The following is a 277,500-nucleotide window of genomic DNA, read 5'->3' as shown; positions in this document are numbered from 1 at the left end:
ATGTTTCTAAATCAAAATGCCTAAAAGACAAAGAGAGGACCCTGAACCCAGTGAGTTACATGAAATAAGCCTTTAATTCAGGATATAGTCATTGTTCTGGTGGTGTGTGTGGTAAGTCAGGAAGACACTGCATGTAAACATTACTTCTGCTGCTGCGTCACCTGGACAGAGGCGGTAACCACAGCTACAGGCAGAGAGAAAAGAGAGTCACAGGTGAATGGGGAAGAGGAATCAGGAATCAGAGGAAGACACACAGTTTTTAAACCGTGTGTGTGTGTGAACGTGTTTTTGAGTCCTGTCATGTTTATTATCATGTTTTCATATACGAGCTTATTCTTTTCTTTTTGGTTGTTACAGTAATTCTTTAAATCTGATTATAAAACTGCATAAAGGAGATCGTTTCTTTGTTATTGTAAAAAAGTTGATGACTCATTTTAGTGAAAAAGTCTATTTGAAGTGAAGGGAGATGATTTAAAGAAAGGTGCTTCAATGATGAAATCACCGTGACCTTTGACCTTGATGTTAAAACCTGGATTTGTGGATAAATTCTGTAAAAAAAGTGATGATAAATATTTTTTAATGTCATGTTTTCTCTTTCTTCTGTCTTTTTCTCTAAAGGTTTACGGGTACGTTCTGCACTGAAACAAGGAGCAGACCGACACGCTCTCCTCAGAATTCATTGGCTCTCATCGTATCAGACATGAAGTGATCAGAGTTGGGAATTTAAATTTAAATCTTTGAAATACAAAGAAAACAAGTTTGAAAAAGAGTTGACAAATGCTTTACAAATCTTCTTTAGGGTTGTTTGGTGACGTTAGTTTAAATATAAAAAGCTTTTCCGCTGATAAAAGACGCTTAAATACATTTAAATCTAAACTTGATGATTTATTTTTTGTCACCTGGAGAGAAGAGAATCAGAAGATGAATCTATGACGGCATCACGCCGCTCTTCATGTGTTGAAGAAAGATTTGTGTGTTGATCTAAAATCCATCATAGTTGGATTTTTATACTTCTGGTGTTCGGAGCTTTGTGCTAAAACAAATGTTGGTGATAAATACGTTAATAAAGACACACACACACACACACACACACACACACACACACACACACACACACACACACACACACACACACACACACACACACACACACACAAACACACACACACACACACACACACACCTCAGATAAACCTCCCCAGTAACTGATCCATACTCATAGTGTCCGACATCATGATGATGTGTGGCTGTAAAATACAGAAACATCAACCAGAGGATGTTTTATTGAAGATTGTGAGAAAGCCCTGCTGTTGGTCTCTTGTTGTGTTCGACCACTCGGAGAAAAGAAACACAATTATATTCGACCACCTATCAAAGCTTTTAACATAAAAATCACTCCTGATCCTCTACTCGCTTTCTTTGGAGCGGTTGTTGTGAATCCGTCTTTGTTAATTAAATCACATTATCCTTCTGCAGTGGAAGTCAGAGACTAGTCCTCTATTCCAACAGTGGCTCAGAGATCTGGGGAGTGTACTTCTTATTAAGAGATCAGAGATCATGTTTTCCTGAAAATCTGACATCTCGTATTTGATAAAGGGGACAGACACCCGGGAAAAGCTCAAAGTTTAGAGGGCTCACACTCTTGAACATATATAGACTTGATGAGTGAATGTTTCTCATCCTTTTAGCTGGTGTCCTTGGCTCTGTTTTAACCTTTGTGTTGATGTTTGTCTCTTTTTGTTTTTCTTGGTCTATGCTCCTCTCCCATAAGCTCCTCTTGTATTGAACCCTGTATACACTACTCTCCCAAAATGAGGACCTGTGGGGATGCACAGGTGATGGGATTAGTTGTCTTTTATTTTCCCTTCAATTAAAACACATTTTGAAGAACAAGAACTTGCTTTCTTATTGAATAAGAAGAGGTACTCTAAGAAAAGATGGGAGAACTGTCATGTAAACTTTGCAGACTCCACTTTCCTCTTGTACTGCATGTATTGAACTGGTTTTCTCCTGAGCAAACCTGTTGCACTGAAGTCTGCCTAGCAACAAGGGACATGTGAGTGTAAACAAATGTTGGTGATAAATACGTTAATAAAGACACACACACACACACACACTCACATACCTCTGCTCAGCCACATTTACTGTATATGTCACACACCAACATGATATTGACAAAAATGGACTTAAAACTAACTAAGACCACAGGCCGGTCACTGTCAACAAGGAACATTGTGTGCACTGTCTCACACACACAAACTCTCAGTTCAACCAAGTCCACAAACAAAAATTTAAAAATTTACAATAGCGTCAATAACAAAATGCGTGAAAAGTTTTACTCTGCATGTTGCTTCTTAGTGGGACTTCTAGCATTCCTTGCCTTCAGTGAGAAGGCTACAGAAGAAAATGGGCTCTCAAGGGAGGACATCAAATTCATGGAGAGTGGAAAAGTCAGCAGCTCTGGAGGACGGTCACTACAGCCTGAAGTTTCCCTTTAAGAAAGACAGCCTGTCCCTGCCCAACAACTTTCCGGTGGTGAAGCAAAGGTTACTTGGTCTGAAAAGGAAGCTTTTGAACAACAAACAGTACCATGAAGAATATAAAACATGCCTCAATGAGTTGATGAGTAAAGGCTATGCAGAGCCAGCTACACATCATTTGGATTGTAGCAGTGGCAAGGTGTGGTATATTCCCCACCACGGTGTATATCACCCAAAGAAGAGGACTCTGCGAGTGATGTTCGACTGTGGTGCAACGTTCAAAGCGACATCTTTGAACCATCAACTCTTGCAAGGTCCCAATCTCACTAGCACCTTGCTAGGGGTCCTCATAAGATTCAGGCAAGAACCAGTTGCAGTCATGGGTGACATACAGGCGATGTTTCGTGACAGTAATCAAGACAATGATGGAATGAGAAATAAATATTCCTAAACGAAGAAGACATGTCTGTCTTATTTCGAATTCTTACGCTCAGGATCGAAGCCGTCAAGCGCCTCAATTAATAGGCTAGATTAGTCCGTCTATGTAGATCCTCAGTGGCTTTAAGTTTTAGGCTTAGCCGCTATACTATCCAAAAATATCACTCCAGAGGCAGAGCACAACATCGACAGCTGTTCTTCAGAGATCTAATCAGCATCAAAACTATCCTAAATATCTTCATCATCATTATCAAACAAAACCATCATCATCAATAATATCATTAAGGTGGTAGGTGGTCATAAAGAGCTGGGTCTTTAGCTTTTTCTTAAAGGTGCAGAGGGACTCTGCAGATGGAGTTTAGTTCCTTTCACCAGTAGGGGGCGACAGAGGAGAAGAGTCTAGTTAGAGACTTAGGACCCTGTTGTGAAGGTTGGATCCAAGGGGCAACCTCCGGTCTCGAAAAATGAAGCCTATGCAGAAGTACAAAAAACTGCAGTTCCTTGAGGTTCCTCTTGAGGTTGGCTGCAGAAGCGCCGGAAGCCCACAGCCAAAAAAGCCTGTTTTTACCACAGGAATCAACATGTTTACAGCCTGGTTCAAAAAACGAGATATATCTGAGAAGTTGACGGCCCCTTCTCCTCACACTGTGGGGGGGGGGGGGGGGTGAATGTTTTGATGACTCATCAGTTTTGATTTGATGAAGGATAAGAGTTATTCACAATAAGGCGTGTAGCTGACCAGCTTGACAGGCGGGTGCGGTGTAACGGTTTGTCAGGAGGTTTAAAGTCCACCTCAGAAGAACCAACAAATACAGATGTTGTTGAGGCTCAGGTTTCTTCCTCTGTCTCTGCAGCTCTCTGGGCACCTCGATGGACCAGTCACCAATAATCCACACTGTGTCTATAGGAGAAATACAAAGGTGTTCAATTAATGCCTCAGACAAAATGTACAGTTAACTACATGTGACAGCTCAGGCTGTTTTTTTGTTATGAGCCACATCTGCAGGAATAATATTGAACAAGGTAGCTGCAGCTCATCATAATAGATGCCAGTCTTAAACACTATTTTTTCTAATACTTAAAGTTTTTGGTGTGAAGCTGACACTGTCCACAGACTCCATGACTTCACAGGTTCAATAGAAAACAAATATCTTATAATAAATACTAAATAATTATTTGTTCAGTTGTCATGTTCACCTCATCGCTGTTGACATCAGTAAATATAAAACACAGACATTCCTCTTTTTGTCAGAACAGTAACATGAACTGTATGCTTTGTAATATTGATTTCTTCTGGATGTCTCATATTTATTTACAGTTTATGGATAAAACTTTGTTCATGTATTTCTCTGCTAACACTGACAAAGTCTAACTGCTCTGACAAATAACTAATAACTGTAGTTGTATATTTAACAAAGAGTAGTTTTAAGACTTTAATAAAATATTTGGGTTGAATATAATTAGTTTTAACTGTGTTGTAGAAAAGTTAAAGAGGGAGTGTAGACCTGGATCAGAGAGTTAAAGTAAGGAGGAGCTGGGGGGCGCTAGTGAGCACTGCGTGGATTAGTCGCTTTCTGTGGAGCTCTGTCACATCGCTAAAAAGTTGCTTATAATACACACTTTCATCTAGATTTCTCAAAAATGAACAGCTCTGGAAGAAGTGTCACCAAGGGGAAACCCTTAAATCCAAAATCTGCCTCCAAGAAGGATGGTGAGGATGGACCTGGAAGGGTCTGCAACTGACCATGAGACCCGCATAACAGACCTCGAGAAACGGTGAGAGGAGTTGATGGAGAACAACACTGCCATGAAGCGCAAGCTGACCGACCATGAGAGCAGATCCAGACGCTCCAATATTCAAATCACCGGCTTACCTGAAAAGGTGGAGAAAGGCAACCCGACGCAGGTCATCGCGGAGTTTCTTCCAAAACTTCTCGGGGCAAATCATTTCCCCAGCAGTCTGAAAGTGGACCGGGCACACCGTATTGGCACACAGTCGTCACCTTCACGTCCACGCACCGTGATCGACAAAATTCACCACTTTCCAGAGAAGGAAGAAATTGTGAAGCTTGCCCGCCTGCAATCTCCTTTGTCTTTTCATGGAGTCCGGATCAGTGTGTTTCCCGACTTCTCACCCGAGATTTCTGAACAACGCCGAGCGAGGCAGGAATTAAACACGGTCTGATCTTCACTTTCAACGGCGAGCAGAAACTATTTCAGAAGCCTGCAGATGCCGAGGCTTTCATCGACAGGTTTATTACACCTGCTGCCACCCCGTGATCTGTTGGAGCCTCCGTTTCAGCTCGATGCTGCTCTCAGACCAACATCTGCCTCTGGGTTTATCTGCTTCCACAAGACAGTAAAACAGTTCCGAGTTTTGTTCTCTGCCTATTTTAATGAGTGTTTCAGACATGTGAGGGCTGACGGAGCAGGTCAGAAACTCCACCAGTCATGTACACCATGTTATTATTGGCTGACTGTCTCTTAAGACTCTTTCCTACAGGGTTTAGTTGTCTCTCAGTGTTTATGAGGGGATCCAAGTGCCTCTTCGTTTGGGGAAGTGGATGGGGGGAGGAGGGTTCACTGTATGTATACAATACTATATATTGTGTTTTGTTTTGTTCGCTCTTTCTACACTGCGTCATCAGAACCGTTATGTTGACTATATAACAACACTGTCTCAATATAAACAATGCTTTCATGGTTATCAGTAGTTCATCCGTTTCGCCACAAGGTGGCAGTTTGACCTCATTGACCTGGAATGTCAGAGGCCTTGGAACTAACTTAAAGAGAGGCAAGGTTTTTTCCCATTTCAAATCTTTATCCGGAGACATTATGTTTATCCAAGAAACTCATATCAAACACACGGAGCAATGGAGGTTAAAATGCAGGTGGATATCACAGATATATCAGTCAACCTTTTCTTCTAAAGCTAGAGGTGTAGCCATATTAATCCGTCGAAATATCCCATTTGAGCACATTTCAACCATTTCAGATCCAAATGGCAGCTACCTTAAGAGTCACTGGTCACATTCTGTCTCGGCAGCCTGCAGGTAACGTTATTGAACATATATGCACCCAATTTTGAAAAATCTGCCGTTTCGCATTGCCACGGACAAAATCTAGTACTTAGGAGTTGATATCCCTAAAGGCCCTAAATTAATTTATAAACTGAATTATTTGAACATGATAGAGAGACTCAAAGCCAACTGTAGGTATCCACTGAATGAAGCCGTAGCTTGACGCTCCCAGAACTCCTCTCTTCAGTCATTTTCATCCAAAAAATCCACGGGACCAAATGATCAAAGTTTAAATGTTTACTTAAACATAAATAAACAAAAAACAGATACAGGTTAGTCCAAAACTATACAAAAAGAGAGATGAGGAGAGAGAGGTCAAAAGACTGTGTGGCTCCACTCTCTACTAGTCTGAACTAAGCCCCTCCCCCTCCCAGATCCAATGAACAAAAAGTATTACATGCATCCATAAATGTAACATGATGAGCAATAAGGCTCCTACACCAACATTGAGTCCTGGAGACTGCTACCGCTGTCTATGTTAGGTCGAGTAAATGCAATCAAAATGATGGCACTCCCTACGTTTCTTTACCTCTTTCAAAATGTACCTATATTCGTGCCCAAAGCCTTTTTCAAGCGACTAGATTCCTTGATGTTGCCTTGCGTATGGGGTTTCAAAGCACATCGTATCTCTAAAAAGCATATCACTAAGTCAAAGTCTGCAGGTGGCCTTGGTCTCCCTGACTTTCGGTACTATGATTGGGCTGCAAACTCTAGAGCACTGATGTACTGGAAAGATGCTTATCCAGGTAAAGTCACCCCCTCAACCCCTTCATGGCTGGCAATTGAACAGGATCTTTTGAAAACCTCCCTCCCCGCTCTTCTATTTTCACAAACCAGATCCCCTGCAACTATTACGGGCAATAACTTTAGAATCACAAACTCTTTGAGAATTTGGTATCAAATACGGAAATCATTTAAATGACCTGAAACTTCTGCTTATACACCTGTTTGCTGCAACCATGCCTTCCCTCCCTCAATCACAGATAATACTTTCAGACTCTGGTGGAATAAAGGCATCATCACCATTGCAGACCTTTATGTTAATAACACTTTTGCCACCTTTCTACAGTTAAAAGAAAAATATACACTGCCAGATTCGCATTTCTTCCATTTTCTCCAGATTAGAGACTACATCCGCACAAATATTTCACACTTTCAGTCAATGCCAACCCCAAGCGAACTTTATAATCTTATAAACCAGAGTCCTGACTTGAAACGATTAATCTCCAGATTTGTAGATCTTTTCACAGCACATAACCCTGTTTCCACACAGCACCTAAAAAGATCTTTGTGTATCAGTTGGTCACGAGACCTGGGAAACCTACTTTAAAAACATTTATAGTTGTTCTATAAACTCCAGAAACCAACTTATTCAATTTAAAATACTTCATAGGCTTCATTATTCCTGCACCAAATTGCACTCCTTTTATCCGTCTGTTTCTCCAACCTGTCCAAAGTGTAAATCAGCTGAGGGCACTCTGGGTCACCTATTCTGGTCTTGCCCTAAACTAAATAAGTTCTGGTCAGATATTTTTAATTGCTTCTCTGAAATGTACAACTTTGACATTACACCAGATCCTTTTACAACCATTTTTGGCGGAATTCAACATTCATTAAACTTGTCTCATCTACAACAAAAGACATTACACTACGGCATGGTTGTTGTGAAGAGGAATATTCTGTCTCTCTGGAAGAGTGGAGATATACCCTTTTTTAGGACCTGGCTACAAGAAATGACTAACCTGTTACATATGGAGAGGGTCCCATATAGTGTCTCTCTCAGCTCTACAACCTTTGATAAAATGGGGAACCATTCTTGTCTTACTTATCAAAGACAACCTAAAGTTTTATTCTGCTTGTATACGTTTGTGCAAACAGTTGTCCACACTACTTATATGTCTAGAAACCATGTACTTATACTGTCCTAGGCCAATGAGACACACCGTGATCTCTTAACAGTTGGCGCTGATTCTTTTAAAAAAAATGTTGACTTACTGTATTGTAAGATATCCTATAAGAGCATGTCTTTGTTGTTGTTTTGCTTTATTTTCGCACTGCCCTATGTTTCTTATTTTTCTAATTCCTCTTTGTCTTTTTGTTGCTGTGCTGTTTGTTTATAAAACTGAAAATGTATAAATAAAATATAAAAAATAAAAAAAGTAAGGAGGAACTGTTTTTGTCTCGTGTGTAAAAGAACCTTTAGCAGCTTAAACTTAAAGCCACTGAGGATCTACATAGACGGGCTAATTTAGTTTATTAATTGAGGCGCTTGCCGGCTTTGCTCCTGAGCGTAAGATTGCGAAATAAGACAGTCCAATATCTTCTTCTTCTATGGAATATTTATTTGTCCTTCCATCGTTGTCTTCATTAATGTCATATGTGTGATGTTCAAACAATAATCCAGACATTTCAATTCAGATTCACTCTGTCACCTCATAGTGTACAGCGGTCAAAGAAGTGTATTTACTCCCCGTCTAGCAACACCTGACACCTCAGTGAAAGTTCCTACCTTCATAGATTATCATCTTAACCACAAGGCGACACCTGCTGGAACTATTTGTGTTCTACACTTCATAAACATGGCTCCTCCAGAACCTTTACAACCTCATGAACAGAATTGACATAGAGGAGAAGACACTCACTTCAGCCTGTATCTAATTATAGGTGTTCAATAAGTGCAGTGAACAAATCTTAAATGAATGGACCATTTCTTAACATTATACTCTGTTGTACACGTTGTTGATTAGAAGAACATGTGTGGCAGCAGCGCTACAGTAATAAAACATTTCCACATAATAATCCTGAACATGTCTAGAAGATCTCAGGCAGACTGCTCCTGAAAACATGTTTTATAATCTGCATTTGTTGAAGCTGTGTTACATGTTTCACCTGCCAGGGTCCTGCTGGAACGAGAGGACCAGAGGGACGTCAGGGAGAGAAGGGAACCAAGGTGAGTTTAGAGCTTTATAGTGTATTCTCACTCCCTGTGGTTCTATATGAAAAATATATTGAAGTTTATTATATTGAAGTTTAATTTATTATTTTGTTATGTTGCTGTGCTGCTTTATTAATACTGTGACAGTACTAAAAACATGTTTTATTATAATTCTCATCATCATTGTTTACAGGGAGAAACAGGTGCTGTTGGACCCCCAGGAAAAACTGGACCTGTTGGTCCCCAGGGTGTACCAGGAAAACCAGGAACAGAGGGTCTCCGAGGACTTCCAGGATCAGTGGTCAGTAAAGATTGTGATAGTGACTGCATGGTGTGTTGGCTGGCCATGTCCTCCTAACTGTGTTTCTAAATATGTTTCAGGGTGAGCAAGGATCTCCTGGACCTTCTGGACAGAAAGGACCACCTGGACCTCTCGTAAGATAACAATGCCTTTTATTTCCTTTTCTATTTGCACTCTGCACTCTCACAGTGCGTTCAGTAAAGAGAAGTTGATCAAACAGATGTCCGTTCTCCAGCTGCTGTTTCTTTCAAACCTCTAACTTTGTCTCTTATCTCTCCTTTTGTCTCACCAACAACCTCACCGCTGTTTCCTCCTCTCCTCTTCTTTCTCTCCTTCTCCTCTTGCAGGGACCTCCTGGTTTGCCTGGCCTGCGTGGAGAACCCGGTTCCAAGGGAGAGAAAGGACACCCAGGTCTTATCGGTCTCATTGGCCCCCCAGGAGAGCAGGGAGAGAAGGGAGACAGAGGTATGCCTGGCCCTCATGGAACCTCCGGACCAAAAGGAGAGTCTGTAAGTCGCACTTCTTTTAAAACCTTCAGAAAAGCAGCTCAACAAAATGATAAACCTCTTTTACATCGCCTGTTAAAGATGGGAATGTTATCTCCTATTTACCCTTCACAAAGAAATCACAGAGCCACAGTTTTGGTAAAGTAGTTCTACTGGTGTGCTGGAGATAGAGACAGAGGTGTGTGTGTGTGTGTGTGTGTGTGTGTGTGTGTGTGTGTGTGTGTGTGTGTGTGTGTGTGTGTGTGTGTGTGTGTGTGTGTGTGTGTGTGTGTGTGTGTGTGTGTGTGTGTGTGTGTGTGTGTGTGTGTGTGTTATGAATGTTAAAGCTGTTTGTTTACATGTTGTCCCTCCTGCTGCATCACCGTAATGCAACGTAAAACTCCACACTGGGACACCAATATTACGCTGTTGCAGGTGAAATGTAAAAGCACAGAGGCTAAGTGACAGTGGAGTTTCTTACAGCATTGCAGTGGAAACTGTTGAATTTCATTATAATAAACATGTTTGTAAACTATTGTCATGTTGAACATGTCTCCGGTTTTGTTTCAGGGAATGGCTGGAGGAACTGGACCCCTCGGCCCTGCTGGTCCTGCTGGTCTGCCAGTGAGTAGTCCTGTTTGTCTTGTGAACATGCTATCTCTCTTTGTTCTTCCACTTCACTTAGTTCCCCAGATTTAATAAAGTACCAATGCAATGCAGCAAAACACTACGCATGTCATGGTCACCAAACTAAAGGCTCACCTCGTTTACAGGGTCCTCAAGGTGTTAAAGGAGCCAAGGGTTCTTCTGTGAGTATTCTTCAACAGCGTTTGTACCTCACAAACAGAATGAGATTATTCCTGACTCCTACATCAAATCTGATCTGATTCTGTATTTGCTCTTAAATCTTTCCCCTCTCTGCTGCGTTTAGGGAGGATCTGGTCCTAAGGGAGAAAAGGGAGTACAAGGACCTCCTGGACCTCCTGTAAGTACTCATGCACTCTTTGTGAAAAGAAAGACAATTACATTCTAATCTGCTCAGTATGGATGTAACGATTCACTCAACTCAAGATATGATCAAATCATCATATTGGGTTCAGGATAGGATTTCATCCCGACTTTCTAAATATTATAAGCAGCAGCTGCTATCTACAGCGACCATCAGAGGTAACTAATCCCATTCACACACACCGACGACCAAGCAGTGGGAGCAATTTGGGATTAAGTGTCTTGCCCAAGGACACGTCGGACATGTGGATGCAGGATGTAGTGATTGAACCCCTGAGCTTCTGGTTGAGAGACGACGACTCTACCACTGAGCCACAGCCCCACAAATCCAACATTTAAAAAAACACATGTACAGCACAAAAAAGAAAATCTCTTGAAATAGCAGATTTGCAGCCTGTTTTTCTGTCATTGATGCACAGAAAGCTTTTAAAAGACTCAGAATGTTTTTCACTTTGTGACACCTGATGTACATACTGAATAGTAGTATGTAGAGGCGGTTTTGAAAACAGACACATTATCCACATCTTCACTTGCTTAGTATTTTTGATTGTCTCCTGAGGTATCGTTACATCTCTACTGCTCAGTGATTTCACCTCGTTACAGTTTCTAAGTCGATTTATTGAGATGTAAACTTGCTTCCAAGGGCCCACCAGGTGAGGTCATCCAGCCCCTGCCCATCCAGAGGAGCCCCAAGTCCAAGCGCTCCATCGACGCCAGCCAGCTGCTCCCAGAGAGCGACTCAGACATGCCTGCATCCGACGCCACTGGCACTGAGTTCCTGATGGGCAGTGAAGGCATGGAGGAGATCTTTGGCTCTCTCAACTCACTGCGACAGGAGATTGAGACCATGCGATTCCCACTGGGTACCCAGGACAGCCCTGCTCGCACCTGCCAAGACCTGCACCTCAGCCAGCCAGACCTCAAAGACGGTAAGGGAGTCAACCCACAAGCCTGCTCAGCGTAATAATCCCTGCATCAGGTTTTGATAATGTTCTTTGTGTGGTGATCATCGTCAAGTCAACATGTCGATGAAGCTGATCAACATATATGAAAGAGAGAGAGTGGGGACTGACATGAGAGAAAGGAGCCACAGGTCGGAATCAAACCTCTGACCTCCTCGCCCAACCAGCGCCCCATTCCTAAGAGTTCTAACATTTACATTTTACTTTCTCTGCCCCCCCTGCAGGAGAGTACTGGATTGACCCCAACCAGGGCTGCTCCAGGGATGCCTTCAAGGTTTTCTGTAATTTCACTAATGGAGCAGAGACATGCCTGTATCCCAGCATCAATACGGTCAGTGTATCACAAACACTTTAAAATCTCCTCATTATCCTTTAAAATAAAAGACATGTTAGTCTCTGAGTGCAACTTTAAAAACATTGAACTGATGTGGGAACATTCGATGTTGGTGAAGATTTGAAGACTCTGATTGCTCCCTTTCTAAAAACTCTTTGCATCCTCACATTGTGGTTTTTGTACATTAATAATCAAACTAAGAAAATCTCAGCATGAATAAAGTTCACAAACACTTGAACAAGGTTGATGTTAAATTTTATTTTACCCACAAAACCTGTTTGTTTTATTTGTTAAATAATAAAAACATCAACATCTTCAACTTAACATGTGATGTGGTTATTATGTTTTCAGGTAAAGATGAGCTCCTGGGACAAAGAGACTCCAGGATCCTGGTACAGTCAGTTCTCCACTGGCAGCAAGGTCCGTAACCTTCTGTGACCTTCTGTGACCTTTAAGATTATAGTTTCATTCTTACCTTAACTTCCTCTGATCCTCTTAATGACCTCCTCTTCCTCATCCTCTACCAGTTCTCCTATGTGGACTCTAATGGCGAGCCTGTGGGCGTGGTCCAGCTCGGCTTCCTGCGTCTCCTGAGCATCCAGGCCCGCCAGAACCTCACCTACCACTGCCATCGCTCGGTGGCCTGGGCCGACCGAAGCGCCAAGAACAGCTACAACAGAGCGCTGCACTTCCAGGGCGCCAACGAGGAGGATCTGAGCTACGAGACCAACCCTTACATCAAGGCCTTGGTGGACGGCTGCTCTGTGAGTTAACACACATAAACCAAACCTCCCTGCTACACCTAAAGGATACATCTGTGGAAACGACCTTCTAAATGTTTGACCTGTCTAATCATGGACATTTAAAAATCAAGCAGCCTAATCTAAAGTGCATCAGTGATGAGTTTCTATATTTCTCTAGTTCTGATGCAGTTACATAACGTGAACATAAAAACACTTTTACAAGAGTAGACCTCATTCTTCACAATCTTACCACCCTAAAGAAAATGCTTCCTGTTTCTGAAACGTGTCTCTCTCTCCGTCTCTGTCTGCAGTATCGTAAGGGCTTCGATAGGACAGTGCTGGAAATCAACACGCCACAAGTGGAGCATCTTCCTCTGCGGGATATTAAGGTGTCAGACTTTGGGGAGAGCAACCAGCAGTTTGGCTTTGAAGTGGGACCTGTCTGTTTCCAAGGCTAAAAACACACACATCCTGAGCGGAACAACACTACAAACACTCACACACATGCACTTAGAGACACATTGATATAAAAACACATACATGCCCAGTAATTTGTAAATTAACTTGTAAATGATATGAAAACACACACACACACACACACTGAGATACACAGATGCGGTTGTGGGACAAACAAGCGCTCACACTCAAGTACGTGCCTGGGAAACTCAACATCGTCCCAACCAATAATGGACGTCAAAAATAAGTCAAGAGGAGAGAAATAAAAACTCGCAGAGAGGAGATCATCGTTTGGGCGCACCACAGCAAGAAAGGAAGAAAGAAGCCAGGAGAGAGTGTTTCTGAAGAATGAAACAGTGTTGTTTTACCAGCAGCCAAAGAGGCCGGCCTGAGACAGAGAACAAGCCGGCGACATCTGAAGCCCCTTGTCTCCGATCCCCCTCTCACTCCTCTCTCCTCCCCACGGTCTCCCCCTTTTTTTATCCACTCATCCCACTTGCTCTACCTCCTGCTTCCTCCTTCTAAAAAAAAAGGGTCACACTCGGACTTTATCTGCATTTCTTTAATCTCACGTTCACACTGCGGGCAACATGGTTGACAGTCACTCTTTTCAGACTGAAGAGCGGTGCAACATATGAGGCTGAATGCATCCGTACGGTTTGAAAAGTTAGTTTCGGTTCACAGCTTTGGTGTTAAATGCTTCAGTCAATTGAGAATTGAATGTTTTGAATCAACTTTCTTCTCTAAGCCAGCACTCCCACTCATGAACCTAAAAGAAACCTGCAGGCGCCAAACTTTGGAAGTAAAATGACGGCCAGTGGTCAGTTCAAATCTTCTTTACGGGCTCAGTCATCTAGCTGTCTATTTCTGTGACATGTGTGTAAACACTCAGTGACTTGTCAATCGTGTTGCTCACATTGGAAACACTTTTTAACTCACAGCTCTTTTCTTATTGTATCAAAAGGAACCAAAGAAATAAAGCCACCAGTTTCCTCCCAGAATGAAGAGGGAACCAACCGAAGGATGCCATGCTTGTTAGATTGAAGTTTTTCTTTTGTTACAGCGGCTTCTCTTTATGATTATCTTTCAGTGTCATTAAAAACACTCTATAAATGTGATTCACAGCTCATACTAATGGTTGAAAAATCTTTCTGGTGTGATGCAGCAAGGATTGTAGAGTCCAGTGAGAAGCAGGAGTTATTCTTTGTTAGACCTGTTTCCTTTGAGAGCAGCAGAAACTCTCTTTGAATTGTTGGTTTGTTACGCAGGACAAAACTTGCTGCGTGCAGTGAGGCAAAATAAAGATGTGTGGAAACCTTGGTCAGGGAATTAAATAGCCATTGTTTTTGTAAGCTGTGCTACGCCTGATGCTGTTGTACTTACATGCTACTTGTGCCTTTTAAACAGCTGATTGGTCTTTAAATCAAGGATCAGGCTATGAGGGTCTCCATCCCACACCAGTCTAGCATTTACTGAGTCACTTTCTGGGTACTTTGATTTTTTTTAAATCCAAAACATGTTTTCTGATTATCAGAACCTCGTCAGGGTTTAAATATGTACCTGGGAGCCCTCTCCCATCTTTGTTCTCCTACAGCAGTGAATTAAATGCATGCAGAAACTGTGTGGCAAGGTGCTAATTATACCAAAGTATACAAGTTGTAGTATTCACTTTCCACCCCTCCTTCACTCTCTTTAGTCTCTTTTATAATTTCATGAAGCTTTTTTACTGGGGAAAATGTGCATTACATTCCATTTGTACAGAAATAGTGATATTCTATTGTATTTATTTAAAACAAACAGGGTGCTATGAGATAAAAAAAGACCACCAAATATTCACGTCAAATGTGGTATATTTCATTTGTATTTATTTCCTGTAGCTGACACTCAAGTGTTCAAGTGACTAGAGTGACTTACATGTTCAACTATCTTCCAGCTTGAGCTAAGGTGCTTCTGTTCACGCCCTGTCCAAACTCCTCCTGTAGAACCAAAGAATCTGTGGCCATATTTGATTGTAATATCCCTTTTTTTAGTGTTTTCATCAACTGTACTGTGCTGTTCAATTTTGCTTCCACTGTAATGATTAAATGGTGATTGGTTCGTCTATTGGTTTCAAACTCAGCTTCTTGCTTAACTGGGCTTTTAAATGCATCAAAGAAATTCAGTTCACTGAGTCAGTCCCTGCATTGATCAACATGTTTAAATATTAACACAATCCTCTGAGCTTTAAAATGAACATCTGTGATTTAAGTGGGCATGTTGTGCCTCCTGCTGCATCACCGTAATGCAACGTATAACTCCACACTGGGACACCAATATTACGCTGTTGCAGGTGAAATGTAAAAGCACACTCCTACTGTTGCAGCTCTTTGAATGGTGACCTGACTTGAGGCACCCGAAGCAGATCTTTTCAGCTTTTCAGAATCAAATTTCAGAATTTGATTCTGTCTGACACTGCTTTCTCCATAAACTTCCTGCATTTGTGCAAAGTATGTCCATTCTTCTTACAGAATATGTATGTAATGAATGTCTTTTCATTGGAACTTGTGGTCAGTGTCTTTGCTCCAACATTTGTCTGTCTTTTTGGCCTTTCAGCTTCACATTGTTTCAGTGACTGCAAAAATGTGACTGGGTTACATGCAATTTTTGCTTCCCTAGTTAGGAACTTCACAAATTTGCTGAATGTGGGGAACTGGTTTCTCTCTTCTTCTTCAATAACCTTTTGGTTTCAACTTGCTGTTAGCCAATCTGGTAACTTTTAAAGAATTTTTCTGTTTTCATTACAGTCGTTCAAGATTTCCAATGTCTTTATTTCAATCATAGCAACTTCGCAGCTTCTTAGAAAATCCACAAACTCTCTAAGCTCAAAACTGTCTTTAGGACCTATCTTGGGCCATGCTTGAAGTTTGTCTCTATAGGATTTTGCAATTGTAAATGTATTTCCATATCTTTCTTCCAAAATCTCCCAAGCAGCAGCATAAGAAGATTCTGTCCCGAGTAGGAAATAGCCATCAAGTGTTTTCTTAGCTTTACCACTTACATATCGTCGTAGGTAGTATATCTTCTCTTTGTCTTTAAGGTTCTTCTGGTCAATCAGTGTTTCCAGTCTTTGTATGTCAATGGATCCCCACTGAATACTGCAGGTTCAGGAACTGGAATTCTGTTGTCACTTAAAGCTCCTGCAAGCAGCTTGACGAGTTCTGCTGTACTGTCAGAAGAAGAGGTGGTCGCAGCTTGTGGAACAGGACACATTTGTAGGGGCAGAGGACTTGTAGGAGCTGGCACTTGGTTGTCTGTTCCTACCTCATACTCTACAATGTCTGTCAGGTCTTCTTCAGTGGCTTTAACTTGATTATACACCTGCATTCTTGCTCTTGCTGCATTGAGACCTTTTACTGCTTCCAAGTGCTGTATTCTTCTTTTCTTTTCCTCAAGAGTCTTTTGTAGAGCTGTAAACTCATCTTCCAGTTGAGCTCTAATACTAGCTTCTTCTTCTCTCTTTAATCTTTGTTTCAGCTCTTCTGTTTCTTGCTCTAAACGACGCTTTACAGCTGCTGCCTCTTGATCAGCTAACTTCCTTTTAGCTTCTGCTTCAAGACGCTCTATTTCTAGTTGTTCTTTTTCTTGTTCTTTTAATACTTTCAGAACAGCTGGACTTGCAGCGGCCTCAGCTGCAGCTTCTTGTCGTTTTACAGAAGATTTGCTTGATTGTTCTGAACCACTTTTCAATAAAGAAGTGACAGAACCTGATTTGTAAGAGCTTGAGTCAAAGAGAGAACCTGCTTCAGGCCAATCTTGCTGTTCTTCTGTAGTTTTTCCATCAAGTTGACTTGAGACTTTGGACACAATGAACTTAGAAACCTCTACACACCAATCTACTTTTCGACGAATGTCTTGGTCTGGAGCTAAGACTTTGCGTAGTTCATCATAAACACGCTGGATATCTGCAGAAAGACTTCAGATAAAGGCTCTGTTGATTTGGATAATGACTGCTTCGATGATTTGACTTGAATTTTCCATTTGTCATAAATGTAGTAGAACCTTTGTTGAAGCCCTTTAATTTTGCCATCTTGCATTTCTTTACCCTTCTCTGTTAAGTATTTGGTTCTTTGGCTTCTTCTTGGTTGCTGCTCTCCCTCTTGTTGGTCTTCAGCATCACCATCTTTTCCTTTATCTGCACTATCCCTCACTTGAACTGTAGGCTCATCTGTCTTTGACATCTTAGATCACTATTTTGACCAACCTTTGTAAATAAATCTCTTTAACCTTTAAATTAACAGTATCTTAAATGTATCACTTGACAGTTTTTTTTTTAAAGCTTACAAAAAAATGAAATATTATTTTAAATCAATAATTATATCTCAACTGTACTTATAAGAAAAAACCTAAATGTGCAAAAACAGCCTATCGTAACTGAATATTACTTAAAAGATGCTTAATATAACACTTCAAAATACTCAGAAACTTTAGGATCAAATGACAAACTGCCTCTAATTATTTCTAAGCGCACACCTTTTTTAACTTTACACTTTCAAAGATATCTTAAGCAGCAAGCTTCTTTAGATTCGAGAGCACAGAATTCAAAACACATATCACACAAAAAACAACTTTCACATTAAATTAGCAAACCGTTACAGAATCCTTCTTCTTAGACAACCCTTTACTTCTTAGTGTCCAATTTCTTAATGGATTTTTCTGGAAACGATGCTCTTAAAACTGTGCGTCATTTTACTTCCCTCTCTCTCTCTGTAGTGTGTGCGTGCGTGCTCATCCTTCAGTCCTTGCCGACAGCTCTGCAGGCTCCGACAAGCCCCATGCAGCGCTTTGATCTTGCCGCCGATCGTCAATTAAGTCACTTGTATTTAATAAAATGATTAACTTAAACGTAAAAATATTCTACCAAAACTAAACTTAAATACAACCTAATTCTTAATTTCTACATAATAAAGGTAAACAATAATTGCAACAGTTACACAGAATATGAGCAATTAGTCCCAACTTTAGCTGTGAGTGTAACATGCAGAAAACAAGACCCTGTAAGAACCCTGATCTTGTTCGGGGTAAAGAAATGTTCTAGATGACTGTTTTCTTGTTCCTGTACACAGGCGGCGCCAGGGAGGGGCTCCCCTCGGATAACCAAACCTGAAGCACCCCCTGTGGCTAAATCATATTTTCTTATCTAATTTATTCACATGTGACTGTGAGTCCTGCAAATTGTAATTTTAAAGAAAACATAAAAAACAAAGTGTTTTTCTGAACCTGGAGTAAAGTTAATGAATACGCTGACATGTTGGTGATCCAGCCGAGTTTGTCTGATCTGTGATGCTGGCTGTGTGTGTGCAGGCCATAGACTGTAAATATTATGTTACTGCCTAAGTCTGGTTTAATTTTACAGTCAGCAGTGAGCATGTAGGCAGGCTTGAACATTTCTCCATCAGATGAATATTTCACCATTTGTTTAAAATGAAGACCTTTCAAATGTTGCAGGGCAGGTGTAAGTGCACGCTTGTATGTTTGTGCCTATAGGTGTGTTTAAGCATCAGAAAATCTTCTTTTTGAGAGCACCATCACTTGAACTTGAGCAACCCAAAATCTCCAGCAAAAGGGTGTCTGGTGCCTCCTCTGTTTCCAACCCTTTTTAAGTGATTTCACCTGATTTTTATTAAAAAAATGTATTTATAGTTGAAAACTTAGAATCCAGACTGTTAGAGGTCACTTGAGGACAATAGTAATAAAAAAGTCTGGAAACACAAGGGTAGATTTTCACATATAACCTTTGTTTTTAATGAGTGATCGTCATTAAAATCCTCCAAAGAGCGCTCCTTTACAAACACTTCCATGTTGTTATTATTTTGAACTAAATATGAAGTTTGAAGTTCATGACCCTCAGAGATCCGTCCCCTGAGGCCTGAATAACCTTAAACCACAGCAGTAGTTCAAACTGTGCCAATTTTGCAATGACAGTGGGAAACCTTCCTAAGGGGGCCCCATCTGACAGCACTCACTCTTGTTGCCCCACAACGCTTATCATAAATGATTCCTGTGAAAACCACTAAAGGAAAATGAAGAGGAATCATGGGAGTGAAAACAGCTCGGGCCACAACAGACTCTACAATCGCCATTGTTTGTTTCTAAGTCCATGATCATAAGAAAGGTTGAACTGATGGAATAATGAACGTTATTCTGAAGTCTTTCTTAACTCTCAAAACAAAATGCTGTTAAAACCTTTAGATGCTTAGAAACTATTAAAATGCCATAAAGATGCATTATCACATGCTTTAATGTTATTGTTGTTATTTTCAGGTTTTGTGTCTTTGTTTGACGGGACAGTGGGCAGAGTAGAAAATCCAGAGAGAGAGAGAGAGAGAGATTTTGGAATGACATGAGGGAAGAGAGCTGCAGGTTGGACTTGAACCATGCCCACCTGCTTGGAGGACTATAAGCTCTGTACATGGGGCGTGACCTAACCGCTAAGCCATCTGCTGCCCGTCATTGTTATTGTTGAATTAAAACTGCAATCGAGCTTTTTAATGATGTAACACAAAGTAATAGATATTTACAGTAATCACAATACCAGAATTTTAAACGTGGGCCTAAATGATTGTGGAAAAAATCAAATGATATCGACAACAAAGTCCAAAGCACCACATATTTAGTAATTTCTTCTTCTGTAAAGCTTGCAGACAAACTCCTACAGACTCTTTAAATCGTTGAGAGTGTGTAGGAGTTCCTCCCTCATGCACCTTTCTTATATAAAAACACAGTGAAGAACTTTGATATCGTATCGATCATGACAACAAAAGGGAATGTTCCTTTCTGAATGTGGGGTGTAGAGAAGTGTTGAGGGGAGACAAATGTGACGACCTTAATTTAAAGTTGTTAATGGAGGAGGTTATTTAGCAGGGTGGCTGTGGTGGAGGGCTCCAGTGTGATATATTTTCATGGGGACCGGATATTACTGGAGACGCCCTGCAGAGATCAATAAGGCATCATGTTTTAACCCTTTAAGAGCCAGAGTTTTAATATCAAAACACCACCTTTGTCTGCCCCGTCCCCCTAAAATAAAACCCCAAGTGGTTCATGCTGTTTATCCTCATATACTCTTTATAATGTTTTGGGATGTTAAATTTGCCTTTAGGCTCTCAGGCCATGAGTTTACTCAACTTACAAACACAGGCTTGTTGAAGTTTTAATTCAGTTTCAGGAAATCCCATCCACCATATTCACCAGATGTGTTTTTCTCTTTTCTATTAAGATAAACAATTAAGGTCAAATTAGCACAGGACATCTGTGTTTTTTCCCTCTTACATCATTTCACTGATGTTCCTCTGATTATTTGTCTTATTATTTGAATGTGGTAAAGCAGGCGGAACAAGAGGAGCACATGAGGTCATAAAACTGTTTCCCTTCTCTTCCCTCCAAAATGTTCAACTCTTGTCAGAGCTCAGTCTCAGTCACATCAAAACGAAACTTATCACACTGGTCAGGTGATTTCCCAGAAACAGCTCAGAGGGGTTGTGCCGTGTTTGTCCACTGGAGGAGCTCTAAGACTGTACTCCACTCCTCAAACAACAACTGGAATAGTGTGGCTGTGTTTAAAAAAAAAAACAGGTTTACTTTGCTTCCTGCTTTAGATAGGAGCAGCAGCTTGGCACAGAGACATGAGGAAGGCGTTGCATTCTGGCCCGGATCAGTGTGACTCAGCTCTTTTTAGCGTATCATATCTGCTTATCTACTTTCATTTCCTGCTTTTATGAAACAATTCTGAGCCCAGAGTTAAAACATAATTCATCCCCTTTGCTTTATAGTGACAACAAAACAAACGCTGAGTGCGAGGAATCAGATGTTGACGACATGTTTGCCCTGCAGTGACCTCCAACAGAGACCGTGTTTGTGTGTCTGCCATTTCAAATAAACAACAACAAGCGAAGACACAAAATGGCACCATGCAGCGTTCTCACAGTGATGGGTGTGGCCACATGTGCTCGCATGTATGCAGAGCGCAGACTGTGTTGCATCTGAGCTTGGTTTGGCTTTGATGAAACTTTTTAGTGCAACAAACGGAATCAGTGACTTTTAAAGAAACTGCAGGCAAAGCTCCTGCTCAGTGAGGAAGGTTTAAACTGCAGACAAAGTTCATAAAATCACAATGATTCCTTAAAAAGAAGAAGATGATGACACAAAGTTGTGATTGCGATATAAGATGCAACGTTACAGTCTATAGTGTTACACACCAAATGACTGTGCTGATAATCACTTAAAGGGGAGATATTATGAAAAATCCACTTCTTCAGTGTTTCTGAACATTTATTTGTGTAACCTGAGAGTCTACTGACCCACAACATGTGAAATAAAATCCATCCAGTCCTTTGTTTGTGGTCTGCATAAGTCTTACAACACAGAGAAAAATGCTCTGTTTCAAATATGCTCTCCTTGTGATGTCACAGTGGGATTCTGGTTAAAGAATATCCCCTCCCTTCCCCTGGTATCTCCACCCATGGACTCCACCTCCAGCCTAGAGAAAAACTTTTGTGCAGGTCGGCCATTCTTATTCTCGCTACAGAGGAGTGATGTCTACTGGGAAAACTCAGGGGGGGTCATTGCATTTAAAGAGACATACACACCAAAACGGAGCGTTCTGAGAGAGCTGGTTTATACAGGGTCACAAACCTCCTCTGGTGCTTGATTCATGTTATATTTTGACCAAAGCACAGCCACAGATGTTTCATTTAGACCACAGGAAAAAAAAGGTGTAAAAGGAGGATAATATGTCCTCTTTAATGAGATTGGCGGAAATTTAACCACTCGGTGCCATTCAGGCTGCACAATGAATTGGGATTTTATCGTTATCACATATGAGCATTCGTAATAAATACACAGCAAACATTTTATTTTATTGCAATGGATTGAAAAAACACTTAAAGGTAGAATGTGTGACGTTTTGATCCAGTAGATGTCGCCCTCGAGCACCAGCATGAAAACACGACAAACTGCTGTTAGGCCACACCTCCTCCATACCGAAGCCTTCACTTTACTCCAGCGTCACACCTCCAACCCCCCTCTACTCACTTTCACACGAAACAGTCAAGCGCAAACGACAGACAAAATTATTTAAGTCCAAGACAAATTACCCCAAGGTAACAATAAAGTGTATCGTAACGCAAAACTGTCCTCGCCTAAAGCTGCAATTGCCCGTGGATATTTGTGACGGAATAAATCTGTGAAGAACAAGGCAGGAAGAATAAGGACAGTGTTTCAGGGTAAGATTATTAGGATTTAAAGGAAGAATGTGCGACTTTTTGATCCACTAGATGTCGCCCTTGAGCTCCAGCATGAAACCAAAACAAACTCGACACACCTCCAACCCCCCTCCTCTCGCATTCACATGAAGGAGTTTACTGCTAGTGGCGGAGCAAAATTGTCCTTAGCTCGAGCTGCAATCACCAGTTTCCTGCATTGTTGTGTTAGCATGCTAATGTTAGCGCTCTTTAGTTAGCTCGTAGCTTCACATTGTTGTGTTAGTATGCTAATGTTAGCGCTCTTTAGTTAGCGTGTAGCTTCACATTTCATAATCAGTGAGTATGTTCTTCTTCTTCTCTCTAGTTCTTGACTAAAACAGCTTTTATACACAAGGGGAGGAGCCGGCCGTCCCGTCCATGTAAACACGGCTCTGACAACAACACAGCCAGCGGGACTCGAGCTTCTCCCTCATTGTAGACAGTCAGGACTCAGAGACACATTTACACAGGACAGACTGGATTTATGATTTATTTATGTGTCCAATGTCACACATGCCTTCCTTTAATGTGGTCCAGAAATGCTTTCCCACTCAGTGTTCAACTTACCAGCTGTAGGGAGGCCTGTGGATTACGGCCATGTCACACCTTTTGGATGCAGTCGGATGAAGCTGAACAAACTATCAGCTTAATTAGTGGAGAAAAACAAAATTAATCTAGAAGTGACATGTTGCAAAAACATGTGCTCTGTTAGACATGAAGAACAGCAGCCAGCTTTTGAGGACACTTTAATTTTGTTAATTTATTTCAATCCATATCGTTATTGAAATATTGAACAATGTTATCGTTATTGAATATTTTTTCTCATATCGTTCCATTGCATATGTGGTAATTGTTACGTCCCATCTCCATTATTTGAATGTGATTTGTAGTTTTATTTAAAAGGAACAGATTTTTTGAACATCACCATAAAGTATAGATCAAATCCTTTAATTAAAGGTATCTCATCATTATATTACACAGAGCTCATCCTGCATATTTTATGATTATGTGTAAACACTGAAATTAATTTAACTTTAGTTCAGGTTGCATTCTCCACAAGTCTCGTTTTGTACATTTGAAGCTTTTATGTTTCCCCCCAATGATGACAAAAGTCCATCCTCGCCATCTTTATGGCAGTATAACATTTCTGATGTGGTGATTCGTGTTATTTCTGTTCATTGTCAGTCTTTTTCTCTCTGTGCGAAACTTTGATGCTGCTGTCTTGGCCAGAGCTCTCTTGAAATAAGAAATCTTGTTTCTCAATGAGAATATTTTTCTGGTAAAATAAAAGTTAAATAGATTAAAAACAATATGCCTGTGTGAGGTTTGGACTGAGTTTACACAAAAAGCAGAGCAAAATGAAACACAGCATCAGGTGTTCAAACATCAACAAAGGTGTCACATTTCTCTTGTTCCAGCAGTTTTCAGAGTCCAAAGCTCCAAACTAGTTCAGGATCATTGAACCTGTCAGATAAAGCTGGATCTGTAAAGTGTGATCTGATGTTATTTCATTCAAACCATCTTTTGTGTGTCAGTGATTGTCCTGACAGTCGGCCTAATCTGTGCTAAGACCTGTGTGTAGACCTCTACTGAAGAGTTATACACAACACATGCAGAAAGTGATAAAAGAAGAAAATGATAAGTACTTCAAAAAGGTATAAGACGTCCTCCTTCATCTGATTTAATAACATTATTCAATGTTATGATTGTGCACACGTGTATTTAAATATCTGATAAGCACAGAGCACATTGAGTTACTGCAGGACAGGAGAGCACCTCACCACATTTACTCACTATAACTTATATTAAACTATATTTATATCTGGATTAGGACTTTTTATTAAATCCCAGAGCAGCCATACAGAACAAAAGCACAACAAGACTCAACTACATCCCTACAAACTCCAGATTATCCCTGTATCTGACCTTTGAACTCTCACAAATGTATACACTTGTTCTTAAAACTTCACATTAACCAACAAAATATATAAAAATAATCTGATCATCTGAAGGTTTAACACTACTGTGATAAATAAATAAAGTCCTGCGTGTCTCCCAATGCTCTGTCATGGGCTCAAACAAGCGGAGTTAACTTTCACTTTCATTCACAACAGTAACGTTAACAGTCTATGTTCAGAACCTGTCTGAGTCAATGTGACCTAGTTACTAGTGACGTCGATGCTCAGGCTGAATTCCTATTGGCTGAGACAGAGGTTGAAGTCAGCTCTCTTTTTTCTCCTCACCTCATTTCACCCTCAGAGCTCGAAACACGCAGATTCTCAAGAAGTTGATGAAAAACATAAATGTTTGAAGTTGGACGAAGCTGAAGACTTCACAGGTCACAATGAAGACTCTGGTGTTTGTGTCTCTCGTGGGATTATTCCTCCACGACACGACGGCAGGTGAGTTCAGATTCATTGAAGACGATTTAATGGAAAGAGGGAAATGTCGCATGTCTTTATAAACTGTTGGTAGAAATGAAAGCTTCATTTGATGTTTGTTCTCAGGACTGAAGCAGCTTGTTGAAATGTGAAAAGTGAACATTTAATTTGACGTTAGTAAATCCTGTTTGTTCACGTCCTCACACCCTGATACTTACAAGAAAAGTGTTGTTGTGAGAAAGGCTATAAAAAGTGTCTGCTAGTTATCTTTTCCAAAAGACAAGCCGAGAAATGATGAAGGCCCGGTTCATATGAACAGGACCATGAATGTTAAAATAGCAGCATAACTACAGTGAACACAGCAGATAGACTCTGATTCAGAAAGAAAAAGGAACTAAATGCCTTCAAAGTGTTTCACCTCTAAAACCATTAACAGAGCATTTAAATGGACTCTTTAAGTCCTTCATGACACTTTAATGTTAGAAAAAGTCTTTTGTTATGAATGTAGTATAATTAATGTGGTATAAATACTTATTTCACTTGAATGAATTGTGATAATTAACATATAATCAGAGTGTCACAGTCATTAAAGTTCATTTTGTGAGGATCAAACTCAAATATGTGCTCAAAGAATCAGAAACATAATCAACCTCCTGACCCTCAAAATGAAGTTAATCTCGGTTTATTGTTTTACCTCTGAATATTTGTATATGAAATATGAATAAGCTCAAAGCTATTCCACAGATGATCTTCATCTTTTACATGTTTGTTTGTTGTTTAGTTGAGATCACATAAACCCTGAAGCTCCAACATTTCATTGAAGTCAAACATCAGACTGTTTAGTGGATCTAGAAACAAATATCTGCTGATGTGAGCTTATTGCACATATTTAGTTTTCTGTGCTTATGTTGGCCGATAAGTGACAGAAAACAGTGAAGCAGCTTGAACATCATTTAGAAACAGAGTCTGCATTACAGAGTTTGTCCACCAGAGGGCAGTCACGACTTTATTCTCAAACTGAAACGTCACAGCTCAGTTTGTGTTTCCCACACAAAAAGAAATAAATGGTTTTAATCTGTGAAAGTCAAAAAAACATCCACAGCAGCCTCAACAATTCAGCATTAATAAGACTACAAAGTTTGTAGACTTTATTCAAAGTGGTTACATTTATTCCTGCACAGATTTATCTAAAAGCTTTTTTGTTCTGAGCAGTGCATATTTTTCTAAAGAGCAGATTAAAAACAGAACAATGATCGACGTGCATTCAGAAAGCAGACAACATGCAGGATTCAGAAATGATCTGTCATTTAGTTGAAGTTTTTTAGTTGAGTTTTTTCTAATTGAGTTTTTCTGCGCTGGCTGATTGTGCAGCTCCACTCAGTCTACACAGCTTCTTAAACTGTGCTCCATATACTGTTCAATAGTTTTTCTTTGTTGCTGTCCTCCAACACTGTCCTTTCAAAACTCAAATAATAAAACCCGCCTACGTGAGGACTAGTCATGAGATGTCAAGAAGTCAATAAAAAATCCACTTAATGAAACATATCTGTCAATGAAAGTCAGGGGCATGACTGCATCACTTGAATATTTGACTTGTTGAATAAATAATTTCAGTATAAAAACATTTTCTAACACTTGAATCAGAAATATCAGAATAAGAGTTCCAGGAGAACTTTTTCTTTTCATCTCTAAATTAATTGGAGTATTTAATGACTGCAGAGAGATGATCAGGTTAGGTTGAATGTACTGGAAGTGTTTTTTGATTCTGTGTGCTGGATAATAACTTTTGTTCAATGATGCAAAAAGTTTCAGATTAAACTGATGAAAACATTTTGTCCTTACAGAGATGCACTCTCTGAAGTATTTCTACACGGCGTCTTCTGAAGTCACAAACTTCCCAGAGTACGTGTCTGTTGGGATGGTTGATGATTTTCAGATAACTTACTACGACAGTAACACCAAGAGATACCTACCCAAACAGGACTGGATGAAGAAAGTCACAGAAGACAAAGCTGACTACTTGAAGAGGAACACTGAGCTCTCTATGGGTAACCAGCAGAGCTTCAAAGTCAGCCTTGACAATTTAAAGCGGCGCTTCAACCAAACTGGAGGTTTGTTTATGATTCAATTTATACTGAAAAAAGATTGTTTATAACACACACACACACACACACAGAGTCACACACACACACACACACACACAGAGTCACACACACACACACACACATATACACACTCTTTCTCACACACACACACAGAGTCACACACACACACACACACACACACACACACACACACACACAGAGTCAGGAGTGTGTGTTCATGGTTGAATCTGTTGGATGAAGTCTTTCCTCGTCTGAAACAAACAGTCAGACTCAACAGAAACATCTCAGAGACTCAGACTCCTGGATGCTGCTGTACTGCTCTGATTCAGTGTTTCTGTCCATCCCATAATAATCTACAGACATTATTAACACTTGATCTCCACTAGATTACATCACAAGAACTCTACTGAGCTGCCCACATGTGAACTCTCCTTTTAGAAAAACAAACCTGTTCATCACAACAAACCAACAACACACAGCTGATAGAGGAACATTACTGCCTGGTTTCTCAAACTGAGGAGCAGGACCCCAAATGGGACACAGGCTGCTTCTGCTGGGTCCTCACATGAGAGGAGGAGCAGCATGTTTTCATGAAGCTGACTGACAGGACGCCATGATAAATATGACCATCAGATCAGAGGGGTCAAAGGTCAAACAGCACAACTCTACTGTACTGACCTCCCTGTGTCCGAAATATGAACAAGAACAACTACAGATTATATTCATTTAGATTATATTCATTTAGATTATATTCATTTAGATTATATTCATTTAGATTCATTTAGATTATATTCATTTAGATTATATTCATTTAGATTATATTCATTTAGATTATATTTATTTAAATTAGATTCATTTAGATTATATTCATTTAGATTAGATTCATTTAGATGAATGTGATGACGGTGTGTCTGTCTCATAATAAACTCTTTAAATGAATGACTTTCTGCTCAGTGTCGCTCAGACTAAAGAAGTCATTTAAAGATTTAATCTCAGCCTCTGAGAAGTTGTGATGGACTTGTTTGACTTTTTATTGACATTTAACAGATTCAAACATTTATTGATTGATTTAAAAAAAGCCGTTACATCATCAATAATAACAAGAATAATGAGTTAACGCTCTAAATATGTGGTCTGAAACATATTGGATTGTATGAACTGGACCGTACTGATGTTCAGGTTCCATCCCAGATTCTACATGTGAATTATAAATCTAGATTAAATGAGATGAATGAAACTTGAACAGTGTTTGTACGCCATGATTCACTCATCAGGCTGAACAGTTCAGTCCATTCATTGATGAGATGATCCACAGAAAATGAAGGGACAATCATTTTGATCATGGACTCATTATTTCAGTCTCTTGAATCCAAAAGGTCCAAAATGTTTTTTCCAGTTTGTCAAATATGACAATTAGCTGCTTTGATCAGTTTGATATGATTGTAAATGAAACAGCGTTCAGTGTTATTCTGGAGCTGTTTGAAAAGTTCACCTTATTCTTTGTTGACGTTTCAAAAGAAGTGGTTGGTTCATGAATCAATCCAAATAATGTGATCATGAATCTTTATTCTGAGCTCTTCATAAAAAGTCCAAGTACACATTAGATGAGATGATCTCCACTGTTCTGACCTCAGTGTTGGCTCGTCCTCTCAGGCAGCATCAAACAAACATCTGCAGCTGGAAACAGCTGTTGTTAGTGTTGAATGATTGACAGATGGATGAAGCAATCAGGACGCACAGACTGTCTCCCAGTCTCCATACTGGTCCTGGTGGTCTCTGCCTTATTGTGAGCAGCTGTAGTAACACACTGCTGAACTCTGTGAGGGCCGAGCAGGAGGAGTCTACAGACTGATCCTGGACTGAGACTCTCCTTCAGAGGAAACTTGGAGAACAGCTCGGGACAGTCGAGTGTGTGGTTTCTCACAGGACGAGCGAAATGTTGGACTGATCCACAGAGAGTCCACGTTCAGTCCAGGACCAGTTTAATCTGAGTCTGCTAGTCAGGACTACAACTCAGAGAGAGAGAGAGACTCAGTGTGTCTCTGATGTAATAATAAAGGATTTAAACTATACCTCTCTCTCTCTCTCCCTGTCTGTCTCTCTCTCTCTCCCTCTCTCTCTCTCTCTCTCCCCCCCCTCTCTTTCTCTCTGTCTCTCTCTCTCTCCCTCTCTCTGTCTCTATCTCTCTCTCTCCCTCTCTATCTCTCCCTCTCTCCTTCTCTCTCTCCCTCTCTCTCTCTCCCTCTCTCCTTCTCTCTCTCTGTCTCTCTCTTTCTCTCTCCTCTCTCTCTCTCTTTCTCTCTCCTCTCTCTCTGTCTCTCTCTGTCTCTTTCTCTCTCCTCTCTCTCTGTCTCTCCCTCTGTCTCTCTCTCTGTCTCTCTGTCTCTATACCTCTCTCTCTCTGTCTCTCTCTCTCTCCCTCTCTTTCTCTCTCGCTCTCTCTGTCTCTCCCTCTCTCTCTCTCTCTCTCTTTCTCTCTCCCTCTCTCTCTCTCTCTCTCTGTCTCTCTCCCTCTCTCTCTCTCTCTCTCTCTCTCCCTCTCTCTCTCTCCCTCTGTCTCTCTCTCTCCCTCTCTTTCTCTCTCTCAGGTGTTCACATTGTCCAGAGGATGTACGGCTGTGAGTGGGATGATAAGACTGGAGATGTTAATGGTTATGAACAGATTGGTTATGATGGAGAAGACTTCGTAGTTCTGGACACGAAGACAATGACGTGGGTCGCTCCACAACAACAGGCTGTCGTCACCAAACAGAAGTGGGATAATGACAAAGGTTTATTAGCACAGGAAAAAAACTACCTCACCCAGGAGTGCGTTGACTGGCTGAAGAAGTATGTGAACTATGGGAGGAGCTCTCTGATGAGAACAGGTAGGATCAAATGACCTGATGGAGTTGAATTCTGACAATGTTCATCTTCTTCTTTTCTTGTTTATCTTGTAATTGAACAATAAATATTTCACACATGTTTCTATCACACATGCTCTGTCTTCATCTTTAAGCTTCCCCTTACCTTTCCCTTCATGTTAGATCTCTTTCTCTCTGCTGCTCATCGCTCTCTCTCAAAGTTTCTCTGTGTTTTTATTGTACTTTCTCTCTCTCCTCTTCTTCTTCTTCATCAATCCATCTGAACCCCCCTCACCTCTCTTCTTCTGTTTCTTCCCCTCTGACCCTCTCTTCTTTGAATTATACTTTAATAAGGTTGATTTTCATTGTTGACTCACTGGATTTTAAAGTCCCTTTTTTTCCCAGTACATTTAAAAAGTGTCATCAAACATGAGTTGTAACAGTATTTAAGAGTAAATCCTGATAAAGAAACTCTAATCTGTCTTCCTGTTTGTCCTCCAGACCTCCCCACAGTGTCTCTCCTCCAGAAGACTCCCTCCTCTCGGGTCACCTGCCACGCTACAGGTTTCTACCCCAACAGAGCCATGATGTTCTGGAGGAAAGATGGAGAGGAGCTTCACGAGGACGTGGACAAGGGAGAGATCCTCCCCAACCACGACGGCTCCTTCCAGATCAGCGCTGACCTTCAACTGCCCTCTGATGACTGGGGGAAGTACGACTGTGTGTTTCAGCTCTCTGGTGTGAAGGAGGACATCGTCACCAAACTGGACAAACGAGAGATCAAGACCAACTACGGCAAGACCTCGATGAGAAGTGATGAAAGAGAGGATTTGACTGTAACAGTCGTGTGATGGAGGGAAAGTTTAGTTGTGACTTTTTCTTTCTTTCAAACTCTTCAAATTGTAAAAGTATTCAGAAAAAGAGTTTAAAGGTTTGGATCAGGATGAAACAAACACAGAGATCTTTAAAGAGATTATTAATGGACAGAATCGTTTTGTTTTTTACCGTCTGTCCGCTCGTTACCACAGTGCAGCCGCATTAACCTTTAAATTACTTTAAATCAATAATATTGAGAAAAAAGGGTTTGAATGTAATCGTTAGCGGTTACCATTGTGCCACAATCAAACATGGAAATAAAAGACATAAAGGTGAAGGGAAAAAACAACTACATGTAGAAAATGAATCAAAGGTACAGTGATGAAGACGAGCTAACTGACAGAAGGAGAAACTTTGTCTTTAATGAACCTTTAACCTGTTTGATCACAGGTTGTGTGACTGTGTGTTGTTTGTGTTCAACAGTGAATCCCATCTACATGACCATTGTCATCATCGCTGTTGTTCTCCTTCTTGTAACCATCGTCTGTGCGGCTGGATTCTACCTGTATAAGAAGAGAAATGGTGAGAGAGCAAAGTGGAAACATTCAAACATGTTTTTTATATTTACATCTGGTGAATAGTTCTCTTGAGGGGACCTTAAATAACCTTCAATGAAATAAATCTAGAACAATCTTTTTTTTTCTGTTTCAGCCAAACGCCCTCCATCCCGTAAGTAGAACTTGATTTTATTATATTAAGTTTGACCTTAAATGAACTCTGTAAATGAAAAAGGGTTTCTGGAGTGTTTTCTGGTGTAAATGATGGTTTCAGAGTCGGATGTGTGCTAACATTGTGTTTCTGATCTTACAGCGGTAAACGACCCGGCTGTGCAACAAATGATGCTTCCAAATCAAAATGCCTAAAAGACAAAGAGAGGACCCTGAACCCAGTGAGTTACATGAAATAAGCCTTTAATTCAGGATCTAGTCATTGTTCTGGTGGTGTGTGTGGTAAGTCAGGAAGACACTGCATGTAAACATTACTTCTGCTGCTGCGTCACCTGGACAGAGGCGGTAACCACAGCTACAGGCAGAGAGAAAAGAGAGTCACAGGTGAATGGGGAAGAGGAATCAGGAATCAGAGGAAGACACACAGTTTTTAAACCGTGTGTGTGTGTGTGAACGTGTTTTTGAGTCCTGTCATGTTTATTATCATGTTTTCATATACGAGATTATTCTTTTCTTTTTGGTTGTTACAGTAATTCTTTAAATCTGATTATAAAACTGCATAAAGGAGATCGTTTCTTTGTTATTGTAAAAAAGTTGATGACTCATTTTAGTGAAAAAGTGTATTTGAAGTGAAGGGAGATGATTTAAAGAAAGGTGCTTCAATGATGAAATCACCGTGACCTTTGACCTTGATGTTAAAACCTGGATTTGTGGATAAATTCTGTAAAAAAAGTGATGATAAATATTTTTTAATGTCATGTTTTCTCTTTCTTCTGTCTTTTTCTCTAAAGGTTTACGGGTACGTTCTGCACTGAAACAAGGAGCAGACCGACACGCTCTCCTCAGAATTCATTGGCTCTCATCGTATCAGACATGAAGTGATCAGAGTTGGGAATTTAAATTTAAATCTTTGAAATACAAAGAAAACAAGTTTGAAAAAGAGTTGACAAATGCTTTACAAATCTTCTTTAGGGTTGTTTGGTGACGTTAGTTTCAAATATAAAAAGCATTTCCGCTGATAAAAGACGCTTAAATACATTTAAATGAAAACTTGATGATTTATTTTTTGTCACCTGGAGAGAAGAGAATCAGAAGATGAATCTATGACGGCATCACGCCGCTCTTCATGTGTTGAAGAAAGATTTGTGTGTTGATCTAAAATCCATCATAGTTGGATTTTTATACTTCTGGTGTTCGGAGCTTTGTGCTAAAACAAATGTTGGTGATAAATACGTTAATAAAGACACACACACACACACACACACACAATACAAACATTAAACATTTTGTTTTCCAGTTGTGTAAATAGTTTCGTTTATTTCTTTAAGATTTATTTTTGGGCTTTTGGTACCTTTACTGTAGAGATAGGACAGAGGATAGAGTCTGAAATCAGGGAGAGAGAGAGAGCAGAGAATGACGTGCAGGAAAGGAGCCACAGGTCGGATTTGAACCTGGTCCGCCCGCTTGTAGGACCATAGCCTCCATTCACCAGCTCCTCAGTACTGTTTATTTCTGCATAAGTAATGAAGTGTGTTGATTTAAACGAGGCTCAAGAGATTTATAATGTTTGTGTTTTAAGGTTTTTCATTAGTAATCAGGACTATGTTGTTTTTTCTTCTGTGATATATATTTTTATATTAAGTTTAAATGCTTCAGCTGATCACACATTGATGTGATGAAAAGAAAAGTTGTTAGATATTTGTCTACTGATCAGAATAATTGAATGATTTATGTTAAGTTGTAAACCAATCAAAATGTAGAATCAATGCTCATAATCAGTTATTATGCCGGGTGATGTAAACATTACAAATTGAAAGTGTGTGTCTTCTTGTGATTTCACATAAAGTGTCTGAATAAATGAGGAGCAGATTTCCAGATATGAAGACCTGTGTGTGTTTTCTATAAATGATAATAAAATAAATTGTTAAAAAATCTTTTCACACAAAAAAGAAAATGGTACTGCAGATTTTCTTTCAGTCTTTTTCTGTTGTTAAAAACTTGTTTTCCCTGCCAAACATTAAAAACATGTTGGTCTCTGATATGAAGCTCTGGTGTAAGTTCAGTCAGGAAGACTTTATATTTGCCTTCACGATCGGGTCTTTCTCTCATTCTTCCCTTTTTGCACGCTCGCTCACGTTTCCCCTGTTATTCTCCAGCTGTCATTGGATAATCAGCTGTCTCGTCAGCGGTACTCATCTAACCAATGGCATGGCGTTCCTCCTTCATTGTCAGCCTATCATCGTTCTGCTCTCTTTTAAATGTGATTCTTTCTCTGCCTTTAGTTCCTTCATGTTGATGTTTCGTGCGCCCCTCCACCTCCCCATCACCGCCCGTTTTCACAGAATCATCATCCATCAACTCTTCACCCATCCGGTCTCATCATGTCCTCAGCTTCAGCACTATTGCGCAATCAGTGGAAACGAACACTTCAGGTGTTGGTAAACAAAAACATGCTGTAAAGTTAACTCCTAAGGCCTTTGCTGAAAGGTTGGAAATGTTGCAAAGTGAAAGAAAAGCTAAGCTAAACAAGGCTAGAAAATTAAGAGCAAATGTGCAAAAAGATGATAACAAATCAGAGGTGCAACGTGTTTATAATGAGCTTGTCAATTTGTGTGATGAAGTAAAAGGTATTCATGGGTCTGTGTTGTGTGTGTTACCTGCTGATGAAAAGGAAAGGCATGAAACCTGGTTTAAAGCAAAAATGATGTTTAATGATGAGTGTATTGCTCACATCAAAAGGTGGGTGGTATAAAAAAGTTTGCTGCGAGGGACTAAACACGGGAGTGAAGCTGTGACGCGCTGTCGTTATAAATGACTTCCAGATCCAAGATGCTTTAGTCATTTATTCTTCCAAAAACAAAACAAGATACTACAAACGCAGTTATCGGGTCATCAAATCAACTTGTGATCGCAGTGCAGTGTAGTGTGGCGGTCAACAGAAACTGTCTCTTCCCACGCTCACCCCCTCTCTCCATCCAAGCCAAAAACCAGGTGAACAGGTGAGTGCGGCTCATATAATCACTGCCATCACCACGAGATTTCCGGTGAACACACCCACCACCAGGAACAAGCAGACCGTAAACAATAAACAAATCAGTAAACAACCCATGACACCAAATACACAATCAACTTACATTTATGGCTCCTACAGGTGGTATCTTCTGAACAAAATGCATGCAAAGGTGATCATGAACTGGATACTGGTGATGATGATGATGTCAATCCCGAGGACAGTGTTTCAAATGTTTCTTGCAAATACTCAAGCAGAAAAAGCTCATCCAGTGGAAAGTCAAGCACAGCTTCCTCTGCAAGAATTAAAGCCGAGGCTGATCGAGCTGCACTGTTGGCTCATGTAGAAGCTTTAAAGGAAATGCACGCTCTGGAGCAGGGGTGGCCAACCAGTCAGAGACTAAGAGCCACATGTTTTACTGTCTTACTGCAAAGAGCCACATCATACACACAGGCACACATAAACATCGCCCTGTCCCTTCACCTCTCTTCTGCTCTCTGCCTCACTCTCCTCCTCCACGTTCTTCTCTATTTCTCTCTCAAACACACAGATTTAAAATAAAAAAAATAACAATAGCCTTGACACTCACACACACACCTTCACACACACTCACACAGAGACACACACACACACACACACACCCTCACACACACACACCCTCACACACACACACCCTCACACAGAGACACACACACACACACACACACCCTCACACACACACACCCTCACACACACACACCCTCACACACACACACCCTCACACACACACACCCTCACACAGAGACACACACACACACACACTCACATACCTCTGCTCAGCCACATTTACTGTATATGTCACACACCAACATGATATTGACAAAAATGGACTTAAAACTAACTAAGACCACAGGCCGGTCACTGTCAACAAGGAACATTGTGTGCACTGTCTCACACACACAAACTCTCAGTTCAACCAAGTCCACAAACAAAAATGTAAAAATTTACAATAGCGTCAATAACAAAATGTGTGAAAAGTTTTACTCTGCATGTTGCTTCTAAGTGGGACTTCTAGCATTCCTTGCCTTCAGTGAGAAGGCTACAGAAGAAAATGGGCTCTCAAGGGAGGACATCAAATTCATGGAGAGTGGAAAAGTCAGCAGCTCTGGAGGACGGTCACTACAGCCTGAAGTTTCCCTTTAAGAAAGACAGCCTGTCCCTGCCCAACAACTTTCCGGTGGTGAAGCAAAGGTTACTTGGTCTGAAAAGGAAGCTTTTGAACAACAAACAGTACCATGAAGAATATAAAACATGCCTCAATGAGTTGATGAGTAAAGGCTATGCAGAGCCAGCTACACATCATTTGGATTGTAGCAGTGGCAAGGTGTGGTATATTCCCCACCACGGTGTATATCACCCAAAGAAGAGGACTCTGCGAGTGATGTTCGACTGTGGTGCAACGTTCAAAGCGACATCTTTGAACCATCAACTCTTGCAAGGTCCCAATCTCACTAGCACCTTGCTAGGGGTCCTCCTAAGATTCAGGCAAGAACCAGTTGCAGTCATGGGTGACATACAGGCGATGTTTCGTGACAGTAATCAAGACAATGATGGAATGAGAAATAAATATTCCTAAACGAAGAAGACATGTCTGTCTTATTTCGAATTCTTACGCTCAGGATCGAAGCCGTCAAGCGCCTCAATTAATAGGCTAGATTAGTCCGTCTATGTAGATCCTCAGTGGCTTTAAGTTTTAGGCTTAGCCGCTATACTATCCAAAAATATCACTCCAGAGGCAGAGCACAACATCGACAGCTGTTCTTCAGAGATCTAATCAGCATCAAAACTATCCTAAATATCTTCATCATCATTATCAAACAAAACCATCATCATCAATAATATCATTAAGGTGGTAGGTGGTCATAAAGAGCTGGGTCTTTAGCTTTTTCTTAAAGGTGCAGAGGGACTCTGCAGATCAAATGGAGTTTAGTTCCTTTCACCAGTAGGGGGCGACAGAGGAGAAGAGTCTAGTTAGAGACTTAGGACCCTGTTGTGAAGGTTGGATCCAAGGGGCAACCTCCGTTCTCGAAAAATGAAGCCTATGCAGAAGTACAAAAAACTGCAGTTCCTCGAGGTTCCTCTTGAGGCTGGCTGCAGAAGCGCCGGAAGTGCCATAAGCCCACAGCCAAAAAAGCCCGTTTTTACCACAGGAATCAACATGTTTACAGCCTGGTTCAAAAAACGAGATATATCTGAGAAGTTGACGGCCCCTTCTCCTCACACTGTGGGGGGGGTGAATTTTTTGATGACTCATCAGTTTTGATTTGATGAAGGATAAGAGTTATTCACAATAAGGCGTGTAGCTGACCTGATTGACAGGTGGGTGCGGTGTAACGGTTTGTCAGGAGGTTTAAAACCCGTCTCAGCTCTCAGCCTGTGGGTGACATCACTCAGGCCATCCGGGGGAGACCTCCCTCACAGCGAGCTGTTGAAGAGAAGCAACTTCCTCTGTCTCTGCAGCTCTCTGGGCACCTCGATGGACCAGTCACCAATAATCCACACTGTGTCTATAGGAGAAATACAAAGGTGTTCAATTAATGCCTCAGACAAGACAAAATGTACAGTTAACTACATGTGACAGCTCAGGCTGTTTTTTTGTTATGAGCCTCATCTGCAGGAATAATATTGAACAAGGTAGCTGCAACTCATCATAATAGATGCCAGTCTTAAACACTATTTTTTCTAATACTTAAAGTTTTTGGTGTGAAGCTGACACTGTCCACAGACTCCATGACTTCACAGGTTCAATAGAAAACAAATATCTTATAATAAATACTAAATACTTATTTGTTCAGTTGTCATGTTCACCTCATCGCTGTTGACATCAGTAAATATAAAACACAGACATTCCTCTTTTTGTCAGAACAGTAACATGAACTGTATGCTTTGTAATATTGATTTCTTCTGGATGTCTCATATTTATTTACAGTTTATGGATAAAACTTTGTTAATGTATTTCTCTGCTAACACTGACAAAGTCTAACTGCTCTGACAAATAACTAATAACCATAGTTGTATATTTAACAAAGTGTAGTTTTAAGACTTTAATTACATATTTGGGTTGAATATAATTCGTTTTAACTGTGTTGTAGAAAAGTTAAAGAGGGAGTGTAGACCTGGATCAGAGAGTTAAAGTGAGGAGGAGCTGGGGGGCGCTAGTGAGCACTGCGTGGATTAGTCGCTTTCTGTGGAGCTCTGTCACATCGCTAAAAAGTTGCTTATAATACACACTTTCATCTAGATTTCTCAAAAATGAACAGCTCTGGAAGAAGTGTCACCAAGGGGAAACCCTTAAATCCAAAATCTGCCTCCAAGAAGGATGGTGAGGATGGACCTGGAAGGGTCTGCAACTGACCATGAGACCCGCAGAACAGACCTCGAGAAACGGTGAGAGGAGTTGATGGAGAACAACACTGCCATGAAGCGCAAGCTGACCGACCATGAGAGCAGATCCAGACGCTCCAATATTCAAATCACCGGCTTACCTGAAAAGGTGGAGAAAGGCAACCCGACGCAGGTCATCGCGGAGTTTCTTCCAAAACTTCTCGGGGCAAATCATTTCCCCAGCAGTCTGAAAGTGGACCGGGCACACCGTATTGGCACACAGTCGTCACCTTCACGTCCACGCACCATGATCGCCAAAATTCACCACTTTCCAGAGAAGGAAGAAATTGTGAAGCTTGCCCGCCTGCAATCTCCTTTGTCTTTTCATGGAGTCCGGATCAGTGTGTTTCCCGACTTCTCACCCGAGATTTCTGAACAACGCCGAGCGAGGCAGGAATTAAACACGGTCTGATCTTCACTTTCAACGGCGAGCAGAAACTATTTCAGAAGCCTGCAGATGCCGAGGCTTTCATCGACAGGTTTATTACACCTGCTGCCACCCCGTGATCTGTTGGAGCCTCCGTTTCAGCTCGATGCTGCTCTCAGACCAACATCTGCCTCTGGGTTTATCTGCTTCCACAAGACAGTAAAACAGTTCCGAGTTTTGTTCTCTGCCTATTTTAATGAGTGTTTCAGACATGTGAGGGCTGACGGAGCAGGTCAGAAACTCCACCAGTCATGTACACCATGTTATTATTGGCTGACTGTCTCTTAAGACTCTTTCCTACAGGGTTTAGTTGTCTCTCAGTGTTTATGAGGGGATCCAAGTGCCTCTTCGTTTGGGGAAGTGGATGGGGGGAGGAGGGTTCACTGTATGTATACAATACTATATATTGTGTTTTGTTTTGTTCGCTCTTTCTACACTGCGTCATCAGAACCGTTATGTTGACTATATAACAACACTGTCTCAATATAAACAATGCTTTCATGGTTATCAGTAGTTCATCCGTTTCGCCACAAGGTGGCAGTTTGACCTCATTGACCTGGAATGTCAGAGGCCTTGGAACTAACTTAAAGAGAGGCAAGGTTTTTTCCCATTTCAAATCTTTATCCGGAGACATTATGTTTATCCAAGAAACTCATATCAAACACACGGAGCAATGGAGGTTAAAATGCAGGTGGATATCACAGATATATCAGTCAACCTTTTCTTCTAAAGCTAGAGGTGTAGCCATATTAATCCGTCGAAATATCCCATTTGAGCACATTTCAACCATTTCAGATCCAAATGGCAGCTACCTTAAGAGTCACTGGTCACATTCTGTCTCGGCAGCCTGCAGGTAACGTTATTGAACATATATGCACCCAATTTTGAAAAATCTGCCGTTTCGCATTGCCACGGACAAAATCTAGTTCTTAGGAGTTGATATCCCTAAAGGCCCTAAATTAATTTATAAACTGAATTATTTGAACATGATAGAGAGACTCAAAGCCAACTGTAGGTATCCACTGAATGAAGCCGTAGCTTGACACTCCCAGAACTCCTCTCTTCAGTCATTTTCATCCAAAAAATCCACGGGACCAAATGATCAAAGTTTAAATGTTTACTTAAACATAAATAAACAAAAAACAGATACAGGTTAGTCCAAAACTATACAAAAAGAGAGATGAGGAGAGAGAGGTCAAAAGACTGTGTGGCTCCACTCTCTACTAGTCTGAACTAAGCCCCTCCCCCTCCCAGATCCAATGAACAAAAAGTATTACATGCATCCATAAATGTAACATGATGAGCAATAAGGCTCCTACACCAACATTGAGTCCTGGAGACTGCTACCGCTGTCTATGTTAGGTCGAGTAAATGCAATCAAAATGATGGCACTCCCTACGTTTCTTTACCTCTTTCAAAATGTACCTATATTCGTGCCCAAAGCCTTTTTCAAGCGACTAGATTCCTTGATGTTGCCTTTCGTATGGGGTTTCAAAGCACATCGTATCTCTAAAAAGCATATCACTAAGTCAAAGTCTGCAGGTGGCCTTGGTCTCCCTGACTTTCGGTACTATGATTGGGCTGCAAACTCTAGAGCACTGATGTACTGGAAAGATGCTTATCCAGGTAAAGTCACCCCCTCAACCCCTTCATGGCTGGCAATTGAACAGGATCTTTTGAAAACCTCCCTCCCCGCTCTTCTATTTTCACAAACCAGATCCCCTGCAACTATTACGGGCAATAACTTTAGAATCACAAACTCTTTGAGAATTTGGTATCAAATACGGAAATCATTTAAATGACCTGAAACTTCTGCTTATACACCTGTTTGCTGCAACCATGCCTTCCCTCCTTCAATCACAGATAATACTTTCAGACTCTGGTGGAATAAAGGCATCATCACCATTGCAGACCTTTATGTTAATAACACTTTTGCCACCTTTCTACAGTTAAAAGAAAAATATACACTGCCAGATTCGCATTTCTTCCATTTTCTCCAGATTAGAGACTACATCCGCACAAATATTTCAAACTTTCAGTCAATGCCAACCCCAAGCAAACTTTATAATCTTATAAACCAGAGTCCTGACTCGAAACGATTAATCTCCAGATTTGTAGATCTTATCACAGCACATAACCCTGTTTCCACACAGCACCTAAAAAGATCTTTGTGTATCAGTTGGTCACGAGACCTGGGAAACCTACTTTAAAAACATTTAGAGTTGTTCTATAAACTCCAGACACCAACTTATTCAATTTAAAATACTTCATAGGCTTCATTATTCCTGCACCAAATTGCACTCCTTTTATCCGTCTGTTTCTCCAACCTGTCCAAAGTGTAAATCAGCTGAGGGCACTCTGGGTCACCTATTCTGGTCTTGCCCTAAACTAAATAAGTTCTGGTCAGATATTTTTAATTGCTTCTCTGAAATGTACAACTTTGACATTACACCAGATCCTTTTACAACCATTTTTGGCGGAATTCAACATTCATTAAACTTGTCTCATCTACAACAAAAGACATTACACTACGGCATGGTTGTTGTGAAGAGGAATATTCTGTCTCTCTGGAAGAGTGGAGATATACCCTTTTTAGGACCTGGCTACAAGAAATGACTAACCTGTTACATATGGAGAGGGTCCCATATAGTGTCTCTCTCAGCTCTACAACCTTTGATAAAATGGGGAACCATTCTTGTCTTACTTATCAAAGACAACCTAAAGTTTTATTCTGCTTGTATACGTTTGTGCAAACAGTTGTCCACACTACTTATATGTCTAGAAACCATGTACTTATACTGTCCTAGGCCAATGAGACACACCGTGATCTCTTAACAGTTGGCGCTGATTCTTTTAAAAAAAATGTTGACTTACTGTATTGTAAGATATCCTATAAGAGCATGTCTTTGTTGTTGTTTTGCTTTATTTTTGCACTGCCCTATGTTTCTTATTTTTCTAATTCCTCTTTGTCTTTTTGTTGCTGTGCTGTTTGTTTATAAAACTGAAAATGTATAAATAATTTTTTATTTTTTTTAAAAGTAAGGAGGAGCTGTTTTTGTCTCATGTGTAAAAGAACCTTTAGCAGCTTAAACTCAAAGCCACTGAGGATCTACATAGACGGGCTAATTTAGTTTATTAATTGAGGCGCTTGCCGGCTTTGCTCCTGAGCGTAAGATTGCGAAATAAGACAGTCCAATATCTTCTTCTTCTATGGAATATTTATTTGTCCTTCCATCGTTGTCTTCATTAATGTCATATGTGTGATGTTCAAACAATAATCCAGACATTTCAATTCAGATTCACTCTGTCACCTCATAGTGTACAGCGGTCAAAAAAGTGTATTTACTCCCCGTCTAGCAACACCTGACACCCCAGTGAAAGTTCCTACCTTCATAGATTATCATCTTAACCACAAGGCGACACCTGCTGGAACTATTTGTGTTCTGCACTTCACAAACATGGCTCCTCCAGAACCTTTACAACCTCATGAACAGAATTGACAAAGAGGAGATGACACTCACTTCAGCCTGTATCTAATTATAGGTGTTCAATAAGTAACAGAACAAATCTTAAATGAATGGACCATTTCTTAACATTATACTCTGTTGTACACGTTGTTGATTAGAAGAACATGTGTGGCAGCAGCGCTACAGTAATAAAACATTTCCACATAATAATCCTGAACATGTCTAGAAGATCTCAGGCAGACTGCTCCTGAAAACATGTTTTATAATCTGCATTTGTTGAAGCTGTGTTACATGTTTCACCTGCCAGGGTCCTGCTGGAACGAGAGGACCAGAGGGACGTCAGGGAGAGAAGGGAACCAAGGTGAGTTTAGAGCTTTATAGTGTATTCTCACTCCCTGTGGTTCTATATGAAAAATGTAAATTGGTGATAGTTCGCTTTAATGATCCTGTTATAAATCTCTACTTTGATCTCGTTTTGTGAAATGATATTGAAGTTTAATTTATTATGTTGTTATGTTGCTGTGCTGCTTTATTAATACTGTGACAGTACTTTCAAAAACATGTTTTATTATAATTCTCATCATCATTGTTTACAGGGAGAAACAGGTGCTGTTGGACCCCCAGGAAAAACTGGACCTGTTGGTCCCCAGGGTGTACCAGGAAAACCAGGAACAGAGGGTCTCCGAGGACTTCCAGGATCAGTGGTCAGTAAAGATTGTGATAGTGACTGCATGGTGTGTTGGCTGGCCATGTCCTCCTAACTGTGTTTCTAAATATGTTTCAGGGTGAGCAAGGATCTCCTGGACCTTCTGGACAGAAAGGACCACCTGGACCTCTCGTAAGATAACAATGCCTTTTATTTCCTTTTCTATTTGCACTCTGCACTCTCACAGTGCGTTCAGTAAAGAGAAGTTGATCAAACAGATGTCCGTTCTCCAGCTGCTGTTTCTTTCAAACCTCTAACTTTGTCTCTTATCTCTCCTTTTGTCTCACCAACAACCTCACCGCTGTTTCCTCCTCTCCTCTTCTTTCTCTCCTTCTCCTCTTGCAGGGACCTCCTGGTTTGCCTGGCCTGCGTGGAGAACCCGGTTCCAAGGGAGAGAAAGGACACCCAGGTCTTATCGGTCTCATTGGCCCCCCAGGAGAGCAGGGAGAGAAGGGAGACAGAGGTATGCCTGGCCCTCATGGAACCTCTGGACCAAAAGGAGAGTCTGTAAGTCGCACTTCTTTTAAAACCTTCAGAAAAGCAGCTCAACAAAATGATAAACCTCTTTTACATCGCCTGTTAAAGATGGGAATGTTATCTCCTATTTACCCTTCACAAAGAAATCACAGAGCCACAGTTTTGGTAAAGTAGTTCTACTGGTGTGCTGGAGATAGAGACAGAGGTGTGTGTGTGTGTGTGTGTGTGTGTGTGTGTGTGTGTGTGTGTGTGTGTTTATGAATGTTAAAGCTGTTTGTTTACATGTTGTCCCTCCTGCTGCATCACCGTAATGCAACGTAAAACTCCACACTGGGACACCAATATTACGCTGTTGCAGGTGAAATGTAAAAGCACAGAGGCTAAGTGACAGTGGAGTTTCTTACAGCATTGCAGTGGAAACTGTTGAATTTCATGATAATAAACATGTTTGTAAACTATTGTCATGTTGAACATGTCTCCGGTTTTGTTTCAGGGAATGGCTGGAGGAACTGGACCCCTCGGCCCTGCTGGTCCTGCTGGTCTGCCAGTGAGTAGTCCTGTTTGTCTTGTGAACATGCTATCTCTCTTTGTTCTTCCACTTCACTTAGTTCCCCAGATTGAATAAAGTACCAATGCAATGCAGCAAAACACTACGCATGTCATGGTCACCAAACTAAAGGCTCACCTCGTTTACAGGGTCCTCAAGGTGTTAAAGGAGCCAAGGGTTCTTCTGTGAGTATTCTTCAACAGCGTTTGTACCTCACAAACAGAATGAGATTGTTCCTGACTCCTACATCAAATCTGATCTGATTCTGTGTTTGCTCTTAAATCTTTCCCCTCTCTGCTGCGTTTAGGGAGGATCTGGTCCTAAGGGAGAAAAGGGAGTACAAGGACCTCCTGGACCTCCTGTAAGTACTCATGCACTCTTTGTGAAAAGAAAGACAATTACATTCTAATCTGCTCAGTATGGATGTAACGATTCACTCAACTCAAGATATGATCAAATCATCATATTGGGTTCAGGATAGGATTTCATCCCGACTTTCTAAATATTATAAGCAGCAGCTGCTATCTACAGCGACCATCAGAGGTAACTAATCCCATTCACACACACCGACGACCAAGCAGTGGGAGCAATTTGGGATTAAGTGTCTTGCCCAAGGACACATCGGACATGTGGATGCAGGATGTAGTGATTGAACCCCTGAGCTTCCGGTTGAGAGACGACGACTCTACCACTGAGCCACAGCCCCACAAATCCAACATTTAAAAAAACACATGTATAACACAAAAAAGAAAATCTCTTGAAATAGCAGATTTGCAGCCTATTTTTCTGTCATTGATGCACAGAAAGCTTTTAAAAGACTCAGAATGTTTTTCACTTTGTGACACCTGATGTACATACTGAATAGTAGTATGTAGAGGCGGTTTTGAAAACAGACACATTATCCACATCTTCACTTGCTTAGTATTTTTGATTGTCTCCTGAGGTATCGTTACATCTCTACTGCTCAGTGATTTCACCTCGTTACAGTTTCTAAGTTGATTTATTGAGATGTAAACTTGCTTCCAAGGGCCCACCAGGTGAGGTCATCCAGCCCCTGCCCATCCAGAGGAGCCCCAAGTCCAAGCGCTCCATCGACGCCAGCCAGCTGCTCCCAGAGAGCGACTCAGACATGCCTGCATCCGACGCCACTGGCACTGAGTTCCTGATGGGCAGTGAAGGCATGGAGGAGATCTTTGGCTCTCTCAACTCACTGCGACAGGAGATAGAGACCATGCGATTCCCACTGGGTACCCAGGACAGCCCTGCTCGCACCTGCCAAGACCTGCACCTCAGCCAGCCAGACCTCAAAGACGGTAAGGGAGTCAACCCACAAGCCTGCTCAGCGTAATAATCCCTGCATCAGGTTTTGATAATGTTCTTTGTGTGGTGATCATCGTCAAGTCAACATGTCGATGAAGCTGATCAACATATATGAAAGAGAGAGAGTGGGGACTGACATGAGAGAAAGGAGCCACAGGTCGGAATCAAACCTCTGACCTCCTCGCCCAACCAGCGCCCCATTCCTAAGAGTTCTAACATTTACATTTTACTTTCTCTGCCCCCCCTGCAGGAGAGTACTGGATTGACCCCAACCAGGGCTGCTCCAGGGATGCCTTCAAGGTTTTCTGTAATTTCACTAATGGAGCAGAGACATGCCTGTATCCCAGCATCAATACGGTCAGTATATCACAAACACTTTAAAATCTCCTCATTATCCTTTAAAATAAAAGACATGTTAGTCTCTGAGTGCAACTTTAAAAACATTGAACTGATGTGGGAACATTCGATGTTGGTGAAGATTTGAAGACTCTGATTGCTCCCTTTCTAAAAACTCTTTGCATCCTCGTGTGGTTTTTGTACATTAATAATCAAACTAAGAAAATCTCAGCATGAATAAAGTTCACAAACACTTGAACAAGGTTGATGTTAAATTTTATTTTACCCACAAAACCTGTTTGTTTTATTTGTTAAATAATAAAAACATCAACATCTTCAACTTAACATGTGATGTGGTTATTATGTTTTCAGGTAAAGATGAGCTCCTGGGACAAAGAGACTCCAGGATCCTGGTACAGTCAGTTCTCCACTGGCAGCAAGGTCCGTAACCTTCTGTGACCTTCTGTGACCTTTAAGATTATAGTTTCATTCTTACCTTAACTTCCTCTGATCCTCTTAATGACCTCCTCTTCCTCATCCTCTACCAGTTCTCCTATGTGGACTCTAATGGCGAGCCTGTGGGCGTGGTCCAGCTCGGCTTCCTGCGTCTCCTGAGCATCCAGGCCCGCCAGAACCTCACCTACCACTGCCATCGCTCGGTGGCCTGGGCCGACCGAAGCGCCAAGAACAGCTACAACAGAGCGCTGCACTTCCAGGGCGCCAACGAGGAGGATCTGAGCTACGAGACCAACCCTTACATCAAGGCCTTGGTGGACGGCTGCTCTGTGAGTTAACACACATAAACCAAACCTCCCTGCTACACCTAAAGGATACATCTGTGGAAACGACCTTCTAAATGTTTGACCTGTCTAATCATGGACATTTAAAAATCAAGCAGCCTAATCTAAAGTGCATCAGTGATGAGTTTCTATATTTCTCTAGTTCTGATGCAGTTACATAACGTGAACATAAAAACACTTTTACAAGAGTAGACCTCATTCTTCACAATCTTACCACCCTAAAGAAAATGCTTCCTGTTTCTGAAACGTGTCTCTCTCTCCGTCTCTGTCTGCAGTATCGTAAGGGCTTCGATAGGACAGTGCTGGAAATCAACACGCCACAAGTGGAGCATCTTCCTCTGCGGGATATTAAGGTGTCAGACTTTGGGGAGAGCAACCAGCAGTTTGGCTTTGAAGTGGGACCTGTCTGTTTCCAAGGCTAAAAACACACACATCCTGAGCGGAACAACACTACAAACACTCACACACATGCACTTAGAGACACATTGATATAAAAACACATACATGCCCAGTAATTTGTAAATTAACTTGTAAATGATATGAAAACACACACACATACACACACTGAGATACACAGATGCGGTTGTGGGACAAACAAGCGCTCACACTCAAGTACGTGCCTGGGAAACTCAACATCGTCCCAACCAATAATGGACGTCAAAAATAAGTCAAGAGGAGAGAAATAAAAACTCGCAGAGAGGAGATCATCGTTTGGGCGCACCACAGCAAGAAAGGAAGAAAGAAGCCAGGAGAGAGTGTTTCTGAAGAATGAAACAGTGTTGTTTTACCAGCAGCCAAAGAGGCCGGCCTGAGACAGAGAACAAGCCGGCGACATCTGAAGCCCCTTGTCTCCGATCCCCCTCTCACTCCTCTCTCCTCCCCACGGTCTCCCCCTTTTTTTATCCACTCATCCCACTTGCTCTACCTCCTGCTTCCTCCTTCTAAAAAAAAAAGGGTCACACTCGGACTTTATCTGCATTTCTTTAATCTCACGTTCACACTGCGGGCAACATGGTTGACAGTCACTCTTTTCAGACTGAAGAGCGGTGCAACATATGAGGCTGAATGCATCCGTACGGTTTGAAAAGTTAGTTTCGGTTCACAGCTTTGGTGTTAAATGCTTCAGTCAATTGAGAATTGAATGTTTTGAATCAACTTTCTTCTCTAAGCCAGCACTCCCACTCATGAACCTAAAAGAAACCTGCAGGCGCCAAACTTTGGAAGTAAAATGACGGCCAGTGGTCAGTTCAAATCTTCTTTATGGGCTCAGTCATCTAGCTGTCTATTTCTGTGACATGTGTGTAAACACTCAGTGACTTGTCAATCGTGTTGCTCACATTGGAAACACTTTTTAACTCACAGCTCTTTTCTTATTGTATCAAAAGGAACCAAAGAAATAAAGCCACCAGTTTCCTCCCAGAATGAAGAGGGAACCAACCGAAGGATGCCATGCTTGTTAGATTGAAGTTTTTCTTTTGTTACAGCGGCTTCTCTTTATGATTATCTTTCAGTGTCATTAAAAACACTCTATAAATGTGATTCACAGCTCATACTAATGGTTGAAAAATCTTTCTGGTGTGATGCAGCAAGGATTGTAGAGTCCAGTGAGAAGCAGGAGTTATTCTTTGTTAGACCTGTTTCCTTTGAGAGCAGCAGAAACTCTCTTTGAATTGTTGGTTTGTTACGCAGGACAAAACTTGCTGCGTGCAGTGAGGCAAAATAAAGATGTGTGGAAACCTTGGTCAGGGAATTAAATAGCCATTGTTTTTGTAAGCTGTGCTACGCCTGATGCTGTTGTACTTACATGCTACTTGTGCCTTTTAAACAGCTGATTGGTCTTTAAATCAAGGATCAGGCTATGAGGGTCTCCATCCCACACCAGTCTAGCATTTACTGAGTCACTTTCTGGGTACTTTGATTTTTTTTAAATCCAAAACATGTTTTCTGATTATCAGAACCTCGTCAGGGTTTAAATATGTACCTGGGAGCCCTCTCCCATCTTTGTTCTCCTACAGCAGTGAATTAAATGCATGCAGAAACTGTGTGGCAAGGTGCTAATTATACCAAAGTATACAAGTTGTAGTATTCACTTTCCACCCCTCCTTCACTCTCTTTAGTCTCTTTTATAATTTCATGAAGCTTTTTTACTGGGGAAAATGTGCATTACATTCCATTTGTACAGAAATAGTGATATTCTATTGTATTTATTTAAAACAAACAGGGTGCTATGAGATAAAAAAAAGACCACCAAATATTCACGTCAAATGTGGTATATTTCATTTGTATTTATTTCCTGTAGCTGACACTCAAGTGTTCAAGTGACTAGAGTGACTTACATGTTCAACTATCTTCCAGCTTGAGCTAAGGTGCTTCTGTTCACGCCCTGTCCAAACTCCTCCTGTAGAACCAAAGAATCTGTGGCCATATTTGATTGTAATATCCCTTTTTTTAGTGTTTTCATCAACTGTACTGTGCTGTTCAATTTTGCTTCCACTGTAATGATTAAATGGTGACTCTCCAGCTCTGTCGTTGCTACTGTTTCACTCGACGTCTATTGGTTTCAAACTCAGCTTCTTGCTTAACTGGGCTTTTAAATGCATCAAAGAAATTCAGTTCACTGAGTCAGTCCCTGCATTGATCAACATGTTTAAATATTAACACAATCCTCTGAGCTTTAAAATGAACATCTGTGATTTAAGTGGGCATGTTGTGCCTCCTGCTGCATCACCGTAATGCAACGTATAACTCCACACTGGGACACCAATATTACGCTGTTGCAGGTGAAATGTAAAAGCACACTCCTACTGTTGCAGCTCTTTGAATGGTGACCTGACTTGAGGCACCCGAAGCAGATCTTTTCAGCTTTTCAGAATAAAATTTCAGAATTTGATTCTGTCTGACACTGCTTTCTCCATAAACTTCCTGCATTTGTGCAAAGTATGTCCATTCTTCTTACAGAATATGCATGTAATGAATGTCTTTTCATTGGAACTTGTGGTCAGTGTCTTTGCTCCAACATTTGTCTGTCTTTTTGGCCTTTCAGCTTCACATTGTTTCAGTGACTGCAAAAATGTGACTGGGTTACATGCAATTTTTGCTTCCCTAGTTAGGAACTTCACAAATTTGCTGAATGTGGGGAACTGGTTTCTCTCTTCTTCTTCAATAACCTTTTGGTTTCAACTTGCTGTTAGCCAATCTGGTAACTTTTAAAGAATTTTTCTGTTTTCATTACAGTCGTTCAAGATTTCCAATGTCTTTATTTCAATCATAGCAACTTCGCAGCTTCTTAGAAAATCCACAAACTCTCTAAGCTCAAAACTGTCTTTAGGACCTATCTTGGGCCATGCTTGAAGTTTGTCTCTATAGGATTTTGCAATTGTAAATGTATTTCCATATCTTTCTTCCAAAATCTCCCAAGCAGCAGCATAAGAAGATTCTGTCCCGAGTAGGAAATAGCCATCAAGTGTTTTCTTAGCTTTACCACTTACATATCGTCGTAGGTAGTATATCTTCTCTTTGTCTTTAAGGTTCTTCTGGTCAATCAGTGTTTCCAGTCTTTGTATGTCAATGGATCCCCACTGAATACTGCAGGTTCAGGAACTGGAATTCTGTTGTCACTTAAAGCAGAACTCGTCAAGCTGCTTGACGAGTTCTGCTGTACTGTCAGAAGAAGAGGTGGTCGCAGCTTGTGGAACAGGACACATTTGTAGGGGCAGAGGACTTGTAGGAGCTGGCACTTGGTTGTCTGTTCCTACCTCATACTCTACAATGTCTGTCAGGTCTTCTTCAGTGGCTTTAACTTGATTATACACCTGCATTCTTGCTCTTGCTGCATTGAGACCTTTTACTGCTTCCAAGTGCTGTATTCTTCTTTTCTTTTCCTCAAGAGTCTTTTGTAGAGCTGTAAACTCATCTTCCAGTTGAGCTCTAATACTAGCTTCTTCTTCTCTCTTTAATCTTTGTTTCAGCTCTTCTGTTTCTTGCTCTAAACGACGCTTTACAGCTGCTGCCTCTTGATCAGCTAACTTCCTTTTAGCTTCTGCTTCAAGACGCTCTATTTCTAGTTGTTCTTTTTCTTGTTCTTTTAATACTTTCAGAACAGCTGGACTTGCAGCGGCCTCAGCTGCAGCTTCTTGTCGTTTTACAGAAGATTTGCTTGATTGTTCTGAACCGCTTTTCAATAAAGAAGTGACAGAACCTGATTTGTAAGAGCTTGAGTCAAAGAGAGAACCTGCTTCAGGCCAATCTTGCTGTTCTTCTGTAGTTTTTCCATCAAGTTGACTTGAGACTTTGGACACAATGAACTTAGAAACCTCTACACACCGATCTACTTTTCGACGAATGTCTTGGTCTGGAGCTGAGACTTTGCGTAGTTCATCATAAACACGCTGGATATCTGCAGAAAGACTTCAGATAAAGGCTCTGTTGATTTGGATAATGACTGCTTCGATGATTTGACTTGAATTTTCCATTTGTCATAAATGTAGTTGAACCTTTGTTGAAGCCCTTTAATTTTGCCATCTTGCATTTCTTTACCCTTCTCTGTTAAGTATTTGGTTCTTTGGCTTCTTCTTGGTTGCTGCTCTCCCTCTTGTTGGTCTTCAGCATCACCATCTTTTCCTTTATCTGCACTATCCCTCACTTGAACTGTAGGCTCATCTGTCTTTGACATCTATCACTATTTTGACCAACCTTTGTAAATAAATCTCTTTAACCTTTAAATTAACAGTATCTTAAATGTATCACTTGACAGTTTTTTTTTTGTTTTTTTTTAAAGCTTACAAAAAATGAAATATTATTTTAAATCAATAATTATATCTCAAGTGTACTTATAAGAAAAAACCTAAATGTGCAAAAACAGCCTATCGTAACTGAATATTACTTTTAAAAGATGCTTAATATAACACTTCAAAATACTCAGAAACTTTAGGATCAAATGACAAACTGCCTCTAATTATTTCTAAGCGCACACCTTTTTTAACTTTACACTTTCAAAGATATCTTAAGCAGCAAGCTTCTTTAGATTCGAGAGCACAGAATTCAAAACACATATCACACAAAAAACAACTTTCACATTAAATTAGCAAACCGTTACAGAATCCTTCTTCTTAGACAACCCTTTACTTCTTAGTGTCCAATTTCTTAATGGATTTTTCTGGAAACGATGCTCTTAAAACTGTGCGTCATTTTACTTCCCTCTCTCTCTCTGTAGTGTGTGTGTGCGTGCTCATCCTTCAGTCCTTGCCGACAGCTCTGCAGGCTCCGACAAGCCCGATGCAGCGCTTTGATCTTGCCGCCGATCGTCAATTAAGTCACTTGTATTTAATAAAATGATTAACTTAAACGTAAAAATATTCTACCAAAACTAAACTTAAATACAACCTAATTCTTAATTTCTACATAATAAAGGTAAACAATAATTGCAACAGTTACACAGAATATGAGCAATTAGTCCCAACTTTAGCTGTGAGTGTAACATGCAGGAAACAAGACCCTGTAAGAACCCTGATCTTGTTTGGGGTAAAGAAATGTTCTAGATGACTGTTTTCTTGTTCCTGTACACAGGCGGCTCCAGGGAGGGGCTCCCCTCGGATAGCCAAACCTAAAGCACCCCCTGTGGCTAAATCATATTTTCTTATCTAATTTATTCACATGTGACTGTGAGTCCTGCAAATTGTAATTTTAAAGAAAACATAAAAAACAAAGTGTTTTTCTGAACCTGGAGTAAAGTTAATGAATACGCTGACATGTTGGTGATCCAGCCGAGTTTGTCTGATCTGTGATGCTGGCTGTGTGTGTGCAGGCCATAGACTGTAAATATTACGTTACTGCCTAAGTCTGGTTTAATTTTACAGTCAGCAGTGAGCATGTAGGCAGGCTTGAACATTTCTCCATCAGATGAATATTTCACCATTTGTTTAAAATGAAGACCTTTCAAATGTTGCAGGGCAGGTGTAAGTGCACGCTTGTATGTTTGTGCCTATAGGTGTGTTTAAGCATCAGAAAATCTTCTTTTTGAGAGCACCATCACTTGAACTTGAGCAACCCAAAATCTCCAGCAAAAGGGTGTCTGGTGCCTCCTCTGTTTCCAACCCTTTTTAAGTGATTTCACCTGATTTTTATTTAAAAAATGTATTTATAGTTGAAAACTTAGAATCCAGACTGTTAGAGGTCACATGAGGACAATAGTAAAAAAAAGTCTGAAAACACAAGGGTAGATTTTCACATATAACCTTTGTTTTTAATGAGTGATCATCATTAAAATCCTCCAAAGAGCGCTCCTTTACAAACACTTCCATGTTGTTATTATTTTGAACTAAATATGAAGTTTGAAGTTCATGACCCTCAGAGATCCGTCCCCTGAGGCCTGAATAACCTTAAACCACAGCAGTAGTTCAAACTGTGCCAATTTTGCAATGACAGTGGGAAACCTTCCTAAGGGGGCCCCATCTGACAGCACTCACTCTTGTTGCCCCACAACGCTTATCATAAATGATTCCTGTGAAAACCACTAAAGGAAAATGAAGAGGAATCATCTGCTAAGAAATGATTTAGATGCATTATCACATGCTTTAATGTTATTGTTGTTATTTTCAGGTTTTGTGTCTTTGTTTGACGGGACAGTGGACAGAGTAGAAAATCCAGAGAGAGAGAGAGAGAGAGAGAGAGAGAGAGAGAGATTTGGGAATGACATGTGGGAAGAGAGCCGCAGGTCGGACTTGAACCTGGCCCACCTGCTTGGAGGACTATAGGCTCTGTACATGGGACGTGACCTAACCGCTAAGCCATCTGCTGCCCGTCACTGTTATTGTTGAGTTAAAACTGCAATCGAGCTTTTTAATGATGGAACACAAAGTAATAGATATTTACAGTAATCACAATACCAGAATTTTAAACGTGGGCCTAAATGATTGTGGAAAAAAATCAAATGATATCGACAACAAAGTCCAAAGCACCACATATTTAGTAATTTCTTCTTCTGTAAAGCTTGCAGACAAACTCCTACAGACTCTTTAAATCGTTGAGAGTGTGTAGGAGTTCCTCCCTCATGCACCTTTCTTATATAAAAACACAGTGAAGAACTTTGATATCGTATCGATCATGACAACAAAAGGGAATGTTCCTTTCTGAATGTGGGGTGTAGAGAAGTGTTGAGGGGAGACAAATGTGACGGCCTTAATTTAAAGTTGTTAATGGAGGAGGTTATTTAGCAGGGTGGCTGTGGTGGAGGGCTCCAGTGTGATATATTTTCATGGGGACCGGATATTACTGGAGACGCCCTGCAGAGATCAATAAGGCATCATGTTTTAACCCTTTAAGAGCCAGAGTTTTAATATCAAAACACCACCTTTGTCTGCCCCGTCCCCCTAAAATAAAACCCCAAGTGGTTCATGCTGTTTATCCTCATATACTCTTTATAATGTTTTGGGATGTTAAATTTGCCTTTAGGCTCTCAGGCCATGAGTTTACTCAACTTACAAACACAGGCTTGTTGAAGTTTTAATTCAGTTTCAGGAAATCCCATCCACCATATTCACCAGATGTGTTTTTCTCTTTTCTATTAAGATAAACAATTAAGGTCAAATTAGCACAGGACATCTGTGTTTTTTCCCTCTTACATCATTTCACTGATGTTTCTCTGATTATTTGTCTTATTATTTGAATGTGGTAAAGCAGGCGGAACAAGAGGAGCACATGAGGTCATAAAACTGTTTCACTTCTCTTCCCTCCAAAATGTTCAACTCTTGTCAGAGCTCAGTCTCAGTCACATCAAAACGAAACTTATCACACTGGTCAGGTGATTTCCCAGAAACAGCTCAGAGGGGTTGTGCTGTGTTTGTCCACTGGAGGAGGTCTAAGACTGTACTCCACTCCTCAAACAACAACTGGAATAGTGTGGCTGTGTTTAAAAAAAAAAACAGGTTTACTTTGTTGATCTGCTTCCTGCTTTAGATAGGAGCAGCAGCTTGGCACAGAGACATGAGGAAGGCGTTGCATTCTGGCCCGGATCAGTGTGACTCAGCTCTTGTTAGCGTATCATATCTGGTTATCTACTTTCATTTCCTGCTTTTATGAAACAATTCTGAGCCCAGAGTTAAAACATAATTCATCCCCTTTGCTTTATAGTGACAACAAAACAAACGCTGAGTGCGAGGAATCAGATGTTGACGACATGTTTGCCCTGCAGTGACCTCCAACAGAGACCGTGTTTGTGTGTCTGCCATTTCAAATAAACAACAACAAGCGAAGACACAAAATGGCACCATGCAGCGTTCTCACAGTGATGGGTGTGGCCACATGTGCTCGCATGTATGCAGAGTGCAGACTGTGTTGCATCTGAGCTTGGTTTGGCTTTGATGAAACTTTTAGTGCAACAAACGGAATCAGTGACTTTTAAAGAAACTGCAGGCAAAGCTCGTGCTCAGTGAGGAAGGTTTAAACTGCAGACAAAGTTCATAAAATCACAATGATTCCTTAAAAAGAAGATGATGACACAAAGTTGTGATTGCGATATAAGATGCAACGTTACAGTCTATAGTGTTACACACCAAATGACTGTGCTGATAATCACTTAAAGGGGAGATATTATGAAAAATCCACTTCTTCAGTGTTTCTGAACATTTATTTGGTAACCTGAGAGTCTACTGACCCACAACATGTGAAATAAACCCATCCAGTCCTTTGTTTGTGGTCTGCATAAGTCTTACAACACAGAGAAAAATGCTCTGTTTCAAATGTGCTCTCCTTGTGATGTCACAGTGGGATTCTGGTTAAAGAATATCCCCTCCCTTCCCCTGGTATCTCCACCCATGGACTCCACCTCCAGCCTAGAGAAAAACTTTTGTGCAGGTCGGCCATTCTTATTCTCGCTACAGAGGAGTGATGTCTACGGGGAAAACTCAGGGGGGGGTCATTGCATTTAAAGAGACATACACACCAAAACGGAGCGTTCTGAGAGAGCTGGTTTATACAGGGTCACAAACCTCCTCTGGTGCTTGATTCATGTTATATTTTGACCAAAGCACAGCCACAGATGTTTCATTTAGACCACAGGAAAAAAAAGGTGTAAAAGGAGGATAATATGTCCTCTTTAATGAGATTGGCGGAAATTTAACCACTCGGTGCCATTCAGGCTGCACAATGAATTGTGATTTTATCGTTATCACATATGAGCATTCGTAATAAATACACAGCAAAAATTTTATTTTATTGCAATGGATTGAAAAAACACTTAAAGGTAGAATGTGTGACGTTTTGATCCAGTAGATGTCGCCCTCGAGCACCAGCATGAAAACACGACAAACTGCTGTTAGGCCACACCTCCTCCATACCAAAGCCTTCACTTTCCTCCAGCGTCACACCTCCAACCCCCCTCTACTCACTTTCACACGAAACAGTCAAGCGCAAACGACAGACAAAATTATTTAAGTCCAAGACAAATTACCCCAAGGTAACAATAAAGTGTATCGTAACGCAAAACTGTCCTCGCCTAAAGCTGCAATTGCCCGTGGATATTTGTGACGGAATAAATCTGTGAAGAACAAGGCAGGAAGAATAAGGACACTGTTTCAGGGTAAGATTATTAGGATTTAAAGGAAGAATGTGCGACTTTTTGATCCACTAGTTGTCGCCCTTGAGCTCCAGCATGAAACCAAAACAAACTCGCCACACCTCCAACCCCCTCCTCTCGCGTTCACACGAAGGAGTTTACTGCTAGTGGCGGAACAAAATTGTCCTTAGCTCGAGCTGCAATCACCAGTTTCCTGCATTGTTGTGTTAGCATGCTAATGTTAGAGCTTTTTAGTTAGCTCGTAGCTTCACATTGTTGTGTTAGCATGCTAATGTTAGCGCTCTTTAGTTAGCTCATAGCTTCACATTTCATGTAAACTGACACAGAATGAGCGTGATCTAAAAACTCTTACTAACATCCAAATAATCAGTGAGTATGTTCTTCTTCTTCTCTCTAGTTCTTGACTAAAACAGCTTTTATACACAAGGGGAGGAGCCGGCCGTCCCGTCCATGTAAACACGGCTCTGACAACAACACAGCCAGCGGGACTCGAGCTTCTCCCTCACTGTAGACAGTCAGGACTCAGAGACACATTTACACAGGACAGACTGGATTTATGATTTATTTATGTGTCCAATGTCACACATGCCTTCCTTTAATGTGGTCCAGAAATGCTTTCCCACTCAGTGTTCAACTTACCAGCTGTAGGGAGGCCTGTGGATTACGGCCATGTCACACCTTTTGGATGCAGTCGGATGAAGCTGAACAAACTATCAGCTTAATTAGTGGAGAAAAACAAAATTAATCTAGAAGTGACATGTTGCAAAAACATGTGCTCTGTTAGACATGAAGAACAGCAGCCAGCTTTTGAGGACACTTTAATTTTGTTAATTTATTTCAATCCATATCGTTATTGAAATATTGAACAATGTTATCGTTATTGAATATTTTTTCTCATATCGTTCCATTGCATATGTGGTAATTGTTACGTCCCATCTCCATTATTTGAATGTGATTTGTAGTTTTATTTAAAAGGAACAGATTTTTTGAACATCACCATAAAGTATAGATCAAATCCTTTAATTAAAGGTATCTCATCATTATATTACACAGAGCTCATCCTGCATATTTTATGATTATGTGTAAACACTGAAATTAATTTAACTTTAGTTCAGGTTGCATTCTCCACAAGTCTCGTTTTGTACATTTGAAGCTTTTATGTTTCCCCCCAATGATGACAAAAGTCCATCCTCGCCATCTTTATGGCAGTATAACATTTCTGATGTGGTGATTCGTGTTATTTCTGTTCATTGTCAGTCTTTTTCTCTCTGTGCGAAACTTTGATGCTGCTGTCTTGGCCAGAGCTCTCTTGAAATAAGAAATCTTGTTTCTCAATGAGAATATTTTTCTGGTAAAATAAAAGTTAAATAGATTAAAAACAATATGCCTGTGTGAGGTTTGGACTGAGTTTACACAAAAAGCAGAGCAAAATGAAACACAGCATCAGGTGTTCAAACATCAACAAAGGTGTCACATTTCTCTTGTTCCAGCAGTTTTCAGAGTCCAAAGCTCCAAACTAGTTCAGGATCATTGAACCTGTCAGATAAAGCTGGATCTGTAAAGTGTGATCTGATGTTATTTCATTCAAACCATCTTTTGTGTGTCAGTGATTGTCCTGACAGTCGGCCTAATCTGTGCTAAGACCTGTGTGTAGACCTCTACTGAAGAGTTATACACAACACATGCAGAAAGTGATAAAAGAAGAAAATGATAAGTACTTCAAAAAGGTATAAGACGTCCTCCTTCATCTGATTTAATAACATTATTCAATGTTATGATTGTGCACACGTGTATTTAAATATCTGATAAGCACAGAGCACATTGAGTTACTGCAGGACAGGAGAGCACCTCACCACATTTACTCACTATAACTTATATTAAACTATATTTATATCTGGATTAGGACTTTTTATTAAATCCCAGAGCAGCCATACAGAACAAAAGCACAACAAGACTCAACTACATCCCTACAAACTCCAGATTATCCCTGTATCTGACCTTTGAACTCTCACAAATGTATACACTTGTTCTTAAAACTTCACATTAACCAACAAAATATATAAAAATAATCTGATCATCTGAAGGTTTAACACTACTGTGATAAATAAATAAAGTCCTGCGTGTCTCCCAATGCTCTGTCATGGGCTCAAACAAGCGGAGTTAACTTTCACTTTCATTCACAACAGTAACGTTAACAGTCTATGTTCAGAACCTGTCTGAGTCAATGTGACCTAGTTACTAGTGACGTCGATGCTCAGGCTGAATTCCTATTGGCTGAGACAGAGGTTGAAGTCAGCTCTCTTTTTTCTCCTCACCTCATTTCACCCTCAGAGCTCGAAACACGCAGATTCTCAAGAAGTTGATGAAAAACATAAATGTTTGAAGTTGGACGAAGCTGAAGACTTCACAGGTCACAATGAAGACTCTGGTGTTTGTGTCTCTCGTGGGATTCTTCCTCCACGACACGACGGCAGGTGAGTTCAGATTCATTGAAGACGATTTAATGGAAAGAGGGAAATGTCGCATGTCTTTATAAACTGTTGGTAGAAATGAAAGCTTCATTTGATGTTTGTTCTCAGGACTGAAGCAGCTTGTTGAAATGTGAAAAGTGAACATTTAATTTGACGTTAGTAAATCCTGTTTGTTCACGTCCTCACACCCTGATACTTACAAGAAAAGTGTTGTTGTGAGAAAGGCTATAAAAAGTGTCTGCTAGTTATCTTTTCCAAAAGACAAGCCGAGAAATGATGAAGGCCCGGTTCATATGAACAGGACCATGAATGTTAAAATAGCAGCATAACTACAGTGAACACAGCAGATAGACTCTGATTCAGAAAGAAAAAGGAACTAAATGCCTTCAAAGTGTTTCACCTCTAAAACCATTAACAGAGCATTTAAATGGACTCTTTAAGTCCTTCATGACACTTTAATGTTAGAAAAAGTCTTTTGTTATGAATGTAGTATAATTAATGTGGTATAAATACTTATTTCACTTGAATGAATTGTGATAATTAACATATAATCAGAGTGTCACAGTCATTAAAGTTCATTTTGTGAGGATCAAACTCAAATATGTGCTCAAAGAATCAGAAACATAATCAACCTCCTGACCCTCAAAATGAAGTTAATCTCGGTTTATTGTTTTACCTCTGAATATTTGTATATGAAATATGAATAAGCTCAAAGCTATTCCACAGATGATCTTCATCTTTTACATGTTTGTTTGTTGTTTAGTTGAGATCACATAAACCCTGAAGCTCCAACATTTCATTGAAGTCAAACATCAGACTGTTTAGTGGATCTAGAAACAAATATCTGCTGATGTGAGCTTATTGCACATATTTAGTTTTCTGTGCTTATGTTGGCCGATAAGTGACAGAAAACAGTGAAGCAGCTTGAACATCATTTAGAAACAGAGTCTGCATTACAGAGTTTGTCCACCAGAGGGCAGTCACGACTTTATTCTCAAACTGAAACGTCACAGCTCAGTTTGTGTTTCCCACACAAAAAGAAATAAATGGTTTTAATCTGTGAAAGTCAAAAAAACATCCACAGCAGCCTCAACAATTCAGCATTAATAAGACTACAAAGTTTGTAGACTTTATTCAAAGTGGTTACATTTATTCCTGCACAGATTTATCTAAAAGCTTTTTTGTTCTGAGCAGTGCATATTTTTCTAAAGAGCAGATTAAAAACAGAACAATGATCGACGTGCATTCAGAAAGCAGACAACATGCAGGATTCAGAAATGATCTGTCATTTAGTTGAAGTTTTTTAGTTGAGTTTTTTCTAATTGAGTTTTTCTGCGCTGGCTGATTGTGCAGCTCCACTCAGTCTACACAGCTTCTTAAACTGTGCTCCATATACTGTTCAATAGTTTTTCTTTGTTGCTGTCCTCCAACACTGTCCTTTCAAAACTCAAATAATAAAACCCGCCTACGTGAGGACTAGTCATGAGATGTCAAGAAGTCAATAAAAAATCCACTTAATGAAACATATCTGTCAATGAAAGTCAGGGGCATGACTGCATCACTTGAATATTTGACTTGTTGAATAAATAATTTCAGTATAAAAACATTTTCTAACACTTGAATCAGAAATATCAGAATAAGAGTTCCAGGAGAACTTTTTCTTTTCATCTCTAAATTAATTGGAGTATTTAATGACTGCAGAGAGATGATCAGGTTTGGTTGAATGTACTGGAAGTGTTTTTTGATTCTGTGTGCTGGATAATAACTTTTGTTCAATGATGCAAAAAGTTTCAGATTAAACTGATGAAAACATTTTGTCCTTACAGTGATGCACTCTCTGAAGTATTTCTACACGGCGTCTTCTGAAGTCACAAACTTCCCAGAGTACGTGTCTGTTGGGATGGTTGATGATTTTCAGATAACTTACTACGACAGTAACACCAAGAGATACCTACCCAAACAGGACTGGATGAAGAAAGTCACAGAAGACAAAGCTGACTACTTGAAGAGGAACACTGAGCTCTCTATGGGTAACCAGCAGAGCTTCAAAGTCAGCCTTGACAATTTAAAGCGGCGCTTCAACCAAACTGGAGGTTTGTTTATGATTCAATTTATACTGAAAAAAGATTGTTTATAACACACACACACACACACACACACACACACACACACACACACACACACACACACAGAGTCAGGAGTGTGTGTTCATGGTTGAATCTGTTGGATGAAGTCTTTCCTCGTCTGAAACAAACAGTCAGACTCAACAGAAACATCTCAGAGACTCAGACTCCTGGATGCTGCTGTACTGCTCTGATTCAGTGTTTCTGTCCATCCCATAATAATCTACAGACATTATTAACACTTGATCTCCACTAGATTACATCACAAGAACTCTACTGAGCTGCCCACATGTGAACTCTCCTTTTAGAAAAACAAACCTGTTCATCACAACAAACCAACAACACACAGCTGATAGAGGAACATTACTGCCTGGTTTCTCAAACTGAGGAGCAGGACCCCAAATGGGACACAGGCTGCTTCTGCTGGGTCCTCACATGAGAGGAGGAGCAGCATGTTTTCATGAAGCTGACTGACAGGACGCCATGATAAATATGACCATCAGATCAGAGGGGTCAAAGGTCAAACAGCACAACTCTACTGTACTGACCTCCCTGTGTCCGAAATATGAACAAGAACAACTACAGATTATATTCATTTAGATTATATTCATTTAGATTATATTCATTTAGATTATATTCATTTAGATTCATTTAGATTATATTCATTTAGATTATATTCATTTAGATTATATTCATTTAGATTATATTTATTTAAATTAGATTCATTTAGATTATATTCATTTAGATTAGATTCATTTAGATGAATGTGATGACGGTGTGTCTGTCTCATAATAAACTCTTTAAATGAATGACTTTCTGCTCAGTGTCGCTCAGACTAAAGAAGTCATTTAAAGATTTAATCTCAGCCTCTGAGAAGTTGTGATGGACTTGTTTGACTTTTTATTGACATTTAACAGATTCAAACATTTATTGATTGATTTAAAAAAAGCCGTTACATCATCAATAATAACAAGAATAATGAGTTAACGCTCTAAATATGTGGTCTGAAACATATTGGATTGTATGAACTGGACCGTACTGATGTTCAGGTTCCATCCCAGATTCTACATGTGAATTATAAATCTAGATTAAATGAGATGAATGAAACTTGAACAGTGTTTGTACGCCATGATTCACTCATCAGGCTGAACAGTTCAGTCCATTCATTGATGAGATGATCCACAGAAAATGAAGGGACAATCATTTTGATCATGGACTCATTATTTCAGTCTCTTGAATCCAAAAGGTCCAAAATGTTTTTTCCAGTTTGTCAAATATGACAATTAGCTGCTTTGATCAGTTTGATATGATTGTAAATGAAACAGCGTTCAGTGTTATTCTGGAGCTGTTTGAAAAGTTCACCTTATTCTTTGTTGACGTTTCAAAAGAAGTGGTTGGTTCATGAATCAATCCAAATAATGTGATCATGAATCTTTATTCTGAGCTCTTCATAAAAAGTCCAAGTACACATTAGATGAGATGATCTCCACTGTTCTGACCTCAGTGTTGGCTCGTCCTCTCAGGCAGCATCAAACAAACATCTGCAGCTGGAAACAGCTGTTGTTAGTGTTGAATGATTGACAGATGGATGAAGCAATCAGGACGCACAGACTGTCTCCCAGTCTCCATACTGGTCCTGGTGGTCTCTGCCTTATTGTGAGCAGCTGTAGTAACACACTGCTGAACTCTGTGAGGGCCGAGCAGGAGGAGTCTACAGACTGATCCTGGACTGAGACTCTCCTTCAGAGGAAACTTGGAGAACAGCTCGGGACAGTCGAGTGTGTGGTTTCTCACAGGACGAGCGAAATGTTGGACTGATCCACAGAGAGTCCACGTTCAGTCCAGGACCAGTTTAATCTGAGTCTGCTAGTCAGGACTACAACTCAGAGAGAGAGAGAGACTCAGTGTGTCTCTGATGTAATAATAAAGGATTTAAACTATACCTCTCTCTCTCTCTCCCTGTCTGTCTCTCTCTCTCTCCCTCTCTCTCTCTCTCTCTCCCCCCCTCTCTTTCTCTCTGTCTCTCTCTCTCTCCCTCTCTCTGTCTCTATCTCTCTCTCTCCCTCTCTATCTCTCCCTCTCTCCTTCTCTCTCTCCCTCTCTCTCTCTCCCTCTCTCCTTCTCTCTCTCTGTCTCTCTCTTTCTCTCTCCTCTCTCTCTCTCTTTCTCTCTCCTCTCTCTCTGTCTCTCTCTGTCTCTTTCTCTCTCCTCTCTCTCTGTCTCTCCCTCTGTCTCTCTCTCTGTCTCTCTGTCTCTATACCTCTCTCTCTCTGTCTCTCTCTCTCTCCCTCTCTTTCTCTCTCGCTCTCTCTGTCTCTCCCTCTCTCTCTCTCTCTCTCTTTCTCTCTCCCTCTCTCTCTCTCTCTCTCTGTCTCTCTCCCTCTCTCTCTCTCTCTCTCTCTCTCCCTCTCTCTCTCTCCCTCTGTCTCTCTCTCTCCCTCTCTTTCTCTCTCTCAGGTGTTCACATTGTCCAGAGGATGTACGGCTGTGAGTGGGATGATAAGACTGGAGATGTTAATGGTTATGAACAGATTGGTTATGATGGAGAAGACTTCGTAGTTCTGGACACGAAGACAATGACGTGGGTCGCTCCACAACAACAGGCTGTCGTCACCAAACAGAAGTGGGATAATGACAAAGGTTTATTAGCACAGGAAAAAAACTACCTCACCCAGGAGTGCGTTGACTGGCTGAAGAAGTATGTGAACTATGGGAGGAGCTCTCTGATGAGAACAGGTAGGATCAAATGACCTGATGGAGTTGAATTCTGACAATGTTCATCTTCTTCTTTTCTTGTTTATCTTGTAATTGAACAATAAATATTTCACACATGTTTCTATCACACATGCTCTGTCTTCATCTTTAAGCTTCCCCTTACCTTTCCCTTCATGTTAGATCTCTTTCTCTCTGCTGCTCATCGCTCTCTCTCAAAGTTTCTCTGTGTTTTTATTGTACTTTCTCTCTCTCCTCTTCTTCTTCTTCATCAATCCATCTGAACCCCCCTCACCTCTCTTCTTCTGTTTCTTCCCCTCTGACCCTCTCTTCTTTGAATTATACTTTAATAAGGTTGATTTTCATTGTTGACTCACTGGATTTTAAAGTCCCTTTTTTTCCCAGTACATTTAAAAAGTGTCATCAAACATGAGTTGTAACAGTATTTAAGAGTAAATCCTGATAAAGAAACTCTAATCTGTCTTCCTGTTTGTCCTCCAGACCTCCCCACAGTGTCTCTCCTCCAGAAGACTCCCTCCTCTCGGGTCACCTGCCACGCTACAGGTTTCTACCCCAACAGAGCCATGATGTTCTGGAGGAAAGATGGAGAGGAGCTTCACGAGGACGTGGACAAGGGAGAGATCCTCCCCAACCACGACGGCTCCTTCCAGATCAGCGCTGACCTTCAACTGCCCTCTGATGACTGGGGGAAGTACGACTGTGTGTTTCAGCTCTCTGGTGTGAAGGAGGACATCGTCACCAAACTGGACAAACGAGAGATCAAGACCAACTACGGCAAGACCTCGATGAGAAGTGATGAAAGAGAGGATTTGACTGTAACAGTCGTGTGATGGAGGGAAAGTTTAGTTGTGACTTTTTCTTTCTTTCAAACTCTTCAAATTGTAAAAGTATTCAGAAAAAGAGTTTAAAGGTTTGGATCAGGATGAAACAAACACAGAGATCTTTAAAGAGATTATTAATGGACAGAATCGTTTTGTTTTTTACCGTCTGTCCGCTCGTTACCACAGTGCAGCCGCATTAACCTTTAAATTACTTTAAATCAATAATATTGAGAAAAAAGGGTTTGAATGTAATCGTTAGCGGTTACCATTGTGCCACAATCAAACATGGAAATAAAAGACATAAAGGTGAAGGGAAAAAACAACTACATGTAGAAAATGAATCAAAGGTACAGTGATGAAGACGAGCTAACTGACAGAAGGAGAAACTTTGTCTTTAATGAACCTTTAACCTGTTTGATCACAGGTTGTGTGACTGTGTGTTGTTTGTGTTCAACAGTGAATCCCATCTACATGACCATTGTCATCATCGCTGTTGTTCTCCTTCTTGTAACCATCGTCTGTGCGGCTGGATTCTACCTGTATAAGAAGAGAAATGGTGAGAGAGCAAAGTGGAAACATTCAAACATGTTTTTTATATTTACATCTGGTGAATAGTTCTCTTGAGGGGACCTTAAATAACCTTCAATGAAATAAATCTAGAACAATCTTTTTTTTTCTGTTTCAGCCAAACGCCCTCCATCCCGTAAGTAGAACTTGATTTTATTATATTAAGTTTGACCTTAAATGAACTCTGTAAATGAAAAAGGGTTTCTGGAGTGTTTTCTGGTGTAAATGATGGTTTCAGAGTCGGATGTGTGCTAACATTGTGTTTCTGATCTTACAGCGGTAAACGACCCGGCTGTGCAACAAATGATGCTTCCAAATCAAAATGCCTAAAAGACAAAGAGAGGACCCTGAACCCAGTGAGTTACATGAAATAAGCCTTTAATTCAGGATCTAGTCATTGTTCTGGTGGTGTGTGTGGTAAGTCAGGAAGACACTGCATGTAAACATTACTTCTGCTGCTGCGTCACCTGGACAGAGGCGGTAACCACAGCTACAGGCAGAGAGAAAAGAGAGTCACAGGTGAATGGGGAAGAGGAATCAGGAATCAGAGGAAGACACACAGTTTTTAAACCGTGTGTGTGTGTGTGAACGTGTTTTTGAGTCCTGTCATGTTTATTATCATGTTTTCATATACGAGATTATTCTTTTCTTTTTGGTTGTTACAGTAATTCTTTAAATCTGATTATAAAACTGCATAAAGGAGATCGTTTCTTTGTTATTGTAAAAAAGTTGATGACTCATTTTAGTGAAAAAGTGTATTTGAAGTGAAGGGAGATGATTTAAAGAAAGGTGCTTCAATGATGAAATCACCGTGACCTTTGACCTTGATGTTAAAACCTGGATTTGTGGATAAATTCTGTAAAAAAAGTGATGATAAATATTTTTTAATGTCATGTTTTCTCTTTCTTCTGTCTTTTTCTCTAAAGGTTTACGGGTACGTTCTGCACTGAAACAAGGAGCAGACCGACACGCTCTCCTCAGAATTCATTGGCTCTCATCGTATCAGACATGAAGTGATCAGAGTTGGGAATTTAAATTTAAATCTTTGAAATACAAAGAAAACAAGTTTGAAAAAGAGTTGACAAATGCTTTACAAATCTTCTTTAGGGTTGTTTGGTGACGTTAGTTTCAAATATAAAAAGCATTTCCGCTGATAAAAGACGCTTAAATACATTTAAATGAAAACTTGATGATTTATTTTTTGTCACCTGGAGAGAAGAGAATCAGAAGATGAATCTATGACGGCATCACGCCGCTCTTCATGTGTTGAAGAAAGATTTGTGTGTTGATCTAAAATCCATCATAGTTGGATTTTTATACTTCTGGTGTTCGGAGCTTTGTGCTAAAACAAATGTTGGTGATAAATACGTTAATAAAGACACACACACACACACACACACACAATACAAACATTAAACATTTTGTTTTCCAGTTGTGTAAATAGTTTCGTTTATTTCTTTAAGATTTCTTTTTTGGCTTTTGGTACCTTTACTGTAGAGATAGGACAGAGGATAGAGTCTGAAATCAGGGAGAGAGAGAGAGCAGGGAATGACGTGCAGGAAAGGAGCCACAGGTCGGATTTGAACCTGGTCCGCCCGCTTGTAGGACCATAGCCTCCATTCACCAGCTCCTCAGTACTGTTTATTTCTGCATAAGTAATGAAGTGTGTTGATTTAAACGAGGCTCAAGAGATTTATAATGTTTGTGTTTTAAGGTTTTTCATTAGTAATCAGGACTATGTTGTTTTTTCTTCTGTGATATATATTTTTATATTAAGTTTAAATGCTTCAGCTGATCACACATTGATGTGATGAAAAGAAAAGTTGTTAGATATTTGTCTACTGATCAGAATAATTGAATGATTTATGTTAAGTTGTAAACCAATCAAAATGTAGAATCAATGCTCATAATCAGTTATTATGCCGGGTGATGTAAACATTACAAATTGAAAGTGTGTGTCTTCTTGTGATTTCACATAAAGTGTCTGAATAAATGAGGAGCAGATTTCCAGATATGAAGACCTGTGTGTGTTTTCTATAAATGATAATAAAATAAATTGTTAAAAAATCTTTTCACACAAAAAAGAAAATGGTACTGCAGATTTTCTTTCAGTCTTTTTCTGTTGTTAAAAACTTGTTTTCCCTGCCAAACATTAAAAACATGTTGGTCTCTGATATGAAGCTCTGGTGTAAGTTCAGTCAGGAAGACTTTATATTTGCCTTCACGATCGGGTCTTTCTCTCATTCTTCCCTTTTTGCACGCTCGCTCACGTTTCCCCTGTTATTCTCCAGCTGTCATTGGATAATCAGCTGTCTCGTCAGCGGTACTCATCTAACCAATGGCATGGCGTTCCTCCTTCATTGTCAGCCTATCATCGTTCTGCTCTCTTTTAAATGTGATTCTTTCTCTGCCTTTAGTTCCTTCATGTTGATGTTTCGTGCGCCCCTCCACCTCCCCATCACCGCCCGTTTTCACAGAATCATCATCCATCAACTCTTCACCCATCCGGTCTCATCATGTCCTCAGCTTCAGCACTATTGCGCAATCAGTGGAAACGAACACTTCAGGTGTTGGTAAACAAAAACATGCTGTAAAGTTAACTCCTAAGGCCTTTGCTGAAAGGTTGGAAATGTTGCAAAGTGAAAGAAAAGCTAAGCTAAACAAGGCTAGAAAATTAAGAGCAAATGTGCAAAAAGATGATAACAAATCAGAGGTGCAACGTGTTTATAATGAGCTTGTCAATTTGTGTGATGAAGTAAAAGGTATTCATGGGTCTGTGTTGTGTGTGTTACCTGCTGATGAAAAGGAAAGGCATGAAACCTGGTTTAAAGCAAAAATGATGTTTAATGATGAGTGTATTGCTCACATCAAAAGGTGGGTGGTATAAAAAAGTTTGCTGCGAGGGACTAAACACGGGAGTGAAGCTGTGACGCGCTGTCGTTATAAATGACTTCCAGATCCAAGATGCTTTAGTCATTTATTCTTCCAAAAACAAAACAAGATACTACAAACGCAGTTATCGGGTCATCAAATCAACTTGTGATCGCAGTGCAGTGTAGTGTGGCGGTCAACAGAAACTGTCTCTTCCCACGCTCACCCCCTCTCTCCATCCAAGCCAAAAACCAGGTGAACAGGTGAGTGCGGCTCATATAATCACTGCCATCACCACGAGATTTCCGGTGAACACACCCACCACCAGGAACAAGCAGACCGTAAACAATAAACAAATCAGTAAACAACCCATGACACCAAATACACAATCAACTTACATTTATGGCTCCTACAGGTGGTATCTTCTGAACAAAATGCATGCAAAGGTGATCATGAACTGGATACTGGTGATGATGATGATGTCAATCCCGAGGACAGTGTTTCAAATGTTTCTTGCAAATACTCAAGCAGAAAAAGCTCATCCAGTGGAAAGTCAAGCACAGCTTCCTCTGCAAGAATTAAAGCCGAGGCTGATCGAGCTGCACTGTTGGCTCATGTAGAAGCTTTAAAGGAAATGCACGCTCTGCAGCAGGGGTGGCCAACCAGTCAGAGACTAAGAGCCACATGTTTTACTGTCTTACTGCAAAGAGCCACATCATACACACAGGCACACATAAACATCGCCCTGTCCCTTCACCTCTCTTCTGCTCTCTGCCTCACTCTCCTCCTCCACGTTCTTCTCTATTTCTCTCTCAAACACACAGATTTAAAATAAAAAAAATAACAATAGCCTTGACACTCACACACACACCTTCACACACACTCACACAGAGACACACACACACACACACACACCCTCACACACACACACCCTCACACACACACACCCTCACACAGAGACACACACACACACACACTCACATACCTCTGCTCAGCCACATTTACTGTATATGTCACACACCAACATGATATTGACAAAAATGGACTTAAAACTAACTAAGACCACAGGCCGGTCACTGTCAACAAGGAACATTGTGTGCACTGTCTCACACACACAAACTCTCAGTTCAACCAAGTCCACAAACAAAAATGTAAAAATTTACAATAGCGTCAATAACAAAATGTGTGAAAAGTTTTACTCTGCATGTTGCTTCTAAGTGGGACTTCTAGCATTCCTTGCCTTCAGTGAGAAGGCTACAGAAGAAAATGGGCTCTCAAGGGAGGACATCAAATTCATGGAGAGTGGAAAAGTCAGCAGCTCTGGAGGACGGTCACTACAGCCTGAAGTTTCCCTTTAAGAAAGACAGCCTGTCCCTGCCCAACAACTTTCCGGTGGTGAAGCAAAGGTTACTTGGTCTGAAAAGGAAGCTTTTGAACAACAAACAGTACCATGAAGAATATAAAACATGCCTCAATGAGTTGATGAGTAAAGGCTATGCAGAGCCAGCTACACATCATTTGGATTGTAGCAGTGGCAAGGTGTGGTATATTCCCCACCACGGTGTATATCACCCAAAGAAGAGGACTCTGCGAGTGATGTTCGACTGTGGTGCAACGTTCAAAGCGACATCTTTGAACCATCAACTCTTGCAAGGTCCCAATCTCACTAGCACCTTGCTAGGGGTCCTCCTAAGATTCAGGCAAGAACCAGTTGCAGTCATGGGTGACATACAGGCGATGTTTCGTGACAGTAATCAAGACAATGATGGAATGAGAAATAAATATTCCTAAACGAAGAAGACATGTCTGTCTTATTTCGAATTCTTACGCTCAGGATCGAAGCCGTCAAGCGCCTCAATTAATAGGCTAGATTAGTCCGTCTATGTAGATCCTCAGTGGCTTTAAGTTTTAGGCTTAGCCGCTATACTATCCAAAAATATCACTCCAGAGGCAGAGCACAACATCGACAGCTGTTCTTCAGAGATCTAATCAGCATCAAAACTATCCTAAATATCTTCATCATCATTATCAAACAAAACCATCATCATCAATAATATCATTAAGGTGGTAGGTGGTCATAAAGAGCTGGGTCTTTAGCTTTTTCTTAAAGGTGCAGAGGGACTCTGCAGATCAAATGGAGTTTAGTTCCTTTCACCAGTAGGGGGCGACAGAGGAGAAGAGTCTAGTTAGAGACTTAGGACCCTGTTGTGAAGGTTGGATCCAAGGGGCAACCTCCGTTCTCGAAAAATGAAGCCTATGCAGAAGTACAAAAAACTGCAGTTCCTCGAGGTTCCTCTTGAGGCTGGAAGTGCCATAAGCCCACAGCCAAAAAAGCCCGTTTTTACCACAGGAATCAACATGTTTACAGCCTGGTTCAAAAAACGAGATATATCTGAGAAGTTGACGGCCCCTTCTCCTCACACTGTGGGGGGGGTGAATTTTTTGATGACTCATCAGTTTTGATTTGATGAAGGATAAGAGTTATTCACAATAAGGCGTGTAGCTGACCTGATTGACAGGTGGGTGCGGTGTAACGGTTTGTCAGGAGGTTTAAAACCCGTCTCAGCTCTCAGCCTGTGGGTGACATCACTCAGGCCATCCGGGGGAGACCTCCCTCACAGCGAGCTGTTGAAGAGAAGCAACTTCCTCTGTCTCTGCAGCTCTCTGGGCACCTCGATGGACCAGTCACCAATAATCCACACTGTGTCTATAGGAGAAATACAAAGGTGTTCAATTAATGCCTCAGACAAGACAAAATGTACAGTTAACTACATGTGACAGCTCAGGCTGTTTTTTTGTTATGAGCCACATCTGCAGGAATAATATTGAACAAGGTAGCTGCAGCTCATCATAATAGATGCCAGTCTTAAACACTATTTTTTCTAATACTTAAAGTTTTTGGTGTGAAGCTGACACTGTCCACAGACTCCATGACTTCACAGGTTCAATAGAAAACAAATATCTTATAATAAATACTAAATAATTATTTGTTCAGTTGTCATGTTCACCTCATCGCTGTTGACATCAGTAAATATAAAACACAGACATTCCTCTTTTTGTCAGAACAGTAACATGAACTGTATGCTTTGTAATATTGATTTCTTCTGGATGTCTCATATTTATTTACAGTTTATGGATAAAACTTTGTTAATGTATTTCTCTGCTAACACTGACAAAGTCTAACTGCTCTGACAAATAACTAATAACCATAGTTGTATATTTAACAAAGTGTAGTTTTAAGACTTTAATTACATATTTGGGTTGAATATAATTCGTTTTAACTGTGTTGTAGAAAAGTTAAAGAGGGAGTGTAGACCTGGATCAGAGAGTTAAAGTAAGGAGGAGCTGGGGGGCGCTAGTGAGCACTGCGTGGATTAGTCGCTTTCTGTGGAGCTCTGTCACATCGCTAAAAAGTTGCTTATAATACACACTTTCATCTAGATTTCTCAAAAATGAACAGCTCTGGAAGAAGTGTCACCAAGGGGAAACCCTTAAATCCAAAATCTGCCTCCAAGAAGGATGGTGAGGATGGACCTGGAAGGGTCTGCAACTGACCATGAGACCCGCATAACAGACCTCGAGAAACGGTGAGAGGAGTTGATGGAGAACAACACTGCCATGAAGCGCAAGCTGACCGACCATGAGAGCAGATCCAGACGCTCCAATATTCAAATCACCGGCTTACCTGAAAAGGTGGAGAAAGGCAACCCGACGCAGGTCATCGCGGAGTTTCTTCCAAAACTTCTCGGGGCAAATCATTTCCCCAGCAGTCTGAAAGTGGACCGGGCACACCGTATTGGCACACAGTCGTCACCTTCACGTCCACGCACCATGATCGCCAAAATTCACCACTTTCCAGAGAAGGAAGAAATTGTGAAGCTTGCCCGCCTGCAATCTCCTTTGTCTTTTCATGGAGTCCGGATCAGTGTGTTTCCCGACTTCTCACCCGAGATTTCTGAACAACGCCGAGCGAGGCAGGAATTAAACACGGTCTGATCTTCACTTTCAACGGCGAGCAGAAACTATTTCAGAAGCCTGCAGATGCCGAGGCTTTCATCGACAGGTTTATTACACCTGCTGCCACCCCGTGATCTGTTGGAGCCTCCGTTTCAGCTCGATGCTGCTCTCAGACCAACATCTGCCTCTGGGTTTATCTGCTTCCACAAGACAGTAAAACAGTTCCGAGTTTTGTTCTCTGCCTATTTTAATGAGTGTTTCAGACATGTGAGGGCTGACGGAGCAGGTCAGAAACTCCACCAGTCATGTACACCATGTTATTATTGGCTGACTGTCTCTTAAGACTCTTTCCTACAGGGTTTAGTTGTCTCTCAGTGTTTATGAGGGGATCCAAGTGCCTCTTCGTTTGGGGAAGTGGATGGGGGGAGGAGGGTTCACTGTATGTATACAATACTATATATTGTGTTTTGTTTTGTTCGCTCTTTCTACACTGCGTCATCAGAACCGTTATGTTGACTATATAACAACACTGTCTCAATATAAACAATGCTTTCATGGTTATCAGTAGTTCATCCGTTTCGCCACAAGGTGGCAGTTTGACCTCATTGACCTGGAATGTCAGAGGCCTTGGAACTAACTTAAAGAGAGGCAAGGTTTTTTCCCATTTCAAATCTTTATCCGGAGACATTATGTTTATCCAAGAAACTCATATCAAACACACGGAGCAATGGAGGTTAAAATGCAGGTGGATATCACAGATATATCAGTCAACCTTTTCTTCTAAAGCTAGAGGTGTAGCCATATTAATCCGTCGAAATATCCCATTTGAGCACATTTCAACCATTTCAGATCCAAATGGCAGCTACCTTAAGAGTCACTGGTCACATTCTGTCTCGGCAGCCTGCAGGTAACGTTATTGAACATATATGCACCCAATTTTGAAAAATCTGCCGTTTCGCATTGCCACGGACAAAATCTAGTTCTTAAGAGTTGATATCCCTAAAGGCCCTAAATTAATTTATAAACTGAATTATTTGAACATGATAGAGAGACTCAAAGCCAACTGTAGGTATCCACTGAATGAAGCCGTAGCTTGACGCTCCCAGAACTCCTCTCTTCAGTCATTTTCATCCAAAAAATCCACGGGACCAAATGATCAAAGTTTAAATGTTTACTTAAACATAAATAAACAAAAAACAGATACAGGTTAGTCCAAAACTATACAAAAAGAGAGATGAGGAGAGAGAGGTCAAAAGACTGTGTGGCTCCACTCTCTACTAGTCTGAACTAAGCCCCTCCCCCTCCCAGATCCAATGAACAAAAAGTATTACATGCATCCATAAATGTAACATGATGAGCAATAAGGCTCCTACACCAACATTGAGTCCTGGAGACTGCTACCGCTGTCTATGTTAGGTCGAGTAAATGCAATCAAAATGATGGCACTCCCTACGTTTCTTTACCTCTTTCAAAATGTACCTATATTCATGCCCAAAGCCTTTTTCAAGCTACTAGATTCCTTGATGTTGCCTTTCGTATGGGGTTTCAAAGCACATCGTATCTCTAAAAAGCATATCACTAAGTCAAAGTCTGCAGGTGGCCTTGGTCTCCCTGACTTTCGGTACTATGATTGGGCTGCAAACTCTAGAGCACTGATGTACTGGAAAGATGCTTATCCAGGTAAAGTCACCCCCTCAACCCCTTCATGGCTGGCAATTGAACAGGATCTTTTGAAAACCTCCCTCCCCGCTCTTCTATTTTCACAAACCAGATCCCCTGCAACTATTACGGGCAATAACTTTAGAATCACAAACTCTTTGAGAATTTGGTATCAAATACGGAAATCATTTAAATGACCTGAAACTTCTGCTTATACACCTGTTTGCTGCAACCATGCCTTCCCTCCCTCAATCACAGATAATACTTTCAGACTCTGGTGGAATAAAGGCATCATCACCATTGCAGACCTTTATGTTCATAACACTTTTGCCACCTTTCTACAGTTAAAAGAAAAATATACACTGCCAGATTCGCATTTCTTCCATTTTCTCCAGATTAGAGACTACATCCGCACAAATATTTCAAACTTTCAGTCAATGCCAACCCCAAGCTAACTTTATAATCTTATAAACCAGAGTCCTGACTCGAAACGATTAATCTCCAGATTTGTAGATCTTATCACAGCACATAACCCTGTTTCCACACAGCACCTAAAAAGATCTTTGTGTATCAGTTGGTCACGAGACCTGGGAAACCTACTTTAAAAACATTTATAGTTGTTCTATAAACTCCAGACACCAACTTATTCAATTTAAAATACTTCATAGGCTTCATTATTCCTGCACCAAATTGCACTCCTTTTATCCGTCTGTTTCTCCAACCTGTCCAAAGTGTAAATCAGCTGAGGGCACTCTGGGTCACCTATTCTGGTCTTGCCCTAAACTAAATAAGTTCTGGTCAGATATTTTTAATTGCTTCTCTGAAATGTACAACTTTGACATTACACCAGGTCCTTTTACAGCCATTTTTGGCAGAATTCAACATTCATTAAACTTGTCTCATCTACAACAAAAGACATTACACTACGGCATGGTTGTTGTGAAGAGGAATATTCTGTCTCTCTGGAAGAGTGGAGATATACCCTTTTTTAGGACCTGGCTACAAGAAATGACTAACCTGTTACATATGGAGAGGGTCCCATATAGTGTCTCTCTCAGCTCTACAACCTTTGATAAAATGGGGAACCATTCTTGTCTTACTTATCAAAGACAACCTAAAGTTTTATTCTGCTTGTATACGTTTGTGCAAACAGTTGTCCACACTACTTATATGTCTAGAAACCATGTACTTATACTGTCCTAGGCCAATGAGACACACCGTGATCTCTTAACAGTTGGCGCTGATTCTTTTAAAAAAAATGTTGACTTACTGTATTGTAAGATATCCTATAAGAGCATGTCTTTGTTGTTGTTTTGCTTTATTTTCGCACTGCCCTATGTTTCTTATTTTTCTAATTCCTCTTTGTCTTTTTGTTGCTGTGCTGTTTGTTTATAAAACTGAAAATGTATAAATAAAATATAAAAAATAAAAAAAGTAAGGAGGAACTGTTTTTGTCTCGTGTGTAAAAGAACCTTTAGCAGCTTAAACTTAAAGCCACTGAGGATCTACATAGACGGGCTAATTTAGTTTATTAATTGAGGCGCTTGCCGGCTTTGCTCCTGAGCGTAAGATTGCGAAATAAGACAGTCCAATATCTTCTTCTTCTATGGAATATTTATTTGTCCTTCCATCGTTGTCTTCATTAATGTCATATGTGTGATGTTCAAACAATAATCCAGACATTTCAATTCAGATTCACTCTGTCACCTCATAGTGTACAGCGGTCAAAGAAGTGTATTTACTCCCCGTCTAGCAACACCTGACACCTCAGTGAAAGTTCCTACCTTCATAGATTATCATCTTAACCACAAGGCGACACCTGCTGGAACTATTTGTGTTCTACACTTCATAAACATGGCTCCTCCAGAACCTTTACAACCTCATGAACAGAATTGACATAGAGGAGAAGACACTCACTTCAGCCTGTATCTAATTATAGGTGTTCAATAAGTGCAGTGAACAAATCTTAAATGAATGGACCATTTCTTAACATTATACTCTGTTGTACACGTTGTTGATTAGAAGAACATGTGTGGCAGCAGCGCTACAGTAATAAAACATTTCCACATAATAATCCTGAACATGTCTAGAAGATCTCAGGCAGACTGCTCCTGAAAACATGTTTTATAATCTGCATTTGTTGAAGCTGTGTTACATGTTTCACCTGCCAGGGTCCTGCTGGAACGAGAGGACCAGAGGGACGTCAGGGAGAGAAGGGAACCAAGGTGAGTTTAGAGCTTTATAGTGTATTCTCACTCCCTGTGGTTCTGTATGAAAAATGTAAATTGGTGATAGTTCGCTTTAATGATCCTGTTATAAATCTCTACTTTGATCTCGTTTTGTGAAATGATATTGAAGTTTAATTTATTATATTGTTATGTTGCTGTGCTGCTTTATTAATACTGTGACAGTACTAAAAACATGTTTTATTATAATTCTCATCATCATTGTTTACAGGGAGAAACAGGTGCTGTTGGACCCCCAGGAAAAACTGGACCTGTTGGTCCCCAGGGTGTACCAGGAAAACCAGGAACAGAGGGTCTCCGAGGACTTCCAGGATCAGTGGTCAGTAAAGATTGTGATAGTGACTGCATGGTGTGTTGGCTGGCCATGTCCTCCTAACTGTGTTTCTAAATATGTTTCAGGGTGAGCAAGGATCTCCTGGACCTTCTGGACAGAAAGGACCACCTGGACCTCTCGTAAGATAACAATGCCTTTTATTTCCTTTTCTATTTGCACTCTGCACTCTCACAGTGCGTTCAGTAAAGAGAAGTTGATCAAACAGATGTCCGTTCTCCAGCTGCTGTTTCTTTCAAACCTCTAACTTTGTCTCTTATCTCTCCTTTTGTCTCACCAACAACCTCACCGCTGTTTCCTCCTCTCCTCTTCTTTCTCTCCTTCTCCTCTTGCAGGGACCTCCTGGTTTGCCTGGCCTGCGTGGAGAACCCGGTTCCAAGGGAGAGAAAGGACACCCAGGTCTTATCGGTCTCATTGGCCCCCCAGGAGAGCAGGGAGAGAAGGGAGACAGAGGTATGCCTGGCCCTCATGGAACCTCCGGACCAAAAGGAGAGTCTGTAAGTCGCACTTCTTTTAAAACCTTCAGAAAAGCAGCTCAACAAAATGATAAACCTCTTTTACATCGCCTGTTAAAGATGGGAATGTTATCTCCTATTTACCCTTCACAAAGAAATCACAGAGCCACAGTTTTGGTAAAGTAGTTCTACTGGTGTGCTGGAGATAGAGACAGAGGTGTGTGTGTGTGTGTGTGTGTGTGTGTGTGTGTGTGTGTGTGTGTGTTTATGAATGTTAAAGCTGTTTGTTTACATGTTGTCTTTCCTGCTGCATCATCGTAATGCAACGTAAAACTCCACACTGGGACACCAATATTACGCTGTTGCAGGTGAAATGTAAAAGCACAGAGGCTAAGTGACAGTGGAGTTTCTTACAGCATTGCAGTGGAAACTGTTGAATTTCATTATAATAAACATGTTTGTAAACTATTGTCATGTTGAACATGTCTCCGGTTTTGTTTCAGGGAATGGCTGGAGGAACTGGACCCCTCGGCCCTGCTGGTCCTGCTGGTCTGCCAGTGAGTAGTCCTGTTTGTCTTGTGAACATGCTATCTCTCTTTGTTCTTCCACTTCACTTAGTTCCCCAGATTGAATAAAGTACCAATGCAATGCAGCAAAACACTACGCATGTCATGGTCACCAAACTAAAGGCTCACCTCGTTTACAGGGTCCTCAAGGTGTTAAAGGAGCCAAGGGTTCTTCTGTGAGTATTCTTCAACAGCGTTTGTACCTCACAAACAGAATGAGATTGTTCCTGACTCCTACATCAAATCTGATCTGATTCTGTATTTGCTCTTAAATCTTTCCCCTCTCTGCTGCGTTTAGGGAGGATCTGGTCCTAAGGGAGAAAAGGGAGTACAAGGACCTCCTGGACCTCCTGTAAGTACTCATGCACTCTTTGTGAAAAGAAAGACAATTACATTCTAATCTGCTCAGTATGGATGTAACGATTCACTCAACTCAAGATATGATCAAATCATCATATTGGGTTCAGGATAGGATTTCATCCCGACTTTCTAAATATTATAAGCAGCAGCTGCTATCTACAGCGACCATCAGAGGTAACTAATCCCATTCACACACACCGACGACCAAGCAGTGGGAGCAATTTGGGATTAAGTGTCTTGCCCAAGGACACGTCGGACATGTGGATGCAGGATGTAGTGATTGAACCCCTGAGCTTCTGGTTGAGAGACGACGACTCTACCACTGAGCCACAGCCCCACAAATCCAACATTTAAAAAAACACATGTATAACACAAAAAAGAAAATCTCTTGAAATAGCAGATTTGCAGCCTGTTTTTCTGTCATTGATGCACAGAAAGCTTTTAAAAGACTCAGAATGTTTTTCACTTTGTGACACCTGATGTACATACTGAATAGTAGTATGTAGAGGCGGTTTTGAAAACAGACACATTATCCACATCTTCACTTGCTTAGTATTTTTGATTGTCTCCTGAGGTATCGTTACATCTCTACTGCTCAGTGATTTCACCTCGTTACAGTTTCTAAGTCGATTTATTGAGATGTAAACTTGCTTCCAAGGGCCCACCAGGTGAGGTCATCCAGCCCCTGCCCATCCAGAGGAGCCCCAAGTCCAAGCGCTCCATCGACGCCAGCCAGCTGCTCCCAGAGAGCGACTCAGACATGCCTGCATCCGACGCCACTGGCACTGAGTTCCTGATGGGCAGTGAAGGCATGGAGGAGATCTTTGGCTCTCTCAACTCACTGCGACAGGAGATAGAGACCATGCGATTCCCACTGGGTACCCAGGACAGCCCTGCTCGCACCTGCCAAGACCTGCACCTCAGCCAGCCAGACCTCAAAGACGGTAAGGGAGTCAACCCACAAGCCTGCTCAGCGTAATAATCCCTGCATCAGGTTTTGATAATGTTCTTTGTGTGGTGATCATCGTCAAGTCAACATGTCGATGAAGCTGATCAACATATATGAAAGAGAGAGAGTGGGGACTGACATGAGAGAAAGGAGCCACAGGTCGGAATCAAACCTCTGACCTCCTCGCCCAACCAGCGCCCCATTCCTAAGAGTTCTAACATTTACATTTTACTTTCTCTGCCCCCCCTGCAGGAGAGTACTGGATTGACCCCAACCAGGGCTGCTCCAGGGATGCCTTCAAGGTTTTCTGTAATTTCACTAATGGAGCAGAGACATGCCTGTATCCCAGCATCAATACGGTCAGTATATCACAAACACTTTAAAATCTCCTCATTATCCTTTAAAACAAAAGACATGTTAGTCTCTGAGTGCAACTTTAAAAACATTGAACTGATGTGGGAACATTCGATGTTGGTGAAGATTTGAAGACTCTGATTGCTCCCTTTCTAAAAACTCTTTGCATCCTCACATTGTGGTTTTTGTACATTAATAATCAAACTAAGAAAATCTCAGCATGAATAAAGTTCACAAACACTTGAACAAGGTTGATGTTAAATTTTATTTTACCCACAAAACCTGTTTGTTTTATTTGTTAAATAATAAAAACATCAACATCTTCAACTTAACATGTGATGTGGTTATTATGTTTTCAGGTAAAGATGAGCTCCTGGGACAAAGAGACTCCAGGATCCTGGTACAGTCAGTTCTCCACTGGCAGCAAGGTCCGTAACCTTCTGTGACCTTCTGTGACCTTTAAGATTATAGTTTCATTCTTACCTTAACTTCCTCTGATCCTCTTAATGACCTCCTCTTCCTCATCCTCTACCAGTTCTCCTATGTGGACTCTAATGGCGAGCCTGTGGGCGTGGTCCAGCTCGGCTTCCTGCGTCTCCTGAGCATCCAGGCCCGCCAGAACCTCACCTACCACTGCCATCGCTCGGTGGCCTGGGCCGACCGAAGCGCCAAGAACAGCTACAACAGAGCGCTGCACTTCCAGGGCGCCAACGAGGAGGATCTGAGCTACGAGACCAACCCTTACATCAAGGCCTTGGTGGACGGCTGCTCTGTGAGTTAACACACATAAACCAAACCTCCCTGCTACACCTAAAGGATACATCTGTGGAAACGACCTTCTAAATGTTTGACCTGTCTAATCATGGACATTTAAAAATCAAGCAGCCTAATCTAAAGTGCATCAGTGATGAGTTTCTATATTTCTCTAGTTCTGATGCAGTTACATAACGTGAACATAAAAACACTTTTACAAGAGTAGACCTCATTCTTCACAATCTTACCACCCTAAAGAAAATGCTTCCTGTTTCTGAAACGTGTCTCTCTCTCCGTCTCTGTCTGCAGTATCGTAAGGGCTTCGATAGGACAGTGCTGGAAATCAACACGCCACAAGTGGAGCATCTTCCTCTGCGGGATATTAAGGTGTCAGACTTTGGGGAGAGCAACCAGCAGTTTGGCTTTGAAGTGGGACCTGTCTGTTTCCAAGGCTAAAAACACACACATCCTGAGCGGAACAACACTACAAACACTCACACACATGCACTTAGAGACACATTGATATAAAAACACATACATGCCCAGTAATTTGTAAATTAACTTGTAAATGATATGAAAACACACACACATACACACACTGAGATACACAGATGCGGTTGTGGGACAAACAAGCGCTCACACTCAAGTACGTGCCTGGGAAACTCAACATCGTCCCAACCAATAATGGACGTCAAAAATAAGTCAAGAGGAGAGAAATAAAAACTCGCAGAGAGGAGATCATCGTTTGGGCGCACCACAGCAAGAAAGGAAGAAAGAAGCCAGGAGAGAGTGTTTCTGAAGAATGAAACAGTGTTGTTTTACCAGCAGCCAAAGAGGCCGGCCTGAGACAGAGAACAAGCCGGCGACATCTGAAGCCCCTTGTCTCCGATCCCCCTCTCACTCCTCTCTCCTCCCCACGGTCTCCCCCTTTTTTTATCCACTCATCCCACTTGCTCTACCTCCTGCTTCCTCCTTCTAAAAAAAAAGGGTCACACTCGGACTTTATCTGCATTTCTTTAATCTCACGTTCACACTGCGGGCAACATGGTTGACAGTCACTCTTTTCAGACTGAAGAGCGGTGCAACATATGAGGCTGAATGCATCCGTACGGTTTGAAAAGTTAGTTTCGGTTCACAGCTTTGGTGTTAAATGCTTCAGTCAATTGAGAATTGAATGTTTTGAATCAACTTTCTTCTCTAAGCCAGCACTCCCACTCATGAACCTAAAAGAAACCTGCAGGCGCCAAACTTTGGAAGTAAAATGACGGCCAGTGGTCAGTTCAAATCTTCTTTACGGGCTCAGTCATCTAGCTGTCTATTTCTGTGACATGTGTGTAAACACTCAGTGACTTGTCAATCGTGTTGCTCACATTGGAAACACTTTTTAACTCACAGCTCTTTTCTTATTGTATCAAAAGGAACCAAAGAAATAAAGCCACCAGTTTCCTCCCAGAGTTAAGAGGGAACCAACCGAAGGATGCCATGCTTGTTAGATTGAAGTTTTTCTTTTGTTACAGCGGCTTCTCTTTATGATTATCTTTCAGTGTCATTAAAAACACTCTATAAATGTGATTCACAGCTCATACTAATGGTTGAAAAATCTTTCTGGTGTGATGCAGCAAGGATTGTAGAGTCCAGTGAGAAGCAGGAGTTATTCTTTGTTAGACCTGTTTCCTTTGAGAGCAGCAGAAACTCTCTTTGAATTGTTGGTTTGTTACGCAGGACAAAACTTGCTGCGTGCAGTGAGGCAAAATAAAGATGTGTGGAAACCTTGGTCAGGGAATTAAATAGCCATTGTTTTTGTAAGCTGTGCTACGCCTGATGCTGTTGTACTTACATGCTACTTGTGCCTTTTAAACGGCTGATTGGTCTTTAAATCAAGGATCAGGCTATGAGGGTCTCCATCCCACACCAGTCTAGCATTTACTGAGTCACTTTCTGGGTACTTTGATTTTTTTTAAATCCAAAACATGTTTTCTGATTATCAGAACCTCGTCAGGGTTTAAATATGTACCTGGGAGCCCTCTCCCATCTTTGTTCTCCTACAGCAGTGAATTAAATGCATGCAGAAACTGTGTGGCAAGGTGCTAATTATACCAAAGTATACAAGTTGTAGTATTCACTTTCCACCCCTCCTTCACTCTCTTTAGTCTCTTTTATAATTTCATGAAGCTTTTTTACTGGGGAAAATGTGCATTACATTCCATTTGTACAGAAATAGTGATATTCTATTGTATTTATTTAAAACAAACAGGGTGCTATGAGATAAAAAAAGACCACCAAATATTCACGTCAAATGTGGTATATTTCATTTGTATTTATTTCCTGTAGCTGACACTCAAGTGTTCAAGTGACTAGAGTGACTTACATGTTCAACTATCTTCCAGCTTGAGCTAAGGTGCTTCTGTTCACGCCCTGTCCAAACTCCTCCTGTAGAACCAAAGAATCTGTGGCCATATTTGATTGTAATATCCCTTTTTTTAGTGTTTTCATCAACTGTACTGTGCTGTTCAATTTTGCTTCCACTGTAATGATTAAATGGTGACTCTCCAGCTCTGTCGTTGCTACTGTTTCACTCGACGTCTATTGGTTTCAAACTCAGCTTCTTGCTTAACTGGGCTTTTAAATGCATCAAAGAAATTCAGTTCACTGAGTCAGTCCCTGCATTGATCAACATGTTTAAATATTAACACAATCCTCTGAGCTTTAAAATGAACATCTGTGATTTAAGTGGGTAGGAGGACATTTGTGAGAGGGAGGGGACGACCCTGTCTGCCGACATGAGTGGCCACAAGATGGCATACAAGGGCTTAGCTTTGTTTTGTTTTTTATTGTTTGACCTTTTTTAAAGTATAGCTCAGAAACTCGACGGGATGGCCAAAACCTTAAAATGAATAAATCTGACTTTGAGATCCTCCAGAAACAATGACCTAAACATATTTCCTTTGTTCTGAAGACAAACATAAAAAATATGGTGCTGAAAAGAGTAAAAAGTATTATTTTATAATGTGTGTAAGTAATTTTTTTAAATTCTTGTTTCTGTAATATATAATCTTTTTAAAAGAGCTGCTTGACTCTTGTTTTTCTTCCTAACATCTGTCATCGTACGTCTCTTTGACTACTTTTGGCCACAGGATGTTGCCATCTCTTATTCATTCAGGTAGATAATAGATGGATTTTAAGGTGTCGCCTTGTAACAAGACAAGCAGTTAAACCCCTGCTTCCTGTGTGGGGTGATATATGATATATGAAAAAGATGTGCTTTTTAGTTTTCTCACACCAAGATTGATTTGTTTTTCTTCTCCGCTGAGCTCTTTTTGTAATATTTATTCTGATCATTCGCGTGCATTATTTTGTATCTATCAATCGATCCTTTCTTCTTGTCTTTCATGATTCATTAATTAAACTAATCAGCAGTAGGAACCAAAGTTAGCTGCTGTTGTAGCTACTCCGGACGTTTAAGCAGGTGCACCAACAGCGTTACTGGCTGTTGATGGCTGGTTAGTTTGACGCAGGTTGGTCTTTTAAATCTGTTACTTTAATGTTTTACAGGAAACGTCCGTTTACATTTCCGGTTTGCTAACTTCGCTCAATGAATTCAGTCGAGAGGACAGAACACGACATTATGTGTTTTTTATTGAACCATTAAACCAATCAGGTTCTTTAACATTCAGAGAACACCTTTCAATTACTTTTATTAAGATTGTGATTTTATTCATTTCAGTGTAATTCTTCATCCTATCCGTCACGTATCGACTAAACAGCGCCCTCTTGTGGCCGGTTGGAGTTAATCCCCCTTTAAGTTTCTCAGCAGTTTAATGCAGATACTCAAATGAGTTTAAAGATTCATCATCAACAGGTCATTGCACGATATCATACCAAAGATGCTGAATGATTTAAACCAGCTGGATGTGAATCATAAAGATATTAAACTAATGATGACATAACATCTTAAATGTTTTAAATGTGTTGCTTTCTTTCAAAGATAACATGCACATTAAACATATTTTTAAGATGTATCTGTTTTATAAACAGAGGCTGTCACATGAGGACAATAGTAATAAAAAAGTCTGGAAACACAAGGGTAGATTTTCACATATAACCTTTGTTTTTAATGAGTGATCATCATTAAAATCCTCCAAAGAGCGCTCCTTTACAAACACTTCCATGTTGTTATTATTTTGAACTAAATATGAAGTTTGAAGTTCATGACCCTCAGAGATCCGTCCCCTGAGGCCTGAATAACCTTAAACCACAGCAGTAGTTCAAACTGTGCCAATTTTGCAATGACAGTGGGAAACCTTCCTAAGGGGGCCCCATCTGACAGCACTCACTCTTGTTGCCCCACAACGCTTATCATAAATGATTCCTGTGAAAACCACTAAAGGAAAATGAAGAGGAATCATGGGAGTGAAAACATCTCGGGCCACAACAGACTCTACAATCACCATTGTTTGTTTCTAAGTCCATGATCATAAGAAAGGTTGAACTGACGGAATAATGAACGTTATTCTGAAGTCTTTCTTAACTCTCAAAACAAAATGCTGTTCAAACCTTTAGATGCTTAGAAACTATTAAAATGCCATAAAGATGCATTATCACATGCTTTAATGTTATTGTTGTTATTTTCAGGTTTTGTGTCTTTGTTTGACGGGACAGTGGGCAGAGTAGAAAATCCAGAGAGAGAGAGAGAGAGAGAGAGATTTTGGAATGACATGAGGGAAGAGAGCTGCAGGTTGGACTTGAACCATGCCCACCCGCTTGGAGGACTATAAGCTCTGTACATGGGGCGTGACCTAACCGCTAAGCCATCTGCTGCCCGTCACTGTTATTGTTGAATTAAAACTGCAATCGAGCTTTTTAATGATGGAACACAAAGTAATAGATATTTACAGTAATCACAATACCAGAATTTTAAACGTGGGCCTAAATGATTGTGGAAAAAATCAAATGATATCGACAACAAAGTCCAAAGCACCACATATTTAGTAATTTCTTCTTCTGTAAAGCTTGCAGACAAACTCCTACAGACTCTTTAAATCGTTGAGAGTGTGTAGGAGTTCCTCCCTCATGCACCTTTCTTATATAAAAACACAGTGAAGAACTTTGATATCGTATCGATCATGACAACAAAAGGGAATGTTCCTTTCTGAATGTGGGGTGTAGAGAAGTGTTGAGGGGAGACAATTGTGACAACCTTAATTTAAAGTTGTTAATGGAGGAGGTTATTTAGCAGGGTGGCTGTGGTGGAGGGCTCCAGTGTGATATATTTTCATGGGGACCAGATATTACTGGAGACGCCCTGCAGAGATCAATAAGGCATCATGTTTTAACCCTTTAAGAGCCAGAGTTTTAATATCAAAACAACACCTTTGTCTGCCCCGTCCCCCTAAAATAAAACCCCAAGTGGTTCATGCTGTTTATCCTCATATACTCTTTATAATGTTTTGGGATGTTAAATTTGCCTTTAGGCTCTCAGGCCATGAGTTTACTCAACTTACAAACACAGGCTTGTTGAAGTTTTAATTCAGTTTCAGGAAATCCCATCCTCCATATTCACCAGATGTGTTTTTCTCTTTTCTATTAAGATAAACAATTAAGGTCAAATTAGCACAGGACATCTGTGTTTTTTCCCTCTTACATCATTTCACTGATGTTCCTCTGATTATTTGTCTTATTATTTGAATGTGGTAAAGCAGGCGGAACAAGAGGAGCACATGAGGTCATAAAACTGTTTCCCTTCTCTTCCCTCCAAAATGTTCAACTCTTGTCAGAGCTCAGTCTCAGTCACATCAAAACGAAACTTATCACACTGGTCAGGTGATTTCCCAGAAACAGCTCAGAGGGGTTGTGCTGTGTTTGTCCACTGGAGGAGCTCTAAGACTGTACTCCACTCCTCAAACAACAACTGGAATAGTGTGGCTGTGTTTAAAAAAACAAACAGCTTTACTTTGCTTCCTGCTTTAGATAGGAGCAGCAGCTTGGCACAGAGACATGAGGAAGGCGTTGCATTCTGGCCCGGATCAGTGTGACTCAGCTCTTTTTAGCGTATCATATCTGCTTATCTACTTTCATTTCCTGCTTTTATGAAACAATTCTGAGCCCAGAGTTAAAACATAATTCATCCCCTTTGCTTTATAGTGACAACAAAACAAACGCTGAGTGCGAGGAATCAGATGTTGACGACATGTTTGCCCTGCAGTGACCTCCAACAGAGACCGTGTTTGTGTGTCTGCCATTTCAAATAAACAACAACAAGCGAAGACACAAAATGGCACCATGCTTTGATGCTGCTGTCTTGGCCAGAGCTCTCTTGAAATAAGAAATCTTGTATCTCAATGAGAATATTTTTCTGGTAAAATAAAAGTTAAATAGATTAAAAACAATATGCCTGTGTGAGGTTTGGACTGAGTTTACACAAAAAGCAGAGCAAAATGAAACACAGCATCAGGTGTTCAAACATCAACAAAGGTGTCACATTTCTCTTGTTCCAGCAGTTTTCAGCGTCCAAAGCTCCAAACTAGTTCAGGATCATTGAACCTGTCAGATAAAGCTGGATCTGTAAAGTGTGATCTGATGTTATTTCATTCAAACCATCTTTTGTGTGTCAGTGATTGTCCTGACAGTCGGCCTAATCTGTGCTAAGACCTGTGTGTAGACCTCTACTGAAGAGTTATACACAACACATGCAGAAAGTGATAAAAGAAGAAAATGATAAGTACTTCAAAAAGGTATAAGACGTCCTCCTTCATCTGATTTAATAACATTATTCAATGTTATGATTGTGCACACGTGTATTTAAATATCTGATAATCACAGAGCACATTGAGTTACTGCAGGACAGGAGAGCACCTCACCACATTTACTCACTATAACTTATATTAAACTATATTTATATCTGGATTAGGACTTTTTATTAAATCCCAGAGCAGCCATACAGAACAAAAGCACAACAAGACTCAACTACATCCCTACAAACTCCAGATTATCCCTGTATCTGACCTTTAAACTCTCACAAATGTATACACTTGTTCTTAAAACTTCACATTAACCAACAAAATATATAAAAATAATCTGATCATCTGAAGGTTTAACACTACTGTGATAAATAAATAAAGTCCTGCGTGTCTCCCAATGCTCTGTCATGGGCTCAAACAAGCGGAGTTAACTTTCACTTTCATTCACAACAGTAACATTAACAGTCTATGTTCAGAACCTGTCTGAGTCAATCTGACCTAGTTACTAGTGACGTCGGTGCTCAGGCTGAATTCCTATTGGCTGAGACAGAGGTTGAAGTCAGCTCTCTTTTTTCTCCTCACCTCATTTCACCCTCAGAGCTCGAAACACGCAGATTCTCAAGAAGTTGATGAGAAAGTTGGACGAAGCTGAAGACTTCACAGGTCACAATGAAGACTCTGGTGTTTGTGTCTCTCGTGGGATTATTCCTCCACGACACGACGGCAGGTGAGTTCAGATTCATTGAAGACGATTTAATGGAAAGAGGGAAATGTCGCATGTCTTTATAAACTGTTGGTAGAAATGAAAGCTTCATTTGATGTTTGTTCTCAGGACTGAAGCAGCTTGTTGAAATGTGAAAAGTGAACATTTAATTTGACGTTAGTAAATCCTGTTTGTTCACGTCCTCACACCCTGATACTTACAAGAAAAGTGTTGTTGTGAGAAAGGCTATAAAAAGTGTCTGCTAGTTATCTTTTCCAAAAGACAAGCCGAGAAATGATGAAGGCCCGGTTCATATGAACAGGACCATGAATGTTAAAATAGCAGCATAACTACAGTGAACACAGCAGATAGACTCTGATTCAGAAAGAAAAAGGAACTAAATGCCTTCAAAGTGTTTCACCTCTAAAACCATTAACAGAGCATTTAAATGGACTCTTTAAGTCCTTCATGACACTTTAATGTTAGAAAAAGTCTTTTGTTATTAATGTAGTATAATTAATGTGGTATAAATACTTATTTCACTTGAATGAATTGTGATAATTAACATATAATCAGAGTGTCACAGTCATTAAAGTTCATTTTGTGAGGATCAAACTCAAATATGTGCTCAAAGAATCAGAAACATAATCAACCTCCTGACCCTCAAAATGAAGTTAATCTCGGTTTATTGTTTTACCTCTGAATATTTGTATATGAAATATGAATAAGCTCAAAGCTATTCCACAGATGATCTTCATCTTTTACATGTTTGTTTGTTGTTTAGTTGAGATCACATAAACCCTGAAGCTCCAACATTTCATTGAAGTCAAACATCAGACTGTTTAGTGGATCTAGAAACACATATCTGCTGATGTGAGCTTATTGCACATATTTAGTTTTCTGTGCTTATGTTGGCCGATAAGTGACAGAAAACAGTGAAGCAGCTTGAACATCATTTAGAAACAGAGTCTGCATTACAGAGTTTGTCCACCAGAGGGCAGTCACGACTTTATTCTCAAACTGAAACGTCACAGCTCAGTTTGTGTTTCCCACACAAAAAGAAAGAAATGGTTTTAATCTGTGAAAGTCAAAAAAACATCCACAGCAGCCTCAACAATTCAGCATTAATAAGACTACAAAGTTTGTAGACTTTATTCAAAGTGGTTACATTTATTCCTGCACAGATTTATCTAAAAGCTTTTTTGTTCTGAGCAGTGCATATTTTTCTAAAGAGCAGATTAAAAACAGAACAATGATCGACGTGCATTCAGAAAGCAGACAACATGCAGGATTCAGAAATGATCTGTCATTTAGTTGAAGTTTTTTAGTTGAGTTTTTTCTAATTGAGTTTTTCTGCGCTGGCTGATTGTGCAGCTCCACTCAGTCTACACAGCTTCTTAAACTGTGCTCCATATACTGTTCAATAGTTTTTCTTTGTTGCTGTCCTCCAACACTGTCCTTTCAAAACTCAAATAATAAAACCCGCCTACGTGAGGACTAGTCATGAGATGTCAAGAAGTCAATAAAAAATCCACTTAATGAAACATATCTGTCAATGAAAGTCAGGGGCATGACTGCATCACTTGAATATTTGACTTGTTGAATAAATAATTTCAGTATAAAAACATTTTCTAACACTTGAATCAGAAATATCAGAATAAGAGTTCCAGGAGAACTTTTTCTTTTCATCTCTAAATTAATTGGAGTATTTAATGACTGCAGAGAGATGATCAGGTTTGGTTGAATGTACTGGAAGTGTTTTTTGATTCTGTGTGCTGGATAATAACTTTTGTTCAATGATGCAAAAAGTTTCAGATTAAACTGATGAAAACATTTTGTCCTTACAGAGATGCACTCTTATAAGTTTTTCTACACGGCGTCTTCTGAAGTCCCAAACTTCCCAGAGTTTGTGATTGTTGGGATGGTTGATGATTTTCAGGTAGAATACTACGACAGTAACACCAAGAGATTCGTACCCAAACAGGACTGGATGAAGAAAGTCACAGAAGACAAAGCTGACTACTGGGAGTGGGAAACTGAGAAGCAAAAGGGTCACCAGCAGACCTTCAAAGTCAACCTTGACATTTTAAAGCGGCGCTTCAACCAAACTGGAGGTTTGTTTATGATTCAATTTATACTGAAAAAAGATTGTTTATAACACACACACACACACACACACACACATTAAACTTAGACACACACACACACACACACACGCACACACACACACACACACACACACACACACACACACACACACAATAAACACACACACATTAAACACACACACACACACACACACACATATACACACACACACATTAAACACACACACATTAAACACACACACACACACACACACACACATATACACACACACACATTAAACACACACACACCTTAAACACACACACACACACATTAAACACACACACACATTAAACACACACACACACACATATTAAACACACACACCCACACACAGAAACACACACACACAGAGTCACACACACACTCACACACACACACACACACACACAGAGTCACACACACACACACACACACAGAGTCACACACACACACACACACTCACACACACACACACACAGAGTCAGGAGTGTGTGTTCATGGTTGAATCTGTTGGATGAAGTCTTTCCTCGTCTGAAACAAACAGTCAGACTCAACAGAAACATCTCAGAGACTCAGACTCCTGGATGCTGCTGTACTGCTCTGATTCAGTGTTTCTGTCCATCCCATAATAATCTACAGACATTATTAACACTTGATCTCCACTAGATTACATCACAAGAACTCTACTGAGCTGCCCACATGTGAACTCTCCTTTTAGAAAAACAAACCTGTTCATCACAACAAACCAACAACACACAGCTGATAGAGGAACATTACTGCCTGGTTTCTCAAACTGAGGAGCAGGACCCCAAATGGGACACAGGCTGCTTCTGCTGGGTCCTCACATGAGAGGAGGAGCAGCATGTTTTCATGAAGCTGACTGACAGGACGCCATGATAAATATGACCATCAGATCAGAGGGGTCAAAGGTCAAACAGCACAACTCTACTGTACTGACCTCCCTGTGTCCGAAATATGAACAAGAACAACTACAGATTATATTCATTTAGATTAGATTCATTTAGATTAGATTCATTTAGATTCATTTAGATTCATTTAGATTCATTTAGATTAGATTCATTTAGATTCATTTAGATTATATTCATTTAGATTAGATTCATTTAGATTATATTTATTTAGATTCATTTAGATTCATTTAGATTCATTTAGATTAGATTCATTTAGATTCATTTAGATTAGATTCATTTAGATTAGATTCATTTAGATTATATTCATTTAGATTAGATTCATTTAGATTAGATTCATTTAGATGAATGTGATGACGGTGTGTCTGTCTCATAATAAACTCTTTAAATGAATGACTTTCTGCTCAGTGTCACTCAGACTAAAGAAGTCATTTAAAGATTTAATCTCAGCCTCTGAGAAGTTGTGATGGACTTGTTTGACTTTTTATTGACATTTAACAGATTCAAACATTTATTGATTGAATTAAAAAAAGCCGTTACATCATCAATAATAACAAGAATAATGAGTTAACGCTCTAAATATGTGGTATGAAACATATTGGATTGTATGAACTGGACCGTACTGATGTTCAGGTTCCATCCCAGATTCTACATGTGAATTATAAATCTAGATTAAATGAGATGAATGAAACTTGAACAGTGTTTGTACGCCATGATTCACTCATCAGGCTGAACAGTTCAGTCCATTCATTGATGAGATGATCCACAGAAAATGAAGGGACAATCATTTTGATCATGGACTCATTATTTCAGTCTCTTGAATCCAAAAGGTCCAAAATGTTTTTTCCAGTTTGTCAAATATGACAATTAGCTGCTTTGATCAGTTTGATATGATTGTAAATGAAACAGCGTTCAGTGTTATTCTGGAGCTGTTTGAAAAGTTCACCTTATTCTTTGTTGACGTTTCAAAAGAAGTGGTTGGTTCATGAATCAATCCAAATAATGTGATCATGAATCTTTATTCTGAGCTCTTCATAAAAAGTCCAAGTACACATTAGATGAGATGATCTCCACTGTTCTGACCTCAGTGTTGGCTCGTCCTCTCAGGCAGCATCAAACAAACATCTGCAGCTGGAAACAGCTGTTGTTAGTGTTGAATGATTGACAGATGGATGAAGCAATCAGGACGCACAGACTGTCTCCCAGTCTCCATACTGGTCCTGGTGGTCTCTGCCTTATTGTGAGCAGCTGTAGTAACACACTGCTGAACTCTGTGAGGGCCGAGCAGGAGGAGTCTACAGACTGATCCTGGACTGAGACTCTCCTTCAGAGGAAACTTGGAGAACAGCTCGGGACAGTCGAGTGTGTGGTTTCTCACAGGACGAGCGAAATGTTGGACTGATCCACAGAGAGTCCACGTTCAGTCCAGGACCAGTTTAATCTGAGTCTGCTAGTCAGGACTACAACTCAGAGAGAGAGAGAGACTCAGTGTGTCTCTGATGTAATAATAAAGGATTTAAACTATACCTCTCTCTCTCTCCTCTCTCTCTCTGTCTCTTTCTCTCTCTCTCTTTCTCTCTTTCTCTGTCTCTCTCTCTCTCTCTCTCTTTCTCTCTTTCTCTCTCTGTCTCTCCCTCTCTCTCTCTCTCTATCTCTCTCTCTCTCTCTGTCTCTCTCTCTCTGTCTCTCTCTCTCTTTCTCTCTTTCTCTCTCTCTGTCTCTCCCTCTCTCTCTGTCTCTCTCCCTCTCTCTCTCTCTCTCTGTCTCTCTCTCTCCCTCTCTCTCTCTCTCTCTCCCTCTGTCTCTCTCCCTCTCTCTCTCTCTCTCTCTTTCTCTCTCTCAGGTGTTCACATTGTCCAGAGGATGGTAGGCTGTGAGTGGGATGATGAGACTGGAGATGTTAATGGTTATTTTCAAGATGGTTATGATGGAGAAGACTTCATAGTTCTGGACCTGAAGACATGGACGTGGGTCGCTCCACAACAACAGGCTGTCGTCACCAAAGAGAAGTGGAATAAAGACAAACCTCAGTTAGAGCATCTTAAGATCTACTTCACCGAGGAGTGTCGTGACTGGCTGAAGAAGTTATTGAACTATGGGAGGAGCTCTCTGATGAGAACAGGTAGGATCAAATGACCTGATGGAGTTGAATTCTGACAATGTTCATCTTCTTCTTCTCTTGTTTATCTTGTAATTGAACAATAAATATTTCACACATGTTTCTATCACACATGCTCTGTCTTCATCTTTAAGCTTCCCCTTACCTTTCCCTTCATGTTAGATCTCTTTCTCTCTGCTGCTCATCGCTCTCTCTCAAAGTTTCTCTGTGTTTTTATTGTACTTTCTCTCTCTCCTCTTCTTCTTCTTCATCAATCCATCTGAACCCCCCTCACCTCTCTTCTTCTGTTTCTTCCCCTCTGACCCTCTCTTCTTTGAATTATACTTTAATAAGGTTGATTTTCATTGTTGACTCACTGGATTTTAAAGTCCCTTTTTTTCCCAGTACATTTAAAAAGTGTCATCAAACATGAGTTGTAACAGTATTTAAGAGTAAATCCTGATAAAGAAACTCTAATCTGTCTTCCTGTTTGTCCTCCAGACCTCCCCACAGTGTCTCTCCTCCAGAAGACTCCCTCCTCTCGGGTCACCTGCCACGCTACAGGTTTCTACCCCAACAGAGCCATGATGTTCTGGAGGAAAGATGGAGAGGAGCTTCACGAGGACGTGGACAAGGGAGAGATCCTCCCCAACCACGACGGCTCCTTCCAGATCAGCGCTGACCTTCAACTGCCCTCTGATGACTGGGGGAAGTACGACTGTGTGTTTCAGCTCTCTGGTGTGAAGGAGGACATCGTCACCAAACTGGACAAACGAGAGATCAAGACCAACTACGGTAAGACCTCGATGAGAAGTGATGAAAGAGAGGATTTGACTGTAACAGTCGTGTGATGGAGGGAAAGTTTAGTTGTGACTTTTTCTTTCTTTCAAACTCTTCAAATTGTAAAAGTATTCAGAAAAAGAGTTTAAAGGTTTGGATCAGGATGAAACAAACACAGAGATCTTTAAAGAGATTATTAATGGACAGAATTGTTTTGTTTTTTACCGTCTGTCCGCTCGTTACCACAGTGCAGCCGCATTAACCTTTAAATTACTTTAAATCAATAATATTGAGAAAAAAGGGTTTGAATGTAATCGTTAGCGGTTACCATTGTGCCACAATCAAACATGGAAATAAAAGACATAAAGGTGAAGGAAAAAAACAACTACATGTAGAAAATGAATCAAAGGTACAGTGATGAAGACGAGCTAACTGACAGAAGGAGAAACTTTGTCTTTAATGAACCTTTAACCTGTTTGATCACAGGTTGTGTGACTGTGTGTTGTTTGTGTTCAACAGTGAATCCCATCTACATGATCATTGTCATCATCGCTGTTGTTCTCCTTCTTGTAACCATCGTCTGTGTGGCTGGATTCTGCCTGTATAAGAAGAGAGATGGTGAGAGAGCAAAGTGGAAACATTCAAACATGTTTTTTATATTTACATCTGGTGAATAGTTCTCTTGAGGGGACCTTAAATAACCTTCAATGAAATAAATCTAGAACAATCTTTTTTTTTCTGTTTCAGCCAAACGCCCTCCATCCCGTAAGTAGAACTTGATTTTATTATATTAAGTTTGACCTTAAATGAACTCTGTAAATGAAAAAGGGTTTCTGGAGTGTTTTCTGGTGTAAATGATGGTTTCAGAGTCGGATGTGTGCTAACATTGTGTTTCTGATCTTACAGCGGTAAACGACCCGGCTGTGCAACAAGTGATGCTTCCAAATCAAAATACCTAAAAGACAAAGAGAGGACCCTGAACCCAGTGAGTTACATGAAATAAGCCTTTAATTCAGGATATAGTCATTGTTCTGGTGGTGTGTGTGGTAAGTCAGGAAGACACTGCATGTAAACATTACTTCTGCTGCTGCGTCACCTGGACAGAGGCGGTAACCACAGCTACAGGCAGAGAGAAAAGAGAGTCACAGGTGAATGGGGAAGAGGAATCAGGAATCAGAGGAAGACACACAGTTTTTAAACCGTGTGTGTGGGAACGTGTTTTTGAGTCCTGTCATGTTTATTATCATGTTTTCATATACGAGCTTATTCTTTTCTTTTTGGTTGTTACAGTAATTCTTTAAATCTGATTATAAAACTGCATAAAGGAGATCGTTTCTTTGTTATTGTAAAAAAGTTGATGACTCATTTTAGTGAAAAAGTGTATTTGAAGTGAAGGGAGATGATTTAAAGAAAGGTGCTTCAATGATGAAATCACCGTGACCTTTGACCTTGATGTTAAAACCTGGATTTGTGGATCAATTCTATAAAAAAAGTGATGATAAATATTTTTTAATGTCATGTTTTCTCTTTCTTCTGTCTTTTTCTCTAAAGGTTTATGGGTACGTTCTGCACTGAAACAAGGAGCAGACCGACACGCTCTCCTCAGAATTCATTGGCTCTCATCGTATCAGACATGAAGTGATCAGAGTTGGGAATTTAAATTTAAATCTTTGAAATACAAAGAAAACAAGTTTGAAAAAGAGTTGACAAATGCTTTACAAATCACACACACACACACACACACAATACAAACATTAAACATTTTGTTTTCCAGTTGTGTAAATAGTTTCGCTTATTTATTTTTTTTAGATTTCTTTTTGGGCTTTTGGTACCTTTACTGTAGAGATAGGACAGAGGATAGAGTCTGAAATCAGGGAGAGAGAAAGAGAGCGGGGAATGACGTGCAGGAAAGGAGCCACAGGTCGGATTTGAACCTGGTCCGCCCACTTGTAGGACCATAGCCTCCATTCACCAGCTCCTCAGTACTGTTTATTTCTGCATAAGTAATGAAGTGTGTTGATTTAAACGAGGCTCAAGAGATTTATAATGTTTGTGTTTTAAGGTTTTTCATTAGTAATCAGGACTATGTTGTTTTTTCTTCTGTGATATATATTTTTATATTAAGTTTAAATGCTTCAGCTGATCACACATTGATGTGATGAAAAGAAAAGTTGTTAGTTTTATTTGAGTTAAGATCTTGAATGGTTGGTGGGATGTTGAATGTTTCTCTGTGAAGCTGTCTGTAAATATAGATTTAGTGTTTCAATAAAGTCCTTAAACATTCAAAGTGTGTGTCTTCTTGTGATTTCCCATAAAGTGTCTGAATAAATGAGGAGCAGATTTCCAGATATGAAGACCTGTGTGTGTTTTCCATAAATGATAATAAAAGATATTGTTAAAAAATCTTTTCACATAAAAAAGAAAATGGTACTGCAGATTTTCTTTCAGTCTTTTTCTGTTGTTAAAAACTTGTTTTCCCTGCCAAACATTAAAAACATGTTGGTCTCTGATATGAAGCTCTGGTGTAAGTTCAGTCAGGAAGACTTTATATTTGCCTTCACGATCGGGTCTTTCTCTCATTCTTCCCTTTTTGCACGCTCGCTCACGTTTCCCCTGTTATTCTCCAGCTGTCATTGGATAATCAGCTGTCTCGTCAGCGGTACTCATCTAACCAATGGCATGGCGTTCCTCCTTCATTGTCAGCCTATCATCGTTCTGCTCTCTTTTAAATGTGATTCTTTCTCTGCCTTTAGTTCCTTCATGTTGATGTTTCGTGCGCCCCTCCACCTCCCCATCACCGCCCGTTTTCACAGAATCATCATCCATCAACTCTTCACCCATCCGGTCTCATCATGTCCTCAGCTTCAGCACCACCAGGGTCTGGACTCCATCAGGGGATTTATTCTGTCAACACTCAGAATTGTTATTCTTCAAACATCAATCACCCCCATAGAGTCCAAGCTCCAAAGTGTTTCTGTCAAGTCACATATCCATCTTATCCATTATAATAAATCATTTCTTTCTTAATTCACTCGTCTCTCCTGATTTAAATTCGACTACCTATCTGGAGGAGCCATGTTTGTGAAGTGCAGAACACAAATAGTTCCAGCAGGTGTCGCCTTGTGGTTAAGGCTTAGCCGCTATATTCAAGTCAAATAAGTTGTTAATGACGCTTGAAGAGCTTCACCACGACGGAAATCAAGTGGATCATTGCTCGTCGTTTCCAGCTGACAGGACGCTGGAAATCGGAAACTACAAGCCGGGTGTAAACACCGGAGCCAGCCGGCCGCAGCATCCATCTTTCGGCGAGAGGACGCCGGCTACAACACCATTGCCTGCTGAGGTTCAGGGCCGATAAGCAGATCGCTTCTCTCGGTTCGAGTGACTGTGCCTGTGGGAGGATTTCAGGAGCTGATCTTCATGCAGAGGAGTTTGCATCGGGATCATCCAGGCGCCCAACGTGAGGTAGGCTACGTGTAGCGCTACTAATGAATGGCCATTCATATTTTGTGTGCACAGCGATCGCTACAAACCTGTAAAGGTTCCAATGCATTGGTGGTCGAAGCCACAGGACGATTGACTTTGTTTGCGTGTTGCGAGCTGACTGTGAACAATGGATACGCGCGTTAATGACGTTGACAGCCCCGCTGAGGCTATTGCGCAATCAGTGGAAACGAACACTTCAGGTGTTGATAAACAAAAACATGCTGTAAAGTTAACTCCTAAGGCCTTTGCTGAAAGGTTGGAAATGTTGCAAAGTGAAAGAAAAGCTAAGCTAAACAAGGCTAGAAAATTAAGAGCAAATGTGCAAAAAGATGATAACAAATCAGAGGTGCAACGTGTTTATAATGAGCTTGTCAATTTGTGTGATGAAGTAAAAGGTATTCATGGGTCTGTGTTGTGTGTGTTACCTGCTGATGAAAAGGAAAGGCATGAAACCTGATTTAAAGCAAAAATGATGTTTAATGATGAATGTATTGCTCACATCAAAAGGTGGGTGGTATAAAAAAGTTTGCTGTGAGGGACTAAACACGGGAGTGAAGCTGTGACGCGCTGTCGTTATAAATGACTTCCAGATCCAAGATGCTTTAGTCATTTATTCTTCCAAAAACAAAACAAGATACTACAAACGCAGTTATCGGGTCATCAAATCAACTTGTGATCGCAGTGCAGTGTAGTGTGGCGGTCAACAGAAACTGTCTCTTCCCACGCTCACCCCCTCTCTCCATCCAAGCCAAAAACCAGGTGAACAGGTGAGTGCGGCTCATATAATCACTGCCATCACCACGAGATTTCCGGTGAACACACCCACCACCAGGAACAAGCAGACCGTAAACAATAAACAAATCAGTAAACAACCCATGACACCAAATACACAATCAACTTACATTTATGGCTCCTACAGGTGGTATCTTCTGAACAAAATGCATGCAAAGGTGATCATGAACTGGATACTGGTGATGATGATGATGTCAATCCCGAGGACAGTGTTTCAAATGTTTCTTGCAAATACTCAAGCAGAAAAAGCTCATCCAGTGGAAAGTCAAGCACAGCTTCCTCTGCAAGAATTAAAGCCGAGGCTGATCGAGCTGCACTGTTGGCTCATGTAGAAGCTTTAAAGGAAATGCACGCTCTGCAGCAGGGGTGGCCAACCAGTCAGAGACTAAGAGCCACATGTTTTACTGTCTTACTGCAAAGAGCCACATCATACACACAGGCACACATAAACATCGCCCTGTCCCTTCACCTCTCTTCTGCTCTCTGCCTCACTCTCCTCCTCCACGTTCTTCTCTATTTCTCTCTCAAACACACAGATTTAAAATAAAAAAAAGAACAATAGCCTTGACACTCACACACACACCTTCACACACACTCACACAGAGACACACACACACACACTCACACCCTCACACACACACAGACACACACACTCACACAGAGACACACACACACACACACACACACACACACACACACAGAGACACACACACACACTCACACAGAGACACACACACACACACACACACATACACACACACACACAGAGACACACACACACACACACACACACACACACACACACACAGAGACACCCTCACACACACACACACACACACACCCTCACACAGAGACACACACACACACACACACACACACACACACACCCTCACACAGAGACACACACACACCCTCACACACACACACACACACACACCCTCACACACACACACACACACACACCCTCACACACACACACACACACACACACTCACTCACACAGAGACACACACACACACACACACACCCTCACACACACACACACACACACACACACACACACACACACACACACACACACCCTCACACACACACACACACACACACACACACACTCACACAGAGACACACACACACCCTCACACACACACACACACACACACACACACACCCTCACACAGAGACACACACACCCTCACACACACACACACACACACACACACACACACACACACACACACACACCCTCACACAGAGACACACACACACCCTCACACACACACACACACACACAGAGACACACACACACACACCCTCACACAGAGACACCCTCACACACACACACACACCCTCACACACACACACACACTCACATACCTCTGCTCAGCCACATTTACTGTAAATGTCACACACCAACATGATATTGACAAAAATGGACTTAAAACTAACTAAGACCACAGGCCGGTCACTGTCAACAAGGAACATTGTGTGCACTGTCTCACACACACAAACTCTCAGTTCAACCAAGTCCACAAACAAAAATGTAAAAATGTACAATAGTGTCAATAACAAAATGTGTGAAAAGTTTTACTCTGCATGTTGCTTCTTAGTGGGACTTCTAGCATTCCTTGCCTTCAGTGAGAAGGCTACAGAAGAAAATGGGCTCTCAAGGGAGGACATCAAATTCATGGAGAGTGGAAAAGTCAGCAGCTCTGGAGGACGGTCACTACAGCCTGAAGTTTCCCTTTAAGAAAGACAGCCTGTCCCTGCCCAACAACTTTCCGGTGGTGAAGCAAAGGTTACTTGGTCTGAAAAGGAAGCTTTTGAACAACAAACAGTACCATGAAGAATATAAAACATGCCTCAATGAGTTGATGAGTAAAGGCTATGCAGAGCCAGCTACACATCATTTGGATTGTAGCAGTGGCAAGGTGTGGTATATTCCCCACCACGGTGTATATCACCCAAAGAAGAGGACTCTGCGAGTGATGTTCGACTGTGGTGCAACGTTCAAAGCGACATCTTTGAACCATCAACTCTTGCAAGGTCCCAATCTCACTAGCACCTTGCTAGGGGTCCTCATAAGATTCAGGCAAGAACCAGTTGCAGTCATGGGTGACATACAGGCGATGTTTCGTGACAGTAATCAAGACAATGATGGAATGAGAAATAAATATTCCTAAACGAAGAAGACATGTCTGTCTTATTTCGAATTCTTACGCTCAGGATCGAAGCCGTCAAGCGCCTCAATTAATAGGCTAGATTAGTCCGTCTATGTAGATCCTCAGTGGCTTTAAGTTTTAGGCTTAGCCGCTATACTATCCAAAAATATCACTCCAGAGGCAGAGCACAACATCGACAGCTGTTCTTCAGAGATCTAATCAGCATCAAAACTTTCCTAAATATCTTCATCATCATTATCAAACAAAACCATCATCATCAATAATATCATTAAGGTGGTAGGTGGTCATAAAGAGCTGGGTCTTTAGCTTTTTCTTAAAGGTGCAGAGGGACTCTGCAGATCAAATGGAGTTTAGTTCCTTTCACCAGTAGGGGGCGACAGAGGAGAAGAGTCTAGTCAGAGACTTAGGACCCTGTTGTGAAGGTTGGATCCAAGGGGCAACCTCCGGTCTCGAAAAATGAAGCCTATGCGGAAGTACAAAAAACTGCAGTTCCTCGAGGTTCCTCTTGAGGCTGACTGCAGAAGCGCCGGAAGTGCCATAAGCCCACAGCCAAAAAAGCCCGTTTTTACCACAGGAATCAACATGTTTACAACCTGGTTCAAAAAACGAGATATATCTGAGAAGTTGACGGCCCCTTCTCCTCACACTGTGGGGGGGGTGAATTTTTTTATAACTCATCGGATTTTATTCTATTAAGGAAAACGGCTATGCCCATATTAAGGTTGTGTCAGATTTGATTGACAGAGTTACTGTATGTTCTGTACTAAAGCACAGAGAGTTGGGACCTGTTACTGATTTAAATAATTCAGGTTATATTTGTTTCATGTAAAGATGAAGTACTATCCACAATAAACTGCTTAGTTTATCCTCACAAATCATCTGAGATCATTTGATGTGGAATATCATTGTGTGAGTGAGAGAGCTGGAAACAGCATGATTACAATAATGTTTATCTTCTTAACTTTGAATAGATGTTGATTACCTGAATACTGTACCTTTGTTGTCTGGGTAGTACACTGTTGAATTTATAAATGTGCTCTTACACACAGATGAATACAGAAAAATAGATGAGAACAAACCAAATGATTTAATGAATAACTGATATTTTCTCTCTTTCTTTGCCATCCTGAAGACCCCTCACTAAAAGTCCAGTTCTCCTGGATCTATGTCACATGCTCGAGCTTCTTCAGAATGACATTTCAACAGTCAAAGTTCTGCTGAGAGAAGATGGCCAGCAGATAAGACAGCAGTACATGAAGGAGCTCCACAAGCTTCAGGAGGAGGAGGAGGGTTTGCACCTTGGAAGACTGTATTCATGCTGTTCAAATAAAACTAGATCTCCTCCAAACAACTCGCAATCAAACTATTTTCTTCCCATTTTAAAACCCTTTGTCCAGTTTAGATGGGAGAAGTTGATATTATGTGATATTGATCTGGGAAGACTACATTTCTAAATCATTTTTAACTGTGTTTTTATTCACAAGTTATTGATCTTATTTACTCTCCATGTATCTTGATTTAAGAATGGGGCTGTGTTTAAGGTCATCATTTTGCAATGACTCTGTTCCATCCCACTTTAAGAAATGAACTGCATTAGTATTTATCAAAAGAATAAGAAGTTGTGTAAAAGTAGACTTCCTTCCCTAAGCTATTGAGTTGAGCATTAATGCACATTTTAGTCTTGTCATTTCAAATCTGAAATGTATAAAGGAGTGCATTTATATAGAAATATTTATTTAATCTGAAAAACAACATTAAAAAAGTCTGTTTTCACAGCAGAGATGAACATGTTTACAGCTTGGTACAAAACAAACAAATAGGTGTGATTAGCTCATGTCTCGATGGACACACACTGTACGGGGGGGTGAATGTTTTGATGACTCATCAGTTTTGATTTGATGAAGGATAAGAGTTATTCACAATAAGGTGTGTAGCTGACCAGCTTGACAGGTGGGTGCGGTGTAACGGTTTGTCAGGAGGTTTAAAACCTGTCTCAGCTCTCAGTCTGTGGGTGACATCACTCAGGCCATCCGGGGGAGACCTCCCTCACAGCGAGCTGTTGAAGAGAAGCAACTGAAGTCCACCCCAGAAGAACCAACAAATACAGATGTTGTTGAGGCTCAGGTTTCTTCCTCTGTCTCTGCAGCTCTCTGGGCACCTCGACGGACCAGTCACCAATAATCCACACTGTGTCTATAGGAGAAATACAAAGGTGTTCAATTAATGCCTCAGACAAAATGTACAGTTAACTACATGTGACAGCTCAGGCTGTTTTTTTTGTTATGAGCCACATCTGCAGGAATAATATTGAACAAGGTAGCTGCAGCTCATCATAATAGATACCAGTCTTAAACACTATTTTTTCTAATACTTAGTTTTTGGTGTGAAGCTGACACTGTCCACAGACTCCATGACTTCACAGGTTCTATAGAAAACAAATGTCTTATAATAAATACTAAATAATTATTTTTCAGTTGTCATGTTCACCTCATCGCTGTTGACATCAGTAAATATAAAACACAGACATTCCTCTTTTTGTCAGAACAGTAACATGAACTGTATGCTTTGTAATATTGATTTCTTCTGGATGTCTCATATTTATTTACAGTTTATGGATAAAACTTTGTTAATGTATTTCTCTGCTAACACTGACAAAGTCTAACTGCTCTGACAAATAACTAATAACCATAGTTGTATATTTAACAAAGTGTAGTTTTAAGACTTTAATTAAATATTTGGGTTGAATATAATTCGTTTTAACTGTGTTGTAGAAAAGTTAAAGAGGGAGTGTAGACCTGGATCAGAGAGTTAAAGTAAGGAGGAGCTGGGGGGCGCTAGTGAGCACTGCGTGGATTAGTCGCTTTCTGTGGAGCTCTGTCACATCGCTAAAAAGTTGCTTATAATACACACTTTCATCTAGATTTCTCAAAAATGAACAGCTCTGGAAGAAGTGTCACCAAGGGGAAACCCTTAAATCCAAAATCTGCCTCCAAGAAGGATGGTGAGGATGGACCTGGAAGGGTCTGCAACTGACCATGAGACCCGCATAACAGACCTCGAGAAACGGTGAGAGGAGTTGATGGAGAACAACACTGCCATGAAGCGCAAGCTGACCGACCATGAGAGCAGATCCAGACGCTCCAATATTCAAATCACCGGCTTACCTGAAAAGGTGGAGAAAGGCAACCCGACGCAGGTCATCGCGGAGTTTCTTCCAAAACTTCTCGGGGCAAATCATTTCCCCAGCAGTCTGAAAGTGGACCGGGCACACCGTATTGGCACACAGTCGTCACCTTCACGTCCACGCACCATGATCGCCAAAATTCACCACTTTCCAGAGAAGGAAGAAATTGTGAAGCTTGCCCGCCTGCAATCTCCTTTGTCTTTTCATGGAGTCCGGATCAGTGTGTTTCCCGACTTCTCACCCGAGATTTCTGAACAACGCCGAGCGAGGCAGGAATTAAACACGGTCTGATCTTCACTTTCAACGGCGAGCAGAAACTATTTCAGAAGCCTGCAGATGCCGAGGCTTTCATCGACAGGTTTATTACACCTGCTGCCACCCCGTGATCTGTTGGAGCCTCCGTTTCAGCTCGATGCTGCTCTCAGACCAACATCTGCCTCTGGGTTTATCTGCTTCCACAAGACAGTAAAACAGTTCCGAGTTTTGTTCTCTGCCTATTTTAATGAGTGTTTCAGACATGTGAGGGCTGACGGAGCAGGTCAGAAACTCCACCAGTCATGTACACCATGTTATTATTGGCTGACTGTCTCTTAAGACTCTTTCCTACAGGGTTTAGTTGTCTCTCAGTGTTTATGAGGGGATCCAAGTGCCTCTTCGTTTGGGGAAGTGGATGGGGGGAGGAGGGTTCACTGTATGTATACAATACTATATATTGTGTTTTGTTTTGTTCGCTCTTTCTACACTGCGTCATCAGAACCGTTATGTTGACTATATAACAACACTGTCTCAATATAAACAATGCTTTCATGGTTATCAGTAGTTCATCCGTTTCGCCACAAGGTGGCAGTTTGACCTCATTGACCTGGAATGTCAGAGGCCTTGGAACTAACATAAAGAGAGGCAAGGTTTTTTCCCATTTCAAATCTTTATCCGGAGACATTATGTTTATCCAAGAAAGTCATATCAAACACACGGAGCAATGGAGGTTAAAATGCAGGTGGATATCACAGATATATCAGTCAACCTTTTCTTCTAAAGCTAGAGGTGTAGCCATATTAATCCGTCGAAATATCCCATTTGAGCACATTTCAACCATTTCAGATCCAAATGGCAGCTACCTTAAGAGTCACTGGTCACATTCTGTCTCGGCAGCCTGCAGGTAACGTTATTGAACATATATGCACCCAATTTTGAAAAATCTGCCGTTTCGCATTGCCACGGACAAAATCTAGTTCTTAGGAGTTGATATCCCTAAAGGCCCTAAATTAATTTATAAACTGAATTATTTGAACATGATAGAGAGACTCAAAGCCAACTGTAGGTATCCACTGAATGAAGCCGTAGCTTGACGCTCCCAGAACTCCTCTCTTCAGTCATTTTCATCCAAAAAATCCACGGGACCAAATGATCAAAGTTTAAATGTTTACTTAAACATAAATAAACAAAAAACAGATACAGGTTAGTCCAAAACTATACAAAAAGAGAGATGAGGAGAGAGAGGTCAAAAGACTGTGTGGCTCCACTCTCTACTAGTCTGAACTAAGCCCCTCCCCCTCCCAGATCCAATGAACAAAAAGTATTACATGCATCCATAAATGTAACATGATGAGCAATAAGGCTCCTACACCAACATTGAGTCCTGGAGACTGCTACCGCTGTCTATGTTAGGTCGAGTAAATGCAATCAAAATGATGGCACTCCCTACGTTTCTTTACCTCTTTCAAAATGTACCTATATTCGTGCCCAAAGCCTTTTTCAAGCGACTAGATTCCTTGATGTTGCCTTTCGTATGGGGTTTCAAAGCACATCGTATCTCTAAAAAGCATATCACTAAGTCAAAGTCTGCAGGTGGCCTTGGTCTCCCTGACTTTCGGTACTATGATTGGGCTGCAAACTCTAGAGCACTGATGTACTGGAAAGATGCTTATCCAGGTAAAGTCACCCCCTCAACCCCTTCATGGCTGGCAATTGAACAGGATCTTTTGAAAACCTCCCTCCCCGCTCTTCTATTTTCACAAACCAGATCCCCTGCAACTATTACAGGCAATAACTTTAGAATCACAAACTCTTTGAGAATTTGGTATCAAATACGGAAATCATTTAAATGACCTGAAACTTCTGCTTATACACCTGTTTGCTGCAACCATGCCTTCCCTTCCTCAATCACAGATAATACTTTCAGACTCTGGTGGAATAAAGGCATCATCACCATTGCAGACCTTTATGTTAATAACACTTTTGCCACCTTTCTACAGTTAAAAGAAAAATATACACTGCCAGATTCGCATTTCTTCCATTTTCTCCAGATTAGAGACTACATCCGCACAAATATTTCACACTTTCAGTCAATGCCAACCCCAAGCGAACTTTATAATCTTATAAACCAGAGTCCTGACTCGAAACGATTAATCTCCAGATTTGTAGATCTTTTCACAGCACATAACCCTGTTTCCACACAGCACCTAAAAAGATCTTTGTGTATCAGTTGGTCACGAGACCTGGGAAACCTACTTTAAAAACATTTATAGTTGTTCTATAAACTCCAGACACCAACTTATTCAATTTAAAATACTTCATAGGCTTCATTATTCCTGCACCAAATTGCACTCCTTTTATCCGTCTGTTTCTCCAACCTGTCCAAAGTGTAAATCAGCTGAGGGCACTCTGGGTCACCTATTCTGGTCTTGCCCTAAACTAAATAAGTTCTGGTCAGATATTTTTAATTGCTTCTCTGAAATGTACAACTTTGACATTACACCAGATCCTTTTACAGCCATTTTTGGCGGAATTCAACATTCATTAAACTTGTCTCATCTACAACAAAAGACATTACACTACGGCATGGTTGTTGTGAAGAGGAATATTCTGTCTCTCTGGAAGAGTGGAGATATACCCTTTTTTAGGACCTGGCTACAAGAAATGACTAACCTGTTACATATGGAGAGGGTCCCATATAGTGTCTCTCTCAGCTCTACAACCTTTGATAAAATGGGGAACCATTCTTGTCTTACTTATCAAAGACAACCTAAAGTTTTATTCTGCTTGTATACGTTTGTGCAAACAGTTGTCCACACTACTTATATGTCTAGAAACCATGTACTTATACTGTCCTAGGCCAATGAGACACACCGTGATCTCTTAACAGTTGGCGCTGATTCTTTTAAAAAAAATGTTGACTTACTGTATTGTAAGATATCCTATAAGAGCATGTCTTTGTTGTTGTTTTGCTTTATTTTTGCACTGCCCTATGTTTCTTATTTTTCTAATTCCTCTTTGTCTTTTTGTTGCTGTGCTGTTTGTTTATAAAACTGAAAATGTATAAATAACATTTTTATTTTTTTAAAAGTAAGGAGGAACTGTTTTTGTCTCGTGTGTAAAAGAACCTTTAGCAGCTTAAACTTAAAGCCACTGAGGATCTACATAGACGGGCTAGTTTAGTTTATTAATTGAGGCACTTGCCGGCTTTGCTCCTGAGCGTAAGATTGTGAAATAAGACAGTCCAATATCTTCTTCTTCTATGGAATATTTATTTGTCCTTCCATCGTTGTCTTAATTAATGTCATATGTGTGATGTTCAAACAATAATCCAGACATTTCAATTCAGATTCACTCTGTCACCTCATAGTGTACAGCGGTCAAAAAAGTGTATTTACTCCCCGTCTAGCAACACCTGACACCTCAGTGAAAGTTCCTACCTTCATAGATTATCATCTTAACCACAAGGCGACACCTGCTGGAACTATTTGTGTTCTGCACTTCATAAACATGGCTCCTCCAGAACCTTTACAACCTCATGAACAGAATTGACAAAGAGGAGATGACACTCACTTCAGCCTGTATCTAATTATAGGTGTTCAATAAGTGCGGTGAACAAATCTTAAATGAATGGACCATTTCTTAACATTATACTCTGTTGTACACGTTGTTGATTAGAAGAACATGTGTGGCAGCAGCGCTACAGTAATAAAACATTTCCACATAATAATCCTGAACATGTCTAGAAGATCTCAGGCAGACTGCTCCTGAAAACATGTTTTATAATCTGCATTTGTTGAAGCTGTGTTACATGTTTCACCTGCCAGGGTCCTGCTGGAACGAGAGGACCAGAGGGACGTCAGGGAGAGAAGGGAACCAAGGTGAGTTTAGAGCTTTATAGTGTATTCTCACTCCCTGTGGTTCTATATGAAAAATGTAAATTGGTGATAGTTCGCTTTAATGATCCTGTTATAAATCTCTACTTTGATCTCGTTTTGTGAAATGATATTGAAGTTTAATTTATTATGTTGTTATGTTGCTGTGCTGCTTTATTAATACTGTGACAGTACTTTCAAAAACATGTTTTATTATAATTCTCATCATCATTGTTTACAGGGAGAAACAGGTGCTGTTGGACCCCCAGGAAAAACTGGACCTGTTGGTCCCCAGGGTGTACCAGGAAAACCAGGAACAGAGGGTCTCCGAGGACTTCCAGGATCAGTGGTCAGTAAAGATTGTGATAGTGACTGCATGGTGTGTTGGCTGGCCATGTCCTCCTAACTGTGTTTCTAAATATGTTTCAGGGTGAGCAAGGATCTCCTGGACCTTCTGGACAGAAAGGACCACCTGGACCTCTCGTAAGATAACAATGCCTTTTATTTCCTTTTCTATTTGCACTCTGCACTCTCACAGTGCGTTCAGTAAAGAGAAGTTGATCAAACAGATGTCCGTTCTCCAGCTGCTGTTTCTTTCAAACCTCTAACTTTGTCTCTTATCTCTCCTTTTGTCTCACCAACAACCTCACCGCTGTTTCCTCCTCTCCTCTTCTTTCTCTCCTTCTCCTCTTGCAGGGACCTCCTGGTTTGCCTGGCCTGCGTGGAGAACCCGGTTCCAAGGGAGAGAAAGGACACCCAGGTCTTATCGGTCTCATTGGCCCCCCAGGAGAGCAGGGAGAGAAGGGAGACAGAGGTATGCCTGGCCCTCATGGAACCTCCGGACCAAAAGGAGAGTCTGTAAGTCGCACTTCTTTTAAAACCTTCAGAAAAGCAGCTCAACAAAATGATAAACCTCTTTTACATCGCCTGTTAAAGATGGGAATGTTATCTCCTATTTACCCTTCACAAAGAAACCACAGAGCCACAGTTTTGGTAAAGTAGTTCTACTGGTGTGCTGGAGATAGAGACAGAGGTGTGTGTGTGTGTGTGTGTGTGTGTGTGTGTGTGTGTGTGTGTGTGTGTGTGTGTGTGTATGAATGTTAAAGCTGTTTGTTTACATGTTGTCCCTCCTGCTGCATCACCGTAATGCAACGTAAAACTCCACACTGGGACACCAATATTACGCTGTTGCAGGTGAAATGTAAAAGCACAGAGGCTAAGTGACAGTGGAGTTTCTTACAGCATTGCAGTGGAAACTGTTGAATTTCATGATAATAAACATGTTTGTAAACTATTGTCATGTTGAACATGTCTCCGGTTTTGTTTCAGGGAATGGCTGGAGGAACTGGACCCCTCGGCCCTGCTGGTCCTGCTGGTCTGCCAGTGAGTAGTCCTGTTTGTCTTGTGAACATGCTATCTCTCTTTGTTCTTCCACTTCACTTAGTTCCCCAGATTTAATAAAGTACCAATGCAATGCAGCAAAACACTACGCATGTCATGGTCACCAAACTAAAGGCTCACCTCGTTTACAGGGTCCTCAAGGTGTTAAAGGAGCCAAGGGTTCTTCTGTGAGTATTCTTCAACAGTGTTTGTACCTCACAAACAGAATGAGACTGTTCCTGACTCCTACATCAAATCTGATCTGATTCTGTATTTGCTCTTAAATCTTTCCCCTCTCTGCTGCGTTTAGGGAGGATCTGGTCCTAAGGGAGAAAAGGGAGTACAAGGACCTCCTGGACCTCCTGTAAGTACTCATGCACTCTTTGTGAAAAGAAAGACAATTACATTCTAATCTGCTCAGTATGGATGTAACGATTCACTCAACTCAAGATATGATCAAATCATCATATTGGGTTCAGGATAGGATTTCATCCCGACTTTCTAAATATTATAAGCAGCAGCTGCTATCTACAGCGACCATCAGAGGTAACTAATCCCATTCACACACACCGACGACCAAGCAGTGGGAGCAATTTGGGATTAAGTGTCTTGCCCAAGGACACTTCTGACATGTGGATGCAGGATGTAGTGATTGAACCCCTGAGCTTCTGGTTGAGAGACGACGACTCTACCACTGAGCCACAGCCCCACAAATCCAACATTTAAAAAAAAGAAAATCTCCTGAAATAGCAGATTTGCAGCCTGTTTTTCTGTCTTTGATGCACAGAAAGCTTTTAAAAGACTCAGAATGTTTTTCACTTTGTGACACCTGATGTACATACTGAATAGTAGTATGTAGAGGCGGTTTTGAAAACAGACACATTATCCACATCTTCACTTGCTTAGTATTTTTGATTGTCTCCTGAGGTATCGTTACATCTCTACTGCTCAGTGATTTCACCTCGTTACAGTTTCTAAGTTGATTTATTGAGATGTAAACTTGCTTCCAAGGGCCCACCAGGTGAGGTCATCCAGCCCCTGCCCATCCAGAGGAGCCCCAAGTCCAAGCGCTCCATCGACGCCAGCCAGCGACTCAGACATGCCTGCATCCGACGCCACTGGCACTGAGTTCCTGATGGGCAGTGAAGGCATGGAGGAGATCTTTGGCTCTCTCAACTCACTGCGACAGGAGATTGAGACCATGCGATTCCCACTGGGTACCCAGGACAGCCCTGCTCGCACCTGCCAAGACCTGCACCTCAGCCAGCCAGACCTCAAAGACGGTAAGGGAGTCAACCCACAAGCCTGCTCAGCGTAATAATCCCTGCATCAGGTTTTGATAATGTTCTTTGTGTGGTGATCATCGTCAAGTCAACATGTCGATGAAGCTGATCAACATATATGAAAGAGAGAGAGTGGGGACTGACATGAGAGAAAGGAGCCACAGGTCGGAATCAAACCTCTGACCTCCTCGCCCAACCAGCGCCCCATTCCTAAGAGTTCTAACATTTACATTTCACTTTCTCTGCCCCCCCTGCAGGAGAGTACTGGATTGACCCCAACCAGGGCTGCTCCAGGGATGCCTTCAAGGTTTTCTGTAATTTCACTAATGGAGCAGAGACATGCCTGTATCCCAGCATCAATACGGTCAGTATATCACAAACACTTTAAAATCTCCTCATTATCCTTTAAAATAAAAGACATGTTAGTCTCTGAGTGCAACTTTAAAAACATTGAACTGATGTGGGAACATTCGATGTTGGTGAAGATTTGAAGACTCTGATTGCTCCCTTTCTAAAAACTCTTTGCATCCTCACATTGTGGTTTTTGTACATTAATAATCAAACTAAGAAAATCTCAGCATGAATAAAGTTCACAAACACTTGAACAAGGTTGATGTTAAATTTTATTTTACCCACAAAACCTGTTTGTTTTATTTGTTAAATAATAAAAACATCAACATCTTCAACTTAACATGTGATGTGGTTATTATGTTTTCAGGTAAAGATGAGCTCCTGGGACAAAGAGACTCCAGGATCCTGGTACAGTCAGTTCTCCACTGGCAGCAAGGTCCGTAACCTTCTGTGACCTTCTGTGACCTTTAAGATTATAGTTTCATTCTTACCTTAACTTCCTCTGATCCTCTTAATGACCTCCTCTTCCTCATCCTCTACCAGTTCTCCTATGTGGACTCTAATGGCGAGCCTGTGGGCGTGGTCCAGCTCGGCTTCCTGCGTCTCCTGAGCATCCAGGCCCGCCAGAACCTCACCTACCACTGCCATCGCTCGGTGGCCTGGGCCGACCGAAGCGCCAAGAACAGCTACAACAGAGCGCTGCACTTCCAGGGCGCCAACGAGGAGGATCTGAGCTACGAGACCAACCCTTACATCAAGGCCTTGGTGGACGGCTGCTCTGTGAGTTAACACACATAAACCAAACCTCCCTGCTACACCTAAAGGATACATCTGTGGAAACGACCTTCTAAATGTTTGACCTGTCTAATCATGGACATTTAAAAATCAAGCAGCCTAATCTAAAGTGCATCAGTGATGAGTTTCTATATTTCTCTAGTTCTGATGCAGTTACATAACGTGAACATAAAAACACTTTTACAAGAGTAGACCTCATTCTTCACAATCTTACCACCCTAAAGAAAATGCTTCCTGTTTCTGAAACGTGTCTCTCTCTCCGTCTCTGTCTGCAGTATCGTAAGGGCTTCGATAGGACAGTGCTGGAAATCAACACGCCACAAGTGGAGCATCTTCCTCTGCAGGATATTAAGGTGTCAGACTTTGGGGAGAGCAACCAGCAGTTTGGCTTTGAAGTGGGACCTGTCTGTTTCCAAGGCTAAAAACACACACATCCTGAGCGGAACAACACTACAAACACTCACACACATGCACTTAGAGACACATTGATATAAAAACACATACATGCCCAGTAATTTGTAAATTAACTTGTAAATGATATGAAAACACACACACATACACACACTGAGATACACAGATGCGGTTGTGGGACAAACAAGCGCTCACACTCAAGTACGTGCCTGGGAAACTCAACATCGTCCCAACCAATAATGGACGTCAAAAATAAGTCAAGAGGAGAGAAATAAAAACTCGCAGAGAGGAGATCATCGTTTGGGCGCACCACAGCAAGAAAGGAAGAAAGAAGCCAGGAGAGAGTGTTTCTGAAGAATGAAACAGTGTTGTTTTACCAGCAGCCAAAGAGGCCGGCCTGAGACAGAGAACAAGCCGGCGACATCTGAAGCCCCTTGTCTCCGATCCCCCTCTCACTCCTCTCTCCTCCCCACGGTCTCCCCCTTTTTTTATCCACTCATCCCACTTGCTCTACCTCCTGCTTCCTCCTTCTAAAAAAAAAAGGGTCACACTCGGACTTTATCTGCATTTCTTTAATCTCACGTTCACACTGCGGGCAACATGGTTGACAGTCACTCTTTTCAGACTGAAGAGCGGCGCAACATATGAGGCTGAATGCATCCGTACAGTTTGAAAAGTTAGTTTCGGTTCACAGCTTTGGTGTTAAATGTTTCAGTCAGTTGAGAATTGAATGTTTTGAATCAACTTTCTTCTCTAAGCCAGCACTCCCACTCATGAACCTAAAAGAAACCTGCAGGCGCCAAACTTTGGAAGTAAAATGACGGCCAGTGGTCAGTTCAAATCTTCTTTACGGGCTCAGTCATCTAGCTGTCTATTTCTGTGACATGTGTGTAAACACTCAGTGACTTGTCAATCGTGTTGCTCACATTGGAAACACTTTTTAACTCACAGCTCTTTTCTTATTGTATCAAAAGGAACCAAAGAAATAAAGCCACCAGTTTCCTCCCAGAATGAAGAGGGAACCAACCGAAGGATGCCATGCTTGTTAGATTGAAGTTTTTCTTTTGTTACAGCGGCTTCTCTTTATGATTATCTTTCAGTGTCATTAAAAACACTCTATAAATGTGATTCACAGCTCATACTAATGGTTGAAAAATCTTTCTGGTGTGATGCAGCAAGGATTGTAGAGTCCAGTGAGAAGCAGGAGTTATTCTTTGTTAGACCTGTTTCCTTTGAGAGCAGCAGAAACTCTCTTTGAATTGTTGGTTTGTTACGCAGGACAAAACTTGCTGCGTGCAGTGAGGCAAAATAAAGATGTGTGGAAACCTTGGTCAGGGAATTAAATAGCCATTGTTTTTGTAAGCTGTGCTACGCCTGATGCTGTTGTACTTACATGCTACTTGTGCCTTTTAAACGGCTGATTGGTCTTTAAATCAAGGATCAGGCTATGAGGGTCTCCATCCCACACCAGTCTAGCATTTACTGAGTCACTTTCTGGGTACTTTGATTTTTTTTAAATCCAAAACATGTTTTCTGATTATCAGAACCTCGTCAGGGTTTAAATATGTACCTGGGAGCCCTCTCCCATCTTTGTTCTCCTACAGCAGTGAATTAAATGCATGCAGAAACTGTGTGGCAAGGTGCTAATTATACCAAAGTATACAAGTTGTAGTATTCACTTTCCACCCCTCCTTCACTCTCTTTAGTCTCTTTTATAATTTCATGAAGCTTTTTTACTGGGGAAAATGTGCATTACATTCCATTTGTACAGAAATAGTGATATTCTATTGTATTTATTTAAAACAAACAGGGTGCTATGAGATAAAAAAAGACCACCAAATATTCACGTCAAATGTGGTATATTTCATTTGTATTTATTTCCTGTAGCTGACACTCAAGTGTTCAAGTGACTAGAGTGACTTACATGTTCAACTATCTTCCAGCTTGAGCTAAGGTGCTTCTGTTCACGCCCTGTCCAAACTCCTCCTGTAGAACCAAAGAATCTGTGGCCATATTTGATTGTAATATCCCTTTTTTTAGTGTTTTCATCAACTGTACTGTGCTGTTCAATTTTGCTTCCACTGTAATGATTAAATGGTGACTCTCCAGCTCTGTCGTTGCTACTGTTTCACTCGACGTCTATTGGTTTCAAACTCAGCTTCTTGCTTAACTGGGCTTTTAAATGCATCAAAGAAATTCAGTTCACTGAGTCAGTCCCTGCATTGATCAACATGTTTAAATATTAACACAATCCTCTGAGCTTTAAAATGAACATCTGTGATTTAAGTGGGTAGGAGGACATTTGTGAGAGGGAGGGGACGACCCTGTCTGCCGACATGAGTGGCCACAAGATGGCATACAAGGGCTTAGCTTTGTTTTGTTTTTTATTGTTTGACCTTTTTAAAAGTATAGCTCAGAAACTCGACGGGATGGCCAAAACCTTAAAATGAATAAATCTGACTTTGAGATCCTCCAGAAACAATGACCTAAACATATTTCCTTTGTTCTGAAGACAAACACAAAAAATATGGTGCTGAAAAGAGTAAAAAGTATTATTTTATAATGTGTGTAAGTAATTTTTTTAAATTCTTGTTTCTGTAATATATAATCTTTTTAAAAGAGCTGCTTGACTCTTGTTTTTCTTCCTAACATCTGTCATCGTACGTCTCTTTGACTACTTTTGGCCACAGGATGTTGCCATCTCTTATTCATTCAGGTAGATAATAGATGGATTTTAAGGTGTCGCCTTGTAACAAGACAAGCAGTTAAACCCCTGCTTCCTGTGTGGGGTGATATATGATATATGAAAAAGATGTGCTTTTTAGTTTTCTCACCAAGATTGATTTTTTTTCTTCTTCGCTGAGCTCTTTTTGTAATATTTATTCTGATCATTCGCGTGCATTATTTTGTATCTATCAATCGATCCTTTCTTCTTGTCTTTCATGATTCATTAATTAAACTAATCAGCAGTAGGAACCAAAGTTAGCTGCTGTTGTAGCTACTCCGGACGTTTAAGCAGGTGCACCAACAGTGTTACTGGCACTAATGCTAACTCTGGGTTGTTTGTCATCCATGTTTGCATTAACATTGTAATACAGATACAGATTCTTTACTATTTTTAACCAACAACACATTCTTGTAGTTTTGGGTTAGTTTGATGCAGGTTGGTCTTTTAAATCTGTTACTTTAATGTTTTACAGGAAACGTCCGTTTACATTTCCGGTTTGCTAACTTCGCTCAATGAATTCAGTCGAGAGGACAGAACACGACATTATGTGTTTTTTATTGAACCATTAAACCAATCAGGTTCTTTAACATTCAGAGAACACCTTTCAATTACTTTCATTAAGATTGTGATTTTATTCATTTCAGTGTAATTCTTCATCCTATCTGTCACGTATCGACTAAACAGCGCCCTCTTGTGCGCGTTGGAGTTAATCCCCCTTTAAGTTTCTCAGCAGTTTAATGCAGATACTCAAATGAGTTTAAAGATTCATCATCAACAGGTCATTGCACGATATCATACCAAAGATGCTGCATGATTTAAACCAGCTGGATGTGAATCATAAAGATATTAAACTAATGATGACATAACATCTTAAATGTTTTAAATGTGTTGCTTTCTTTCAAAGATAACATGCACATTAAACATCTTTTTAAGATGTATCTGTTTTATGAACAGAGGCTGTCACTTGAGGACAATAGTAATAAAAAAGTCTGGAAACACAAGGGTAGATTTTCACATATAACCTTTGTTTTTAATGAGTGATCGTCATTAAAATCCTCCAAAGAGCGCTCCTTTACAAACACTTCCATGTTGTTATTATTTTGAACTAAATATGAAGTTTGAAGTTCATGACCCTCAGAGATCCGTCCCCTGAGGCCTGAATAACCTTAAACCACAGCAGTAGTTCAAACTGTGCCAATTTTGCAATGACAGTGGGAAACCTTCCTAAGGGGGCCCCATCTGACAGCACTCACTCTTGTTGCCCCACAACGCTTATCATAAATGATTCCTGTGAAAACCACTAAAGGAAAATGAAGAGGAATCATGGGAGTGAAAACAGCTCGGGCCACAACAGACTCTACAATCGCCATTGTTTGTTTCTAAGTCCATGATCATAAGAAAGGTTGAACTGATGGAATAATGAACGTTATTCTGAAGTCTTTCTTAACTCTCAAAACAAAATGCTGTTAAAACCTTTAGATGCTTAGAAACTATTAAAATGCCATAAAGATGCATTATCACATGCTTTAATGTTATTGTTGTTATTTTCAGGTTTTGTGTCTTTGTTTGACGGGACAGTGGGCAGAGTAGAAAATCCAGAGAGAGAGAGAGAGAGAGAGAGAGATATTTTGGAATGACATGAGGGAAGAGAGCTGCAGGTTGGACTTGAACCTGGCCCACCCGCTTGGAGGACTATAAGCTCTGTACATGGGGCGTGACCTAACCGCTAAGCCATCTGCTGCCCGTCACTGTTATTGTTGAATTAAAACTGCAATCAAGCTTTTTAATGATGTAACACAAAGTAATAGATATTTACAGTAATCACAATACCAGAATTTTAAACGTGGGCCTAAATGATTGTGGAAAAAATCAAATGATATCGACAACAAAGTCCAAAGCACCACATATTTAGTAATTTCTTCTTCTGTAAAGCTTGCAGACAAACTCCTACAGACTCTTTAAATCGTTGAGAGTGTGTAGGAGTTCCTCCCTCATGCACCTTTCTTATATAAAAACACAGTGAAGAACTTTGATATCGTATCGATCATGACAACAAAAGGGAATGTTCCTTTCTGAATGTGGGGTGTAGAGAAGTGTTGAGGGGAGACAAATGTGACGACCTTAATTTAAAGTTGTTAATGGAGGAGGTTATTTAGCAGGGTGGCTGTGGTGGAGGGCTCCAGTGTGATATATTTTCATGGGGACCGGATATTACTGGAGACGCCCTGCAGAGATCAATAAGGCATCATGTTTTAACCCTTTAAGAGCCAGAGTTTTAATATCAAAACAACACCTTTGTCTGCCCCGTCCCCCTAAAATAAAACCCCAAGTGGTTCATGCTGTTTATCCTCATATACTCTTTATAATGTTTTGGGATGTTAAATTTGCCTTTAGGCTCTCAGGCCATGAGTTTACTCAACTTACAAACACAGGCTTGTTGAAGTTTTAATTCAGTTTCAGGAAATCCCATCCACCATATTCACTAGATGTGTTTTTCTCTTTTCTATTAAGATAAACAATTAAGGTCAAATTAGCACAGGACATCTGTGTTTTTTCCCTCTTACATCATTTCACTGATGTTCCTCTGATTATTTGTCTTATTATTTGAATGTGGTAAAGCAGGCGGAACAAGAGGAGCACATGAGGTCATAAAACTGTTTCCCTTCTCTTCCCTCCAAAATGTTCAACTCTTGTCAGAGCTCAGTCTCAGTCACATCAAAACGAAACTTATCACACTGGTCAGGTGATTTCCCAGAAACAGCTCAGAGGGGTTGTGCTGTGTTTGTCCACTGGAGGAGCTCTAAGACTGTACTCCACTCCTCAAACAACAACTGGAATAGTGTGGCTGTGTTTAAAAAAAAAAACAGGTTTACTTTGTTGATCTGCTTCCTGCTTTAGATAGGAGCAGCAGCTTGGCACAGAGACATGAGGAAGGAGTTGCATTCTGGCCCGGATCAGTGTGACTCAGCTCTTTTTAGCGTATCATATCTGCTTATCTACTTTCATTTCCTGCTTTTATGAAACAATTCTGAGCCCAGAGTTAAAACATAATTCATCCCCTTTGCTTTATAGTGACAACAAAACAAACGCTGAGTGCGAGGAATCAGATGTTGACGACATGTTTGCCCTGCAGTGACCTCCAACAGAGACCGTGTTTGTGTGTCTGCCATTTCAAATAAACAACAACAAGCGAAGACACAAAATGGCACCATGCTTTGATGCTGCTGTCTTGGCCAGAGCTCTCTTGAAATAAGAAATCTTGTATCTCAATGAGAATATTTTTCTGGTAAAATAAAAGTTAAATAGATTAAAAACAATATGCCTGTGTGAGGTTTGGACTGAGTTTACACAAAAAGCAGAGCAAAATGAAACACAGCATCAGGTGTTCAAACATCAACAAAGGTGTCACATTTCTCTTGTTCCAGCAGTTTTCAGCGTCCAAAGCTCCAAACTAGTTCAGGATCATTGAACCTGTCAGATAAAGCTGGATCTGTAAAGTGTGATCTGATGTTATTTCATTCAAACCATCTTTTGTGTGTCAGTGATTGTCCTGACAGTCGGCCTAATCTGTGCTAAGACCTGTGTGTAGACCTCTACTGAAGAGTTATACACAACACATGCAGAAAGTGATAAAAGAAGAAAATGATAAGTACTTCAAAAAGGTATAAGACGTCCTCCTTCATCTGATTTAATAACATTATTCAATGTTATGATTGTGCACACGTGTATTTAAATATCTGATAATCACAGAGCACATTGAGTTACTGCAGGACAGGAGAGCACCTCACCACATTTACTCACTATAACTTATATTAAACTATATTTATATCTGGATTAGGACTTTTTATTAAATCCCAGAGCAGCCATACAGAACAAAAGCACAACAAGACTCAACTACATCCCTACAAACTCCAGATTATCCCTGTATCTGACCTTTAAACTCTCACAAATGTATACACTTGTTCTTAAAACTTCACATTAACCAACAAAATATATAAAAATAATCTGATCATCTGAAGGTTTAACACTACTGTGATAAATAAATAAAGTCCTGCGTGTCTCCCAATGCTCTGTCATGGGCTCAAACAAGCGGAGTTAACTTTCACTTTCATTCACAACAGTAACATTAACAGTCTATGTTCAGAACCTGTCTGAGTCAATGTGACCTAGTTACTAGTGACGTCGATGCTCAGGCTGAATTTCTATTGGCTGAGACAGAGGTTGACGTCAGCGATCTTTTTTCTCTTCACCTCATTTCACCCTCAGAGCTCGAAACACGCAGATTCTCAAGAAGGTGAAAGTTGGATGAAGCTGAAGACTTCACAGGTCACAATGAAGACTCTGGTGTTTGTGTCTCTCGTGGGATTATTCCTCCACGACACGACGGCAGGTGAGTTCAGATTCATTGAAGACGATTTAATGGAAAGAGGGAAATGTCGCATGTCTTTATAAACTGTTGGTAGAAATGAAAGCTTCATTTGATGTTTGTTCTCAGGACTGAAGCAGCTTGTTGAAATGTGAAAAGTGAACATTTAATTTGACGTTAGTAAATCCTGTTTGTTCACGTCCTCACACCCTGATACTTACAAGAAAAGTGTTGTTGTGAGAAAGGCTATAAAAAGTGTCTGCTAGTTATCTTTTCCAAAAGACAAGCCGAGAAATGATGAAGGCCCGGTTCATATGAACAGGACCATGAATGTTAAAATAGCAGCATAACTACAGTGAACACAGCAGATAGACTCTGATTCAGAAAGAAAAAGGAACTAAATGCCTTCAAAGTGTTTCACCTCTAAAACCATTAACAGAGCATTTAAATGGACTCTTTAAGTCCTTCATGACACTTTAATGTTAGAAAAAGTGTTTTGTTATTAATGTAGTATAATTAATGTGGTATAAATACTTATTTCACTTGAATGAATTGTGATAATTAACATATAATCAGAGTGTCACAGTCATTAAAGTTCATTTTGTGAGGCTCAAACTCAAATATGTGCTCAAAGAATCAGAAACATAATCAACCTCCTGACCCTCAAAATGAAGTTAATCTCGGTTTATTGTTTTACCTCTGAATATTTGTATATGAAATATGAATAAGCTCAAAGCTATTCCACAGATGATCTTCATCTTTTACATGTTTGTTTGTTGTTTAGTTGAGATCACATAAACCCTGAAGCTCCAACATTTCATTGAAGTCAAACATCAGACTGTTTAGTGGATCTAGAAACACATATCTGCTGATGTGAGCTTATTGCACATATTTAGTTTTCTGTGCTTATGTTGGCCGATAAGTGACAGAAAACAGTGAAGCAGCTTGAACATCATTTAGAAACAGAGTCTGCATTACAGAGTTTGTCCACCAGAGGGCAGTCACGACTTTATTCTCAAACTGAAACGTCACAGCTCAGTTTGTGTTTCCCACACAAAAAGAAATAAATGGTTTTAATCTGTGAAAGTCAAAAAAACATCCACAGCAGCCTCAACAATTCAGCATTAATAAGACTACAAAGTTTGTAGACTTTATTCAAAGTGGTTACATTTATTCCTGCACAGATTTATCTAAAAGCTTTTTTGTTCTGAGCAGTGCATATTTTTCTAAAGAGCAGATTAAAAACAGAACAATGATCGACGTGCATTCAGAAAGCAGACAACATGCAGGATTCAGAAATGATCTGTCATTTAGTTGAAGTTTTTTAGTTGAGTTTTTTCTAATTGAGTTTTTCTGCGCTGGCTGATTGTGCAGCTCCACTCAGTCTACACAGCTTCTTAAACTGTGCTCCATATACTGTTCAATAGTTTTTCTTTGTTGCTGTCCTCCAACACTGTCCTTTCAAAACTCAAATAATAAAACCCGCCTACGTGAGGACTAGTCATGAGATGTCAAGAAGTCAATAAAAAATCCACTTAATGAAACATATCTGTCAATGAAAGTCAGGGGCATGACTGCATCACTTGAATATTTGACTTGTTGAATAAATAATTTCAGTATAAAAACATTTTCTAACACTTGAATCAGAAATATCAGAATAAGAGTTCCAGGAGAACTTTTTCTTTTCATCTCTAAATTAATTGGAGTATTTAATGACTGCAGAGAGATGATCAGGTTTGGTTGAATGTACTGGAAGTGTTTTTTGATTCTGTGTGCTGGATAATAACTTTTGTTCAATGATGCAAAAAGTTTCAGATTAAACTGATGAAAACATTTTGTCCTTACAGAGATGCACTCTTATAAGTATTTCTACACGGCGTCTTCTGAAGTCCCAAACTTCCCAGAGTTTGTGGCCCTTTCTATGGTTGATGATATTCAGGTAGAATACTACGACAGTAACACCAAGAGATTAGAACCCAAACAGGACTGGATGAAGAAAGTCACAGAAGACAGAGCTGAATACTGGGAGAGGGAGACTGAGATATTAAAGGGTAACCAGCAGTGGTTCAAAGTCAACCTCGACACTGCAAAGCGGCGCTTCAACCAAACTGGAGGTTTGTTTATGATTCAATTTATACTGAAAAAGATTGTTTATAACACACACACACACACACACACACACATTAAACTTAGACACACACACACATTAAACACACACACACACACACACACATTAAACACACACACACACACACACACATACACATACACACATTAAACACACACACACCTTAAACACTCACACACATATTAAACACACACATTAAACACACACACACACACACACACAGAGTCACACACACACACACACACACACACACAGAAACACACACACACACATACACACATATTAAACACACACACACACACATTAAACACACACACACACACACACATTAAACACACACAGATACACTCTCTCTCTCACACACACACACACACACACACACACAGATACACACTCTCTCACACACACACACACACTCACACACACACACACTCACACACACACAGACACACACACACACACACACAGAGTCACTCACACACACACACAGACACACACACACACACACTCTCACAGTCACACACACACACACACACACACACACACACACACACACACACACACACACACACACACACAGAGTCAGGAGTGTGTGTTCATGGTTGAATCTGTTGGATGAAGTCTTTCCTCGTCTGAAACAAACAGTCAGACTCAACAGAAACATCTCAGAGACTCAGACTCCTGGATGCTGCTGTACTGCTCTGATTCAGTGTTTCTGTCCATCCCATAATAATCTACAGACATTATTAACACTTGATCTCCACTAGATTACATCACAAGAACTCTACTGAGCTGCCCACATGTGAACTCTCCTTTTAGAAAAACAAACCTGTTCATCACAACAAACCAACAACACACAGCTGATAGAGGAACATTACTGCCTGGTTTCTCAAACTGAGGAGCAGGACCCCAAATGGGACACAGGCTGCTTCTGCTGGGTCCTCACATGAGAGGAGGAGCAGCATGTTTTCATGAAGCTGACTGACAGGACGCCATGATAAATATGACCATCAGATCAGAGGGGTCAAAGGTCAAACAGCACAACTCTACTGTACTGACCTCCCTGTGTCCGAAATATGAACAAGAACAACTACAGATTATATTCATTTAGATTATATTCATTTAGATTATATTCATTTAGATTAGATTCATTTAGATTAGATTCATTTAGATTTGATTCATTTAGATTCATTTAGATTAGATTCATTTAGATGAATGTGATGACGGTGTGTCTGTCTCATAATAAACTCTTTAAATGAATGACTTTCTGCTCAGTGTCGCTCAGACTAAAGAAGTCATTTAAAGATTTAATCTCAGCCTCTGAGAAGTTGTGATGGACTTGTTTGACTTTTTATTGACATTTAACAGATTCAAACATTTATTGATTGATTTAAAAAAAGCCGTTACATCATCAATAATAACAAGAATAATGAGTTAACGCTCTAAATATGTGGTATGAAACATATTGGATTGTATGAACTGGACCGTACTGATGTTCAGGTTCCATCCCAGATTCTACATGTGAATTATAAATCTAGATTAAATGAGATGAATGAAACTTGAACAGTGTTTGTACGCCATGATTCACTCATCAGGCTGAACAGTTCAGTCCATTCATTGATGAGATGATCCACAGAAAATGAAGGGACAATCATTTTGATCATGGACTCATTATTTCAGTCTCTTGAATCCAAAAGGTCCAAAATGTTTTTTCCAGTTTGTCAAATATGACAATAAGCTGCTTTGATCAGTTTGATATGATTGTAAATGAAACAGCGTTCAGTGTTATTCTGGAGCTGTTTGAAAAGTTCACCTTATTCTTTGTTGACGTTTCAAAAGAAGTGGTTGGTTCATGAATCAATCCAAATAATGTGATCATGAATCTTTATTCTGAGCTCTTCATAAAAAGTCCAAGTACACATTAGATGAGATGATCTCCACTGTTCTGACCTCAGTGTTGGCTCGTCCTCTCAGGCAGCATCAAACAAACATCTGCAGCTGGAAACAGCTGTTGTTAGTGTTGAATGATTGACAGATGGATGAACCAATCAGGACGCACAGACTGTCTCCCAGTCTCCATACTGGTCCTGGTGGTCTCTGCCTTATTGTGAGCAGCTGTAGTAACACACTGCTGAACTCTGTGAGGGCCGAGCAGGAGGAGTCTACAGACTGATCCTGGACTGAGACTCTCCTTCAGAGGAAACTTGGAGAACAGCTCGGGACAGTCGAGTGTGTGGTTTCTCACAGGACGAGCGAAATGTTGGACTGATCCACAGAGAGTCCACGTTCAGTCCAGGACCAGTTTAATCTGAGTCTGCTAGTCAGGACTACAACTCAGAGAGAGAGAGAGACTCAGTGTGTCTCTGATGTAATAATAAAGGATTTAAACTATACCTCTCTCTCTCTCTCTCTCTCTCTTTCTCTCTCTTTCTCTCTTTCTCTCTTTCTCTCTGTCTCTCTCTCTCCCTCTCTCTCTCTCTCTCTCTTTGTCTCTCCCTTTCTCTCTCCCTCTCTGTCTCTCTCTCTCTCTCTCTTTCTCTCTCCCTCTCTTTCTCTCTCTCTCTCTGTCTCTCTCCTTTTCTCTCTCCCTCTCTCTCTCTCTCTCTCCCTCTCTTTCTCTCTCTCTCTCTCTCCCTCTCTCTCCCTCTCTTTCTCTCTCTCTCCCTCTCTTTCTCTCTCTCTCCCTCTCCCTCTCTCTCTCTCTCTCTCTGTCTCTCTCTCTCTTAGGTGTTCACATTGTCCAGGTGATGTACGGCTGTGAGTGGGATGATCAGTGGGATGATAAGACTGGAGATGTTAATGGTTACAGTCAGTTTGGTTATGATGGAGAAGACTTCATAGTTCTGGACACGAAGACAATGACGTGGGTCGCTCCGCAACAACAGGCTGTCGCCACCAAACAGAAGTGGAATAATGACAAAGCTGAGTTAGAGCGTTTTAAGAACTACCTCAACAAGGAGTGCGTTTACTGGCTGAAGAAGTATGTGAACTATGGGAGGAGCTCTCTGATGAGAACAGGTAGGATCAAATGACCTGATGGAGTTGAATTCTGACAATGTTCATCTTCTTCTTTTCTTGTTTATCTTGTAATTGAACAATAAATATTTCACACATGTTTCTATCACACATGCTCTGTCTTCATCTTTAAGCTTCCCCTTACCTTTCCCTTCATGTTAGATCTCTTTCTCTCTGCTGCTCATCGCTCTCTCTCAAAGTTTCTCTGTGTTTTTATTGTACTTTCTCTCTCTCCTCTTCTTCTTCATCAATCCATCTGAACCCCCCTCACCTCTCTTCTTCTGTTTCTTCCCCTCTGACCCTCTCTTCTTTGAATTATACTTTAATAAGGTTGATTTTCATTGTTGACTCACTGGATTTTAAAGTCCCTTTTTTTCCCAGTACATTTAAAAAGTGTCATCAAACATGAGTTGTAACAGTATTTAAGAGTAAATCCTGATAAAGAAACTCTAATCTGTCTTCCTGTTTGTCCTCCAGACCTCCCCACAGTGTCTCTCCTCCAGAAGACTCCCTCCTCTCGGGTCACCTGCCACGCTACAGGTTTCTACCCCAACAGAGCCATGATGTTCTGGAGGAAAGATGGAGAGGAGCTTCACGAGGACGTGGACAAGGGAGAGATCCTCCCCAACCACGACGGCTCCTTCCAGATCAGCGCTGACCTTCAACTGCCCTCTGATGACTGGGGGAAGTACGACTGTGTGTTTCAGCTCTCTGGTGTGAAGGAGGACATCGTCACCAAACTGGACCAACGAGAGATCAAGACCAACTACGGTAAGACCTCGATGAGAAGTGATGAAAGAGAGGATTTGACTGTAACAGTCGTGTGATGGAGGGAAAGTTTAGTTGTGACTTTTTCTTTCTTTCAAACTCTTCAAATTGTAAAAGTATTCAGAAAAAGAGTTTAAAGGTTTGGATCAGGATGAAACAAACACAGAGATCTTTAAAGAGATTATTAATGGACAGAATCGTTTTGTTTTTTACCGTCTGTCCGCTCGTTACCACAGTGCAGCCGCATTAACCTTTAAATTACTTTAAATCAATAATATTGAGAAAAAAGGGTTTGAATGTAATCGTTAGCGGTTACCATTGTGCCACAATCAAACATGGAAATAAAAGACATAAAGGTGAAGGGAAAAAACAACTACATGTAGAAAATGAATCAAAGGTACAGTGATGAAGACGAGCTAACTGACAGAAGGAGAAACTTTGTCTTTAATGAACCTTTAACCTGTTTGATCACAGGTTGTGTGACTGTGTGTTGTTTGTGTTCAACAGTGAATCCCATCTACATGATCATTGTCATCATCGCTGTTGTTCTCCTTTTTCTAACCATCGTCTGTGCGGCTGGATTCTGCCTGTATAAGAAGAGAAATGGTGAGAGAGCAAAGTGGAAACATTCAAACATGTTTTTTATATTTACATCTGGTGAATAGTTCTCTTGAGGGGACCTTAAATAACCTTCAATGAAATAAATCTAGAACAATCTTTTTTTTTCTGTTTCAGCCAAACGCCCTCCATCCCGTAAGTAGAACTTGATTTTATTATATTAAGTTTGACCTTAAATGAACTCTGTAAATGAAAAAGGGTTTCTGGAGTGTTTTCTGGTGTAAATGATGGTTTCAGAGTCGGATGTGTGCTAACATTGTGTTTCTGATCTTACAGCGGTAAACGACCCGGCTGTGCAACAAATGATGCTTCCAAATCAAAACGCCTAAAAGACAAAGAGAGGACCCTGAACCCAGTGAGTTACATGAAATAAGCCTTTAATTCAGGATATAGTCATTGTTCTGGTGGTGTGTGTGGTAAGTCAGGGAGACACTGCATGTAAACATTACTTCTGCTGCTGCGTCACCTGGACAGAGGCGGTAACCACAGCTACAGGCAGAGAGAAAAGAGAGTCACAGGTGAATGGGGAAGAGGAATCAGGAATCAGAGGAAGACACACAGTTTTTAAACCGTGTGTGTGTGTGTGAACGTGTTTTTGAGTCCTGTCATGTTTATTATCATGTTTTCATATACGAGCTTATTCTTTTCTTTTTGGTTGTTACAGTAATTCTTTAAATCTGATTATAAAACTGCATAAAGGAGATCGTTTCTTTGTTATTGTAAAAAAGTTGATGACTCATTTTAGTGAAAAAGTGTATTTGAAGTGAAGGGAGATGATTTAAAGAAAGGTGCTTCAATGATGAAATCACTGTGACCTTTGACCTTGATGTTAAAACCTGGATTTGTGGATAAATTCTGTAAAAAAAGTGATGATAAATATTATTTTAATGTCATGTTTTCTCTTTCTTCTGTCTTTTTCTCTAAAGGTTAACGGGTACGTTCTGCACTGAAACAAGGAGCAGACCGACACGCTCTCCTCAGAATTCATTGGCTCTCATCGTATCAGACATGAAGTGATCAGAGTTGGGAATTTAAATTTAAATCTTTGAAATACAAAGAAAATGAGTTTGAAAAAGAGTTGACAAATGCTTTACAAATCTTCTTTAGGGTTGTTTGGTGACGTTAGTTTCAAATATAAAAAGCTTTTCCGCTGATAAAAGACGCTTAAATACATTTAAATGAAAACTTGATGATTTATTTTTCATCACCTGGAGAGAAGAGAATCAGAAGATGAATCTATGACGGCATCACGCCGCTCTTCATGTGTTGAAGAAAGATTTGTGTGTTGATCTAAAATCCATCATAGTTGGATTTTTATACTTCTGGTGTTCAGAGCTTTGTGCTAAAACAAATGTTGGTGATAAATACGTTAATAAAGACACACACACACACACACACACACACACACACAATACAAACATTAAACATTTTGTTTTCCAGTTGTGTAAATAGTTTCGCTTATTTCTTCTTTTTTAAGATTTATTTTTGGGCTTTTGGTACCTTTACTGTAGAGATAGGACAGAGGATAGAGTCTGAAATCAGGGAGAGAGAGAGAGCGGGGAATGACGTGCAGGAAAGGAGCCACAGGTTGGATTTGAACCTGGTCCGCCCGCTTGTAGGACCATAGCCTCCATTCACCAGCTCCTCAGTACTGTTTATTTCTGCATAAGTAATGAAGTGTGTTGATTTAAACGAGGCTCAAGAGATTTATAATGTTTGTGTTTTAAGGTTTTTCATTAGTAATCAGGACTATGTTGTTTTTTCTTCTGTGATATAGATTTTTAAATTAAGTTTAAATGCTTCAGCTGATAAAAAGAAAAGTTGTTAGATATTTGTCTACTGATCAGAATAATTGAATGATTTATGTTAAGTTGTAAACCAATCAAAATGTAGAATCAATGCTCATAATCAGTTATTATGCCGGGTGATGTAAACATTACAAATTTGATTTTGTGTTTCAATAAAGCCTTTAAAAATTCCAAATGTGTGTCTTCTTGTGATTTCACATATTGTCTGAATACATTCTGTTGTTAAAATTTACTTTCCCTGTCCAACATTAAAACTTTTTGGTCTCTTATATTCGACCACCTATCAAAGCTTTTAACATAAAGTCACTCCTGATCCTCTACTCGCTTTCTTTGGAGCAGTTGTTGTGAATCCGGCTTTGTTAATTAAATCACATTATCCTTCTGCAGTGGAAGTCAGAGACTAGTCCTCTATTCCAACAGTGGCTCAGAGATCTGGGGAGTGTACTTCTTATTAAGAGATCACAGATCATGTTTTCCTGAAAATCTGACATCTCGTATTTGATAAAGGGGACAGACACCCGGGAAAAGCTCAAAGTTTAGAGGGCTCACACTCTTGAACATATATAGACTTGATGAGTGAATGTTTCTCATCCTTTTAGCTGGTGTCCTTGGCTCTGTTTTAACCTTTGTGTTGATGTTTGTCTCTTTTTGTTTTTCTTGGTCTATGCTCCTCTCCCATAAGCTCCTCTTGTATTGAACCCTGTATACACTACTCTCCCAAAATGAGGACCTGTGGGGATGCACAGGTGATGGGATTAGTTGTCTTTTATTTTCCCTTCAATTAAAACACATTTTGAAGAACAAGAACTTGCTTTCTTATTGAATAAGAAGAGGTACTCTAAGAAAAGATGTGAGAACTGTCATGTAAACTTTGCAGACTCCACTTTCCTCTTGTACTGCATGTATTGAACTGGTTTTCTCCTGAGCAAACCTGTTGCACTGAAGTCTGCCTAGCAACAAGGGACATGTGACTGTAAACTCTCCTGCTCTGTTGCTCCTCTAAATAAACTTTTATTTTGCTATGTAGTATATTTTAATCACTTTAAAAATACCTTTTAGTATTAACATATTATAAATAGCTCCACTCACTTTAATATATAAACATGTTAACAGAGCTGTGATACCTGCAATGTAAAAATGTGTCATTAAAATTCTGTCATTAAAAGTTCAAAGTAAGTAAATGAACTCGGACTCATAGTTTTATAAAAGGAAATTAACGTTGACAAACCTGATTCAACTCAAGGACACCAGAACCTGTGGAGCCGAGTTCTGCATGGCAACAGATGACATCACAGCTCCTGTTACTACAGTGTGTTTAAAATATCTTATTTTATGATGCATTGTCAGCCTGGGCGTAATTTAAGGCTGTTAATGAATCATCCTTAAAATACAGAAGAGTCATATGCACCCAAACTGTGTTTATTTTTTATTTAAATAAGTACATAAGCGTGATAAAGTAACACTCACAGACTGTAAATATTACGCTAACGCCCTCTCAAAGGAAATCAAAATCTCACCTCACAGGTTCAGGGCTGATTTGAGCCAGTTGAAAAGTCAGTAAATTATATCTGCTCCATCATGTATTTCTGTGCTCTACATTTCAACACCTCGATTTCTGGATTTACCTTTTACTTAAAATGTTTTGACACTTTTATTTTTTCTGTACTTTATAGTTGTCATAAAACAACGATAGATTCATGGAAACTGTTATTCTATGTATGTAAACACATCAACTACAAGTCAAAATATTGAATTGGCCTGGTTTGTTTAAACTGAGAGATTTAGTTTTTGTTTCGTACTGCCTCTCTCTCATGGCTCGGGTTCCCGACAGTTTATACCATAAAGCAACAAAATGGATCAGCTCAGCTTTATAATCAGTACATGAAGAAAAGTGTTTGGGTTAGTTCAAAATGAAAGCTTCTGCAATCGTACACCAATCAAAGTGCAGGGATCAGAGTAAAACTTCTTTCTTTTCCAAATGATTCCCCCTAGTGATGAACACATCATTCTGGTGATTAAGAGCTTACAGGAAATCTAAAAACACTGATCAGGGCCACACCAATAAATCTAACTGATGAACTCAGCCATCACATATGTGAAAAGGAACAGCCCAAACAAAGCATTCAAAAAATGCACCTAAATGTTGTCAACACGGGGAGTAGTTGGCAAACACACACACATCACTTATTTATTCACTGGATATGATGCACTATGGCTCCCAAAAATATACTTATTTATTAGCTATGCGCATTAAAGAACACGTTTCTTCATCAGGTGCTGTACAAAACCATGGAGTCCCACTCGTGGGCTGGACTTCAAAGTAAAGCAAATGAGATTGAGCAGGTGAGTAAAAGTAGTTGGTAACCTGACATGTAGTTGAGCATGCTGCAGCAAACAAAGGGAGTGAGCGTGGCGTGCTGCAGACAGGTGAGGCCTGATAGGTTGAAGGCAGAAAAAAGACTGAAAGAGGAAATGAGATCTTCAATAATAAACGACAGAGCAGTAGTTTGAGAAACTGTTTTTATTCAGAGCTTTGTGTTGTGATGTCTGGTAAGCACAAATGACTTCACTGACCCACACGTTTGGAGAGCAACAGTACTGACATGCACAGCACCAAGAAAACATCACATAAAGAAATGAACTAAAGAGAGATCAGAACAGTCTGAACCTGTGAAGTTCAGGTTGATATGTAAGGAAAGAAATGCTCTGGCTGACATTTCATTGATACAGAATCAGACAAAGTAGAGTCTAAATCAGATTTCATTTAGGAACAAAAGGCATCGTTTGTGAATGTGCAGACTGCTGATGTTGCTCTTTGTTAAAGGGGTCAAACTCAGAACATTCCCTTCTTGTAGCGATGGATCAACTCTGACACGTCCTCCTTACACACCTTTATCCAGCCGTCCTCCTGCATGTGGTACACTACACAAACACAGATACACACAGTTAGAACACATAGTGACATAAATGCAGCAGATCTCAAACTTTTCTGTTATATGACATTTCTTTTTGGGGGTCTTGAGCTGCATGTGTGAACGCTAACAGCTGAATTTTTCACTTCAGTTTTACCTGAAATTTTTCCTCTCAACCCCCTAGTAAAATTTTAATGTGAAGTCCCGGTGAGTAGATGTGAGAACGCAGTAGGAAATATTCAGGAAAATTCCCTGCAAGTGACCGGGAGGGGTTGGTGATATTTATCCTGCAACTGGTGCATGACCATAGACTGTCTGAACAAAACCAGTGCGATCTCTGAGCACGTAATGAAACCGCTTCACTTTGTTTTATGATTTGATCTTTTTTTTTTTTTTAGATTTATTTCTTGGCTTTTTGTGCCTTTATTGGAGAGCTAGGACAGTGGATAGAGTCTGAAATCATAGAGAGAGAGAGAGAGAGAGAGAGAGAGAGAGAGAGAGAGGGGAATGGCATGCAGGAAAGGAGCCACAGGTCAGATTTAAACCTGCAGCCTGCATGGAGGACTATGGCCTCCACACACTAACCACTGCACCACCAGCGCTCCCTGCATTGATCTTTTTATGTCATGCCTTGCCTCCAGAGACCTTGTCCTGTGTGATAACATGAATGAGCAGGATTTATCCTCTGGGAACAATGAAAGGACGTACAAAATGTCACGGCGCTTAACTAAATTGTAGACAAAAAACTAATGAAATCTGATTTCTGATGAACAGTTTGGGCCTGAAACGTCACACGGATGATGACGGCGTTTTAAATCTTGCGCCATCAGCTCCCGTCCAATCACTCACCTGCACTCACCTGATCACTGAAAACCATTAATGATCCTTAAGAGGGTAACCTGATCTGAGTATGATTAAGAGTTCATTCATATGTTGATGAAGGAGGATCATTTTTCATACAGCAGCTACACAGTTTTCAGAACATGTTATCCTTCTTGTGGTGTTTTCTGTAAGACACTAAAAGTTTAAGGTGCAAATCCACCATCAGACCCCCTCCCCTTCCCCCTGGACTCTCAGTTCTGACCCCATGTCCTCTCTTCAGGGTCCCACAGGAAAACCAGGTCTGCCAGGAATGCCTGGAGCTGATGGCCCTCCTGTAAGTTTATCTCTTCTGTCTTTATTTTGAATTAACATAAATCTGCGTTAAGTTGAATCCATCATCGCTTCCTGAGGCTTGAACTTTTTCTCTCTTCTCAGGGTCACCCAGGAAAGGAGGTGCCTTCTGGCACCAAAGGAAACCAGGTAGGTGTCCATCATAAATAGCTGCATTACACCACGACACTTCCATTTAACAAAGTCAATTCACCAATTAAATACAACTTCAGAGAAACATGTGACTTCTATTTTATTGAAAGATATTGAATATTTATAGTTAATCTGTTGAATTGGGAACATTGAGCATGTCGTTGTAGCTGTGCCTGTAAGACGTTACCGTGTGGTGTTTATTGTGTTACAACTTGGACTTCTTTCATTGACCTTCTCCAGGGTCCAAACGGTCCTCAGGGATCTATCGGCTATCCTGGTCCTCGTGGCGTCAAACACAACTCTAACAGTGTATTGATTATGAATTGTTTTGACTCCAGGGAGGTCAAGGTATCCGTGGACTGAAGGGCCACAAGGGAGAGAAGGTAAGAAGTTCATTACAGTAAAATATACACAATACAATATATCACTCACTCAGAGGTATCCTCTCATCATTTACAATCAAGTCATTTAAATATGTTGTTTGTTCACTTTCAAAAGCAACGTGTTGAAGACGTGTTGGGTCTTTCATGACAATACTTTGACATGTTTTGTTTGTTTTTGTTTGCTTGTGTTTTTAGGGAGAAGACGGTTTCCCTGGAATAAAGGGAGATTTCGGTTCAAAGGGAGAGAGGGTAAGATCGATAGACGGACTAACTGGTTGGTTGATCAGTTCTTTAACAGCATGATTATTGGATGAATGAAAGGGTGGGAGTTCTATAATTACTCATGACCATTTCATAAAGTTATGACTCCAGATATTGAATATTCTGTGATTTATTCTGATGGATTTGTCTCCCGCTCACAGGGAGAGCTTGGAGTCTCAGGGCCCAGAGGAGAGGATGGTCCAGAGGGGCCAAAGGGTCGTGTTGGACCCCCTGGTGAGCTCGGGCCACTTGGATTGGTCGGAGAGAAGGTAAAAGCTATTTAATCACGGCAAAGTTTTTTTGATTGGCAATTTTTGGAATGTGAGATAGGTTACTGAAATGTAGCATTAATTATTATTTTTTCTTTTAAAGCTAAATTTAATTTAAAATAGATTTCATATTTTCATATTTCAACATTTCCCACAAATAAATGGAGATACTTCCAGTTTTCTTAAAATGAGGTAATGTGTTGGGCAGAAAATAAGACTTTGCTGCCCTCTTGTGGTTTAATATGTGTCTGCTGTTTAGTGAAACATATTTATGAATACCATGTACAGTTTTTTAATCATATTACAAATACATTTGGATGAAACATTTCCGTTTCATTTTATTTTGTTATTCCTTTTTATACTTTAGAAGTTGCTGCACATAAATATGCATTTCTCTAAACATTTTTGAAACCTGTTTTGTTAAATTGAAATGACTTCATCACACCTGATGATCAACTTTATCTCATCAGATTCATAATAATATATTGTTTCATGTGATTATACTACATTTCTTGTAAAATCAGTTTGTGTGAAAGTTTTGAATTGTTTATTCAGAATTACAGATGTTGTGACCATCGAGATGAAGATGATTATTTAATGATGTCATCATGTGATTGCAGGGTAAACTTGGTGTGCCTGGACTTCCTGGATATCCTGGAAGACTAGGACCAAAGGTAAGAGAAACAAACACTGCATCTTTCATCCCTAGCCACTCATGAAACATGACTTTTGATTTCACATTAATATTGATGGGGACAGACAGTGCTGATGTTAATGTTGATTTGTTTTTTTAGGGATCTCTTGGATTCCCAGGATTCCCTGGGTCAAATGGCGAGAAGGGAACAAGGGTAATGTGATGACTCTTTGAGAGATTTTGTTCAAACTATGATTGTAAAAGTGACAAAGGGACGTTAATAATATCGATGTTGACATTATGAAAGCTGATTTATGATCTCTACACACATTAGATAGACTGGTGGTCTATGTAGAGTCCTGTAGAGGAAAGTAGAATCCTGAAGTCAGTGTTAGACAGTGATGTGAAGATCATTTCTGTTTGACTCAACTGTTTGTTTGTTTGTTCGTTTGTTTGTTTGTTTGTTTGTTTGTTTGTTTTTTCAGGGTCTTAGCGGCAAAGCAGGGCCCAGAGGACAAAGAGGACCCACGGTACTATTTCACTTTTATGCACTTATTCTATCAGTTAATCACTTTGTAAATTCTTATTATGATAAAGGGACTTAACACAGGGCTGAAAAGCAGAGTTTCACTTCCCTCTCTGAAGTTTAAGAAAGGATACAGAAGTACGAGAAGAGAAGCTTATTTCACCTCTGACTACACCCGTCACAGCATCACAGCTGTCTGTAGATAGTCTCTGTCAGAAATGTTCTCTGCTGCACCTGTAACAACACCCAGTAGTGAAGTCACAGGGTCTCGTAGAATACCGGTACATCACTGCAGCAAATAACTATTTCAGCACCAATTTCATTCTGGAGAGACAAGTGGATAAAGAGGAGAATATCTATTGAACTAATTACTTAATGATATCATATGATCTGGCTTGACAGACGATTTTTGGCGCTTGGACTCTATGGGGGGGATTTGACTGGATTGAGCGGCAGCAGGATAAATCCCCCCGTGGAGTCTGGACAGATCAGATGGTTGATTAATTGATGGATTCTGTGAATGAAGGAACAGAGAGGGGAATCATATTTAAATAGAGAGTGGAAAGATTATAACCACCATGCTATTGGATAGATGAGACCAGCTGATGAGACAGCTGATTTCCCAATAACGACCCCAGACAATGAGAGCAGGGTGCAGAGTAAGGGAACAAAATAAAGTCTCTCTGACTGAATGTACACTAGAGATTTATTTAATCAATTCAAAATTGATTGAACATCAGTTTAATCGTAGATAGCATGACATTTACAACATGTTAGTCATTCATTATACTTTCTGTTTGTTCTCATCAGGGCCCCAGAGGGCAGAGAGGACCGAGGGGCTCCACTGGGAAATCAGGAGCAAAGGTTTGTCTTCACAGTAACTTTGTCTAGATTGACCTGAAACATTCTGTCAAACTGTTTTGATGAATATTAATATTGTTGAAAATCAGTCTCGTTCATTTAAATTATTTCACAATGTGAGGATATCCCTCAACAGTTCAAATATGATTTAAAAGTCTTTTTTTACTGTATTGTTGTTCTTAGGGAACATCAGGAAGTGACGGCCCTTCTGGTCCACTTGGAGAGAGGGTGAGTGCTTCATTTTCATTTTGGAAACCGTGTTCTGCTGCGTAGCACTTTATCAGAGCAAACATTTTAACCTCTGCCTCATTTTGCCAAACTGACCGGTGCTATTTGGTTTCCTTTTTATGATCTTAATATTTGATATGTTGTTGCCTCACCAGGGATTGCCCGGGCCTCAGGGAGCCAACGGTTTCCCAGGACCAAAAGGACCTCCTGTAAGAACACATTTCATCGACTTTTATAAAGACGTGGTATCACACAAGATATCTGTAGTTCTTCCAACGTGGTCTTTGGTTTGATGTCCCCTCTTTCCTGCTGTCTTCTCTTGAGACAAAGAGTTATTTAATATTTGATGGCTGACGGATGTTTCCTTGCAGGGACCCCCAGGAAAGGACGGGCTGCCTGGACACCCTGGGCAGAGAGGAGAAGTTGTAAGTTTGTTTTTTCCCACTTCCACATTTGGTTCAGTATCTCAACTACATGAACTAAATATTAAAGTGTGGTAACACCAACAAGAAGCAAAACAGTAGATAATGATGGAGCCGGGCCAGGCTGGAGGCGGAGCCAAAAGCAAACTTAGTGTTCATCTCTGCATGCTCCAGGAGGGCTGTAGAAAAGATGCCCAGGTTTATTTATACATGCAGCCCCTAAGATATCATGTCAGTGATCAGTTTGTTCTCAATGCAAACCACACACACCTTAAAGGGGCATTTCCACTTGATGTCTGCAACGTTGAAGAAAGCCCTGTGCTGAAACACGGCTGCTGCTGCTCTAACCAGATAAACTTACTTTGAAGGACTTTTAGTGTGCTGACTTTTTCGTCTCTTAAACCGACACATAAAGATGGAAAACAGATACATGACTTCTGTAGTTTATGTTTCTACTGATTTCCATGTTGACAATGTGGTGGGATGGATTAATATACCATATAAGCTGTCTTTAAAATCCAGGCATATTAAAAGCCACACATTTATAATAGAATTTACTGACATGAATAGAAAAAGCCACTAATCCCAGGATTCACTCACAGATTATAAATAGGTTGAATATTATCTGTACTATAGTGTTTGAATCAGTATTTCTTCATTGTTTCGTTCTAGATGGTAACTTGAAGAATCGCTGTGACCTTTAAATATTTGTTCACATGTTGCAGGGGGTTAAAGGTTCAATGACTTGTAAATGTTTATTGAAATGAATTTCTCTCCTCCAGGGTTTCCAAGGTAAAATGGGTCCACCTGGGCCTCCTGGAGTTGTTGGACCTCAGGTAAGTTTTCCATCATGGTGCAGAATTTTCCAGAATTTTTAGGATAACATCAATTTTCATAATAATGTCATTTGACTTTTGTTCTTTAATATCGGACCTCCACCCTTTCTTATCTTCTGTGACCTGTATTTCCACTTTGCTCTCCCACATCCAGGGTCCATCAGGAGAGACCGGCCCCTTGGGTGAGCGTGGCCACCCTGGACCCCCAGGTCCACCTGGAGAGCAGGGACTTTCTGGTCCCTCAGGAAAGGAAGGTACCAAAGGAGACCCTGGACCCCCCGGAGGGCCTGGGAAAGATGGGCCACCAGGACTGAGAGGCTTCCCTGGAGAGAGAGGACTTCCTGGAACCCCTGTGAGCATGACCAATAGAAACATTGAGGGCAGATTTTCCAGTTATACAAACTGTTATGTCTTTGTTGGATCACCTGTATAAAAGTGAATTGGTTAAAATCGTCTCACAGAAATGGAGATTGATCAAACACTTTGTGTCCCTTCTTCTAGGGAGGTGGAGGACTGAAGGGAAGTGAAGGACCTGCTGGACCCCCTGGACCTGCTGTAAGTTTAAACTCAAACTTTTACCATTTATAGGAGAAAACATTACTGTGCTATCTGACTAGCTAACTAGTTTAAGTTTGTCGTAAAGGGATACAGGAACAGAAGTTACTTTACGTCAATCAGTCCATGATCTGTGTTCCTTTTGTTCTGTAGTTCATGACTTTGATACTAAACTTAATGTAATATCTAATAATGGGATGTGTTAATAAAATAGTTTTAGTTTGTTCATAACGGTACATCCCAACACCTGCTGCAGTCAGTACTGTCTTCATGATATTGTGTTTTTCCAGGGATCTCCTGGTGAGAGGGGTCTAGCTGGTACTGCTGGACCTGTTGGACCTCCTGGCAGACCAGGCCCTCAGGGGCCTCCTGGACCTTCTGGAGAGAAGGGAGTTCCTGTGAGTATTCTGGAAATGTTCATCCATTGAGCAGTTTGACATTTTGTATGTGTTTTCAATCCAGCCAAAGGAAAGTGATTGACTGTTGATCTTCCTCTTTGTTCTTCTTCTCTTATTAAGGGTGAAAAAGGCCCTATTGGCCCAGCAGGTCGTGATGGAGTGCAGGGTCCTGTGGGTCTGCCTGGCCCTGCTGGATCACCTGGAGTACCAGGAGAGGACGGAGACAAGGCCAGTAACTCTAAAAAAACACCTGTCACCTTCTTAATCCATACCTGCCAACACTCCCGAGTGTGTCCTGTAGTTCAAGGCCATCTCCCGGCCTCCTCCTGTTCTGTTATATCTCCTGGGAAAATCCCGGCCCTACAATCTTAGTCTGAATAATCCATATTTCGCTTACATTCATTTTTTATATGTGTCCTAAGATACCAAAGTTGCAAGATCATCTATTAGTCATGATAAACACAAACAATCCACATCTACATAAAAAATGTCGACCGCAGAGCTGGACTGAATCATTTCGTTTTATTATCGTGAGTCGTCTGGATAAGTGTGCAAAGCAGCTTTTAATAAAGAGCAACAGAGGAGGTTACCCTTCTTTCACCAACCTTCATAACTTTAGGACACACAGAGGCAAGGAACGTCTTAACGTCCCATCTTAAAGGAAGAATGTCACATTTTCATTATGTGACGACTTTATTGACTTGATTAACGCACACCTCCGATCACCCCCACCCTCTTGTATTTTTAACCTTAATGTAGGCAGCTATGTCTTCATCGTTTTTGTGTCTTGTTTAGATAAATTGGCTGATTGAGGTGTGAGTTCTCCATGCTTTAATCAGACATGATGAGTCTTTATTTTGAAACTATTTTCTGTAACGGGATATTTCTGTCTCTACAGGGTGAAGTTGGAGAGCATGGTCAGAAGGGCGCCAAGGGAGGTAAAGGAGAACATGTAAGTGACTAACGTCAAGCCCAAAATGTATTTCTGATCGACAACATTCCTGAACAATGTAGTTTCTTGTTTATTCTTTCCTCTGTTTTGATGTTATGCTTACTGCCTGTGGGCTTGTTGTGTGTTTGTTGGTAGGGTCCTCCTGGTCCACCCGGGCCAATGGGTCCTGTTGGTCAGCCTGGACCTGCTGTAAGTACCACCCTGAACTCTTTAAAGACAAAATCGGGTTTGTTGAACTTGTAACTGATGTTTAACTTTCATGTTGATGCATGTAGTGTTATTTGAGTTTGGGGGGGATATGGTGGATGTCACTGTGACACTCTCAGATCTTTTATCTGTTCTGAACAAACGGGTAAACAATTCTTACATATTCATACATCAGAACAACTAAGTTAAAACATGAAATGTTGAATGAATATAATGATAAGATTGATGTTTTTTTCCCGGTGAACTTATTGATTTATCTAAATGTTTGTGTCTTTCATTTTCTTCTTCTATGGTGCAGGGTGCTGATGGAGAGCTTGGAGCCAGGGGCCAGCAGGGACCTTTTGGATCCAAAGGTGACGAAGGTACCAGAGGATTCCCAGGAGCCCCAGGACCCATCGGACTGCAGGTCAAATACAAACAACAATATACACTACAGCTACAGAATCACTGAAATCCTTAATCACTTCTTACTTTAGACTTTCATGTAATCGCCCCGTGAACAGAGGCTATCGTCCTCCAAGCAGACGGCCTGGTTTCCACTCTGACCTCGCTCTAATCCCTGTTTCTGACTTCATTCTCTGTCCTATCAGTAAAGACATAAAGCCCAAAAAATAAACTCAAAGAAAACATATACTGTATATCAGGCTTGAATTTTGAGTTGTAATCTTTAGCTAAGTTGTTAATCTAAACAAATTCTTTGTGTAACTTTTACTCCTTTTCTGCAGGGATTGCCAGGAACTTCAGGTGAGAAGGGAGAGACTGGAGATGTTGGACCCCTGGTGAGTTTCATTACTCTATGACTTCAGTGCTTTTTTTAAATTCAGTTACTTGTTTTGTCACCATGAAATCATAAATCTTGATTAAAACCTGAGCCTCTTTACTTTTCCAGGGTCCACCTGGACCTCCAGGCCCCCGTGGCCCTGCTGGACCCAACGGTGCTGACGTGAGTGTTTACAGACTTTATCTTTTTAAATGAAAACGTTTTCTGTGTTGGTAACATTACAGAGAGCTGATGTAGAGCCGAGTTATCTTTTAAAAACTGTACAAAACCCCCCCACACTTAATGTTTTGTTTGTTAGGCAGATAATGTGAAAGGTTTGTATCAGATGACCTCAGATAGTTTCAATTGAATTCAAACTTCATTACAGACTCAAGGTCCTCTTATAAAATATTGTTAATGTAATTGAACAAGTAACTGTTACATAAACTGGTCAAACAAATGTAAACTATCTCTAATCTATTAATCAATAATATTTATTTGGATGTGAATTCATCAATCTTTTTTTCTGATTTTTTTGCATATTGTTCAGGGTCCTCAAGGTCCTCCTGGTGGTTTGGGTAACCCTGGCCCTCTTGGAGAGAAGGTGAGGGGTGTTTCACTGGCATGAAAGCAATATTTCTGAGTTTTAAACTTTCCTTAAAAAAAGGTTTAATTTGGATCTAAATGAAAACGATTCTTTCCACAGGGAGAGCCCGGTGAGGGAGGACCACCTGGAATTGGAGGAGAGCCAGGAAAGAAGGTGAGTGTCGGACTCTTACAGCTCAGGGTAGGAGATAAGGAGGCTGTGGCTCCGCTGACAGGATGATCTTTCCTACTGCGATTCACATTAGCTCACCATGACTTCACTGAAAATGTACGAGGGTGCTGGTGCTGACCATCCGGTCTCATCATGTCCTCAGCTTCAGCACCACCAGGGTCTGGACTCCATCAGGGGATTTATTCTGTCAACACTCAGAATTGTTATTCTTCAAACATCAATCACCCCCATAGAGTCCAAGCTCCAAAGTATTTCTGTCAAGTCACATTTCCATCTTATCCATTATAATAAATCATTTCTTTCTTAATTCACTCGTCTCTCCTGATTTAAATTCGACTACCTATCCAAAAATATCACTCCAGAGGCAGAGCACAACATCGACAGCTGTTCTTCAGAGATCTAATCAGCATCAAAACTATCCTAAATATCTTCATCATCATTATCAAACAAAACCATCATCATCAATAATATCATTAAGGTGGTAGGTGGTCATAAAGAGCTGGGTTTTTAGCTTTTTCTTAAAGGTGCAGAGGGACTCTGCAGATCAAATGGAGTTTAGTTCCTTTCACCAGTAGGGGGCGACAGAGGAGAAGAGTCTAGTTAATGAACTAAAGCACAGAAACAGGAAGTGGTTGTGGATCATAAACTGATGTCAAAAGGCTCAAAGGAACGGTAACAAAGGTCAATGTGTGTTGTTGAAAAGGTTTTTTTATTTTTTTTATTTTATGTCAGTGACAGGAAGTACTTTTACTCTGTGGGGCTCCGCCCTTTACATTTACAGTCTAGGGGGCTCTGGGGTTCACAAGTTTAGGGATTCATAATATTTACAGTCTATGATTCATACCAATCAGTCAGTCATCAGTGATCTGTCGATAAGCACAAGAGAGCACAGATGATGAGGAGTCCATTCTTTTGTTTTAACTGGTTTAACTGGTTTAACTGGTAAGAACTGGAAAAAGATTAACCAAGATAGATCAATCACAAACATTATCTAGTAATCTAAAAACTTCTCCAAATCTGCTGCTGAATTAACACAGAGAATAACTCATAAACTATTTATATTTTTATATATTTATACATAATATAATATATTTATTTATATATTTTGAAGAAAAGTAAAGAAAACTTTAAACGATATGATAAATTATATGATATTAAAGGTTCAATGAAAACAAATGGAGGTTATGTAATATATAAAAGGTCAAATAAAATAAATAGATGTAAAATAATATATAAAACCAAGTTTAACAATAAGAAAAACGGTGTTTTGTCTTGACTCGACTTCAGTGCAGTAACGTCCTGTGGCCACATGAGGGCGGTGTTGTTTTAACGGCTCACTCAGCAACATTCAATCACCTGTAAAACTCATACAGAACAGCAAACGAGTGCTTCCGGTCAACGGTTTGTAAAAAGAGCTTTCTTCTAACTAACATGAATGTATAACGTTGATCTTTTTAACAACTTTAACAGAACAAATAAACTAACAAGATACACAATGAAACTTTACAAACTTTCGCTCTCCCAGTCACAACAAAAACAGAAATAAAACGATGTGTTCTGTTTGATTGTGTTGTTGTAGTTTTCTATGTGTCCACTAGAGGGAGCGCAGTGTCTCTAACAGTCTACGGTCAGTCCTCATGGACTTATGACTTGAGCTGAAGGTACTATAATCTTAATAGTTTAAATTAACTGAAAATGATCAATCAGACCATAAAGTATATTTAATAATATAACAATATGTATTTGGTGTGAGCTGATATTCTAGTTATTTCATGTCATTACATAGTCAAAATATGTCCTTATGTCTTTTCAATTGGCACACACATTGTCTCTCTTCTTGTTTAATGTCATTATGTGGCTACAATAAAACAAAAGTCACTCAAATTATTCGTCAGTTAACTTGAACTGAACATTTAGCTGTAACGTGTCTTTCACTTAAAACCCAGAGACTAAACTCTGCTGTATTTTCCTGCACAACATGAGAGAACTGTGTGTCAACCACTCAACTGAGCCAAGTAGCCGACTGATTCTGTTGCTTAGTAACTTCTGACTTTGCCTCGTCTGATATTTCACTGTGTTAATCCTAAAAAAGGATTTCATTGCAAGAAAGCAAGTTAAAATCTTACTGCAGGAATGTGAGACAAAGTGAACTGACAATGTGACACATATTTGCAGTGTATATAACGCACACTGCACTCCTTGTGCCTGGACTTGTTAAAGTACAATCTATAAATAACAAAACAAAAACATCCTGTCAGTCAGTGAAGAAATGAACATGTCTCAGTTTATTTATGTACAGAAATTCAGATGAAAAGAAGGAGTCAAGTACAGAGGCATTTATATTTCTGAGAACTTCAGAAAAATAAGACTGACAACTCTAAGTATGTTTGTTTAAAAAAACAGAAACTGACAGAAACATTTTTGAAGAACAGAAAAAGCTGCTCTAAAAGTTAAAGAAAAACAAAATCCTGCTCCAAGATTGAGCCTGTAAAATATGTTCCTGACAGTTAGTCTGTGTGCATCTCATAAAGCAGAATTCCATTTAAAAGCTATTGATTACTAAGCTATTTCTTTTTATGAATAAAGTCTCCAGTCAACTTTGTTTCTAAATAAATAATCAGTCTTAGCATACAATACTCCAATCTCAAGTCAAAGGCTATTTAAAAAGAAAAAACGGTTCACACCTAAATCACAAAATTGTTTAGTAGTTCCACCAAACAAACAGTGCATTGTTATTACAACATTTAACCATCTTTGTTAGCCTGCCGGTAAAAGTGACTTCTGGATCTTGAAATTCAAAACAGCCTTCAAGTTAACGCCAGCCACACCGCCTTTCTAAAAAGATTACAACAAAAACGGTTGTTTACCTGCCGAAAATCCCACAAATAAGAAAACTTAATATTTAACAAAACTGTTAACACAGGAGTTAAACCGCTCAGCTGCCGTAGATGTCTTAAGGCCAAATTGTTAAAACACGAAGCAGTTTTGCTTTTATGACGTCGAGGTGGTAAAGCGTCACCTGAAAAGCTTCTTCTTCATGAATTTAGAGTAAATGTAAGAAACATTACTGACCCTGCTGTTTCAGAAACTCTGGCAAGTCAGATGTTTAGTGACTTTAGAGAAAAGGACCTGAACACCAAAAGAAATCAAAGGTACAAAGATGTCATTTGGGCACAGGTGAGCAGACGAAACAAGTCCTCACAATTTATTAGCAGATTGGTCACAAGAAGAGAAAATGAACACGATTACAGAGAAATGGATGAAAAAAAAGACAGCACACATGGGGACAGAATATAAACTATTGTGTAACTATGTTACATTTCTGTACAAGTGGCCAACCCTTTAAAACAAGTACATGAGTACACAAGTATGCAGTAAAGAAGTACATGAGTATGCAGATGCTTGTCAGCTCTCCTGTATTGCATGCATTCTGTATTCTATGAACCAAGGTGCTTCTGCGTGCAGACTGATTTTCAACGCCTGCGTTAAATCTATGAGGAACTTATGAGGCTGAACTTGTGGCGCCCGATCTTGCACTCACACATGTGCATGCATACTGGACACACTCATACAGTTCTACACCCACACACACACATGCACCGACACACACGCCCAACATACACACACTCAAACATACGCGTTTCCCCTCGACCTTCTATTACTCAAGAAAAAAAACTGAACAAAAACTAAAACACGACTTCGCCCACACCAGTCTTTCCCACAATGAGGGAATAAATTAGCTCCATAAAATGCTTCTTTATAAAAGAAATATAGATATTTATATAACTGTACACCTTAACTATACAGCGTAAAGACAAGGAGCACGGAAAGAAGGGAAATTATCTCCAGAAATAAGACAGATTCTGGCAGTAGCACCCTTATCCCTCCAGACACATGCGTCACTCTTTTTTTTGTTGCAGGAGATGGAGCATCCCCGGCTCGGGCCAACGAAGGCATTTCTCTCAAAAATGGAGGATCTCATAGTGAGTATCCTCATTTCCATCCATCCATCATCGGCTTTTCTTTGTCCAGGACAGGACTGGATGAATGAGACGAGCGCAGGGAAAGCCCCATCTCTCTCTATTCTTGGTTTAACACTTGTTAAGTCAGACCAGTTCTGCCCAGTGCTGCTCTCGTCTGATCCGTCCTGCGGCTCAATCGTTGCTAGCTCTGCTGCAGTGTAGTCCAATCAAAGCAAAACGCTGTGGGTCTCTTGTATGACCCTTTCACGGAGAAAACCCTCTGCCTCTCAGCCTGAGTCTGAGTCACTTGTGTCTGAAGATGAGGAGGAGGAGGAGGATGAAGAGGAGTCTGAGGAGGAGCTACTAGCGCTGAGACGTGATGGCTGAGTGTTCTGCTCTGCTGCAGGTTTCTCTGCTGGAGTAAAAACAAAAACAGTCAAGATCGTGATGATCATGTTCAGCATCAACTTGAGTACAAAGGAGAAGTCAAACATACATTTAAGTCCAAGTGACCGTAGAAAAAATGAACCCCACAACAAGATGCTGCTTATCCTTCATTAAACACTTGAAAATGGATTTTATTGGATGAACTTTGGATGTCTGTGCACTTCCATGTCTTCAGATATTTTGTTCTTTTGAACTATTATTGAATAAATTATGTAAATGTACACAGCCAACAGGCATGTGACGTAAACATAATTCTTCTAAATTCTTTCTGACCGCTGGACACACGTCATGCAGTTTCACCCAAACACTGTATCATACATCCTGAAGGGAGGACTTACGTTTGGTCTTAGCAGGCTTCTTTCCAGAATTCAGCTGACCGCTGACATCAATCAGCCTTCTCTCCAGCTCAAGTTGTTTCTCCAGAGCGAGCTCTTCTCGGGACTTGCCGGCAATGTTGTTTTTACTTGCTGCATACAAACAGAGAGGTCAAGATATGAATGATTTATAGCTGGTAGATTACACTGAATATTTCTGCTGCCTTGGTAAATGTACAGGGAAGTAAAAGCATATTTATACGTTTACAATGTTTACTATTAATCACCTCAGCACCTTTTGTTAGATGTAAACCATAACCTATAACTATTCTCCAATAAAAGTCTGTCTGATATCACCATCAGTAGTCAGAGAACTGACCACTATGCATGCACAGTGTTTGAGTCCCCTACATGTAAAGATGATCAGGCTACAGGAGACGCCAGATACACCAACATGACGCTTGAAGACGCATTATATAAGATTTACATGAAGTGTATCAGCAGCACCTCGTCTCGGTGCTCATTAATTGCTGTGGCTACATGTCAGTTTTCTTCAAACATCCTTCAGTCCTAGTGTATGTGAAGTCGATCTATTAGTTCATGTTACTAACCGTAAGGCTTCCGAGGTTTCTTCCTCAGACACGTCATGACGTATCTCTCCAGCTCCCGCAGCGTGGACGGCTTCAGTGTCTCAAAGTCGATCTCGATCTCCTCTGGGTTGGTGTCTCGCAGCGAAGGCTCGCGAGACTGGATGATGTAAACAACACGGCCCAGCTTCTCACCGGGCAACTTGTTGATGTCCAGGCTGAGTTGGCGCTTCTCGTCATACGACATGGGTGCGGTCTCCTCCTCTTCATCGGAGTCATAATGACTAACAATGGGATCAATGGGCGGCTGAGGCATGCTGAACGTCATGGCAGTCTTTTTGGATCTGAAAGTAACAGAAGGAAAGTGTTAAAGAATGACTGAGGGATGGTCTTAACGCACAAAGAGACAATATCATGAAAGATGTTCAGTTTACAACTTGCTTGATTTCAGTCTCTGTGCCGGAGAGAGAGACCCTCTGAAAGCAAGTACAACATGCATCTCACACTTCTAATTCCTACATTGTCCAATAGGTGTCAGTACTCACTTGCTCTTGTTGTTTTTCTTGCTTGGCGCTTTCTTAATCGGGATTACAGGACAGGCCGGTGCTCTGTTGGTCTTTGTTTTAGGAGTTTTGGTAACCTTAGGGGCCTTTGCAGGTTTAACAGGTGGCAGCTCTTCCTCTATCCTTCGATGCTTCTCTTTTTCTACTTTTTTCTTCTTTTTCTTGTCTTTCTTCTCTTTCTTCTTCTTGGGTTTGACAATGGGGCCCTGGGAGAGAGCAGTGAGCTGCTCATGCACGGCTTTAAGCTGGAGAAAGAAGAAAGAAGAGTCAGGAAAAAGAGACAAAAGCATCGTTAACACACATGCCTGTGATATTTGTATTTCAACACTTGCTCTGATGTGTATGGACATTCATGATATACAAACCTGTTCCTGCAGCTCTGCAAGTCGGTTTGCCCTCTCCTCCTCAGAGTCAGAGCTCGGGCTGCTCTCACTATCCTCGCTTTCACTGCTGAGCTCACTCTCTGATGATGACGAAGAGGAGGAGGAGGAAGATGAGGAGCTAGGGGGTGCTGGAGGTTCATCTGGCATCTTAGCAAAGCAGAACTCAAAGACATCCTACAGGGATCAAAGAAGCCAGTTGAAAAAAACAAGTCCAGTGGTATGACAATGTAGAAAATAGGTAATATTTTGATTATATGATTATGTCTGTGCAAAAACAAAACAAAAACTATTTCAGGGAGTATATTACCTGTAGTTTTCTGGCCATGGACACCACATCATGATCAGGAGGGTTGTACTTGTAACAGTTGGAAAACATCAGTCTAACATCAGCAGAGAACTGCTGAGAGTCACGATACTCTCTGCCATCCATCTTCCTCTAAAGAGAGAGAGAGAGAAGGGGGTTTAATGAAACCATTGGGTGAAGAAATATAAAGCAAACGTGTATTCCTATTGTCTGGGGCCTCTTGAGGACGAGTTCAATTTAAAATAGCACAAGACATCAGCCACACCTTGCACTGGGATTTGATCTCCATCAGAGAAATAAAAACAATGAAGAGATGTTGTGTTTAGCTTTCATACACGATACATGTAGTTCACTGGCTCTTGTGTTATGACAAATGATGACACCTGTGTGTGACATGTACCTTGATGGTGCTCAGATCCATTGGCTGCTTTATGATGTCATGGTAGTCATGAAGACCAAGTGTGGAGGCATCAACAGGCTTGTAAAACGGCCAGGCATACGCTGCATGCTTTTTTGACAGCAACTCCTTTAGGACCCCATTGCAGTACCGCAGCTGGGGGCTCAGCTTGCTGCGGCGCACCGGTTGTGGAACCAAGGAATCTGGTAAATCCTTCTTAGGAGGCTTAATAGGTCGTCCACTAACTACTCTCCTGGCCGCTGCTGTTGCTTTGGTTCCCATCATGACTGTTCCACAGCCCATCCCCATGCCCATGCCCATCCCCATCCCCATTCCCTGGCTGAGACTGAGGGCTTGGTTCATTCCCAGGCTAGAGTTGTGGTCCACCCCAAGAGAAGTAAGGGTGAGCGGGGAGTCGTGCCCACCTCCCATTCCCAGGCTGATGCCGCTGACTCCCATGGTGCTCATGATGGGCATGGCCATGGTGGTTGGAGTTGTTGTGTCTGCTTTTCTCTTCACGCCTTTTTTCTGATGTTGAAGAAAGACAAGCAAGAGGGGCCAAGTCAGAGAACCTTCTTTGTTGAAATCATTTTAAAACAAAGCTGTCAAATGATCACTGGGTGAATAATATAATGTCATTATGTCATTACCTTAGTGGTGGGCTGCGTGGGAGGATGACTTGTTATGGTAGGGATGCTCTGTTCAGTTGAGAGGGAAAGGGACAGGCTCTTGGTCAAAAGTGTCTGTGGGGGGGTGGAGAGGATTGAGTCTGGGGTTTCTGGGGTTGGAGGTGAGTAGGCCGACTGTGACACAGCTGGGACCTGATGAGCTGTTGTGACTCCTCCAGAGACTGAAAGATAGAGGTGAGGACAGGGTCACTTTAGAAAAGTAAATGTGTGGTCATTTATGCATTTACTGAAATGATTATGGAAATCTACAGTAGGTGGGATGACTACAGATGTTATTTGCAGCCAGTGCTTACCTGCATTACCTCTTCCTTTCCTCCCAGGTTTGCTGGGTTTACTCCGTGCAGGGGGAGGTAGCAGCTCTTCCTCCTCCTGAGGCATCTGAGCCACTTTCTGCAGGAATGCCTTCTCCAATGACTGTGCCATGAGTACAATGTCATCTGTGGGCTGCAGAGAAAGGGTCGACATTTTTTTTAGAACAGCTGGAAGGTAAAGCTTTGAAAATGTTAAAATGAAGGTTGAAAACACGTCTTTATGGATTAAAATATTACATTAAACATCTGGGAAGCTACAAAGTCAAACGATAATATCCAGTGTGGCTTCCCTTTAATAGTCCTATCACTGAGCTTTGATGCACAGGGGATTCGGGTTGTGCTAAATTTCTTGCAGCCCGTTTTGTGAAAAAATCGTTGGCTAGAAAAGCAGTAGAATCCTGGCAAGAAGATGCTGCTTCATGCCAGGATGCCTCAGGCAAAGATTTTCTCAGTAAAATCGACCCACAATAACTTACCTTATTATAAATGTAGCAATTTGTGAACATGGTGTTAAAGTCCTGCATGCACTCGCTAGCACTGCGGTAGTAATTATTTTCCAGCCTCTTCTTAATAGTGCCCATGTCCATTGGAATTTTGATGATCTTATGATAGTCCTGGGGGGAGAAAGAGACACTTTATAGACAAGAGAAATACTTCATATGGCTAAGTGGTGGACGGGGGGTTAGGGGTTCATTCGGACAGGAGGTAAAGTCACATTTCTTAAAGGCACACTTACAGGCAGACTGAGCTTGACGGCATCCACAGGTTCATGGAAGGGCCAGGCAAAGTGGTGCCTCCACAAAGACTTGAGCAGAACTTTCTGCAAGAACTGAAGTTGGTTGGTCATCCTTCCCTGGCGACTTGGGTCCTTCACCGGGGGCTGAGGGGGTCCAAAATGGGCCATCTGATTGAGGGGGGGCATCCCAGGACTCTCAAAGCCCTCATAAAGCAGTGATGGCTTTCTGATGCGTTTTCCAGCTGTTCCAGAACTTTGTTCCATCGTTGTGACCCCCATTATGCCAAGCTCAACATGGGAGCTGTTGAGAATAGTCAAAACCAATTCACTGTTAGGATTCAGATTTATATCAGCAGCCGACATATAACAAATAAAATCATTATTGTCCATTATTTAACAAGATGCTACAAAATCCACAAACCTATAAATGATGGAGTATGATTGTTGTTCATAAATAACACGAACAACTAGAACTGTCTACACTTCATTTGCATCAACTCAGATGGAGGTCTTTCAGACTTATTTTACTTGTGGCCTCTTTTGGATTACGCATCAAATATTCATCTTATCTATCAATATTGTGATTGATCATACAATTCAATTTAAACAATACCTGATTAATGTTGTCCACACAGTATAGGCAGAATCATTTGTGTTACACGTTTGTCCCAAAACTGTTATTTATATGAAAACAGTATTTATTGATTACAGTACGTTATCAGTCAAATCAATCTTGCAAACCCTCACACTCTCTTGTGAGCACAAAGTAAATCCCCTTCAGAAGGCATGCAGTCAGTCATGCAAGCCACCTTCAGATTACCAAAACTGTGCTCAGGGTCGTGAAAGGCATCATCAAAGATTTCTGTTCTCTATTTCACCAACATCACAAAGTAATAAACAGAGTATTCTCTCACAGAAGTGTTTGTTCTGTTTTAACTGTAATGATGAGGCTATTCCAGTCTCTGTATATATAGTCAAACTTTATCTTTAAGTTTAATCAGAAACCTGATTACGAGCTACTCATTCATAGCACGGATGCTGCTGTGATGCCTTGAACTGCTTAAGTGTCCCTGAGACTCTGCAACTCTTACGGTACATGGATAGACGTGAAATGTGGCTAAAATAGCTCTGCCCAAGGAGTGTCCCGCTGCAATGGTCTATCAGTAGCCTTTCATTTAGAACAGCACAAGAACGTGAGCATGTAGAATACTGTCCCGCCTTTTTCAGTCCTAGAAGATTTGTTGTAATACAATGAAAATGCAAAATTTGGTTAATTTTGAGGGAGGCTTGTGCTCAACCAGCATATCCTTGTGTTATACACGTATTTGAAAACCGCTTTGTTATGCAGCATTTCAATGTATCTTTATCGTAATAGTTATTTCATATTTTAATGCTAGAATGAACATAAATGAAGGCGGAGGACATACATGTCCTTTATCTACATAAAGGACAAAATTGAGGGATTTATAGTGTAGGAGTCCAATGACCATGACATGGCCAATCTGCACCAAACCAAAATTCCAATAACGCTGTTGGTCATGTCATCTGCTGATGAAATAGTGAGTTTATGCAATAATTATGCATAAAATGTATTATACCGTATCAACCAAACCAAGAACATTAAATTGGGTTGGATGCTCATATCTATATTTATTTAAGTGATGTCAATGCATTAGATGCAGACCTGTTTATCTAATTAAAGGATATTTCCATAACATACAGGATTTGAGATTTACCTTCTTGTTTAATCCTTCATGAGACGCAATCCTTTTTGAATGATACAAGTTTTGGAAACACATTTGACAGTTAGTGTACTTTATTATATGAAAGGAAAGTAACCATGTACATAATATTAACAACAGACATGTTTGTTAGCTATAAAATAATTTATGAACAAAAAAGGTAATATAGGGGCGATAGATTATATAAACATAAAAACATGGCTAAAACTAAAAAGCTGCTTAAAAACCGGTAAGCTTACAAACGGATAAATTAAAAACAAAGCCTTGTGATCATTTGACCACATTGCGTTGCTACGTTGAGTGACACTGAAGGACGTAACCAGGCAACCAAATGAAACACCCAACACATGGATCCCCTGCGTTACTCTTTCAGCGAGAACAGCAGAGACCATAACAACACCTGACCACGACAACACTGTAAACACCTCCATAAAGTTAATCTACATCTTCAGTCACTCTGCTTATAACCGTCACCGGGACAAAGTAACGTTTCACTTCAACAACAACAACAAAGCCAAAACATGGGACAGAACCGCCGCTTTGAGTCGGACACGGTGCAGGGGGAATGAGTGGCGATAAGGCAGCTGTGAGACACGGGAGGTCTTAAGTCTACGAGGCTAATGCTAACAGTGCTAGCATCAACTGCCAGGCTGGGGGAAGAGGCGCTCCGAAGATGGCGCCGAACGAACAACAGTCGCAATCTGTTACAATTTAGTGTATTTCCACAATATGTATTACGATTGTACCGCTTGAGCAACGCCATAAACCTCCTCATACGGTATTTTCAATGTCCATTTAACTCCTCTTCTGGTATTTATAGCAAACACGGGCTGCCAGCAACGATATTTTAGTATAATATGAATAACGCTTACAATATCTCCTCGGATGGGTAGCTGAGAGTCAATTATACCGGTAGATACCTGTCAAGGAGCGGGTTAACAGCCATATCCATCAGGATGGATCCGGATTCTGTTTATAGCTAGGCTCAGACCTGGATCCGACTCTGTTCGAGGGTTTCCCGGCTCCCCGCCACAGTCAAATCCTTTGATGTACTCGTTGAAATGGCGACTCCGCGATCGCACCCGTTCTTATAAAGACCGAACGTTTACCCCATTGGACAGGACTCCTCGAACTGTCCACGCCCTCTGGATTTCTATTCGCTGCTTATGTTGTCAGTCAAAATCGCCACGCCCCTCGCTGCTGAGGCTTAGCTGACAGACTTCTGGATCAACCGGTTCGCACGGTTCTGCTCTCGGGGAAGGAAATGAAAGAGAGTATTAATCAGGACTGTTGTGTATTATAGACCCGCCGCCGTTACCGGTTCCATGTTTTAATCCTGTACAAAACACTAAGGAAGCGAAGCCGTCTATCTCCTCATCATATTTCACTACGTCAATGTATGCAAAAACGACTTCGGTGATTGGTCAACGCGGTTGAAACGCGGGCTTCCAGGGTGAACACCAAGACAGCGATTGGTTCTTTCACCAGGTCACGCGCATCCCCTTAAGATCGAACCGCCTCTCCCCACGAGCTCTATTCGCATTACTGCCTTCCAGAGGAGAAGCGCAGCCGCCATTTTGAGCACAATGACATCGTGTCATCTGAGTTTCTTCTTACAATATCTGCAGTCAGACAAACCGCCAAACAGCCCGTGAGCAAATGGCCACTTTAAATAGGTGCCTCACGCAGCAGAGAAAGGCCATCTTTTAAGAACAAAATGCCTTCTTGGTGCACTTATCGCTAAAGAACTGGAGGGTTAATAATTCTGGCCGTTTGATTAACAGAGACTAAAAACCTGTTTTCAGTTCAAGCAACTGAAAAAGACCACACCTAGCATTATCGCGAGATCTACCAAGTCCCGCTGAATGACACAGCAGTTCTGTAATGACCTCTCCCTACATTAGTCAAAAAAAGTAAAAGGATTTTACCCAAAGCAAACCACAAGAAAAATCACATTAACTACTTAAGATGCAACAAAACAGAATATCTAAATCTAAAATCCTTAAATCAAACCGATCTTTAAAATTCCTAACCAATTTTTTTTTTTCAATCAATATAAGAAACAAATACAAAGCATGCTCTTCCTACATCACCTGATTTGTAATCTTTAAAGTTGACTTTCTATACCTCTGACTATCAGAACGGTTACCTAACCACATGCGCCCATCCCCCACAACAAGGTTACAAACACCCTACAATGTCACTCAAACAAACCACAGTCTTACATCAAAATGTAACACAAGTTTGAGAAACTTTTGCCCTAGGAAAACACACAGAAATAAAACAACTTTAGTTAAAAACGACAGTTAAATGAGCCAAAGGACAAATAAATAAATCTTAAAAGTATTATATAAAAAAAATAATGGAAAATAAATCAAACATAAATGCCGCCTGGTAAAATCCAAAAATAATGTGAAACCTTTCTTCAAATTATCTTCTTGTCCTCCACCTCGATACTTTTTAACCAACACTTTTCCCTCAAACATGTCCGCCTTCTTCTTCCCCCTCTCCCTGAGCTGAGGGGGGGAGGGGGGGGAGCTCACGTGACAAGGTGAGCGCAGCTGCTTATCAAAAAGTTGAACACGTGGCATTCCTCAAAAGGCCAATAAAATATATCCACTACACGGTGCTCCTGCAAAATGTCTCACCCGTGTCCATGTCCTGCGGGTTGTTTGTTTTTAACAGGGTATTAACCTACATTTTGGGATAATGGATCCAGAAGTTACGAACAAAGAACGAACTCGCGTGTGGAGCTGGCTCGACCCGATTGGTCAAAGCTTCCCACGTGACAAGAAAGGATTCAGCGCTGCTTTCCAAACCTCTTCTATTCTAATCCACGTTTCGTCGTTATAATCCGCAACAGATCATGGTGTAGGTTCTGAGTTTGTCTCACACGGTTAGAATTTCTGTTTTCTCCAGGTGACGGTGGCTGTCGATCGCGTCTGTCTGTTGCGTTACGAAACATTACGCATGCGCAGCTTGCATTTGACAACGGTGCACTGCAATCGGCTGATCTAGGAGCAGTTCGCGTTATCATGCGGTAGATGCAGGTTCTTTTGAGATTCCCCGAAGAGGAGGTGGGCCGCAGAAGAGCTGACGATTGCTAGACATTAGCTATTCATACCACTTAGTTTAGAGCTTCCTGCCTACAACATGCATCTATCTATTTTGAAGAACTCTTTTGATTTGTACAGCGCCAATTCATAACAACTGTTATCCTAAGACACTTTACAAAAGAGGTAGATAGGAAGATAAATGGTTGGTCTAACATGGGACATGAAGATTTACAGATAGTGACATGCAGTAGGATATGAATGAACAGAGCCATTGGTAAACTAGAACACATTTTATGTTTCTTTGAGTATTGAACACTTGATTATTCTTTATGTTATAACTATGGCTCCAGTACCTTAACATATTGCCACATTGGTTTCAGAACGACTGCCAATCTCTGTCACATTGATCAAATGTTTTGTTGCTATTTGTTGTGTGAAACAGGCTCCGACTTGAATATCCAGAAACACAGGGGCATTAGAGGGAGGGAGGGATTGGTGGATTACATCAGAATCAGCCTCCTCTGACTCATCAGCTGTGCTCTCTCTCTCTCTCTCTCTCTCTCTCTCTCTCTCTCTCTCTCTCTCTCTCTCTCTGCCTGAATGTGTCTCTATCACTGCTTACAGTCTATGGGCTGCATCTGCTTGTCACATGATGACAATAAAGCCAGAGATGGTTGTCAAGGAAGATCTGTCACACGCACACGCACACACATGCACACACAGACATACACACACACACATGCACACACAGACATACACACACACACACATGCACACACAGACATACACACACACACATGTACACACAGACATACACACACACACATGCACACACAGACATACACACACACACATGTACACACAGACATACACACACACATATGCACACACATACACACACACACAGCACCTCAGGACTTACTCATGGTTTGCACAAGTTGTACAAATAAACTGGTTGGGTATCGACAGGCAGAGATCACAGAGTGTTTTCAATCAGTTTGCAGAAGTCTGGTGTCTTAACATGAAAAACTATTTTTTATTTACAGAAGGTATTATGCATATAATGATATTATATATAAAAGTGTATTGTTAATTATTCAGTGGATAAGGGTCAAAGAGACTGAGCCTGAAAAAGGATCAACAGAAGTATAATGAGAAAGGTACATATGGTGTTATTGACAGGAGTATTGTAGGTTCAGACATAGATGTGGGCTCCATTCATGCATGTTCCAGTTAGTGACCACATATTGCACATGACAGTAAAAGTGAAGCAACATCGCACACGGTACTGAACGTGATAAAGCCCCACATGGAAAAGGAATATTGATAGTCAAGCATTTAATGTGAAGGTTATCTAAAATGGAAAGAGTAATATTCCACATGAAATGAAGTAAGATATTTTACATAATAGGAAAGTTATCATTGTACATGATAATGAAAACACTTTAGCTGTACTGTACATTATATGTATTATTATGAAAATGATTGCTCATGATATGAAAGATAATCTCCATTTTTCCTGCTGCAGGAATTAGGGGAGTTACGTCTACAGTTTGAAGTGGCTCCTGTGGTGCTCCTCGGTGGACTCTGATGGTGCGTGCTATGATACTGTATATTGCACATTGACATTGTCAACTTTTGTCACATTACTTGATACCCTTTAAAACTACTCTAATAATAAAGATACTCAAGCAAATCTTTCACATTTGTGCTCTGTCTTTTTTAAATGGGTCAGAAAAATTGATTCCTTAAAAAAAAATATTTCTTAAACTTATACCAAAGATTTACAAGGTAATTGAGTATAAGACGCTTTTCATGTCACAATAAGACAAAGATAGTTGTAATTTTAGTTGTAAGTTAAGTACCATACAATTTACTTCTTATAGAGCATCACATTTGTTATATCTCTGTTCAACTGATGTTTTTCTTTACTCTAGTTTTGATCTGCGATACCAAAGCTCATCCAGTCCAGGTAGGTGAGTTTGTAGGAGAGCCACTGCTGCTTCATTATGCATTCATTCAAAACGAGTTGTAAATGTGTGAACCTGAGTAGGAACACCTCATTATACTCTCTAAGGAAGCAGTTTGGGATGTTTGATTTCCATTTGAATGCAGGCAAACATTCTCCTCCACAAGATTGGTGGAGAGTGAGGGGCATAAAATAAAAATGTTATCAATGCTTTGGCCAGGGTTTCATAAGTACAATATGATCACATTAAGTCAGAAACTGTGAATCCAACCAGCTACAGGTCAGGAAAGTCTAACTCTGAGAACAGATACAATCCCTAAAAATGAAGGTGAGATCCACATGCTTTATTATCTCTCTGTGTAATCTCTTTGTAGCATATGTCCTTGATCCTTTTTAGTTTAGTCAGAGTTTCATTTATTTATTTCTGTCTGTATGAAATGTATTCCAATATTAACCAACAAAATACCTAATGCAAGTGGAGAAAGATCATAAAAGATACGATAAAAATGAGAGAGACACAAACAGAAGAGAGAAACACTTCTTTCCACTTGTTTATGTCCTCTTAGTGATTCAAAGACTGCTGCATTGTTGTTGTTTCATCATGCAATAGTGAGATGATCCCATGTGAAAGTGAGTGTTATTTTTACATTTAGGGGAAAAATTATTTAATATTTTTTTTATTCTGAAGAGATAAATGTAGTTCCTATATTTTATGACTCAAAGTCTGAGGGATGTCTGAGTTATCACTTTGGCTTTTGATTTACTGCAACTTCAGTCTGATCACTTTGACCTCTTGCACAATACTTCCTGTCTGATTTGGCATAATTAGTCTTTCTGGTTCAGATGTATGTAAAATGATGGTAACATTTAGTAATGTATATAAAAGTGTACATATGTCCTACAATATAGTAATAAATAAACACAACTATATTTTGTAACCTTTAGCCTGCAGGTGTTTTAAGGTTGATTTTCCGGTCAGCCAATAAAATAAATGAATCAATAAAATCTTGCGGTGTCAACATAAAGAGAGTAACTGTTTATGCCTTAAAGGCCTGTTTTTCAGGTTAGAAAATGTGAGCCAGGTGCACTTACCCTGCTGTTGATTGGATCAGGATTCAGCAGACAGTGTCAAATACTGCTTTCGAGAAGTCAGATTATCTGAAACCTTGTCCTGGAATGAAGATTACTTTTAAATAAGGATGATCTCGTGATTAAGGATTACTCCTAATTAGTAAAAGCTTGAGGACATAACATCTGCCCAGATGTTTAGGGCAGGGGTTCCCAAAGATTTGAGCTCACGACCCCCAAAGTAAGGGTGCCAGAGACTGGGGACCCCCACTGTCCATGGAGGTGGGTAAGGCATATAATGTAGCGCAGAGCCACACACACACACACACACACACACACACACACACTAATAGGCCTATCCAAACACTGTTAACACAAAATAATACAACAGCCTAAAAACCATGAAACTATTTTATATAGTAATTTTTTTGAAACTATCAAAACAATTTATTATTTATTTCTTTAAGCTGCGGGACGATCCCCCGGGGTCCCTCACTTTGGGATGCACTGTAAGGGATTCAACATGAAATAAACATGAATAAAATAAAATATCAGTCAAAATGTCCATGGCTCCAGTACAACTCTACAGTGCCATCTATTGACCATTCCAGGTGTTGACCTTTCAGCTTTTTGAAATATGTTGTGTTATGTCGCCATCTAGTGGACATTTAGCCTTAGATTACATGCAGTATATCTAAATGGGAAGACATATTTAGTCCTCACTGATGTAAGTGAGTGTGGGGTATTGGGATCTTTACTCTGATGAGGTTTTTAGTCCCAAAGACAATACACAGCAGCAGAGTTTTCATTGTTTCATTTATTTAACAGATTGTTAGTCATAGTCTTTATGTTCTATCATTTAACATACAGTGTGGATGATCCTCGTGGTACTCATTGATTGTATAGGGGAAAAGGCCTAACAAATAATAAAACGTAAACATTCACATCCTCTCATGAACCCAGGAAGAGAGCACAGAGTCTCTGTGTGGGTCATTTTACCTCAGTTATTGTGGTTGGTGTGTTGAAGTGGCTTCACAGCCACCTTCCCTTACTCACTTGTGGTTTCCTAAAATTGTGCACAAACCACCAGGTGGTTGCAATACTTTGTACTGGAGAAATGGGTTTGTGATGGTTGATCTGATGACATGTTTAAACAGATTGATTTATTGACTGTCCTGCAAGCACTGCCAAGAAAAAAAATTACAGCTTTCTTCCAAAATACGCAGGACACATCTTACAGCCGGTGACTGGTGTAATCTCAGCTGAAAATGCTGTTTCTTAAAAGTACTGCTGATAGTCCCTTTTGTGTTCTATTGTGTTTTCATATGTTATGTTATGTATTCTACATTTCAACATATTTTGTTCACTTCTTTTTAGTTCTTTTTTTTTTAAGCCATGCAGAAAAGAAAGAAATGTCCACACTCTTACGCAATGCCACAAAACTGTTGAACAAGTAAGCAAGACCAGCAGCTGACTCTGTGTCAGTGGAGAAGGTAAGTCGGGGACTTTAGAGCTCCATAACATTCAAAGACATGCAGAGCACATAACATCACCATTACACATCTGAGGTCATCTATCTATATATATTTTTTAATGTCCTATTTTGCTTAGTATAATATTTCTGTATTTCTTTTGGATCCATTTTGTTTTAAACACGTTTTCATATTTAATCTTCTCTGTGATTGTGATTTTCTTGGTGAATTTTCTATTTTAAAGTCTCTTTTCCCTCCGTCGTGATGCTTTTGATGTTGTGTGTGAAGCATTTTGAATTGCCTTGTTGCTGAAACGTTCAACAGAAATAAACTTGACTTGACAAAAAGTTTAATTAATCAGAACGTTTTAACCGTGTTCACACTTGACTTTCTGCTTTCAGCGCCTTTTGAGTTTATGTGTGAGTGTTCTGTGAACATAACAACAGGATGTAGTCTGCGGTGCAACCGCGCCGGAACACGACCATAGAACACGACGCATCAGTTTAGCACAAAAAAGAACAAGGGGGACAGGAAATCAGACACCGATACAACATTAAAACATCCGGTTTATTTTCAGAATAACACCCTCCGTTTTGACGGTTCAGAAAAACTGTTAAATCTGTTAAATTACCCCGGAAACTCCTTTGTCTCCGTGCTCCAGCTGTCCGGCTGTGCTCTCCGTGCTGCAGACTGAGATCACAGCCGCTGGGTGTTGATGGATGAGGACGCACGGACCCGTAACGGACCGGAGCGGACACGCAATGCACACAGATCAGGTGGAAGTTTTGGGGCACAGGTAACTAGGGACGTAGGTTACTACTCGTCCTGATTGGTCAGCTTTCAGAAAGGTGCTTGACGTCACCCAGCGCTTTTCTGAAAAGTTGGAATAATTCAGCTGAAGAAGGCGTCATCCTTTTTCCTTTTTCCATAGGCTTGTATGTGAAAAAGGTTCTGGCAGTTGAAAAAAGAAGTCAAGTGTGATCACGGCCTAACTCTTCTTCAGATGATTTTGTTTTAAATTTGGGTTCACAAGCATATATGTGGATTTGTACACCAACAATAGGCTGACAAGCTCCATGACGACAGGTCAAACAATCACAACAAAACTAAAAGCATCAACATTAAACATCAGCCAAAACTAGAGCTTACCAATCAATAACAGTTATATTGATGTACAATTAGCATATAAATATGATAATCAAACTCTCTAAAACTGTGGTTCTCAACTGGTCTAGTCTCAGGAACTCAGCCACTGAGATTTATTACAATGTTACAATTCATCAGAGAGTAAGTACAACACTAATCCATTCACAAACCGCAACTGAAGCAGCGGGAGTAATGCAGGGTTAAGTGTCTTTCCCAAGGACAGCTGGGGATCAAGCCCTCGACCTTCTGGTTGAGAGGCAACAACTCTACCCACTGAGCCACAGCCGCCCCTTATTAATTGAAGAAAAGTTCAGTTTGAACTTCAGGAGGATCAAAGTGTGACAGAACAAAGAGAAGAGACATGGAAAACATGTTTTAGAAATGCATCATACATTTTTTTCCACATTCACGACCCACTAAAAAAAGGGGTCCACGACCCACTTTTGGGTCCCGACCCACCATTTGAGAACCACTCCTCTAAAAGATATCATAATCCTGCATTACAGAGAGAACAAGTATAAAAGCAGAGCCGGAAAATAAAATCTGTTGTATTTGTTAAATTCAGGTATTTACCATGTTCCCTTGCTTTTATGTTTATTTTTATAGCTTTATTTACTTACAGATGTGTGTCCAGGTTTTACCGAAAATGTGTTTTTGTTTAACCACTTGGGGGCACTAACGATCCTTCATTTGTATCTGTCAGTAGTTATGGCAGCCTGCTTTCAGTTGCCATTTATCCAGACAGAGGAGTTACAGGAAATCAGGTCTGTTAGGCTGCGTGGTAAAGGTTACTGTCACTAATGCTCTCTATCACAGCTCTGTTTTAAGTACATGATGTCACAGCCTCACGTCATGCTGAGGGAATCTGCACTATAGCCCCTCGATGATAAGTTTCTATTCATATTACATTTTGATAGTTTGGTTAAGAGAGAAACTGTCCTGCCACTGAAATTCAGCTGCCTCAATCCCCCCAAACTGCCATGTTTTAATGGTAGTTTCTTGACTTTACTTCTGTGACTGGTGTAATCTCCAATCAAACACACAACAGATTTTTAAAGAGGATTTAAGTCAATATTCATGCAGCCATTCTGCTTCAGATGCTGCCTTTTGTTTCTTGTAGATCTGCATGCACACAGGAGCTCCAACAAAACAACATCACTGTTCAAAAAGCTGAAAATGTTCTTACATTAAAAAGCCTTAACCCTTATGAAGCTTTGCTGTTTGGTGTGTTGAAATTCCTGTTTTCTTAATCCCACTAGATGGCAGTCAAAGGTAATGATTGTAGCTTCATGACTTTGGAGAGCCTCCTGTCTGCCTGTCTGCTGAGCTCTCGGTTTCCCAGAAATCACATGATTGTTGGTAAATTTGGCAAACACAACCAACTGAGGCGCTGTTACACTGCCGAAAGATAAGGGCTGTAAAGTTGTTTTCAGCTGACAGAGGATCAGTTTCTACCCGCCCAGTCTTGTGCTCCGACGTCAAAAACAGACATCAGATCAGCTTTTAGTGTTACCCTTTGGTCATCAGCCGGGACTTTCCGAAACATAGCTGCAGATCATTGTTTGATTGGGTGTGTTTGAATGAGCTGCTCTAGTCTCAGAACAACCTGACAAACATGTGCGGCAGTAAATGCTGCAGTTGCCACACTCCCCAGGGAAGTTAGGGGATTCACAAAAACACAGAGGGGGATGACCCTGTTATAAAACAACACAGAGGCAGGGCCTGGCTCAGCTAACTGTGACTACACAGCTTATTTCAAGATTAGAATGTGATGCATCCAAAATCACTTTATTCTCAAAGCTCAATTATTGCATATGATTTTGATGAGGAATGTTATTCCCTATGTCACTTCTTTACTATTTGATGCTATTCCATTAAAACCAACTTTTTTTAAAACATCTGTCAAACAAAACTAGATGAGGTGTGGAAAAGAAGGGAGTCATGTCTGTGATGCTTTATCCTGCGTGAGTTCCTGTATTACTTTTATATTAAAGAGGAGAAGAGAAGCGAGGATCACATTACAGAGACTCTTTTTGAAGTTACACTTTTCTTGCTGATTTAACTCACTTTTGACGTGTAGTTTAGTTCCTCTGAGCACTGTCTCTAATGTGTTGCCAATGTATTTGTGCAATTATACAGTGTGCAGGAGTTTGACCCTTCTTATGAAAAAGATGTTTTTTTTAAAGCTTCAGCACTTTTCGCTTGTGTTGATCACCAAAATAAAAGAGTTTGTCTTCTTTTAAAATGTGTGGTATTAAAAAGTATCAAAGGTGGAGAGTTGTGACGACCTTATTTTAAAGCTGTGACGGGTCATTTGTGTCGTGGAGGTATGATAATAGTAATATCACTGGGTTCACTAAGGCTGTGGTGGAGGGGCACAATGGGCTCTGGTCATCTTGATCAGTGACTCATACTTGTGTGTGTCATTGATCAGGGCCGATAAATCATAACCAAAGTTAGTCTGAATGAGATTAACACTCAAAAATCTCAAACGTGGATTAAGAACATACAGAGAAACATCCATAGGGTCCAGTTTTACCATCACATTGCTTCAAATCTTTAAAAAAAAAAAACAACAACAACAGAAGCTGAAAATGTAAAAGTATGCAGAATGCTTTCAGTAACTCTTGGGTTTGGCCGTGTTTTGGCTGATTCAGGCAGCCACCAAGCACACAGCACAATAAAGAGAGAAAGCGAAAGAAAGAAGAGACGGGACTTTCCAGCTCGGCTGCGTGGTGATGCAGAGTGGTATGGTGCAGAACTGGTTAGGCAAAAGCTTCACGGCACATCCACCCATCCATAAAGACATAAAGAGTGTTTAAAGGTGCAGACTGACGTGAGAGGACGCACATGACAGATGTATAAACACCACATTCTCTGATACAGCCATCATTATGTGACACTATATTTCACCATAACGCCCCATAGTTTCTTTTATCTAACACGTGCAGCCGGCCATTTTGTGTCCTGGTTTCTGTAAGACTCCACCTAAGATGGCCGACACTTTTTGGCAATTAGCTTTTCAACTTTGTGCCCTGCAGCCTTTGTGAACTGCAGGTGGCACACATGAACTGATGGGACGCAGCCGAGTCAACTGATCTGATGGGTCACTGCGTCTGATGAAGCCTGTCTCTCTGAGCCGTCAGGTTTTTAAGAACAATGTGAATATAAAGACCTTTATATTTATATTTTAAAAAGCAGACATTTGTACAGTTTTTTTTATCCACATTTTATGGTCACTTAATCATGTACATATTTTGATCCTCCACATCTGACATCACTCTCCACACACAGCTTTCATGTAAATACTCTGAAACTATCTTCCTCTTGTAAATGAACCCATCTGTTACATAACTACACCATATATCACCATGTTAATTTCAGCATCTTTTGCACTACTCACCACTGCCCTACTGTCAAGGACAAGATCATTTTTGTCTGTTTATTGTTTGATATTTAATGTTGTACTTTTGTACATACAGAGCATAGTTTGTCAAAGTCAGATTCCTTGTATGTGTTATCATACCTGACCAATAAAAGCTCATTCTCACATCGAAAGCCTTGCAAGTTTGTTTTCTGTCGTTGAAACCTTCAGTACCTCACCTGCCCTGTAGTTGTCCTCAGAGTGTTTCCAACACACCAACCAAAACCACCTGATCCTCGCACCTTCCCCCGTGTGTTCATCTCCTCCCTGAATACAAACCAGCCCCCCTCCTCATGACCTCATTTGCATTTTGTTCTCAGCTAGCCAGTAGTCCGGGTTCTTGCCTTTAAAAATAATCTAAAGTTTAACATGTTTGATGTATAAATCATTACACTAACATCTGTTTTGCTGTATACTAAAAGATGAATTGTGCAGCTTCCCATTAAAACTTCAAATGTTGGGAAATGTAAACTTGACTTCAGTCACCATTTTGTGGATGCACAGAGGTGTGGACAAAATGGTGACAGCTAAGCTGAGCATCATCTCGGTCGATAGAGGGAGTTGGTGTTTTCGACATAATGCTTCAAACAAATCACTTCCCTGTACCTTCTGTTTCTATGACGCACATCAGCAGGCAGCTTTCCAAATAACTTCTTCCTTGCTAGAGCGTTTCTAAAATCCTGTTCAGACCAAACACTTTCAACTTCACGCTTCTCTTCTCGTTTACTGCACCTTGCATTTGTATAATTTGAACAGACTAAGAATGTGTTTAGAGAAATAAATATATATACAACATCAGGCTTGACAATCCATTAAGACACATACATGTTTTATTTGGGACATACTGATAAAACAACCTTTGGCCACTCTGATTGCAAATGAAGGTTTATGGACGTCATATGTCCAGAACTGTGCCAAACTTTAATAATCCCTAAACCAAATACAGGACATGAAATGAAAAAGGAGGCAGTTGATAGATATGTCAAGCCAAAATTATTAATTATTAATTAATAAAGTAAGGTAATAAACATTCTAACAGCAAACAAAATAAATAGGCACAGTTATATACATAAAGAGGAGATTTAAAGGGCTGCGTGTTTTGAATTCTAGACATTTCTAAAAAGAAAAATTATATATATACACAAGTCCACATTGTTTAAGTTTAATATCAAAATATTTACATGAGCTGCAGCTTGTTCTATCACATTATTTGATCAGGTTAGCTGCAGACTAACACAGTGTACATGGAGCTACAGCCTCAGGTGTCATTGTGCAGAGTTTCCCTCAGTGAAGAGCTTCTCTCTCTGTTTGTAGTAGCTCCCCTTCTTGTCCATCAGCTCCTGGTGAGTCCCTCGCTCCTGAACTCTGCCCTCACCAATCCAAATGATCTGATCTGCCTTCTCAATGGTGTTCAGCCTGTGAGCGATCACCAGCAGGGTCAGGTTGGGACAGTTAGCCAAGGCCTGCTGAACCTGTGCAGTAAGCAGAAAATCACAGATAGTATATCTCATCTTTGACAACATGTCCGTGCAGTTCAAAACCAAATGCACCCAATTGATTCAGACTGCATGGCTAATTATAGGAGGGAAACATCACACATCCCTGCAGACTACTTTTTGAACAAGCTAAGAAAATCGTTAGTGACCCATCCCATCTTCTCCCATCTGCCTCTCAGGCTTCCCCAACGCCACAATGCAATGTGAACTCACACACTGAGACATATTGTAGATGTGTAAGTATAAGGGTGTAATGACAGAGGAACTTTCTCTCAGCGCTGTATTGTAATCTGTAACGGGCTGATGTCTCACTGTTGTTTGACTTTGGGGAGTTTAAAGAAATATTAATAAAATAAAAAAATGGTTGCAGCCATTAAGACATCATGTCTATCTTTGATAGAAACTCAAAAAAATGTAATTTTCTCTACAGAGTTTTTCTTTGTAGGGGCAAATTGGTTAACTGAGACATTATATGTGAGTGTTTTCCACATGCAGCACCTCATCTAAATATTCATTATTACAGTTTTCTTCACCTACTTTTGGGGACACGTCAACATTTGTAGATACATCAACTCTAAGAACAGGAAGTATTCTACGACCTTATGGTATTAAACCTGTGTCAGAGACTTTCTATCCTTAAGGGCACATCTTTACACCACACTGTAGAGAAGTTACCTTATTTTCACTCTGCGCGTCCAGTGAGCTGGTTATTTCATCCAGAATGAGGACCTGTGGCTGCCTGACCAAAGCTCGAGCGATGGCAATCTGCTGCTTCTGGCTCTTGGCTAACTGGCCGCCACCCTCACCCACCTCTGAGAAAGAAAGAACATTGGAACAATTTGATTTTAGTTTAATGTTTAAATGAAAAAAGCTGCAAGATGAAGAAAATATGAAGATTTTTAAAATCTAATAATAGGGCTCAACCTTAGCCCTCTTAAGTGTTATGCATCTTTATTTAGCCAGTATAATTCCAGACAATCAATATACATGTTCAAAACACAATAATATAAGTAAAGTGTTCTTCCTTCATTCAAAAAACCTCAAACATGCTGAGTAGGTTTTTATGTCGGCACCTGTCCATGTAAAACAGTATTAAAGTTCACCTGCGTCGTAGCCTTTCTCCAACAGTTTTATGAAGTCATGGGCGTTGGCTTTGCGAGCTGCTTCCTGGATCTCCTCCAATGAGCAGTCTGCAAGCCCGTAGGCGATGTTGTCTCTGATGGAGCCAGAGAAGAGCACAGGCTCCTGGTTCACCACAGCAATCTGTTAAAACAGATGTCATACATGTAAAAGAATGTATAAGGATGTATCTTATCACTCCTCATATTTCTGCATGTAAAATAATCTGCAAAGAGTTCTGAGGTCGGAGCCTAGACCCCAAACTCAAACTATGTTTCACTGCTGCAATAAACATTTTAATCCATTATAAACATTCATTTTTCAACTGCATTCTAATCCAAATATGTTTCAATATTTATTTTTCCCTATAGATTTTGTTCAATGAGATTGTTTAATGTTGATGTTTTACTAATAAATACAGAACAGTTAAAGGACATTTAAAAGACAGAAATGATCTGAGACAGATTAAGAGTTCATCACCAGAAAAAAGGTACAATGCTTAAATACCTTCTTATGGAGGAAGCGGTGATCATATGATTTCAGAGGTTCATTGTCCAATAGGATTTCTCCATCCTGTGGGTCATAGAACCGCTCCAGCAGACTCACACAGGTGCTTTTTCCCTGTCCAGATTGACCCGCCAGTGCTGTCATCTGACCTGCCTTCAGCTCCAAAGAGAAGTCCTGAGCCAAAGAGACAACAAGTTTAACAACGCTGCAAAAATGAACTTTTATCCAGCGGACTCATGAAGACAGAGCGGTGTAGATAACTATCTTTGATGTTTTTATTTATTCAAGTCAATTATTTTTTTACATGAAGTGTCCAATTTCAACCGAAGAGTTCCTCTTGTGTACCTGTCGTTCAAACCTCACCTGCAGAACTTTTTTGTTGGGGGAAGCCGGATAGGAGAAGTTGAGACAGTGGAAGCTGACGTGTCCTCTCAGCTGGTCAGGTTTCAGTGTCCCCTCTGTGCTGACCTGTGGTTTCCTGTCCAGGTATTCAAATACTTTCCCTGCAGACCCCACTGAGTTCAGCATGTCACCGAAGATGTAGGTAAGAGTCTGGAAGACAGATTTATAGAATGAAATTTGCAGAATGTACATAATTTAAATAAAGACATGTTTAAGATAGTGATTAACATAAAAACTTAGGACCAGATCCAGAGAGGTGGTAAGGCACCACCCCCAATAAATCTGATTGGCCTCCCAGGTGCCACTCCAGAATCCTGAAGTTTGATTGGCTGTTTGCCTGGTCAGAGGCAGATGTTCATATCAACTGTATGTGCTGTGTAGCAACAGGCTGGTAGAAGCCTTCTTTGCATGTTAGTAGTATCAAGAGTACAATTCATTAAAAAAACACATTGGTTGTTCATAGTTACCTTTTTATTTCTAAATCAACTTAAAAGCTAACATTTTAAGGTGCTTTAAATCATTTTCTCTGACTAACAAAAATTCACAGAGCATTATGAGATACCCTGATGTTGTCTCCAAGGTCTGACTGGTAGAGGATGAAGGAAACCAGGTTTCCAGTGGTCATCTGTCCTCTCTTGATAAACAGCCTGCCGTAGTACAACATGAAGACCTGCATGCCCAACCCTGTCAACTGTAAACACACATAGAGGAACAAATACTTTTAAATACATGTACTGTACTGTCTGTGTAGAAAACATGACCTTTAAGTAATAACATTTTACAAAAGAAAAAAAAAACTCACCCGCCGTGTGAGCAGGTAAACAGCCGTGACAATGTCCCGTTTGGTCTTGAGCTTGTGTGTGTCCATCAGGCAGTTGTCATAGCGACCGGCCTCGTGTTTTTCTGCTTTAAAACTACGTACAACGTGAATACCGGACACTGTCTCGTTGGCAGCTTCATTTGCCTGAGCAATTGAGTCCTGCATGGCGATAGACAAACCCTGAGGAAAGAAGAAAAACAGAACTTCAAATTCATCGCAAGTTTAAAATGTTGTGATTAATAAAAGCAAATCAGTGGATTGATGAAGAAAATACTTTTTACCTGGTGGTTAAAAATTCTAAAATACTTTTGGATAAAGATTTGACTTCAAGGTTTTAACAGGAAGTAATAAGGTTCAGATGTGTGCAAAGAAAGATCTTATAGCAGTTTACATCTCAGATTGTTATTGTCTTTCTAAGATATAAGAACCCTCTAACTTGTTTTAAATGAAGGGATCAGTGGATCTTCATGTTTATTCAACTGTAAAGCCTCTACCTGGTAGTGTGTGTCGTAGATGTTCTGAATGAGGCCTGTGATGGGCGTCTCCATCAATACGAGGAATGTGAGCTTCCATGAAATATTCATCATCAGAAAGATCATGCCCAGGGTCTTGATGAATGTCCTCAGCAGCACGTTGACATTCAGACACACGGTTCTGCCCATCAGGTTGGTGTCTTTAGACAATCTGGATGTGATTTCACCTACACAAAATATGAAGAAGAATTATCTTCTGTCCTCTAATGTTATATTATTGTATGCTTATCCTATTATCTCCGTAAAGGTCCTGTTCTATCTGCATGATGTCTTTACCTGACTTATTCTGTCCTTTGAGTGCACTTACAGCATACTTGGCCTTACCTGTCTTTATGGTCTCAAAGAATCCAATTTCCTGTTTGGTCAAAGCCCCAAAAAGCTGCACTTTCACCCGGCATGTGAAGGCACTGATGGCAGAAAGTAAGAGGCCCCCTCTGCAGCCTGCACTCACAGAGCTAATCAAAGAGAAACTCAGTTAGTTTTGTCATGTAATGCATGCCACACAAACGAGAGGATATATGCAGAGAGGAAAACATTGTCTGTACCTTCCCAGAGAGAACAGGCCCATACAGAGCAGTGCAGATATGAACTCACTGGGCTGGTACTGACTGCTGAGGATGTCAATGACTCTCCCAGTGTAAAACGGGATGAACATCTCACCTGAGAAGAGACACACACACAAAGATGAAGACACATCTGCTGGGGAAATAAACATTAGACTATCATCATCATCACCAATACGATATGCTCCTCTGTATTCTAAGAGCAACTTCCTAAAGCTGCTGTTATTTCCCCTAAACCTTACATAAATATCAGATAAGAAACTAAAATGTCTGTTTATGACACATGCATAATAATGATACATGAGCAGTATCAATTTCATCCACATCTCAACAAATTATATTTTCTGTTAAAATCTGTATCATCTGTTGTACTTACAGATAACAGCCAGTGACAGGAACACGACCCCTCCAAGCAGCAGTAGATAGTCGGGTTTGTACATGTACAGGACCCTCAAAAAGAGCACTCTGGCTTTTTGTTTCTTCTTTTTACCGGTGGCTGCATCGTCGGTGTCCGGGATGGTAATTTCCCAAAACAGGGCAGCAGCCAAAGACGCTCCGGTGCACATCAGCCAGCAGCGCATATCCGCCAACAAGCCGCATTGTGTCTCCTCGTTGTACAGCACTCTGGTCCCGGTCTCAAACACCGCGGGCAGGAGACTGTGCGCGGCTGCAATACGAATCAGTAATGGTTTAGGGTCTCCAAAGCTGATCAGAGTCACAGAAGTCAGAACCAAACACCGGACAGCTGCGGTAACCCAGAGACGCGCAAGTTGTCCGAAGACGCTGTGAAACACTACAAACCCCGACACGAAAAACACAGACAGGTCGACGCAAAGCGCACAAAACACAGTAACGACTTTGCGGATTGCCGTTTCTGTATTGTCTGCCATTTTCAGGCGCACTCGTCCTCAAATGACCTGATGTGCCGCGAGTCTGGTGATAAAGTTTTCATACAGTTTCAGTTTCGTTTTCTTGAAAGACCCGGGGATTCCCTGAATCCCAAACTACCGAGAGCAATTCTTTTAAGTAGGATTATTACACTCAGATGTTAAACTTAAGAGCCCATTTCAAAATGTTATCGTGATCACCATTTCACTGTATTTACAACCTGAAAGAAAGCTGCACAAACAAAACACAGTGTCAGTGTCTGGGAAAAAAAACTCCATTAAAAGCTTATATCATGATGATTCATTGTATAAAAAAAAAAAAAAGAGAGAAAACAACAATATATTTGTTCCAAAATGAATTTATTTCCTTTTTAATTTCACACATCTGACACAAAAGCATGTGTGGGTCTCTTGGTGAGTGTATTAGAAGTGCACAAACATTTAAAGTTTCTTTAATTATGTTCAACAAAGAAGAAGAAGACAACAATCCTCCTGTCATCTAAATCTAATCTAACAAATGGGATTAAAAAAAGGACTACAGTCAGTTGCAGAAAATGTCACAATGCTGTGGTTGTGCAACACATTTGACTTTCACTTTTTGTTGCTTTTGTAAAAATGTATCCTGTAGCACATTTCATAGATGTTAGTGTCCCTGGGTGATCTATAGACAGGAGAAAGCAGAACTGAGTCCATTTCACTAAAAGCTTTCCATGTTTTATATTTTAAAGTCTCTTAATAAAGGACCTGAAAATGATCAGGTGTCTCAAAACATTTGTATGTAATGGTGAGAAAAAGCAAAACACATAATTGCCAACTGGATGAATAGCCTCCAACAGCATGAGAACCAGCTTTATTCATCACTGATCAAAGAAGGTGGGTAAGTCATTGCCTAGAATGACTTTCTCCTCTGCCTTCTGTTCATCAATGGTGACAATATAAGCCACGCCTCCACTGGAGCCATCCCGGTTCATTGCCAAAGAAAGAGCTACAAGAGAGACAAAGACAACAAGAGAAAGACAGGTGAAGAGATTTACTTAGTATATCATATCTTAAACTTAGTATTGATAGAAGAGGATGATAGCTCCTATAAGCAGGCTGTACAAGAAGCAGCACATGTCTGGTGTCTCTTTCAACAAACACTCTGACTTAAAGATAACCTATTAAAACTTACTGTTGATAACAAACTTCTGGCACTCCTCTCTGCTCATTCCCTTGCGATACTCCGCATCCACAAACCCATAAACGTACGAGCTGCCAGAGCCACCAATTGCAAACGGTTGTCGTGTCAGGAGACCATTCAGGGTTGCAAAAACCTGGGAAGGGTCAAAGGTCAGAGGAACAAAGGGGCAATCAAAGAGATCATTCTGTATGGACCAAGTCACAAATTGCCACTACAATCATAATGTTGGTCCTCCATGTAGCCCTAAAATTAACAAGTTATTCAAATTATACAACAAAAATGTGTTTTCTGACATGTTGATTTTGTAACCATATTTTAGCTGATTGAAAAATGGGTGTAAATATGTCTTGGAGTGACCCAATTTCACCCAGTTTCCAACACTGACATCATGATTAGTGCTCCCTGGGACTTATTAAAAGAGGTCACTCAGTTGACGCTGGAGAAACATGGTTTGCTTAATAACACATTTTTTGCAGCTGTCCCTACATGTGCTTACTGACCTGTCCTCCAGCTCTTCTGTCCCAGCCGGCCACGATGAGATGTGCCGACAGCTCCTCCTTGTACTTGTACGAGATGTTTCTCACCAGAGTAGCAGCCGAGCGAACCTGTGGGTCCTCACCTATCTCAATACTATCATACGAAGATATTTAAAAAAAAAGATGAACTTAACATAATCAATCAATAACATAATTTCCCAGTAAATGTCAGTAATTAAACTCATGAGTTCGTAAATAGTCAAATGTTTCATTGCTTTTAAATTATATTCAGATTGAATCAAAGGATAATGATGAAATGTTGGAGTCTGGTGTTAGAAAAAAAAAGACTTAAACTTTAGGAATGACCTCACAATGTGAATGCAAGTGATGAAAAAACAGATAATTTCTCATGTTCATGTGAAGGGAACCCAAGAATGAACTCATTAGATTTAAGGTCAACTTCACCCTGACATAATATCATCATATCAATATTTTTGTAGAAATGAGTAAATGTAGAAATGAGTAAATGTGGAAATAAATAAATGTAGAAATAAATAAATGTGGAAATAAATAAATGTGGAAATAAATGAATGTAGAAATAAATAAATGTAGAAATAAATAAATGTGGAAATAAATAAATGTAGAAATAAATAAATGTAGAAATGAGTAAATGTAGAAATGAGTAAATGTGGAAATAAATAAATGTAGAAATAAATAAATGTGGAAATAAATAAATGTAGAAATAAATAAATGTAGAAATAAATAAATGTGGAAATAAATAAATGTAGAAATAAATAAATGTGGAAATAAATAAATGTGGAAATAAATGAATGTAGAAATAAATAAATGTAGAAATAAATAAATGTAGAAATAAATAAATGTGGAAATAAATAAATGTGGAAATAAATAAATGTATAAATAAATAAATGTGGAAATAAATAAATGTAGAAATAAATAAATGTAGAAATAAATAAGTGTGGAAATAAATAAATGTAGAAATAAATAAATGTAGAAATAAATGTGGAAATAAATAAATGTAGAAATAAATAAATGTGGAAATAAATGAATGTGGAAATAAATGAATGTGGAAATAAATAAATGTGGAAATAAATAAATGTGGAAATAAATGAATGTAGAAATAAATAAATGTGGAAATAAATAAATGTAGAAATAAATAAATGTAGAAATAAATAAATGTGGAAATAAATAAATGTAGAAATACATGTGGAAATAAATAAGTGTGGAAATAAATAAATGTGGAAATAAATAAATGTGGAAATAAATGAATGTGGAAATAAATAAATGTAGAAATAAATAAATGTAGAAATAAATAAATGTGGAAATAAATAAATGTATAAATAAATAAATGTGGAAATAAATAAATGTGGAAATAAATAAATGTAGAAATAAATAAGTGTGGAAATAAATAAATGTAGAAATAAATAAATGTGGAAATAAATAAATGTAGAAATAAATAAATGTGGAAATAAATAAATGTGGAAATAAATGAATGTAGAAATAAATAAATGTAGAAATAAATAAATGTGGAAATAAACAAATGTGGAAATAAATAAATGTAGAAATAAATAAATGTGGAAAATAAATGTAGAAATAAATTTAAGACATTTAATTATTTATGTCCCATTTATTTACCAGTTTTTATTTATTTATTCACGCATTTAATTATTTAATTATTTAATTATTTATTAATTATTTTATTTATTTATTCCAGTATTTATGTATACATTTATTTATTTATTTATTTATACTTCTGTCAGATCTGGTCCTCCATATGTGTAGTGCTCTAACAAAGAAACAAAAGGGAGATTGTGACCATAATTCACATTTAGACAGTTACTGCGTTGGTGACACTTAACATAAAGACTTTAGTGGTTTTATAGATATTCTCTACAGGAGTTAAAGATGTGTGTCAATTTTAAGAATTTGCGGAAACATCCATATTTGAAGCATCTTACCGTCATTGCTACAACTTTTGGTTCAGTCAGATTCAGTTTTTAAAAGACTCTTTTTTTAAGAGAGAAAATCTAAATCTGTCTTTAGACTAAGGTCAATCAGCACTGACATCTTTTGATTTGAGCGGCCACTTGATGAGTTTGATATCAAAAACTTTCTTTGCCAAAATATCTCACTCAGTGTTAGATCTTTATACAAATGTTCCACATGTACTCAGAGATATGTTCATTTACATCTGACAGGATGAGAACCACTGCAGAGCAGCTAAAGCTATGATGGCAACTATTATCTAAGCCAGTGGTTCTCAACAGTTGGGTTGGGCCCTAAAAGTGGGCGCGGGGCCAATTTGAGTCTCTGAAGCACTTTTTAATCTACTTTGCTTTGTTTCTTCTCTTTATTCTGTCACTTGTTTTTTTACTGTCTGAGGTCAAAACTGCACAATTTATCATTATATAAATCTGATGTTGTAAAATATCAGAAATTTGGGTCGTGAATTTTCATGAAGTTGCTGATAATGGGTTCTGAGGCTAGACCAGTTGAGAACCACAGATCTAATCCATAACATAATGTACTGTGAGAAAGTGGGGGCCCCTGTGGACATTGGGGTTTTTCTCTTTGTGGAGTTTGACCTCTATACCTCTAAATAAGATTTATTTTTCAACATAAAAACCTCACCCTGCTGCCATTTAACTGTCAAATGTATCACTAACAGTGAATATTACAAACAAGGCTGTTTCTGCAGCATGCCCCCTAATTTGACTTGAGGCAGACCCTGTGGCAGGCAGCAGTTATAGACATCTAGAATAACTGTAATAATCAGTCTTCATGCACATGGGCTTGTTTGCTCTTGTAGCTTCTAAACAGGCATCAATTTAAACTTTTGTCTGTTTCAGAACGAGCACATTTAGCAAAACAGAATATAAAAGTGTGCTGTCTTAGAGTCAGTGTTATAATGAAGATACTGACGCTGTTCTGTTATATTTCATCTAAGGCAAAAAAGAATTGAATGTACTGTGAATGTGTTTTTACCCGTGAACATCGAGCTGGTAGTTGACCATCTCGGCTATGGTCTGAGCGTCCGCTGCAGAGCCTGACAGAGCACAGTAGATCTTATCATGGAGAGGAGACAGTTTGTTCATCACTCTGTTCACCACTGATTCCCTGGAAGGAGAAAAAGAGAGGAAGTGTGACTGTGTGGTATAAAAGCTGATATAGAGGGATGTAAGACAGGAAGGGCAGACTGTGTTAGGAGAGATTGAGAATACAAAGTAGAGACTGCTTTAGAAGCATAAGAGTGAATGGTGCCTTCATATAAATATTGTGCAGCAGAGCTGTGGCCTACTTGACGCACTACGCACGCAAATACGCACGCAGAACTTTACGTACCCTGCAGACACTCGGGAATCAGACCCCAGCACGACCCCTCCATCATATTCAATGGCTATGATGGTAGTCTGCAAACACAGAACAATTATGATTCATTTAACACACTAGCAATTTCCTAATGTGGCACAGTGGTTAGACACAGAGCTTTATGTGATAAAAGACATTAAAATGTATACTTACTCCAGTTTTCACCTCCTCAGATAACCACTCAGGTCCCGTTTCTTCCAACATGCTGATACAGTAAACTCTGTAACAAACGACAACGACCGTGTTTGTCTGTCGGGGGGTCGTAAAAAGTGACACCAGACGTAAACCTGAACGTTACGTCGAACGTTTCCGATTTTAAAACGCCTTCCTGCTGAAGAACAACTAAATTATGAATCTAAATACACTGCTTTTGACGGGTTTGGTTTACTTATTCAAACATCAGAACGACGCCATGTTTTCCTGAGTATAAACGAAATTGAAAGTAGAAATGTCCCACCTCTGCAATGAGCCGTGAATCAGTCTCAGCTTGTGTGTCAAACGATGAACACAATGTGCGCACTTTCTATAAACTCAGTGTGCTTAAGACGTTGTGAAGGGATAATATTTACTACAATCAATATATGCACTGGTATTACTTAAAATGATGAAGGCTATGAGGCAACAGCAACAAGATGAGATTTAAAAGACTCCTGACTCATTAAAGATGTGTTGAAGCACAAACAACAGAGAGAGACAAGAAGAAAAAACATACAGGTTTTGGTTTATATTGATTTTTATTTTCACAAATTTGTATGAATGAAAAAAAACTTTACAAAACAAGTGATTTGGACTCTTAAAGGGGGAGCTGTTTATCTAGAAATTATTTTAAATTAAGGAATGATTCTGATTCTTTAAATTTATTCAACAAACCTGCATGTTACCATAATATCACAGACTCAAACGTTTTTTTAGACCACAGGTTTCTCATTAAAAAGTTTCCAGTTGTTATGCAACTACATTTTTTGTCATGTGTTTTCACAGCAAAACTATTAAAAACACTGTATGCAACGTTGAATGCAATTACTTCATAATGCAAAAATACATTTGATTTGATATACAAGGTGTCATTCATCATGGAACCTGGGCAGCTTGTCACCAGGTACCACCACATGCTCCACCCCTGTTTCCGTGATCACCACCAGGTTAGCCACGCCTCCACTGACGTTGTCTCTGCCCATGGCCAGAGCAAGAGCTGAGAGCACGGGGGAGGAGGGATGAAGAAGAGGAGGAAAAAAGGCACGAGCACAGTTAGGCAATTTTTTAAACCTCTAACACAGATCATATCTACAACTACAGAGACAAACTTTAATTCAATTGAGTTTCATCTGTGTGCAAACAATTGTTTTTTCAGTGATATAAACTGAGGACAAATGAGAAAATGTTAACTGAGAAAAATCCAAAATGTACAAGCTCAACTGTTATTTAATGTCTACCCTTTATAAACCAAGCAAACATTTACAGTCTAGCCTTGGACTTATTTCACCCTCTAAAGTTGTAAACGTAAACATTGTATGATGTTTATTTTCAACTGTGCAATCTGATTCTAAACCTGTCAACAATTTTTAAAAAAAACATGTGTGCAATAATGTAGTAACATAGAAATGGCATCGTCTTCAGTGAGCCTAATGTGCAATACTCTGTGCATTATCTCCACTGTTTAACACTGCACATTTTGTAAATATATTGTTAATATATTCCATTCCATGTGATTATGTATATTGCTTTAGGTCATAGGTAAATTACCTAAAAAGGTTTGAAGCGCTCTTTGTGATGTTGTTAATGTTTGACTTAGATTATGGAAGCAGATAAGTCGCCAAGAAACGAGCAAAAAAAACTTTAATCAACTGATCTCGTTTTCCTTCACCCTCCCACTCAGAGCTCTCGTGTGCATACTTTGGAATCAAGACATCGAAGGTGATCTACAGCAGGTAAATGATTCCTGTGCATACAATGACATGTGATCCTGCTGTGCATGAATAACTTTTAATAAACATTATAAAATATAAAAATGTGAGATGATACATCTGATAATTATTTTATAGGTATTAGCCATGAGTTACAAATGTTCACTGGTTACTGTTATCAGCCTAATCCAGCATGCTTTTCTACAGATTTCCAATGAACAATGCTCCTATTACTTCCTGATAATTATGTACAATCTCACTCAAGTTTGGATTCAGAAGTAAAGTTTTACAAAAGTACCATTAGTGGCAAACTGTAGACATTCCTCTCTGCTCATGTCTGGTCTGTATTTGGCGTCAACGTAGCCGTAGATGTATGTGCTGCCTGAGCCACCGATAGTAACCGGCTGCCTGACCAACATCCCACCAAGAGACACGACGTACACCTGGAGAAGGATGGAGAACATCTGTGATGGAGCTTTATGCAGAAAGGTGGACTGAACACATACAGGTTTCATCACTGCTTCTCTGTTCGACTGTCCTCACAGCCTCTACATACCTGTGCACCTTTCTTCTTGTCCCAGCCTGCGGTGATGAAGCCGGCCTGAAGCTCATCTTTGTTTTTGTAACACAGTTCTTTCAGCACTGATGCCGCTGATATCACAAGAGGAGGGGTCTCCATCTGGACACTAGGGATGAGAGGGAGACCAAGAGAGAAAAGGGAGATTCAAGTTTACAGTGTATGCTTTTAAAAGTAGAAGGGACCGGGGCGCCAGTGGCCTTTAGTGGTTAGTTTGTGTTCCCCATGTACAGAGGCTTCAGACCTCAAAGCAGAAAGCGAATTCAACCAGTGGCTTGTTTGCTACATGTCATTCCTTACTGTCCTATCTCTGTAATTAAGACATAAACAGCCCCAAAATAAATCTTAAAAAAAGAAGAATAAACTGATTTAATCATGGGTTGTATTTGATTCTCCAATTAAGATGTATAGAGTAGAAATCTGTGTAACATTTGTGTTTACTGTACGTGTAAAACTCTGCTCTTGACAAGAACTCATGAAGGAATGCAACTCAATGTGGGTTTAGTCCAACATTATCTATATATGAAATGTGAGGTAAACGTGTTTTCTGTGTGCATACCTGTATAAGATACACTAATGTATTCATATGTGTGTCACCTGTGGAAGGACAGATGAAACTTTGCAGCCTTGATGACGGCCTGTGCATCAGCGAGAGAGCCGGCCATGCAGCAGAAGATCTGCTCATGAACCTGGATCACCTTGTTGATGGTCTTTGATGAAACATATTCCCTAAAGAAAGAGACAAAGAAAGGTTAAGCAAAGAAACAATGAGGAAAAACCTAAAGACAACACTGACATTAAAGATGAGATGAGAGTATCAGAGATTGAATTTAATTATTGAAAACAGTTAAAGCTATAAACACAGGTGGATGAACTATGGAGATCCTTCAGTATCACACTTAAAAGAAGAGTAAAATATATTAAAGAGTCCTTACATCAAATCCAATGATATGCATTAAAGTGTAAAAATACCCGATGCAGATTAACGGCCCCACTGAGTGTGAAAATGTGACATCGTATAATTAATCTTGATGTATCAATGTGTAAGTCTCATTTTACTGATCCAAGTGAAGCTAGAACAAGTTTACATTTTCTATTTTTAATGCAGAGTAATTTAATTTGTTATTATATTACATTATATGTTGTGTATTGTAATCTCAATTTATCAAACCACACCATGAAATGGGAATATTTAGTGATGCTACATAGTTTCAGGAGCAGGACAACAACTCAAACACACCTCTCCAAAGTTCACATGAATTAAAACACAACCCTCTCAACCCTTTTATTTCTCACATTTCGCACCCCTCCCCCCCCTTTACCCTCCATTTCTATCTGTCCTCCTATACGTGGGGCCCTGAGGGGGTTACAGTTGGTACCCTAATAAGCTTCCCCAAATCTATGGCAGCAAGAAGTTTAACCTCACCTAATTGAGAATCAGATTTCTTATAAAATCAATGAGTAACTGTCACATTGCATCCTGCTGATGGTGTGGTCCTCGTTAGTTAAAGTATAGTACAGGTAGAATAAATGTGTATGTAAATACTGCACTTAACACATTTATGTACATCACTAAACTTCAAAGAAAAATAGTCTGCATGAAAACTGGAGGGAGTTTGAATTAAAAAAAAACTATACTTTTACTGGACCTGTATATTATGATGGTGCAATATTGCTTAAAACACAGTATTGAGGGGCGCTGGTGGCGCAGTGGTTAATGCGCGCGCCCCATGTACCAAGCAGGCGGCCTGGGTTCAAGTCTGGCCTGTGGCTCCCTTCCTGCATGTCATTCCCCGCTCTCTCTCTCTCTCCCTGATTTCTGACTCTATCCACTGTCCTATCTCTCCATTAAAGACACAAAAAGCCCAAAAATACATCTTAAAAAACAAAAACAAAAAACCACGGTATTGAATGATACCTTATTTCTAAAATCACAGGTTCTATTCTGGAAGGTGCATTGTGAAAACGTTCACAAAACTTACATATGCAAACTTTACATTTTGAACTATTTGTTCACATTTCGACGGTTGTGATTGTGTATATCGTATTATATCTGTGGAGTTTACTTTAACCATGAATGTTCAAGTGTCTCTGATTACATCTGTGAAAAAACAACCAAAATTCAGTGAGCTGTCACAGCATCCTCACCCTCCCATGGAGGCCCTGGAGTCTGACCCAATCACGACCCCTCCATCGAAGGTGGCAGCCAGGATGGTGGTCTGTGTGGGGGGAGGGGAGGGGGTGGAGAGACTGTTATGTTTATTTCACCAGCATCCAAATATTACAGAGCTCTATTCAGACAAAAACAAAAACATAAAGAAACACATGTATACTTATTTCTCATGGCCTCATGTTCATTCATGCTGGCTGAAACCAGCAATGAATTCTGGGATATAGAGTTCTATGTAGCGATGATCTTAGGAGTGATATTGACATTGATACAAACGGATAGCCAGTCACTTTATGTCGATATGAGACGAATAAAGTCATTCAGAGCCAACAGACAAACAACTCACTGACAAGAAAGCACGTGAGGTGTCCAGACAATGTCATTTCCCTTTGTGGTAACGTGACGGTTCAGGTGAAGCATCACCTGTTTTCCCAGGAACCTTGATCGATCGTTTAACGCGTAAAAAGCGTTGGATTCAGTTCATAGTTTAATAGTACTGATTTACTCACCCCTGTGCTGACTCCTTTGACTTGCGAGTCCGTGTAGTGTTTCTCCATTTTCACTGCAAAATCGAAAGAGAAAAGGGAGAGGTGACGCGAAGAACAGCGACCTCAGGCGCACCCAGACGCACAGAGAAGCTGCTCACACACACAGGTCCAGTATGGCGCTATCAAATGTCCTCGAAACCCCTGCATCCGGCTTTAATTTCGACAACGCAGCGAGGTATGAGCTTCTGTTTGTGTTCTCTTAGCAGCAGAAATGATTAATAATCACAGACAGGTCGAACAAAGCTTCTGTTAACGTTGAGTTTACAAAGAGATCAAAAGTGAAAGTAACTTTTTCCTTATTGTTTTTAAGTTGAATCCATTAAACAATAGTAAGGATGTGCTCATGTATATTTCTCCAAGACATAAAATGATGTGTAATCCCCTCTCCTCCGTTACCTCCCCTCTCTCTGTAGGAATTCTGCATTAGAGGGTCTTTTTGGAGGTGGACAGACTCCTAAACCTTTGAAAACAGGCACAACGATAGCAGGAGTGGTGTTCAAGGCAAGTCTGAACTGAACAAACACACAGACCAAACTGGGATTTTCTATATCTTAGTTTATACACTATAAACTGAATTATAGTCATTACTTTTTTAATTATATCAGTCGTTCAAACACATAAAGCATTATATTGCTATACATTTCAAAAGTTTGATCAGATAACACAGCAGATAAAGTTTGGATTTATATCTGCATTGCCAGAAAAAATAGTTTTATCCCGGGCATTCATGATATCAATGTTTACACCGAGTCATGATGTATGTTAGAAAGCCTGGCAGTTCATTTCATGCTTAACCTTATAGCCAGTGGTGTAATGCAGAGTATAGACAGGTACACTCTTATTTTTCAGTCTCCATAGGATATACAAACTTCTAAATCCCCTCTGATTCACACCAATGATTGCTTACTATTTCTTTTCCTAGGATGGTGAAGGGATGACTTTACCTCCTCTGTCTCTTATCGGCTCATACACACTAACTAAATATTCTAAAGGATGTCACTCTGTACAACAGGATGGAGCGGCACCACGGCACCACTACACCACTGCTTATATCTGTTCAACACATGGCTCAGATTGCTCTGAAAAGCAGTCATGTAAAATGTCTACAGTTGTGGTTAATGGCATCAGAGAAACAGTGGTGCAGTCATTTTGTTTGTTTTATGAAGCATCAATCCAACATGGATGATGTGTAAGTGTAATAATTGAACGCATCATTTCATGTATTCATCATATAACATATGAAAAACTGTTAACGGTCTGAGATTCATATAATTACATGTACATGTCCAGCAGATGAATATAATCTGAGAGGTAAACCTGACTCTTGTGTGTTGGTGCAGGATGGGGTGGTGCTGGGAGCAGACACCAGAGCGACATCCAGCGAAGTTGTGGCTGACAAGCAGTGCGCCAAGATCCATTACATCGCTCCAAATATATAGTAAGTCTCAGGCACACTGAAGCCATCAGTGAGAAATTTAACTCAAGATATGCTCACAGTTATCAGGCCACCATGTCTGGTGACACGTCATTTTCTTCCTGGTGCACATTTAACCGTAAACTGCTTCTTTGATTTATTACAAAAACTACAGAGAACAATTAAAGAGAGAAAGTGAACAGTCCTATGGTAGCTTCCTGTCCAAACTACAATCTATCCAGTAGAGAAAAATCAAATATGTCCGCACCCTGTTTGATCTAAAACCCTGTTAATTAGAGAAAAGTACATTTCCAAAAATGTAAACCCCTTTGACTCGTTACACATGCCGGTTAAATGGTCCAGACAGCACATAGCCCACTGTGACTCTACCTTCATTGTGTTTATTTTCAGCCCTTAATCTGTAACGCTGCAGCCTAAGAACAGGAATAAAAGACAGTGTGTAACATTTACTGTTCTCTATTGTGCCGACAACCTAACAGAGACGTGCACAGAGACAGCTGTCTCAATGGAAACAGTGAAGCACAGGCTCTTGAACTTACATTTCACCATGATGTTGTTTTTGTCCTCCTCGTCTAGAAATTCAACATAAAGGGGATATTTCTAAATTTCTAAATTCTGTCCTCTCCGCCATCTTGCTTGTTGAATTAGCTAGCTATGCATGCACACTAACACACCTGTAGGTTTACCTTTGGCCACCTGCCCAGAAGTAGGAGAGAAGAAGAAACAGGGCAGATGCTAAAAGTTTTCTTTTTTGTTTTGACAAAGGAAATGGAAATATAACAACTTCTGTCAGCAGGCAACAAGTTACTCTCATGTAGAGTAACTAATAACAGAACTGCAGGCAGAGCTAACGCATCACGTTGCTCATTAAAATCTGAATTTGTCATATTTTCTTCTGTGATAGTGGGAGAACTCAAAATAACCACAACAGCCCAAGAACTTCTTTAGCACTCTGTTTTAATTTGTTTCAGCATCAACATCATCACACATATAAACGGGTACAAACACAACAAAAAGGTAACTCACTCAGAACAGGGAGGTCCCAAAAACTGTTCCAAATGTTTGTGAAAAAAACAACAGCTTTAAATACTTCTAGGATAAAACCACAATGCTACTCATCAGGGTAAAACCACAAACATCACACCTCCAATTTAGTCTTTAAAATGCAGAATGAAAACGTGCATCAACAGTTTGATCTCTCCATAGTTGTTGTGGAGCGGGTACGGCAGCAGATACAGAGAAGACCACGGAGCTGCTCTCCTCCAACCTCGCCATCTTCTCTCTGAACAGCGGGAGGAACCCTCGTGTCGTCATGGGTGTCAACATACTGCAGGATATGCTTTACAGGTTTGTTTCAACCACACATGTACCTGGATATACTGGCGTGTGAAGGATTTAAAGGCTCAATTCTTACTGTTATTAATCCTGTGATTTCATGTCTCTGCCCTCAGGTATCACGGTCAAATCGGGGCCAATCTTATACTGGGAGGAGTAGATTGCACTGGGAACCACCTGTACTCAGTGGGGCCTTATGGGAGTGTAAATAAGGTGCCTTACCTTACAATGGGTATGTGAATAATTATGTGTACATTACTCTTTGACGTACCTCTCTTGGATTCTCGACTTTCTGTCAAGCTCTTTTCTCTTAACTGTTATACCAAATTAAATCAAGACATGCTCTCTTTTATTTGAGTGACATAATGATTTAGTCATCTCATAACTTACCAATAAAAATGATCATGTGTCAAGACTTTTATCTTATATCAAGAGGCACACTCGTGAGTTAAAAACCTGCAGTTCCTCGAGTGTCCACTTGAGGCTTTCTCTAAAACACCAGAAGTCACACACACACACACACACACCCATATTAAAGTGCTCATTTTACTGCAGAAATAAACATTTTTACAGCCTGGTTCAAAAAAAGATTTTGGACTGAGTAGCTCGTGTCTTTATTGGCACACATGTTTTTATATAACTCATCCGTCTTGGTTTTATGAAGGACAAGAGTTATGCACAATGAGGAGTGGCTGATATATCAGCAAGCAGGTGCCTTGTAGCTGTTTGTCAGGAGGCTTAAAGTCTGTCTCAACTCCACCTCTGTCTGTTACTAGGTTAACTGATGGCTAGTTTGAGACAGCATTTCCAATATGGCGACCGCTAACGTTGAGCTTCAGAAACCAACAGGTAGAAAAAGAATAGTTAATTGTCAATGCACAGCTGTGGAAGAAGAAAAAGAATAAAACACAAAGAGCAACAGGTTAGAAAAAAATATTTACATAGAAGAATAATAATAAATAAATAGTGATGGGTGACATCACTGAGATGACATCAATGACTGACAGTCTGTCTTTTATCACTGCAGGATCTGGAGATCTGGCGGCTCTTGGGATTCTAGAGGACGGGTTCAGACCCGACCTGGAGGTATGCCACCTGGACAACTTTTGATACATAAGTGTTGTGACTGTAACTTACTTTAACTATCATGGCTTACTTTGGGCATTTTTAATTCAGAACCTGCAGAGTAGTGAGACTGTAGGCCAAAGAAGCCGCTAGATCAAGGGTGGGCAACTTGAGGTCCAGGGGCCACATGCGGCCTCTCTCCTTTCTTAATGCGGCCTGTTTGCAAATTTTAAATATCAATAATCTGTAAACAGACATGACAAAATCTGCAATGAAGGATTTCAACTGGAGTTACTAATAAAAAACTCTTAAGCATGCACTCCAAATGCATTTATGAAAAGTAGAGATATCTCTACAATAATCTTTGATTACTGATATATGTGTTGTTCTTGTGAGAAATTTGAAAAAGGCTTTAAGTGTTTCAGTAAAACTCTTTTATGAAGCATTACTAAAAACACATTAAAAAGATATAAATGTGAGTGAACTATACTTTAATAACTGGTAAATACTCTTCATTGCATTAAAAAGCAGCTTACACTCAGCTTTATGTAACTTTTAAAGTAAGCATTACTATCTTCACTTGAGTTTATTTTAAAGTAAGCATTACTATCTTCACTTGAGTTTAAAAATATTAATGTTGATATAATACATTCTGATGAAAGCTATTTTAGCTCCTTTCGTTACATTTTAAGACTCTTTGATGGTCTGATCGAGAGTATTCTTTCATTCTAACAATTTGGCAGTGACAATACAATGATATGTGGCCCTCATGGTAGCCTAAGTTGCCCATCCCTGTTTGATAAAAAGCCAGAATGTTTTCTACTTCTCCATCTTTTCATTGTTTCTCTGATTTTTTGTCATCGCTCTAAGCTGGAGAAGGCGAAGGAGCTCGTGCGTGTTGCCATCCACGCTGGAATCATGAGTGACCTCGGGTCAGGCAACAACATCGACATCTGTGTGATCACCAAAGAAGGAGTGGACTACATCCGACCCTATCGGGAGTCAGAGTACAGAGACAACAGGTAGGCCAGAATGAGTGAGACCTTTTTTAAGATATCTGGACAGAGTCGAGATAGAATTTCAAAGTGGTGCCATTTTTTTGGGTTTGATTGTTTCTGTTTTTGTATAACTGTGTTTTTGTCTATCTAACAGGAAAATGAAATACAAATACCGCCCTGGAACAACACCGGTCCTAACAGAGAAGGTAGTTCCCCTGAAGCTGGAGGTGGTGCAGGAGACGGTGCAGCAGATGGACACAGCCTGACGCAAAGTGACTCAACAATCTCATCTTAACATTTAGCTGCAAAGGACCAGTCTTCATTTTATGACAGGGTTTTCACTATATTCAGTACAAATAGTAATACATCTCAGACATTTTATCATCAAGGCTTAGACTCTAATTCTGTTTAACTGTGATGTGGAGTACAGTAACAGTAAGCCGGGAGACTGCTGTATGAGAAGATTATGACATGTTTTCACAATTCTTGATTGATAATAAAAACCTGTTAAACAAAATCTGGCAAACCCCTTTTCTTCAATTCTTTTAATGACGTGTAACTCTCTTTTTAGATTTATATCAGGTCTGTTTATGCCTTTATTGTAGAGACAGGACAGTGGATAGAGGCGGAAATCACAGAGAGATAGTGGGGAATGACATGCAGGAAAAGGAGCTACAGTCCGGATTCAAACCGGGACTGCCCACTTCCAGTTCCACAGCCTCTGCACATGGGGCGCTCCAACTTACCACTAAGTCACAGGCGCCCTCATAATGTGTGACTCTTCATAGACTCAGTCTTTTCCCTGCACCAAAGACAAGACAAAGACACTAAATAAGGTTTCCAGGATGTTATGTGTTCATAAAGGTTCATCTTTAACATTTCACTGACTGAACTGCATTAGACAGAGTTACATTTTATGATATGAAATGTGCAAGTTCTAAATATAAATGACCTCTGCTGGATTATCCAAACATTACTGGTTTGTTTTTTTACTTAATTGAAAAATGTGTTAATGTACAAACCCTGCAGACAAGAGCTCAAATGTAATGTATACAATGAAACTTATAACATGACTTTACAAAAAAATAAAATACATAGTTGGCACAAACTTTACATGAATGTTTATTTGGAACAAACGGAGAGTTCAACGGATGATTCCTCCATGAAACTCTCATTAAAATGTTTCACTGTTTGCGTTTAATTGATTGTTTAAACTTAGATTCAAACTCAGGTGAGGTGAGGCTGATGCAACTGAAACCTGTCTGTTGCACTTCATTATAGAGACTGATGACGACATAACCATAAAGCCATCCAATTGGTCTATTTTGTTTTTTTTAATGAAGCAGATTAATGCGGAGTTTTGAGTTCTATTGTTTCTAATTTCAAAAATATAAAGTATTTTCAGTGCAAAACAAGTTTTGTCAAAAGTCATTCGTGCGTTTTGTTTGCACTGACTGTTGAACAGTAATCACGAGGACTGAACTACAGTGAACTACTTTTAAAACCCTTTCACTTTCGAATTCTTTGTTACGAACGAGGAAATAATCCGTGACTGTCCGTCGCTCACCTTCGTCACATTACACAAACTAACCTCTAAAATCCAGAATACACTTCAATATAAAGTTTATAAGCTGTGATGCACGATGGCTCTGTTCGATGTAAGTGGTTTTAAGCCTCATTCTGAGCTCAGGAGACAGATTCTTCCTGGAGGACAGACGCATCTCGTCGACAGAACCAACCACTACAACTTCGGGGCTAAAACTCAGGAGTTTGCGGTTCCTTTGGGTGTAGATGTGAGTATCAGTCAGTTAGTTATGGTAAGAGATGAATCCCGTGATTGTTTTCCGGTAAACCTGCTACATTGATGAAGCGTCACGCGCAGTGGGTGATGCTGTTTTACGCGTCTGTGGTTTTCAGTGTTTGGTGCGTTTAGCTTCTTATTACATTTCATAAGCACTAAACCTAACTACGACGAGTTGTTGTCTAAGAATATGATCTTATGATAGATATTCTGCTCTCGTGTTCTCTTTCAAAACGAGTCCCTTCTTTGGTTTCGTTGTAGCCCTCAGGGTTTCTCAAGTCCTGCAACCGTGAGGGAGGGGTGTGTATAGAACTGAACCACGGTACCACCACCTTGGCCTTCAAGTTCAGACATGGAGTCATCGTCGCTGTGGACTCCAGAGCCTCAGCTGGCCGTTACTTAGGTAAATACACATGACTGGAAAAGAATTTAAAAAAAGGAAAATGTGTTTCATGTCCAGGGCTGCCCCGGGTGAAAGTGGGGCCCTCTGTCTGCACCCCATCTCCAGCTTTGTGCCCTTAACTACACAGGCTTAGATTTAAATTTGTGACTAATAAAACAAAAGATGCCCCCCCTAAAAAAAACTGACTTTAACCTGAAATAAAAAGCCTTAAGGTTTAATGTTTGTTGCAGCTGGAGATATAAATATTATGATTTCCTACATGTGCCAAATGTTTGAAAGAATGTATAACACAATGCTTATCTCACTTTATTATCCAGGCCAACTTCATTTTGTGCTTCCTCAAAACAAAACCTAAAATCTGCTCACCATACTCCACTCCACAAACACACACCTCTCCTCTCTTTATACACACACCAGCATGCCTCTGTCTCGTCCTCTCTCTTGCTCACCATGTTTGTCTGGTGCTTTAAATGTTTATTAAATCATGGTGCCTCCACTCTGAGGTACTTTGTGTTCACATTCTTATCCTGTAATCTTGGTCACTGAATGTCTCCTTTTCTAAACCTGTTGCGGCTCTGCAGCATCCAACGATGTCAACAAGGTCATAGAGATCAACCCCTACCTGCTGGGCACCATGTCGGGCAGCGCTGCAGACTGCCAGTACTGGGAGAGACTCCTGGCCAAAGAGTGCAGGTGAATACTGGTCCCACTGTGTCTCAGTACTTTCTGTCATTTAAAGCTCCTGTAAGAAACTTTCTTTTTATTTTTGCACACCTTATAGCTGAACTGAATAACAGAAAACATGCATAGAAGACTTTCATTAAATAAAATGCAATCCATCTGTGTTCTTATTTCTCTTGGACGACTATGATGAGGGATTTGTTTCTCTGTTTTCGCTGCCATGACAATTTGTAGACTGAATTATTAGTTGATTGATTGATATATGAAATAATTGCTCTCCTTGTTGTGCTATGATTTCCTCCAGGCTGTACAGACTGAGAAACAACCACAGGATCTCTGTGGCTGCAGCCTCCAAGCTGCTGTCTAACATGATGCTGGGTTACAGAGGCATGGGTCTCTCTATGGGAAGCATGATCTGTGGATGGGATAAAGAGGTAAGCTGTGGTGGACGTGTGTTTGTATGTGTGAAACATAAAAAAAAAAATTATGATTCTATTTATTTTATTTTAGCACCTCTTATTTAAACTCACTTGCGGAGACATGGTCCCCCGGAGGGCGGCCCTGGTTTGGGTCCCACCTGTGGCTCCTTTCCCGCATGTCGTTCCCTACTCTCTTTCTCCCAGATATTTGGCTCGGTCCACTGTCCTGTCTCTAGGATGGAGGCATACAAAGACCAAAAATTACCTTAAAAAAACATACAAACAAGAACAGTATTGGGTAAGAAAAATATGCCAAAATGACAGACTGTTCTCCCAGCCTCTCCAACCCCCATACATTGAAAATCTAGTATCAACATGACGGGTAAGAGGTGGAAAAAGGTTTTGAAACCAAGAGCCAGATTGTTTGGCAAAATTCATTCTTTAAAGTACAAGATAAATATCAGGTATAGAATAATGTAAAACAAAAAGATGTAAAGTGCAGACATCCACTGTGATGGAGCACTATCGTTACAGCTTTATGTGATGAACTGTGTTTGTATCATCAGAAAGTGTGCTGTGTATATCACATTATGATGTGTTTTATTCAGGGTCCTGGTCTGTACTACGTGGACGATAATGGTACGCGTCTGTCTGGACGAATGTTCTCTACCGGCTGTGGCAGCTCTTTCGCCTACGGCGTGGTGGACAGCGGTTACCGAGAAGACATGACGGTGGAGGAGGCGTATGAGCTGGGCCGTCGGGGCATCGTTCACGCTACACACAGGGATGCTTACTCTGGAGGGGTGGTCAACAGTGAGTACGCCTGGGAATGCTCCTTCACTGTGTTTGAGGTTAAACATGGACGTATATCCTGTTGCAGATTGTTAAATACCGAGTGTTGGACAGAAATATAATAAAAAACATAAAGACAGAGTCTGCTCTCCAGAAGCTGCTCCAAATCACATTTAATGAAGTTCATCACCGTGTGACGTTTCAGGCCCAAACTGTTCACCAGACATCAGATTTCATTAGTTTTTTGTCTACAATTTAGTTAAGCGCCATGACATTCTGTACGTCCTTTCATTGTTCCCAGAGGATAAATCCTGCTCATTCATGTTATCACACAGGACAAGGTCTCTGGAGGCAAGGCATGACATAAAAAGATCAATGCAGGGAGCGCTGGTGGTGCAGTGGTTAGTGTGTGGAGGCCATAGTCCTCCATGCAGGCTGCAGGTTTAAATCTGACCTGTGGCTCTCTTCCTGCATGCCATTCCCCCCTCTCTCTCTCTCTCTCTCTCTCTCTCTCTCTCTCTCTCTCTATGATTTCAGGCTCTATCCACTGTCCTATCTCTCCAATAAAGGCACAAAATTCCAAGAAATAAATCTAAAAAAAAAAAGATCAAATCATAAAACAAAGTGAAGCGGTTTCATTACGTGCTCAGAGATTGCACTGGTTTTGTTCAGACAGTCTATGGTCATGCACCAGTTGCAGGATAAATATCACCAACCCCTCCCGGTCACTTGCAGGGAATTTTCCTGAATATTTCCTACTGCGTTCTCACATCTGCTCATCGGGACTTCACATTAAAATTTTACTAGGGGGTTGAGAGGAAAAATTTCAGGTAAAACTGAAGTGAAAAATTCAGCTGTTAGCGTTCACACATGCAGCTCAAGACCCCCAAAAAGAAATGTCATATAACAGAAAAGTTTGAGATCTGCTGCATTTATGTCAATATGTGTTCTAACTGTGTGTATCTGTGTGTTTGTGTAGTGTACCACATGCAGGAGGACGGCTGGATAAAGGTGTGTAAGGAGGACGTGTCAGAGTTGATCCATCGCTACAAGAAGGGAATGTTCTGAGTTTGACCCCTTTAACAAAGAGCAACATCAGCAGTCTGCACATTCACAAACGATGCCTTTTGTTCCTAAATGAAATCTGATTTAGACTCTACTTTGTCTGATTCTGTATCAATGAAATGTCAGCCAGAGCATTTCTTTCCTTACATATCAACCTGAACTTCACAGGTTCAGACTGTTCTGATCTCTCTTTAGTTCATTTCTTTATGTGATGTTTTCTTGGTGCTGTGCATGTCAGTACTGTTGCTCTCCAAACGTGTGGTTCAGTGAAGTCATTTGTGCTTACCAGACATCACAACACAAAGCTCTGAATAAAAACAGTTTCTCAAACTACTGCTCTGTCGTTTATTATTGAAGATCTCATTTCCTCTTTCAGTCTTTTTTCTGCCTTCAACCTATCAGGTCTCACCTGTCTGCAGCACGCCACGCTCACTCCCTTTGTTTGCTGCAGCATGCTCAACTACATGTCAGGTTACCAACTACTTTTACTCACCTGCTCAATCTCATTTGCTTTACTTTGAAGTCCAGCCCACGAGTGGGACTCCATGATTTGTACAGCACCTGATGAAGAAACGTGTTCTTTAATGCGCATAGCTAATAAATAAGTATATTTTTGGGAGCCATAGTGCATCATATCCAGTGAATAAATAAGTGATGTGTGTGTGTTTGCCAACTACTCCCCGTGTTGACAACATTTAGGTGCATTTTTTGAATGCTTTGTTTGGGCTGTTCCTTTTCACATATGTGATGGCTGAGTTCATCAGTTAGATTTATTGGTGTGGCCCTGATCAGTGTTTTTAGATTTCCTGTAAGCTCTTAATCACCAGAATGATGTGTTCATCACTAGGAGGAATCATTTGGAAAAGAAAGAAGTTTTACTCTGATCCCTGCACTTTGATTGGTGTACGATTGCAGAAGCTTTCATTTTGAACTAACCCAAACACTTTTCTTCATGTACTGATTATAAAGCTGAGCTGATCCATTTTGTTGCTTTATGGTATAAACTGTCGGGAACCCGAGCCATGAGAGAGAGGCAGTACGAAACAAAAACTAAATCTCTCAGTTTAAACAAACCAGGCCAATTCAATATTTTGACTTGTAGTTGATGTGTTTACATACATAGAATAACAGTTTCCATGAATCTATCATTGTTTTATCACAACTATAAAGTACAGAAAAAATAAAAGTGTCAAAACAATTTAAGTAAAAGGTAAATCCAGAAATCGAGGTGTTGAAATGTAGAGCACAGAAATACATGATGGAGCAGATATAATTTACTGACTTTTCAACTGGCTCAAATCAGCCCTGAACCTGAGGTGAGATTTTGATTTCCTTTGAGAGGGCGTTAGCGTAATATTTACAGTCTGTGAGTGTTACTTTATCACGCTTATGTACTTATTTAAATAAAAAATAAACACAGTTTGGGTGCATATGACTCTTCTGTATTTTATGGATGATTCATTAACAGCCTTAAATTACGCCCAGGCTGACAATGCATCATAAAATAAGATATTTTAAACACACTGTAGTAACAGGAGCTGTGATGTCATCTGTTGCCATGCAGAACTCGGCTCCACAGGTTCTGGTGTCCTTGAATCAGGTTTGTCAACGTTAATTTCCTTTTATTAAACTATGAGTCCGAGTTCATTTACTTACTTTGAACTTTTAATGACAGAATTTTGCAGTTGAATGTAAGACCTTTACATTTTTACATTGCAGGTATCACAGCTCTGTTAACATGTTTATATATTAAAGTGAGTGGAGCTATTTATAATATGTTGATACTAAAAGGTATTTTTAAAGTGATTAAAATATACTACATAGCAAAATAAAAGTTTATTTAGAGGAGCAACAGAGCAGGAGAGTTTACAGTCACATGTCCCTTGTTGCTAGGCAGACTTCAGTGCAACAGGTTTGCTCAGGAGAAAACCAGTTCAATACATGCAGTACAAGAGGAAAGTGGAGTCTGCAAAGTTTACATGACAGTTCTCACATCTTTTTTTAGAGTACCTCTTCTTATTCAATAAGAAAGCAAGTTCTTGTTCTTCAAAATGTGTTTTAATTGAAGGGAAAATAAAAGACAACTGATCCCATCACCTGTGCATCCCCACAGGTCCTCATTTTGGGAGAGTAGTGTATACAGGGTTCAATACAAGAGGAGCTAATGGGAGAGGAGCATAGACCAAGAAAAACAAAAAGAGACAAACATCAACACAAAGGTTAAAACAGAGCCAAGGACACCAGCTAAAAGGATGAGAAACATTCACTCATCAAGTCTATATATGTTCAAGAGTGTGAGCCCTCTAAACTTTGAGCTTTTCCCGGGTGTCTGTCCCCTTTATCAAATACGAGATGTCAGATTTTCAGGAAAACATGATCTCTGATCTCTTAATAAGAAGTACACTCCCCAGATCTCTGAGCCACTGTTGGAATAGAGGACTAGTCTCTGACTTCCACTGCAGAAGGATAATGTGATTTAATTAACAAAGCCGGATTCACAACAACCGCTCCAAAGAAAGCGAGTAGAGGATCAGGAGTGATTCTTATGTTAAAAGCTTTGATAGGTGGTCGAATATAAGAGACCAAAAAGTTTTAATGTTGGACAGAGAAAGTAAATTTTAACAACAGAATGTATTCAGACAATATGTGAAATCACAAGAAGACACACATTTGGAATTTTTAAAGGCTTTATTGAAACACAAAATCAAATTTGTAATGTTTACATCACCCGGCATAATAACTGATTATGAGCATTGATTCTACATTTTGATTGGTTTACAACTTAACATAAATCATTCAATTATTCTGATCAGTAGACAAATATCTAACAACTTTTCTTTTTATCAGCTGAAGCATTTAAACTTAATTTAAAAATATATATCACAGAAGAAAAAACAACATAGTCCTGATTACTAATGAAAAACCTTAAAACACAAACATTATAAATCTCTTGAGCCTCATTTAAATCAACACACTTCATTACTTATGCAGAAATAAACAGTACTGAGGAGCTGGTGAATGGAGGCTATGGTCCTACAAGCGGGCGGACCAGGTTCAAATCCGACCTGTGGCTCCTTTCCTGCACGTCATTCCCCGCTCTCTCTCTCTCCCTGATTTCAGACTCTATCCTCTGTCCTATCTCTACAGTAAAGGTACCAAAAGCCCAAAAAGAAATCTTAAAAAAGAAATAAGCGAAACTATTTACACAACTGGAAAACAAAATGTTTAATGTTTGTATTGTGTGTGTGTGTTTGTATTTTGTGTGTGTGTGTGTGTGTGTGTATTTTGTGTGTGTGTGTGTGTGTATTTTGTGTGTGTGTGTGTGTGTGTGTTTGTATTTTGTGTGTGTGTGTGTGTGTGTGTGTATTTTGTGTGTGTGTGTGTGTGTGTGTATTGTGTGTGTGTGTATTGTGTGTGTGTGTGTATTTTGTGTGTGTGTGTGTGTGTGTGTGTGTGTGTCTTTATTAACGTATTTATCACCAACATTTGTTTTAGCACAAAGCTCCGAACACCAGAAGTATAAAAATCCAACTATGATGGATTTTAGATCAACACACAAATCTTTCTTCAACACATGAAGAGCGGCGTGATGCCGTCATAGGTTCATCTTCTGATTCTCTTCTCTCCAGGTGACAAAAAATAAATCATCAAGTTTAGATTTAAATGTATTTAAGCGTCTTTTATCAGCGGAAAAGCTTTTTATATTTAAACTAACGTCACCAAACAACCCTAAAGAAGATTTGTAAAGCATTTGTCAACTCTTTTTCAAACTTGTTTTCTTTGTATTTCAAAGATTTAAATTTAAATTCCCAACTCTGATCACTTCATGTCTGATACGATGAGAGCCAATGAATTCTGAGGAGAGCGTGTCGGTCTGCTCCTTGTTTCAGTGCAGAACGTACCCGTAAACCTTTAGAGAAAAAGACAGAAGAAAGAGAAAACATGACATTAAAAAATATTTATCATCACTTTTTTTTTTACAGAATTTATCCACAAATCCAGGTTTTAACATCAAGGTCAAAGGTCACGGTGATTTCATCATTGAAGCACCTTTCTTTAAATCATCTCCCTTCACTTCAAATACACTTTTTCACTAAAATGAGTCATCAACTTTTTTACAATAACAAAGAAACGATCTCCTTTATGCAGTTTTATAATCAGATTTAAAGAATTACTGTAACAACCAAAAAGAAAAGAATAAGCTCGTATATGAAAACATGATAATAAACATGACAGGACTCAAAAACACGTTCACACACACACACACGGTTTAAAAACTGTGTGTCTTCCTCTGATTCCTGATTCCTCTTCCCCATTCACCTGTGACTCTCTTTTCTCTCTGCCTGTAGCTGTGGTTACCGCCTCTGTCCAGGTGACGCAGCAGCAGAAGTAATGTTTACATGCAGTGTCTTCCTGACTTACCACACACACCACCAGAACAATGACTATATCCTGAATTAAAGGCTTATTTCATGTAACTCACTGGGTTCAGGGTCCTCTCTTTGTCTTTTAGGTATTTTGATTTGGAAGCATCATTTGTTTCACAGCCGGGTCGTTTACCGCTGTAAGATCAGAAACACAATGTTAGCACACATCCGACTCTGAAACCATCATTTACACCAGAAAACACTCCAGAAACCCTTTTTCATTTACAGAGTTCATTTAAGGTCAAACTTAATATAATAAAATCAAGTTCTACTTACGTTTGGCTGAAACAGAAAAAAAAAGATTGTTCTAGATTTATTTCATTGAAGGTTATTTAAGGTCCCCTCAAGAGAACTATTCACCAGATGTAAATATAAAAAACATGTTTGAATGTTTCCACTTTGCTCTCTCACCATTTCTCTTCTTATACAGGCAGAATCCAGCCACACAGAAGATGGTTACAAGAAGAACAACAGCGATGATGACAATGATCATGTAGATGGGATTCACTGTTGAACACAAACAACACACAGTCACACAACCTGTGATCAAACAGGTTAAAGGTTCATTAAAGACAAAGTTTCTCCTTCTGTCAGTTAGCTCGTCTTCATCACTGTACCTTTGATTCATTTTCTACATGTAGTTGTTTTTTCCCTTCACCTTTATGTCTTTTATTTCCATGTTTGATTGTGGCACAATGGTAACCGCTAACGATTACATTCAAACCCTTTTTTCTCAATATTATTGATTTAAAGTAATTTAAAGGTTAATGCGGCTGCACTGTGGTAACGAGCGGACAGACGGTAAAAAACAAAACGATTCTGTCCATTAATAATCTCTTTAAAGATCTCTGTGTTTGTTTCATCCTGATCCAAACCTTTAAACTCTTTTTCTGAATACTTTTACAATTTGAAGAGTTTGAAAGAAAGAAAAAGTCACAACTAAACTTTCCCTCCATCACACGACTGTTACAGTCAAATCCTCTCTTTCATCACTTCTCATCGAGGTCTTACCGTAGTTGGTCTTGATCTCTCGTTTGTCCAGTTTGGTGACGATGTCCTCCTTCACACCAGAGAGCTGAAACACACAGTCGTACTTCCCCCAGTCATCAGAGGGCAGTTGAAGGTCAGCGCTGATCTGGAAGGAGCCGTCGTGGTTGGGGAGGATCTCTCCCTTGTCCACGTCCTCGTGAAGCTCCTCTCCATCTTTCCTCCAGAACATCATGGCTCTGTTGGGGTAGAAACCTGTAGCGTGGCAGGTGACCCGAGAGGAGGGAGTCTTCTGGAGGAGAGACACTGTGGGGAGGTCTGGAGGACAAACAGGAAGACAGATTAGAGTTTCTTTATCAGGATTTACTCTTAAATACTGTTACAACTCATGTTTGATGACACTTTTTAAATGTACTGGGAAAAAAAGGGACTTTAAAATCCAGTGAGTCAACAATGAAAATCAACCTTATTAAAGTATAATTCAAAGAAGAGAGGGTCAGAGGGGAAGAAACAGAAGAAGAGAGGTGAGGGGGGTTCAGATGGATTGATGAAGAAGAAGAAGAGGAGAGAGAGAAAGTACAATAAAAACACAGAGAAACTTTGAGAGAGAGCGATGAGCAGCAGAGAGAAAGAGATCTAACATGAAGGGAAAGGTAAGGGGAAGCTTAAAGATGAAGACAGAGCATGTGTGATAGAAACATGTGTGAAATATTTATTGTTCAAGATAAACAAGAAAAGAAGAAGATGAACATTGTCAGAATTCAACTCCATCAGGTCATTTGATCCTACCTGTTCTCATCAGAGAGCTCCTCCCATAGTTCACATACTTCTTCAGCCAGTCAGGACAAATCTGGGTGAGGTACTGTTTTCTCTCTGTTAATAAACCTTTGTTATTATCCCACTTCTGTTTGGTGACGACAGCCTGTTGTTGTGGAGCGACCCACGTCATTGTCTTCGTGTCCAGAACTATGAAGTCTTCTCCATCATAACCAATCTGATTGTAACCATTAACATCTCCAGTCTCATCATCCCACTCACAGCCTTCCATCATCTGGACAATGTGAACACCTGAGAGAGAGAGAGAGGGAGAGAGAGAGAGAGAGAGCGAAAGAGAGGGAGAGAGAGAGGGAGAGAGAGAGACAGAGAGAGAGAAAGAGACAAACAGAGAGAGAGAGAGAGAGAGAGAGGTAGAGGGAGTGAGAGAGGGAGAGAGAGACAGAAAGAGTGAGAGAGAGAGAGAGAGAGAGAGAGAGAGAGAGAGAGAGGTATAGTTTAAATCCTTTATTATTACATCAGAGACACACTGAGTCTCTCTCTCTCTCTGAGTTGTAGTCCTGACTAGCAGACTCAGATTAAACTGGTCCTGGACTGAACGTGGACTCTCTGTGGATCAGTCCAACATTTCGCTCGTCCTGTGAGAAACCACACACTCGACTGTCCCGAGCTGTTCTCCAAGTTTCCTCTGAAGGAGAGTCTCAGTCCAGGATCAGTCTGTAGACTCCTCCTGCTCGGCCCTCACAGAGTTCAGCAGTGTGTTACTACAGCTGCTCACAATAAGGCAGAGACCACCAGGACCAGTATGGAGACTGGGAGACAGTCTGTGCGTCCTGATTGCTTCATCCATCTGTCAATCATTCAACACTAACAACAGCTGTTTCCAGCTGCAGATGTTTGTTTGATGCTGCCTGAGAGGACGAGCCAACACTGAGGTCAGAACAGTGGAGATCATCTCATCTAATGTGTACTTGGACTTTTTATGAAGAGCTCAGAATAAAGATTCATGATCACATTATTTGGATTGATTCATGAACCAACCACTTCTTTTGAAACGTCAACAAAGAATAAGGTGAACTTTTCAAACAGCTCCAGAATAACACTGAACGCTGTTTCATTTACAATCATATCAAACTGATCAAAGCAGCTAATTGTCATATTTGACAAACTGGAAAAAACATTTTGGACCTTTTGGATTCAAGAGACTGAAATAATGAGTCCATGATCAAAATGATTGTCCCTTCATTTTCTGTGGATCATCTCATCAATGAATGGACTGAACTGTTCAGCCTGATGAGTGAATCATGGCGTACAAACACTGTTCAAGTTTCATTCATCTCATTTAATCTAGATTTATAATTCACATGTAGAATCTGGGATGGAACCTGAACATCAGTACGGTCCAGTTCATACAATCCAATATGTTTCATACCACATATTTAGAGCGTTAACTCATTATTCTTGTTATTATTGATGATGTAACGGCTTTTTTTAAATCAATCAATAAATGTTTGAATCTGTTAAATGTCAATAAAAAGTCAAACAAGTCCATCACAACTTCTCAGAGGCTGAGATTAAATCTTTAAATGACTTCTTTAGTCTGAGCGACACTGAGCAGAAAGTCATTCATTTAAAGAGTTTATTATGAGACAGACACACCGTCATCACATTCATCTAAATGAATCTAATCTAAATGAATCTAAATGAATCTAATCTAAATGAATATAATCTAAATGAATATAATCTAAATTAATCTAAATGAATATAATCTAAATGAATATAATCTAAATTAATCTAAATGAATATAATCTAAATGAATATAAATGAATCTAATCTAAATAAATCTAATCTAAATGAATCTAATCTAAATGAATCTAATCTAAATGAATATAATCTAAATAAATATAATCTAAATGAATATAAATGAATCTAATCTAAATAAATATAATCTAAATAAATATAATCTAAATGAATATAAATGAATCTAATCTAAATAAATCTAATCTAAATAAATATAATCTAAATGAATCTAATCTAAATGAATCTAATCTAAATGAATCTAATCTAAATGAATCTAATCTAAATGAATATAATCTAAATGAATATAATCTGTAGTTGTTCTTGTTCATATTTCGGACACAGGGAGGTCAGTACAGTAGAGTTGTGCTGTTTGACCTTTGACCCCTCTGATCTGATGGTCATATTTATCATGGCGTCCTGTCGGTCAGCTTCATGAAAACATGCTGCTCCTCCTCTCATGTGAGGACCCAGCAGAAGCAGCCTGTGTCCCATTTGGGGTCCTGCTCCTCAGTTTGAGAAACCAGGCAGTAATGTTCCTCTATCAGCTGTGTGTTGTTGGTTTGTTGTGATGAACAGGTTTGTTTTTCTAAAAGGAGAGTTCACATGTGGGCAGCTCAGTAGAGTTCTTGTGATGTAATCTAGTGGAGATCAAGTGTTAATAATGTCTGTAGATTATTATGGGATGGACAGAAACACTGAATCAGAGCAGTACAGCAGCATCCAGGAGTCTGAGTCTCTGAGATGTTTCTGTTGAGTCTGACTGTTTGTTTCAGACGAGGAAAGACTTCATCCAACAGATTCAACCATGAACACACACTCCTGACTCTGTGTGTGTGTGTGTGTGTGAGTGAGAGAGTGTGTGTGACTCTGTGTGTGTGTGTGTGTGTGAGAGAGAGTGTGTATCTGTGTGTGTGTGTGTCTAAGTTTAATGTGTGTGTGTGTGTGTGACTCTGTGTGTGTGACTCTGTGTGTGTGTGTGTGTGTGTGTGTGTGTGTGTGTGTGTGTGTGTGTGTGTGTGTGTGTGTGAGTGTGTGTGTGTGTGTGTGTGTGTGTGTGTGTGTGAGTGAGTGAGAGAGAGAGTGTGTGTGTGTGTGTGTGAGTGTGTGTGTGTGTGTGTGTGTGTGTGACACTGTGTGTGTGTGTGAGAGAGTGTGTATCTGTGTGTGTGTGTTTAATGTGTGTGTGTGTGTGTTTAATGTGTGTGTTTAATATGTGTGTGTGTGTGTGTGTGTGTGTGTGTGTGTGTGTGTGTGTGAGAGTGTGTATCTGTGTGTGTGTGTGTGAGAGAGAGTGTGTATCTGTGTGTGTGTGTGTGTGTGTTTAATGTGTGTGTGTGTGTGTGTTTAATATGTGTGTATGTGTGTGTGTGTGTGTTTCTGTGTGTGTGTGTGTGTGTGTGTGACTCTGTGTGTGTGTGTGTGTTTCTGTGTGTGTGTGTGTTTAATGTGTGTGTTTAATATGTGTGTGAGTGTTTAAGGTGTGTGTGTGTTTAATGTGTGTATGTGTATGTGTGTGTGTGTGTGTGTGTGTGTGTGTTTAATGTGTGTGTGTTTATTGTGTGTGTGTGTGTGTGTGAGTGTGCATCTGTGTGTGTGTGTGTCTAAGTTTAATGTGTGTGTGTGTGTGTGTGTGTGTGTGTGTTATAAACAATCTTTTTTCAGTATAAATTGAATCATAAACAAACCTCCAGTTTGGTTGAAGCGCCGCTTTAAAATGTCAAGGTTGACTTTGAAGCTCTGCTGGGAACCCTTTAATATCTCAGTCTCCTCCTCCCAGTAGTCAGCATCATCCTCTGTGACTTTCTTCATCCAGTCCTGTTTGGGTTCTGCTCTCTTGGTGTTACTGTCGTAGTATCCTATCTGAAAATCATCAACCATCCCAACAGTCACAAACTCTGGGAAGTTTGGGACTTCAGAAGACGCCGTGTAGAAATACTTCAGAGAGTGCATCTCTGTAAGGACAAAATGTTTTCATCAGTTTAATCTGAAACTTTTTGCATCATTGAACAAAAGTTATTATCCAGCACACAGAATCAAAAAACACTTCCAGTACATTCAACCAAACCTGATCATCTCTCTGCAGTCATTAAATACTCCAATTAATTTAGAGATGAAAAGAAAAAGTTCTCCTGGAACTCTTATTCTGATATTTCTGATTCAAGTGTTAGAAAATGTTTTTATACTGAAATTATTTATTCAACAAGTCAAATATTCAAGTGATGCAGTCATGCCCCTGACTTTCATTGACAGATATGTTTCATTAAGTGGATTTTTTATTGACTTCTTGACATCTCATGACTAGTCCTCACGTAGGCGGGTTTTATTATTTGAGTTTTGAAAGGACAGTGTTGGAGGACAGCAACAAAGAAAAACTATTGAACAGTATATGGAGCACAGTTTAAGAAGCTGTGTAGACTGAGTGGAGCTGCACAATCAGCCAGCGCAGAAAAACTCAATTAGAAAAAACTCAACTAAAAAACTTCAACTAAATGACAGATCATTTCTGAATCCTGCATGTTGTCTGCTTTCTGAATGCACGTCGATCATTGTTCTGTTTTTAATCTGCTCTTTAGAAAAATATGCACTGCTCAGAACAAAAAAGCTTTTAGATAAATCTGTGCAGGAATAAATGTAACCACTTTGAATAAAGTCTACAAACTTTGTAGTCTTATTAATGCTGAATTGTTGAGGCTGCTGTGGATGTTTTTTTGACTTTCACAGATTAAAACCATTTCTTTCTTTTTGTGTGGGAAACACAAACTGAGCTGTGACGTTTCAGTTTGAGAATAAAGTCGTGACTGCCCTCTGGTGGACAAACTCTGTAATGCAGACTCTGTTTCTAAATGATGTTCAAGCTGCTTCACTGTTTTCTGTCACTTATCGGCCAACATAAGCACAGAAAACTAAATATGTGCAATAAGCTCACATCAGCAGATATGTGTTTCTAGATCCACTAAACAGTCTGATGTTTGACTTCAATGAAATGTTGGAGCTTCAGGGTTTATGTGATCTCAACTAAACAACAAACAAACATGTAAAAGATGAAGATCATCTGTGGAATAGCTTTGAGCTTATTCATATTTCATATACAAATATTCAGAGGTAAAACAATAAACCGAGATTAACTTCATTTTGAGGGTCAGGAGGTTGATTATGTTTCTGATTCTTTGAGCACATATTTGAGTTTGATCCTCACAAAATGAACTTTAATGACTGTGACACTCTGATTATATGTTAATTATCACAATTCATTCAAGTGAAATAAGTATTTATACCACATTAATTATACTACATTAATAACAAAACACTTTTTCTAACATTAAAGTGTCATGAAGGACTTAAAGAGTCCATTTAAATGCTCTGTTAATGGTTTTAGAGGTGAAACACTTTGAAGGCATTTAGTTCCTTTTTCTTTCTGAATCAGAGTCTATCTGCTGTGTTCACTGTAGTTATGCTGCTATTTTAACATTCATGGTCCTGTTCATATGAACCGGGCCTTCATCATTTCTCGGCTTGTCTTTTGGAAAAGATAACTAGCAGACACTTTTTATAGCCTTTCTCACAACAACACTTTTCTTGTAAGTATCAGGGTGTGAGGACGTGAACAAACAGGATTTACTAACGTCAAATTAAATGTTCACTTTTCACATTTCAACAAGCTGCTTCAGTCCTGAGAACAAACATCAAATGAAGCTTTCATTTCTACCAACAGTTTATAAAGACATGCGACATTTCCCTCTTTCCATTAAATCGTCTTCAATGAATCTGAACTCACCTGCCGTCGTGTCGTGGAGGAATAATCCCACGAGAGACACAAACACCAGAGTCTTCATTGTGACCTGTGAAGTCTTCAGCTTCAGCCAACTTAAAACATTTATGTTTCTCATCAACTTCTTGAGAATCTGCGTGTTTCGAGCTCTGAGGGTGAAATGAGGGAAGGAGAAAAAAGAGAGCTGACTTCAACCTCTGTCTCAGCCAATAGAAATTCAGCCTGAGCATCGACGTCACTAGTAACTAGGTCACATTGACTCAGACAGGTTCTGAACATAGACTGTTAATGTTACTGTTGTGAATGAAAGTGAAAGTTAACTCCGCTTGTTTGAGCCCATGACAGAGCATTGGGAGACACGCAGGACTTTATTCATTTATCACAGTAGTGTTAAACCTTCAGATGATCAGATTATTTTTATATATTTTGTTGGTTAATGTGAAGTTTTAAGAACAAGTGTATACATTTGTGAGAGTTTAAAGGTCAGATACAGGGATAATCTGGAGTTTGTAGGGATGTAGTTGAGTCTTGTTGTGCTTTTGTTCTGTATGGCTGCTCTGGGATTTAATAAAAAGTCCTAATCCAGATATAAATATAGTTTAATATAAGTTATAGTGAGTAAATGTGGTGAGGTGCTCTCCTGTCCTGCAGTAACTCAATGTGCTCTGTGATTATCAGATATTTAAATACACGTGTGCACAATCATAACATTGAATAATGTTATTAAATCAGATGAAGGAGGACGTCTTATACCTTTTTGAAGTACTTATCATTTTCTTCTTTTATCACTTTCTGCATGTGTTGTGTATAACTCTTCAGTAGAGGTCTACACACAGGTCTTAGCACAGATTAGGCCGACTGTCAGGACAATCACTGACACACAAAAGATGGTTTGAATGAAATAACATCAGATCACACTTTACAGATCCAGCTTTATCTGACAGGTTCAATGATCCTGAACTAGTTTGGAGCTTTGGACGCTGAAAACTGCTGGAACAAGAGAAATGTGACACCTTTGTTGATGTTTGAACACCTGATGCTGTGTTTCATTTTGCTCTGCTTTTTGTGTAAACTCAGTCCAAACCTCACACAGGCATATTGTTTTTAATCTATTTAACTTTTATTTTACCAGAAAAATATTCTCATTGAGATACAAGATTTCTTATTTCAAGAGAGCTCTGGCCAAGACAGCAGCATCAAAGCATGGTGCCATTTTGTGTCTTCGCCTGTTGTTGTTTATTTGAAATGGCAGACACACAAACACGGTCTCTGTTGGAGGTCACTGCAGGGCAAACATGTCGTCAACATCTGATTCCTCGCACTCAGCGTTTGTTTTGTTGTCACTATAAAGCAAAGGGGATGAATTATGTTTTAACTCTGGGCTCAGAATTGTTTCATAAAAGCAGGAAATGAAAGTAGATAACCAGATATGATACGCTAACAAGAGCTGAGTCACACTGATCCGGGCCAGAATGCAACTCCTTCCTCATGTCTCTGTGCCAAGCTGCTGCTCCTATCTAAAGCAGGAAGCAGATCAACAAAGTAAACCTGTTTTTTTTTTAAAACACAGCCACACTATTCCAGTTGTTGTTTGAGGAGTGGAGTACAGTCTTAGAGCTCCTCCAGTGGACAAACACAGCACAACCCCTCTGAGCTGTTTCTGGGAAATCACCTGACCAGTGTGATAAGTTTCGTTTTGATGTGACTGAGACTGAGCTCTGACAAGAGTTGAACATTTTGGAGGGAAGAGAAGGGAAACAGTTTTATGACCTCATGTGCTCCTCTTGTTCCGCCTGCTTTACCACATTCAAATAATAAGACAAATAATCAGAGGAACATCAGTGAAATGATGTAAGAGGGAAAAAACACAAATGTCCTGTGCTAATTTGACCTTAATTGTTTATCTTAATAGAAAAGAGAAAAACACATCTGGTGAATATGGTGGATGGGATTTCCTGAAACTGAATTAAAACTTCAACAAGCCTGTGTTTGTAAGTTGAGTAAACTCATGGCCTGAGAGCCTAAAGGCAAATTTAACATCCCAAAACATTATAAAGAGTATATGAGGATAAACAGCATGAACCACTTGGGGTTTTATTTTAGGGGGACGGGGCAGACAAAGGTGGTGTTTTGATATTAAAACTCTGGCTCTTAAAGGGTTAAAACATGATGCCTTATTGATCTCTGCAGGGCGTCTCCAGTAATATCCGGTCCCCATGAAAATATATCACACTGGAGCCCTCCACCACAGCCACCCTGCTAAATAACCTCCTCCATTAACAACTTTAAATTAAGGTCGTCACATTTGTCTCCCCTCAACACTTCTCTACACCCCACATTCAGAAAGGAACATTCCCTTTTGTTGTCATGATCGATACGATATCAAAGTTCTTCACTGTGTTTTTATATAAGAAAGGTGCATGAGGGAGGAACTCCTACACACTCTCAACGATTTAAAGAGTCTGTAGGAGTTTGTCTGCAAGCTTTACAGAAGAAGAAATTACTAAATATGTGGTGCTTTGGACTTTGTTGTCGATATCATTTGATTTTTTCCACAATCATTTAGGCCCACGTTTAAAATTCTGGTATTGTGATTACTGTAAATATCTATTACTTTGTGTTACATCATTAAAAAGCTTGATTGCAGTTTTAATTCAACAATAACAGTGACGGGCAGCAGATGGCTTAGCGGTTAGGTCACGCCCCATGTACAGAGCTTATAGTCCTCCAAGCGGGTGGGCATGGTTCAAGTCCAACCTGCAGCTCTCTTCCCTCATGTCATTCCCAAATCTCTCTCTCTCTCTCTCTCTCTGGATTTTCTACTCTGCCCACTGTCCCGTCAAACAAAGACACAAAACCTGAAAATAACAACAATAACATTAAAGCATGTGATAATGCATCTTTATGGCATTTTAATAGTTTCTAAGCATCTAAAGGTTTTAACAGCATTTTGTTTTGAGAGTTAAGAAAGACTTCAGAATAACGTTCATTATTCCGTCAGTTCAACCTTTCTTATGATCATGGACTTAGAAACAAACAATGGCGATTGTAGAGTCTGTTGTGGCCCGAGCTGTTTTCACTCCCATGATTCCTCTTCATTTTCCTTTAGTGGTTTTCACAGGAATCATTTATGATAAGCGTTGTGGGGCAACAAGAGTGAGTGCTGTCAGATGGGGCCCCCTTAGGAAGGTTTCCCACTGTCATTGCAAAATTGGCACAGTTTGAACTACTGCTGTGGTTTAAGGTTATTCAGGCCTCAGGGGACGGATCTCTGAGGGTCATGAACTTCAAACTTCATATTTAGTTCAAAATAATAACAACATGGAAGTGTTTGTAAAGGAGCGCTCTTTGGAGGATTTTAATGATGATCACTCATTAAAAACAAAGGTTATATGTGAAAATCTACCCTTGTGTTTCCAGACTTTTTTATTACTATTGTCCTCAAGTGACAGCCTCTGTTCATAAAACAGATACATCTTAAAAAGATGTTTAATGTGCATGTTATCTTTGAAAGAAAGCAACACATTTAAAACATTTAAGATGTTATGTCATCATTAGTTTAATATCTTTATGATTCACATCCAGCTGGTTTAAATCATGCAGCATCTTTGGTATGATATCGTGCAATGACCTGTTGATGATGAATCTTTAAACTCATTTGAGTATCTGCATTAAACTGCTGAGAAACTTAAAGGGGGATTAACTCCAACCGGCCACAAGAGGGCGCTGTTTAGTCGATACGTGACGGATAGGATGAAGAATTACACTGAAATGAATAAAATCACAATCTTAATAAAAGTAATTGAAAGGTGTTCTCTGAATGTTGAAGAACCTGATTGGTTTAATGGTTCAATAAAAAACACATAATGTCGTGTTCTGTCCTCTCGACTGAATTCATTGAGCGAAGTTAGCAAACCGGAAATGTAAACGGACGTTTCCTGTAAAACATTAAAGTAACAGATTTAAAAGACCAACCTGCGTCAAACTAACCCAAAACTACAAGAATGTGTTGTTGGTTAAAAATAGTAAAGAATCTGTATCTGTATTACAATGTTAATGTAAACATGGATGACAAACAACCCAGAGTTAGCATTATTGTCACTAACGCTGTTGGTGCACCTGCTTAAATGTCCGGAGTAGCTACAACAGCAGCTAACTTTGGTTCCTACTGCTGATTAGTTTAATTAATGAATCATGAAAGACAAGAAGAAAGGATCTATTGATAGATACAGAATAATGCACGCGAATTATCAGAATAAATATTACAAAAAGAGCTCAGCGAAGAAGAAAAAAATCAATCTTGGTGTGAGAAAACTAAAAAGCACATCTTTTTCATATATCATATATCACCCCACACAGGAAGCAGGGGTTTAACTGCTTGTCTTGTTACAAGGCGACACCTTAAAATCCATCTATTATCTACCTGAATGAATAAGAGATGGCAACATCCTGTGGCCAAAAGTAGTCAAAGAGACGTACGATGACAGATGTTAGGAAGAAAAACAAGAGTCAAGCAGCTCTTTTAAAAAGATTATATATTACAGAAACAAGAATTTAAAAAAATTACTTACACACATTATAAAATAATACTTTTTACTCTTTTCAGCACCATATTTTTTATGTTTGTCTTCAGAACAAAGGAAATATGTTTAGGTCATTGTTTCTGGAGGATCTCAAAGTCAGATTTATTCATTTTAAGGTTTTGGCCATCCCGTCGAGTTTCTGAGCTATACTTTAAAAAAGGTCAAACAATAAAAAACAAAACAAAGCTAAGCCCTTGTATGCCATCTTGTGGCCACTCATGTCGGCAGACAGGGTCGTCCCCTCCCTCTCACAAATGTCCTCCTACCCACTTAAATCACAGATGTTCATTTTAAAGCTCAGAGGATTGTGTTAATATTTAAACATGTTGATCAATGCAGGGACTGACTCAGTGAACTGAATTTCTTTGATGCATTTAAAAGCCCAGTTAAGCAAGAAGCTGAGTTTGAAACCAATAGACGTCGAGTGAAACAGTAGCAACGACAGAGCTGGAGAGTCACCATTTAATCATTACAGTGGAAGCAAAATTGAACAGCACAGTACAGTTGATGAAAACACTAAAAAAAGGGATATTACAATCAAATATGGCCACAGATTCTTTGGTTCTACAGGAGGAGTTTGGACAGGGCGTGAACAGAAGCACCTTAGCTCAAGCTGGAAGATAGTTGAACATGTAAGTCACTCTAGTCACTTGAACACTTGAGTGTCAGCTACAGGAAATAAATACAAATGAAATATACCACATTTGACGTGAATATTTGGTGGTCTTTTTTTATCTCATAGCACCCTGTTTGTTTTAAATAAATACAATAGAATATCACTATTTCTGTACAAATGGAATGTAATGCACATTTTCCCCAGTAAAAAAGCTTCATGAAATTATAAAAGAGACTAAAGAGAGTGAAGGAGGGGTGGAAAGTGAATACTACAACTTGTATACTTTGGTATAATTAGCACCTTGCCACACAGTTTCTGCATGCATTTAATTCACTGCTGTAGGAGAACAAAGATGGGAGAGGGCTCCCAGGTACATATTTAAACCCTGACGAGGTTCTGATAATCAGAAAACATGTTTTGGATTTTAAAAAAATCAAAGTACCCAGAAAGTGACTCAGTAAATGCTAGACTGGTGTGGGATGGAGACCCTCATAGCCTGATCCTTGATTTAAAGACCAATCAGCCGTTTAAAAGGCACAAGTAGCATGTAAGTACAACAGCATCAGGCGTAGCACAGCTTACAAAAACAATGGCTATTTAATTCCCTGACCAAGGTTTCCACACATCTTTATTTTGCCTCACTGCACGCAGCAAGTTTTGTCCTGCGTAACAAACCAACAATTCAAAGAGAGTTTCTGCTGCTCTCAAAGGAAACAGGTCTAACAAAGAATAACTCCTGCTTCTCACTGGACTCTACAATCCTTGCTGCATCACACCAGAAAGATTTTTCAACCATTAGTATGAGCTGTGAATCACATTTATAGAGTGTTTTTAATGACACTGAAAGATAATCATAAAGAGAAGCCGCTGTAACAAAAGAAAAACTTCAATCTAACAAGCATGGCATCCTTCGGTTGGTTCCCTCTTCATTCTGGGAGGAAACTGGTGGCTTTATTTCTTTGGTTCCTTTTGATACAATAAGAAAAGAGCTGTGAGTTAAAAAGTGTTTCCAATGTGAGCAACATGATTGACAAGTCACTGAGTGTTTACACACATGTCACAGAAATAGACAGCTAGATGACTGAGCCCGTAAAGAAGATTTGAACTGACCACTGGCCGTCATTTTACTTCCAAAGTTTGGAGCCTGCAGGTTTCTTTTAGGTTCATGAGTGGGAGTGCTGGCTTAGAGAAGAAAGTTGATTCAAAACATTCAATTCTCAATTGACTGAAGCATTTAACACCAAAGCTGTGAACCGAAACTAACTTTTCAAACCGTACGGATGCATTCAGCCTCATATGTTGCACCGCTCTTCAGTCTGAAAAGAGTGACTGTCAACCATGTTGCCCGCAGTGTGAACGTGAGATTAAAGAAATGCAGATAAAGTCCGAGTGTGACCCTTTTTTTTTAGAAGGAGGAAGCAGGAGGTAGAGCAAGTGGGATGAGTGGATAAAAAAAGGGGGAGACCGTGGGGAGGAGAGAGGAGTGAGAGGGGGATCGGAGACAAGGGGCTTCAGATGTCGCCGGCTTGTTCTCTGTCTCAGGCCGGCCTCTTTGGCTGCTGGTAAAACAACACTGTTTCATTCTTCAGAAACACTCTCTCCTGGCTTCTTTCTTCCTTTCTTGCTGTGGTGCGCCCAAACGATGATCTCCTCTCTGCGAGTTTTTATTTCTCTCCTCTTGACTTATTTTTGACGTCCATTATTGGTTGGGACGATGTTGAGTTTCCCAGGCACGTACTTGAGTGTGAGCGCTTGTTTGTCCCACAACCGCATCTGTGTATCTCAGTGTGTGTATGTGTGTGTGTTTTCATATCATTTACAAGTTAATTTACAAATTACTGGGCATGTATGTGTTTTTATATCAATGTGTCTCTAAGTGCATGTGTGTGAGTGTTTGTAGTGTTGTTCCGCTCAGGATGTGTGTGTTTTTAGCCTTGGAAACAGACAGGTCCCACTTCAAAGCCAAACTGCTGGTTGCTCTCCCCAAAGTCTGACACCTTAATATCCCGCAGAGGAAGATGCTCCACTTGTGGCGTGTTGATTTCCAGCACTGTCCTATCGAAGCCCTTACGATACTGCAGACAGAGACGGAGAGAGAGACACGTTTCAGAAACAGGAAGCATTTTCTTTAGGGTGGTAAGATTGTGAAGAATGAGGTCTACTCTTGTAAAAGTGTTTTTATGTTCACGTTATGTAACTGCATCAGAACTAGAGAAATATAGAAACTCATCACTGATGCACTTTAGATTAGGCTGCTTGATTTTTAAATGTCCATGATTAGACAGGTCAAACATTTAGAAGGTCGTTTCCACAGATGTATCCTTTAGGTGTAGCAGGGAGGTTTGGTTTATGTGTGTTAACTCACAGAGCAGCCGTCCACCAAGGCCTTGATGTAAGGGTTGGTCTCGTAGCTCAGATCCTCCTCGTTGGCGCCCTGGAAGTGCAGCGCTCTGTTGTAGCTGTTCTTGGCGCTTCGGTCGGCCCAGGCCACCGAGCGATGGCAGTGGTAGGTGAGGTTCTGGCGGGCCTGGATGCTCAGGAGACGCAGGAAGCCGAGCTGGACCACGCCCACAGGCTTGCCATTAGAGTCCACATAGGAGAACTGGTAGAGGATGAGGAAGAGGAGGTCATTAAGAGGATCAGAGGAAGTTAAGGTAAGAATGAAACTATAATCTTAAAGGTCACAGAAGGTCACAGAAGGTTACGGACCTTGCTGCCAGTGGAGAACTGACTGTACCAGGATCCTGGAGTCTCTTTGTCCCAGGAGCTCATCTTTACCTGAAAACATAATAACCACATCACATGTTAAGTTGAAGATGTTGATGTTTTTATTATTTAACAAATAAAACAAACAGGTTTTGTGGCTAAAATAAAATTTAACATCAACCTTGTTCAAGTGTTTGTGAACTTTATTCATGCTGAGATTTTCTTAGTTTGATTATTAATGTACAAAAACCACAATGTGAGGATGCAAAGAGTTTTTAGAAAGGGAGCAATCAGAGTCTTCAAATCTTCACCAACATCGAATGTTCCCACATCAGTTCAATGTTTTTAAAGTTGCACTCAGAGACTAACATGTCTTTTATTTTAAAGGATAATGAGGAGATTTTAAAGTGTTTGTGATATACTGACCGTATTGATGCTGGGATACAGGCATGTCTCTGCTCCATTAGTGAAATTACAGAAAACCTTGAAGGCATCCCTGGAGCAGCCCTGGTTGGGGTCAATCCAGTACTCTCCTGCAGGGGGGGCAGAGAAAGTAAAATGTAAATGTTAGAACTCTTAGGAATGGGGCGCTGGTTGGGCGAGGAGGTCAGAGGTTTGATTCCGACCTGTGGCTCCTTTCTCTCATGTCAGTCCCCACTCTCTCTCTTTCATATATGTTGATCAGCTTCATCGACATGTTGACTTGACGATGATCACCACACAAAGAACATTATCAAAACCTGATGCAGGGATTATTACGCTGAGCAGGCTTGTGGGTTGACTCCCTTACCGTCTTTGAGGTCTGGCTGGCTGAGGTGCAGGTCTTGGCAGGTGCGAGCAGGGCTGTCCTGGGTACCCAGTGGGAATCGCATGGTCTCAATCTCCTGTCGCAGTGAGTTGAGAGAGCCAAAGATCTCCTCCATGCCTTCACTGCCCATCAGGAACTCAGTGCCAGTGGCGTCGGATGCAGGCATGTCTGAGTCGCTCTCTGGGAGCAGCTGGCTGGCGTCGATGGAGCGCTTGGACTTGGGGCTCCTCTGGATGGGCAGGGGCTGGATGACCTCACCTGGTGGGCCCTTGGAAGCAAGTTTACATCTCAATAAATCGACTTAGAAACTGTAACGAGGTGAAATCACTGAGCAGTAGAGATGTAACGATACCTCAGGAGACAATCAAAAATACTAAGCAAGTGAAGATGTGGATAATGTGTCTGTTTTCAAAACCGCCTCTACATACTACTATTCAGTATGTACATCAGGTGTCACAAAGTGAAAAACATTCTGTGTCTTTTAAAAGCTTTCTGTGCATCAAAGACAGAAAAACAGGCTGCAAATCTGCCATTTCAAGAGATTTTCTTTTTTGTGTTATACATGTGTTTTTTTAAATGTTGGATTTGTGGGGCTGTGGCTCAGTGGTAGAGTCGTCGTCTCTCAACCAGAAGCTCAGGGGTTCAATCACTACATCCTGCATCCACATGTCCGACGTGTCCTTGGGCAAGACACTTAATCCCAAATTGCTCCCACTGCTTGGTCGTCGGTGTGTGTGAATGGGATTAGTTACCTCTGATGGTCGCTGTAGATAGCAGCTGCTGCTTATAATATTTAGAAAGTCGGGATGAAATCCTATCCTGAACCCAATATGATGATTTGATCATATCTTGAGTTGAGTGAATCGTTACATCCATACTGAGCAGATTAGAATGTAATTGTCTTTCTTTTCACAAAGAGTGCATGAGTACTTACAGGAGGTCCAGGAGGTCCTTGTACTCCCTTTTCTCCCTTAGGACCAGATCCTCCCTAAACGCAGCAGAGAGGGGAAAGATTTAAGAGCAAATACAGAATCAGATCAGATTTGATGTAGGAGTCAGGAACAATCTCATTGTGTTTGTGAGGTACAAACGCTGTTGAAGAATACTCACAGAAGAACCCTTGGCTCCTTTAACACCTTGAGGACCCTGCAAACGAGGTGAGCCTTTAGTTTGGTGACCATGACATGCGTAGTGTTTTGCTGCATTGCATTGGTACTTTATTCAATCTGGGGAACTAAGTGAAGTGGAAGAACAAAGAGAGATAGCATGTTCACAAGACAAACAGGACTACTCACTGGCAGACCAGCAGGACCAGCAGGGCCGAGGGGTCCAGTTCCTCCAGCCATTCCCTGAAACAAAACCGGAGACATGTTCAACATGACAATAGTTTACAAACATGTTTATTATAATGAAATTCAACAGTTTCCACTGCAATGCTGTAAGAAACTCCACTGTCACTTAGCCTCTGTGCTTTTACATTTCACCTGCAACAGCGTAATATTGGTGTCCCAGTGTGGAGTTTTACGTTGCATTACGGTGATGCAGCAGGAGGGACAACATGTAAACAAACAGCTTTAACATTCATACACACACACCTCTGTCTCTATCTCCAGCACACCAGTAGAACTACTTTACCAAAACTGTGGCTCTGTGATTTCTTTGTGAAGGGTAAATAGGAGATAACATTCCCATCTTTAACAGGCGATGTAAAAGAGGTTTATCATTTTGTTGAGCTGCTTTTCTGAAGGTTTTAAAAGAAGTGCGACTTACAGACTCTCCTTTTGGTCCGGAGGTTCCATGAGGGCCAGGCATACCTCTGTCTCCCTTCTCTCCCTGCTCTCCTGGGGGGCCAATGAGACCGATAAGACCTGGGTGTCCTTTCTCTCCCTTGGAACCGGGTTCTCCACGCAGGCCAGGCAAACCAGGAGGTCCCTGCAAGAGGAGAAGGAGAGAAAGAAGAGGAGAGGAGGAAACAGCGGTGAGGTTGTTGGTGAGACAAAAGGAGAGATAAGAGACAAAGTTAGAGGTTTGAAAGAAACAGCAGCTGGAGAACGGACATCTGTTTGATCAACTTCTCTTTACTGAACGCACTGTGAGAGTGCAGAGTGCAAATAGAAAAGGAAATAAAAGGCATTGTTATCTTACGAGAGGTCCAGGTGGTCCTTTCTGTCCAGAAGGTCCAGGAGATCCTTGCTCACCCTGAAACAGATTTAGAAACACAGTTAGGAGGACATGGCCAGCCAACACACCATGCAGTCACTATCACAATCTTTACTGACCACTGATCCTGGAAGTCCTCGGAGACCCTCTGTTCCTGGTTTTCCTGGTACACCCTGGGGACCAACAGGTCCAGTTTTTCCTGGGGGTCCAACAGCACCTGTTTCTCCCTGTAAACAATGATGATGAGAATTATAATAAAACATGTTTTTAGTACTGTCACAGTATTAATAAAGCAGCACAGCAACATAACAACATAATAAATTAAACTTCAATATCATTTCACAAAACGAGATCAAAGTAGAGATTTATAACAGGATCATTAAAGCGAACTATCACCAATTTACATTTTTCATATAGAACCACAGGGAGTGAGAATACACTATAAAGCTCTAAACTCACCTTGGTTCCCTTCTCTCCCTGACGTCCCTCTGGTCCTCTCGTTCCAGCAGGACCCTGGCAGGTGAAACATGTAACACAGCTTCAACAAATGCAGATTATAAAACATGTTTTCAGGAGCAGTCTGCCTGAGATCTTCTAGACATGTTCAGGATTATTATGTGGAAATGTTTTATTACTGTAGCGCTGCTGCCACACATGTTCTTCTAATCAACAACGTATACAACAGAGACTGAGCTAGTGAGTCAGGTTTAAAGAAACAACATTTGAAAACCCCTTTCCCCCACCTCAAAGCACAAGCTATGCTTTAGCAGACTTTGTTTAAATAGATAATCAGAATGGAGTAATGTATTCATGACTGTCACAGTTCTGCTCTTATTGAAACACTCAGAAGAAGGTTCTTCTCAAAGGAGGACGATGGGCTTACCCTCTTTCCTGGGGGGCCGGTAGAGCCGTTCTCACCAGGGGGTCCAGGGGAGCCCTGTAACAGGAGAGGGCAGAGCGCAGACTTAAGACCCTGAAACATTTCATCTACACACTTCTTTCATATCTGCATTGATTGATCTTTCAACGTACAGATTCTCCTTGTTCGCCATCTTCTCCTCTCTCTCCCTTTGCACCATCTTGGCCCTGAAATAACACAGATCAGGGTTAGTGTTCTTTCTTATTGTTGTTAAGTTTAGCTAAAGCACAAGACAATGTGTATGTTACAGTTTCATTCAACAGAAACCTTTTGGTGTATAATCAAAAGTCATATATATATTTTTTAAATGATACTCACTCTGGGTCCAACCTCACCAGGGGGACCAGGATCCCCTGGGAAACCAACAGGACCCTGAAGGAGACAAAAACAGACTGATTAAGTGACAGATGAAAATGACATCATGTATGTATTAATGAGGAGAACTAATCATTAACACATAAAACCACTCGCTTTGTTTACAGTGTAAACTACAATGATCTGTGTTGAAATGTCATTGTGTGTTTGAGTGTCATACAGGATTTCCTTTGGGTCCGTCGTCTCCAGGTCGTCCTCGGCCTCCAGCGGGTCCAGCAGTTCCAGGTTGTCCAGATTCTCCCTTCTCTCCGCGCTCTCCACGAGGACCCTGACAACAGGAGCACAGGACTCTTTCACACTTGTACAAATCTCTGAAAACTTCCCTGAAATGTTCAGGCTGAGTTGCATGTGTGAAGGCAAACAGTTTTTCACTCAGACTTTTTCCTGCCAGCACCCTCGTACATTTTCAGTGAAGTCATGGTGAGCTAATGTGAATCGCAGTAGGAAAGATCATCCTGTCAGCGGAGCCACAGCCTCCTTATCTCCTACCCTGAGCTGTAAGAGTCCGACACTCACCTTCTTTCCTGGCTCTCCTCCAATTCCAGGTGGTCCTCCCTCACCGGGCTCTCCCTGTGGAAGGAATCGTTTTCATTTAGATCCAAATTAAACCTTTTTTTAAGGAAAGTTTAAAACTCAGAAATATTGCTTTCATGCCAGCGAAACACCCCTCACCTTCTCTCCAAGAGGGCCAGGGTTACCCAAACCACCAGGAGGACCTTGAGGACCCTGAACAATATGCAAAAAAATCAGAAAAAAAGATTGATGAATTCACATCCAAATAAATATTATCTGCTAATAGATTAGAGATAGTTTACATTTGTTTGACCAGATTATGTAACAGTTACTTGTTCAATTACATTAACAATATTTTATAAGAGGACCTTGAGTCTGTAATGAAGTTTGAATTCAATTGAAACTATCTGAGGTCATCTGATACAAACCTTTCACATTATCTGCCTAACAAACAAAACATTAAGTGTGGGGGGGTTTTGTACAGTTTTTATAAGATAACTCGGCTCTACATCAGCTCTCTGTAATGTTACAAACGCAGAAAACGTTTTCATTTAAAAAGATAAAGTCTGTAAACACTCACGTCAGCACCGTTGGGTCCAGCAGGGCCACGGGGGCCTGGAGGTCCAGGTGGACCCTGGAAAAGTAAAGAGGCTCAGGTTTTAATCAAGATTTATGATTTCATGGTGACAAAACAAGTAACTGAATTTAAAAAAAGCACTGAAGTCATAGAGTAATGAAACTCACCAGGGGTCCAACATCTCCAGTCTCTCCCTTCTCACCTGAAGTTCCTGGCAATCCCTGCAGAAAAGGAGTAAAAGTTACACAAAGAATTTGTTTAGATTAACAACTTAGCTAAAGATTACAACTCAAAATTCAAGCCTGATATACAGTATATGTTTTCTTTGAGTTTATTTTTGGGCTTTATGTCTTTACTGATAGGACAGAGAATGAAGTCAGAAACAGGGATTAGAGCGAGGTCAGAGTGGAAACCAGGCCGTCTGCTTGGAGGACGATAGCCTCTGTTCACGGGGCGATTACATGAAAGTCTAAAGTAAGAAGTGATTAAGGATTTCAGTGATTCTGTAGCTGTAGTGTATATTGTTGTTTGTATTTGACCTGCAGTCCGATGGGTCCTGGGGCTCCTGGGAATCCTCTGGTACCTTCGTCACCTTTGGATCCAAAAGGTCCCTGCTGGCCCCTGGCTCCAAGCTCTCCATCAGCACCCTGCACCATAGAAGAAGAAAATGAAAGACACAAACATTTAGATAAATCAATAAGTTCACCGGGAAAAAAACATAAATTCATTAAACATTTCATGTTTTAACTTAGTTGTTCTGATGTATGAATATGTAAGAATTGTTTACCCGTTTGTTCAGAACAGATAAAAGAACTGAGAGTGTCACAGTGACATCCACCATATCCCCCCCAAACTCAAATAACACTACATGCATCAACATGAAAGTTAAACATCAGTTACAAGTTCAACAAACCCGATTTTGTCTTTAAAGAGTTCAGGGTGGTACTTACAGCAGGTCCAGGCTGACCAACAGGACCCATTGGCCCGGGTGGACCAGGAGGACCCTACCAACAAACACACAACAAGCCCACAGGCAGTAAGCATAACATCAAAACAGAGGAAAGAATAAACAACAAACTACATTGTTAAGGAATGTTGTCGATCAGAAATACATTTTGGGCTTGATGTTAGTCACTTACATGTTCTCCTTTACCTCCCTTGGCGCCCTTCTGACCATGCTCTCCAACTTCACCCTGTAGACACAGAAATATCCCGTTACAGAAAATACAAGTTTCAAAATAAAGACTCATCATGTCTGATTAAAGCATGGAGAACTCACACCTCAATCAGCCAATTTATCTAAACAAGACACAAAAACGATGAAGACATAGCTGCCTACATTAAGGTTAAAAATACAAGAGGGTGGGGGTGATCGGAGGTGTGCGTTAATCAAGTCAATAAAGTCGTCACATAATGAAAATGTGACATTCTTCCTTTAAGATGGGACGTTAAGATGTTCCTTGCCTCTGTGTGTCCTAAAGTTATGAAGGTTGGTGAAAGAAGGGTAACCTCCTCTGTTGCTCTTTATTAAAAGCTGCTTTGCACACTTATCCAGACGACTCACGATAATAAAACGAAATGATTCAGTCCAGCTCTGCGGTCGACATTTTTTATGTAGATGTGGATTGTTTGTGTTTATCATGACTAATAGATGATCTTGCAACTTTGGTATCTTAGGACACATATAAAAAATGAATGTAAGCGAAATATGGATTATTCAGACTAAGATTGTAGGGCCGGGATTTTCCCGTGAGATATAACAGAACAGGAGGAGGCCGGGAGATGGCCTTGAACTACAGGACACACTCGGGAGTGTTGGCAGGTATGGATTAAGAAGGTGACAGGTGTTTTTTTAGAGTTACTGGCCTTGTCTCCGTCCTCTCCTGGTACTCCAGGTGATCCAGCAGGGCCAGGCAGACCCACAGGACCCTGCACTCCATCACGACCTGCTGGGCCAATAGGGCCTTTTTCACCCTTAATAAGAGAAGAAGAACAAAGAGGAAGATCAACAGTCAATCACTTTCCTTTGGCTGGATTGAAAACACATACAAAATGTCAAACTGCTCAATGGATGAACATTTCCAGAATACTCACAGGAACTCCCTTCTCTCCAGAAGGTCCAGGAGGCCCCTGAGGGCCTGGTCTGCCAGGAGGTCCAACAGGTCCAGCAGTACCAGCTAGACCCCTCTCACCAGGAGATCCCTGGAAAAACACAATATCATGAAGACAGTACTGACTGCAGCAGGTGTTGGGATGTACCGTTATGAACAAACTAAAACTATTTTATTAACACATCCCATTATTAGATATTACATTAAGTTTAGTATCAAAGTCATGAACTTCAGAACAAAAGGAACACAGATCATGGACTGATTGACGTAAAGTAACTTCTGTTCCTGTATCCCTTTACGACAAACTTAAACTAGTTAGCTAGTCAGATAGCACAGTAATGTTTTCTCCTATAAATGGTAAAAGTTTGAGTTTAAACTTACAGCAGGTCCAGGGGGTCCAGCAGGTCCTTCACTTCCCTTCAGTCCTCCACCTCCCTAGAAGAAGGGACACAAAGTGTTTGATCAATCTCCATTTCTGTGAGACGATTTTAACCAATTCACTTTTATACAGGTGATCCAACAAAGACATAACAGTTTGTATAACTGGAAAATCTGCCCTCAATGTTTCTATTGGTCATGCTCACAGGGGTTCCAGGAAGTCCTCTCTCTCCAGGGAAGCCTCTCAGTCCCGGTGGCCCATCTTTCCCAGGCCCTCCGGGGGGTCCAGGGTCTCCTTTGGTACCTTCCTTTCCTGAGGGACCAGAAAGTCCCTGCTCTCCAGGTGGACCTGGGGGTCCAGGGTGGCCACGCTCACCCAAGGGGCCGGTCTCTCCTGATGGACCCTGGATGTGGGAGAGCAAAGTGGAAATACAGGTCACAGAAGATAAGAAAGGGTGGAGGTCCGATATTAAAGAACAAAAGTCAAATGACATTATTATGAAAATTGATGTTATCCTAAAAATTCTGGAAAATTCTGCACCATGATGGAAAACTTACCTGAGGTCCAACAACTCCAGGAGGCCCAGGTGGACCCATTTTACCTTGGAAACCCTGGAGGAGAGAAATTCATTTCAATAAACATTTACAAGTCATTGAACCTTTAACCCCCTGCAACATGTGAACAAATATTTAAAGGTCACAGCGATTCTTCAAGTTACCATCTAGAACGAAACAATGAAGAAATACTGATTCAAACACTATAGTACAGATAATATTCAACCTATTTATAATCTGTGAGTGAATCCTGGGATTAGTGGCTTTTTCTATTCATGTCAGTAAATTCTATTATAAATGTGTGGCTTTTAATATGTCTGGATTTTAAAGACAGCTTATATGGTATATTAATCCATCCCACCACATTGTCAACATGGAAATCAGTAGAAACATAAACTACAGAAGTCATGTATCTGTTTTCCATCTTTATGTGTCGGTTTAAGAGACGAAAAAGTCAGCACACTAAAAGTCCTTCAAAGTAAGTTTATCTGGTTAGAGCAGCAGCAGCCGTGTTTCAGCACAGGGCTTTCTTCAACGTTGCAGACATCAAGTGGAAATGCCCCTTTAAGGTGTGTGTGGTTTGCATTGAGAACAAACTGATCACTGACATGATATCTTAGGGGCTGCATGTATAAATAAACCTGGGCATCTTTTCTACAGCCCTCCTGGAGCATGCAGAGATGAACACTAAGTTTGCTTTTGGCTCCGCCTCCAGCCTGGCCCGGCTCCATCATTATCTACTGTTTTGCTTCTTGTTGGTGTTACCACACTTTAATATTTAGTTCATGTAGTTGAGATACTGAACCAAATGTGGAAGTGGGAAAAAACAAACTTACAACTTCTCCTCTCTGCCCAGGGTGTCCAGGCAGCCCGTCCTTTCCTGGGGGTCCCTGCAAGGAAACATCCGTCAGCCATCAAATATTAAATAAATCTTTGTCTCAAGAGAAGACAGCAGGAAAGAGGGGACATCAAACCAAAGACCACGTTGGAAGAACTACAGATATCTTGTGTGATACCACGTCTTTATAAAAGTCGATGAAATGTGTTCTTACAGGAGGTCCTTTTGGTCCTGGGAAACCGTTGGCTCCCTGAGGCCCGGGCAATCCCTGGTGAGGCAACAACATATCAAATATTAAGATCATAAAAAGGAAACCAAATAGCACCGGTCAGTTTGGCAAAATGAGGCAGAGGTTAAAATGTTTGCTCTGATAAAGTGCTACGCAGCAGAACACGGTTTCCAAAATGAAAATGAAGCACTCACCCTCTCTCCAAGTGGACCAGAAGGGCCGTCACTTCCTGATGTTCCCTAAGAACAACAATACAGTAAAAAAAGACTTTTAAATCATATTTGAACTGTTGAGGGATATCCTCACATTGTGAAATAATTTAAATGAACGAGATTGATTTTCAACAATATTAATAATCATCAAAACAGTTTGACAGAATGTTTCAGGTCAATCTAGACAAAGTTACTGTGAAGACAAACCTTTGCTCCTGATTTCCCAGTGGAGCCCCTCGGTCCTCTCTGCCCTCTGGGGCCCTGATGAGAACAAACAGAAAGTATAATGAATGACTAACATGTTGTAAATGTCATGCTATCTACGATTAAATTGATGTTCAATCAATTTTGAATTGATTAAATAAATCTCTAGTGTACATTCAGTCAGAGAGACTTTATTTTGTTCCCTTACTCTGCACCCTGCTCTCATTGTCTGGGGTCGTTATTGGGAAATCAGCTGTCTCATCAGCTGGTCTCATCTATCCAATAGCATGGTGGTTATAATCTTTCCACTCTCTATTTAAATATGATTCCCCTCTCTGTTCCTTCATTCACAGAATCCATCAATTAATCAACCATCTGATCTGTCCAGACTCCACGGGGGGATTTATCCTGCTGCCGCTCAATCCAGTCAAATCCCCCCCATAGAGTCCAAGCGCCAAAAATCTTCTGTCAAGCCAGATCATATTATATCATTAAGTAATTAGTTCAATAGATATTCTCCTCTTTATCCACTTGTCTCTCCAGAATGAAATTGGTGCTGAAATAGTTATTTGCTGCAGTGATGTACCGGTATTCTACGAGACCCTGTGACTTCACTACTGGGTGTTGTTACAGGTGCAGCAGAGAACATTTCTGACAGAGACTATCTACAGACAGCTGTGATGCTGTGACGGGTGTAGTCAGAGGTGAAATAAGCTTCTCTTCTCGTACTTCTGTATCCTTTCTTAAACTTCAGAGAGGGAAGTGAAACTCTGCTTTTCAGCCCTGTGTTAAGTCCCTTTATCATAATAAGAATTTACAAAGTGAACTGTTAGAATAAGTGCATAAAAGTGAAATAGTACCGTGGGTCCTCTTTGTCCTCTGGGCCCTGCTTTGCCGCTAAGACCCTGAAAAAACAAACAAACAAACAAACAAACAAACAAACAAACAAACAAACAAACAAACAGTTGAGTCAAACAGAAATGATCTTCACATCACTGTCTAACACTGACTTCAGGATTCTACTTTCCTCTACAGGACTCTACATAGACCACCAGTCTATCTAATGTGTGTAGAGATCATAAATCAGCTTTCATAATGTCAACATCGATATTATTAACGTCCCTTTGTCACTTTTACAATCATAGTTTGAACAAAATCTCTCAAAGAGTCATCACATTACCCTTGTTCCCTTCTCGCCATTTGACCCAGGGAATCCTGGGAATCCAAGAGATCCCTAAAAAAACAAATCAACATTAACATCAGCACTGTCTGTCCCCATCAATATTAATGTGAAATCAAAAGTCATGTTTCATGAGTGGCTAGGGATGAAAGATGCAGTGTTTGTTTCTCTTACCTTTGGTCCTAGTCTTCCAGGATATCCAGGAAGTCCAGGCACACCAAGTTTACCCTGCAATCACATGATGACATCATTAAATAATCATCTTCATCTCGATGGTCACAACATCTGTAATTCTGAATAAACAATTCAAAACTTTCACACAAACTGATTTTACAAGAAATGTAGTATAATCACATGAAACAATATATTATTATGAATCTGATGAGATAAAGTTGATCATCAGGTGTGATGAAGTCATTTCAATTTAACAAAACAGGTTTCAAAAATGTTTGGAGAAATGCATATTTATGTGCAGCAACTTCTAAAGTATTAAAAGGAATAACAAAATAAAATGAAACGGAAATGTTTCATCCAAATGTATTTGTAATATGATTAAAAAACTGTACATGGTATTCATAAATATGTTTCACTAAACAGCAGACACATATTAAACCACAAGAGGGCAGCAAAGTCTTATTTTCTGCCCAACGCATTACCTCATTTTAAGGAAATTGGAAGTATCTCCATTTATTTGTGGGAAATGTTGAAATATGAAAATATGAAATCTATTTTAAATTAAATTTAGCTTTAAAAGGAAAATTAATAATTAATGGTACATTTCAGTAACCTGTCTCACGTTCCAAAAATTGCCAATCAAAAAAACTTTGCCGTGATTAAATAGCTTTTACCTTCTCTCCGACCAATCCAAGTGGCCCGAGCTCACCAGGGGGTCCAACACGACCCTTTGGCCCCTCTGGACCATCCTCTCCTCTGGGCCCTGAGACTCCAAGCTCTCCCTGTGAGCGGGAGACAAATCCATCAGAATAAATCACAGAATATTCAATATCTGGAGTCATAACTTTATGAAATGGTCATGAGTAATTATAGAACTCCCACCCTTTCATTCATCCAATAATCATGCTGTTAAAGAACTGATCAACCAACCAGTTAGTCCGTCTATCGATCTTACCCTCTCTCCCTTTGAACCGAAATCTCCCTTTATTCCAGGGAAACCGTCTTCTCCCTAAAAACACAAGCAAACAAAACCAAACAAAACATGTCAAAGTATTGTCATGAAAGACCCAACACGTCTTCAACACGCTGCTTTTGAAAGTGAACAAACAACATATTTAAATGACTTGATTGTAAATGATGAGAGGATACCTCTGAGTGAGTGATATATTGTATTGTGTATATTTTACTGTAATGAACTTCTTACCTTCTCTCCCTTGTGGCCCTTCAGTCCACGGATACCTTGACCTCCCTGGAGTCAAAACAATTCATAATCAATACACTGTTAGAGTTGTGTTTGCTCAATGTATTTTTTTAAATGCAAAGCAAGTTTCCCCAAAAGTAGAAGTTATAGAGATTATATAGAGCACACAATTTTAATACCTGTTATCTGTTATTTATTCACTCACCTTGACGCCACGAGGACCAGGATAGCCGATAGATCCCTGAGGACCGTTTGGACCCTGGAGAAGGTCAATGAAAGAAGTCCAAGTTGTAACACAATAAACACCACACGGTAACGTCTTACAGGCACAGCTACAACGACATGCTCAATGTTCCCAATTCAACAGATTAACTATAAATATTCAATATCTTTCAGCTATTTATGATGGACACCTACCTGGTTTCCTTTGGTGCCAGAAGGCCCCTCCTTTCCTGGGTGACCCTGAGAAGAGAGAAAAAGTTCAAGCCTCAGGAAGCGATGATGGATTCAACTTAACGCAGATTTATGTTAATTCAAAATAAAGACAGAAGAGATAAACTTACAGGAGGGCCATCAGCTCCAGGCATTCCTGGCAGACCTGGTTTTCCTGTGGGACCCTGAGGAGAGGACATGGGGTCAGAACTGAGAGTCCAGGGGGAAGGGGAGGGGGTCTGATGGTGGTTTTGCACCTTAAACTTTTAGTGTCTTACAGAAAACACCACAAGAAGGATAACATGTTCTGAAAACTGTGTAGCTGCTGTATGAAAAATGATCCTCCTTCATCAACATATGAATGAACTCTTAATCATACTCAGATCAGGTTACCCTCTTAAGGATCATTAATGGTTTTCAGTGATCAGGTACATACATTTCGACTAAATGACCAAAAATGGTTAAATTGCTGGTTCCACTTTCGTTCTGCGTCAGGGAGAGAAGGCTTGAGCTGTCATCATTACTGCAGGAGGAGTGTTGTAAAGAAGTCTTTAAAAGGTTGTTTTCTTGGTTGTATGTGTCTCCCTCTGTGTGCTGTGCTGCAGGTACCTGCTAGTGATTGGACAAGAGCTGACGGTACGAGCCGGCCAATGATTGGACGAGAGCTGGTTCTGCGTTCATGTGAGTGATTGGACGGGAGCTGATGGTGCAAGATTACTTACTTCCAATCGCGACCGTCCAGTAGAGGGATTGTGTGTTAAATGACAATGTCAGGTTTGTGTAACCTTGTAAATATTGTAATAATAATAATAATAATAATAATAATAATAATAATAATAATAATAATAATAATAATAATAATAATAATTATAATAATGACTTGGATTAATATAGCGCCTTTCAAGGAACCCAATGCCGCTTAATTTGTAAATAATTCTGATTCTTTAAACACATTACTTTTTCTTTCTGGAAGTAAATGTAACGTTGGTGGGAACAAATATCAATACCAATAAAAGTAATTGTAGTCCAGGCCACATTTAGTCCCTCCCAAACCTTTATTCCACAAGTTTTCATCTGTAATATTTTTGACTGTACACTGATGCATTGATCATTTGTACAATTGCAACTAACTGAAGATTAAAAATGCTCCCAAAAGACTTAATTTCATCTCCAAACCACATTAAACAATCTGGTCTTTCTCAAAGGATCTTGTGGACCTCCTACCTTTTTTAGATTTCCATGCAGGATCTCATCATGATTGAAGAGGGTTTATCATGTCTTACGTAGGTTCTAACTGTTTACTCTATTGTTAAACTGTTGCTTGTTTCCTAAACAAGTTAGCCTCCTGTATCGTGCATAGCTACAGTATAAAGAAAGAGTTTTTTTGTTCTTACTTTCTCTCCTGGTGGTCCAAGTGCTCCTTGAGGTCCTGGCATTCCCTGTAAATATTCAGAACAATAAACAAATGAGACTCATTCTCTCAAAGGATGCATAGACTTGTATTTAATTCTTTGGGACTGTGCATGCCTGTCTGGACTCTTTAGCACACAATAACTTAGTCATAGAAGATTGTGATAAGAGAGTATGATACCAGTCAGCTGTCGTGTGTCTCACCTGAGTTCCTGGGGTTCCCTGCTGACCTGGGGGTCCTGGCTCTCCTTGAGGACCCTAAGAATAAGAAATAGAGGAAGACAGATTCACAGATGAGATGCAGACAGCAGGAAATAGTGAAGGATGGATGAGAACACGAGAGCCATATTCTAAAAATGACTAAGATTTAATTTTCTGATACTGATTATCTGCTGACTCAGAAGTTTACATGATAAGATGGTTGAAAAGTTATAGGGGTACTGACCAGGTTTCCCTTGGGACCATGGGGTCCATCATTTCCACGTACACCCTGAGAAGTAGAGAGGATGAACAAAGAAATCGATCAGCAATTCAAGTGACACAAATAATATAAACACAGTCGTCTATACTGATGATCATCTAACTTTGGTGATGGCTTTTATCCAAACAAATATGATTATTTGCAGTGGGAACTGAATTTATTCTTGCTAGTGCCTTGCTCAAAGCCAGTCACTGTTAAGTATGAAGTGTGTCGTAAAATGTGTGGAAATCAGGAGACACTTGAGCTCCTAGTTTTTAGTCATACATTTTCAATTGTTTATGGTCTTGGAATAAAAGCTGTAGGTAGTATCATACAACAGCTCCAGAGTGAGATGTATAAAGTATTTAAAATGGCCTCGAGGGAGGTTGGTTATTGCTGAAGATCTTAAAGTTAAAAAAAGAAACTCTTGCGGTGTGACGTTAGAAAGGAGAGGTCAGGCAAAAGGATTTTATTATATCCTTCAATGACTGCTAATCGTCTCTGCATGAGGCTAGCATCAGCTCCAGACTACTAGCATAGCACACCTGAATCTCTGATCAAACTGGAGGTGGTTGAGTTGCATCATGACGGGGAAAGAGAATGTGTGGAAGCAAAAAGAAGACATTTCTCTTCTACTTGAGTCGTTTTAATCCATTGAAAAATGTCCTGTGTGTTGCTGTTGATGGTGGAGTCCTTTGTAATGACAGAGTGTAACTACCATAGTCGAACAACTCTAGCACATAAAAATATACAAGTGTGACTTGTGGTTGCCATGATCCTGGGGGACACTGTGTGACTTGTTATTGTTTTTGAGGTGACTGTGGGGACATGAAATATACATTTTTAGATTTTGGAAATCCTTGTTTTTTACATCAGGTCACAGGGTGTTGCTTCTGGGGGGGGGCTCATAAATCCAAGAGAAATAACACACTGCAATTAAAAACATGCAAAACAATGTGGTTTGTGATCGTTTTTACTCACAGGGGGTCCGGGGATTCCAGGAGGACCTTTAGGTCCCAGCAAACCACGAGGTCCCTACAGACACACACAGACAAGCCGAGATCAGTCAGTAAGAAACAGTCCTAAAATGCACATTCAAACACCTTAAGTTGAACTCCAGAATGAAAAGATCTCATGAAAGTCAGTGCATTTTATTCTACTTGGCAGAAAAGTTTCTTATTACACGTTCTTCAGAGGAGGTAAATCTTGATATTTCATTTGTATCTTTTTGTTTCTCATTTTCAATATATGCATAAATCTTAAAAGGTAATTGTGGCCAATCAGAGAATGTCATTTATTGTCTCAGTAATTCATATTTCTGATAAATAAATAAAAACCTAGTATTTAAGTTATTTTATTGCTTTGGCAATATTTTGATTTTTCGTATCTGGACTATTTAATCTTCAATCAATCAATCAATCAATTTTTATTTGTATAGCGTCAACTCATAACAAGTGTTATCTTGAGACACTTTACAGAAAGCAGGTAAAAGACCTTACTCATTGTCTGTTAACATTACAAAAGAGCAGGTAGAAGACCTTACTCATTGTTATGTTACAAAGATCCGGCCTATCCATCATGAACACTTTAGCAAAGCAGCAAAAGTTACAGTGGTAAGAAAAAACTGTCTTATTAAAAGACAGAAATCTTTGGCCGGATCCCCGGCTCATGATGAAACAGCCTTCACAGGTCTAGACTGCGCCGGGCTTGATGACTGATAGGACATGTTGTTAATTTATCTTAAGTTTACATCTACATATCACTTTCCTTCAAGCTTTTACTGTTCAGTCTGCAGTGTGTTGGTATTTTCTGCTAATGCACCAAACACAAGAGATCAAAGTCCTAAATCTAATCTATAATCTTTGACCTGTCCATCACTACTCTGCACATAATCACAGAGGAGAGGCCCAACTATTACAGGTATGAGTACAGTAGTGCTATGGATGGATACACTGAGAGGAATTTGATTTGCTGTATGCTGTTGTAAAAATCTGCTTTGTTGTCATGGAAACACTCACTGGTTCACCTGGGAGACCCCTGGGCCCAATGTCTCCATCGTCTCCCTGAAAAAAAACACACAGTAACAAAATGCTGATTATAATGAGATTCTGAGTATTAACAGTTATGGACTGAAAAAATAACAGACGCTCTTAATAGTGGCTGGAATAATCTCAAATTGTTCTTCTCATATCTTCATACCCTCTCTCCATCCTCTCCGGTAGGCCCTGGGGGTCCCAACGCCCCTGAATCGCCCTGGGTGGATGAAAGAGTGGATGAGTTAGGAATCCAAAAAAACTATATGGATCTGCTTATCAACAGATATTCAAGAATAAAAACTCTCATACATATCTTTACGACTTCTAATGCCACAGCCATACTACTTCTAATAATTCTAAATGAAGTTTATGCAGCATTTCAATTATGAAAAGTTTCTGACTCACCCTGTGTCCCTTGTCACCGGGCAAACCAGGAAGGCCATCAAAACCACGGTCACCCTGAGACACACACGCACACATGTTAAATAAAAACTTTGGAGAAGAGTGAGACCAAGTAACAGCTGGATTTATCTGCTCCTGTGGAGTCTGATGGGTAATGTGTTAATCATTTCACACAGTCACTGCAAAGGTAACTATGAGCATTTACAGACTCACATTATTCATAAATAAACACTGAAATGACATCAGTTTTTATATAGGAGACTCAAAATCACATGCTTGAAGAGTTCATTTTGTCAATGTCCATAAATAAAGGTCAAAAAGAGGTCACCTTAGTTCCAGACTCTCCTGGCATTCCCCTGGCACCATCAGCTCCAGCACGACCCTGTTAGACAACAAGCAGCTTTTTATAGGACACAGTTGGATACACAGTGGGACCAGTTTTGTTTTTGTCATGTTCAGCTTTCATATAAAAAAATAAAAGGTATCACTCACTCTTCTTCCTGCTTTTCCTGGAGGTCCCATCATACCTGGGGGTCCCCTTGTACCCTGAAAATGTAAGTAGATGTTTGCAAATATTTTTGATATCCAGCATTATATATACTCTCAGTAATGACATACGCAGCACTGCGCTGTAAAGAAGGGGTAACTACACATTTGACATACAAACGATTGAAAAGTCTGGTAGTGATGTGAGATTACAGTTGAGGTTTTGTCCCTGTAAGAGTTTTTACCTGAGGACCAGGGTCTCCACTTTCTCCCTTCAGGCCATTACTTCCCGGGTCGCCCTAAAACAGAAGCAATAATCATCACCATCATCACTAACTATTGACAACTGCTCATCCGTCCAGTCCCTCTAGGCATGAGAAAAGACAAACATGCACAGAACATCAAACGCCATGTGTTAGCCACATTTCTTCTGTTCTGTGTACAATCACATAAGATTGAGAATTTAAATCCAGAAAATCACACCAACAAACTCCTGATATAAAGAGGTTAGGGTATGAATGGAAGATAAAGTACCAGGGGTCCAGGGCGTCCAGTGAATCCCATCGGCCCAGGGGGTCCTTTCAGAGCCATCTAGAGACAAAGACATGAATGAAGAATGAAGAAAAAGAAAATGTCCTTTCATACTCACAACTAACCTCTCTCTATTAAAACATTTAATCAAAATGAAATAGAGGAAAATAATATATAGCCATAACATTATTTGTTACTTTTCAAAAGAGGGGTTGACAAAGTGCTTTGACAGACACGATGAACATAAGAACAGAGAAGAAGAACATTAAGAATCTAAACATAATGAAGCCAAATATCACCAGAACCCAGCTACATAAATGAACAATTGACCGGACCAAAGATGTGTGAAGAAAAAAGCAATTAAATAAGAAAAAACAACAACAATGAGAAAAGATAAAAACAATAAAAAGAAGGTAGAAGCTTAAAATGAGACGAGAAATAAACAGTTCAAGCGTTAAGTGGAGAAAAGAGCTGTAAAACAAATACAAGTATGAGAAGTAATAAAAGAAGGTAAATCATAAAGGATGCTACATGTTAGATATTTACTGTAGGCGAACTCGGTGTCCGTTGTGTTTGTGCGATGCTCAGTTTGTGTCTGTTAAGTGTGTAATCTTCTTCTTTGTTCTTTTACTCACTTTAGAAAGTAAAGTGTATTTTGACATCAGTTTGAAAAGAGATGAGATGCTGATGCCTTCAAACATCGATATAATTTAACTTCTTTTGATTCAAAGTTCTGAAAATACCAAGTTGCTGTGGCACAGAGAGGAAATGTGAAGTAAAAGTGATGACTGACCCTCGCCTGAGACAAGATGGCTGCTGCCTGGGCTTCTTGTGCGGACACTGAGGGACCCTTGTCTCCTCCACTCTGTCCAAAGCGGAACTGCAACGAGAAAGTAGAAAAAACATTGAAGCAATGTGAGAGGATACTCTGCCTTCTTAACTGGAGGGGGCAACCGTTGGATACATTGCATATAATATATGCACAATATCTGCTGCTGAACGATTATTTAAATGAATATCAAAATATGATGGTTGGTTCATTAACTGCAGCTGTGACTAGTAAGGACCAGTATGTCCATTCAGAGAGTTTTTATTTCTTATAAAGGATGAAAAGCAAAGGGAGACTCACAGGCAGCATGACAGAAGTTCCAGGAGGTCCAGGGACTCCATCCGCTCCGGGCAGACCAGCCCTACCAGGTACACCCTGCAGGAGGGAGAAAGACAGATTTGAGCTGAATGCATCTCTTGCACAGTGTCATCTGCTATGAACCAAAAATGTCTCAACGTTGTCTTTGGACAGATTCGATACTGATGTCTCTCTGATCGTAACTTCATCACAAATATGAAACACTCACCCTCTCGCCAGGATCACCGATAGATCCAGGAGGTCCAGAGGAGCCAGGGGGACCAGATGGACCCTGAAAGAGGTTGTGGAAGAACTCTTTAAGATTTCTGACTAAAGATTCAATGGGTAGGTACAGTATACTGTATTTTGATGTCAGTGTCAGCTGGACTTTGATTATGGGGTTGAATATAAACACTGTGAGCATTAACATTCAAGAAATCATGTTAATAGTCCAACCTAGCTGGTTAAGGTGCTAACTAATATTTAACATAAACACTGCCAAAAAATGCTGAAATAATTCAGGGCACAGAGAATAAATGTTAAACAACAGGGGAGATCATAATAATGGCTTTCCCCCTTACTCCTTCTCTATCCTCCTTCTTGTTGATTCGTTTTCTTTTTTGTTTTATTTACTATTTGAATCAATAAAAAAAATGTCGCAATGTATTCTAAAGAAACATCTTGAATGATGAATCTGTGATTATTGAAAGTAATAACACTGGAATAATAATAATTGACTTACAGCAGGTCCCTCAGGTCCTGGAGGTCCTTCAATCAGCATACCCTGGGAGAGCCACAATAAGGTTGGAATTGTTACACAGTAGTTCTGTACAGAGATCTTACAAAAGGACCACAGGATGTGAGGGTAAACTGAAAAACTCCAAGTCTACTCCATGTAAGACTTCTTCAGATCCTCAAATATATTGTTGTTTGTTTGTAATGCATAATTCAGTTTTTTTTGTGGTACATAACATTTTCCTGATAAAAATCTAATTCGGAACCCACTGCAGAGATCAGTTCCTTTTTAACAGCTTTAGTATGGTTAAATAACATAATTCAGCATACTGGGAGGGAAAGCTGGGGCTTGTTATGGAGTCTGTGGAGGGTCATGTTTGCTGCAGAACCAACTATAAGACTTAGGGTTAGCTTGTCAGCTTCCCAACTGTGCACTGACTGATAATCAACAAGTCAGAGAAATTCAGAAAGACTCATTATAACTAATTCAAACAAAATGGAAAAGAGGAGGCAACCAGATACAAAACATTTAGTCCTGTGAGACTAAAAGGGAACATTTCCGTTTGTCATGCTGCTCTAGATGTCTTGTGTGAAGCACTTTGAATTGCCTGAAATGTGTTAAATACATAGACCTTGCCTTGCCTAAAAGGGAAGATGTATGTTTCAATCACACAGGTCTATCATGACATGGATGACCTGTCAACCCTTCTCTGTACATCTGCTTTAGATGTGCACAAGGAAAGAAAATGTTTAACTCACAGGCTCCAAGACAGCAGGTTCTCCTTTCTCTCCTTTCTGGGCTCTGACTGCAGCCTGAGGAAAACACACATGTAGCCAACAACACAGCGTAGTCAGTACAGAATCAAACTCAGACACATGCATGTGAAACAAAAAAAACAGAACAAAAAACACGCTCAGAGAGAGCGTATGACCGACACTGATGTCTGCATTCACTCGACAAAAGGTAGATATAAACTCACATAAATACACCCACATTGGTTTGATGCATTATATCAAAAACTATCATTTAAGTGTACAAAACTTAATGATGAAAACCTGATTTGCTTTTGATAAAGGCACAAGATTTGATCCAGACTTTGGTCCATTGCTTGTCAAAATGTTGCAAAGCTACAAAGAATGATTTGGGCTGTGCAGCTCTACATGAAGCCATACACTGAGATGAATTGCATTTAAGACAGAAGATGCAGCAATCGGTTACTGCTGCACTTCCAAATGCTTCTTTGTGCAGTGTATGTGATAGCTTAGGTTATACTACAAGTTTCTTAGGATCCCCAACAGCTTCTACCATGATGATGGCTTTAATTCTTGGGGTCCTGAGTTTGCTAATCACTGTACAGAATAAAACCAATTTCAACCACTTACATGTTTGAGACCTTACAATATTCAAAATGCATTCAAAAACCGGTTTCTCTGTGATTGATTGAGCTTGCCAAGCATACAATTTAATCTGCATGTAGACCTTACATGCATGGTGGCCATTTTGAATTTTCATACATCAACTTTAAGTGGGAAACAATACCTTTGTCTTGTAGTAAAAATTGCAACTACCTAGTGTGCAACTAGTGTGTAATTTACAGAAAGCATGCTAACAATTTGGACTTACTTGTTCAGAACATTACGCTTGAACTTTGATAAATACTTAGTCTTCTGTTTTGCAAAGGATTGATAGTCTGAAAAACCAAGAAAGAATGCTGATTTATTGGCTCTAAAATGGGACTGGATATGGTTGGAGTTTTAGGAATTGTGTTCATTTGACAATCTTGGATTTGGGTAACAAAAACACAGCCTTAGGTCTTAACAACCAAGTTATATTACTGTTATACACAGGTAGACTGATGGTTCTATTTTGAAGGTCTTCAAAGAACTGTATATATTGAGATGGCAAACTCAAACACATCATTGAGAGGGGATTGAATATGATTTGACCATAATATGGTTGAAAATGATTTAGTTTTGTTTGCCTCTAAAGCAAAACTTACGCCTCCCTCGTCTGTCACAGCGGACAGGGCGGGGCCCATGTTGGCATTGACCTCTCCAGTTTCCATTAATGGCTCATTGTAGTCCCTGTAGGAATAGTCGTATTCCTTAAGGCCCACGTCCCCAGTCACATACTCCTCAGTGAAGGCCTCCTCGCCCACACCGCCTGCCTTGGTGGCATCTACCTCCTCTCCCACCAATGAGGACTCCACCTGAGGCTGGGTTGGGTTTATCAGAGCCAAAATGGGATGGATAGATGGATAGATAGATGGATAGATAGATAGATAGATAGATAGATAGAGAGATAGAGAGAGAGATAGATAGATAGATAGATAGACAGATAGATAGATAGATAGATAGAGAGAGAGAGAGAGAGAGAGAGAGAGAGAGAGGATGAATCCAGGAGAGGAAAATAAAGGTGCAAGAGAAAGAAGGAACGGGGAAAGGACGAGAGAGATATGTTTGATGGAGAAATGTTAGTAAAGGAAAGAGAATTATAGAATGAAATGGGGGTGGGGTAAGGGGGCATATATAGAAAAAAATGAGTCTTACCTCTTGGAAATAAACAGTGACATAGGGACAAAAACAAAAGACATCTCGTAGACTCAGGAGACTCTATCAGTCCCTCGTGCTCAAACATCTGTCTGATTGACGACACTGTTCCAGCTTGATTCTGTGTTCTTAACTCTCTTGTTAATCACTTATTGCTGAGCTTATAATGATGTTTCCACAAAGGATATCATCATCAGCTTGTGTGTGAGAACATTAACAAAACGCTTTCTCCAAATTGGCCTAAATATATTTTCCCGACACTGACAGAGAGAGAGAAAAAAATCTGTTGTTGTCAAGGTCGACCTTGCATTGTCTCTAAACACACAGAACTGAAATGAGGAACTTTGTGGAAACAAGCTGCTGCTGCGATGTGCAAAGCAAAAACTATGTTATTTATATTCTACTTACCATGGGCGTTTTAAAAATGTGAATCCAGTGACATTATGCCGTACAGTTTCCTCATATAAAGAATCTGTAGTTTAAAAAGTGACTTCATTTAAAGCACATTAACAAAAACATTCTAATCATAAAAAACATCATGAAAGTAAGCCTGTATAGATGAAACAGTGATAAAGACATTATGAATGTGAACTAAATGAACTGTGAGAAACAGATCAGACATGTGAGAAAGTGATTCCCAACATCTGATAGTTTAGGGCTGGAAAGTTCGCCACAGTAACGTCTGTATTCTTTAGTTCAGTTTGGTTTTTCACACAAACAAGAATGCATTATATTCATCTCCCTTGGTGGCTGTGGTTAAAACTGCATCTCAAATATCTCTATGCATATCCCCTTTTCACAAGATCTTTGCTCTTATGTCAAGACCCCAACCTGATCAACCATGGATCTTGAGATGAGAACAAAACAGTACATCTTGTTGTTAGAGAAAAGGGGAGCCACATAAAAATGTTTGGTGATACTAGCAGATGAATGTGGTGCATTCTTATTTGAAAAAAAAAAAAGCATTTCATGTGGCATCGGTGCCAAAACATTGATGTGTGGTTAGGAAAGGAGGGACACAGTGTTATAACTACTAGGTTAAACTACAAAGACTGGGCTCACCACCACACAGGTATTCACTCCTCTTCCTTTCTGGATGGAAGTCTTCCTATTGAGTTGAAGTTAGCTTCTTCTTCACTGTGTGCTAACTTCTATCTTTGTGTTTATATTTGGTTGTAAAAAATAAGCAAATATTTTTGCAGATTTGAAGGATATAAAACATTATGTCTGTTTGCTTAGTCTATTTTATCTTCTTGGTGTGTGTCACTGATCAGCGTGTAACTTCCTTTTTACCTGTACAGGAGTCTCTTCTTGTCCAAACACCTCACCCTCTGGCAGTGGAGCCATCTCCTCATAGTTATAATCAGTCTCTGTAGGGGTGTGGCCAGCCTCGGAATACTCAGTGTCTACGTCCTGATTGGTCAAGTTGACAGGAATTGGGGAGCAGGAAGGAAGTAAGCAGATTTGATTGGAAGAACGTGGTTAGATCAAAGTCTGCTTGTGAGTGATGACGAGTTAAAAGAAGAAAATGGAACACATCATAAAACTGCGGTTGCCAGAGACAAAGGTATTTTACTGGCAACTCACATTTTCAGAGTTGTGTAGATCCATCTTCAAAAAGAAATTTCAGTCAGTCTCTTAATAACTATAAATATTGCCACGTGCAAGATTTAGGGAGTCATTGAGACTACTTTGCTGAGATTTCTTTTTTTTGTTTTGGTGAACATTTCTTTTGCATTTTAAAGCTCACAAAACCAAGGTTCCCCGAGGTTGAAGTTTGCTCTTAATGGAAGAAGGACTGAGGGGCCTCTAGCCATCCCATACAATGAAAAAAATACATGATTTTTCTCTTTGGGATGTCTAGTTTCCACCAAGTCCAGAAAACAAAAAGACAACCCCTGTAGACAGCCTCACAGAACACGACTACTATGTAACAATGAACGTATGCTTTACATTTTTCAGAACCAATTAATGATATTGCTCATACAATTTGGCTCTACATTGAAGCATGTCAGCTTCATAGTAGATAACTCTTTTTGTAAAAATGTATCATCTAACCACAGCACACTTAAAGCATACTTTTTAGTTTCTGTGAGACTGCTTTATTCATGTTTGACACAAATATACCCAGAAGCAAAGAAACAAGAGAAAACACAGGTGATTCCAAAGACAAACAGAGAGAATGACAGAGTGACAGGAGAGATTTGTTGTGTTGTGTGTCTCCAGGATGTGATAGTAATTGTGTTTCATCAAGTTTAGCTTTTGTGCCATAGCAATCCATGCTCATTCATCTGACTGGTACATTAATGGATTCTCCCGGAAAGAAAGAGACGGGGGCTGAAATATATTCAGGTTCTGAGATCCAGTTTGAGCAGCCTGAAGGTAGGAATATAAAGTAAAGTAAAGAACAATGAAACTGTCATATTAGCCATGCTTCAGTGTGCACCGCTGTGTCATATCATATGAAGAAGCTGGAGTGATCTCGAAGGTCATATGATATACAAACAGAGGAAAAGGCACCCAGCTTGGTATGGACCAACTTCCAGTTTGAAGACCAGATTTTCCACCATCAAGGATTTACCTCAAAATGTTCACTGTCAGTTATGTATTTCAAGATAAAACTGTTCATAAGAAAATGAAAAAAGGTTGATTTCAATTTCTTTTTTGCTGCAGACCCTGGAGGGCGGAAAGACCTGGCGATCAAATGGGACTAATGGGACATACGACTCTGGACCTTCCGAGCTAAACATGAGCTCTCCTGTTGTACCTGTTGATAACCGTTGGTAACTTTCTTCGCTTGGACTGCAGTTCCACCCAGCACAGCCTCGCCAAAAGGTGGGAAAGGTTTGTGCAGGGATTTGACATTCATGTCCACCATCTTGGATTTTGTGGGCCTGGGTGGAGTTGGCCGAACAGGGGCAGATGTTGGAGCTGCTTTCTTGGGGATGTTCACCTTTTCAACAACAGTCTTCACTACTTTGCTCACTGTCGGTTTGACCAGAGGGACTTTGGTGACCACAGTTTTGACTTTGACAACCTCTTTCACCTCTGCCTTTTCTTGAGTTTTTGCTGCTGAAGCTTTGGTGGCCACAACCTTGGCTGCTTTTGTAGGTTCAGCTTTTGTAGCTTTTGTGGGTTTAGGTGCCTTAGTAGCCTCTACTTTGGCAGCTGATTTAGCTGCACTGACCACAGTCTTTTCTATCTTTTCTACTTTAACAACTTTTTCAGTCTTTGCTTTTGTAGTGGTTTCAGTTTTTGCGGCACCATTACTAACAACTTTTTTTTCTACCACAGTAATCACTTTGCCGTTAGCCTTAGCCTCACCATTAACCTTATTCTCAGCTTTGCCATTAACTTTTACTGTAATTTCTTTAACCTCGATGGTAGTTTTTCCATTTCCATTGACTTTCTTCTCTGCTGTAGCTTTGCCATTGGTTTTGGACACAACAGTGGCTTTTCCATTTTCATTGGCCTTCTTTGATGCTGAGGATTTTCCACTAGCAATGACAATCTTCTCAGCTACAACTTTGCCATTTCCATTCACTTTGGCCTGCACTGTAGCCCCGTTTCCATTACCAATTACTTTCTTCTCAGCTACGACCTTGCCGTTTCCATTTCCATTCACTTTGGCCTGCACTGTAGCCCCATTTCCATTACCATTGACTTTCTTTTCAGCTACAACCTTGCCATTTCCATTTCCATTCACTTTGGCCTGTGCTGTGGGCTTTGCTTCGGCTGTAGCTTTGCCATTGCCATTCGCTTTCGCTGCAGCTGCTTTTCCATTGCCGTTACCATTGGCTTTAGTGGCACCATTGGCTTTCTTCTCAACAACTGGTTTGCCATTCTTAGCTGGGGCAGCTTTAGGCTCTGATTTAGCTGCTGCTGTTGGTTTGATCTTAGACAAGAGGATCTCTACTGCAGTAGGCTTTACTTTCGTTGGCTTGGCTGAGGAAGGCTTGGGAGCTTTGGTGGGCATAGGCGACTTGACAACAAGTTTGGATGGTCCAGTCTTGGCTGGCTTAGCTGGAGTGGGTTTCACTTTGAGAGGGGTAGCTTTTGTAGGGGCTGCTTTTCCATTTGGTCCCTTCTTCTAATATCCATGATTATTGTTTGGTTGAGATGTAGTTTAGTATGTAAAAGTGCATATTGACAAAGACAGAGAGTTGAGAAAGACAATGATACAAAGAAGGGTTGGGGGGGGATAAAAAGCACAAACAAGGGATGGACAGAAGGAGAGAGAAAGACAAGAGTGGATGTTTTGAGAAACAATGACATAGAGATGGCTAAGGATTGGATGATTTACTGAGACTGCACAGGCATTACTGGATACAGCAGATGATTTTTAGAAAAGTTAGCAAAAAATACAACAACAAAATTACAACCACTAAAACAAATCAAATCTTGACAAATTTCATGTCTGTGGCCCAACTTATTTTAGATTTGTTTTGCTGATCTCTCCAGTAATGCCATTCCCAATATTAAATGACAAAGCAGCATCTTTGTGCTAATATGAACTGGCAGCCTGTGGTTTGGCAGAGGCACTGAGGCTGTAATTGGTCAGGTGAAGCTGGAGCTTAAAACACACACTGTACAAACACACACACACACACACACTAGCAAACAGACACATGAAGAAACACACACATCACTGAGGCTTATACCTCCTGTGCTCATTTCACATACACACTGTTTATAATGCACTGGGTAGGCCAAATACAAGACAGAGAAGGTGAGTGATGTTGAGCCATGCAAAAGAAAGTGTGTGGATGCCAGGCTAGCATGCAAATGCATACAGAGTTACATAAACCCACAATATGAGAACAACAGTTCATGCTTAAATCTTTCAACCTAAGCTTCTATAACAAAAATACATGCAAAATAACAGCAAAAACAAAGTCACAAAACAATTTGAAAAAGTCCATAAGCCTGAATGTGACGTCCTCAAATATGTAAAACAGAGCACCGTCCATCTCTAATGAGGAGTGTTGCATGACTATAAAGTGTGTCATACAAAGGTCACATGTTAAACCATGGATGCTTAAACCTAGAAAAACATGTGCACAGATATTCCCGTGTTGAATTTACAATTGCTATGGAAACTGTTGACACAGAAGTGCAGTGGGTGCATGCATTGACATCATGCGCATTAACCAAGACAATTACGACATCATGCAATAACAAGACAGTACAGACCCATGCCCTGGTCAAACACTATTACAAATCTGTATTTTTTCATGATAAACTGTGATGACTGATGGCTGGGATTATGTATCAAAGACTGTAATGAGGGGGCACCATAACATTTTAAGACAGAAAAGAACTTGGAAATAAATGTAACCTTCAACACAAAAAAAAAAAAAGGAATTTACAAAGACTATTTGACCAAGACAATCGTAATAAAAGACTGCTTTTGTCCTGCTAATTTGTATTTTTTGCATACTATGAGCTCTGCTTGACATGAAAGACAAAAAAAGTCAATCATGTAAACCATTATTTGCAAATGGTAATGTCAGCAGATCCACAAATTAAATCAGAATTGACATTTAGAAACCTTTCTCTAGATAAATGATTTGCATATTCCTAATGTAAGGCTATAGGTTTCTGTTTTAAAGTGCACCTCACTTATTTTTATCCATAAAAAAAAAAAAAAAAAAGTTCAGTTTATGGGTGAACAGGAATGGTACCTAAGAAGAAAGGGTGAAATAAATGGGGAACTTGCTGGAGAATTTTGTGTGGAAAAATTGTGCCAATGTGTTTAACAGCACAGCTGCACCTACACAACCACAGTGCCCCCACTTGGCCACATTTGAACACACATACACAAATGACAACATGTAAATGACATGAGAACAAAACTTAATATGGCACAAAGGTAATTGTGCCTGACGGAGATGGTTTGGGATAAAGTGAACGTGTGAGAGGTCAATGTGTTTTAAGGACATGGTAACACATAAAAACAAAGCAGGTATGAAGTGATGAGGAATGAGAGAGGCATTTGAAGGACCACAAGGGAAAATGATGTTGATTAAAAATGTTATCTTTGAGAATGCTGATATTTTATACACTGAAATATCAAGCTATACAAACAGTAATGCTTCTATTATTGATTAATACCTCTCTCGCTCTCATTCTCCTTCCTTTCAACAAACCCTGCCCGTGTTTTCCACCTCTCTTGTGCCTTTTTACCTGTTGACTGGGGGCCTCAGGTTGGTGAGAGGGGTATGCGGAGGAAAGAACGCCTGTTGTTTCCTCATAATAATAGGGGTATTCATGGTCATCCTGCTCCTCATCAAAGTACTGAGAGAGATCGGGCGATTGAAAGATTTGAAGATAGTAGGATGGTTGGAGGTTTGGGTTTGCAGAGGGGGTGAAAATACATGAAAGCAAGAGGAATGGAAAGGGGGAATGCATGAGGAAGGGGTGATTTCAAGAAGGATGAATAATGGGGAAGCAGAGGGGAAGGAGGAATACGTAAAGATAAGGGGTGATGAGGTGATAGAGAGAGCAAGAGACAGCAATTCAGATATCAATAAAATGCAAAGCTTTTTATTTTTCATTCATCAGGACTGTGTGCTGCTTCTTCTTGTTCATACACAAACAACCTTGATGAATGAGAAAACAGCAAACATTAAAGCAGTGTGTGAAGCAGATGAATAAAACCTACTGATTTATATTCATTCAGAAAGCAGTCGTTTCAAGAGCATGACAGAGTTTGGAACGCAAAGTGTTGGAGCTGGTACAGTGACTGATAGTATACTGTATGTATTGACTGATCCAGCATGCAGGCTGATTAAACAAACCTCATGTACTTTAGATGGATGAATGCGGATGAAAATCCCTTGCAACTTTAGCTCTGAGGGTAGGACACTATTAGCTCCCAAATATCAGAGGGAGAACTTGCAAAGCTTTGAATGTATGTAATGTAAACAACCAGTCTCAGTAAGTAAAGAGGCTCCACCTTAAGCCATCTTCATGCCAAATCCTTTAAGTTCTCAATTTAACCAATTAAATGTAACTCTTATGTCCTGAAGAATTTCTCTTTCCTTCAGTCCATGGAAAACAGTGTGGGGAAGACATCGGCTTGTATCATCCTCTTTCCCCTACCTTTCTGTGCTTCATTGCAGCAGAGCAGAAAAAAGATGACAACTAACCCACAGCTGTAACTAAAGAAGCTTATTTTCACTAACAACAGCGTTTGAAATGATGGAAATGTACTCATTTAGAGGTGTAGTTATGGAAAGGTACAATACGAGAATACTTCTTCTTTTCTTTGGTCACCCATGGGACACACAGACTGAGAAGGTGAGGAGGAAAGTGGATGGATACAAACTCTTGCTGATGACTGGGGTGCGTTAGGAAGACAGAAAGGGAGAGCAGCACTTTGATGACAATGTCAGACAAACCAAAATGAAACTGAGGACTTTTTTTTTCATTTACAGATGACTTGTGTTTTGTGTTGCCTTCTTTTTTACTTTTTTTTTTAGTAGCCTTCTCATTACAAATCAAATGATACAACATTTGTTAATTTTATATCCTCCTTGTGCAAACACAGGAAGAAAAATGGCAAATTCCAGGTAGTAGGAATATGAAGGTCAGCGCTAAAAACTGGGTCACAATGCTAGTGCACAAGATTAGAGTCGTAGTAACACTTCTAACTGACCCAGACGTATCTGTTAAGTGACAGACTTTATTAAAGCTAGTTGAAACCCTCTATATCTTCTATACTTGTAAAAAATATGCCTCAATGAATTTCCAATCTCCTTCAAAGTATGACACACAAGACTATCAATTAGAAAAGAGAAATCACTCTTCAATACTTTGGTTCATTTTTAAATCATTTTTTAAAGTGACTGCCTTTTTCTACATTTATATTATTTCTCTCTATTTCCTGGCATCAAAAAGTATTCCTAGGAAAAAACAGTGGATGCATTACTTTTTTTTTGACTGTTCAAATGTTCAAACGTAGGGATTATTTTAATATTTGTCTTTTTTCTCCTTTACCGTAGAATCGAGAAAAAAAAGTCCACAGTTTCTGTTTGGGCCTGCTTTATCAGAGCTAGAGATGAATGTTCATGAGTCGGTTGTGTTAGCATTGTGCTAAATCTGAGGATTTCCACTCTGTAATGGATATTCATCAGTAGTCTTGTGGGTGCTGTTGCATTTATGTGTAGCCATGTATTTGCTTTGTGTGAAAAAAACAAAAACCTCATCATACAGTAACCTTTTTAAGAGACCAAAGAGTGTGAGGGAAGTACAAGGGAAGTTACTGTAGCCTGCAGGTAGGCTTTAGAGATATATATATTCACTGAGTATGTTATTATTTGATCACCTTTTCACATATAAGAAGAAGAAAGTGTTGATTTCATATGTCTCGTGTTAAGGTGGTGTCAACTCACGTATGTGTTGGGGTCCTGAGCCTGAGTCTTGGGAAGGGGGGAATCACAGTCAGGGCTGTAGTGTTCACAGAAGTCATAAGCAGCCTGGGGGTTTGAGGCAATGAGCAGTTGCTGGATGTCTCCCTGTGAGTAAAAACATGTGGATTAGAAGAAACCTGTAGAGCTGCATTATCTATTAAGTATTTGAAGTATTAATATGCTCTACATTTAAAAGCATATTAATTGACACATCAGAGGGTACTCAAAGTAACTCCATCAATAAAGACCTGCACATATTAATAACTTCACAGTTTGCCTATAAAGCTAAGCTGCTCACCTGGAAAACCTCCTCGTCAAGCAGACGAGCTCCGAACACTGTGATGCCATTGGTGTCGATCTCAGCGTTGTTGCCCCGAGGCAGGGGGCGGGTCATTTTCTTTTTGCAGTCCAAAAGCAGTGTCACATTTTTCTTTGAAACAGAAAGAGCGATGCGATGCCACCTAGAGGCAAGGAAGAGGAGCGGGAGGCAAATAAATGTGTAATGTGACAACAGGCCTAAAATGTTGTTAAAACAATCCTCGTCGCTCATAAACATCCCAAACAACATTCACACACATCCTTTTTGCCAGCCACTCACACCCACATGACCCCAACTGTGCCATCTCAACCATTCACAAACTGGTTGTTGCTGGTTACTGACTTGCCATCAGCCAGGTTGACACCTCTGAAGAGTGGGTAGTCCTCAGGGGCGGGTTTGCCATTTTGGTCCTCGTACAGGAAAACTGGCGAGCGTCCCATTTCAATGCCCAGCTGTTGAATGCCCTGCTCGCTGTAGATGGAGAGGAGGAATGCCTGGAGACCGGCCTGGGCCTTAACCAGAGCCATGATGGAGAAGTTCTCCGGGAATCGACCTGTTGTGAAGGAAGGCAGAAATGTGAGTAGAGAAACAATGAGAGAGGATAGGAGCAGCATATACAGTATAGTAGTAAATTGTTATGATAAACAATTGTTATGACTAGATTTGGGCTATTTTAGGAAGGGAGGATGAGGAGAAAGTGGCACAGTGTTTACCTCCTTACCTTACACCAGAGCAGAGCATCTAATTTTGTATATTTTTATGGAAAAGATGGGAGGAAGTAGAGGGAGATAAACTTGGAAAAAGAAAAAGAAACAGATAAATAAGTTTCAAATAGGAACAAGTGGTGCACACTAGAGTTTTAGGGGATGTAAGTCATATATCAGTGTCAGGATCAACTAATTACAGAATTGCAGAATACAGTCTCGGGTGAATCTAGCATAGATAATAAGGACACATAATAACAGGTGGTTAGAGCTGAAGGAGGGAAACTAAACCTCAGAAGATTAGATGAAAACATGCTTTGACTTTTGAGGATTTATTCACAACCACATAAGTGCTGTTTTTTCCTTTCTCTCCTTATTCCAGGGTGTCAGGCAGTGTGCTAAAGTTAATTTGTTATGGCTCTCCCAAAGTTTAATTACCCAACTGTAGCACAGCAACACATAATCATACTCTATAACACTGAGCAAACGAGAAAAGGGCACAAATTGTCTCACTTTACTTCAGAAAGCTCAGTTAAAAATACACCCAAAGCACTCATAAAAACCTGAAACTCTAGTTGTAGGTTTCTGAATGTTTCTTAAATTCACAGCAAATATGTTAAAATGTGAATTAAGCTTATCATTTGTTGTGAAACATACACAGCTGCCTTTATTTTTGTTTTCACCCCTGTTTTAAAATACACTTGAAACAATAAATACGTTTTAAAGTGTTGTTATATTGTAATATCGTAGAGAACATGACGTTTCACTGCATTTGGAAAGAGTAACTTTGATAACTTAGCAAATCTCGTGCTATTCTCGCGATATTAGTTACCGGTATTAATGCTAATGCTAAGAGTTAGCGGAAAACAGATAATTATCACACAAAACGAATCATTTTCGCATACTCACTATATCAGGGCAACTTTTAGTGCACTACTAAATGTATAGCCACATATGTGGCCTTCAATGTGTCTTTAATCCATTTTATCTTCTTTTTCTAAAAGGCCGTAGGAAGTTTAGCTCACTTGTTACTTATTTTAACGGTTAGCTTAGCAGGTAGCGGTTGCCGGTGATGTTGTTGCTATGGAAACCACTGCAGTAAATTAACGCCAATCAGCGACCGCAAATTATTTATTTATTTTATTTTTTGCATTGTGGGATAAAATACTGACAAAAATAGTTCATTAAAATTAGAGAAATATATTCTAATAGACAGGACTACGTTTTATTTTATTTTAAAAAGTAGGATAAAATAAATAAAATAAAAATTAAGACTTAATTCAGACCTGTTTTATCAACAGTTAGTATAATTAGATAGATCTCAGCACATCACTTTGAAAGCTTGTTTTTCTAATCGTAGAGTCCTATGAAGTAAAAGGCTTATCCTACTTCTTTCTGTTCCTACAAAATACTGACAATTAAACTGTTCACAAAGTGTAAACTTCTGTATTCATGGCAATGTCAATAAAGAAGAATTTGCATTTGGATATTAATGATGAAACACATAGGACAGAAGAGTCACATACTTTACTTACAGCCCAATTTATTATGATAGTGGTTAAAATAAATGTTGTATCTGTAATCTTTAAAATTGTTTGTATCCTACCTGAGAAGAGCTGCTTGGTGGGGGCGGAGATCTGGGCCTTCTTGCTGATGCGGTAAGCATGATCAGGGCTGCTGGATCGACGGGAGGTGCAGAAGCCAGGGACTTTCTTCACACCCTCAGGGAGAGAGGGAACCTGCAGAGCCCGCAACACATCCACTGGGTCTAGAGAAAGGAGGGAGAGAAGAAAATGGTTGTTGAATATAACAGCTGGCTTAATTCAAAAAGCAAACTAGTTAAATGTCCTCTGAAATCCTGAAACGTTACACTCGTAAATCTCAACACTTTGCAAATAAAGCTGATCTGGGGTGCTTTCAAAAGCTGGAAATAGAAGATACTTGATATAGTCCTTGCTGCAACACTGCTTTATATGTTAAAGACAAAGCCAGTGTATTTTGCATACAGCAGATTAAGATGAATATTTGTTTAATACACAGCAGTCTTCAATAGATCCGTACAGATTTCCAGAAGGACCATCATCCTGCAGGCTCTTGCAGCACTAATGTGATGCAGGTACAGGGGATGGCCACAATGGCTCCTACTGTACTTTTAGGCATAATGGAAGAAAGGAAGCACTGTGTCAGAGCAAACTGGCAACAGTCCGAGTCATAAGTAGGAACTACTGCAGGGCAGGTACAGTAAGGCTCAGTTCAAATCACAGTGGAGAGACAGTGTACTCTATTCTGCTCACATTTATCAAGCAGCTGCAACAAGTGGCCGTTGATGTGATAGTGCTGAGTCAATGAATATTTGTCTATGGGATACCCAAGCATTTCACAGACACACCTGACAAAAAACACACAGCTGACTCCAGATGTACACTACTCAAATCCTGTCTCCACTTTCACACGCTGAGGTCAACCAGAGTGTTTCTCCACCCTCAGTCTGCTCTGTGGTTTCTCACAGTGCTAAAAGGAACTGTGTCAGCCTCTGTATTTCAGTATGAAAACCAGCTCCACTGGAATGTGAGGTTTGATTTCCTTCATGTCAAAAACCTTATACCGGTATGTAAAGCAAAGCTCTTTATGTCAACATTAATTTCCCTGCATAAAGTTCCCCTCTTTTCTGCTTCTGAAGTCGAATTAAAAAAATCATCTAAAAAGTAATAATCTCAAACATAATTTACAGGAAGTTTGACATTCATGACAGACACTTTTTTATCAAATTAATTTGACAATTTTATTGATTACTTGTAAAGCTTTAAAGGCCTGACCCCTTAATATATATTACAGTTCTTTAACCCCCCTATGTGCCTGGTCGTTCACTTGATCGGTGAATGCAGCTCTGTATCTCTGCTGGTTGTTGACCTGATGTTTGCAGTCAGAGCTCACAGACTGTGGCTTTCTCTGCCAAGCACAATCTTCAGCTTCTTTTAAACCCTCTCTTAAAACTTTCTTATATAGGAAGGCTTTTATGAAGTCTTAATTTTATCTTCTGTCTTTTTTAATCATTTATTATTTCATTTCCTTTTTCTCTGCCTTGCTTTTATTTTTCTTTGTTAAGATAAGTGCTACAGTATATAAATAAAGTGTATTATTATTATTTGTTTCCCATAGTAGGTGTTCAATCTTGGCTTGCCTCCCTGTCTTTGAGCAAACTGTGTTGTTTAATGAATTTACAGCCAGCCCTGCTCTTGCACTTCTCATTATAAACTTATGGTGGCAGTGATGCATTATCTATAGCAAAACTACTTTTTGAAATGATGGAAGATAACAACCAAGCCCTCCAGTTATGCAGCTTATGAAGTTACATTTTTGTTATTATTATCAAATTCATCATATTTAAGAATAAATGAAAAATTCATGAAAGAAATTTGAAATGCACACGGTGCATGACAGTTTGCTAAACATATGACATGCTCTGCAAAAAGCTGTGAGGATGCAAGTTAGGATGCAAAGCCAGCGAGGGTGTAACTTATTCACCACAGGTTTTCTACAGTAGTGTGTCAGCAATACACCAGACCGCAGGATAACATTAATAATCATGAAACTTCTGAAAATTATTTCATTTTTTAACTCATTGAAGAATGACATTGAATCTTAACCTGATGCACAGCTTTCTATCAGACAGCCTATAAACCCGACAACACTGTAACATCATAAAGCCATCCTTAATGTGTTACCACTTGTGACCCTTTACACTGGCCTCTAATGTGAACTCTCTTTGTGTGGTGCTTGTGTTTAGGTGACACCCAGCGTCTCAGAGTTAACAGTTAGTCGAACAGGCCCACAGATGGTAATATTTATCCAGACAGAGCAAATTGTGCGTTGATATTGCCTCAGGGTGTCCAGACCACAGTCCATTAACGTCACTCTACACCAGAGAGAGAAAGACAAGGAGGAGGAGGTGAAGAAGAGAAGGATGTAAAATAAGTTAGTGAGAAGGAGGGGGAATAGGAGTTAGATTGAGTGCTATTGTGATGCTACATCAACCATCAAAAACATGAACTTCACTTAAAAACATGAAAGTGGAAATGAACAGAGGGGAGTAACAAAGACACACGGAGAGGAGAATAAAGAGAGAGAGAGCAATTATTGAAGATTGGTGGGTTTTTAAAAGTAAGTTGGACCATAACATGTTAAAACATTCAAAAGAAAGAGAGTAAAGAAATAACAAGGATTCTTTTTCAGACTTTTTGTGCAATTTTATAACTTTTTTAACTCTCAAAAAATCATCCAGGGAATGAAGAATGTCCTCAGACTTTTACAGGTCAGCACAGGAATGTTGGGAATGAGAGAGAAAGAAAGAGATGTAGAGTTATGAAAGGAGGAAAGGTGCGTGTGTGTGTGTGTGTGTGTGTGTGTGTGTGTGTGTGTGTGTGTGTGTGTGTGTGTGTGTGTGTGTGTGCGTGTGTGTGTGTGTGTGTGTGTGTGTGTGTCTCTGGGGGGGGGGGGGGGGGGGTCAGGCAGTGACAGTAGACAGCGTGGTTCTGTGATGGCAGGATACTGGATCAGATTGCAGCCCGAGCTCCCCCAGCACACCCAGCACAATGTGCCGCTCTGTTCCCCGCTGCCTTCCCCGGCTCACATCTGCAGCCGGGGCCCTTCCTGCCTGGAGGACCACAATCACGACAAAAACACACCCTCAGAAATAACACACAGGGCCACAGAGGTACACACTCACACAGCCCAGGCAGTGAAAACTCCTCTTGAGACGAGGAGTGGCAAATATGAAACTAGACAAGGTAGAAAAACAGAAAGAGTGGTAAAAGTCTCTCTTTACTTTCTTTCTTCACCCTCTTCCTGCTCCATCAGTGTTTCTTATAAGCGCTCACAGATGGCTGCAGCCCTTTGATGTTAATGCAGCAGGCCAATTACTAGACGGCATTAAGAGAGGAAACAGGACTCACAGACACGTGAGGGCGGTTAGAATCGAAGCTGTAGCTACAGATTACAGTAGTCTGTACAGGCATCACTACTGACAGAGGAGCGGAATTAAAAACGACAATATTCAAGACACTGACGGCAGAACATTAATAAAGGGACTCAAACTGATCCGATCAGTTCAAATACTAAAGATAATCTTTCATAATGTAACAGTTATTTTTTTAACTATGACTACAGGGACTACCAGAGTCACCAGGGAGGTCGCTGAAACTTGGAGGAACAGGGTAGGAAGTGGAAGAAATAAAAAAATCAATTCACAACATTATTTGTGAAAATAACATTTTAACTTTTAAGAAGTTTTGCAAGAGTGGGTACCTCACAAGAGGCTGATGCTATATGGGGGTCCTTAGCATGGCAAAGGTCAAGAACTGCTGCTGCAGCCCACTCAGCCCATAAAAAACCCTCAACTGACCAAACATTCAGATCTTATCACCACCTGAAAGAAAACACTAGAGCTGACTGTCACACTCTAAAATGAGATACACTAAAAACACAACATCAATGTTTTTAAGCGGTGTCTGTACTGCTGTAGTTCCCCTTGTTGTCCACTAGATAGAGCTAAAACAGATTTAATGACAGTAAACTGAGCACAGTCACAGAGAGTCACTGGTCAACAAAATTGTATGGTTCAAGTTTGCAGAGTTAAAGAATAATGCTCATAAATCCAACATGAAATAATAAAAAAATATTGTTAGATTAGATATAATCAATTAAGTGACTCATGCCCCAAGAGGACATCTGTCCATGCATTTTATTTAACTCAGTTTTCCTATAATAAATAGTATATTTAAATGTTTTCTTGAAAACTTTCCCCAAAAATGAACATGTCATCCCAAGATATTGAGATAAATAAATCAACTTCTTGAGAAAACCACACAAATGTACTAGTTCTTAGAGGTAGATTGAATTTAAAAGAATGTATGGATTAGGGCCCCTGTCATATTCCATCAGTCAATCTGTCCTCTATTCTGGCGGGAGCATATCTTAGATTGCATTGAGCCAAATGAAAGTGACACTAGAGGCAGCTTAAGAGGCAAATGCAAAGAGAAAATGAAGTTGGTTGACTTATTATACACGTATAATAATAATGTATACATTATACATATATGATAATTGGTTGAAACCTGTATTTTGAACACAAGCAGCCATCAAACTGCCCTGAGAGCCCGGGGTCATAGGTCACTGCAGGCTCAGGTGAGGATGACTCCTGCATGATCCTCTGTTCACTTCAGAGGAAAAACTTTATTTCCTCCCCAAAGCTTTCTGAGATGATCTGTCTAGTGAATTCTGTGTGTGCATATTGGTTTGTAAGTGTGTGTGTGTGTGTGTGTGTGTGTGTGTGTGTGTGTGTGTGTGTGTGTGTGTACTTGTGACCTTCCTTCCTTTGGTAAAGCTGTGCCAAATACCAGACACACACTCCAGCTGACACGTTGACCCCTCACCTCTCCCCTTTACACAACGAGCACATTGTAAGACACACAGAGCGAGAGGGACGTGCAATATTGACCACAGATTAACACACAAACACACACACACTGACAGAGACACAGACAGACAAACCATACACTGTACAAAGAATGAACAGCAGAACACCATGCCTCAAGTGAAGCCAAAGGATGTAGAGCTCCCTCTGCTGACTGGCCACAGTATAGGTTACAAACTCTGCCTCCTAGGACCTGGGTCAAACTATGAAATCAACTGTTCATCAGATAAAAAATAGTGAAAGTTGAGTTTAAATAATCTCCTCATTCTGAGAGGTCTCTTCTTAATAAGTTATTTGATGCTATAAAATGGTTTGATTTACACCTCTGTTGGTGCATGCAGACCCTGCAGGGTGTACACAACGGATTATCAGAAAGAACGAGAGGAAATCTAACAAACAATAGCAAGAGTCATTGAACTTTCCATTCCCTTCAGCTTGAAGTCACTCTTCTAGTTTGAGTTTTAAATAGAAGATCATAAACAAGTTAGATTTAAAGGACCATAAAAGTAATGAAGTTAGTGACAGTGAATGAAAACCGACTGATTATTTGTGATTAATTGTCCTTCTTCCTGCTTTTAGATTTTCTGTGAACATCTTTAGCTGTTTTTAATTTATGACTGAATGTAGGTGAGTCTCTTTAAAAAGTCCTCAGTGGTTTATGTCCAACCTGTGCATCTTATATGTAGACCTTTATCTCTGTTTATATTTATATGTTGTTAGGTTTGTACAAATAAAGAACTAACAGTGTCTGCTTCACAAACAGCTGCTCTGCTGTGGGTACTGAGGACCTGGGGGATGTTTGACGTTTAATAAGTCAAATAAAGAAGTGTGTTTTCAGTAACAGAAGCGGTGTGGTGTGATCTTTACTGTGCAGACTCTGATTCTCAATAAGTCAGCGCCCGATATTTTAGCTTCATCCTGTTCAATGGGAGGACACTGAGGCTTGTTGTTCATTTGTATGTACAGACTATGAGACAAACACACTCACACTCTCACATGCAAAAATCCATCTGTACGATAAGTTATCAATATCTAGAAGTCTCTCTGCTTTCTAAATATAATCAGACAACAGGGTCTGCAAATGAACATAAATCTCCAAAAGGATCATAAATTACAAAAAGATTCAAAAATGTGAAACTTATTTCAACTCTGGAAAAGACAAACTAATCTCCAGTTGTTCGGAATCACCAGCTGCGGCTCCAGCCACAAAGCTGACCACGATGGTTAAGCGTACGAGCCTCTGCACGTTATAATTTTCAACATGCTGCTCTATATTTACCAGTTATTTATAATGCCTTCTGTACACAGACAGAAGATCCATTATGAGTACCCATGCAGTGTAAAGGCGGTTATTAGACTTGACATTGTTGATGTTGTTTAAAATGAGGATTGAAGGTAAAATAATGACGATACAGATCTACCCTGACTGAGAGGGGATCCTGATGTCAGGTCCCACTGAACTCCACAAATAACCAGAGCAAGGAGGAGGAGTTTAGAGGCAAAGACAAGAAGAGGATGATGTCGGGGAGTAAAAAAAGAGGCTCATCTGAACTTTTATGATCAACTCAGGGACGACTGTGCATGTGAAGAAGATAAAGTTGTGCTTTCAGGGTTGCCACGATACCTGAATTCTAAACTTTGATAAAGTTCATAGAGTAATGTTTTATGAACTTTTAGAAGGACATGATTGAAGTCACACAGATACATATATTATTTCTACCAATGTAACTTTGTTAAAGTGCTCATGATGGATAGGCCGGGTCGTTGTAACATAACAATGAGTAAGGTCTTTTACCTGATTTTTGTAAAGTGTCTCAAAACAACACTTGTTATGAGTTGATGCTGTACAAATAGAAATTGATTGATTGACAGATCTTACAATATGCAGACAGCGCCCTCTGCTGGTTCAAAACGCAGTATCGCAATAAATATTTTTCGCAAATCAATTTTTAAAAAAATCTAAAAAGGCCTCCATCACCCCCATGATGACAAACAGAGTGAGCTGTGCTTCAGCTTCTGTCTTCAACACCGGAGGATGCTGCTTGGGTAACATGAACTACCACAACGTATCTGACAGAATACTTTAAGACGAGAGTGTTATTTTTTATGCTAACATGCTTTTTACATCTGTCCTAACTTGAGAGTGTGTGTAGTAGAGTAACACAGTCTGAGTGGTTTGTTCATCACTAAAGGGAGATGCTAACGTTTATCATGTTGCACTCTAATGTGGCTTTATCATTCTTTCCACTAAGAAGCTGCAGCCAGCACATGGCCAAGTCCTCTACTGTCCCCTGTGTGCCGTACTGTAATTGTGGTCTGTGCCAGTGTGTGTGTGTGTGTGTGTGTGTGTGTGTGTGTGTGTGTGTGTGTGTGTGTGTGTGTGTGTGTGTGTGTGTGTGTGTGTGTGCTGCACTGATGCTGCCAACGTGTATCATGCTGGAGCCTCGTGTGGTTTCAGGGCTGGAGGCCACAGTCTTAGTTTGGATCTGAGGGTGGATACTGACACCACAAGGCCTCCACTGAACCACAGGGCCCAGTGCAGGAGACGCTGAGTGGTTCCCTGTAGTGTATCATCACAGAGGGGACTGAGAGTCAGCGAGGGCACAAATTAGAAAATCTGTCTTAGACCCATCGATGTGTCTGCAGAAAACTTCAACTCTGCATCTCTTCTCTTACTTATCGACAAATTTATAAACACAACCACAAGTCTATTAAAAGGGAAACACTTAAAGCTCTGATTATTTTACAGCCTGAAACTTTATGTAGGTTTAATTTATACTAAATTCTACTACTGATGATGCGAATTTAAAAAGCATCATCTGCCTTCTTACAAGAATTAATATCATTTGAAGACAACAGCCTTTACGTTTTATAAAAAATAAATAAAAGAAGGGTAAAAAAAGATTCTGCATGCTCTTTGGACCTGGAAGATGTTGACCTACCAAACAGTTTAACAAAGTTATTCTTTAAACAGTGCAATGTACAAACAATCATTCATCTTTAATAACAGTGACTAGCACGTTCTGATTACTACATTTACTTCAGAGTGAAGTCAGAGGTGACAGATCACACTGATCAGAAAGTACCAAACGTTGCCCGTGGTTGATGTAACACAGATTGTGTGCATCCTTCAGTAATTCAAAATTAGAAATGTTGGATGCATAGGACTTCTTCTTTTGTTGCCATCGTACCAGGACAGGTGTCGAGATCATTTGATTTAACCAGAATCACATGGAAGTTTTAAAACCTGTTCTCGGGACAACCCCATAATAAAGAGAAGTTTAACAGCAGCGGGTCTGCATCACAGGATAATCATCATTACTGTCTAGAACAAACACCTTCTCAGAGTGGAAATCCCCCATCACAAATGAAACCTACACTCTGGAGGACTTGATTGGTATAATTTAGTTTAGCGCTGCAGAACAAGTGCAGGAAGAGTTCTGTTTAAGGTGATTTATTGTGACTGGATCTCCCTAAAACACCCTGAACACGAACAAACATCTCCAACATTTCCAAAAAGATTCAAAAGAAACCGACAACTCTGCTGTGTTTGTGCAGTAAATCCTCTTTTGTTCCTGACTGAACATTGTCAATACCATGACAGTTATCACAGGATGCAGTGATTGGGAAGACCCTGCCTTCTTCCCAGTGCATGCTGGGATACCCTGAGCTTCATCACAAGCAGGCAGAAAGAATAAAAAGGGAACTTTCTTTGTTGGGTTTTGCTGTATTGGGCCAATTCAAGTAGTTCCAGATTCTTTATGAAATTGCAGGAAGATGTAAGAGCTTTAATGTCACATGTTATTTTTCTTTCCATGAATCTGTATTTAAACGTTTCTCTGTTCTTCTTATATGTAGTAGACTGAAGTCGGGCAGTCTGAGCAAACAACAGGTTTAAATCTGCATTTTATTTTCACGTCCGTTGACCACACTATGTCTGGAAAAGAGATGTACTGTACATTACAGTGGTATGTAGGAGCACACAGCTGGTGCCTGCACCCTCCTGCACTGACTTCCTAGAAGCAGAAAATAACAGTGACTAGGAATAGCGTCCTACACAGACAGTCTGTCATTATGATCTTGGCACACTCTCCTATCGTCCTTGTTCATCTGCAGCTAAAACAGAAAGCCTCGGAGGAACAGCGCAGGACTATCCACACAAACCTCCAAATCATCACCTATGAAACCAGAAGGAAGAAAGTTTCTGTCTTCTGCCCACTTTGTTCTCTGAAGTCTGCAGGGATAGTGTGGTTTAATCTGAGAAAGACTTCTGCAGGTTCAAAGTGTGAGGGGATGTCGAGGCCTCAGAAGTGTTTTTTTGTGCATCTCATTTTTAGCTTCTGCATGATTTTATTTTACAGCTACGGTCTGCTGGGCTTTATCTGTTCACTTAACATGGAGCTGTTCAGCATCCAGTGAGTGACTGAGGTTCAGTGTATCTAACATACACTTTCAGTTTCCTGTCCAAACAGATACCATAACCTCTTCACAGTCCAGACTAGGGCTTTGAGAATGAAGAGTTCATGTTGGAGGGCTGAACAGCTTCTCTGTGGTTACACATACTTTCTAGTAAAACTGATCTACTGTCAGTAAACTGAGTCTAAAGCTGATCGTGTTTGCTGCTCCAGTGTAGCTTTCTGTTTTGTTATTAATAATAAGAAGAGGTGACACGCTAACAGGCTTGTGCTAAGGCTTGGGTTAAAAAAAAAGTTTTCCTTGGAGGTTAATCTCAGCCTATACGGGCATTAATTCCCACCTCATAACGCCCCATCATTTGCCAAATCTTGCCAGCCAATCCATTTGGTGACTACATGAATAAGAAGTATTAGTAACTGCATGGTGGAGTAATAATGGCTGATGAGAAATACAAGCAGTGACATCTCCTGGAGATAAGACACCTGACGAAACAACATCACTCTGGGAAACACAGCACTGGTAAAAGAAAAAGAAGAAGAAATAAAGGGAGAATATGGATGTGAGGCGCTGTAGGAAAAATCGAACAAAGCAGGGGATCATTTACAGGTTTAAGCTGTCAGACTCAGCCACATAGGATCAGCAGAAGCCTGAAATACCACACACTCCTAGACAGTCACAGGAATGAACTGTCAAAGGCCTGCTCATGCCACCACACAGGAGCTCTATTCACCAGCAGAGAGAGGGAGAGAGAGAGGAAGGGGGGGGGGGGGGGGTATGACAGACTGCCCTTTGAGGAGGCTCTGCTTTGAAATGAGGTTGAGGAACATCCATGTCAAGAAAATATTGCCCTCTGATTTCTCCTCCTTTGAACAAACTGTGCTTTCATGGCTCTCCGGGCCTGCTGCTCTCTGGTTGGCTGAGCCTCATCCATCCCGCCTTCTCCTTCTCTCAACGCAGAGAGAATAAACATGAAAGATTCTGACCACTTTCTTCTCTAAATCGGTCTTTCACTGCTTGGGTGGGGCGCCGTTACAGTTTACACCAACATCTGCTGCTGCGCCACACTGCGCACACACACTGCGCACGCACAGGCACAGATCCGGGTCCTTCTGGCAAACTGTGCGCAAGTCCGTTATGCACGTGCACATGCAGGTACATGGACTGTGAATGTGCCTCACCCTGACATTAACGCAGGGTATTATGATGAAGAAAGGAACCATTTCCTGCGCGCAAACGGACACTTCCGCGCGTATTGGCATATTTAGGCTAAGACATAGAGCCTGGTCGAGGTGTTGCACACAGAGGTACATTCACACAGATGTGGCATACATTTCCACACCCTGACCTGGAGAAAACATCCATAGCTTACACACACACACACACACACACACACACACACACAGAACTGTACAAAGCGCACACAGACACGGAGACACTGAACGCTTTCACTCCCAAACCTCTGCGCCTGGGCTGCTGCGCCGCATAATAACCCATTCATAACAGGCAGAAATGTCTCCAAAACACACACAGGAGACGACGGGAAGGTGCAATCACCTCTCGCAATCTGAAATTGGAAACGGGGCCAAAGAATACACTGAAGGGGGGCAATTTATGTTACAAAAGCCCCATTGGCCCGTAAGCTGTCTTCACAAGTTATCCAGAAGAAGAAGAAGAAGAAGAAGAAGAAGGAGCCATTGATCAATACTGAAATGTCTAAAGGTAAGTTTATTCTCAAAAACGACTTCTGAGGGGTTTCTGTTCAAAATGGGCAGGAAGTGTCTCTTCTGACAAACAAAAACATGAAACAATGGCGTCAAAATAAATACAAGAAATCAAACCAGCGTCAGAAAAATCAAACATTTTTTTTTTATTAAAGATGAATCTAAACGTCACATTGTGGTCGAACATGGAGATTTGAAGTCGTGATACACTTTGAAATGTTTCTTTTATCTTATAACTGAGTGTCCCGTGTCATCAAAGTCCTCAGTGATAGGCTACCTGAACTGGTCTGGACTCAGGTGAATCAATGCAGCCTCTGTGTTAAAAATAACTCCAGACCACTAGTGGTTCATCCGGGAACTGCAGCGCATACAGATCATTCCTTTGGTCGAGTTTATCTCTAACCTGAGAGTGAGGGGAGGATGGCCAAACCTTGAAGAACACTAGAAGAAGAAAGGATATGAAGAAATCTCCATATCAATGTATGAGCCTTTCTGATCACCAATACAATAAAAACCAACACAGACTATTAATCTGTTTGGAAATCAATCAAATCAACTCAGCTTAAAGTCACATCCTACAAAGTGGATGCAGAGACCCCTCCTCCCCGGACAGTGAGGGGTGGACTGGTGCACAGGCTGAGCTGGTAAACCCTCAGCCCACCTTCACAGTCTGGATCCACAGCCCACTTTAATTTCAAACAAAGTTTAGCTGAAATACAGAAAAACAATCTTATAAACAATATCTCCTAAATCTTTACGTTAGGCAGAAAAAACCTCCTACAAAGCGACCTGTGCAGATTTGTTTCTGCACCGTCCTACCCTAAGCCCCCCAGCTGCGGATACACAGAGGTGCGTAAAATGAGTCTGGATCTGGATTCTTGACAGTAAAATGAAGATTAAAGATGTACAAAATAGAAAAAAGAAAGAAAAAGAAACATCATTAAAATGATCAAAAATCACCTGCATGACTGAAATAAGAAGTTAGTGGCTCAACCCAACACTTGTTGAGAAGACACCTGTCAGCACATCGAGAGGGAGAGAGGCGAAGATAGAAAAAAACACTTTATCCAGTTTTTACAGCCATGAAAAAGACATTTGTAATCTCCCGTGTCTGTAACTTTCACTGTAAAGCACTTTATGCTTCATCAATTCTCTAAAGGGGTAAAAAGCTGGCGAAATGTCAACTTTCAATAGTGTCACAAATAACAGAAAAACGGCACTCGAGTCACTATTTTCTACATTTTCTTAAAGGAGGGAGCTACTAGATTTCTCCTTTATTTCCAAGTCCATTATCGGACCTTCAGATTTCTCTTGCATTAGTAATTCGTGATCCACAATCAATTTCAAGGCTTTTGGAAACCAGGGAGCAAGAACAAGCCAGCCCAAGATATTTTTTTTTAGAAATCTGCTCTGTAGAGAAACAGCACACAGTACACCAGGACACAAGATAATGAAGGCAGGCATCAAAATAAAAACCAGATTCTACATTTGATTGGTTTGGTTTGGCTGATTATTCTTCGGGCATTGTGAACACATTTCTCTGTAAAACTGCAGAGAGTCAGGTGCGTTAGTGTCCGATAATGGAGAAGCTGTCAATCATTACGCACGCTGAATTTTAGGTTTGCGAAAGATGGAGACTTTTAAAAACGCAAAAGTGGGGAAGAAAATCACAACATCTGGCGTTAACGCGCACATGAAGTAACTGAGGTATTGAGGGGAACTATCTTACCTGCACGAACCACGGTTGTTTGGCACACAGCGAGCGCCACGATCACCAAGGCAAAGGATGAGAAGTCCATGCGCCATGGTCTCCGTTTCTTCCGGAAGGGAGAATCTCCAGTATCCATAGTGTTGCGGTAGTTTGCCCGCCTGGTTGAGCTGTGAGTGTAGGATATGGTGGAAGTTATCCTCTCACAGAAAGCCAGCCGACGAGAGGGATCCGACTGAACCTTCTGCGAGGCGACAGACAAAAAGGCACGCCTCTGGAGACTACCTCTCTCCCTAATGAGTTACCTATGTCTGTCACTGTTCACGCACAAAACCTTAACACTGAAGGGCTTTGGGGTGAATAGATATCTTTTATTTTAACGTTTAACCCCTTAGTGCTGGAGCCCCATTGAGTCAGACTGGGTACGAGTACCCAAAGTGGAGAGAGCAGCAGAGAGAGACCTGGAACCACGCTCTCTCTCTCCCTTCTCTCTCTTCCCCTCTTTCCTTCTTTACTTACACACTTACTCCCACGAAGAGTGTGTGTGTGTGTGAAGAGAGAAAGAGAGAGAGAAACTAAGAGAAGAGGGAGAGGGAGTGAGAGGGCGTGCGTAATTATGCCCTCTACGTGTACGGAGGAGAGTCTGTGAGTGACTGAACGTTTTTAATAACTATTTCACTTCACACACACACAACAATGGCGTCTTTCTGCTTTTATGTTGCAAACTGACACTGATCATTTCAGTGAACAACTGGTCTCAGAATCAGTAAAAGAAACAATCCTAATTCAGTGTTTAGAGTTTTTCTCTTTACCTTTTATTCTTCGCGCTGTCTCGTCTTTAATCTGCAGAATTCAAACGGCTGGTTTTATAAACCAAGATGAACACTTCAGGTGGAGTGGAAGAGTGAGCGTTCAGCCAGCCAATCAGACTTCTGTCCGCGCATGTAACCACGCCCCTGTCAGCCAGTCTCAGCGCTCTCCTCTCGCTCTGATTGGTTGGTTCCACGTGGCCTTGTTTTGCAGCATCAGAGAGAGAACAGACATCATTTCATTACCAGTGTGTCATTTATGATAAATCTGTCAAGTCAACTTCATTTTCAGAACTTTGTAAGACTCACAGTTTCTATCAGGTTACATTTTAAAGAGTCTTAGTCTTTAGGTAACACAGATGGACACGTGACATGACACTCTGACACTTCTGTGACGAGCTACATCACTATCTTCTTTTAAAAACACATTTTTATCAGAAGGCCTTCTTATAATCCTCGTTTCATCCAGGATGTTTTATTTGTTTTACTGTTAACTTCAGCCAATCTTTGTCTCAGTTGTTTCTCTTTTCTCTTCTCATTGGATGACTGCTGCACTGTTGTTTTATTTTTCATGCTTTTTTTTTGTTTGTATTTTATTGTTGTGTATTTGACTGTTGGGATTTTTTCTTTTTTCTGTAAAGCACTTTGTGACGTTGGTTTTGATAAGTGCTTTATAAATAAACTTTATTATTATTATTATTATTATTATTATTACTTCTGTGACGTCAAACAGTTCAAGGATTACTGCAAGCTTGAACAATAAGCGGGTACAAGTCGATATTTGGAGAAAAAAAAGGATGTTATCTCTACATTTAGAGACAATATAAAAGAACTTATACATGAAGATTTGTGTTTCCTACATTTAAGAGAGACGGAGAACAACACTGCACCAGGACAGATAACGTTATTTTTTCTAGTCCATCAAAATCCAAGAATCAAGTAGCATTCATGTTAATCCGTGGTGTTAGTTTCTCCTAATCCTCTTTGGTAGGAGATCAACCAACCAGGAAACAGGACCCTGTCATGATGCACTGTCCTGTGAGCTTCTCTTCCAGGTCTGACTCCAACAGAGGGTCCTGGTGCAGCTGATGAAAATATAATATGTTTCATTCATATTTCATCATTTTATTTTGATTTATTAACAGATCACTTAACAATTATTGGTGCCAGAGCTGAGAGTCTCAAACGTACAAAAACCAACACAGCTTTGGAAACCGGCTTCTGTTGGGCCGATAGCTTTTGCTAATAAGGTCCTAAGGTCCTGTAAGCTCTTTGCTCTCATGTCAGGAGGGTTGAGTTAAAGGGCTTGCAGGGGGGGAGACACCACCACTGGTCCCAGATGTCAGGCCCCGGGCTTTACATCTTAAATCTCCTGCTGGTCAGAAGTCCCATGCCTGCGGCGAGCAGAGAGCTCAGGTCGGTTCCCCTTGTGGGACACCGTAACAGAGGCCATGTTTTTTATAATGAAGTTAAACGGAGAAACTCAACAGATGTCCTGAATATCTTAAAGAATAGCTTCAGCATCTTTGCACTACTCACCACTGCACTATTATCTTATATTATCTTATTCAGCCTTGTACATATTAGTCTTTGCTTATTTGTTTATTTTTGTGTTTATTGTTGATATTTAATATTATACATTTGTACAAAGAGAGCACAGTTTACCAAAGTTAAATTCATTGAGTGTTTAAACATCTGACCAATGAAGCGGCTTGTGATTGTGATTCTGAAGAAGCTTCTTTATAGGACATTAACATCATTTCAACACCAAAAAAGAAAAGACAGATTAACAAAAAGTCTAATCCAGTACTGAGATATTCTGTCATTTCACTGATTCTATCATCTTTATTTATACTAAACATAACCTGAAATACAGAATCAGTGCTTACTTATATTTATTCCAAGACAAGCTGATGTTCCTGTCCCTGGAAGAATATCAAATTCCTTCAACATAAACGTGAAACCTTCATCAGTCGTGATCTCAAAGAGACATTCCTTTTCATAATTTTCAAAGCTGCTTTCAGATCTCTACCTGTCATAAACACTTAATAGCATCTTCTTGTTTTCAAAGCGCTCTCCCTCGTCTGCCTCGTAAAAGATTGTACAGTCACACAGGCCGTAGTTAGTCACTTTCTTTGAGTGCAGCAGACTCCACAGAGCAATAATTAAACTTAATTATCCCTTCATGCTTTATATCACTCACTCACTATACCGCTCGTTTCCTCCCACTAAAGTCTGTCTAAGTTTCTGAGGGGGGAAGGAGAGGGGGGGGGGGGGGTACTGTGGTACTTCCATGATAAACTTATTTTACTGTCTTTCTCTCGAGGGGCTTACTCAGAAGAAAACACTGAAAGAGCAAAGAACTGTAACCCTCAGAGATATTCTTTTACGCACCAATTACACAACACATGTTTACTTCTGATGATCATTTCTGACTTTCTCTGCTGCCAACTTTTGACTTTAAATAGGACACACAAGTCTGTATAATTAGACGTTACACAGATGTATCAGCTAGTTCAGGTTTTCTCTGTTTTAATGAGATAACTGGAGTACAGCTGAGTGCAGAGACCTGCATAAGATTTAAACAAAAACAAACAAACATGATCAGGTAAATATTCAGCTGTGCACGTCTCTCCGCTGTGTTAAGATGATTGTTCAAGTTTATTTCAGAGTTATGATTCAGAACTCTGACTTGCAGGGATATATGTATTACAGCTCAAAGTATTCAAACAGTGCACAGAGCAGTGATGCTGGCTTTACATTTATAGGATCTGTTGAGGTATCCAAACACAAAGGGAGCTACTTTAATCATTAAACAGCATTAAAACATTTTTTAAAAAGTCAATAAAATAGATCAGAGCTGAGTTTGTATCTGAACATGATTATTATTTACATTATTCTATATTTTGCATATTCAAATATTTCTTTTTTTTTTTAATTTTACATTACATTCTATATTACTGTATTTATGTGTATTAGTAATTTGAGTGTATGCATGGCCTTGTGGAACAATCTTTACATTTCACTGCACATCTGTATCAGCATGTGACAAATACAAATCTTGAATTTTCCAAAAATAATTTAAACGTTTTCAGTTTCAATCAGTTTGACAACAACACGCTGAGGCACAACTTATTTCTATTTGAGCACATTTAAATGCATCATGATGATCAAGTCAAATAAATGTAAAAGTCTGTTTTTGGATATACGCTGCATGTTGAACACACTGAAGCAGGACCTCACTTACAGCGTGGAAACAAGGTAAACCACGACAGCAGACTAAACATTAACATGCTACAAGTACACACTGATTCAAAATGAGAAGAGAAGTTTGTGAGCTTGAATATTAAATATAAATTGTCTTTGTGCTGATATAGAAAAAGGTTTAAGGTTTATTTTAGAGACAGGACAGTGGATGGAGTCAGAAATCGGGGCGAGAGAGGGAGAGAGAGAGAGAGACAGAGAGAGAGAGAGAGAGATAGATAGATAGAGAGAGAGAGAGAGAGAGAGAGAGAGAGAGAGAGAGAGACAGGGAGAGAGAGAGAGAGCGAAGAGAGAGAGAGAGAGAGACAGGGAGAGAGACAGAGGGAGAGAGAGAGAGAGACAGGGAGAGAGACAGAGAGACAGAGAGAGACAGGGAGAGAGACAGAGGGAGAGAGAGATAGATAGATAGATAGATAGAGAGAGAGAGAGAGAGAGAGAGAGACAGAGAGAGAGAGACAGAGAGAGAGACAGAGAGAGAGAGACAGAGAGAGAGACAGAGAGAGAGAGAGACAGAGAGAGACAGAGAGAGAGACAGAGAGAGACAGAGAGAGAGACAGAGAGAGAGAGAGACAGAGAGAGACAGAGAGAGAGACAGAGAGAGACAGAGAGAGAGAGAGAGAGAGAGAGAGAGAGAGAGAGAGACAGAGAGAGAGAGAGAGAGACAGAGAGAGAGAGAGCGGGGAATGATAGGATTCGAGCCCTCGGCCGCCCGCTTGGAGGTCTTGAGCCTCTATACATTAACGTTTAGACCCCCATCAGCTTTTTAAACAGAGTGTCATCTCATTTGGAATCTGAGGAGTGAAGCCATGATAGATGAAATATGAATAAGATGAAGGCTCATGCTCAGATTTACAGAGTCAGACCTGTAGACAGATGTTGTTTAAGTTTCATCAGTCAAATCAAATCTAGACTTTTGGTTTTAAATCAAAATAATTCAACTGTTTGATCATTTTTTTGATGATGTCATCATGGAGGCAAATCTATCCTCAGGTTTCCCAAAGTAAACCATAGAAGAGCCTCAGTTATTAGACTCTGAGGGACGACTTTCAGGGTCTTATTTGATAACTTGATGACGTTTCTATTTCAGGATTTCCTCGTAATATTTTGCACAGATTAAACGACCCGAGGCTTCATAAGATGCTGAACGCCCTCATTACTCTCTCCAGAATAAACTCCTCTGCACAGTCCGGCATGTCCACTGCATGCTAAATCCAGATAAAGAGAGAGGGCCATGCTTAAACGATGATGTCCATGGTTCAGCTTCAGTCAAGCAGGACCATGATGTCTCAGAGTTTGCATCGAGAGTCCACTGCCCTCTCATGAGGAACTACAGGGGAGAGCTTTGATGGAGGCTGAATGAGAAGGAGCGGCCCGCCGTGTGATCATTTTCCTGAAACCACCGGCCACAATTACCCATCAGGCCATCAGGCCATCGTGCAGAGTGCAGCGCGGGGACGGTTTTATACCTATGTGTTAGTACATAAAAACAAAAGGAGCGTATAGAAGTTCATGTTCCCAGATGAAGAAGAATAAAGTAAACATTTCTTTGATGGTAAAACGTCAGGAGAGATGAAAAGATCAGTCAGAGATGAACAAACTAAATACATCACCGTCTTTTACCTGTCTTCTTTTTGTACAGTAGCGTCTCTTGACCTTTATTTTTACACTGCAATGTTTTCAGTACTAAGTTATAAAAGTCCAGGAAATGCTCGCTCACTGTGGCAGCTCTGGCTTTTTATTTTGGTTTTCTTGACACAGTGGAGCAGACGGTTTGGATGTGGCCTCCCCGAGCTGAAAGTAGACGCCACAAGTTGTAAAAAGAGACACCCCGAGGGACACGTGTGGTATGTGTTTGTACATTTACACATGCGCCAAGTGGAGGACAATGTGTCTCCACTTAAACTCCAGGATCCATTATGTTGTTCTCACTACTTCTGTTCCATCAATGATTTTATCTGTGGCCTCCCAGAAGAGTTGTTACAGGAAACTGAAGAGTCAATATTCAGTTTTAAACTGTGCTTAAAGAACGTTTCAGTGCTTTTCTTGATGTATCAGTGTGCAGATTTATTGGATTTTATCTCCCTCCCAAATGAGATTTCTTTCACATTTCACATTTCAGTGTTTTTGACTTTTTCTCAGGTTTTCCTTTTCCTATCAACACGTGTTTTATCATTAAAGCTAATCGTGTTGCCTTTGTTTTAAAGAATTTGAGCAGTAGATGAAAGTGTAATCGATAAAGTGAGAGCAGAGAGGGTAAGCATGGTAAATCTTTTCTGCTTCAAAGAGTCGTTGATGTGTAAAGAGTTCAACCCTCAGAAGTGTCAGAGTGTGTGTCTACCTTTAAAGACTTGTTGACTTTGAACTTCTTTAAATCTACAAAGAAACGTCACATACGGTCGGATGGGTCGGGTTTGTTAAAAAAAAAAAAAAAAAAGATAAAAACAGTTATGGTAGTTTAGTTGAGTTGAGTTTTTTATTTTATTATTGTGTCATCCATTACATGACACCATAAATGAAAAATGTTCCTGGATCAGAGTGCTCTAGGTTAATTCTGAAGAAACAAAAAGAGAAAGCAAGAAGTCAAACTAATCAAACAGAATATCCTGTCTTCTTCTCCAAGCTTTTGAAACAAAATTATCAAGTTTAAACACATCAAACTGAAACAGCCATTCCAGTTTCTGCACATCTGTCCGCTCCAATATTTCTGATTTTACTTCATGAAACAATAATTCTCTTAAATCATCAGATTTTGTAAAATGCAAAAGAAAATGGGACTCCGTTCCAACTTCGTCCAACTCACACATCTCACAAAGTCTGTTTTCTACTGGAATGTTTTTGAATCGAGCGACTTCAACAGCCAGAGGGTTTAGTCTGCTTTGAAATAAGCTCAGTGTCTCCTGTGCTCTAACCCCTAAGTTACTTCTGACACTCAAACTAGACTGTGTATCTCTCTTCAAGCAGGTTCATGACATGCTGCAGATATTCAAACACATTAAAGTTGAGTCAACCCCATGGAGATAGAGCGACCTGTATCCAGTGTGTTTCTGTGTCGCCTGAGAGGGAAGACTAGTTTGTGTAAAAAGATGCAAAAAGGTAATGCAGGAGAGCTCAGCACAGAGGGACATTGAATCAGCACTAAAGATAATTTGCTCACAGCAGCATGTACAGTGGAAGAATTTGTCATTTTAAATTTAGTGCAGTTTATTTTTTCATCACGAGGTGACTACACCCTTAGCAACGTTTTTTTATCCACATAATGTGCTGAGTATCCACATTATCCAGCTACCACAAATTCCACTGAAGAGAAGTGCATGTATGCCCTCCGCCAGCAGCAGCGTGACTTCATCCTCCAGAAACAGTCTGAAGACACATCCCAGTGACCGCTCCACTGAGAGGTGAGGTCGTCTCAACAGCACCCAGGGGTGACATGTCCTGACTTCAAAGACAGGTGCAGCAGACAAATCTGTCTAACAGATTTATGCACACCCTTCAATTACACAATTAAGCTCTCAATGTCGGCCGTATTTGAATTAATAACACCTTGTGATTTTCTGGGCAGTAATTTAAGGGATGTAAGAACCACAGGGATTCCCTAAAGAGAAGCTCCATCAGACGTGGCCACCCACTGAACTGATTTCACACAACCAATCCAGTCAGCCGGCACTGGAATCTTCAGCTGGCTGTAAAGTCAACGGGTGACTGGTATCCAGCTGATCAAGCAGCCTGCTGCGGCCACATCTGGGTCAACGCAACTGAAGGAGACCTCAAGGATGGATGGAACGAGGGAGAGGGAGAGGGAGAAGAGGAGGATGGCATCGGCTCCCTGGAGACAGACTCAGCCAGTGGCTGTGGGAAGCGCTCTGTATGTGCGCTATTTCCAAAAGGAGAACCTTGTAATTACAATAAAGCGGCCATATTATATCGCTGACTTCCTTGAAAAGTCTGTATTTTACTGGGCAGGGCCGCAAACTCACACACACACCCTGCTGGCCACAACGTACAGAAATAGATCAGAGCCGGGGCTCGCCGGGGAGGAAGCGGAGAGAAAAGGGAGCGGACTGATACTGTGGGGTCAAAGAGTGTGTGTGTGTGTATCTGTGTGTGATGAACACACACGCTGCTTGGGGTGGTGGAGCTGCATAAGGTGTGCTGAGCCAGGTGAAAAAAGAATTTTAGAATTTAGACAGAGAACGGGTCAGTGATTTTGAATCTGGCCACTGAAACACACCCTGCTAACCACACGGCTCGAAATAGGCAGGAGAGGAGGAGGGAGGAGGGCGGGAGGAGGGAGGGAGGAGGGAGGAGGGAGGATGGAGGAGGGAGGGAGGAGGGAGGAGGGAGGGGGAGGAGGGAGGAGGGAGGAGGGAGGAGGGAGGGGGAGGAGGGAGGAGGGAGGAGGGAGGAGGGAGGGGGAGAGGTACAGCTAGGGTACACCTAAGTGGAAGCTTTTTTTCTCTGTGTGGGTTGAGCATTCATAAGCTCTGCAGATTGCGTGCCAACTGATGTGAACCAGCATGTGATTGTGTGAGAGCGAGTTTTTTAGTTTATCTCGTGAAATTCAACCTGCATTGTGATATTTAACAAACCAACAGTGTGTGTTCCCTTCACCTCTCATTCCCAACATTTTTCTTGTGTGCTTTTCATTTGCAGCTTTCAACACTCAGCAATACTTCTATTGAAGGCAGCTTGAATGCAGCGTCCCCCCCCCCCCCCCCCCCCGCCCTTTAACTTTAAATATAGCAAAAAGGTGAACGCCAAGATCTGCTCAATTTAGCACAATTACTCACTGTTAGGAGGTCGTTTGCACAGATGGCTGATAATAGCAGGGCTAATAAAAGGCTGTTAGAACGACAAGCAGGAGGAGAAATGATGCTGTACTCCAAATACTCCAGAATACACAGATTTTATATGCTGTTTTTTAAACTTTCTAAACTAATGTCATCACTTAATGAGCCTGAGAGGACAGCTGAGGAGAGACAGGAACTGTTGAGAAGAGAGAGAGAGATGCACCAAACTGAAGCTCAGACCTGAGACCCCTAAGACGACGAGGAAGACGTGTGACGACTGCTCGACCACCTGAGCTAAACCAACGCCCTGATGCTTCTCTTTTCTCATATATGACAAACTCTTGAACAAATCTTATGCCTGGAAAAAAAAGAAAAGAAAAACAGGTTGAGATCTGAACACCAAATCAACAAAATGGAGGAGAGATGGGAGGGTTTTGGGGGGAAGCTGCTGCCTCTGAGGGGACGTTAGAGCCGTGGAAAGGTACAGGCAGGAAAAAATCACAGGAATGAATAGAGAGAGAGAGAGAGAGAGAGAGAGAGAGAGAGGAGGGAGGGCAGAGAGCTGGTGGTGGGGGGCACACAGGCATGCAGAGGGTGAGAGGGAATGAATGAAGGCCATTGATGAAGAAGGAGAGAGAGGACAGAGGTGAGGGGCGAGAGAGTAAGAGAGAGAGGAAAAGGGAGGGAGGAGGGATCAAACGGTATTTACACGTGGAGAATCTTAAAAAAAACAAAAAGAAACTGAGGTGGGGAAGGAAAGATGGATGGACGCATGGACAGAAGTGTCGCTAACTGACCTACTGACTAAATCACAGGGCGGGACGTTACCCCCCCCCCAACACAGCAACGTGTTTGTGTCCTTGAAGTCGCAGCTTTTCCACAAATGAAGTCACCTAAACAGCTGTTAGTGCAGCACACAGTAGACTACAGTGGACTTCAGAATGACCGTGTCAGGGTGTCCCCCCCCCCCCCCCCCCCCGTTTAACGAGGCCGCTGAACTTTCCAGGAATTTAAAAAAACACTTTGTCCCTGATGTTAGCTTCAGTCCCCGGTTGATTGGTTGATTAGGACTTCTGTTTTTGTTGCCATGGTAATGAAAGCGGTATCCATGCCGTCTGAACTTTACTTGAATCATGTGAAAGTTTATAAATCTGGTATCACGTCAGCTCTACTCCTCGCTGATTGTGCAGGAACAGGAGAGCTTCTTCAGAAGATCCTGACAGAAAACAAGTCTGTGACCAAACAGAAGAATGTGATGTGCTTTGTGACGCTGTTAGCAAGAAGAAGAATTCTGCTGAACTGGAAACAAAAACAATCCTCCAGTTTGTCAAGCTTTAATAAATGATGGAATGAAGCATTTGCAGTTAGAAAAAATAAAATTTACCCTGAGAGGAAAGATAAATATGTTTTACTCAATATGGCAGCCATTTATAGACTACTACAACAAAAACAACCCCAGGAAAAATTTAGAATTTAGTAAAATCCAGAGTACTCAACATCATCCAAGTTGTATTATTATTAATATTTAAATCTCTTTTTTTTTAATCTTATTATTTTGATATTTTATTTGTTTTTACTCATGTTTTTTATGTCTTATCTTTTTATTTATTTATTATCATTTAGTTTTTTGTGTTGGTTTGAGGTAAGAATAAACATGTCTCAGATTGTTTTTATTTTATCTGTATCTGAAAAAAGAAAAACCCCAATAAAGAGAAGTTTAAAAAAAGAAAAGAAAAGAAGTCAGTGTTGTGGGTTTGTAAAGGATGAAAGAGGAGAAGCAGCAGCAGGTATGTGAAGCATTGGAAGTATTCAGTTGGTGGAACGATGAAGGGACAGAGGGCAGCGAAGCCCGGCTGTAACCCAGACTCCTCAGCTGGACATGGGAGAGGTCGAGGGGAAGGTCAGGTGGGTCATTCTGCCGTCAGAGTGACACCTCACTATACCTGTCCCAGCTGACCGTTACAAAGAACTGCAGTGGAGACGGAGCAGCAGCCACTTTTCACACCAGAGGTTTAACTAAAGTCTTAAATGACCTGAGGGATCAGAACCCTGTTAGTCTGACGCTCGAGAAGAAGAGATGATATAACACTGGAACAGAGAGAGAGATGTGCACCTAGAGGAAATACTTTCAACTTGATTTACAAAATGATGAAGATACTAAGAACTTTAGATGCTTCGTCTCTTCATTCATTTTGCATAATTCCTCTTTTTTACTCAGTTACAGTCTGTAGAAAACGGGGTGCTGATGGCCAAACGTGTTGAGGCTGTAGTCCTCCAAGCAGTAGGCCCGGGTTCAGGTCCAACCTGTGGATCCTGTCCTGCATGTGTTCCCCACTCTCTCTCTCTCTCTCTCTCTCTCTCTCTCTATGATTTCCTACTCTATCCACTGTCCTGTCAAAATAAAAGCCCCAGAATAAATCTTTTAAAAAAATCTGTGGAATACTTTACAAAATTGAGTTTGAAAATATTAAAAAGAAGCATGAAAAATAAACATGTGCTGATATTCAAGCGAGTCCTGTAGGGTCTGTGATGATAAACGCTGCTAAGAGTGAAAAAGCAGGCTCGTAACTGTGACGTTCATTTGTAAAGAACAAATTCATCACAAATGTTTTCATCTCAGAACTTTAAACATTTTGATTCACTGCTGCCTTCCCATAAGTTCAATCCCTTTCTATCTACTAACAATAATTTATTTAGGTTTAAGTAACTCATCATATATTTACCTTTATTGTCCTCAAATGCCCTCTCTTTTTACTTTTAATTTTGTTTGCCTGTTGCTTACTTTTTTCTTTCTTTTGTATTTTAAAAGGTCGATTTGGATGAATGTCGTACTTCTCGTAATGCTCCTGATGTTGTTCATGGTCTGTTGTGAACTCTGTAAAGGACCCTGAACTGCTCCATGTCAGAGCGGGGCTTTATAAATAAACCTGCCTGGTCTCTGTGTTGGCAGCTGATGTGACATATTTGAGATTTTGAACGGGACGCTTTGAAGATATTTGCCTGATAGATATTAACCATCATCATTTACTTCATAATCAATGTGTGTGTATGATGATTTTATTATTAATATGCTGAAAGATGTCCTGTGTGTTCTGTGGCACAATGTGCTGAGCTAACATTAGGTCACATTAAGAGACACTTCAGAATAATTCTTCATGAAGAGAAACTTTTTAAAAATGACTCTCACCGCTCGGCTCGCACTGAGCACGCTGACAGAGGAACTCCTCAGCCGGCCGAGGTCAACAAGGAATGCACCGGGGGAAAGGGAGGGAATGTACCACAGGGGTGTTGAGGAAGGGGGTGGGGTGGCAGCGGAGGAAGCACAGAGGGGGGAAACAGAGGGGTCTTTTGTGAGACAGGAAGCTGCTGAGACCAGGGCCCTCTCTCTCTGGGTACAGTAGAGGAGCGCAGAGGGGGACATGAGAGGGGTGAAGATGAAGCTTCATGTGGATGGAAGAGCTAGAAGACACCTCAGAGGAGGAAATGGAAAAAGGGGGCTTGAATATGAAACAAGAAGAAAGACAGAGGATGTGAATGAATGGAGAAGTTTGAAGGTGCTCAAAAATCTACATGTTATTTATTTCTCTCATAATTTGTTTTTGAACCTTTCCAACACCAGTATGGGTCAATAAATGTCTCAGAGGAATCAAACGTAAAGCAGCTACATTCAAAATGACTTTGAATTTTGGATTTAATCTGAACCACAAGCACCAAAAAGCATTGCATAAATCATCCAATCACCAGGTTTCAAGGATGGTAACCATCAACTGGATCAACCTGCACACCCCCTTTGCAATCATTGTGCAACACTGAAGTCTTTTCTATGGCTGAGAGGAGTAGACTGATTCACTTAAACATGTACTATCAGTGGTTCCCAAAGTGGGGGTCGGGACCCCCTGGCGGGTCGCGAGACACTGGGAGGGGGGGTCGCGAGATGCCTTCCAAAAACAAATAGAAACCAGAAATGACTTGAAATTACATATTTTACCCATTATTTTGAAATTACATACAAAAATGTTGTTCAATGAATTTAGGCTGCTGTATTTATTTGTGTTGTTCTAATGTCAGTGTTTGGATAGGTCTGTTGGTGCGTGATGCTGTGTGCAACGTTATGCTTTAACCACTTCCAGGGACAGAGGGGTTCCCCGGTCTCTCGCACCGTTATTTTAGGGGTCGCGGGATGAAACATTTGGGAACCCCTGCTCTATACGACTCAAACTCTCTTGTAGACTCATCATACACTGTCATGGTGCTTTCACACAAGATTCCTGAAGACATTTTCAGGTTGAGCTGCATGTGTGAAGGCAATCAGACAAATTTTCCCTCCAACTTTATCAGAAATGTTTCCTGCCATCCACCTTTTTCATTTTTATATCAAAGACTTTTATATCAAAGACTGTAGGTGTGATCTCTGTGCACGTAATGAAACTTTATTGTGTTTCATTATGTTTTCTGTTTTGAACAATGTTTTAATATCTACAGATTAGTACCAAGTATGAAACTGGAAGATTGCCGATTAATTCCCCAAAGATTATGAGGGAAGACGCCTCGAAGGAAAAAGTGCAAGACAAAATTGCACAAGCTGCTCGGTGACCAATAAAAAAACGACTGCCCTACTGGACGACTTTCATGAGTGAGTGTGGGAACTGTGTTGAGTACTTCCCATTTCAAGCGGGAAAAAGAAAATAATAAACATTATTTGTAGATAAAAATAAAAAGCAGAAACGATCACTGAAAAAAAACAAAGAGAAACTCAGGATGAAGAAGACGCTTCAAAGAAAGTCTAAATGGACGGTGTGAAAGTGAGGAGGAGGAAACAGAAATCTGTGCATGGGCGAGGTTTGACTTTCCCAACGAAGAAAAACAAATGATTGATTTTTAAACAAGGGCCCGAGCTTGCACGCGCTCAGTGTTTGTATACAGACTGAGCAGCCTGTTAATTAGGTCAGGGAAAGCCTGCAATAAAAACAACCCGAGCTGTTATGACCATGAGCTCACTCTGGTCTGCCTTTCCTCTGACCGAACATCAAAGAGCTTTTCATCTGAGCCTTCAGATCAGACTCATCCGGGTCATTACTGAAACAACAACAACACACACACACACACACACACACACACACACACACACACACACACACACACACACACACACACACGCTGAAGTATCTGTGATGCTGCAGAATGAAACACTACCCTCCCTCTTCCTTGTTGTCTTCTCCTTTACGCCCCTCTCTTCCTCTCCATCCAGCGGCTTCCCTTCACTGACACATTTCACTCCTCTCACATTCACTCCTGGCACACAGACAAGAGCTCGTTAATCCTGCCACACACACACACACACACACACACACTGCCCCGTCTCTCTTCATGACACTGACATTAAGAGTCACATTTCTCCTCCTTTATGTACACTTCTTGTAAAGAAAATATATTATTAACGGACTTCCTGCATGTTTGACATGATACAATCTGATACCTGGTAAATCCGTTTTTATCATTATCAAAAGGTGTTCCACAAGGATCAGCTCTGGGCCCTATCTTATTTACAGTCTAGGAGACCATGTTTGAATCCGGCTCAGGATCTCGGCCTCCGTATGTCATGTAAACTTCACCACAATATGCATTTATATAAATGAGCTGTTTTTAAGTTTAGGAAAACATTCCTCATGACATCCCCAGATGTACGAGGCACCATGATGTTGTCTTTCTTAAATATCTTTTTTCAGTCTTCAGACAATTTTTTTTGTCCGACATGCTCTTTCGATTAGAAAGCAAAACCAACCGCCCTCGAGTGTAGGATTATATACTTTATGCGGGACCCATTCTCAGTGGCAGACAGATTTAGCTCTGCTCAGGAGGCGCTCTCAGTCATCTAAGTGTACCCTGGCTCACATTTGGTCTGTGTGTTCCTAAAAGCTAGCATGTCATTACAGCTGAAAGAACATGGGGACAGTGGCTGACCAGTAATTTGGCTTTTCTAAATGTTGTCACTAGTCATTCCAAAGTTTCTTTCCGTCCCAACGGTCTGGACGTTACAGAGACAACAAGCTGCACAGTGAGGCAGAGAGCTTCGACTTTTGGGTCATAAAATAAACGGAAAGAGACATCAGTGTGTATAACTTCAATAAAAAGTTTCTCCAGATTTTGACACTAAATGGTGTTGTTTCCATCCAGGGTCTCATAGTTGAGGTGAAACTTTAAACTGACGTTAAAGTAAACACAGAGTCAGTGCCTTTAATTAATCTCTATGACAATAAGGCTGCCAACAGTGGATCGTTTTAATCAGCACAATAAATGTTTCTCTCACTTAAAGTGTCTAAGTAAATACCAGAGAGAAAAATGTCCTCCAAATGGTCTTTACTCTTAACATCATGTTTCATGATGCTCAAATGGCCTGAGTCCATTTGTAGCTTTTATTAAGCGACGGCAGAGGCTGCGATTTTTAATTGCAGAGCTCTTCTCTTCTCACTTCCCTTGGTAGTGAGGTTAAGTCCTTTTTAAAACTACTTTCCACATGCTTAATATTTTCTTATATTTGCAGACACATCTCAAAGAAAACGTAAAGACAACAGAAAGTGCATCGTTGTATCAGCACTAGCTCTACACCTGGAGATTATACCTTTGGAAAGATGAGTCCGGTTTAAAGTTGATACGAAAGTCCTGCCCCTTCTTGAATTTGATTGGTCAGTTAAGGAGCGGTGACTCTGATGATCCTGGTGTTCAAAAAGTTGAACAAACTGAGACGGTGAGGTGTTGAGATGGCTGCTAACAAGTAGTGTTGAACTGAGGAGTCATTAAGAAAACCAGCATCTCACATGGTTCATTTACTAAATATTAAAATAAAACTGTTTTCTTAAAATGATTTGACACTGTGAGGGGAAAAAAGCACAATGACAAATGGCGTCGCCTGCCTTGTCCGCGCTGCTAGCTATCCCAGAATGCTCACAGCACGTGTTAGAAATCCTGCATTTTAATATAAACAGTGATTTATTGTTGCATAAATTAACCTTGTGAGGTGATGGTTTCCTGGGCGGTGCGTCTCTAAGTGCGTTCACTTGAATCTTTCTACAGAGTTTATTTACTAACCAGTCAACAGTCCTGATTTAGTCATGTTTGTTACACTTTTAACACACAGTTTGTTTTTGTTTTGCTCTAATTGATGTTTTACTTTGTAATATTATAGTTTACCACACGGGCCTACCAGGCCCAGACCCAGGGGCCCGAGGGCTCAGGGGGCCCCTAAGCCAGAGCTTCTGTGTGAAGTCCCTTTTACTCTTAATGTTGCATAGTCAAAGGACTCAGTAGTTCATTTCAATAGCAGGGTCCAAAAAGTCCTTCAAGAAATACTAATATATATATATATATATATGTATATATATATATATATATATGAGCCTGTTCATCATCATCATGGGCCCCTCAACTATAAGGGTCCACATGCCAGGGGCCCAATATCTCATAATCCGTCTAGGTTTTTTTAATAGATATCTGTTTATCTGGTTTTGAAATAAACTCACAGTGGGTTTCCTCCCTCGCCTGCACATGTGATTTATTTTTATTCACTTATATCTGTCTGACTTTTATTCTAACACATTTAAAATAAACTAAATCACAGTTTTCTCTGTATGGATCATTTTGACATAATGAGGGAGAAAAGCTGTTAAAAAAGTGCCTGCCTGGTCAGCACTGCGAGCGGCTCACAAAGCATGCTGGGATGCCTCGCAGTAGGACTAGGCAGGTGGTGCTCTACTCCCTCATTATGTCAAAATCACCCGAACACGTTTAGAATATAAACTTTATGGAGTGCAGTTTTTATTGAAAAGAGTCCTCAAATTCAGGACAACAAGTAAACCACAGAGCTGAGAGAAACCTTCCTGGGCGATTATAATTTGTGCAGCGTGTCCGCAATGTGAGCTGTGAGCACAGCGACAACAAACAACTGATGCACAGAATGCTTTTGGGTTTAGGACAAACGCTGAAAAACTGGTATTGTTTTGAAAATAGGCACTGACGATGTAAAAAAAGAACAACAGTTTTAATGGACTGAGGCCCTCAAGATGATTTATTTGGTTGAAAAATGCAACAAACTAAACAACTGGGACAAAATGTTCAAATGTTAGAATCCAAAAGGGTTCTTTTGCGAGGTCAGATAATTACACAATCCTGAAGTGGAGATTATAGTTTTTATTTGACTGTGTAGGTCTACCTGAGCGCTGGAAATAATAGTGTGCATCAAACACACCTCACATCTCACCCTTCTGTTTGTCACTTGTCCTGTGTCTAGAGGTCAGAAACTCAATAAAGCTCTCTGTGCTCCTCAGGTGTGTGTGTGTGTGTGTGTGTGCGTGTGCGTGTGCGTGTGTGTGTGTGTGTGTGTGGGGTATCTAACTTCAAACAGGGCTCATTTATTCAGTCTGCAGAAATAACATTCAAGTGGTGAGAATTGACACTTGTGAAGCAGAAATTAAGAGGAATTTGACCCTAGTTACAAAGGTGTCTTTCTGCAGCGCTCGAGGAGGGAGGGGGAGGGGGAGGGGGGTCGGGGGGGCGAGAAAGAGGGAAGGAGGGAGAGAGAGAGAGAGGAGGAGTTAGAGCCAGGAGGAGACTGGGGAGAGAGGAGGGCAGGAAAGACACCAAGAAAGAGATGGAAAGGTTGACAGACAGGATGGATGAGACAAGAGGAGGGTAGTAAACACAGAAGAAGAAGAGTGAAATAAGCCACAAGACGGGATGACAAAGCCTGAGAAGAGGAGGGGGATGTGGGATATGAAGGATGGAAGATGGCTCTGACATGCACGGTATAGAATAAAGTTTGAAGGGGGCAGCGAGTCCCTTCACTACATACAGGTTTACACTCTAGTTCAACTTAAAATCATTAAACACCATGTAGGAGTTCATTGTTGGCATGTCATATAATTATAGATTTAACTTGCTGTATTATTTTCAACACTAGGGACACTGAATACACAGGGGTGTGTGTGTGTGTGTGTGTGTATAGTGGCATAGGTGACAGGAAGGGGAAGGCGCAGGTAGGGGGAGCACATACAGTTCACACCAGACCGGCATTCATTATTCAGACCAGCACTCAGACAGGTATTCACTGGAAACGTTATGTTGCTGTTCTCATATCTGCATCAATTTACTTCAATGAACCTTCAACTCAACTGTAAGAACGACTGGAAAATCATTGTTTGCATCTGCGTAAGACTTCACCCCTACCTGTGTGTTATTCCAGTCATTGGAACAGAGTGGATTACACACCATGTCTTAGAATTTTGTGATTTGAGGCTGACAGTCTTGAGAGAGAAAAGGCCATTTTTAAGATGAATCATTTAATCACATTTGTATTTAACAGTTTCTCACATTGACTCATCATGTTGGCAACTTTTCCCCTGAATCAAAACGATCAACTTACTTTCTACAACTCGACAAGCTGCGAGGTTCCACACGGGCTCCTCTCTCTACACGGGATGCTGCTGACATGGCCCTAACACGCTTCAGGCTCCTGAACAGAACACTCATTGTGCTTACTCCCTCTGCTGGTAGCTCCTGGTACTACAGGGGGCAGCTTCTGCAGTGACACACTTGGCTCAGATATCTGAAACATGGAAAGTGATGCTTAACCTCCCGTCTCATTAGTGTTAGGTTAGTTATTGGAGTCGGGCTGTGCAAACGTGTGTTTTTACAACCTGTTTAACACCAATCTGCACGAGAGCAGTGGAAAATAAGTGAGTCAAACACAAAATCAAGGAAACCAAAGCACTCTGGGGGGTCTATAAATAAGACAACCACATCAACCATAAGAGGCACACAAAATAATACATGAACCAAAGCAATGTCTATGTGAATTACCGTCTTACCACCCGGTTTGTGCCAACACTTGATGCAGGATATCCCACTGTGGTTTGAAGGCTTTATAGGTTAATGCAGATGAATCAGTGGAAGGTCTGTTTTAGACTTGTTCTGTTGCCTAGGTGGACGACAGTTTCATAAATGTTTTTTATGCAACTAAAGCTGAATTCTTTACATCTGTAAAATACTTTAATGACTTCTAAAACTGGTCTGTACGGCTTAAAATAAAATATGTACACACGAGTGAACAAACCTGAAATAGCAATGATTTGTGGTTTTTAGATTTTGCTCATTCTGGTCTTGGTGAGCGCAGCGTTTTCAACGTAGCTACTGTGGGTGAAGAGATGAACTCTGGGTCCTGCTCTGCACAGACTGTAACAGATGGAAAAATAGAAAGATAGCCTACATGGCCACACAGATGCAAACCCATATTCACATTCCTGTCCTTAAACATTTAAATATGTGGTAGAGCGAATACAGCCACCAGTGCATCGTGAAATGTACCAAAAAAAATGTTGTGATTTCAGTTTTGTTGCTTCCTTTTCGGCCAAGTTGCACAAAGAAGGAGAGGAGGCAAGAAAAGGCAACTTCACCCCCACCTGCTCTGATGGAGGGAGGAGTTTACAGCAGACCAGGAGGAGGAAGCTGGGGTGAGGAGGAGAGGTCAGTGCTCCCTCTAGAGGTTCAGAGATGGTAGTGCGGCACAGATGGTCACCTGGGGCCCTTGGGTCCTGCTGGACTGAGGAGCGGACCATCATCTCTGCAGGTCACGGTGAGGAGCAGAGTTGGGACGCTCCGCTTCAGGGGCAGCGAGCGGGCGTTTCACGAGGAGCCTAAAGGAAACGAGTCCACTCTGGTCATTTTAGAAACCACAGTCTGCATTTAGAACGGGTTACTGTAACTAAAAAGCTCATTGAAACCTGATTTCTGACAAGTTTTAGAACTTTGTTGGAGTAATAAAATGAGAAACACTTCACTTACAGTATTAAAACCTTTACTCGGACATGATACAACAAACAGAAACAAGATTCAGAATTAATGACTGAAAAAATTATTCATATTTTTTTTTTTCTTCTTTCAATCCCAGAAGCACACGATAGTCAATCAGCTCCACGTGTACGATGGAATATGATACAAACAGGACACAGAACAGACACAACAGAACAACAGATTTAAAAAAGAGTGACAGATTCTGTTCTGATTTTACAGTTCTTGTATTTGTTTAATACTTTGTATAAACAAAAGATGAAGAGTATAATGGAAGGAGAGAGAGAGAGAGAGAGACAGGAAACGAGACAAAGAAACAGTGTGTGTCTTTTTATGTGAAGAGTAAACAATTAAGGAAGATTCTAGATCTACTGTAAGATATTTTCTTTTTTTTATTCTCGTGGAAAAAAATGGACCTGATCCGAGTTCTCTAAGTCCCTGCTCTTCTCTCTTTCACTTCACAAAGTCTCCGACCTTAAGTTCAAAACGACGTCCTGCTTAAAGAGGGCAGTCATCTTTAGTGAAACCACACCTTCAAGTCCACTCTCTGCTTTAAGGTGTCTCCTGCAAACCTGTAACTGAGGATAGTAGAGACCACTGCACTGTGAGTTTCTTCAGTTTTCATCCTCCAGAAGGTTCTGAAGTTTTGTTTTTAAGTTGTTGGCTTGAACCACAGTAAACAGAAAACAGTTTGCAGTTGACCCAGTCGCAGATTAAAAAAAAAACAATTAAAGGTAACTGAAGAAGAGCAGGTGCAGGGCTAAGCTAGGCTAGGCTAACCCTGCTAAGTCATTCCTCATTTGCTATCATATATGCATTTGCCCCAAAGTAGACGTTTCAGGCCGGGGCACCCTGTGAAAAGCACCAATGCACAGCTTGAGCACCAAGAGGGGACCACACACACACACCGGTCTCCTTCACTCTCCTGTGACCAGTCCTCCCCTCTCTACACGAGCTGTCACTCCATTTTCTATCAGGGCCCCTCTTCAGTATGCACTACAAAGGCCAAGGTCAGTGCACACTCTCTCGTGCGATGCACAATAATCACAACATACATGAAAAAAATAAAACAAGCGCTGGGTACGAAGGGGCCCTGTATTCAAAACGGCCACATCCGCAAACATCTTGGCAGTGATAAATAAAGTTGGTGGTTTCAAGGCTGCATAGCACACACTGCCTCGTCGACCATGACGGGATGGGCCGTGGCTCCGGGTGGGGGGGGGGGGCCACCCTGATATCTCATCTTTACAGGATGATCAATTCTTCAGTCACAGCCTGTGGAAGCATATTCAATCGATGCCTTCTTCAAAAAAAAGCGAGTAATTCCAAAATGTAACAAAGATGGCGACAACAATACTGCCACACAGTCAAAAGGTCACAGCATGCGTCTGCCTCGAGTGCACACGGTTGCAACGTCAAACATTTGTGGGCAGTGCGATGCGATCCCCCGCGGATCGTCGCTGTCTCTGCCGTCAAGTAAAGTAAGCAAAGAGGGACACACAGCACTGAATCCCCTCCTCACAGCTCTCCACCGCTCGTCCCATGAAAAGCTTCACATCCTTTTCAAACAGTCCAAAGAATCATAGCTTTATTTTTACAAGTCCTTTCCAAAAGCAAAGCCCGGTCACTTTTCAGCCCACACGGGTTTAAAGTAAAGCAGTGGAGACAGAGCAGAGTGACGCAGGGGAGGAGGCGGGGGTCGTGTCGATAAAGCAACAGGTCAACAAACCAGTGACTCAGCCCTCCAGCCTGGCTCCTTCTTCTCTCTGCATCCTTTCATCATTTTTGCTCAACAAATCAATTTAACAGCGCTCAGCACATCACAGGCAAAGCTATAGTATCATCTGCCAGTCAAAAGCTGCAGACAGATTCCACACATGTGCAAAAAAAAGCATGCACATGGGGTGCCACACATACCCAATGACAAATGCTTCAAAAACAGAAACACGTAGCCACCAGCTGTTGCCTAAAAAGGATCAGCAACGCTCCAAGTGGTTTAGCATACAGAGCCCGCACTGACTGTGTACTTTCCTTTATTTATACTGTGTCTGTATATCTTCTCTAAATGACCTAAGCTCATAGCAAAATGTAAAGACCTACAGAAATGGCATTACAAAACATTAATGATCATTTGTTTTACAAAGGGATGGGAATTCACCGCCAATTAATACCAACTTTTGAGCCCGACGCGGCTAGAAAACTTACAAATACCAGAAACACGATGCACATATTGCATGACAATTGTTTAACAATGTAATCATAACATGAATACCGCATACACGTTGCATATTTAAACCTTTTGATAAGTGCTTTTATGTCGACTAGGGCAGAAGTTCCCAACCTCTTATCCATGGAGACACCCTCCCCTACTTGTGTCTAAGAAAAGATGAGGCTCCCCCAAGGAAAATAATGATCCATATCATTTTAAATAGTTGAATTGTATCCTGACAGAACAGAACCACACTCACTTTGTCCTCACCAAGCAACCGGTGTACAAACTATCCACTGAGTGTGTTGTCATGATTTTAGTTATAAGTGCAAAATCTGGAACCCAAAGTTGTGAACCAATGACCCAGTGGATCCTCCAGCACTTGACAGATTGTGTAATGATTCCCATCCCAAGCTCTAAACGTGATGCAGTAGCAGCAGGCTGAAACATTCAAAAGAAAGGGAAGCTCCATAAACAGAAACCTGCTGTGATGCCGACCCATCAAAGGATGAGACTCTTCACTTAATAAGCACAAGTCCTTAAGACAGCATGCTCTCTGAGGGCAAAAGGAGAACACTCATTTCTTAGAGCTGCCCTCACAGACATCACTCAACAGCCCAACACTGATCTCAAAGCCTGACGGCCACAACATCATTTTCAAAGCTCAGACTCTAAAGCACTGAAACCATAACTCAGCATTTACAGTACAAGAAAGCTCACAGATGTCGGTGTTTGTCTGAGAAGTAACACCAAAATGACGAAGCAGTGGTGAACCAGGGCCAGACTCCTGAAGACTTCTTTGTTGATTTGGTTGAATGCATGTCTGGAGAGAAACTGAAACCATACCAAACTCTAAAGGTTAGACCGACTAGTCGACGTGATAAACCAAACCGCCTGTCTCACAGGTCGTGTAACTGCCAGCCTCCAAGTCCACATCACATGGGGGGAGGCCGAGGATCCTCTCTGAGGAGATTTATTTGGACTATCTGCAGGGCAGGAAGCTCATTGCTCATTCTGGTTAAGGTAGCTGGTGGACCTCAAACAGCTTAACTTTCATCGCTTCCAACTGCTGTGTAAAATATAAAAGACACCGGCTGCATCTGGTAGAGTGCAAAGACTCAGCAGCCACAGCCAACATGTGCAAGCACGTAGCTGGTGTTCATCTCCATAGAGAGGGGGGGGGGGATCAAACCTAAGCAGAGCTGTTGGGAGAGCAGAGAATAACTTTCTGATTTATCTGAGAACTTGCATACTGAGTGTGCATTGATGAACATGTGCACGTCTTCATTAGTTATTTAGCACCTGGTAGAGGACAGCTGATCCTCTTCCCTGTAGAATGACATTTCAAAATGTCGGTCCTAATTCTATTGAAGGTGGTGACTAAGAAAAAACGCTAAATAGACCTCAGGATGACGACTCTCTTAAACAACCTCAGTCATAAGTCTTTCACCCTAACCCAGTAAGGCTCACTTTCAAGCAGGTGTATTCTGTGTTTATCTACCTGATGTGGTAGCTGCTTTCGACCTTTCACTGCAATGCTCTGATTCAGTCGGTCATATATTTCAATCACAGTGAACGTCAAGTTGCTATTTTCAATGAAATCCAGCCGATCAATTACCAAGTACAAGATGAGACATTGGCAGGAGTCGGTGAGGAAGCAGCAGGGAGGCAGGGTTTGGCCCTGGGCTGATGTCATCACACAGGAGTCTAATGCTAACTTGACAGCATGAAACAGAGCTTTTTAAATCGGTTAAGTTTTTAATTTTTCACGTTGACAACCGGCTGAACAGGCCGTTGTTTCTCCTGTGGTTTTTTTTTCATTATTTACATCTACTGTACAAAAGTGACGAGCGTTTAGCCAACACACACTGAATAAGGTTTCCAAAGCTGCAGGTAGCAGGTGTAGGATTTCCCACTATATAACACTGTTTCATTATTGCATTACAACAACAGACACGTAGAGATGCTTAGTAACTGAACACCTCGTCCACCGTGCGATCTATCTGTACAACAGCCAATGATCTACCAGTGAGACGGAGCTGCAGAGAAATGCAAAATAAAACTTCTTTCATTACGACCTTCAAATAAGTCCAATACCACTTTGCATTATTGCCACTGTCAGATTATTTCAGTCTATTCTTTCATTTCTGTGGCGCCAAAAAATCCATCTTATTGCACCTTGTTTTACAGAGAGAGATGCTCCAACTGGAACCATCCTTAATCGTTTTGATCCGACTTCAAATCTGAGTAAGCTGCAGCACGCCGCTTAAATCAGACGGATCAACAGAGGAGGCAGAAAACAAAGATATGATATTCTTTTTCTCTCTGCCGTGGTCAGCTGACACAGAGGAGATGTGTTAAAGAGAGCACACGTTGCTCTGGGTTTAGCTAACATAGCTGACCTCTTAGCGACCTTTTCAACCATTCGCCCCTAAAGGTCACTGCTCCTCACTAAACCGTGTCATAACCTGCAGAGGAAGAAGCCAATTATTCTTCTATAATGAGAAAATCCTGCACATAGTGCCCTCAAGGTCATCTTAGGTGTCTGAGCATTGATGGTCATTTCTAGAAAACAGGAACATTTACACAGTTTACAACTCACAAAGTGCATTAATGACCACCAGCAAAGGGAATGGGGGGGGGGGGGGGGGTAAAGAGTAACAAATACCATGGTGTTTCTCCTG

General features: G+C 40.4%; 16 protein-coding genes and 1 pseudogene across 32 annotated transcripts in view; 10 read left to right on the top strand and 7 right to left on the bottom strand.

Annotated features, from left to right (window-relative positions):
• Nucleotides 1-1,160, top strand: part of LOC109980478 (major histocompatibility complex class I-related gene protein-like) — a 9,081-nt gene extending 7,921 nt beyond the window's left edge. The window contains exons 7-8 of the mRNA XM_065948061.1: nt 1-50; nt 619-1,160. The exon at nt 1-50 is cut by the window's left edge and continues 32 nt beyond it. Coding sequence (XP_065804133.1) covers nt 1-24 — 24 coding nt within the window. The 3' untranslated portion in view covers nt 25-50; nt 619-1,160. The remainder of the gene's footprint in view (nt 51-618) is intronic.
• Nucleotides 1,161-6,732: 5,572 nt separating this feature from the next.
• LOC136177141 (collagen alpha-1(V) chain-like) lies at nt 6,733-14,579 on the top strand. The gene is made up of 13 exons (XM_065948396.1): nt 6,733-6,744; nt 8,895-8,948; nt 9,127-9,234; nt 9,315-9,368; nt 9,582-9,743; nt 10,290-10,343; nt 10,493-10,528; nt 10,651-10,704; nt 11,371-11,656; nt 11,914-12,020; nt 12,375-12,443; nt 12,551-12,787; nt 13,078-14,579. Exons 1-13 carry the CDS (start codon nt 6,733-6,735, stop codon nt 13,222-13,224), a joined length of 1,380 nt encoding a protein of 459 aa, XP_065804468.1. The 3' UTR covers nt 13,225-14,579.
• A 10,153-nt stretch (nt 14,580-24,732) lies between these two features.
• LOC110004739 (major histocompatibility complex class I-related gene protein-like) lies at nt 24,733-33,253 on the top strand. The gene is made up of 8 exons (XM_065948062.1): nt 24,733-24,899; nt 26,723-26,989; nt 29,572-29,850; nt 30,328-30,621; nt 31,126-31,224; nt 31,354-31,371; nt 31,513-31,591; nt 32,162-33,253. The coding sequence occupies exons 1-7, from the start codon at nt 24,842-24,844 to the stop codon at nt 31,563-31,565; spliced, it is 1,068 nt and encodes a 355-aa protein (XP_065804134.1). The 5' UTR covers nt 24,733-24,841; the 3' UTR covers nt 31,566-31,591; nt 32,162-33,253.
• Nucleotides 33,254-39,844: 6,591 nt separating this feature from the next.
• On the top strand, nt 39,845-48,403 carry LOC109976538 (collagen alpha-1(V) chain-like). Its single transcript, XM_065948395.1, has 13 exons — nt 39,845-39,856; nt 42,005-42,058; nt 42,294-42,401; nt 42,482-42,535; nt 42,749-42,910; nt 43,374-43,427; nt 43,577-43,612; nt 43,735-43,788; nt 44,455-44,740; nt 44,998-45,104; nt 45,456-45,524; nt 45,632-45,868; nt 46,159-48,403. The coding sequence occupies exons 1-13, from the start codon at nt 39,845-39,847 to the stop codon at nt 46,303-46,305; spliced, it is 1,380 nt and encodes a 459-aa protein (XP_065804467.1). The 3' UTR covers nt 46,306-48,403.
• Nucleotides 48,404-57,759: 9,356 nt separating this feature from the next.
• LOC109978039 (major histocompatibility complex class I-related gene protein-like) lies at nt 57,760-229,817 on the top strand. 6 transcript variants are annotated; one of them, XR_010664737.1, is made up of 9 exons: nt 85,972-86,134; nt 87,958-88,224; nt 91,010-91,288; nt 91,766-92,059; nt 92,564-92,662; nt 92,792-92,809; nt 92,951-93,029; nt 93,596-94,199; nt 125,468-125,645. XR_010664737.1 is itself a non-coding variant. In XM_065948058.1 (8 exons), exons 1-7 carry the CDS (start codon nt 57,871-57,873, stop codon nt 123,989-123,991), a joined length of 1,080 nt encoding a protein of 359 aa, XP_065804130.1. In that variant the 5' UTR covers nt 57,760-57,870; the 3' UTR covers nt 123,992-124,017; nt 124,589-125,645. The 6 variants fall into 6 exon arrangements, 5 of the variants coding, with proteins under 5 accessions (XP_065804130.1, XP_065804132.1, XP_065804129.1 ...); XM_065948058.1 differs by lacking the exons at nt 85,972-86,134; nt 91,010-91,288; nt 91,766-92,059; ... (2 more) ...; nt 92,951-93,029; nt 93,596-94,199 and adding exons at nt 57,760-57,928; nt 121,989-122,279; nt 122,754-123,047; ... (1 more) ...; nt 123,780-123,797; nt 123,939-124,017 and having other exon boundaries at nt 124,589-125,645; XM_065948060.1 differs by lacking the exons at nt 85,972-86,134; nt 87,958-88,224; nt 91,010-91,288; ... (4 more) ...; nt 93,596-94,199; nt 125,468-125,645 and adding exons at nt 57,764-57,928; nt 59,752-60,018; nt 62,506-62,784; ... (3 more) ...; nt 64,447-64,525; nt 65,096-65,965.
• On the top strand, nt 72,666-81,735 carry LOC109979804 (collagen alpha-1(V) chain). The gene is made up of 13 exons (XM_065948389.1): nt 72,666-72,677; nt 74,828-74,881; nt 75,114-75,221; nt 75,302-75,355; nt 75,569-75,730; nt 76,192-76,245; nt 76,395-76,430; nt 76,553-76,606; nt 77,273-77,558; nt 77,816-77,922; nt 78,277-78,345; nt 78,453-78,689; nt 78,980-81,735. Exons 1-13 carry the CDS (start codon nt 72,666-72,668, stop codon nt 79,124-79,126), a joined length of 1,380 nt encoding a protein of 459 aa, XP_065804461.1. The 3' UTR covers nt 79,127-81,735.
• Nucleotides 95,450-112,147, top strand: LOC136177080 (collagen alpha-1(V) chain-like; annotated as a pseudogene).
• LOC114921785 (collagen alpha-2(XI) chain-like) lies at nt 127,760-137,820 on the top strand. The gene is made up of 25 exons (XM_065948388.1): nt 127,760-127,813; nt 129,485-129,538; nt 129,640-129,684; nt 130,020-130,070; nt 130,266-130,319; nt 130,493-130,600; nt 131,221-131,274; nt 131,395-131,448; nt 131,720-131,764; nt 132,571-132,624; nt 132,805-132,849; nt 133,005-133,058; nt 133,221-133,274; nt 134,054-134,107; nt 134,262-134,459; nt 134,609-134,662; nt 134,953-135,060; nt 135,181-135,288; nt 135,959-136,012; nt 136,148-136,201; nt 136,518-136,625; nt 136,945-136,998; nt 137,109-137,162; nt 137,530-137,583; nt 137,686-137,820. The coding sequence occupies exons 1-25, from the start codon at nt 127,760-127,762 to the stop codon at nt 137,803-137,805; spliced, it is 1,746 nt and encodes a 581-aa protein (XP_065804460.1). The 3' UTR covers nt 137,806-137,820.
• Nucleotides 140,022-151,181, bottom strand: brd2a (bromodomain containing 2a). Of its 4 annotated transcripts, none has more exons than XM_020658376.3 (12): nt 149,113-151,181; nt 146,451-146,751; nt 146,191-146,328; nt 145,697-145,847; nt 145,365-145,564; nt 144,718-145,242; nt 144,321-144,449; nt 143,996-144,187; nt 143,613-143,875; nt 143,092-143,411; nt 142,505-142,633; nt 140,022-142,131 (listed from the first exon to the last, which is right to left on the bottom strand). In XM_020658376.3, the coding sequence occupies exons 1-12, from the start codon at nt 149,142-149,144 to the stop codon at nt 142,007-142,009; spliced, it is 2,505 nt and encodes an 834-aa protein (XP_020514032.2). In that variant the 5' UTR covers nt 149,145-151,181; the 3' UTR covers nt 140,022-142,006. The 4 variants fall into 4 exon arrangements, with proteins under 4 accessions (XP_020514032.2, XP_020514033.2, XP_020514035.2 ...); XM_020658377.3 differs by having other exon boundaries at nt 140,022-142,134; nt 145,706-145,847; nt 149,113-151,180; XM_020658379.3 differs by having other exon boundaries at nt 140,022-142,134; nt 150,612-151,180.
• Nucleotides 161,140-166,710, bottom strand: tap2a (transporter associated with antigen processing, subunit type a). Its single transcript, XM_020658380.3, has 11 exons — nt 166,144-166,710; nt 165,750-165,864; nt 165,529-165,659; nt 165,166-165,371; nt 164,654-164,851; nt 164,414-164,542; nt 163,813-164,001; nt 163,450-163,623; nt 162,927-163,086; nt 162,499-162,635; nt 161,140-161,799 (listed from the first exon to the last, which is right to left on the bottom strand). The coding sequence occupies exons 1-11, from the start codon at nt 166,655-166,657 to the stop codon at nt 161,593-161,595; spliced, it is 2,160 nt and encodes a 719-aa protein (XP_020514036.2). The 5' UTR covers nt 166,658-166,710; the 3' UTR covers nt 161,140-161,592.
• On the bottom strand, nt 166,996-172,159 carry psmb9a (proteasome 20S subunit beta 9a). Its single transcript, XM_020658370.3, has 6 exons — nt 171,851-172,159; nt 171,671-171,738; nt 171,314-171,445; nt 168,335-168,464; nt 167,826-167,967; nt 166,996-167,639 (listed from the first exon to the last, which is right to left on the bottom strand). The coding sequence occupies exons 1-6, from the start codon at nt 171,899-171,901 to the stop codon at nt 167,512-167,514; spliced, it is 651 nt and encodes a 216-aa protein (XP_020514026.1). The 5' UTR covers nt 171,902-172,159; the 3' UTR covers nt 166,996-167,511.
• psmb12 (proteasome 20S subunit beta 12) lies at nt 172,413-176,997 on the bottom strand. The gene is made up of 6 exons (XM_020658374.3): nt 176,858-176,997; nt 176,327-176,397; nt 174,776-174,907; nt 174,158-174,287; nt 173,900-174,044; nt 172,413-172,889 (listed from the first exon to the last, which is right to left on the bottom strand). The coding sequence occupies exons 1-6, from the start codon at nt 176,903-176,905 to the stop codon at nt 172,762-172,764; spliced, it is 654 nt and encodes a 217-aa protein (XP_020514030.1). The 5' UTR covers nt 176,906-176,997; the 3' UTR covers nt 172,413-172,761.
• On the top strand, nt 176,934-182,246 carry psmb13a (proteasome 20S subunit beta 13a). The gene is made up of 8 exons (XM_020658371.2): nt 176,934-177,071; nt 177,310-177,397; nt 178,237-178,334; nt 179,538-179,678; nt 179,783-179,898; nt 180,694-180,752; nt 181,602-181,753; nt 181,884-182,246. Exons 1-8 carry the CDS (start codon nt 177,010-177,012, stop codon nt 181,993-181,995), a joined length of 828 nt encoding a protein of 275 aa, XP_020514027.2. The 5' UTR covers nt 176,934-177,009; the 3' UTR covers nt 181,996-182,246.
• psmb8a (proteasome 20S subunit beta 8A) lies at nt 183,234-187,223 on the top strand. Its single transcript, XM_020658372.3, has 6 exons — nt 183,234-183,522; nt 183,792-183,933; nt 184,515-184,626; nt 184,919-185,048; nt 185,642-185,846; nt 186,805-187,223. Exons 1-6 carry the CDS (start codon nt 183,373-183,375, stop codon nt 186,891-186,893), a joined length of 828 nt encoding a protein of 275 aa, XP_020514028.1. The 5' UTR covers nt 183,234-183,372; the 3' UTR covers nt 186,894-187,223.
• On the bottom strand, nt 189,560-198,814 carry LOC110004561 (major histocompatibility complex class I-related gene protein-like). Its single transcript, XM_065948252.1, has 7 exons — nt 198,654-198,814; nt 196,564-196,830; nt 193,094-193,372; nt 192,329-192,622; nt 191,729-191,824; nt 191,374-191,452; nt 189,560-190,800 (listed from the first exon to the last, which is right to left on the bottom strand). The coding sequence occupies exons 1-6, from the start codon at nt 198,763-198,765 to the stop codon at nt 191,400-191,402; spliced, it is 1,101 nt and encodes a 366-aa protein (XP_065804324.1). The 5' UTR covers nt 198,766-198,814; the 3' UTR covers nt 189,560-190,800; nt 191,374-191,399.
• col11a2 (collagen, type XI, alpha 2) lies at nt 203,166-253,441 on the bottom strand. Of its 6 annotated transcripts, XM_065948050.1 has the most exons (65): nt 252,930-253,441; nt 240,198-240,359; nt 238,230-238,440; nt 237,867-238,029; nt 237,551-237,673; nt 231,922-233,244; nt 230,448-230,567; nt 228,605-228,820; nt 227,364-227,417; nt 226,612-226,653; nt 226,099-226,161; nt 225,873-225,947; nt 225,537-225,623; nt 224,747-224,803; nt 224,458-224,511; nt 224,219-224,272; nt 224,055-224,108; nt 223,730-223,783; nt 223,488-223,541; nt 223,307-223,351; nt 222,270-222,323; nt 221,274-221,318; nt 221,033-221,086; nt 220,813-220,857; nt 219,550-219,603; nt 219,404-219,448; nt 219,192-219,245; nt 218,990-219,034; nt 218,741-218,794; nt 218,460-218,567; nt 217,786-217,839; nt 217,612-217,665; nt 217,292-217,336; nt 216,435-216,488; nt 216,210-216,254; nt 216,001-216,054; nt 215,785-215,838; nt 214,952-215,005; nt 214,600-214,797; nt 214,397-214,450; nt 213,999-214,106; nt 213,771-213,878; nt 213,044-213,097; nt 212,855-212,908; nt 212,444-212,551; nt 212,072-212,125; nt 211,908-211,961; nt 211,487-211,540; nt 211,331-211,384; nt 210,975-211,082; nt 210,758-210,811; nt 210,553-210,606; nt 210,404-210,457; nt 209,980-210,033; nt 209,640-209,747; nt 209,506-209,559; nt 209,131-209,292; nt 208,656-208,709; nt 208,471-208,506; nt 208,295-208,348; nt 207,343-207,628; nt 206,979-207,085; nt 206,556-206,624; nt 206,212-206,448; nt 203,166-205,921 (listed from the first exon to the last, which is right to left on the bottom strand). In XM_065948050.1, exons 1-65 carry the CDS (start codon nt 253,045-253,047, stop codon nt 205,775-205,777), a joined length of 6,639 nt encoding a protein of 2,212 aa, XP_065804122.1. In that variant the 5' UTR covers nt 253,048-253,441; the 3' UTR covers nt 203,166-205,774. The 6 variants fall into 6 exon arrangements, with proteins under 6 accessions (XP_065804122.1, XP_065804123.1, XP_065804125.1 ...); XM_065948051.1 differs by lacking the exon at nt 230,448-230,567 and having other exon boundaries at nt 252,930-253,440; XM_065948053.1 differs by lacking the exon at nt 231,922-233,244 and having other exon boundaries at nt 252,930-253,435.
• Nucleotides 253,442-272,597: 19,156 nt separating this feature from the next.
• The window catches only part of rxrba (retinoid x receptor, beta a), a 23,488-nt gene continuing 18,585 nt past the window's right edge, over nt 272,598-277,500 (bottom strand). For all 4 annotated transcript variants that reach the window (XM_020657490.3, XM_020657492.3, XM_020657491.3 and 1 more), the window contains one exon: nt 272,598-277,500. This exon is cut by the window's right edge and continues 1,153 nt beyond it. The gene's annotated coding sequence lies outside the window, so the exon portion shown is untranslated.

The sequence above is a fragment of the Labrus bergylta genome, chromosome 19 (genome assembly GCF_963930695.1).
Source record: "Labrus bergylta chromosome 19, fLabBer1.1, whole genome shotgun sequence".
Classification (NCBI taxonomy): domain Eukaryota; kingdom Metazoa; phylum Chordata; class Actinopteri; order Labriformes; family Labridae; genus Labrus; species Labrus bergylta.
This window is presented reverse-complemented; position numbering and strand designations above follow the sequence as displayed.

What these genes read in the sequence shown, in the direction of transcription:
- LOC110004561 (XM_065948252.1), bottom strand. Translation starts at nt 198,765, where the DNA reads ATGAGAAACATAAATGTTTTAAGTTGGCTGAAGCTGAAGACTTCACAG. An exon ending in CCTCCACGACACGACGGCAG is followed by an intron (nt 196,831 to 198,653) that starts GTGAGTTCAGAT and finishes TTGTCCTTACAG; the next exon opens with AGATGCACTCTCTGAAGTAT. An exon ending in GAGCTCTCTGATGAGAACAG is followed by an intron (nt 192,623 to 193,093) that starts GTAGGATCAAAT and finishes TTTGTCCTCCAG; the next exon opens with ACCTCCCCACAGTGTCTCTC.
- LOC109979804 (XM_065948389.1), top strand. An exon ending in CTGGTCCTGCTGGTCTGCCA is followed by an intron (nt 76,246 to 76,394) that starts GTGAGTAGTCCT and finishes CCTCGTTTACAG; the next exon opens with GGTCCTCAAGGTGTTAAAGG. An exon ending in AGTTCTCCACTGGCAGCAAG is followed by an intron (nt 78,346 to 78,452) that starts GTCCGTAACCTT and finishes ATCCTCTACCAG; the next exon opens with TTCTCCTATGTGGACTCTAA.
- LOC110004739 (XM_065948062.1), top strand. Translation starts at nt 24,842, where the DNA reads ATGAAGACTCTGGTGTTTGTGTCTCTCGTGGGATTATTCCTCCACGAC. An exon ending in GCGCTTCAACCAAACTGGAG is followed by an intron (nt 26,990 to 29,571) that starts GTTTGTTTATGA and finishes TCTCTCTCTCAG; the next exon opens with GTGTTCACATTGTCCAGAGG. An exon ending in GAGCTCTCTGATGAGAACAG is followed by an intron (nt 29,851 to 30,327) that starts GTAGGATCAAAT and finishes TTTGTCCTCCAG; the next exon opens with ACCTCCCCACAGTGTCTCTC.
- tap2a (XM_020658380.3), bottom strand. Translation starts at nt 166,657, where the DNA reads ATGGCAGACAATACAGAAACGGCAATCCGCAAAGTCGTTACTGTGTTT. An exon ending in TCTACGACACACACTACCAG is followed by an intron (nt 164,852 to 165,165) that starts GTAGAGGCTTTA and finishes TTCTTTCCTCAG; the next exon opens with GGTTTGTCTATCGCCATGCA. An exon ending in ACCGCTTCCTCCATAAGAAG is followed by an intron (nt 163,087 to 163,449) that starts GTATTTAAGCAT and finishes CTGTTTTAACAG; the next exon opens with ATTGCTGTGGTGAACCAGGA.
- LOC109978039 (XM_020627623.3), top strand. Translation starts at nt 117,073, where the DNA reads ATGAAGCTGAAGACTTCACAGGTCACAATGAAGACTCTGGTGTTTGTG. An exon ending in CCTCCACGACACGACGGCAG is followed by an intron (nt 117,158 to 118,980) that starts GTGAGTTCAGAT and finishes TTGTCCTTACAG; the next exon opens with AGATGCACTCTTATAAGTAT. An exon ending in AGAGATCAAGACCAACTACG is followed by an intron (nt 123,048 to 123,551) that starts GTAAGACCTCGA and finishes TGTGTTCAACAG; the next exon opens with TGAATCCCATCTACATGATC.
- LOC109976538 (XM_065948395.1), top strand. An exon ending in CTGGTCCTGCTGGTCTGCCA is followed by an intron (nt 43,428 to 43,576) that starts GTGAGTAGTCCT and finishes CCTCGTTTACAG; the next exon opens with GGTCCTCAAGGTGTTAAAGG. An exon ending in AAGGAGCCAAGGGTTCTTCT is followed by an intron (nt 43,613 to 43,734) that starts GTGAGTATTCTT and finishes TGCTGCGTTTAG; the next exon opens with GGAGGATCTGGTCCTAAGGG.
- psmb12 (XM_020658374.3), bottom strand. Translation starts at nt 176,905, where the DNA reads ATGGAGAAACACTACACGGACTCGCAAGTCAAAGGAGTCAGCACAGGG. An exon ending in TTTCATCTGTCCTTCCACAG is followed by an intron (nt 174,288 to 174,775) that starts GTGACACACATA and finishes TCTCATCCCTAG; the next exon opens with TGTCCAGATGGAGACCCCTC. An exon ending in TCTACAGTTTGCCACTAATG is followed by an intron (nt 172,890 to 173,899) that starts GTACTTTTGTAA and finishes CCGTGCTCTCAG; the next exon opens with CTCTTGCTCTGGCCATGGGC.
- psmb13a (XM_020658371.2), top strand. Translation starts at nt 177,010, where the DNA reads ATGGCGCTATCAAATGTCCTCGAAACCCCTGCATCCGGCTTTAATTTC. An exon ending in AATTTCGACAACGCAGCGAG is followed by an intron (nt 177,072 to 177,309) that starts GTATGAGCTTCT and finishes CTCTCTCTGTAG; the next exon opens with GAATTCTGCATTAGAGGGTC. An exon ending in GGTTCAGACCCGACCTGGAG is followed by an intron (nt 180,753 to 181,601) that starts GTATGCCACCTG and finishes CATCGCTCTAAG; the next exon opens with CTGGAGAAGGCGAAGGAGCT.
- LOC136177141 (XM_065948396.1), top strand. An exon ending in AAGGAGCCAAGGGTTCTTCT is followed by an intron (nt 10,529 to 10,650) that starts GTGAGTATTCTT and finishes TGCTGCGTTTAG; the next exon opens with GGAGGATCTGGTCCTAAGGG. An exon ending in CCTTGGTGGACGGCTGCTCT is followed by an intron (nt 12,788 to 13,077) that starts GTGAGTTAACAC and finishes CTCTGTCTGCAG; the next exon opens with TATCGTAAGGGCTTCGATAG.
- brd2a (XM_020658375.3), bottom strand. Translation starts at nt 149,144, where the DNA reads ATGGATATGGCTGTTAACCCGCTCCTTGACAG. An exon ending in TTGCAGAGCTGCAGGAACAG is followed by an intron (nt 143,876 to 143,995) that starts GTTTGTATATCA and finishes TTCTTTCTCCAG; the next exon opens with CTTAAAGCCGTGCATGAGCA. An exon ending in GAAGCCTGCTAAGACCAAAC is followed by an intron (nt 142,135 to 142,504) that starts GTAAGTCCTCCC and finishes TTTTTACTCCAG; the next exon opens with CAGAGAAACCTGCAGCAGAG.
- psmb9a (XM_020658370.3), bottom strand. Translation starts at nt 171,901, where the DNA reads ATGTTGGAAGAAACGGGACCTGAGTGGTTATCTGAGGAGGTGAAAACT. An exon ending in GATTCCCGAGTGTCTGCAGG is followed by an intron (nt 171,446 to 171,670) that starts GTACGTAAAGTT and finishes TTCTCCTTCCAG; the next exon opens with GGAATCAGTGGTGAACAGAG. An exon ending in TACCAGCTCGATGTTCACGG is followed by an intron (nt 168,465 to 171,313) that starts GTAAAAACACAT and finishes TTCGTATGATAG; the next exon opens with TATTGAGATAGGTGAGGACC.
- psmb8a (XM_020658372.3), top strand. Translation starts at nt 183,373, where the DNA reads ATGGCTCTGTTCGATGTAAGTGGTTTTAAGCCTCATTCTGAGCTCAGG. An exon ending in CGGTTCCTTTGGGTGTAGAT is followed by an intron (nt 183,523 to 183,791) that starts GTGAGTATCAGT and finishes GTTTCGTTGTAG; the next exon opens with CCCTCAGGGTTTCTCAAGTC. An exon ending in TCTGTGGATGGGATAAAGAG is followed by an intron (nt 185,049 to 185,641) that starts GTAAGCTGTGGT and finishes TGTTTTATTCAG; the next exon opens with GGTCCTGGTCTGTACTACGT.
- LOC114921785 (XM_065948388.1), top strand. Translation starts at nt 127,760, where the DNA reads ATGGAGTCCCACTCGTGGGCTGGACTTCAAAGTAAAGCAAATGAGATT. An exon ending in GAGGACAAAGAGGACCCACG is followed by an intron (nt 131,765 to 132,570) that starts GTACTATTTCAC and finishes TGTTCTCATCAG; the next exon opens with GGCCCCAGAGGGCAGAGAGG. An exon ending in AGGGAGGTAAAGGAGAACAT is followed by an intron (nt 136,013 to 136,147) that starts GTAAGTGACTAA and finishes GTTTGTTGGTAG; the next exon opens with GGTCCTCCTGGTCCACCCGG.
- col11a2 (XM_065948050.1), bottom strand. Translation starts at nt 253,047, where the DNA reads ATGGATACTGGAGATTCTCCCTTCCGGAAGAAACGGAGACCATGGCGC. An exon ending in AAGAAGAGACTCCTGTACAG is followed by an intron (nt 228,821 to 230,447) that starts GTAAAAAGGAAG and finishes AACCCAACCCAG; the next exon opens with CCTCAGGTGGAGTCCTCATT. An exon ending in AGGGAGGTAAAGGAGAACAT is followed by an intron (nt 212,909 to 213,043) that starts GTAAGTGACTAA and finishes GTTTGTTGGTAG; the next exon opens with GGTCCTCCTGGTCCACCCGG.